The 288,358-nt window shown below is 35.8% G+C and overlaps 4 protein-coding genes and 1 long non-coding RNA gene across 25 annotated transcripts; 2 read left to right on the top strand and 3 right to left on the bottom strand.

Annotated features, from left to right (window-relative positions):
• Positions 1 to 8,782: 8,782 nt before the first annotated feature.
• On the bottom strand, positions 8,783 to 107,527 carry svila (supervillin a). Of its 20 annotated transcripts, none has more exons than XM_056469298.1 (44): positions 107,451 to 107,527; positions 76,620 to 76,677; positions 74,414 to 74,499; positions 69,570 to 69,630; positions 68,901 to 69,049; positions 66,241 to 66,916; positions 65,480 to 65,563; positions 60,583 to 61,383; positions 59,946 to 60,113; positions 59,332 to 59,366; positions 57,173 to 57,237; positions 56,250 to 56,386; positions 53,951 to 54,046; positions 50,208 to 50,493; positions 49,197 to 49,265; positions 46,523 to 46,880; positions 43,365 to 43,515; positions 41,284 to 41,416; positions 36,135 to 36,182; positions 35,298 to 35,366; positions 33,732 to 33,782; positions 32,878 to 33,046; positions 32,199 to 32,294; positions 31,667 to 31,753; positions 30,871 to 31,048; positions 30,004 to 30,176; positions 28,981 to 29,136; positions 28,181 to 28,317; positions 25,448 to 25,595; positions 25,189 to 25,334; positions 23,721 to 23,896; positions 20,793 to 20,934; positions 19,982 to 20,175; positions 19,814 to 19,896; positions 19,228 to 19,376; positions 18,261 to 18,366; positions 17,879 to 18,086; positions 17,659 to 17,792; positions 15,681 to 15,836; positions 15,313 to 15,456; positions 13,483 to 13,604; positions 13,172 to 13,327; positions 10,714 to 10,734; positions 8,783 to 9,625 (listed from the first exon to the last, which is right to left on the bottom strand). In XM_056469298.1, exons 1-44 carry the CDS (start codon positions 107,476 to 107,478, stop codon positions 9,539 to 9,541), a joined length of 6,777 nt encoding a protein of 2,258 aa, XP_056325273.1. In that variant the 5' UTR covers positions 107,479 to 107,527; the 3' UTR covers positions 8,783 to 9,538. The 20 variants fall into 20 exon arrangements, 19 of the variants coding, with proteins under 19 accessions (XP_056325273.1, XP_056325270.1, XP_056325269.1 ...); XM_056469295.1 differs by lacking the exon at positions 107,451 to 107,527 and adding an exon at positions 85,140 to 85,298 and having other exon boundaries at positions 32,878 to 33,043; XM_056469294.1 differs by lacking the exon at positions 107,451 to 107,527 and adding an exon at positions 85,140 to 85,298.
• A 14,261-nt stretch (positions 107,528 to 121,788) lies between these two features.
• LOC130238324 (uncharacterized) lies at positions 121,789 to 132,465 on the top strand. The gene is made up of 3 exons (XR_008838627.1): positions 121,789 to 121,839; positions 122,001 to 122,081; positions 131,745 to 132,465. It is a non-coding gene; the product is annotated as an uncharacterized LOC130238324 (long non-coding RNA).
• Positions 132,466 to 140,396: 7,931 nt separating this feature from the next.
• On the bottom strand, positions 140,397 to 171,609 carry jcada (junctional cadherin 5 associated a). 2 transcript variants are annotated; one of them, XM_056469095.1, is made up of 4 exons: positions 171,465 to 171,609; positions 151,126 to 151,602; positions 145,419 to 149,431; positions 140,397 to 142,660 (listed from the first exon to the last, which is right to left on the bottom strand). In XM_056469095.1, the coding sequence occupies exons 2-4, from the start codon at positions 151,476 to 151,478 to the stop codon at positions 142,626 to 142,628; spliced, it is 4,401 nt and encodes a 1,466-aa protein (XP_056325070.1). In that variant the 5' UTR covers positions 151,479 to 151,602; positions 171,465 to 171,609; the 3' UTR covers positions 140,397 to 142,625. The 2 variants fall into 2 exon arrangements, with proteins under 2 accessions (XP_056325070.1, XP_056325071.1); XM_056469096.1 differs by lacking the exon at positions 171,465 to 171,609 and adding an exon at positions 168,798 to 168,886.
• An 81,635-nt stretch (positions 171,610 to 253,244) lies between these two features.
• Positions 253,245 to 264,653, bottom strand: mtpap (mitochondrial poly(A) polymerase). The gene is made up of 9 exons (XM_056470067.1): positions 264,440 to 264,653; positions 264,066 to 264,223; positions 263,743 to 263,970; positions 263,305 to 263,529; positions 261,369 to 261,577; positions 258,396 to 258,622; positions 256,060 to 256,152; positions 255,815 to 255,888; positions 253,245 to 254,164 (listed from the first exon to the last, which is right to left on the bottom strand). Exons 1-9 carry the CDS (start codon positions 264,651 to 264,653, stop codon positions 253,793 to 253,795), a joined length of 1,800 nt encoding a protein of 599 aa, XP_056326042.1. The 3' UTR covers positions 253,245 to 253,792.
• Positions 264,654 to 267,981: 3,328 nt separating this feature from the next.
• Positions 267,982 to 281,047, top strand: map3k8 (mitogen-activated protein kinase kinase kinase 8). The gene is made up of 8 exons (XM_056470036.1): positions 267,982 to 268,089; positions 269,026 to 269,347; positions 269,898 to 270,068; positions 272,071 to 272,332; positions 275,815 to 275,921; positions 276,422 to 276,574; positions 277,378 to 277,624; positions 279,569 to 281,047. The coding sequence occupies exons 1-8, from the start codon at positions 268,058 to 268,060 to the stop codon at positions 279,691 to 279,693; spliced, it is 1,419 nt and encodes a 472-aa protein (XP_056326011.1). The 5' UTR covers positions 267,982 to 268,057; the 3' UTR covers positions 279,694 to 281,047.
• Positions 281,048 to 288,358: the final 7,311 nt, after the last annotated feature.

Consider the following 288,358-nt stretch of genomic DNA (forward strand, 5'->3'; position numbering starts at 1 on the left):
TCCACATACGCTCAGCTTTTCTGCACTGTCTTTTCGCCATTTGTATTCTTGGGGACCTAGTCCAGGATCCCCTTTGCCTGCTAGTTATCTTCTTGGCTTTAACAGGAGCAATGTCATCTATGACATTCTTAACTTTAGAGTTAAACAAATCAAGGAGAGAATCAAAAGAGTCTGCAGATATACTTGGTGCTAGCAATATGGCCTTCATAAACTGCTCATTAGTGTTCTCATTTATGCATCTCTTTCTGACAGAGACAGATCTGTCTTTAATAGCTGGAGTGATCAATATGTCAAAAAAAAATACAGAAATGATCAGATAGTGCAACATCCTTAACAACAGTTGATGAAATGTGTAAACCCTTAGTTATAAGTAGATCAAGAGTGTGTCCACGATTGTGTGTGGGTCCTTGAACATGCTGAGTCAGATCAAAAGTGTTCAAAACAGTCATCAGTTCTTTTACAGCATTGATTTCTGGATTATCAATGTGAATATTAAAATCCCCAGCAATGGTAAAATAGTCAAATTCAGAGGTTACTAATGATAACAGCTCTGTAAAATCATCAATAAAAGATGGAGAATATTTTGGAGGTCTGTAGATAATGATCAGTAAGATACGTGGAGCACCTTTTAGTGCTATACTCAGATATTCAAAAGACAAAAAGTCACCAAATGACACTTGTTTACACTCATAGACATCTTTAAACAGGGCAGCAATGCCTCCACCTCTCCTATTGGCTCTGCAAACACTCAAAAAGTCAAAGTTTAAAGGAGCTGTTTCATTCAGAACTGCTGCACTACAGTTGTCATCTAGCCAAGTTTCATTTAAAAGCATAAAATCAAGGCAATTTAAGCTTAAGGGGTCCCTGACCACAACAAGCTACCCAGGGGCCAACCCCTCTCCCTGGACATGCAGTCAGGGCTCCTTATGGCCCCTTGCCCTTCACCTAAGGGTCCCTGACCCCAGTAAGCTACCCTGGGGCCAACCTCTCTTCCTTGTCTTGCAGTCTGGGCCCCAGAGGGCCCCCTTGCCCTCCACCTAAGGGGTCCCTGACCCCAGCAAGCTACCCAGAGGCCAACCTCTCTCCCTGGACTTGCAGTCTGGGCCCCAGAGGGCCCCTTGCCCTCTCCCTAAGGGGTCCCTGACGCCAGCAAGCTACCCTGGGGCCAACCTCTCTCCCTGGTCTTGCAGTCTGGGCCCCAGAGGGCCCCCTCGCTCTGCACCTAAGGGGTCCCTGACCCCAGTAAGCTACCCTGGGGCCAACCTCTCTCCCTTGTCTTGCAGTCTGGGCCCTAGAGGGCCCCCTTGCCCTCCACCTAAGGGGTCCCTGACCCCAGCAAGCTACCCAGAGACCAACCTCTCTCCCTGGACTTGCAGTCTGGGCCCCAGAGGGCCACTTGCCGTCCACATAAGGGGTCCCTGACCCCAGCAAGCTACCCAGGGCCCAACTTCTCTCCCTGGACTTGCAGTCTGGGCTCCAGAGGGCCCCCTTGCTTTACTCCAAAGGGGTACCTGACCTCAGCAGGCTACTCAGGGGCCAACCTCTCTCCCTGGACATGCAATCAGGGCTCCTTATGGCCCCTTGCCCTTCACCTAAGGGTCCCTGACCCCAGCAAGCTACCCAGGGGCCTACCTCTCTCCCTGGACTTGCAGTCTGGGCCCCAGAGGGCCCCTTGCCCTTCACATAAGGGGTCCCTGATGCCAGCAATCGGCCCTGGGGCCAACCTCTCTCCCTGGACTTGCAGTCTGGGCCCCAGAGGGCCCCTTGCCCTCCACATAAGGGGTCCCTGACCTCAGCAAGCTACCCAGGGGCCAACCTCTCTCCAAGGACTCATGGAATTATTAGCCCCCTTGTTTATTTTTTTCCCCAATTTCTGTTTAACGGAGAGAAGATTTATTCAACACATTTCTAAACATAATAGTTTTCTAATAACTGATTTATTTTCTCTTTGATTTTCTCCATGATGACAGTGAATAATATTTTATTAGATATTCCTCAAGACACTTCTATACAGCTTAAAGTGACATTTAAAGGCTTAACTTGATTTGTTAGGTTACCTAGGCAGGTTAAGGTAATTAAGCAAGTTATTGTATAATGATGGTTTGTTCTGTAGACGAAAAAAAAAATATCTTAAAGAGGCTGATAATTTTGACCTTAAAATGGTTTTTAAAAAAATTAAAACTGCTTTTATTCTAGCCGAAATAAAACAAATAAGACTTTCTCGAGAAGAAAAAAATATTATCAGACATACTGTGAAAATGTCCTTGCTCTGTTAAACATCATCTGGGAAATATAAAAAATAATAATATTAATTCGGCTAATAATTCTGACTTCAACTATATAACTATATAACTATATAACTATATATATATATATATATATATATATATATATATATATATATATATATATATATATATATATATATATATGTATGTATATATATATATGTATGTATATATATATATGTATGTATATATATATATGTATGTATATATATATATGTATATATATATATATGTATATATATATATATATGTATATATATATATGTATATATGTATGTATATGTATATATATATATATATATATGTATATATATATATATATATATATATATATGTATATATATATGTATATGTATATATATATATATATATATGTATATATATATATATATATATATATATATGTATATATGTATATATATATATATATATATATATATGTATATATATATATATATATATATATATATATATATATATATATATATATATATATGTATATATATATATATATATATGTATATATATATATATATATGTATATATATATATATATATATATATATATATATATATATATATTATATATATATATATATGTATATATATATATATATATATATATATGTATATATATATATATATATATATATATATATATATATATATATATATATATGTATACATATATACATACATACATACATACATTATTATTAAGTAGGATATTGTTTTTTTAATTTTATTTCTTAATAAATAGCCAACTATAAATTAAAATTATTGATGTGACAATTTATATATAACATTAGAATATGAGTTAGAGTTTTGTAAGTGATTTTATGTTTTAGAATAGAATATAGAATATTCTCAATAATATTCATAAAGGAAAAACAGGCCGTCTATGTGCCATTTATATTTCAATTAATATGGAAAACGAGTGCATGTTTTTTTCCAAAACTAATATTGGATTTTGTAAAAAATGCGTGTGCATGTACAGCAATAATTTGCACAAAGAAAAAAGTTATAGGGATTTTCTTGAAAGTAGTTGTTACTCTATCCCATTTCGAGCATCATTATGGACATTTTACTTCACAACTAATGTAGTTCAAATGATAGATCTGCGACAGAGCAAGTAAAGTTTTGGGAAACACTCGTCACTGTATCGTTCTTATACCAAACGATGCATTGTACTACGATAGTTCCGCCAAGAGTTATGTTGTTGTTTGGGAAATGCACCCCTGTGGTGTTGTGTTGGCATTTTGGTTACTGCAAACTCCCCCATGCTGCATCATTGGGAAAAAAAATTATTACAAATGTGTTAAATGTGTTTGTAATTGTGTAAAATAATGTGTGTTTTCGAAATATAAAGTTATTTGTTTTGTAAAGCAGAGTGGCTTTTGATTTAGTTAATTACCTCAGATTTAGGCTTATTAATTTGCATGTGATTCAAATGGTGTGGGACACAGAAGATAGACTCAAGCAATTTTGCCATGCTTGAAGCTTAGAGGTGGAATATAATTAAAGTTAGTTTCTGTGTGCACAGGAGGAACCACAAACCATACCCGTGTCTGCCAGAAAACAGTGGTTGGTGTGCGGTTAACGCAAACTTCACAGTTCACTTAAAGTAATCTTATTTGCACAAAATATCGGAAATGGTGCACGTATGAGTTTGTCAAGCAGTGTATTTATGCATTTAATCACTCACTTTTCTGACACACATACTCTAAATGACCCTCAATAAGCAGATCTAATTTCTTATTTAAATATGTAATTCCAAATAGTATTAAAATACAAGTTAATGTTTAGATTTCAAAGGTATACAAATATGTATATGTACATGCAACATAAACTTCAAAATTTATCAAAAACATTTCCAGGTTGATGAATAAGCTACTACATGTTAATACTTTACATTTCAGTACAGCAGTTCTTTTTTTGACTTTTCAAGAACAGAGCCATTTTTGATACATTTTTAAAAGCACATTTTAATGTAAACTTTAAATTTTTTTAAATTTATTTTTGTTTTTTTTCTGCAAGCACAGTTAATTTTCAAATTATTTATAATGTTTAAAGTAGCTGACAATAATAACTATTCTTAATAATAGGAATTAATCTGCCTTGTTTTTGAACTGTGCAGTGCTGTGGCAGCTTAATTAGGTCTACTATACTATGCTGACATTTATTTTTCCGAGGTGAAAAAAGTTTGAGAACCACTGGCCTAAACCCTTGAGCACTGGAATCTACACTGTTGTGATGTCACAATTGCATTGCATTCTGTGACATACAGGTTCTGGAGTGTAGATTTGAAGCAGATTCGCTCGAGGGGTCGAGGGTATGTCCATGTAAGATTCCCTCCTTCACTTGAAGTGGAATGCATTTGACAATGGCTGTGGAGTTTCCTTTGAGGTGACATGGTTATGAAACAATGGAACAAAATACTCTATAGGGGAAATAAATGATCATCTTACTGATTGTCCTCCATTCAAAACAGTATGCAATTGCTGTACTTGTGTGCAATTGCTGATAAATAGTTGTAATATTATCATGTAATATTCAAAACAAGCACAGGGTACAAATGGAGATGCATGATCAATATTGTTTTTAAAAAAGAACTAAAATTATTCATTCATTCACTTTCCTTTGGCTTAGTTCCTGATTTATCAGGGTTTGCCACATCAGAATGAATTAACAGAATAAACTGGCTGTAGTGTACGGGCATGTGTGAGATTGAGAGAGTGTAGGGGTTTCCCCAGTACTGAGTTGCGGCTGGAAGGGGATCTACTGTGTATAACATATGCCAGAGTAGTTGGTGGATCATTCCGCTGTGGCGACCCCTGATAAACAAGGAACTAAGAAAAATGAATGAATTAATAAATGAATATAAATAAAGCTGCAAGTAGTGATGAAAGAGACCTCGCTGTGGCGATGATTTGCAATGAAAGGGTGACGCTATGACTGTGACTCAATATCAGAACATAGATGTCTTCAGGAGAGGAGTCTCATCAAGTTTGTGAATTTTCAGGAAGATCAGACATTGTGTGGCTGAGTTATAAGTACTTCCTCCTCAGTGGCGAAGCACTGAACTTTGTCAGTCTGCCACGGACACGGCCTTTGGTGAAAACTCTAGATCTTCACAATTTATCATCACAAAGGCCTTTGGATTATACTAACAGAACTTGCTTGGAGGAGTTTGTTACGGTGTAAAACATTTCATTTAATGTTGCCAGCATGTAGGGTCAATTTTTCAAATGCATAAAAAAAACTAATAAGGGGCTTTATTAGGAGTCATAAAACAACATAGTGGGTCTCAGAATTACAGGGTCACGGATGTGTCCCTCTATACCATGGTGACCCTGTAATGCTGGTGAGTAACCTGGTGGTTTGACCCTGTAAACCATGTATACAAGAACACACACACATACAAATCTTACAGACATTAAGAATTAAATATATACTGGTAAAGTATTTATTAATTACCTTCATGAAACAATATTTTTAATTTTTGAAAAATAAAACAGTTTTCAATGTCTTGAAATAGGCGATTCTACTTTCACTAAAACACATGAAGAAATTAATGGATTATTTCATCAAACATGTAACACTAATGGCCCTGGGGAAAATAAAAATAAGTGACCACTTAAAAGTTATTGGCTATCCTGAATTGAATTAATGCAAACTATTGAGAAAATTCCATGTTTAATGTTATAAAATTGACTCAGAAATTACCACCGAAAAGAAGATTTCAGTTCATTATTGTATTAAAAGTGAAAAGAAGCAAGTAAACATTTACGAATAATCTACAATACAAAGAAATTCACACAGATTTAAACAACACAAAAGTGTGCAAATGATGACTAAATTATTGTGTGTGTGAATTATCCCTTTATTTAAAAAAATGAAGTTTATTACACTTTTTTTCATTTTAATAGGAAATTATGATTTTTTAAAATAAAAATAATCCTCAAAATGAGAATCTAAATCTTCCAGTAGGTGGTAGTAATGTCTAATGAATGAGACGAATGGGTCAAACAACTGAATCATTCAGCAAAGAAGTAAAGCACTGTCTGGACTGTTTAAAACATGGAGTCACTCAGAAAGTAGACACACACAAGATCTTTTGTGGCTCTTAAGGTAATGTTTTATGCAATTCTCAGTACCTTTTTCATTTTTAAATACAGAAATTTGACCTAATTTACAACATGTGCATTCTCAAATCTCTGAGTGGCCATGAGCAGAAGATCTGAGTTCAGTTTTCAATTAAGAATTATTATTGACCTTGATATTATTATTACTACATTACTGCTACTATTAGTTATTACAATATAGTACTATTGACCTAGTTCTTATAGTGAATGACTTCCAGTGTTTTAGAATTACTAACCCGATAGAAAAAAAACCTAATCTTCTATTCCACCTGCACAAATGTGCGAATGCGCAAATGAAAGAATCACTCACTGAGAGGACTCATCGTTTTCAAGTTATACAAAAGATTTGTTCAAAATTAATGAATGATGAATCATTCAAGAGCGATTTATTTATTCACTAATATAAATAAATCCGCTCAAATCGTTTTATTTCTTGAGCATCCGCTTCTAGCTCTAGCCTGATAGCATCACTAGCCAGCTAAAGCTATTGGCTTCTTTTACTTACTGTCTTGACTCTCTACCCTGTATAATGTCGCTTGTGTGTCTTTATTTGAGTGCAGGAGAAGCATCAGTGGAGGCGTTGAACCGGGAGGTAGTGGAAGCACAGATCCATGGCCTCAAGATGAGCTTTGGGAACAACAACCCTTGCTTGACGTCTCTCAGGTTGCTGCTTTCTCATCTGAGGTTAGTGTGATACAATCTCAACACACTCCTTCCACCTCAACCCCGTGTTTCTCTGTCCAGGCCCAGCACACCAGGGAAGCGGCACACCAAGATGTCATTCACTCCGGCACCGGGCCACCATTGCTCCTGGGTGCAGCAGCGGCAGACACGAGCCAGGACCCGGGGCAGGGTCTCTTCTCCGGTGTTTGAGGTCCCCGCAGAGAACCCTCAGGGCTCAACAATAAGGACTGCCTGATGGCCCGGGGCCAGCGTGAGAGATACTCAGGACAGTAGACAGAATCGTAACTGGCCCGATCGGACCAGTGCTGCCTTGTCACTAATTTTGATTTGCCTGCAGCTATTTGTCAACTGCATGCAAATACAGTCTTAGAATCGAGAAGCTATGTGTGCTTTTAAGTCTTTGAATGCTACCTTTTCTGTGAAGTTGTAAACACCATATTGCTTTTCGGTTTCTCTTATCTGATTGGATGTTGTGAGCATGTTTTTTTTTTTCCATAACCAGTAAAAACCAGTACAGGGACGAGAAGGCAACATGACAGCCAAATGAAATTATGAGGCAAAAAAAAAAAAAACATCTGTTTCTAACATTGTGGAAACAGTTATTTACATGGGCACAACACAATGAAAAAAATGATGTGATGTTTTGCATAGTTTGCAGTCACTTTTAGGTCAGCCATCTTTTGTTTTGCAATAAAATACCAGCACGTTTTCCAAACTGCTATAATTTACTGCTAAATATTTGAACATTTTTTAAATATTTAAATTCTAGATTCACAGACATTATTTTTGACACATGATTTAAAATATGTGGCTAAGCAATGGCTATCATTTTTTTTGGTGCAGGGCCAGTGAAAATTTTGGCAGGGCAAATAAAAATCTGAGCCACTGGTCCAATCGGGCCAGTAGAAAATATCTTTAGCGTTGAACCCTGACCCTCCGTGAGACAGGATGTGACGTCGCAATCATCAGCGATTTCATCGTTCGTCATGTTCGTGCTACTTCCGCTAAAGGTAATAATGTATGCACTTACTGCTTCCTGGTGCTTGTGTTAAAGACATTTCTGCTAAGGTACCCAATATCCTAAGCGCTGGCGAAAACATCAGAGCTGTCATCATGCACATGGGGACGAACAACACCAGGCTGCGGCAGGGACTTCAGGAGACTGATTGAGACGGTCCGGCGCACTTCAAATGAGAGGTTCAGTAGACTTTTTGCTCTGAATGAATGGCTATAAAGTGTGATTATATATATTTATAGTACTTTTATATTTTTATAATAGTAACTATTATAAAAAGTAACTCTCCCTCACCCTCATTAGCATAGACAGCCCTAAATGAGAACTAGCCGTCTGCCATTAGTTTTGAATCTGCCACTATGCTGACACATTGGCAATTATAGCTCCACCCTCTTTTGAAAAGAGGGCTGGGAGCACAGTGTCAGCTAAATTTAAAGGGACAGTCACCAAAACGGCTCAATTTATATCAAAGCTTAAAAGGGGCAGTTTCAAAGAGTTATAAAAAATAGTTGTGTGGTATTTTGAACGGAAACTTCACATACACACTCTAGGGACATCAGAGACTTATTTTATATGTTGTAAAAAGGGGTATAATAGGTTTCCTTTAAAGCACATGTTTAAACAGCAATTAAAGCACAAGACAAAAATACTAATATCTACATTATTCAGTGTTTATTTGCACCAATATTTATTATTATCACAAATATGTCTTTCGAAATGCAGACTTGCATCTGTCTTTATATAAACTGTACATGAAGGCAAGGCACTATACAATGCAGAAAAGAACGAGATTTTCTCTTTTTCCACAATTTCATTCAATGCTGTTTGAAGAGACTCACACTCCGTATATATTCACAAACACTCTCTCACATACACACACGCATAGGGTTCAAGTTCAAGCATCTAGCTGGAAGGTTAAAATAATCTTTAGGCCATTCATGAGAGCAGGTATGAACATACTTACATAAAGTGCTCCGTTGAGCTTTCTTACATTCACATAATTACTAAAAGGCATTTTTATTTGAGTTATTTCATGGGTGTTGTTTATATCAAGATGGGCAGCAGTGTATAAGTGCTGCATTGTGCATGTTGGACGGCTTTATGTGGAGAAACGCAGATCTATGAAAATAGGAGGAAAACAAGCTGGGGAGCACTCAAAACATTCAGAAAACAAAGCTCTAATTCACTGATAAACAAAAAAATACAAAAAAGGAAGAAGAAAATGAGACAGAAATGTGCTACAAGAGGCTGGTAAACCCCTGTCAATCTGTGTTCTTTTTTTCTTCCTCCAGCTTCTTTTCAGCTCCCTGTGTGGTTTGACACAGGTGGAGATTTTTTACTTGCGTTTGTCTGTTCTGGTTCAAAAGGAATGAGAGCGTTTCCTCTTGCAGATTCCTTGAGTTCCTCTAAAACAATCCTTTGGCTTTCTTCACATTCACTTGCTTCCATCCAGGCAGTGCCTCATATTCACTTCTCGTCATCTCCAAAGCTTTCTGTAAAGAACATAAACACACACATATACATATATAGAGAGATTTTATAGGATTAAAAAAACATCATACTCTCTGAAGTGTTAGAAAGAGTGAATGATTGATGACTGACAGACACACACACACACACACACACACACACACACACACACACACACACACACACACACACACACACACACACACACACGCACGCACGCCAATCAAAAAATGTGATTATCCAATATTAGAGTATCAATAATTTCAAATGGCAATGATGAAAATATTGGTTGCATATCATTTAGCCGCTAGACTAAGATTTTTTTAAAGGCAAATTATAGGGAGTATATTGGTTAATGGTGCATTCTCATTTGACCTTTTTTGCCTGCCATATTTGCATCTTGTTATATTTTTGCAACCATCTACAGTAACACTTAATACACTATCAATGTTAATAAGGACCGTTATCTCAATCAATTCTCAGTATAACTCAACCTGTTTAACCTTATGTTTTAAGACCAATTTTATTTTAGTATCTTTATGCGACTATTGTAATTGTTATTAATACACATTTTATATTATTAAAATTAATGTATTTTTACAGAATGTCTTAGGCCTTAATCTCACCAAAACTGAATTTATTTGATCAAAGAACAATAAAAAAGGAAAAAATATCCTATATCATTAAAAAAAAAAATTCTATGGTAGTTGAGCTTAATTTGAGCAGCTATTACTCTAGTATCATGATCCTTCATAAATCACAGTTGAGTAAGATTTTTGAAATATTTTGAAATAAACATTTCAAAGATTTCAAAAATGTCTTTTGATCAATCTAAAACATGCTTGCTGACTAAAACAATACATTTATGGGTAAAAAAAAAGACTGAAATGATTCTAAACTGTTTATCCATAGTGCATATTTATCAGTTAAACTATTTTAAACACAAAGTAAAAATGTCACCCCATGCGTTAGACATATCAGTGGTGAACGGTGACCCAAACACTGCTAGATACTATGCAGTTTGTGCCAAAGCATGTAGTAATGTGCTTCACACAGTGAGGATGCAGCATTAGTGGGAAAACACCAGTGTTCCTCAGGAAACAAAACTCACCTTCCCTGAAGCCCCTACACCCTGGCATGTGAAGGGAAAAATTAACCTCAGTCAGACGCAAGACTATACCAGCAAAAAGGGGGAGAAGCAGAAAGATGCAGGGAGAGACAGGTTAAGAGAGGCTGCTTTAAAGATGACATAGTGGAGGCAGAAAGGAGAAATATGAAGATGATGACAGGGAAAAAAATGGCAAAATAAAAGTAGATAGTACTGAAATGACACAATATATGACCACATACAGGAAGACTGAAGTTGCAACTTCAATAATACATACTGTATACTCTCACTGGCCACTTTATTAAGTACACCTTATGGGCTGAACCCCATTTTTTAGAACTGCTTTTATGTTGTTGACAGCAAATTCTGTCCCTACCATCCAAATGTCGCAGCGGAAATCGACACTCATCAGACCAGGCAACGTTTTTTCAATCTTCTATTATCCAATTTTGGTGAGCCTGTGTGAATTGTAGCCTCAGTTTCCTGTTCTTAGCTGACAGGAGTGGCACCCAGTGTGGTCTTCTGCTGCTGTAGCCCATCCATCTTAGGGTTCGACATGTAGTGCGTTCAGAGATGCTCTTCTGTATATCTTAGTTGTAAGGAGTGGTTAATTGAGTTACTGTTGCCTTTCTATCAGTTCGAACCAGTCTGGCCATTCTTCTCTGGCATCAACAAGGCCAGAACTGCCGCTCACTGGATATTTTCATTTTTTTGGACCGTTCTCTGTAAACTCTAGAGATGGTTGTGCGTGAAAATCCCAGTAGATCAGCAGTTTCTGAAAAACTCAGACCAGCCCATCTGGCACCAAGAACCATGCCACGTTCAGTCACTTAAATCAGCTTTCTTCCCCATTCTGATGCTCAGTTTGAACTGCAACAGATTGTCTTGACCATGTCTACATGCATTGAGTTGCTGCCATATGATTGGCCGATTAGAAATTTGCCTTAACGAGCAGTTGGACAGGTGTACCTAATGAAAAGTTCAGTTAGGGGTGTGCAAAATTGTTTATTATAATGCCGTATTTGTTTTTAAAAGTGTGCAAGCTGGCATTATTGATTGTCACTAATAAACAAAATCCTGAAAGCCCAAAAACACTGATTGTGTGATTAAATGTGTTAGGATAAACATATAATTCAAATTTAGAAAAGTAGAAATTTCCTTGAAAAGAGTGCAATTTTCCCTAAATATCAGCAAGTAAGTGCAATTCTAAAAGTAAAATGATTTTAAAATAAGCTATTACTGATTTTAGATATATACTGTAACTGTCTATGCAAAACATTTCTTTGTCTCAGAGCAGCATCCGGTGTTTCATTACTGAATTAATCTGTTTTTGAGAGAATCAGGTGAATGACTCATTGATTCATTAATAAAGTTAATGAAAAGTACATAAAATGACAAATCATTTATTTATTATCAAATCAGCCAATTGAAAGAACCATTTGAATAAATGATTCAATGGATGACAGGGATTTCCCGCCATCTACTGGCAGTTTAAGTCTCGTATTTTGTTTTCCATGCATACCTGAACAGTTTGAAGTACCAGCACAATACACACTAAGAAAAATATTGTTCAATTATTATTATTACAGTGGTCCCTCGCTATAACCCTGTTCACTTTTCACGACCTTGCAGTTTCGCAGATATTTTTCATGCAATTTGACATGCTTTTTTTTCTACAGCGCATTGTGTTCTGCGTCCTGATTAGTGCATTGTGTTCTGCGTCCTGACTGGCTGTAGATTATTGTCAATCAATCTCCTCTTTGCCGTGTCTCCTGTTCAGTACAGAATGCGATCAGCTTGCCAAATTTACAATTGCTAGCAGTGTGACTCTGATGTGCTGTACTGTATGTTTGCAAGTTTTCTCCCCACAATGACGACGAAACGTTTTGCATAGTCAAAGGCACCTGCAGTAGCACCTAAAAAGGTAGAGGAAGATGCTAACCATCGCACAAAAAGATGAACTTCTGGACATGCTAAAGGAAAGTAAAAGTTACGCGGCTGTAGGGCGCCATTACGGAATAAATAAATGAAGATCAAATGGTTTGATCTTTGGTTTCATTCTATAACACTAGACTTATTTTTCTTATTTGATCTTAGAGAGTGTTTAAACGAGAGAGAAACGTGTGAAAATGTTAATTTCTGTCTGAGAAAAAGAGTATAAAGTGTGTAGTAAGGGGTTTTACAGCTTTAAAACATCTATAATAATTGTAAAAAATAAAGCGGACTACTTTGAGGATTTCGCCTGTTGCAGGTTATTTTTAACTCCCGTGAATGACGAGGGACCTCTGTATTAAAAAAGTTCCTCCAAAATACTTATATTTAATAAAATATATTGCACACCCCCTCTGTCCAGTGTCTGACAACTTCATTATAGTTAAATGATTCATCCAGAATAAGTTTAAGCACTATTGTTTTGATCAAATGAGGGATTGTGAAACCATGTTAATGTGATTTTCTTCACCTCAAAATCCTCATCTGATAAGTAGGTTTCAAGACGTAGAGGGTCGACACCTTCCGGTAAGGGACGCGCTTTTAATTCAGCCAGTGGGTAAGTGGTCTTGCAGAGTCGGCTCAAGACATCTTCGACAAGAATGATCTGATGACACACTTCAGCCTCCTGTGAAGTTACATGAAAAAGTACAAAAAAATTAGTGGTTAGCTTGTGGACCATCTTAACCTGTGCATGAGTAGCACGAGTTTGCGTAAGTGCTAACAAAGACCCATATTCTTATAACTTGCACATGACATGCACATTTAACTGTAGTTTCTCACCTTCTCTGTGATTTCAGCGATGTCCTCTCTGTGTTCCCAGCTGGGAAACATGTTAGTGAATGTAAGAGGCTCAAGTCCTGCATGGATCAGGTAGGATTTTGGTGTCTTTTTCTCATTTTTTTCTGCAAGAACAAAGTTTAAGGAAATGGTGTTACTGTTATAAGTCACAACATTATTATAATTTAATCAAATTATAGTAATAAAAACAAAGTAGCAATACATTTAAATGAATTTAAACATATTTCATTTTAATGTAATAAAATATAATATAACTGTTATAATGTAATTGTTCATAAATGTTTGTATTTATTTATTTTTTTTTACAAAGTTTTACAATTTTTTTACAAAGTATTTTTTAAAAGTTTTATATAATAAAATGGTTTAGAAAAATTACATTTAAATATCTTTTCCATTTTAGATGACAATTTTTAAATATGGTAAGCACCTTTGAACTACCATTGGTCTAATTATGCAATAGATGGGTGTGGTTTTGGGGCTCCGCCTTCAACATTGAAACCAGAGTTTAAATAAAGTAAATGATTAGCTTAGAAAAGTCCAGCATGTCTCAACCAAAGCTCTTAAATTGTTGGCTTTTTGACTGAAAATGAGAGAAAATTCAATTGTGTTATTCAAAAGAAAATGAAACTATATCACCATATTTTTTTCTTTTCTAAAATGTATTTTGTATGTGTGTTGTAATTTATTGCATGTATTTGTATTTTTTAATAAATGTTTTTCACTTGTTTTGTGTCAATGGAGTCAACAAATACAATACAGAATTATGTATGAAAGCAAATGGCTGTAGCTGACTTTGCATTTTAAAATACATTTTTGTAGCTGTTGCAAAATCTGAATGACATACAATATGAATAAAATAAAAATGAGGGAGAAAACTGATCTACTAAATAAATGAAGAAGCAAAAGAAAGATATAGTTAAAATAAAAATGATAATAGTAATTGAACAATCCAGGGTTAAGATGAGGAATTCCATGCAAATATCAACCTTGCCAAAAAAAAGTGTTTTCAGAGTAAACTTTTTTCAAAGCAAACATTATACTTTTAAAACCTTCAAAAATGTCTCTGTCAATGTTTTCAAACAATTATATTTGATTTACTAAAGTCACTCAAGTGCTAATTTCACATCTGTCACATCCATAACAGAGAGGTTTCACATCCATAAATAAGCTTTTTTCCTCAAAAATCTAAAATATAATAAAATCAATCATTTTTGTTCTATAGTGAGCCAACTATCATTGTTTCTTTTGGGTTGTGTGGTTTAATTGACACAATTTCTACAATGTATGTTGTATACTGTAAACCGGCCAACTTTTTAGTCAAATCTATAACGCATGTTTATTTTCCTCATTCAAAGTCTGTAAATCTGAAAATTGTACAGACTGAGATTTTTCTGACGCCATAACTATTTGGTTGGTTGGTTGGTTTGGAAAACATAAACAGATATTTCAATATAATGTTAACATATACAGTACTTTCTCTGTGAATTTATGTTTTGAGTTTTTACTCAAAGTGTCACGTCCATAAGTGTCACATCCATAACGCTGGAATTGCTCGGGTACAACATAATGACCATTGCATAGTTACATAAAATTTTCAAAACTGAAAAATAGCTATATATCAAATTTAACATGGTTGATTCTTGAAGTCCAAAAATCGCCCAGTAAAATAGCCTTTTTTAGTTCTAAAGAGAAAGTAAAAGTTTCCGTCTTACAAAGATGAATTACAATTGCTTTGATTTCTTCTAGAGTGGGAGGGTTAGGTTGAAGCCATTTACAAATAATAGCCTTTTTGGGATGACTTTTTAAAATCACCTTTGCTATATTGGAGCACAGTTTCCATTGCACACTTCCTGTCAGAGTCCCACCGTATACGAGCTGAGCCTGTGCTTTCACTGTCCTGAGGCCACCAGCCCTGCCACAGGTAAACTTCATGGTGATTATCCACCAAAAACAGGGCTAAAAGACAAATCAAACAGATGAAGCAGCATCACGATAGCATCACAGAAGCATCTCATGATCTTTTAATGAGAAGAATCACATTTCCCTTATACATCATGCATGCAAAGAGTGCAGAAGTTCCTTTTTAAAATGTAATGGACACCCACACTGAATCCCTTAACAATACCATTAAGCAGACGGCACACTTAGCAGAGTTTAGCAAACATGAATGTGTCAAGCACCTGGCTGAGTAGCTGTATACAAATCCTCCTGGAGGAAAGGCATCGAGTTGACCAAATTTGGTTCTCTGGATGGATATACAAACTCCACTGCTGCAAACTCTCCCGAGGCACTGCTTAACTGGAACAGCCGAGGAGTGAAGTTGAACTTTCCTGGATCTGATACACAAGACAAAACACATGAATGTAAGGTTTTTAGAATGAAACAGAAGACTTTAGACTATCCACAAAATAAACTAGTAATAAATAAATAGCCATTCCTTATGCACCAGACTCTTTACAACAAAATCTCTATTATAAAGACTCAATAATAACAACAATTATATAAAGAACAATAACAAGAATAATAAACTGCTAAACTAACTTAGACTTGTCTTGTCATGGTTTCTATATTTTGCTGCTCTGTGGTGATTTGAAGTGCTTTTTATCCTCATTTGTAAGTCATTTTGCATAAAAGTCTTTGCTAAATAAATAAATGAAAATGTAAACACACCCCAAATAGTATATTTATATAGCATATCTACAATAGTTACACTAAATTATATTTTAGTGGGTGTCTTCTGTAAATTATACAAAAAATATGATGTTCGTTTGATGGTATGATGGTCGTTTATCATCAAAAAATAATAAAATGAAACAGTACACATTCTACAGTGTGGGAATCTTTAAAAGTCCTGTGATGTGCTTTCAAGTATGCATTTTTATTCGATGTTTGACTTAATCTCAACTGAAAAAGAGAGCATGGGACAGAGTAGCTCCTCCCCTTTAAAAAAAAACAGCCAATAGAGTTTAGTTTCTCACAGCACTGCCAGTGAGAGTGGTTGAGCTCAAGTGTATCAGTTAAAAAGCTGTTGAGAAGCTAATGAGATAGGTCGGACACTAGAGAGCATTTAATTGGTCAAGATTTAATGAGAAACTTGAAAAAAAAATGTAAAATGTTGATCCATTTAGGCGGAAGTGACAAACTACAAGCTTTACATGTTTGAATCATTTTTATATCTTCTAAATACTAATTTAGTCATTGTTTTGTACTACACTGGCTAATAGACATCCTTAAAGCCTAAAATACTGATACCAACATTTTAAAAATGTCATTTTAATTTCACTTGACCTTTAAGCTGCAAATACTTTTTGTTTGGATGCTTAAAAACCCTTTTATTAAAATGACAAGCCAACATTTAATTTTGCTGCATTAATCATAATAGAAAGAAACAATACACAAAATATGAAATAGAAACTCCATGACCACTTGTAATAATTCACATCATACTGTACATAATCCACTATCGTTTAACATAAATGTGGCGTATTCATCAAATACTCATCTAACTCATTAAAAACTGCCATAATGATTCTAAAATATGTAGCGATTGCACTAATATATCACATTACATGTAGTAGAGTTACTGTTGTTGTACTATTTAAAATAATTTCAGATTTTCCATGACTGAACTGACCCTTCTATTAGCAAATAACGTCTAGAATGACATTCAAAGTCTGACGTTTGACAAATCAGTCAAACTTGACCATAATTAGACCTGTCATTTAATGTCCATTACAAGATGGTGGCTAGTTCTGCTTACAATATGCTGCTACCTATTTTTTTGGTATATAATCAGCTTTCAAAATAAAAATGAGCATTTTCTGTACTTTGTGTATCTTTTTCTTTGTTTTGCCATGTTTGTTAACAGAACAATGTTTAATCATTAATAATTTTATTATAATTTTAGAATTATCATTGCCTTTTATATATCTTATTTATGTTTACTATTGTATGGAGAGCTCTGCTGACGTGAACTTCCGTTTGGGATTAATAAAGTCTAAACAAATCTTATTGTGATGAATATGCGAACGTGAAATGTGTCTAGGAACAACAATTTAAAATTAGAAATGGGAGATTTCATTGCCGAAATCCGTAATACTTATGACTTAATCATAAATGTGCCATAAAACCAATTTTTTCATCAACTTTTGTTCTCACCCTGGAGCATGCAGTCATACGCTTTTCGATCTCTCCTGCCCAAAGCCTCCCAGAAGCCTTGTGGTTCAGCTCCCTCGTCACACTCCTGGATGGACACTTTACTGCTGCTGTGAAGCCCTGCCTCCAGAGGACACCTGGAGAACAGAAAGTCAAAATCAGTGCTCTGTTACCCTTCTGATGTAAAGTGTCATTGGTTTGTTTGTGCAGTGAGTCAACTCACTGCTCTTTGATTTTGTTTGCAGTGGTACGGCCCACGTCACGTGTGTGCACTTGTGCCTTGCAGCCGTGCCACAGGTATAGGCTGGCTTTGGGGATGTTCAGGAGGATCATAGAGGTCCGGGATCGCAGGCTGCTGCAGTGACACACTGCCTCCAGCAGATGGCCCTCAATTGGTTTCTCTCCTCTCACACAGTACAAGCGCCAGTCGTCTGTGCATTGAGAAATCAGGTCTAGTCCATAAAATGCAATCTGATTTACATAATGTTTTTGTCTTTTGACATAATTGTTAATAATACTACTACTAATAATTAATAGTAACATTAAAAATTGTAACTAATCTTAAAAAAGTGAAAAATAGAGTTAAAGTTAGTAAAAGTGATTACTTTGTGTATTGTCTTCTTCCTCTTCTCTTTTTCCAGCATGAACAATCATTCCTCCATTGAAGCACTGTAGGAAACAAGGAGGCTCCTTTCCTTGCTGTACCTGGACCTGCGTAACATATAAAAAATAAATAAATCTACTTTATCCTTTAAACATCTAAACATGAAGACTTCAGATTTTTAGAAAGAAATTATTAATTTCATTCAGCAAAGAACACATTTAATTGATAATGAGAGTTACAATATTATTTTTAAATCTAAAAAAATTGTTGTAGCTACTTTGAACTGCTTAATTTATGAAAGATTCACCAAAAACAGAAAGCACCACAACTATTTTTAACATGGGAAACAAATGCTTCTTCACATGAATACATTAAATCACACAGAAGTTATTTTGAAAAAAAATGCTGGTTGATGGCAACAACTGACTTCCATAGTATTTCTTTTTCCTACTATGGAAGTGAATGATTAACATTAACCAGCATTTTTCAAAATATCTTCTTTTGCATTTAATAGAATATAGAAACTCAAAGGTTTAAGAGAGTAAATGGTGAGTTGTAGTGATACAGTTAAACACAATTCACTTCTGAACGTAATTCATGTTAGCCTATGGATGTGATTCTACTGTTCTTTTGGGAAGCATTTTCTGTCAGTACTTCCTTACTAACTTGTATTATTGTCTTTGTAAACACAAAGCTTCGTAAGTGTGCTCAGTGCTTAGTTCAAGATTTCCTTTCCCCTTTAAGTACATGAGTGTTGACAAAAAAAAGTGATGATGATATTTTTTCGTTATGTAGAGCAGTGGTTTTCAATTCCGGTCCTCTTGTTGGTAAACGATAATAAACGAGACTCACATTCATTTGCTCTAGTGGAACATCCGTCTATGACAATTTATTGACAATTTGTGGTGAACTATCCCTTTAAGAAACCATAAAATGAGTTAAGTATAAAACAAAATGAAATGGAGCACCTGAGCTCCTCTTTCCTCATCCAGCTCAACAGTCATCAGTGCTGACGTTCCCTTTTCATTCACCGTAGAGTTACGACCCTGCCAGAAGAAATAACAACATTTCTCCTTTCCTGGACCGATGATTCGTTCTGAATGCAGTCTCTTGCCAACTACACACACAAAAAGCAGAGAGTAAAACAACAGCAAAAGCAACAAGAAGATGTTGTTATGGTTTTCCTGGTTGCAGTTCACTTAACGGCCACCAGTGTGACTAATAGCAAGGGTTTGTGAACTCTACACCCTGGTTTCACAGACAAGGCCAGTCCTTGATTAAACTGAAAATAACTTGCAGTGAGAAATCTTGAAATACTGTAAGTGGCATAGATATGTCGCAAGATGCACACTGCTGATGTGTTTTTCAAAATAATTTCTATAAAATTGCTTAAATACCTTAATTAAAGGCGTAGTCCCGGATTAAGCTAAGCCATGTTTGTGAAGTCGGCCATATATTTAGCACCTTTAAACTTATTTTAGTTATTTGTTAAAGCAATATTGCTAATGTACTTACGTTATACATTTTATTGTTGGTTTTTATTTATTTTTTTACCTGCTGTGCTGATCATGTACTTCCATTTGACCACGTATGTGTCACCTTCATGAAACTGACCAATGCTCTGTTTGGGTAGTCGACTAAAACAAGCAAAGAAAAGACAGTATTTGTATATATAAACCGCCATTTATTTAAGAGTTTCACTATGTAACTGATTCACCCTACCTGTAGTCAAACTCTAAAATGTGCCAGACATCCACAGACAATGTGCTGATCTCAAAATTACGTCCCTCTTCACCTTCCACTAATCCATATCCTCGTCCAATGTTTACTCCATCCAGAATGGTCCTAACTGGCGTCCGTACTGCCGATAGCATCAGAGACGCATCGTAGGGCCGACATTCACCGCTCCGAAGCTCCTACAGAATTTAATAAACCAAATTTGTTTTAGATTATGAAAATTGGGAAAAAGTTACCCTGAAATATCATATTTAGTAATACCTACTAAGAAAAGAGATTTTTCCTGTATGCCCCATGATGCTTTACATGAATAACAAGGTTAACTATAAATACCTGAAGTGTTTTAAAAACGAGGTGCAAAAGTGTGCCATTATTCTCCTCACAGATCATCCGCTCAATATTAAAAGGCAATTCATTTCAGCCCTTGACGCCTGTGAATAACCACCTCAAAAAAGCGCTTGGCCACATATATGCTTGTTATACTATTTTCAGATAAAAAAAATAAACAAAACAAACGTTATTTTCATGATAGATAAAAATAAAGAACGAACACAAACGCACTTCTCATTCATTTCTCACTATGTATTTGAATTTTCTGTAGTGTAACCTTAATATCTACACTGATTTCAATCAATTAATGTGGAAGTTTGGGGAAGTGGTTCCCCAAACCATAATCTGAAATGCAGTAAAATTTGTCCCATCAATCTATAATCTGAAATATAGCATAATTTGTCCAACCCATAATTTGAAATACACTAGTCATGCATTGATATAAACTAATTCTGTGCAGATCTACCTTGTTTTCAACATGCAAGTCACCATTCTTCTTGTAGTTCTTGGAATCACTCCAGTCCAAAAACTTCTCTTTAAAAAGAGTAGTTTCATTGTGCTGAGTTAACCTGCCAAACACAGCCCAGTCTGGTCTTCCCTGGCCTTTCCTATGAACAACACATTCAGAATACAGAATTTATACAAAGCAAGGATATCAACTCTAATTTTCAAAAAAATTTCAGAATCTACCTGTAGAAAACACACTCTTTTACTAATTTCTTTTATATATATCTGACACTTTAACCTAGTGTTTCTCAACCACGTTCTTGGGAGGCCCACCAGCTCTGCACATTTTTCCAGTGTCTCCTTAACCAAACCCACCTGATTCAGATCACAAGCTTATTGACTGAAAGACCTGTAATGGGTGCGACAGACAAAGGACTGTTGTTGGTCTTCCAGGAACGTGGTTGAGAAACACTGCTTTAACCGACACTATATTTGCACCAGACACGTTCTTACTAAAAATGTAAAATATAAAAACCCACTATAAATTTTGCACAGATGAGTGGGCTTAACAAATGACCCGTAGAAACACTATAACTTTATTCTAGCACCTTATTTTCTGACCACTAACAGTTCCTTTGTATAATTAGCACTTGTGTGTATTGCCTGTTTGTGTTGATTTGCTGAATGTCTCCTCAATTGTAAGTCACTTTAGACAAAATGTCTGCCAAATGACTACATGTAAATGTATGTAAACATGATTAACCAACGCTGTGATAGTAAGTCATGCACATCCTGTCAGGGAAGCGGTTGTGTGATCAGTAGTAAATCTATTTGAAGGCCAGAGGGTGATCTTGTGTCCAAACTTCAAACACCCACAAAGAAACACAGAAACCACTGTATTATAGACAGAGAGAAGAAACAGCAGAAGATTTAACTCTTCATAGTTTCAACGTGATTAATAATCACTACTGAATCGTCTCACAGAGGGCTTTATTTAAAACACTCAACTAGAGTTATGAAGCGAGTTTGGAGTAAGAACATGCTAAGTAGCATTTACAACACAGATCAGTAGTTCACAAAGAAGCTGCCCAAACAGCTGTCATTATAACAGAATGATTCTCAATGTCATTCTTGACCAATTCAATCAATTTCAAAAACAATTTTTGCACAGCTTATTAGTGTACGACTACTGTGTTGTAAATGCTTCTGTTTTGAAAAGAACATGATAGACGTTTACTAGAACCAGTGTTTTGTTGATTTGTCCTACCTCCCATTCAAAAAGTAGGTAGCACATTTTGATGAAACAATATGCTACCAGTGGTGGAAAAAGTACTGAATAATCATACTTAGGTAAAAGTACCATTACTTGCCTATAAATGTAGTGCGAGTAAAAGTATCTGTTGTAAATATTACTCAAAGTATGACTAAATAGTAGACATTTCAAAAGTACTCAAGAGTAGTGAGTAATATGCTGTAAAAAGCTGATGCATTTACATCTAATTTGTGGATGTGTAAACGTAACATTCTGTAGTGCATTTAGTTATTGCCCAGCAGGCACACAACGTCGTAAGTCGTTAATATTAGGTTAGATTTAGTGGTAGGTTTTGTGATGTCTGGTGACCAAAATTTAAGGTCTAGCCAGCGTCTAAGGACAATGTTATTTTGATGTCCAATAACGACATCAAATGATGTTGATATTTGGTCGATTTTAGGTTGTGTTGGAAAGTGACCAAAATCCAACATTGAGCCAACATCTTAAACCAGCGTTAAATACTGGCATTTATTCATCGGTTATGGCAAAAATCCAACGTGAGATAGATGTCATAATGGTAACATCCACACAACGTCAATCTGTAACATCTTTAGATGTTATATTTGGTTTGTTTTAGGTTGGACATTGGACATAGACGTTGGCCTGATGTTGTGTTCTGACATCAACCTGATTTTCATATCCAAACAAAATGCAACGTCCCCCAGACGTTGGGGTACAACGTCAATCTGACGTCATGTTGACGTCTTGTGCCTGCTGGTGTTTAAGGCCATTTTGGTCATCATACAGTAAACATCCGACATAATCTCATCAGTGACATGCATCTAAACAGTCTCTGGGTCATTGTGTGTAAAGATTTTGGACATCTTCTTGGACACTTTTAATGCTTCCAAAGAGTTTCCTGCAATTATAAAGTGCACATGTCTGAGGTAGTTCATTATGATGCGGATTACGTTCTGTGCGATTTGATTGGCCAGGAATCACAGGACTGATCTTTCTAATCCCCATAGACAGGAAAAAATAAAGTAGTGACAGCAGGTTGAAGGAAAGTAGTGGAGTAAAAGTACTGATACAGCACTAACAATGTACTCAAATGAGAGTGAAAAGTACACATTTTTAAAACTACTAAGTAAATTATAATTTCTAAGAAAAGCCACTTACAGTAGTTAAAATATTTGTAATTAGTTTTTTTTTTACACTACTGTATGCTACCCATCAGATTTTGCTACCAGTGTAAATTTTAATGTGGAGTAGCGTGATATGAAGCTGTAATATCGCCCTAACCTACCTAATCCCTAACTCCAGTTATGGTGAGTGTGTGAATGAGGCAGTGAATGAGGCTGGAACATACTGGCACATTTAAATCACAATATCTGCTCCTGATCTTACTTTAAAAATAAGATGGATATCTTGGAAGTCCATGAAACATGAAACCAGACCCCATTTACTACAGGAGTAAAGCATTAGGTCTCAGGAATTCTACCCGGCAACCAAAGTCTGTTTATGAACACTGAGCTACTTGGCTGCTGTTTTGACAGGTGTAGCGAGCAGAGCAAACTTCTGACCTGAGAATGAGACTCTGTGAATGAGCTTTAAAAGGTCACAAGTGCCAAAACGTGATTCATGATGGAACTGTAAAAATCAGCAGAGGCAAACATACTCTGCAGTGTTTTGTACCTTGGTATGAGAGCATTGCACTCTCCAGGGTCTAGAGGATTAATGTCACAGTTGGTGTAGTCAAAGGTGCCATTCCACAAGTGCTTCGCCAGCTGAAAGGCCACTTTTCTCTGTGCCAACGTCACCTCCTTGCCATGCCATACATAGACCTCACTACCAAAATCAAACACCAGCACCTAAGATGTCAGACAAGAAGGAAAAGAGGATTTATATTTGAATTCGCCTTTGCTGTTGGTTTATATAATTCAGTGCCCAACAGATTTATCAGAAAATCACCTAAAATCATACTTTTAAATTAACTCATTATTATCTTGGACGCAATGAGATAAATGTTTATTGATTAGATTGATTGCATAGTTCCAAAGGCAAAGGTTATGTAATCAGAATCAGAAAGAGCTTTATTGCCAGGTATGTTCACATATACTAGGAATTTGTTTTCGTGACAGAGCTTCTACAATGCAACAGGATTACAGAGACAGGACAAAAAACAGATAATAAATATATTTAAAAAAATAGAAGTAAGTAGTGAGTGCATATACAACCGTTTTTGTAAAAATGCAGCAATATACAGTGGTTAACATAATTGAGTACACCCCATTTTGAAAATGAATGTTTTTATCCATTTCTCAGTGAATATAGGCAATATATTTTGATGTATTTGAACAAAACAGATTAAACAGATATATTTATTAAAATAATATTTTAGTCACCTAACATCTTTAGAAAAAGAAATATAATACATTTAAATGTATACAAGATATTAGGGGGAAATCTGTTTCTCTTTGAATTTTGCACTTTTTAAATATATTTAATATTTTTCTCTAACACTAATTTTGGACCATTATCATCCAAGTTAAATTGTTAAATTAGCTCTTAGACTAGTTTTAGTTTTGACCATATTAGAATTCAGAGTATCTGGAATAAAATAAAATAAAATATAAAATAAAATAAAAATATATAATATAATATAATAATAAGTTAAATAACGGAAAATAAAAAAATATTAAATATATTATAATATGATATAATATAAATGAGTTAAATAAAATAAAAAATATAATATGATATAATATAATAAATTAAAAAAAAAAATAATAATATAATATAATAAAAAGTCAAATAAAATAAAATATGATATAATACAATTAAAAGCTAAAATATATTTATATAATTTATAATAAAAAGCTAAAAAAAATACAAAATAAAATATAAAGTATAATAAAAAAATCTGCAATATAATATAATAAAAAGTTAAATAAAATAAAAAATAAAATACAAAAAATATTTTTATTTATTTAGATTATACAAAAAAAAAGTTATAAATGAAATGTGAAAATATTATATATACAAAGTGCTATCTAGCTTCAAACATGGGAAATAGTAGACTGTAGCTTGGCTATTAAACAGTTTTGTTGGTCAAAATTTTATCAGACAATCCTAATATTACCCACGTGGCATTTTTTAGTACCTCTTTAGGGTTCAGCATGGAGCAGCGAGGGACTCGACCCCAGAAGTCATCATGAGGAACAAGTTTATCCTCCATGAGTCTGTATATGCAGTTGGTTTCTACGACTGCACTCTCATAAAACTCATCTTGTTCAGGAGTGCCAGCGGCTGTAGGATACAGCATGTCCGAATTACTATGTGTTTTCACAAGTACAATTATACAAATGTTTCTCAATTGTTAGCTGATGAAAACTAGTACAAAGAATTAAAGCCCAACTCACACTGATAACTGGCTTGGCCACCAAGAATTTTCCAAAAGTCTTTGGCAGCATGCGTGTGAGTGTTTGCACCTTCCTCGATTGTCTGAACATATGAGGCTCTGCATCCCAGGTCATGCTTGGTCTGAATGAACGTGGCCAACTCTGCAGCCTGCAAGACAAAAGACGCAAAACCTAAACTGTTGTTTTTTTATCACAAATTTGAAAAGGAAAAATAAAATAAAATAATAAAAATAAATACAAAATCTAAATTGTAATTGTCATGACAAATGCAAAGAGACAAAATGAAATAAAAATACAAAACCTAGCTTTCATGAAAATGCAATGAGACAAAATAAAATACAAAAATTAAATTCAATAAAATATTACAAAATACATCATTTTAATTTGTTTTTTTTATTAAACATTGTTAAAAAATGTAAATAAGAATGAAAATAAAACATAATAAAAAAAAGAAAATCTCTCAACACATCTTCATAAATTCTAATAATATTATTATTTTTTCCTTCCTACTATTTCGTGAAACTAATGGCATCACACTATTGGTAAGATGTAGGTCAAAATCAGAGTTCACTGACCTCCAGTGTGACTTGAACAACAGAAAAAAAAGATGTTTTTACTATTCACCTCCTGCTTCCTGTATGATAATATATCATTTCCTTTGTGGTTAATTCTGTTTACTTCCTGCACATGGGGACTCACCGCCATATGTATAATACTGAAAGCACTACAGCTGAGAACAGGATGTGACGTATTTGAGTGGTAACAAAATCAGCAAAAATCAAGAGCTTTATTTTTAATATAGGTGACTAAACACTGATGTCAAAATCTCCTTTAACTTTAGCATTATTTATATTATTACAGTTAGGTACGATCTGATCTCAATTTCTTTTAGTATCACCACTCCTAAGACTGAACCTTTCATTTACATCAGCTGACAGAGGTTTTGAAAATGCATGATCTACCACAAAAAAAGAGAAAAAGAAGTAGATCGTATATGTAAAAGCAGAAAGAGATTTTTTTTAGCATATTATACACACATTTAATGTAATGTGATGTGTATTTATGTACATAGCTTCACAATTATGGGGGTGTGTGGGGGGGGGGGGGGGGGGGGGGGGGGCAGGACACCGGGGTTACACCCCTACTCTTTACGAAAGTGCCATAGGATTTTTAATGAGTACTCGGTTTAGCTTCTCATCCGAAAGACGGAGCTCACTGACAGTATAGTGTCCCCTTCACTATACTGGGGCATTAGGACTCCTGGTGGTCTCACTAACACCACCTCCAACAGCAACCTAATTTTCCCATGTGGTCTCCCATCTAGGTACTGACCAGGCTCAGCCCTGTTTAGCTTCAGTGAGTAACTTGTCTTGTGCTGCAGGGTGATATGGCTGTGGCTCAAGCTTCTGTTTTTTTTTTAATTTGATGCACCCTTAAAAGCATTTAAATGATTTTAAGAACATTTTTAGAGACTAAATTAAAATCAAATACCAGCCCATTCGTTCTATGGAACAGCCCATACTTCAGAATTTAATGTCTAATTTACAATTATTGTCAAAAGTATGAAAATCTACGCTCTACTTCACTCAAACACTGAAATAGGGATCCCCTTATATGGTTACCAATGAAAACATGTTTGGTACTAGGGCTGAGTGATAAAATCGATATTTATTGACCGAACACCATTGTCAATATCGATTAAAAAAAATCCCCTTGCGATCTTGTCATTTCAGGTCAGAATAACAACACATGCGAAAATGAGTGCCGTATAGCAGGAGTGAGGAGATTGTAAATAAAGAATGTTGCTAGAGTAGCTTTTTGGTTTCTTTTCTTGTGAATCCCGGCCACTAGCTACCAATCTGAAAGATTTTTAGCATGGGGGTAATATAGTCATTCAACTTCACAATTTGTAATATTGCAGTATGTAACTGAATAATGATGGTTAGTCCCTTTACTTGAAAGCTCATATTTGATAATCATAATTTGTTTTTATATACAAAGTTGGAGGTTTACGGTATCATTATCATTCACACCTTACAGATGTTGATCTACCTTAAAGTTTGCTTTGATTGTTCAGTATTTAAGCTTTACCATTGCAAACTTTGTCAAGTTTATTAAGTTTAAGAGTCTTTTTAACACTTATGTTTATTTTATTATAAAGAGATCAGATATTATTTAAATACTTTTGTTTTTGACTATTTTGATTCTTAAAACCTTGCCTTAGTAATGTAGTTAAATTTAAAAAATCATAATATTGCTAAATGTATTGTTAAAAAATATTCAATAATTATTGCCCAGCCCTATTTGGTACTACGGCCAAACAAAATCTTACTGAATCTTACAGATAGAAACTATTTTGTATAGATTTTGTCCATTTTAAAGGAAAAAAATACTTTTGTAAAATACACATTTTGAATAAAATCAACAATAAATGTATTGTTTCATTATTTTCATGAAATTAAACATGCATAAACATGCATTACATTTCATGAAAATAAACATGCATTTGTTTTATTTAACTTTTAAACTTATTTCACTTGAACCAAAGTGTTGACAAAGATTTACAACAATTTAACTTGAACACATACAAATGTTTGAACATCTGTGTTCAAAAAGTGGGGCGGACAGTTGAGTTAACCTGTTAAACTTTACACGATTTTTATTTCAGTAATAGTAATACTTTGAAATAATGCGTAACATTTCTGAGTAGATTCATCAGAATCACACACTCACTTTGGCCTTCTCGATAACGTTTGCAAATTCTCCAATCCAGATGAAGCAATGATGTGGTGTTATTAAGAGGAAGCAGTCGCCACTGTTCAGGGAGGAAGCTCTGGGCTCAACCAGTCTGGTCTGAACGTGCCTGCGACCTAATTACAACACATATAAAAAAAGAAAGGCGAGTCACATACTAAAACCCTCTGATATAAGAAGCTAAAACTCAAATGATCTGCGATGGTTGAATTTTGAACCTCAGAAAAGCAGTCCCATGATATTCTGTAATACATTACAATGAATTATAACATTACAAGGTTATAAAACGCAAAAACAATTCAAAACAGCAGAATGTTACTACAGTTGGACGTAATATGCTGTTGTTCTTGGACTCCTCATATGTTGTTCTCTTAAAGCCTCTGGTTTCTTTCTCTCTGTTTTGATTAAGCGATATGCAGAATGTTGTTTTGGGATAGCGCACATCAGGACAGACTGAGAGAGATGCCTTATGAGGAAATGGTATCTCATGGTAATGGTCTCATGCAACATTAGGACAAACGTTTTCCCTCCAACTTTTAAGTAAACAGCACCTTTCATTGCTGTCTCATTGCCAAATAAGTACGGTCTGTACAGAAATACACAGATAGAGTGTACTCCATATGACTGGCTGCTAATCAGAGAACATTATTCTTCATATCAAACATAGCTGTGCACAAAGCTGAGCCCAAACAAGGTCAGAATGGATGATGAATCGGTATAACGGGCAGTGTAGTCTGTAATGAAGATTACAAACAGCTGTTGTTGTCATTTTCACTCACCTTTGACCTGAATGAGCATGAGTTTTTTATAAGGCATGGCACTGTTGTTGGAGCTTTGTTCAGAGGCGTTCACACTTCGCAGACTCACACTGCTGAAGTTCTCCTTACTGGCCAATCCAGCGAGAGCAACCTCAGAGAAACCGCTGTTCTTATTCACTGTGGAAGATAGAAAGAGCAGGAGTATTAAATTAGTGTCAGCATAACATACTTTGTGTTTGTCCAATACCTTCTGTATTGGCGAGTAACAATATACTCTACCTTTTGTGAAATTTAGATTACAATCCTCAAAGCAGAGTCTTGACTTTTTTTTATTGCAAATACAGTTTAAAAAATCCTCTTCAACATTTATTGTTTTCTAAAATACATTTACAAATGTTATTTATTTCTGTGGTTATCAAGTATTCATGCACCATGCACAAAAAAGCTGATTTGGTGCTCATGAAACATTTATTATTACTACACAGTTAAAATTAGTTGCCCTGCTTAATATTTTGGCATACATTTTACAGAATACAAAAAACATAATTTTATTTAACGAGGGTAATTTTTTTTAAACAATGTAACTGTCATTCCAGTTACTTTTAATAAATGTAATGTCAATTATTAATTTAAATATATATGATTAAATGTACACAAATATTTTATCAAATACAGTAACTTCATTAACATTAATTTATATGTACAGTTGAAGTCAGTATTATTGCCCCCCTGAATTATTAGCCCCCCTGTTTATTTTTTCCCCAATTTCTGTTTATCAGAGAGAAGATTTTTTCAACATATTTCTAAACATAATAGTTTTAATAACTCATTTCTAATAACTGATTTATTTTATCTTTGCCATGATGACAGTAAATAATATTTGACTAGATATTTTTCAAGACACTTTTCTACAGCTTAAAGTGACATTAAAAGGCTTAACTAGATTAAATATGTTAACTGAAATGTAGGTCAGCTAGGCTGGGTCCCAACACAGTGCAAGATTATGAATATGTGAATACTGCGCCGTGTCTATTCATCACCCACTCTTTTCCTGTTTCATCCTCTTGCTCTCCAGAAGGCCAATGTTCAGTCTCTGTTCAGTGTACTCGTGTCTGATGTCCTCCCGAACAGCCAGCATTTTCAGCGGGTTTTTAGATGACTGAACATTTCTGGTGGGCCGAACTGCCCGCTTGTGCTGCACCATTTCCGAGGTCAACCTAAAAAAAAAAAAAAAAAAAAAAAAACTGTTAGAGACCTCAATCTTAATCTCTTTTTATTTATTTGTAAAGCTGTAAATCGAAAATGTGTCTAAAAGACAGCATATAACATTGGTCAACAAGCAACATACAATTGAAGTCAGAGATATCAGTCCCCCCCTTTGAATGATTTTTCTTTTTTAAATATTTCCCAAATGATGTTTAACAGAGCAAGGGAATTTTCACAGTATGTCTGATAATATTTTTTCCTCTGGAGAAAGTCTTATTTGTTTTATTTCGGCATGAATAAAAGCACTTTTAAATTTTTTAAAAACCATTTTAAGGTCAAAATTATTAGCCCCATTTTTTCGATAGTCTACAGAACAAACCATCGTTATACAATAACTTGCCTAATTGTCCTAACCAGCCTAGTTAACCTTATTAACCTAGTTAAGCCTTTAAATGTCACTTTATAGAAGTGTCTTGAAAATATCTAGTCAAATATTATTTACTGTCATCATGGCAAAGATAAATCAGTTATTAGAAATGAGTTATTAAAACTATTATGTTTAGAAATGTGTTGAGAATATCTTCTCTCTGCTAAACAGAAATTGTGGGAAAAAATAAACAGGGGGCTAGCAATTCAGGGGGGCTAATAATTCTGATTTCAACTGTATATAATTGGTTGGTTATAGAGACTGATAATAATCTTTACCTGGGCAGCTGTACTCCAAAGATGTCATCAAAATCATCGCTAATTTCCACTCTGCTGGTGAACTTTGCCATATCCTCTGCGTGTCGATAAAACTTATCAAAGGCCTCATCATCCAGAGTCATGACCTCCTTTACAGACTTCTCTGTGACTGCAATTGTGGCCTCCTGAAGTCCTGGAACTAAAAATAAATAAATAAGAAGTAACATGCATCAACAATATTTAGGAGGGAAATATAGTGAAATAATTAGCTTTTTAACACACAACTCATTCCAGAGTTCCATTATTCCATTCCATTGAATCCAATATTAATGTAAAATAATGCAAAATGCCTAAATGTGATAGGGGACACCTGATTCTGTTACTAGTTGTTGTTTAACTTATTATAAATATTCATTATTTTATTGTGTGTGAGAGTGAGAAATATCACAATAACAGAGTTCTTAATTAATCTACAATTGCTGTATCCTAAACATTTTGTACAAATGAATGAGAGGAAAAATAAATAACATGCCTCAGTGCCTTCTTAAGTTTCCTGCCAGAGAAACCTTTTTTTTCAGTGCATTACAAATTCTCATGCTTTTTTATAACCAATGTAACAGAGTTGACCAGAACAAAATGTATTTCATTACTGAAATGATGTGCCTAAATACACATACAAACATTATTTTAGAGATAACTTGATATAATTTGTGGTATTATTCAAAGCAGTTTCCTTAAAGTGTTTGTCTTCACCAAAAATAAACCTTCTATTATTATTATAAGTGAAATGTACCTGCATTTTAAAAATTACACTCACCTTTACTATTCAGACGACCAAGGAATGTTTCCAACTTTTCTAACTTCATGTCTGACTCCAGCTTCATGTCCCGTTTGACTTCAATCTCTACAGAAGAAAAGAAAGCAGTGATATAAATAGAACGAAGACATGTTTTTAAAAATAGAAATAGAAAGACAATAGAAACAGGACAGGAACTCTGAGTAGAAGAACAGGCAGCAGGACAAGATAATAACATAAGTTGATCATGGCTCTGGTCTCACCAGGTTTAAACAGACATTTTCAGTGAGATACATTAATGTTTCCTAATTTAAAATGCATTTAAGTGTGCCACCTGTGTTTGGGTTTCCTTCTTATTGGTTGTGGCTTGCACTGATTCAACCATAAGTGCATTTATACTACAAAAGCAATTACACTAAAGAAGTTTTCGACTGCATCTGTAAGTAGTCAAATGTTCAAATGTATGCGTATTATTGTTGTCCACTTGTGTTTTAATTGATGAAAATGCATCTTAATACCAAGTAAAAACAGGAACTATGAATGTGGATCCTACCTTCGTGGGGTTTTGTGATGGTATGGGACATATTCTTGTTTTTAGATGACAGAGGAGACAACACTGGATTTGTGAGAACTGAAGGGGCTGCCAGGCCTGAGAGAAAGAAAACAAATTATTTTGCAGGGATCAGTTTCTTAATGGTGCAAGTTTACAAAGCAAAATTATTTTATTTCCATTAAATTAAATTATTATACATTATCTATCTATCTATCTATCTATCTATCTATCTATCTATCTATCTATCTATCTATCTATCTATCTATCTATCTCATATCAACAACATGGTCTATCTATATTCATGGCAACATTGGTAATAAATATTCAATAAATAATTTACAAATATAACACTTTCTTGAAAACATACTGACGACAACATTATCAAAAAGTCATAAGTTGTTTCAATATAGTCAGTTATTAAAAAAAGTGAAAATTCTTCCAGGAGGCACCCGTTTAAACATTTCCCTTCAAATATTTTCTGGATAAAAACTTTCTCTAATATTGTTTAAAAATACACTTTGTACTACAATATACACTCAAAATATTCTTTCACAAGTCACAAATTGGTTTTCTTCCCTTTTTATAAATATGAATGATCAATTCTACATCTTTTTTTAAATGTACAAGTTGGACATGTCTATTATAAAGTAAAACATGAAATGTTACATTAATCATTTACCTTTTTTGACCATGCGTCCAGCCACTGTAAACTGAGTGGAGTCATTGGCTGCTCCGTAACCTTTGGTCTTCCAGGACTCCTCTTGTGAAGTGATGAGCTGCTTGCGTTCCTGAATAGACATCTCTACTCGCTCAAGCTGTTGGCTTTCCACAACTTCATTTCCCATCTTCTGGAAAATAAAAGAAAATAATATATATATATTTAGTTAAATCTGGGCACACTGAACAACATCAGCTTGCTAAAATATTTATCTAATTTAATTTTTTCGAAAATGGTTGATTTTGTTGATTTGTAAATATTGTTAAGTGTAAAACGTTCACTGAGAATATTGATGCATGAATGGATACATGCAAGAAAAGCTTTGCATATTTAGTACAAAAAGTACAAGTACCCAAGAGCTGGATGATTTAAGACAAAGATAACATGTTATAACTTATTCAATATACTTATTTAATGAAATTTAAAACATTTTTAAAGTGTATTTTATGTTGGCCGATGTCAATAACCATGTTATATCGAAGACCATTGTCTATAAAAGTATTTATAAATAAACAAATAAATATTACATTATAAACATATTCAATTCTTTAGTCTTCAGTAACTATTTTTTACTGCATTTTCATTCAATAGCATGTTTTCTCACTTATGGTGAACATTGGTGATATCTCAATACATTCTGCAACATTAAAACAACAAACCGAGAACCTAAAACTATCTACAATATTCAAACTCTACAAAAACACCAAAGAAAACAGCACAAGAACACTGAACATATGTTTACATTACATTACAATGAGTCTTAGAATTATGGAAGAATATAGGATAAATATATTTTGGGGGTGGGTGAGAGGCACCTTCCGTCTCCAGGGGTGACGCTCATCCACCTGCACGGGCAGGAGGGTAGCCTTCACGCGGAGGGAAGAGCAGGAGGACAGACGGCAAGAAACAAGGAATGAGAAAGAATGGAGAGAAAGGATGAAAGGTGAGAGGATGCATCCTACACAAGGCTCATACTGTATGAATAGACAGAGGAAGGCAACACTTCACTTAAGACCTCATAAGACCTTGTTCAGTTGACTTACAGTTATGCAGGGTTGCATGCATTCTATTAATATAAAGATGAGGATATATGAAAATATATATATTTTTTATTTTTATTGTTATTATTTTAGGGGTTTTGCGCCTTTATTTTGACAGGACAATGGAGATTTCAGACTGGATAGCATTGGGAGCAGTCAGAGAAGAAGGATCGACAAAGGACCTTGAGCCAGGAATCAAACTCGGGTCGCTGGTGCTATTTGTCAGCACACAGTACCACTAAGCTATTGGCTATATATTGGAAATACCTTATTTTAATAAGCAGATATTTAAGGCTAAAGTGAAGTGTTGAAAATTGTATAAAATGTTACAGAAACAGCTATTTAAAGGCACAGTATGCAATTCGCACCACTAGAGGGTGCATTTTTACAACAAACAAAGGTGTATTTTGATTATGCTGAGTGTGGAATCATGGGAGTTGTCATTACATTTTATCCTATGAGACTTCATGTTCAGAATGAGTGTAGAAATCATCTTCATGGATGAGCTAAAGTATTTATCATGGTAGTATGGAGCAGAGTAGGGCTGAAAGCTGTCAAAGTGAAATGCTCCCAGTTCTTCCAGTCATGATCACATGGGAAAGCAGTGCATTCTACTGTTTTTTTTTAAGGTTCTGTTAAAATGCAATTCTTTGTCATCTAAAAAAAAAACCCCACAACATTCTAAAGCATCTTTGTTTTTCTGTTTTCTATGAAAACAAACTGGAAATTGTGAGTGCATGACAACATTAGCATGGTATCCCTAATAAAAATGTTTTATTTCTTAAATTTTTTTACATTCCTCAAAAACAAAACATTTGAATGAAATAAAGTACATAAGTCAGCATATACATATAACACTATTCTTCGAATAATTTATCAACAGATATATTACATAGTGTGCCTTTAAATGTTTAAAAGAGGTTAATAAATATAAAGAAAGACTAAATCCACTCAAAAAACATAAGAATGTACTTTTTAGGCTTCATAGTATTAGAGATTTTATATAAATATAAATATATATATAAATAAGAAAAGAATTTAATGACCCTCAGGACCCTTAGCCATTCAAGATTTTGCTTACTCTTTAAAAGAAAATGGTTAAGTAAAAAAAGATATATATACAAATATACTCATAAACCTTTATTTCTTTTATAAACTTATGGGCAGTTATGGATATTATTTAGTTACAAGTAAAACATGCCGATATTAAATGGCAAAAAACCTCACAAATCTAACTACATGTCATACGGTAAAAAAAAAAAATTCTATCGGTCAATAGGAAAGGCAGTAAGTCAGTATGAGAGGGCGGAAAAGAAAGGATAATTTACATCAGCTGCTCACCTTGGGGAGGTTTGCTATTTGATCCATTGGTTCAGAGGCACACAAAAAGGAGGAGGAAAAGACAGGATCCTACAGACAGAATAGAGAGGGGACGCAAGACAGAAGATGGAGAGACACATGAACAAGCAGGAGGGAATGAAGAGCAGACAGCGGGCAAGTGACAATGGTCTCCTCTTAGACACAATGCCAGCTCTAAATAACCACGACAACCACAAAGGTATTGATCAAACGTCAAAGTAAGTGTTTTATAATGCTGATTAAATCTAAAAGTATGCCACAACACACAGCTTCTTGTACAACCACCCTGAATCTGATGATACTGAAATCTTTTGACTAACTTGTAGCTGTCAATCAAGCAAGAGTGCTGAGTCCAAGTCAAATTAGGGAGCCAATGCAGTGCTGCAAGCAGATTACAAATTCACAGGCTCATCATTGTGAATTATTGATATGATCTCAAACCAAGCAGGTCAATAAAAATTTAAACTTTGGGTAAAAATTTGTTAACTAAAAGTCTGTAGTGGTTGAACAAGTCAGTTAAAAGCACACAATAACTGTAAAGACACCACAGGGTAAAAATGACAAAGCCACCATAATGGTAAATGGTAAACTGACACTTTTTGGCACTGCAAAAATCATCATCATGGTAGCAATGTACTGTAAGAGGAACAAGCAAATTAAAATCACCACCACAAGCCACAAGATACAAAAACCAGGACAGCACACCAATGTGAACATGATCACAAAATCAAGGATTAAACACAAAACCATAACCCTTGAACACCAGCAATACCCCGTGCTAAGCCTGTTAGCATGGTGGCTAAAGGCTAACAGCCTTACCCAGAGTTGATCAGACACAGCAAAGTCATCTATCATCATTCCATCATCCTAGAAAAAAGGGTAAAATGAACAGGGGAGAAATGACCTCCTACTAAAAGCGTGGAAAATAAACTTAAAATTGTAGCTTAATAGTGGGATGTTAGTCATGCAGAAACTTGCAGTAATCATTTCTCTTTTATTTATGTGTTGCCATTCTTGTTGATGTGGAAATAGTTGGAAAGACAACCTGGGTATTATTGAGCTGCTTTTCCTTTTTCTATCATGCCAAACAGTTCTAGGAACATTCCAGCACGGCCCCAGTTGTATTTTCACATATGCCTGGAACAGTGTGGCATGAATACTGTTATAGGCATGGTTAGATAACCATGCTAAGCTGTGCTGGTTGAGTATTTGTAAGTGTGTGTGTGTGTGTGTGTGTGTGTGTGTGTGTGTGTGTGAGATGTGGCAAATCTGTTGGCTGCTGTCCAATTTCACCATAGCTGGCTAAGCAGAAGTGCACCATTTATTTATATTTTGTTATTCAACCAAGTAGAAAAAAGGACTCCCTAATGCAGAGTTCAAACTGCATGAGTTTTTTTTCTGTGCTCGTTCACGTGAGTAACGATCACACAGTGTGAACTATCAAAGACGCAATTTGAAAGAATCCCAGATGAGTTGCCGTCACCCATGAGATATTTGGCATGCTAAATATCTGGACCTGTCGGCGATTCAAAATCATGCCATGTGAAGTGTGTTCTGACTGAAAATAACATCAGTGATAACCTACAGCCAATAAAGAGAGCAGCATCCATTTATGTGGGTATCTGCAGGCCAGTGGGAGGTTGGGGGAGAAGTTAAAAGCACTTCATTTTGCTCTATTTGACCCCAAGAAATTAAGGACAAATATTAAAAATTTGGCAGGAGCACCAGTGTCTGATGTGTCAGCTTAGCAATACCACAACTGGGTCAAAAAAGAAAAAAAAGTAGAAAAATTGCTAATTCCTTTCAAAGCCAGGTGAGCAAAACAAGTACATTTCCTACCCCACTAAAGGCTTCTTTCTCATTATGTAGTTAATAACAAAATATATACTACGTGATCTCGCATTGTTTCCATGTCACTTCTCGCGTGTGTTTGGTTGTGAGATGTAGTTTGTGGATTAGACAAAGTTGTTGGCAATTCTTCTTATTTTAAAGTCATGCAGTGTGAAACCTCCTGTCGCTGATCCATCCTACAGTGTAAACACAGCACCGACAGAACGCTATCCCGGATAGTCATGCAGTGTGAAAACATCTGTGACACGACTACTTTGAAAATCGTGCAGTCTGAACTCGGTATAAAACATAAATATTTGATCATCGTCCATATAACCTTTTACATTACACTTACACAATGACTGATAGATTTATAGTACATTCCAATAAGCTCCGTTATCAGCAGCACTTTGGAAAATAAAACCATAAAACCGTGCTGATCGGTACAAAATGGAATTATTTTCCACATTCTGCTCCCTCTTGTGCACAGCTGTGTCAGGGCAACTGGAAACACTCCAGATACCAACATTTAAAAAAAAAAAATTATTAAAATGAGTAGAATAAATTAAACAAATGAATAAACACAAGTATGCTGATAGCTGTAAAATAATCCATGTCACAGTGCTAAAGTTTTTAAAAACTGCTCCCATGGAAACCAAACAAAAACATTCATAAACCTAGGGGAAAATCACTTTGGTGGAGATACAGTTTAAATAACTGAAGAAGTCCCACATAAATCACTGTAAATTTTCATTTCATACCTACTTTGAAGGGATAAAATAATTTTTGGTAACACACACACACACACACACGGACACGCACACGCGCACACTCACACTCACACTCACACTCACACACACACACACACACACACACACACACACACACACACACACACACACACACACACACACACAAGTTATTTTAAAGCATGTTGGACATAGCTTGCTACTGACATAGTAGAAACAAAAAAAAAAGTCAATGGCTACCAGTTTCCAACTTTGCTCAAATTATCTTTCTTTGTGTTTTGCAGAAAAAAAAAGAGAAAAGTATAGACCTTTTTCTTGGCTGCTGCATGGAGGGCGCCATAGCGACCAGAGTCTTCCGGTAGACTGCTAAGAACTTCTGTTTACAGCGTTTACAACAGCTAATTTGCGCTCCGAAAATGGGTTTAAATAGTGTTTTGAGTGGATTACGAAGTGTTTTTGTGACACACAACTTTGAAAGGTGTGTATTAAAGCCATTATAATTTGTCAGATGTGGATCAAGCACGCGAGAAAAACGTTCTCCTAGTTCACGTGTCCGCTGTCAGAAAAACGGTGTGTGTGTTTTCCCGGCCTTTCAGTTGTTAGCTTAGCGGCTCTACAATACACACACACACACGCCACACGCGCAGACGCAATACTTCACTGCATTATAGAGCAAACCAGATTACTGGCATGAAACTTAACATGCAAGTCATGCAATTTACAAAATGACCAATAAAAGTCCGTTACTGATACTCTGCTGGCTGATTTGCTGTTGATTCAAATTGCGAGCCGTTTGTTTGGCTTAGTGTGTAGCATTTACCACGGTTTGTGTATTTCTGTCATTTGAAAATGTCAGTTTATTTTCACTTTGTCACAGTTATTAAATAAATGTGCTAGTGGGACAGTACAGGTGACTTTAGCGATGACGAGGCTTCGTTTAAACAGCAGAAGATGCTATCTGACAACGAGGGGAAAATGCCTCACAGCAGTTGTTTTCCATCCTATTGAATCACATTTTTTAAAATGATCAGTCCAGGAGGTGGTGCTGATCGACAACAGTATTAGTTTAAAGAAGATAAATGCAGGTAAAATAGATTAAAACTATCGTTTCAAAGCTGTCCAAATGTGACCGTTTACACGCATCAGCTGCCGACCGGAAGTTCTTAGCATTCTCCTTGTGCATAGACGCAAAGCATAATGGGTAATTTTGCGTTCCAAGAAAAAGGTCTATAGCGTCAGTAAATGTTAACTGAATTTCCATTTTTGGGTGAACAGTCCCTAAGCTGCAGACACACTAGTGTCTGAGCATGTGAAATATTTTTGTTCAGTGCTGCAAAAATTAAGGGGCAGGATAAATCAAGATGATCATATACTGATAAAGCAAGTGATTGCTCCATATTTTAATTATCTCGTCTCAAGCAATCACGTGATGTGATTTTGCAGGTCAGACTTCACCAAGCTTAAAGTCCCCAAGAAATCAAAACTAACCATATGATTTTGTTAGCTCACATTGCTAGTTTTGTGGTGAACAATTCATCTGTGCATGTCATTAAGAAAAAAAAAAGTTTGCCCTTTAATCTTCAATTAAAATCTGAAAATGGATTTCCTGTTTTATTTTCAGTTAAATTGTCAGATTACGTATATCTAAGGAAATGGGCATGGCTAAAATGATTAAGCATGCTGCTCCAACTGTCATTTTGAAAACAGACAGAAATGGTGAGGAGGAGGAGTTTGTTAGGTTGTAATGACTCTCCCCAAATACTTTCCCTGATCTTTTTGTATGAAATGCCTACTTTACTACATCCATTCAGCTCGCAGCAGAAAAAAACAAGCCACACCCACCGTTTTGTCATTTAATTTTTCGTTTCTCTAGGAACTGCGTCACAATATGAAAAAAAAATAACAGTCGCAGCTTCCAGTTCATGTGGACTTTCACATGTTGATGCATTTCAAATTTTAAAGTTGTCGCATGTGATTGCGCTTCTGGTCTGCTGCACTTACATTCGTATGAATGGAAGTCTATGGCGTGAAAAGTGCGGTGTGACCATGGCTTAAAGAAAGCAACAGGCAGAAGGAACAATTTGTGATTTAGAAGTAAATCTGATTGCCAGATCATTACCAGAGTATATAGGAAATAATGATAACTTATTCCTTAAGCCGCTGTCACACTGCACTCTTTGCCCTAGAAACTTCTATTCATACACATACAAATACAGCAGGCTGGAAACGCAAGCTTGTGTGAAAAGTTTCTCATCTTGCATTACTCCTGAACTGTTCAAGTTCAAGCTTGACCTGCAAATTTGCATCATCTGAAACCAAGTAACCAATAGAAGATAAAAACATGACCTCTTTGCACAAAGAAAAAAATAAATAAATCAGTGTTGGGTTATTTTGTTTTTTCCCACCCCTTTTCACAGCACTGTATGCCAGAACTTCACATGCTCAAACTCTAATGTGAACGCAACTTTACTATGCACCTGCTGAGTCACATGATAAATGAAATAACAGGTTAATTCCATATGCCACCTTATATTACATAAAGATCCTTCAGCAAAAATAAAATAAATACAAAGAGAGAAAGAAACCCTACACCATCCCCCATGCACTAGAGAATTACGATAAATGCATGCAAAGATTTGAAATGGCTTTTATTATTATAAATAACAATTAAAACACAAAAACAAGCAGTGAAGAAGCAGACTAAATCAAAGACAGAGAATCATGCAGGTTAAGAACAGTGAATTAAACATGCTAATAATCCAGAACCCTTTGCTACAACAATGACTGCACACATTCATGACGTCCAAATGGCCACTACTACTAGGATAAACATTTACATTGTGAGTTTTTCTTTTAGCATTTAATTTTTTATTATTACTTTTCAAACATGACCAGCAATCACAAAGTTAATTTAAAATAAATGTAAATATTATGGCTTTCACTGAGAGAGCAAATTAGTGCAGAGTTTCATACAACCAATAAAGAAGTAATAATCTTATTAAATCAATAAATAAAAAACACTCAATAAATAAGTGAACCCACACACACCACAAGAACACGCAAAGAAAACAACAGAACATAAAGAAAAGATACAAGGAGAGAAAATAAAAGCATGCACCCTTCACTGTTTAGAGTTACTCAAGTGGATGAAGCTAAATGATAAACTCTTCTGAACTATTCAACAAATGCAAACAAAACAACTGAATTCACACAGCCAGTTAAATGACATATTAGCTCTACATTTCCCAGAGGCTGATAATACAAGATGCTATTCAACCCAACAACAGCTGTCGAACGCACATGGTATAATTAGACATGTAATATCAGGCAATGAATTGTGACCCATGACCTTTATGCTCAAGTGAGACAGTTCAAGGTTCAGAGGTTACCTTCTTCTTGAAGCTCTGCTCCACCTCCCATAGCTGGGCATGTCTTTCAGACACAGCAACCTTCACCACATCCTGTTTTTTATTTATCCTGTTCCTCCAGTCTTCCTCTCCACTCTTCTTCAGCAGAGCCAGCCTGGAACATACACAATCAAATCAGTTTGTCTTAATCATAAAATGTGCTCACAAGGCAGTCTTTTTAAATGCATGCATTTAAACTGATCCTACAAATAGAACTGATGCCAGTAAGCCCCTCAAATCACTATGCTGAAGAAAGGGAGCCCCATTTAAAATGTATACAATTTTCTGAATAAATTCCATGTTAAAAGCTGTATTTTTGGGGATTTCCCGGAAAATACAAAAGTAATGCATTTTGCAAGTCAATTTAGTGAGGTAATATTAACTATTTATTTTAACATTTCTAAATGTTTTTTTTTTTTAAACATTTCTGCGAATCCAGTAACACTCCAATGTGGCCCCCTGGAGGTCCCCAGAGCCCAGTCTGAAAACCCCTTGTCTACCAAAATTATAGTAGTTTAATGATTAATCGATTCGTGACTAATCATGTACAAAATATTCATTTGTATTTGCATAAAATGTGTGTGTGTACAGTACATATTTACAAAGTATATAATGTATAAATCCACATGAATACAGCATATACATACTGTATACTTTTAAAATATTTAGACAAATATACATTTTTACATACAATAATACATAAATATTTTATATATAAATATAAATAAAGATTTGGTATACATGTACATATATATGGATGTGTGTATTTATATATACACAGAAATATACACAGTACCCACACAAAATATTATGTGAACAATGTTTTTATTTTGTGTGTGGTGAATCATTTAACATCATTACTGACTTGTGCTTTGAATAATTTAAATATAAGCTACTAGTACTTAATCTAACATATAAATGAAAAAAAATGTAATTAACTTTTGATTGGGACAGTACAACTAAACGCAACAAAATCAGAATTGCATAAAATATGTGTGAAATATGTGCATTGCACACACAAAAAAATAAAAAAGCACCAACAATCATGCATATTTCATTGTCATTCTCACACATTTAAGCATATTTGAACATGCATGCACAACTCTCATTACTAATCAATTGAATCGGCTTGCGTCAGCTTGCTTCCTATGGCAACAGGCAGCTGTCTATCCGTTACACAATACTTTGATCTCTAACCAGATACATCCATACAGCTCTGAAGAACCTACCATACAGAGTAACACTACACTAAAAATTGTGACATTTCCTTATATACGTCCGTCATTATCTGCGTGTTTACTTTCAAACTACAACACAAGGATGCAGGATGAGGACATAACTGCAACATCACTGATCTAGTTCAAAGTCAAACTGTTAAATAAAACAACTTTGAGCATCTCCTTTTAGTAGCATAATATTTCACTAAGCTATTTCACTAAATGTAAAGAACAACGCAATCGACACATTCAAAAACGCACACAAACATACTTATACAGTCATAATTGAACATACACTTATAAAAATATAAGCGAGCCTCATTTATGCTTTTCAGAAGCATCAGCTTTCGGTCCTTGTCAGACATACTTTAACAACAATTGCATAACAACATGCAATAACTCTAAATCAAACGCTAAATCTACAGTAAGTACACACTTATTAATATTAATATTACTAAGAATTTAAAGGGACAGTCCACTCAAAAATAAAAATTCACACATTCTCAAGTGGTTTCAGTTTTTTATTTCATCTTTTGACCACAAAAGAAGATATTTTGAAGAATGTTACAAACGGGTTGTCATTGTTATTCATACTATGAAAAAATACTATATTTTTTGTAAACCAATGTCTGTAACATATTTCTAAATATCTTTTGTGTTCAACAGATGATGAAAAAAACGAAACCGGTTTGGAACAAGTGAATGGCGAGTAAATGATGACAATTTTACACTAAACTATAGGTTTCAATACACTATAAACTTCAGATTTTTTTAATTTGACTGACTTTTACATACTCAAAACAACTATAACAAATCCTTTCAGAGACATCATATCAGCTACTTCACCTCTCTTTGATGGACATCTGTCTGGCAGACATGACGTCTGAGAGCTCGTCTCCGTCCTCTGTTTTGAAGTCGCTCTCCTGCTCTTCTTCTCTGGTGTGGTCCTCGTGGAGAGAATGGCTCTGTAATGCAGATACAGCAGCGGCAGGAAGATCTGTTGAACACAGACACAGGAAAGGGTTTAGAGCAGCTTCAGTGATACAATCAATAACAGCACAGCGTCAGGCGGAGTCACCGCAGACCAACACTCTGACACGCGTTTAGTTCTGTCAAAACTGTGATGAATGTGTGCGAACTGCTGCACAGGAAACGAGTGTCAGTTTCTAAGCATAAAAGGAGGCTTTGTTGATCGTCCTGTGACAGTGTGGCTTACACAGACATCGTTCTGTCTTTTCAGATAGAGGAGAGTTATAAAATCAGCAGCCTGCATGACAGACCCAAAACAGGAAGACGGAATAGCAGTAACTCGCATCACATCCTATACACACCTCTCTTTTTGAAAAGTCACAGAGATATCAGTAGACAGCACATGTGCAGCAGACACTGCAGGAGGCCATCATAACATGCTCACTGACAAAACAAACAGCACATGATGGGGCTGAATTGTAAATGAGAGAAGTAGTTTCAATGTCACAAAGTATATTTTGATGCTGTTATAAACTTGGACATTGTTAGTGGGGATTTGTGAGTAAGTTAGAGTAAGTTATTTAGGTCAGAGACAATCACTTGTTTAACTTTAAAGTGGAAAGTTTCACAGGGTATGGTTTTATTTGCACATATTTATTGATCATACTAAAGAATTTAGTAATTCCACACAAGTCATCTTAACTTTTTTTGTTTACCTTGTGATTTAAAGATAAAATGTTTTTATTCATTTATTTATTTATTTACTTATTTATTTACTTATTTATTTATCTATCATTTAAAAAGTAGTAATGAAAGTAATTAAACTGATAAACTATCATTTTTGTTATTAAATAATTAGCTAAAAAATCTAATTGTGTAATAACTCTCTGCTTGTTATTTTTATGAAAAGTGTGATACATTTATTTAGGCATTCTCTGGTAAATGTCATCTTTGTATTAAAAAGTATTCTCATTTCTTTTTCGCTCTGTAGTATAAATAATTAATTAATAATATCAGATACATTCTACACATTTAGCAAACATCCAACGACAGCTGGGACCTGACCTCTATCCCAGGGGTCTTTCTGCCCTATTTAGGGGCTCATCTTACCAAAAGCGAGGCAAGCCTAAATTAAAACCAAAAATAAGTAGATGTTTTAATCTATATATACACCTTCCTGTACATAGACTTTTTTCATATGTATTCTAAAATAGAGAATAAATGATCAATTTACATTTGCACGCAGTCCAGTACATGTACAGGAAGGCTAGTGTGCCTTACATGTATTACAGCTCAATACCATTCCAGTTTTAAACGCATTATCAGTTATCAGCACAACAAACAAAACACTGTTCCACAGCAAAAGCACATAGAAACAGCAAAGCCTGTTCTCAAGCTACAGCAATCAGGAACTACTGCTATTATTTACTACTATTTGCATAAAGCAGCACTTCAATCCAAGCCTTAAAAGATTTCATTGTGGCTGTATGTTTTTCATCCAAACAAGACGCTTAAAAGAAATGCCTGATTTTATCCTACAGGCACATAGGGAAATATATGCTAAAGAATTAGGACAACAACTAATTTAGGAGCTCATCTTAACAAAAGCTAGACAAGACTAAAATAAAAACAAAAATAAGTAGATGTTTTAATCTACAGTATATTTACACCTTCCAGTACATCTATTTCTTTGATATGTGTTCTTATAGAGATAATAAATGAAATTGGTACTCGCTAATTAGCAGTTAATATCCCCCCCCAACAAAAATTCTGATAATTCCAGAACTGCTATGATGTGCATCTAAAAATTCAACATACAGAAAATATGTTATTATTATTATTTTTTTAGCTTTTAGACTAGAGATGCCCAAACTTATTTGGCCCATGGTAACCTTTGATTTGACCCGCCACCCCATCTAAGAAGAGAGAGAGAATAGTGGGAATGGTTTAGAGATTCATTCATTCATTCATTTTCTTTTTGGCTTAGTCCCTTTATTAATCTGGGGTCGCCACAGCGGAATGAACCACCAACTTATCCAGCACGTTTTTACGCAGCAAATGCCCTTCCAGCCGCAACCCATCTCTGGCCAAAGGTTAGAGATTGTCAATTCAAAGTTAATGTAACCTTTTAATTGTTTGTTATATCAAAAAAAGCTAACTGAAATTAAATATTCCAATTTAAATGCTGTAGTTTAGTTTGAAATGTACATACAGTCACCCGACAGATAAAGGACAATGTAGAGACTTTGGCGAGCAAATCAAGGCAAAGGCAGATTCTGCTTAACCACTGTATTCAGCATTAAACTCCACTGTGTTATAAATGTGATTATGTTATATTATAATTTATAATTAAAAGTTATACTGCATTAGTTCACACAATTTAAAGCAGTGTTTTCTACTTATTTTTAAATATTATGAAACAAATTAGGAAATTACCCATGGCAACTTTAATGTAAAATAGTTTGGTATATTTATCTTCAGCCCACGGCTCTCAATGATATTTGTTTTTTTGCCCTTCATACAAATTAGTTTGGGCACCCCTGTTTTAGACAAATTAAATAATTAAAGCAAATTATATAATTTATTCATATTATTGTTTTTGCACTACTAATATTAATAATTACATTTATAAAACTAATATTTGTTTTCTCTGTCTCAAACACCACTATATTTATTATTATTAATACATTATTCATTTATTTTTATTATTGTTGTTGTTGTAGTTGTGACAATTTTTAAATAGGTTCAATAGTACAGCACTGATATTTCTTTATTGATCTCTTTATTTTTTTATCTGAATGGATAGACTCATTTAGCAATGTTGTGTTTACTGTACACTGTAATGAATGTCTTAAATTTCAAGTCTTGAACTTGTTCTTCCTGTATTTAAAACAAAAATGATACATTTTATTGTATAATTCACATTGATTGTTCAAGACCAGCAGGTGTGGCAAACCATTTCCCCCCTTCTTACTATGTTGTAAGGTTTTTTTTTGTTTGTTTAAACACAAACAGACACACTAGTGTTCCTCTACCTGTTGTGTGCTCTCCATCTGTTTGTGAAAGGTCTTGAGAGGTCACCGCCACAGCCTTACTATCCCAGTCTCTGGCCGGCTGAGCATGCGGTGTCCGTTTAACGATCTCTGGAGAGGGAAGTTTCCTCTTCCCAGTGCTCAACAGCAGCCTTTCCCCTTCAGCCAGACTCTGATGTGTCTGGATCTCCTGGCCAGGCTGAGGGTGGTGCGGTGGAGAAACGGTCTGCTCATAATATGCAGGCCCAGATACATTTGGCATGGTCAGGTGGATGTCGCCCGCATGTTCAGTGGAAACAGTGGAGGATCTCATGGCTGAGTTAGAGCTGGGTGCAAAACGAGCTCCAGCTGCAGGCTGAAACTACGACAAAAGAGAGGGATGGAGAACAGGTGGAAATGGAAAGTGAAGAAGGAAAAGGTGAGAGAATGAGAATGAGCATTTTTAGAAAGAGGAAGATCATGATGGAATGGGATGAGAGAAAAAAATTGAGTCAGCGTGGACAGGAAACTAAACATTCACCAACAGTTCATCAGCACAAACACACACACACACACACACACACACACACATACACACACTTTGATCATGCTGAGTAATCAGTGTGTGACTTCCTGTGGCTCAAAGACAAGCGTCAGAATAACAAAATCATTCACAAAGCCATGCCCATTATACACTGAAGCGTTCCCAACATGACCTCAGAAACAGACACAGTGAATCACAGACACGATCGATAGAACTCTACTGTGTCAGCAGGGCTTTGGGCAGAGCTGTGGGACACATTCAGAACAAGAGCACTGACTTCTAAATGAAGTCCATTCAGCAAAATGATGGTAATTGCAGAGACCTATTTCTGCTATTGTCTCAAAACCACATAAAAAAAAAAAAAGAAACCTTCCATTTATTCAACAGGGAATTTTCTTTAAAGTCAAAACCCAGATCACCTTCATTGACATCAGCAGAACCATAACACTTTCCCCAGAGAACTGCTTGGTCACATTATACAAGCGGTGTGACCATTTAAATATTCTTGTAAGAGAATAATAAAAAAAAAAAAAAAAAAAAAAAATCAATAATAAAAGAATTTTTAAAAAAAACTAAACAAAATAAGTGTGTGTGTGTGCGTGTGTGTGTGTGTGTGTGTATGTATGTGTGTATGTATGTATATATATACTGTATATATATATATACACACACATATACACACACACACACACACACACACAGTTGAAGTCAGAATTATTAGCCCCCCCTTTGATTTTTATTTTATTTTTATTTTTTATATTTCCCAAATTAATGTTTAACAGAGCAAGGACATTTTCACAGCATGTCTGATAATTTTTTTTTTTTCTGGAGAAAGTCTTATTTGTTTTATTTTGGCTAGAATAAAAGGGGTTTATAATTTTTTTAAAAGCCATTTTAAGGTCAAAATTATTAGCCTCTTTAAGCAATTTTTTTCTATAGTTAAGCCTTTAAATGTGACTTCAAGCTGAAAACTAATGATTTGAAAAATATCTGGTAAAATATTATTTACTGTCATCATGGCACAAAAAAAAACTAATCAGTTATTAAAAAAATAGTTATTTAAACTATTATGTTTAGAAATGTGTTGAAAAAAAAAAAAATAGGCAAAAATAAAATAAAATAAATAAAATTCTGGGGTTAATAATTCTGACTTCAACTGTATATATAAAATATTTATCTTATTATGTTTTAATTTTTAATCCTCTTAAATAGTTTCAAATTTATAAAAATAAATAAAATTTGAAAATCAATAAAATCTGTAAAAAAAAAAAGAATATTCAAATTTACAAAACTTAACTTTAACAAAACTTCAGGTGAAAACAGAACAAAGAAAAAAACGTTTATTTTTTAAAACAAAAGTTTCTGATTATTCATAAGTGTGTACATTATAAAAAGCGCAATCAGTGACAAGTTACTTACTGTAACAGTTCCAAGTTACGCATTTTTTAAAAGTTGATGTAACTTAATTTTTAGAGTTATGCACAGTTCATTCACTCAATTTTAAGGCAATGGGTTAACTGAACAAATTTTTTACAAGTGCAGCACAACTGCTCCATATGCAACACAGTTTTAGGGCAAGTTGTTTGTATATTATTTGTCTAGTATTGACCTAAACTGTTAAAATGTTGCAATTTCTGATTGATTTTCAAATTTATGCAAGTCACATGCTAAAAAAATCTGTTTTCTCACTGACATTTCCATTATTAAAATGTATGCAAGCCTCGGTTTCCAGTTGATCCATTTCTCCATTTGCACACAGTCCAGTCCAGTACATGTACATGAATAATATTGTGCTTTAGATGTATTATAGCACAATACTATTACAGTTTAAATGCACAGTTATCAGCACAATCAACAAAACACTGTTCCACAGCAAAAGCACATAGAAACGGCAAAGCCTGTACTCAAGCTACAGCAATCAGGAACTATATTTGCATAAAGCAGCACTTAAAAGATTCCAAGCCTTAAAAGATTTCATTGCGACTGTATGCTTTTCTTCTAAACAAGATGCTTTAAAAAATGCCTGAATATATCCTACAGGCACATAGAGATATATATGCTGAAGCATTAGGTCAATAACTGTTTCTAAAACAAGGGATGATGGTTTTACTGCAGGCAGAGAGTAAAACCTCAGGACCTATAAAACATTCTCACATGTTCCAGATCACTGAGACCCATTGAGAACTCAGAATCCTCATCGAACATCTCAGAACCAGAACCATCCTGCATCAGAGACAAACCGCTTTAAAAGCTCAGTCATGCGTGTATGTGCATGTGTAAAAGTGTGAGATTGATTGCAGGCCTGTGAATGTAATATTTCATTATATGCCCCGCAACAGACCTTACATTTATATTAATTAATCATTTTTTACCCATTAAACATTTTGCGAAATGAACTTAATTAAAAAAATAAATAAAGTAAAATATAATATAATAATAATAATAATAACATGATTATTATTATTATTAATTAATATTATTACAATATTGCAATAATGTAAGGTTAATAAATATCAGCCTCTCTTTTTATGAACCTGGGTGCTGAACAAATTTGATTAAAAATCTAAATAAAAAATAATAAATAAATAAATAAACAAACAAACAATATATATTGAATTTCTGTGACTATAATCTTCATAAATCAACAAAACATAAATGTAACAAAAAAAATAAATAAATAACAATATGATAATTATTTAAGTCTAATAAATCATAATAAAATAATAGAATAAATCTAATAAAATCCATACTAAAATACTTTTTAATTGTCCCACAGAAAGAATTTCTTGATAAAAATTAAACCGTTTTTAAATGATTTAAAAAAATAATCACTTCAAAATCTCTATAGATAAAGATTCAAATAGGAGATTGCAAAAGTATGTTTTATATTTAGGATGTTATAGCAATAATAGATGCAATGTAATAACCTTTTATATTTTTTTTAACAATAAATGCATTCATTAGGCTTCTTTACGACTTTGTTCATTTGAATCATTTCTCTTTAGTATTTTCAGTGTTTAATCAACCAAAAGTATGCACACACTGAAACCCCACACGTGCTTGACCAATAATAATTCAAGACTACAACAAATGCAGTAAACAAATACAATTATCACTTGTGCATGAATAAATATGGTTCAAAGAAGTTAAAGATATGATGTGTACCTGTTCGACTTCTCCTAGCGTGATTGGTTGAGTCTGATAGCGGGCGTTGCTCCTCCGTGCACGCGTGTCTCCTCTAGCCCTAGAGCTGTGGCTGGACGGCTGGGCCAGACGGTTAAAGAGTGCCATCTTCTCTGCTAGAGTGAGTGTGGAAAGGTCTGGCTCCTCGTGTCCACCTTCCCCTGGAGAAGCGTGGCGAGCTCGATCTGTCTCCGTTGCCTCCTGAGCTAGACGAACCTCTCTGGCCTGCTCTCTCACCATGGAGCTCTGCTGAGACGAAGCCTGCAAGCTGTAGGGCACACACATAAAATCACTTGTAGGGCTGGGTGACTCCATGTACTACATGGAAATCAAAACAATAATAAAGAAATGACACAGTTTTATCATGTTAGATTGAACACACATGCAAGTGTCATATATACAGGAAAGCATAATTCATGTTACAATATGAATAGTGTAAAAATATAACCATATTTTGGGATGCGTTGTTCATTCCAGTCCATTTATCCACACAAATGAATAAATGTTTGTGTTAAAGATTCTCAAGAATAATTAATAATGTACATATACAAGATTAGCCAAAACTGCTAGCCTGTGAATTATTAAATATATATATATATATATATATATATATATATATATATATATATATATATATATATATATATATATATATATATATACATACATACATATATATATATATATATATATATATATATATATATATATATATATATATATGTATATATATATATATATATATATATATATATATGTATATATATATATATATATATATATGTATATATATATATATATATATATATATATGTATATATATATATATGTATATATATATATATATGTATATATATATATATATGTATATATATATATATATATATATATATATATATATATTTATATATATATATATATATATATATATATATATATATATATATATATATATATATATATATATATATATATATATATATATCTATCTATCCACAGTTGAAGTCAGAATTATTAGCCCCCTGATTTCTGTTTAGCGAAGAGTAGATTTTTTTTTCAACATATTACTAAACATAATAGTTTTAATAACTCATCTCTAATAACTGATTTATTTTATCTTTGCCATGATGACAGTAAATAATATTTTACTGAATATTTCTCAAGACACTTCTAAACAGCTTAAAGTGACATTTAAAAGTTTAACTAGGTTAATTAGGCAGGTTAGGGTAATTAGGCAAGTTATTGTATAGTGATAATTTGTTCTGTAGACAGTCGAATAAAACATAGCTTACAGGGGCTAATACTTTTGACCTTAAAATAATAATAATAATAAAAAAAATGCTTTTATTCTAGCTGTAATAAAACAAACAAGACTTTCTCCAAAAGAAAAAATATTATCAGACATACTGAATATTACCAGATATACTAACAAAATATTTCAGATAATAATGAAATTTCCTTGCTCTGTTAAACATCATTTGGGAAATATTTAAAAATGGGAATACTATTCAAAGGGGGGCTAATAATTCTGACTTCAACTGTATTTATTTTTATTTATTCCCCAAGTGCTGTTTAATGGTGAGAAGACATTTTTACACAATTGTTGTAATGATGAACTTCTAAAAAATGTTGCCTTCAACTGTATATCTTCATTTTTAAGCTTATAGCAGCACCTGCAGACCAACATTTCATGCAATTTATATAAACAATTTTATTGAATAAGGGGAAAAATGCAATTCAGTAATGCAAAAGTGATTCATATTGAGTCAATCTAGGGCCATTTATACTTGCAAAATAAAACAAAAAGTTTTGCAAACAAAAAATAAAGTATTGAGCAAAAAAATAAATAAATGCAAATGATAAAGCGAAAACTAATTTTTGCAAAATAAAAATGAAATTTGGAAACAAAAAAAAAAGAACTGCAAAAAAAAAATTAAATTAAAAAAAATATATATATATATTTCGCAACATTTTTATAGCATTGCCTTTACAAAACCTGTCCAGTGAAGTGCAAAGTTCATTTTGATTTGCTTTTTAAACAACTGTGAGTTTTTGATGCAGTTTTTACTTTGCACTCAACATTTCTGTGTGTTTCACTTTGTGGCCATAATTTGACAAGGGGGCGGATTCAAAACTTGGGCATTTACAATATATATATATATTGTATAATATATTATGTATTACACATGGAAAGCTCAACACCAAATAATTTACAAAAACACAAAAAGAGTAAACTACAAAAATCATTCAAACTAAAATAAAATTAAAAATAAAACAAATAAATCAATGTAAAACAGATATTGGCAATGGCAAGTTATATGATATAAATAAATTAAACATTTTAAGGCAATTTTTGTTTTCAGTTTAGCCAGGTTTTACATTTACGGCAGGCAAGGACCTGCCTCCATTTAAGTGTCATCAGCTTTCAACGAGGTCATCTTACAACCCAGTAGGGGGCGGAATGCAACTATCATTTGCTTGCCAACCGCCATAAAACGTTGAAAGACGACAAACAAAATTAAACTATCAATTAGACATACCTGAACTTCTCTCGTGTGCTTCTGCTCAGCCATGCTTCTGCTTCTTCTTTCACAGTTTTATGGCAGTTGGCTAGCAAATTATGACGTCGCTTAAATGGAGGCAGGTCCGGCCTGCCGTAAACTCCCAAGTTCCCTTAACTTCGCCCACTTGTCAAATCAGGGCCGCAAAGTGAAAACAGCATCGCAAACTCACGGTGGACTAAAAGGCAAGTCAAAATAAGCATTGCAATTGATGGGTTTTGTAAAGGCAATGCTGTGAAAAATGTTTTGCAAATATAGAGGTTTTTTTTTAATTGCAAGTAGTTTTGTTTGTTTTTGCACTGCTAGATTTTTTTGTTTGTTTGCAAATTTTATTTTTATGTCTCAAAACTTAATTTTTCCTATGCAGTTCTTTATTTTTGTTAGCAAAATTATCTCAAAAATTAATTTTCGCTTTGTGATTATTGGAGATTTGCATTTATTTTTTTGCTCAATATTTTTTGTTTGCTAAAACTTTCTTTTATTTTGCAAGTATATATGGCCCTAGATTGACTCTATAAATCCAGACCCAGTTTTGATATACTGTTTCTATTTCGTGACCATACAAAACATTACTGACATTTTGTAAAGTACTTTTAGTTAAAATATACTACTAATTAAAATGTTCAACATATACTCAGGATCACTTCGTTTGTACTTAAGTACCACAAGAGGGTGCTGCTTGTTAATTTTTTCAACTTTCAAAATAATCCTCAATCTTTAAAAGAATAGTTTCCATAAACATGACAATTATGTTATCATTTACTAACCCTTCACTAGTTTCAAAACCTGTTTGAGTTTCTTCTGTTGAACACAAATCAGATATTACAACCAATATTGGAAACTGTTAGCCAATAACTTCCATAGTATTTAGTTTTGATGTCAATTGGCTACCAATGTCAATATGGTTTCCAACATTCTTCAAAATGTATTCTTTCGCTTTTTTTAGCCAAAGAAAGAAACATTTACGGGTGACTAATGAGGAGTAAATTCTCATTTTTGGGTGACCTGGTGAAATGGTGAGCAATTTTCTTTTTTTTAAACAAGATTTTTTACATGTGAACACGCAATGCATGCTCAGTGACAGACATTAGTATTAATAAGAGTGACCATGCCTTTATTTCACACATATGTGCTCATGTAAGTGTTTATGTTTGTCCTGGGTACCTGTATTTGGTCACAGAGCTGTTGACTAGAGTGGGACTAGGAACGCGCGTTATAGAGGTTTGTACAGTCACGGACTGTGACAAATGGCCAGGGGCACTTTAAACCACACAGAGGAGGAGGCAAAGAAACAGAGACAAAGGGAAGAAACTGAAGAAACAGATCAAAACTACATACAGTACACCACATAAAGGAAAAGAAAGAGAAAGACAACTGAAAGGAAAATGGAATTAAAGGATTAGTTCACACAAAAACTAAAATTAGATTAATAACATGTTGTTACAAACACTTGAGACCTTCGTTTGTCTTCTGAATAAAAATTAAAATATTTTAGATGAACTCTGAAAGCTCCCTTATTACAACTTATTTAAAGTTTAGAAACATACAAGAAAACGTTTTCAAACAGACCAAATGCCTTCAGTGGTTCAATCAGGATATTATAAATTAAGCTATTGGGAATACATTTGTGTGCACAAAAAAAAAAGTTTGAACAGAATTATTCTTGTAGCATTAAAATTTTCCAACTGACACATGCACTGTTTTTACAATGTTTTTGGTGCTTTTTGTACATTGAGTCAGGGCCATTGCTGTCTATGGAGGATGGGAGAGCTCTCAGATTTCATCTAACATATCTAAATTTGTGTTCTGAAGATAAAGGGATGTCCCAGTGCTTTGAAAAAACAGAGTAATTACTGACAGAATTTTCATTTTTGGGTGAACTATCCCTTTAAGAAGAGCGCAGATATTCATACATACACTTGTTCTTCCAACATTTTCTTTTTATTAAATGCAATATGCTGCATATACTGTACAACCATTCCTAAATTTGAGGTCAGTTAATTATATGAAGAAAAAATAAGAGAACATTAGAGTGATTTAAATTAATAGTAAATGTAAATATTTTTTTCAAATATATTTTTTATATTTAAAAAAATTCTATTTTATTAAATGCTGCTCTCTTTTTCACACACAAATATAATTTAGAAAAAGGTAACAATGAGCATACTAAGCAGTTTAATTTTTTGAAAAGAAATGTTTATTGCCATCAGTTACTGTAAGTAAAACTGTAATAAAACTTCATTGCATATATATTTTTTTTAAATTATATTTTTGGTCAAATTATTTAATATAAATCTTACCAACTCCAAACTTCAGAATGGTTGTTTTTATCTTTTCTCAATCTTTTTAATGTTTATGCAATGCCAGGCAAGGCAAGTTTATTTATATAGCACTTTTCATGTACTATACTAATTCAAAGTAGGGTTGCACAATATATATCGTTTCAGCATCGATTTTGCAATGTGATCGTTCTCAATAGTCACATCGCGAGTATACGCAATGTTGAGTGTGGATTACAGTTTATCATTTCGCAAGTGTTTTAGAGGCCTGTGACTGTGTGAGAGTTTTAAAAGAATTCAGGCATAAGAAATTGCACCGTTTGCAACTTAAATTAATAGCGATTAATATTATTGAATTATTTGGTCACACTTTACGATAACGTTTCATTAATCTATTTACTAACGTGAACTAACTATGAACAGTTCTTGTATAGCGTTTATTAATCATAGTTCGACATTTACTAATGTATTAGCAACATCCAAATTCATGCTTGTTAACATTAATGCACCGTGAGTTAACATGAAATAACAATGAACAGCTGTGTTTTCAGTAACTAATGCCAATAAACATGAACAAATACTGTAATAAATGTACTGTTTATTTATAAATGCATTAACTAAAAATAACTAAAACAAAATTATTGAAAAGTCTTACGAATTGTTTATAAAATGAAGACTATGCAGTTTTACATTTAATTATCATTAAATTAATCTATTTAATTTGTATCTTTTTCTATATTGGATTTATCTTAGCTTCTAGATTGTTTATTATATTTTATGCACTCCCCTACAGAATCATTGCAATTAATCTAAAATTATCTAGTGAAATTGTATTCATATCGTAATACAGTATGTATCGCAGAATAAAAAAAAATATTGCAATGGTAGATTTTTCCAATATTGTGCAGCCCTAATTCAAAGAGCTTAACATAAACAGGGACAAAAGAGACAAGAAAATAAAAACAACAAGGAATACAAATGATTAAAAACAGATAAAAACACATTCAAATGTGTTAAAAACAGGTTTTAAAGGAATGAAAAAAAGAAAGAAAGACAATAATAGTTCATAATAGTTCAACATGTAGACTGTAAATGTTGAATATGTCAAACAGTAACCATGTTTTTGCAAAAAAAAAAAAAAAAAAAGCCTCGCTTAAACTATTGAATGGGTCACACAAACTTACGTAGCAGCAATGACTACTTCCTCTGTGGTGACTGGCTGAGTGCGGGATCGATCTTGACCTCTCCTCAATCTCCGCTCAACAGCAGGATTACGACTCCATGTCTTTAAAACGGAACCATCTGAAGTCTTTTCAAGCTCCTAAGAAACAGTAAGACTTCATATATAAAAAAAACTATCTTTACACAGTAACACATACCATAATAATAATAATAATAATAATAATAATAATAATAATAATAAACCGTTTTCCCTTTTCAGTCACACTCACATTTTTCACATTTTTAGATGTCACTTTTGAGGAATTTAGAAATATGCATGATATGATAATTGCAGAGTTACGGACTGAGGTGTGTCCTCTTTGCGCATCTCTTGGAATGCAAAATTGAATAAACAAGTAGAACCACAGACAGGATTCATTTGAAAACCAAAACATCTAAGCGTAGGCAAAGCTGGTAGACATCAACGACATGTTCTGAACGAACCCAAAGGCTATTTTTTTAACAACAGATAGCAAAAGAAAATGTAAAATAGCACAGAATCCATCCTTCATGCATAAGCCTATCCCAGAACGCACTGCGACAAGCTCAAAGATATATTTCATTTTCATTCAGATGGCAGGATGACAAACTTGCATATTTTACACACCACAAAAATCATCAGAAGACTGGTGGCATCTCATTTAGACTGCAGCATTTCACCAAACATTGATGTCTTGTGGATTTGTTTGCATAAATCTAGCATAAACTATAAGCTGTAGTTGATTTGTATGTATGGTTTGAGTAAGGGGTAACATTTATTTCAAATACACAAGTTTAAACTAATGCAGGATGTCTTAAAAAGGCCACCTTAAAAGGAGGGGCCGGGATGCTCTCCATGAAGCAAAATAGACAGAAGCAGATCACTTTGGATTGAAGCAGCACATACCCTGAACAGAGAGCGCTTGGCAGCTACACTCAGCTTTGCTCTCTCATCCAGTTTCTCTTCATCCACTGAAAAAAAAACAGAAAAAGAATGAGTCAGAAGCTTTTTCATATATTTTATGAAACTCTGAGACATTTTTTAGAAGACAGCACAATGTTAAACACATAGTAAAAAGATTACGTAAGCAGATTTTTGCTTCTATGCCATGATTCAGGTTCAATTTGTAAAAGCCACAATAGTGCAAAATCCATTGTATTGCAAGGTGTTTTACATATGAATGATGGAACACAAAAAAGTCTTATAATTTAAGTTAAAACATTTGTTCCCAATACAATTAATGATTTATGCAAACTAAAAATCAAAGATGTAGTTTAAATTTTGCAGATTATGAATGTTACTTTTTTAAAGATGAAGGCAGAACATTAAGGTACAGTAATACACTAATGTTCAAATATTTGATGAAAATGACAATAAAGATATTCATAATGTTGCCAAATTTTTTTAACGAACTATATTCCTTCAAAGAATCCTTAAATGTACCATGGTTTTCCAAAAAGAAACAACAGTATCTAAATGCAGCCTTTACAACGCAAGCTGAGGGCGTGCTCACACTATGCTATCCGAACGATGCCCAGGCGCATTTCCCGGTTCATTTGACAAGTGTGAGTGCTCTGAAACAGGCTCAGGCATTGTTCAGTTGGCCGGCCCTGGCCCAGTTGGAAGAGGTGTGCCAGAGCGAGGTTCGATTAGGCTTTAGCACGGTATGCTTGTAGTGTGAGTGCAAAGCGCACCTGAGCCTGAAACTGAAGATGCGACGTCATTTTAAGGGACTGTTTCATATGGATTTATTAATCCATCTTGCTGTTAAATGTACGCAACCTGTCATAGTTTATAAAAGACGCAAACCCCTTACTGCACCTCAGCTGCATCTTCAGCAAACCTCCTAATACCTGCAGCACGAGGATTTTTATTATTATTTATGAGCGTCGAAAGTGGCTGATCTGGTTTCACTGAATTCCAAACAGCTAAAATGATATAACTGAAGCAATCTCTACTGTGCTGAATGAGAGCGCTTCTCTTCTGTTAAACTGAACAGCGCATCACAGATGATCTGCAGATTTATGTAGAAAGATTTTGGGAGTATCATAGCTAAAAACTTAATATTTGAAATAAAAAAAAACACATTTTTAACTTCACTTTAAATGTTTACAATGCAGCTCCAATTAGATCTACTTATTTTGTAAACAAGTCTCTTATGATAAAAGATATAACATCTCTACTACAAGACAGAAAATATTACTTTACAAACTGTTTTCTAAATAAATCATATAAACATTTTCATATCAGTCAATAATATTACTTAAACTAATTTAAAAACTGATTTAATATAAATGTACACACATTTACACAAGTAAATAAATAGACTCGATGGGCTCAAAATCTGCAGATTTCTGCAAGCGCAGATTACGTGTGGGCCTACTTATAACTAAAGTTTCTTATGAATGTAGAAATGTTTGCTGAAAATTCAACTGTCACCACAAAATGTCAACATTTTAGAACAATTAAAAAAAAAATTACAACAGAAAATGTATTAAACTTGAATAGTATTAATGTTTTTCAAATCAATAAAATAAAGGCAGCCTTATCAATAAATGTTTTTACTGTATTGTATGTTTGTTTCATTAAAAACTAAAGCACTGCATACTGAGTTGACATTGCTTACACATGCAGCAAGGATAGAAAAGCAAAGCAATGCTAGTTTCACCAGAGATCCAGAGGCTCCAAAAAGTAGGTCTGTTGCTCTCTGGTGTATTCATGGATAACTCAGCCAAACTGCACAGTCAACTGCTTCAGTTTACACTGACAGAGCCATGTTTTTAAAGAGCTTTTGTAAGTTAAATCTCTTAGTTCAGTGTTACATTAACAATAACACATTGCATGCAAAATCATGTCTGTTTATGCAACTGCAACTTCTGTAATGTTACTGTGTCACCCTGCCCATTTACATGCTTATAATGTTCAGCTAATAAAGTCTAAGATAAAGTCACACTAGCAAGCTTTCTTTGCGGTCTATTTTAAAATGTCATAATAGAAAGTTATGCTACATTAAACTTGAAGTGATAAGACATCTTGTAGTGCATGCTTAAAAAATTGAGACTTACCCTCAGGGCTTGATGGTTCAGGGCTTAGATGAGACCTAAAAAGACCACAAAAAGGTTTTAAAAGTTTTTTTTAGAGTTAAAAATCAGATAAAAAAAAGAATAGGTCAACTAGCTGATTTGAAAAAAAAAGAGAAATAAATTAGCAATAATGTGAGTAGACAAATGCAGCAGAATGAGGAAAATAAAGCAACTATAGTGGGAAGGCGCAGAAAACACACTCAGCACTGCTTAATCCACAGCGTTAGACAGAATTATAGATTTCACCACATGCCACAAAACAAAGAATGAAAAAACAAAACAAAAGAACCTTTCATGAAAATCACTGACCACTGATTAGAATCCACTGCACATGAAAACATTACACAGTGCGTAAAACGGCAAAAAGACAGCATTACATAAGGAGCCAAATGTTAACTAATCAGTGCACTTGGAAATGCAGTGAGGTTAGGAGTACAGTAGTACTAGTTTTTCCATCCAGTTAAAGTGCTCTAGGTTATCGTCGTTAAGTGAAAACATTATTCATCATCAAGTTAAAACATGATTTATTAGGCTAAATCAAGTGTGTTTTTAACTTGCACTCCAGTAACGTGCATGAATCTACTCGTGAGGCCTACCGGTCCGACTGCTCACGCTCGGTTGATGTGATTGGCTGTGTTCTAAACCTCTCAGATGTCTTTCTACTTTCAGTGGGACATATATATCGCAAAGGGCGACGAGATGAGCGATCTCTGACTCGCTCGCTTCTCCAGGGTACATCAGTAACTGCAGGCAGCTCTTCTGCCCTGTTATCCCACAAAGTATAACTGAGCGAGGAAGAATGGCAAGTAGGCATAAAAGAAAAAGCAAACTTCTAATACAGGGGAAACCTTTTCATATACTTTAGCATCTTTATAGTAGGTTAAATAAAAGACAGACATCAAAAGTGGTTAAGGATTATTCCTTTTTAGCATAAACATACACAGAATCATCACTAGAAAGACAAGGTTGACAAGCTAGGACAAGACATAAAACAGACAGAAGTGGTTAATTATTATGGACAAAGTGCGCACTGGACAAGCTGAGCAGCATAATAGCTGAAGGAAAAGAGCAGTACAATCTGCTGGTCAACTAAGTGACTCCTGTTAGATTACAGTTTTCTCTTTCATTTCATTCTCCAAACAGCTATTAGATGAGTATTTGATTAACTGCATGTTAATTGTCATATTAGACAGGTTAGTAGTCTATGTATGATGATAATGTACCACCACCTACAGTTCGGCTTTCCTGGGACTTGCAACACTTTGCAGGTATGTGTGGCGGAGATGGGCTACTGATACCCTGGCATCATGGGACAGATGATCACCATTTGGCACTTTTTCTTGTTGTACAGCCTCTCTGATTGGCTCCTGGATGGGGTTCTGCTGAAAAACAGTCTTTTGTGTATTTCCAGTATCCATGGGTTTAGATGAATTTGGCATTGGTCTTCCACTGGAGGTCTGGATTGAGGCGTAGCAGCTAGCATCAGGCCTCCTATGAGCCTCTCGAGCTCTCGCCTGCATAGACTCCGCAGCCTGAAGTCGAGACACATGCTCTGTATAAACTTCCTGTCTTGATCGACTTCCATGCCACCCTCTGGGGTCATTTGCAGCACCCTCGCTGCTCCTGTGCCCAGCAATTGCTGAGCTTACCTCCTTGTTGTCACCACTTCCAGAGCATGGGTCGTCTGTGCTCCTTTCTTTCCTTCGAATTTCAGAAGGTAAAACGGCCTTCCTGCTCCGCAGGAGACCTTCGGTCCTCGCAACATGTTTTCCCTCCACTTCTTCAAACACCTCCTGAATCTCTTGCTTATTCCTGGAAGTGCATTCGCTGCCCATGGAGAAGTAACTCTGGCAACCCATGTCATGACGTTCCTCTTTTTCAGAGCGGGTCAGTTGCTGCTGTCTGACAGGACCATCTAGGAGGCTGCGTGAGTGAGGGAAATAACGAGGATATGACTGGTTGTAAGCAGGTTCCTCTGTTGTTTGACCCCTGTGAAATGGCTCATCACGGGCCAGTCGCTCTCTAACTCTGATTCTTCAGAAGGAGAGAAAAAGGTTGGTTACTTAGAATTAAATGAGTTAAATGGTCACCGGCTCTGAAAATTAAAAAAAATAAATGAATAAACTAAACAAAAAAATAAAAACAACATCAGAACTTTTTTTATGGGCCAGGATGTAAAAGTGGCAGCAAGAAATTCTGATCCAAGTCAAAATAACCCTTAAGCCACCGAACTAGTTGAAGCATCTCAGTATGGTTTGTGTTTTTCAGAGTGGTTAAAAAGCAATGTTGACAGCGTTTGGAATAAAAAACACAGACACAATTACTGTTCACTAAAGTTGATGTTTTCAGCGATTGAAATGATGAGAACCACATGAAAATGGTTGTGCTCACTGTAACAAAATCATGAAGCAAAACACAGGATCTCTGATATTTGAAACAACCAAAATATATTTAAAGTCTCAAAATAGGAGTTACAGTCAAAACATTTTAAGTAAATACCCTTTCATTGGATTAGGGCTTTTCTGACCACTATTTGATGCCTAAAATATAATTGCTTCTTCTGCAAAGGACTCCATTCCTACAACAAAAAGGCAGATATATTATAACTAGCCACTTAGATTGTGCGAGGAAAAAAAGTGTAAAAACAAAGTAAATGTGTTAAATAATGATCTTAATCTTAAGTTTTAGAATAGTTTATATACATAAAGCTAAATTAATTATTTAATATAACATGGAAAAATATATAATCTGTTTTAAAATAAATATTTTCTAAAAAAAAATTTCTAACTCTGATTTTTTTTGTACATCTGCTGCCTTTCCAGATGGAGTTTAACAACATTTTCACATATCAACTGCCTAAAAATACAACTGATGTTGCTTTGTGTTTTCTAAATCAGTTTTTACCCCATGTATCTTCCTATAAACGTGTAGCTATGGGTATCCTAACACCCAGCTAATTTCACACTACACAGCGTTTCATTGCATGCTGTGTGTGAGAGGTTTGCTGATAAACTAGCTTAGTTTGTGATGACTGGATCTTTAGGTTTAGGTCAGCAAAATCAATGCTCTCTGCAGGGAGAGGCAAAAAAACCATCTCATCCAAATCCTTTTGCAGTTAGTGCACTACCAGTGAAGTAAATCACATTAAATACATCCCATAATGCCTCTAAGAGATGTTTGTTTATTGCAGGGTTACTCTATTTTTGTTTAACTCTTCCTTTTGCACACATTCCCCCACAGTAAAGCTTGATTCTTCAAAAACTGAACAAAAAAAAACCCTTCAATCATGTGCTATTTATGTCTAACATGACAGATGTTTGTTTTCTATCATGTCCAGTTCTATCCCACACTTATCTAGCAGCTAAAAGCCTTTTTTTCTTGATCCAGTCTTGATGATTCCATCTATTCACTCACTCTTGGATTTCACATATGGTAATGTGCACTCTGTGGTGCTCCATTGGACCCCTGTTTAGGTGAAACCATGCTATACACTCTCATTATAATGTGATCTATTTTTAATCTCGTTTTAGCGGAGGGCATTTTCACATCAAAACTAGAAAATGCAAGTGACAAAATGTAGGCAAATATTTTGTAAATAGATAGACAGACAGACAGACAGAAAGACAGACAGACAGAAATACAGACAGACAGAGAGAAAGACAGACAGACAGAAAGACAGACACATACACTAGACAGACAGACAGATACTGTAGATAGACAGACATACAGTATACTAGACAGACAGACAGACAGACAGATAGATAGATAGTAAATGCCAAGTATAAGCATACCTAATTAAAACAAAGTCTGCAAAGCAGTTTAAAAACCACAAAGTTAAAATGAGAGAACGGGGGAAAAGGAGAGAAACTAATGCAAAATGGGAATACAATTTGCTTGTGAAATGATTCCCGGAAAACTTGGCTCTCATGTTTTGCATGACTAATCAGGTTATCACACTCTATTTGGCATATTGAGGTAATGCAGGCCAAATGATCTGCGTTTACATTCTTGTTGAGTTTGGTGACTCAGAGCTGAACAATTTTCTCTTCCACCGCAATACCGCGAACTCAAAAGGTCCCACTTGATTAAAAATCGCAGGTACTGAAATACTATATATAATAGCCATGGTATAAGAACAAACCACACAAACACACAACTGAAATTAAAGAGTGGACTGTGACTAAAATGAGATTAGGAAGAGTTAAGGGTAAATAAGAGGGTCTGAATGTCCTATGAGCAAATTCAAACCCACAGCACTCATTAACAGCGTGGATGGAATGGGTGATTGAATTGTGCACAAGTATGAGCACTTTGTTACTCTAGATCAGTGGTTCCCAAACTGGGGGTCGCGACCCCTGCGGGGGTCGCAGAATAATTTCAAGGGGTCGCGAGAGTTATTTAAAAATTGTGTAATTTTCAGTGATTATAATAAATATTTTTCAGTATTACAAGTGAAAGCTAATATTTTCAGATTTTTAAAAAGATATTACTGATTCATAAAGTATTTAGGACACATTCGGGCAGAATGCATCTTTGTACTTGGAACGCAGCGCTCAGGAACAGTTTAAAACTGTTGTCATGTCAACTTGCCGCAGTAAACAAAGCCTTCAACGCTTGCCCCGCCTTCGCGCTCTTCTTATTGGCCCACTGCTCTAAGAACTGAACACGAATGATTGGTTAAAATCAGCTGTCAATCACTCAGTCAACGCCTCCTGTCTTCAGATGACAGGAGCTACAACCGCGAAAATGTAAAGCGCTGAAGACGAGAGAATGAAAACAACACTGACAGATTTTGTCTTAGAAACACCTAAAGCTACAAACATTGGCACATCTGATTACTGATCATGTGCTGAATGTTAATCCACCAGCTATACTTATTGAAGAGTGGATAAAAGACCTCCATTGGCTTCAAGTCTGCTATGAAAATAACTAGCATTCACTGTAAAGTCTGTGGGATATCTTTTGGGATATCCGTCCGTGTATCTTTTGGTCACTCAATTATGTTATAAAAATGTCTTTTCTTGTGATAACGGGATTTCATTAAGACATATTTTCCTCACGCATGCATATTTATTTTTTTTGCTTGTTAGTTTTGATTAGTGTTGATTTTCAAATGCAATAAATCTGTTTATAAAACTTGTAGTAACAGTGCGATAATTGGTGGGAGCCACTAAATTTTGGCTGGTGCACCTACATTTTTAAAGTTAGAAGCACCAGTGTTACCAAGCAAAAATGTTAATTTCGAGCCCTGTAATCTATAGTAAATATAGTTAAAATATTGTGAACAGCTTAAAAAAAAGCTATTTTTATTGTTTGTATATGCTTTGGTAGTGGGGGGTCGCGAGTTCTTGACGATCTTACAATGGGGGTCGCGGGTTTAAAACTTTGAGAACCACTGCTCTAGATGATAGGCCCAACTCAAAACCACACCTTAAGTCCTGTACCTTTCCAAAGAAGCCTTCATCTAGACCTTGGCCTCCCAACATTTTATTGAGTCAATCCTCTGACACTCAATATAATTAGGTCGTCATTGAAATTACTGTACTTCTGAGATTAAGTAATGTTTACCCATCATCAAATAAAAAGTACTAAAATAAAAAAAGTAGTATTACAATTCATAAACAAAAATATCCAAACAGGAGTTTAACATCGCATGATTGACTAGTCAGTGTGCATGAGTTTATAAATTCTGTCAAACCATTTTCTTACAAACTACTCAAACTAGTTGCTTTATGCATCCATTTCTCCAGAATAAAAAACTCGGCTTGTTTGGCTGGATTAAAACACAAAATCTGAAATGAGTTCTTTATTAGTGCAGTTCTTTGGATCAATATCAAAAACGGTAATGTGAAAGATAAGCAGTAACCAAGAATTTTTGGTTCAGACAAAAACTAAAAGACCAAAACTTTAAGTAGGAACACACCTTAAACTACAAGTGAAATTTGCTTTCTTGCTAAGGTTCACTGACTGTCTAATATACCCCTAGAAAGGATCATTTCACCTCACATACCAGCAAGGACGTTTATAGGACAGGACAAAAGATGGTTTGAGATAAGGCTATGAGGTTAGGCGGGACCACTGTTAAAGTGAAGGGTGTTAATCACACCCAGTAATCCCAAACGTATGCTACCTGGAAGGCCAGTTGATTGGAGAGACGGTGTCTCCTTCTGAATCAGTCTGAAGGGACCATTGGTTGGGTGATTGACTACAGGATCTATATTAGTTAAAAAACCATCCAGAGAGTGAACCACTCAAACATTTGCGAGTAGAAAAAGAGGATAAAATGTCTTCAGGAAAAGGGGTTGGGTGGAACTTAAGGGAAACCAGGTTCCTGTAAAAGAGTAGGGCCTCAGATAACTTACAGTATGAAAATTGAGCTCAGCCTACAAGGAAATTAGGTTTTAAAGACAAAGTCCTCATTTGTTCACTTTAAGAAACGCATCAAACTTCATGCTGACATTATGAAAGTGCTCTGGGTATTTCCTGAATATCACTCTTTATCATAATCATTTGTAATTTATTTTGGCTTGATGTTGGGAATTTTAATTCTGCTGGAATCTTTTGTTGTTTAATTTGGCACACACTTTAATTCCAACGCGTCACAGAGCACTGACCCCTACTATAAAGAAACCATTGCCAAAGGACAGTAAAGGTCAGTGCTAATGGATAATATGTTATGCTGAACAGAGCCCACCCATCTTTAGGGAGCTGTAGAAACACTCCAAACACTTCGCAAGCCAAATTCTGAAGGCTTTCTTTAGAGGAAAATACCTGTGAAAGACAGATTCAGGGGAATACCGGCCAACATTCTTTCCAAGAGAGGAAAGAGTAAAAGAAGAAAATGAAGACACTGACACCTTAAGAAACATCTATCATGAAGAGAAGACTCACCCGTGTCTTTGGAGGATGCTGTGAGCCTGCTGCTCAATAAACAGATCACCAGGAGACGCTCCCTGTTTGGGAGAGAGCATCATGCCCCTTCGGCCTGCATTGGGTGAGCTGGGAACCCCCATCATCCCTGGTTCCCTTCCCGGTACCCTTGCAGACCCAGACACATCCATATACGCAGATGGGTCAGGTGCAACCCCTCCACCTCCATGCAATCGGTCACGCTCCTGTGCCCTCCTCTGGTTTTCCAGATTCATCATCCTTTCACGCTCAGAGATGGAGTCTGTGCGCTCCCGGCTGTACTCTGGACTGGAGTGAATGTGTGAGCTGCTCTTATCCACATGATGGCTGGTAGTGTAAGCATTTTGCTCCACTCCATCTCTCCCTTCCGATTTTGACCTGTGGTGTCTGTCTGAACCATCAGACTCTCTGGAGGGTCTGGAGTAGCGAGTTGAGTAGTCCGTTTCCATCTCCTGATCCAGCGAGATGCCATAGCGCTCCGCTAACTGACGGCGGCGTTCGGCCTTGTAGCGTGCAATTCTTTCTGCTTTAGAGTCCAGCTCTTCCACATGAGAGGAGCCAGTGCTAAAGACAGACTCCGGGTGGACTGCGTGACTTCTGGACGGAACATCTGTGCTTTGTGAACTTGGGTCACTTTTGCCATAGTGCTGAAGAGAAACTTAAAAGAGAAAGATGTTTATAATGCCATGTTTAAACACAATGTATGTTTATATATTGCCAAATTAGCAATTTATAGCTATTTCATGGAAAGATTAAAAAGCCCCTATTATGGGTTTTTGAAAATGACCTTCCATGCAGTGTGTAACACAGCTTTAAGGCTTAAATCTGAAAGTGCACCATGTTTAAAACTATAGATTCATCTATAAAAGAGTCGACTCATAGTGGTTCGAATAAATCGCTGCAATAACGAGTCTTTAGCCTCACAGCATGACGTCGATACGGAACTCAAGCCCTGTACACTGTACTGTAGCAGATCCCGGTTGAATCATGTCGCAAAGATGCTGTGCTCTGAAGTGTGGGGGAAAGTTAGTGTTGTTTTCTCTACCCAAAGAAGAGTCAGTGGTTCAAGATTATTTTTGCAAAAATACCTCAGCATTATAGCCCCAGCCTTGTGCTGTGTTCTTGTCATTTTTCTGTTGAGTGCTTCAGCAATCTACATGCTTACAACAGGGATTTGTTGGCCGTTTGTTAAAGGAAGGATCAGAAAAGACTATTGATGTATGATGTAGCTTGACAGTACACAGATCATGGATCAGTTTTTTCCTCAATTTCACAAGTGCAAGAAAGTGTGATTAAAATTGTTGCCTCCTTGTTTCGTCTAGCTTGCAAATAATTTATTTAATTGTGTTTTGGTAGTAACCGCTTGTACTGTATCTGGTTAACTCTTTATATTCTCATATCGTGTCTAAAGCCACATTGAAAACTCGTCGCATGCCGCTTTGTTTACGGATTTAAATATGTTTTTGAGCTCGCGATCCTCTGCTGTTTGTCATTGCTATGGCTACCATCAGCTGTTCCTACAGATGTGCAGTGGTCAAGTTTCAAATTAGTTCTGCTTTTGCCACTGTGTAGATTAATACTGAATGTGTGTCATGGTTAAGAATTGAGCAATATGCTGGTGTATAACTGCATTGCCTTAATGCACTACTGTATTGGGCTCACACATACACTCTGACTACTTCAAAATTGTTGATAAGCCGTGGTCAGCGTTTCTCTCCGTCTCACGCTGAATACAGTCCACCAATCACAACAGACTGGGTCATTGGACCAATCAGCACAGTTTAGCCTCACGCAAAGAAGGGGTTTGGAACAAATGAAATCTCTGAACGAATCATATGGGAGTCATTGGGATAATTAGGTAAAAATAAATGCATTTGTCTGCAGTGTTTTTTGACCTTGCATGCATGTCATACTGTTGTTGGAGACCCCCAAAACAAAAATAGGACCTTTTTTTAATGCATAATAAGGGCTCTTTAATAAAGATAAAGCATATTCCATAATAGTAACAACTTCATAATTCAATAACACACGATACAAAAATAAACAAAAATAAAACAATTTTACATCAAAAACATTAGATATGATTTTTCAGTCCATATACATGATAAATAATTACAAATTCTTCCCAAAGAAACATTTTTAAAAACATTCAAAGTGCTCTCATTAAAGAAATCCTGTCTAATAGTCTTTAAAAATTTCACATTCTAATAAAATATGTTTTATGGTGTGGGAAGCTTGACAGAGGTTGTATGTTGGTGGTGCATCATTCTACAACAATAACAATGGGTCTAGAGTTAGAGTGACAAATTCGCCATCTACAGTAGTCAACAACTGAAGTGAATAAATTTATTATTATTTTTTTTAAAATCATCCATGGTTGTTTATCTTTTTTGAACTGGTTTTGATCTACTTCAAATGTTGACTAAAATGGTATAAACCGTTTTGTCATGCCTAGCATAAAGATAAAATTTGAAGAGCATTTTTCATATATATTTGGGTTGATCTCTTATAAGCTCACATAAACTGTATATTACTTTAAGCAACCTACTACCAGCTAATTAAAACAAACTTTTAATTAAGTAGTATGAAATCTATTACAATGTATAAAGTATAACATGTATAAAATTAAGGGCATTTTTCACCTGTACAGGGGTCACAGGTGTCTGCCGCACGGGTATATCTTGGAGTGTCCTCTTCCAGCAATCGATTAGAAACTAGACCACCACAACCTGGAAGACTTTGGAGAACATCATTATCGATTCCCTCCAGGCGCCGTGCAATTCGCTCCTTCCTATAAACAAATGCGGCCAGAGAAATCGAAGTCAGGATCATTCTTTAGCAAGGGAAATAATTAATAGAATACAGAAACATTTCATATCATTTCATATCATCCCACTCCGCCATCAATGCATCAATGATTTTTTTATTAAAAAATAAACATTTTAAAAAGTTTATATTTTGTAAAATAGTAAACATCTATATGTAATTTGATCAATTTAACATGACCATGCTAAATAAAAGTAGTAATTTATTACAAAAAAAAAGTACTGACAACATGTACACTACACCTGAACATGTATAGTACCAAGTTCATTATATCTCATTTAATTATTTAGTTTCTTTTGGGTATTCATGCTCCTTTAAAGATTAAAAAAAGCATGCAGCCTGAAACGTGTGGTGAGAGTGAATCTAAAATATTTTCTGGCAATAACAGCATGCCGACAAATTTGTGATTCAGTTATTCTTGCCGAACACCTGTGTTAACTGAACTTTGGCTGTGCATGCTTTAAGAGATTGATTTAACTTCTCACCTGTTCATGTCCCAACTCTGACTCGTGCTTATACTCTCAAAACGTTTCCTTAATTCTGAGACTAGAGAAAAACAAAGGCAGAGTAAGAATGAGTGGGTAAAAATCACAATCTAAAATACACACTTTAAATACTGGATTGTAATCCAATCCCTACATAAATCAGATGTTCTGCTGTTTAAAACCAATCCATGTTCTATGATGGATCTCAGGTATTACATCAACCTTCACAAGCATGCTCAGTAGCATCATAAAAACTTCCAATATTAAGAGTAATTTGGAAAAAAATATCATTTTCCTACAGCGAGGGGATTCCGAAAAAAAAGCATTAAGTCAATCCCTACTACCGGTATTTGCTTTCCAAATAAAATAGATCTCATTTATGATCCTGACATATTACCTCATTATTGTCACCTGCGACAATATATCCATCTAAACACTAAGTGACATAAATCCAATAATAGCAGAGGTCACAGAGCTTCAATGTGCTATCTGAAACAAAAGCTGCTTATACACAAGTCTTCTGACATTAGCTACAAGCATGGCTGACTGCATTTCCACAAAAGTTAGCCAATCACTGGTTTATGCTTAGAGACTGTTTTTCAGCAGAAACCTTGGAAATACAACACTCAACTGTGTCCGGTCACCAGGACACCAGTGAAGTGATTGAGAGGAGACTTGTCTTGGGCTAATGTGTACACACGGCACACTTGTTTTTAACAAAGTTTCCTCACCATGGTCTCTGGGATTCAAAGCAAAAGATCTGGGTGGTGCATTGAAAAGGGGCCATTCACACAGGGAAGAGTTTCAAGTAAAAATGTGTCATACTGACCAAAAAACACTTTGTAAACAATAAAGCATGCACATGTTCAGAATTTGTCATGTTTTAGGTGAAATTCCCAGTTAGAATGGGGGAAGAACAAACAACGGTGTGAATCTGACATTGGACAGAGCTTACTCTAACAAACCCAGATTACACAACTAAGCGCCTCAAGCCAACGAAATGAATGAGAAACAGAAATGTATAAAATAAAAAATAATGCGGATTTAAGCCAAGACTAATTACTTTAATTACATTCTTGCAAAGAAAACACCTACTGCTATCCACATATTGACAAACAAAACACACACAAAAACTAAGGAGGGACAATGTGGACTTGATTACATCCACTAGGAACTAAGTGGATGGTGATAAGTGGGTGTTATGTAGCAGAATGTGGCCAAAACAAACGCAAGTTTGGTTAAAAAAAACAAAAACAAATAAAAACTATATAAAAAGACCAATAGCCTGTGTGGCCTAGATGTGACACCAGTGGACGAAAATTGCATTTTAGAAGATTGTGGTAATTAGTTTTTGCAAAAATACAAAATCCAGATTCAATGGCTGCTTCTGAAACCGCATACTTCCATACTATATAGTAAGCTAAAATCAGTATGCGAGCCAAGTACAGTAGTATGTCCGAATTCATAGAAATCGAAAATTAGTATGTGAGAAGTACCCAGATGACTTACTACTTCCGGCGAGATTCTGAAGTGCGTATACCATGAACACTGCGCTATCCCATGATACACCGCGAGAGAATTCGTGAATGGGAGTAATGCGGCGCAACTGACGCAGGTACGTCACATGACTATGACAAAATGACGGATGTAGTACGTCCGAATTCCATTTATACTGCTCCCATTCATACTGTATAGAACGTACTTTTTTAACGGCCGAGTAGTACATTTAAATTCAAATGCAGTACCTACTGAGTAGTAAGCGGTTTCGGATGCAGCCATTGTTTCCATCCATAGATGCAAATACAATTTTGGCACAAAACAGGAATATCACATAAAAGACATGCGAATAAAGTAACAATTCCAGCGTTTTGTCAGAGAGTTTTACTGTTTTTCAGTAAATTCTGGGGTAAAATATATTTTTCTGCGCATTTTCAAAACTTATGTGCATCATGGTGTTATCATTAACCGTTTTATATGTGCATATACAAAATGCACATAAAAATAGGTGGATGAAAACATACTCATTCACACCAAGAGAAAAAACAAAATGCACTAAAAATGGAAACGTCTTCTGCGTTATTTTAATTAGTCAAAAACAAATACAAAACTATATAAAAAAGTATAAAAAGACAAATCTAATCAAAGGCCAAACATGTGCATTAGCACATCGGCACAATTTATATAAACTAAAAGACTGAAAATGATGTCTGCATTTAATTTGTGCTTACCAGAAGCAGGCTGTTCCTGAGGGAGCCCCATAAAATCCTTTTCACTAATTCTCTAGCCTAGTGTACAGTACAGTCCCTTTCACAAAGTATCTAGGCACTCTTTTCACACAACTGTCACAGTTTCAGGGCCAGTAAACTAAACAGCTTGCCCAACAACAGGTGGCCCCCCCAGCAGACCAAATATAGGTCAGTGGTGTCCCATCCCCCCAACATAATGACCCCATGTGTCCATGATCCATCAAGGCAATGCAATAACTTTGTCTTGAAGCAACTTGTAAACGATTTATCATCAACACACCATGACTACAATCAAATACTATTTATTTTCAACTCGCATCCATAAAACGGTGATCAAACCTACATGATTTTTCTTAATGGCCATTCTGGTTCAATCCATTCATCAGAAATGAGTCTCTTTATGGCAGATATTAGTGTATATTTGTGACATAAAACAACTCCTGGTGCTGTTTTGACAGTCTTTCACATTTTAGAAGCTCATACATGTATATAATCATGTTACGCCCAGCACATAACATTGTTTTTCAGTAAATTAAGTTTTTAAATTATATTGTAGGGATGCTCCAATCAGGATTTTTGCAGCTGATACAGAGTACTGATTCCTTGTCAGGGTGATAGGCCAATACAGAGTACAAAATCTAATGTTTGAAGCTTTAAAATGGATTAAGCATATTTTCTCTTAAAATATGAACCTTGAGAGAAGATCTCACCTTACCTAAGAGAATAAATGAAGGATGCTGCATAGAATACCTTAAACAAGCCTCTTATAACCATTTAGGTGTGAACGTGTCATGGCCAGAAGCAGCTTTACAGAAATAATTCAATCATTCATTTTACTTTGGCTTAGTTTCTTATAATCAGGGTTCGCCACAGTGGAATGAATCGCCACAGAAAATAATAGAACACAGATATAACAATTGGTAATGAAAAATGCAAACAATGCATTTTGGAAACATTGCAAATGATGAAAGAAGAATTCAACATGTCTCAATCAAGAAAAAGTTTGGAGTGCATATTTGTTGCACAAGTTGTTAAAATGCACACCTATAAATCTAATAATTCTTTACTAAAATGAATAGGCCTATAAACTACTATTTATTGCAATAAGTACAATAAGTTATATTATTAAATATTCATGTTAAAAATATAGATATTTTTAAGTTTTATTTATTTCAAATATAAATTTATTTTAATTAAACTTGCAATATCGTCAAAAACACAGAACTTTCAGTTGTTATATGTAAAATGGCCTAAATACATGCAAGACCATTAAAATATTTTGCTCGTCTCCAACTACTGACAGCAGATCACTCAATGAGTGAGAGGGAGATGTGCACTCGTGATATCTTTACTGCTCTATTCATTTGACCTAAGAAAGGTAATGCTTAGAACATCACTAAATGTGCCTCTTGCGATCTGTTGTCTTGCTCATTCACTTTCTTTGCCATGATTTCTGGGTAATTTAAGAGGGAGGTCGCTCCTCTCGTGTCACAGCAGCTCAAAACACTGGATATACAATGGTTGCACTTGCAACAAAGTTACGTTTGTTGCGCGAGTCGTGCCTATATACTGTATAAATAGGTCGCACCGCATCTGTATATATTTTATCTGTTGCGATGAGAACGTATCGATCGCTCCAGCCCTCACACAACATTTTTCTCCTCATGTGTTGTGGCTGCTGTAGGCTATACTGTACGGGAGTGCACTTGCGTTCGGTTCATAAGATCGGCCAGATTGGAGAGTACCGATCGAGTCATGAAATGTGATTATCGGCCGATACCGATCTTCGGCTGATCAACCCGAGCATCCCTAATATATAGGATCATAAAAGTCTGTTTTTCTTTTGTTGTTTGTTTTGATTTTATCTTGATTGAGCAAGTAAAATACAATCTTTTTTTTTAAATGGGTAAAGTACAAACACACTATAAAGGGCACTACAAAACAGAGAATTTGTCATATTTTGAAAAATTTGTGCCGTTTTGTTTTTGTTTGATTAATTTATATATAATATTCCTTTTCAATACACTGTATCAGCAAGAACTGCAAGCGAATATATATATATATATATATATATATATATATATATATATATATATATATATATATATATATATATATATACACACATATATATATATATATATATATATATATATACATATATATATATATATATATATATATATATATAAACATATATATATATATATATATATATATATATATACATATACATATATATATATATATATATATATATATATATACATATATATATATATATATATATATATATATATATATATACATATATATATATATATACATATATATATATATACATACATATATATATATATACATATATATATATATACATATATATATATATATATATATATATATATAATTAAATGAGCTTAAGAGTCACAATACTTTAGTTTTCAAATCCTCCTGGCGGCTGAACTTGCAACATTTATATTAAAAGTCTCCATAAGAAAACTGCAAAAGTCAACTGAAGTATGTGAAAGAACTGTTAAGGTGCTTGTTTAGTGAGTGTCTAACTAGTATATAATTGTAGAAGAATTCTAAACTTACCCTTGGGTGTATTCCCCAGCAGACTAACATCTACTTCTTTGCTGGTTCCCTCACCTTTCTCCTCAAACGAGAACTCTTTCTGAAAACTGCACAGGGAGAAACCAGCTTTGAATCTCAATATATTTTGCATATAAATGTTTACACCAGAAACAAGAAGCCTCTGATCTGAGTGCTTTTGTTGAAGCAGCACCTGAAAAGCAATCTGAATGTTGGCAGATCTCACAGGATTTCTTCCATAAACGTGACATGCGATATATTAACTTAAAATGTAATTTTACACAATAACACAGTAAGTTTATTTATTTTATTACATATTCATAACAAGGTCAAACAATATTATCCAGACAATTAATAAAGACACCTCACAGGAGACACATAATTATGTGGTAAACAAATATATTCATAAAACACAAGAACACTTTTAATAAACCTCTCAACATATTTTTAATGCAGTACATCATTGATATAAGAGTCCTCACTTAAGATATTTAAAGAGTCACGACACAAACAATCATATTTGAACTGATCTTTTGACAATACTTGTCCTTATAATACTGTTCCAGTGAAACTGGGCTTGGTAGTTCGATATTGTTCCTCTTTTGTAAGTATTTGATTTATTATATAGTTGTTTTTGGATGAAAATGCAAGCTACAAGAATAAACGTAAATACAGAAGTAAATGTGAAACTTCAGTTGAAATTTAAACATTCAGCTGTACTAAATCTGACTGCAGTTACACTGCAAATGCAAACCTAGTAAACAATTTAAGCATGCTTTGTGAATGACGGATTTACATGAACAATGCTGCCAAAACACACACTCGTGTGTAATAGTGATAGGGCTTTAATGCAGTTTAATATGCAATGAAGTTAACCAATCAAAACAGTGGGCAATTATTAACAAGTTTTAAGCCTTTAACTGGCATTGCAACTGTGTAGAAGTTATCAAAAGAGCAATTGCAGCATTATGGATGTGATATTTGCAGTAAAATCTTGGGGAATCTATATGTTAACAGTACTGAAACATCTATTCATATTTTCCAAAACAACTAACTACAAAGTTCAGAGATAAAATTATCAATATGCAAGCATGTTTTAACTGAGTTGAGGTGATGTTACAGTATACAACATACTTTGTATTAGAAATAATGTGAATCAAACTGCAGAACCCAAAAGAAATACTATTATTCAAAAAAGATGAGAGTTGGGTCTCTATAAAACAAAAATAAATGTATTATTTCTCATCTTTTGCATTTATGAGGAAAAATAAATAAAGAAATCATTACTGTCAAAGTCTCTTTTTGAAAAATTTCCTGACGTTAAAATAGGATCCAAATCCCTGCAGCTTTGAGGCCCACGCAACGTGATGTAGGAGTGAGGTTTTTTCCCGCCCACCGAATTGATTGACAGACGCGGAATAACATGTCTCCATAGTAACACGTATAATCTTATGATTAAAAGATCTGTTTTAACTCTACATGATCAGCTGCACCTCAAGAATGAGTTTAAAACGTTTCTAAAACAGTGCATGTTTGTAATAAAGACTGATTTGCCACAAATAATCCTGATTTGTGGACGTTAAATCAGTTTTATTTTGTACATTAACATAACGCATATCCATACAGCAGTGTATATTAATGTGTCCTGACACATTTGCCATGCAAAAACAGTGCAAAGTTAAACATTTGTGTGTGTTACTGCGAACTTTGTAACAGCATTTGTGTGTGACTGATTGTTGCAGAAAGGTTTGAATAAAAAAAATTATAATATTCAAACCACAACAACTAAATCAAATAACCATTGAGAAAGTTCTTACTGTATTTCTCATAAACAGAAGATCTTTGTGTCTGTCACTGTGCTGTTTATCTGACATGAGATGCAGCAGGAGGAGGACACACATATTACAGCAATAGTGAGAAATCTCTACGGCTCTGACACACGCGAGAACGGTGGGCGGGGAGAGCCAGCTCATTTGCATTATTCCCAGATTCAGATAGGTGTAATAAATAATCTGATGGGTAAATTTAGTTGAAACTTTACACACACATTCTGGAGATACCAAAGCTTATCTTAAATATTGAAAAAGAGGTAAAATAGGTGCCCTTTAAATTTCTGTTGTAGATCTTTTCCACAGAGCTTTTAAAATCAATCAAAACACAAGTTACATAAAAACTTTGCTACATTAATACATAAAAATGAGGATCTTACCTAAGAGCTCTCCTTTGTTTGGTATTGCCAACTTTAGGGGCTGTTTCTCTGGTGAAGCCTGTGCATACAAAAGAAAGAATAACATTCAGACCACAAATACTCCTGCTGGTGACAGAAGTGATCAGCAAAAGACGTTTTAAAGGCCCAATGTGAAGGCTAGGAATGAAAACAATGGTATCCATTTCATGGATGTCAACATGGTGCCGTGTCCACAGTTGAACTGACTTGTTTCTGTATGCACACATCAGTATATCTGTATGCAGAGTCTAACGTCCAGGCCCATATGCTGAATGCTGCGTTCAGTGGTTTTGTTAGTCAAAGTGTCCAGTATGTAATGCATGAAGTCTTCTGAATGTTATCTGAAGCATTACATTATGCACAAAAAACCATCTGTGACCACTTCTCTCAAAAGCCATCATTATTTTGAAGAGCAACAATTTAAAAAAAAAGAAATCTATACATAATTTATATAAAATGCACATAATAAATTATTTTTGTTTGTTTTACCAAACTTTGAGGCTTAAGTATGTATTTTTACTGACAAATTATGTAAAGTTATCTAGAGTTATCTCAAGAATACATTAAATAAATAAATAATTAAAAATAATAATATTTAAATTAAAATAAATAAAATGCTATTTTATGTTAATTACAAAATTTAAATGCATAACATTTTTCATTAATTTGTAATAAAGTCCCTAAAATAATGAATACACCGTGATAGATTGATTTATAAATTCATTTTATTCAAGAATTAAAGAACAGTAATAAATTCTGTACAACACTAGATATTACTGTACGCATTAATTTGATATAATATGATGTTAAGCCAAAATAAAAAATATTAAAAATATATAGTATTGAAGTAAAATCAGTTTAAAACATTGTGAGGTTTAACTGTGTTCTTACTGTTTTTTAAATTAATAAAAGTAATCTAGGTCACAGTCACACATTTCTAGACATAAAGAATATTTGTATTAATATAATTCTTACTGTATAGGGATGCAACGATTATAGATTTTGGTTGTACGATTATAGTCTAAGGAATAATCACGTTTTCATGGTTATTACGATTATTATGCATTCAATAATTTCAAAACAGTAGTTTAGAAAAATCACATGAAAACCCCTTATATTTTAAAGTGCTATTTATGGCTGCTCAGTAACCAAATAATAATTAAATGTATAATAATAATAATAATAATAATAATAATAAAAAACAATAGTCCATTTCTCTTTCGACGAAAAAAAGTTTTTGGCATTTAAACATAAGTAATCATTTTACACTGAAAATAAATGACAGAACTATGAGAGAATAAAATAAATAATTAAATAAATAATTAAATAAATAATTTAATACATTATTTCCCTTTTAAAAAGAACAAATGTAGTCAAAGTCGGCTTCTCCTTGGAGTAGAAATGTGTATATTCCATAAAAGTATGAAGCTGATTGGTCCAGTTCCAAGTGACTTGTGGTGCGCTTGTGCCATTCTTTCAACTAGGGGCGCCTGGAAAACGTGCACGTCACACACCAATATGCACGCAAGAAAATAAATAACCAACTTGCGTGCTCAAAAGATGCAACATGTGAACAGCTCTTAGTGTGTGTGGGTATTAGGAAGTAGAACTTAAAACTAGCGCACAGTTGGCATAAATTTGTTTAGTTGCAGCAGTTTTGTTGTAGAAACACAGTGTTGAGAAGCTTTTACGATTTATTAACCGTGACGAATTAAAGCGTGGGTAACAGTGAAATCGGTTAATTGTTGCATCCCTATTTTGAGCTTGAATTAAAACAAAGAATAAAACAAATAACATGGTGATAACACCCACTCCTCTCTTCAAAAAAGGATGAATAAATAAATTCTCTCATGGGGTCAATTTAACATAAGTGCTGTTACCCCATTCGTTTGAGTAATGCAATGAAATGACTAATACTGGTGTTGTTGTTCAGGTGTGGCATTACTTCTATGAAGAACACATGGAGATCTGACATCTGAGCCTCAGAGGATCGGAAGAGCAGGACATGTGTTTCCACTTTACCCACAGATCAATAGCCTGACCACACATTTACCCACAGACCAAACGCCCTGTTTTACATTCCAAAAACCAATATTCACGCAGGTTAAAGCACAATAAAGGCTGGAGTTAGATGTCTCTCTTTACAAACACTAGCTGAGAAGAGAAAGTGAACGAAAGAGTCAACCAATGGACTGTTTTGGGACGCAGTGAGTTTTCACAGCTGGGACGAGTATCTGCTAAAAACATTCCTCACTGCCTAAAAATCTCCTCTCACTTCAGAGTCATAGGGCAGGGGACAAGGCAACATCAACTCCAGTGGGATGGAAAGAAAGTATAGGATTGTTTTGGAAGGAAAGTGAGAAGTAGAGCCCTATGAAATCGGTTTTCTTTTTTCTTAAATACCATTTGATCTTTTCCCGAATTCAGTTTATTCAGTTTCAATATTTTAGGACTCTCCGCATCTTAAGGTATTTTTTACTTGGAATTGTAAAATTTAGGTCATCTTAATTCCCAGATAAACAGAATCCTGGGTTATTTACAGTATAATCACAATTCACACTACTCATCATGGCATACCTGGGGTTCACAAATTATCCTGCAACAGATGTTTCACACTATATATTTCCAAACCTGGGTTAGCTTTGTAATTTGTATATTTGTGACGTCACTGTGTCTGATTGGAAGAACAGCAAACAATCATCACCGGACATTTCTGAAGTTTTTACTTAATGTAATCCCTCACTGGCTGCTGTTTATACCATGCAGATATTGTGACGTGATGTGTGTAACGTCGTAGCTCAATTTCTGATTGGCGGTCTCTGTTGCCAAGCATCCAGCAGCATCAAGCAAACACTGCTCCTTTTCACACTGAACAAACTTAGGATTAACACCACAAATGCTGCCTCGGAACAGGGTTTTATAACCCCAGGTAAAGCATGGAGCTAACACCGCTTCCAAATTTACAGGTGTGAAACATGTCTTTATCCACAAGACATGTCACTCGTATAGTATTGAATGTGGAAAAGTGTCATGGTCAATATGGTGAATGATGCCCCACCTAATACAGGAGCCAATCATCGATCGCTATGGACTGACAATTCTCCAGGGGAAAAGCTTGGGCCAATGTTTTTACGACAGTTTACGTGGTCAACAAACACACAGGAATCTCAGCGAATACTTGCTTCACAGACATGAGAATAATCTCCAAATAAATCTTAATCTCTACTTTTAAATGAACCCACTACAATTTTCTGGTTTTGTAATCTGTATGATACAAACGCGAGGTACAGTCCATCCTATCAAACGCACATGACAAGACAGCAGCAATTACTTAAAAGGCCCACACACTTGTAAACAAAAAGTCACTTTCATTTCTGGAGGAGATTGGCCATCAAGACCAAATTGTGAATTACTTAAGAAGAACAGCGTGATCTGACAATCATTATTCAGAGAATGATAATGTGTAACACTAACACAGCCATAAATGAGGTTTGTGAAGTGACGTTCCTTGCGAGTTTCCTAGCTCGGGCAACCTGAAGAAAGTGCACATTTTGTTTGATTTGGACTTTTTGAAAACAAAAATCTTATGAGACGGTTGTTCAGTGGTTCCCACACATGGACTTTACTTGGGCAGGCAATAACAATAATAATAATATACCTTTACCCAGGTATATTAAATTAATCTTCTAAAATGTCCGAGATTTGTTTTTGCTTATACTTTCTAAAGCTGTCGTCAAATGTATGCGAACAGACACCAAAGCGAGAGAAACATATTTAGTGTTTTATATGTTTGATAATATTTAATGACTCAGAAAAACTTTACTAAGTCGTCGGAGAGGACAAAATTAGATTTAAATTGTCTACACGTTTTACTCTTAATTATTTAAAAAAATTTTTAGAGATATTGTTTGTTTTTATTCCTTTTTTATTTTATTTCTCATTTGCTGTATATTTTATTAAATTATGTTAATATAGTTAGCTGTTTTATACACCAAAAATGCTTTGGCAACACTGTACAAAATGTCTTGCCAATAAAGTAACCTGAACTTGGTTAGAGAGAAGCAGATTTTACCTGTCAGTGGGTGCACATGGCTCCTGAATAGCATAAAAATATAAGAGAAATTTATTTTTTATAACTTTAACCCACTGAAAGGAAACAGCATATAACAGTTTCTTAATAAATTAAAATATTGTTAAAAATCTAATTATGTTTTGTTTGTCGCATATAGTTAACTTTTTATGTGATGTGGGTAAAAAGTGTTTTTCCAGCTACCACCCCAAGTATATTTCAAAGCTGTGGGAAGCATTGGTTGTTGTTTAATTTTATTGGTAATTCCAAATAATAAGTAATTATTATTATTTGGAATTGTACATTATATAAGTAATGTAATCGTAAGCTTGGCAAACAGTTTTAGAGAATTTCATCTTTTCCAATTCAGACAGAATGCCCGAGAATACTGTCCGAGAGGCATTTCAAAGATGGCCACCGAGTGAAATTACTTGCCTTAAAGGGACTTTGGTTATAAGTGGAGTTGAGAACAATGATAACTTATAGTTAAGCGCAGTGTGAAAAGTATAAAAGTGTATCTTAATTCAAACCAAACATATTCAGCTTGACAACATATCAAAAAGAACTGAACAAAAATGTAAACTGCAGAAGCCCTACTAAATATTTTATATATTTCTAAACTTTTTACCAATAAATCAAATGAAACCAGACTTTTACTTTGATGGGTTGCCCTGAGTTCTCATGTGTACAACATATGATTGCTTCTCACATACAAACAGTAAAATGCCATCGAAGGGACTCGCAGTTTAATCTTTACAGACAATAGTCTATTTTATGACTGGATTAACCCATTTTGCAGATTTGAATTGCGTTACATTCTACATTATACAGCAAATTCAATTAGCAAATTAATTTTTTTATGAATGAATTCTGCAATTCTGTCTGCTTTTTCTGCATCTGCCCTAAAAATATTAACTTATGAAACTTGATCGATTTGTTCTTATAAAGCTACTACAAGTTGGCTTTAGAGCTTTAAAGAATTGTAGATTCACATCACAACAGAAATCCCTCTATTATCTATATTATCATAATATGAGGACATATTCATGTACCATATGTTACTAATGCTTACAGCATCTGCAATAATTCACCTACAAAGCTGTTGTCATTCAGGCAAACAATGATTAATGAAGTCAGCTTTAAAAAAAACACACGGCTGACACATTTTTCAATGGCCTTGCAGTAAATTAACACTAGACAATAATAAAAACAATTTAATGACAATGGTTCCCAGAAGCAGGAACAAAACACACAAAACCATCACGCACACTGACAGTTTGTAATGCAGATAAACTAGACTGATTGCTAAAATGATCATTAGGTGCATTCACTGCATGGTCTTGTTGAGAGCACCCACCATTAACAGACGTGTGTGGAAATCCTCAACACCTTGGCTCTGTGCCCTCTTAAGTACAGATGCTAATCAGACACAGTCAAGTGTGGCATTTAAAGCACTTCAGATGGCACACATGTTATTCCACAGCCCTGTAACTCTGAGATCTACAGCATGCATCATATTAAGAGTGATCGTACAGCTCTGAAACTTCAGGTTAATTTTATGTTGATTAAAATGTTACAGTATCTGATACTGTTACAGTATCTGACATCAGGTAGTATAGACCCAAAAGATACTGTTGAAGCAAGCCACAGCCTGTTCTATGATGAGATCATAAACCCAAATTACTTCTAACGACTGTCGCTGTTTATGGAGAAACATTTAGAACACACGAATCACTATCCAACGCTGTAAAAAATGCTATGACAAAAAGTCATGACAACAAATGTTTATATGTTCATTCATTCTCCTTCGGCTTAGTCTCCATTTCAGAGGTCGCCACAGTAGAATGAACCACCAAGCTACATAGCGGATGCCATTTCAGCCACAACACAGTACTGGGAAACACCCATATACACTCATACACTACAGCAAATTTGGATCATCCAATTCACCTATACTACATGTACTTGAACTGTGGGGGAAACCAGAGCACCTGGAGGAAACCCACACGAACATGGGAAGAACATGCAGATCCACTCAGAAATGCCAACTGGTCCAGCCAGGACTCGAACCAACGAACCATGTGAAGTGACAGTGCTAACAACTAAGCCACCGTGCCACCCTGTTTTTGTGTTACTTTAACTTATTTAATAAGTTAATCAGGATTCAACTGGTTATACAAAGTTTAACTTTAGTCAGTTTGATTGATTGCAAGTTGAGATTACAAGAAATTTGATAATTAATTTTATAAAATTTTCATGCAACCATTTCATGATTGTTTTTTACAGTCAAGTAAAACAACTGAAGATAATTTAGATATTTTACATGCTTAAATTCTGGATGGTTTTAACCTAAATTAGGGTAAAATATGGACAAACTGAAGTGCTGAAATAAATTTTCAACCCAACATTAACCAAACTTCAAGTGTTGAGTTTGCTGAATTGCTGTACAGACAAACTATTTGAAGATCCAATGAATAAATATTAAATATTTAAAAAATAAAATTTAGAATACATTAATTAAAATTAAACATTTATTGTGTTACATGCAAATTTAGATCAATTTAATTTTAGTCAGTACAATAGCAAACAGTTAATTTATTTAAAGAAAAAAGCTTTAAAATGCAGATGAATTGTGAAATATATTTATAATTTGGAACGCGATGGTGCAGTGGGTAGCACTCTCACCTCACAGCAAGAAGGTCGCTGGTTCCAGCCTCGGCTGGGTCAGTTGGCATTTTTGTGTGGAGTTTGCATGTTCTCCCCACGTTCGCGCGAGTTTCCTCCGGGTGCTCCGGTTTCCCCCACAAGTCCATAGACATGCAGTACAGATGAATTGGGTAAGCTAAATTGTACGTAGTGTATGTGTGAATGAGAATGTATGGGTGTCTGCCAGTGACATGAAAGGGCATCGGCTGCGTAAAATATATGCTGGATAAGTTGGCGGTTAATTCTGCTGTGGCGACAACTGATTAATACAGGGACTAAGCCGAAAAGAAAATGAATGAATGAATACTTATAATTTAAAACAACTGATTTGTAATTGGAATTTTTTTTATTTATATAATTTATTCAATAGTCTTTAGTGTCACATTCAGAAATCATTGTAATATACTGATCTAGTGTTTACAAACCATGTCTGATGTTTAATGCAGTTGTTGAAGGTTTAGGACAAAAAGTTCAAAGACACTGTAACATGATTTGCAACATTATACACATTTTAAATGTAAAAACAAAACAAGTTTTTTACTCAAGTGGTTCTAAACATTTACAAATGCCTTTTTTCTGATGAACAAGATATTCTAAAGAAAAAGCAGCAACAAAATAATATGGAAGTCAATGCCATCATTCAGAATATCTTATTTTGTGTTCAGCAAAAGAAAATCTATTAGGTTTGGAACAAGAATTAAAATTGTGTTAACTATCCCTTTAACAAAGACAACAGGATACACTTTAAAGGACTTAAAGGATAAACATTGAGTTGAAATCTATTAGTAGAAATAATTTATTAATAACCACCAAATACAATTAAGAAAGCATAGTGAGTTACTACGAAGCACCTGCTAGTGATGAATTCAGAATGCACTTGTTACTGAACAAAGCTTGTTAAATAGGAAAACGAAGGGCAAAAATGTGGCAGTCAGGTGTTAGCGTAGCGCTTGTCTCAGCTAATAAAGGATTAGTCTTCAAGAGGAATAGGATTAGCCATTGTGGGCACAGGAAGTATGCCATCATACTGTATGCCATCCCTTAAATCACAGTATTAAAGCTTGTTTTAATGTTTTAATACTAGCTCAACTTCTTCAGTTCAGAAATCTGCACTTCCCTTCAAAATGCATGATACAACTGTCATTTACTAAAGCACAAACAAGAGGGAAGATCTTAAGAGTATTAAATAAGACAGCTGGTGTCTGCACTCCAGGAAAGGGCGAATTAGGTGACAGGGAATCTCTAAAACCCATTCATACATTTACGCATTAACCCCATTTACATACAAACTAACTACTATACTGTGAGGTACTTCTATTTTAAATTATTTAAATACAAATAACACCATAACAATTCACTTTTACACATAAAATATGCTCAGCTGGACACAAACACCTGCTACAAACACACCATTTAACTAAAAACACACAGGATAAATGGAAAAGCATGTGCTGTTGCGCAAGTGCACAGACCAAAACAAAACCATTAAAAGGCAACTCTCTTAAACTGCCTAACAGACTCAACTACAGAATTCAAACTATTTAAAGCATTCATATCTAAACCACAGTATGCAAAAAAAAACAAACAAACATCAACACAAGTCCTCCTTTAGAGCCCCAAATGCTTCTTTCCTTGGAGGTTGTAGTACTATTTAAACTCAAACAGCATTAACCGAGATGTGGTGGGCCCATCCTGCCCTGTTTCACCCTGAACTGCCATTTACTCACCTTGGCACAACTTGACATGGTTGATATAGTTGGAGATCCAAGGGTTCCGATACATTTTGACACAATGAAATGAGAGGTGGATGATAGATAAGAAAGCAAAGTGACCAGAAAGAAGGGAGGGGGGATGTGAAGGACCAAAAAGAGGAGGAAAATAGAGAGAGAGAGACAGGACTGCAGAAAGCCAGCAGAGTCTAAAACTGCAAGGTGATGCAGAGTTAGCTGCAGCAGTCCTGGGACAGAAAGAGAAGGGAGGTGGAGAGAGAGAAAGAGAGAGAGAGAGAGAGAGAGAGAGAGAGAGAGAGTGCTGCAAAAGGAGGAGGAGAGCAGTATCTCTCCAACACTATGACAGTGTGCAAACAGAAAGGCTCTGCATGGCTACTGCTACATGCTAGCAAAGTAACAACAGTGCTAATGCTGCTCACTGCTAATCTGATTAACAAAACTGAGACTGGTGGATGAGGGAGGACTGGGAAAAGACATACTGTAAAGAAAGGGTAGGACAACAACGCATTAGTCAGACAGTAGCGGTTGTGCGCTAGCAGCTGCATACAGTGAATGTGTGTTTAGCTTTCGGGACAGCTGAAGGGGTGAGAAAGTAAGTGAAGAGAAGTTGCTCAAAGGAACAAGAAATTCCACTCATCTCAGAGCGGTGACATACGTGTGGTAGTGAGTGCAAGAGAAAGAGTGGAAAAGCAAGATCTCTGCCATGAGGAGCGAGACTTGCCAAGTCATATTGTTGTGCTAAGTGCTCAAAGGAGGGACTAAATAATAGACGGCGTGTCAGTAGTAGAAAAATCACTTGACTTATGGACTCATCGAGTCTTTCCCGGTCTGTTTTCCTACTATTAACAGATGTGCTAAATAGGTTTAGATTTTTTTTCTTTTTAACTGTCCTGGCCTCTGTAGTGTAGAAAAAAAACTACATTGCTTGAATTTCTTCTCAGGTTTACTGACAAGTTTCAAAGACTTAGACTGAGAGCACCTGTTAGCCTGGGGTTCAAATGAGATAGAATATCTATATCAGAAGCCAATGCAGAAGTTCTCATGTAATATATAGTCACTCCATTTAAGAGGATGACATTGACTGTTGATGTGTGAATGTAAGAAATGACGACACAAAAAGCATCAAAAGTAAAGTCTAAACAAAGAAATGGATTGTAATTCAAGTTAGAATTTACTACTTAATAAACTGTAATATTGTTACAGTTTTAAATGACTGCATGTGTTTTATGTAAATACATTTTAGAACAATTTATTCCACTTGGTACGGGGTCAATGACGTCATTTACTTTAGCATTCTTTCAATTTTAAAGGTTTGTATTGGCCCAATAAGTGGTTCTGTTCTCTCATCAGTTGGAATATAATAACTTTTGCATAGAGACATTTTTCTTTTTTCCTATGTTTACCGACATGTGCAGGAACCAATCAAAATTAATTACAGCAACCCAGAACACACAGAACCTAAAAGGTACACTTTCAAATTTCAGTTTACCGAAAAAAAGCACCTCTTTTTTGGAGGGTTTTATTATAACACAGACAACATTTACAATTATTTTAAAGTCTTTTAACAGTGTTTTATGTAAATTCAAAGGGTTTTCTTTAAAATGATACCAAACTTTTGCATTTACACCTCTGCATGTGGATTTGGTAAGCTTTTTAATTTGAGTAGGCAAAATCCAGGCGGAAACCCCAAAAAAGCACTTACTCCATTCTTCAAAGTCACAAGATCTTTAAAATGTAAATTTTAAACAACTGAAAAAAATAAAATAATTTATGTTGAGGGGCAAGATGACGGCTCAGTGGTTAGCACTGTTGCCTTACAGCAAGAAGGTGACTTGTTCGAGTCCCAGTTGGGTCAGTTGGAATTTCTGTGTGGAGTTTGTATGTTCTCCCCAGTGCTGGGATGCAGCTGGAAGGGCATCCGCTGTGTAAAACATAGGCTGGATACGTTGGCGGTTCATTCCGCTGTGGTGACCCCTGATGAATAAAGGGACAAAGCTAAAGGAAAATGAGTGAATATATGAATTTATGTTGATATCAACTGTTTAATGCTTAATATTTTGCTTAACAAAATGTCATTCATTTTACAAACTGCAAATAAAACATGCAATCCTGAAAAAGTATTTCTCTAGTATGCATTTATTCTGCTTAAGTCAGAAATTCAGGGTCAGTTCAGTTTCTAAGGTTTTTTTCTATTAAAAGCAATTTTAATCAGTCTGAAAAGTAGAAGATTATGACCGTATAATTAAGAAGTTAAATATATGAAAACAACTGTGTTCAGTCCTCTAATCCCTGGCAGATGACAATATTCTGCTTCTGCTTGTATGCCAATTAATATAAATGGACAACGAGAAGGAAAAAAAGATGTACTGAACATATAGAAGAGGGGACACAAGGAGGCACTGTAAGGATGATGTGACATTAGGGAATGAAAAACAAGCTATTGTGCAATGAAGGGAGACTAGACAGTAACACAGAGAAGTAAACCATGGTAGCTGCAGGGCATTTAAGCACTTGCATAGATGCAGAATGGCATTTGCCCTGCACTATTTTGAGCCCATTATCCTGACTGCAATGTTTCCACTGCAATACTTATCATTCTCATTCTCACACACACGTGGTCACACAACCTAACCCTATCGCTTACTTAAAAGAATAGTTCACCCATAAGAATGACAATCGTCATAATTTACTGGTGGAGTTTTTTTTCTGTTGAACACAAAAGATATAATGAAAAATGGAAACCAGCAGAAGATGACTTATAGAACATTTTCCCCCCTACTATAGATGACACTAGCTGTTTCCATCCACCTATTTTTATGCACATTTTGGATATGCGCATAAAAAAGCGTTTGATGGAAACACCAAGATACGCATACATTTTGAAAATGCGCTTAAAAAATGTATGGCATAACAGAGTAGGAGAAACTTTTTATTCGATAAGAAAAAATGTGCATAAAATACGATGGAAACTCTTTTACTGAACAAATTCTAGTATGTGCCTTAAAAAATAAAATAACATTTTTAAAAAGTCATGCGATTTTGTTTAGGAGATCATGTGATAATAAAAATGTGTGTGAATGGACAAACCAGCAGGCTGAGCACATTGTAAAACATCTGAAATGTTGTTTTGGTCATTCTAAAATGCCATAATCATTTCAGTATTAGTGTTATTATATTATTAATTACCTCCAGAACTGTCAAGAGCATCTGTGCTCCACGTCTCACAACTTCAAACGCCGATTCATTGCATGTTGGCATTTGTCTTCTGAGGTTCAAGTCATTTAATTAATGAAGAAAAGATTGATGTAGCTTCTCCTGCCACAGCAAATTACATGTTTACTTTTGGTATTTGGCACCAGTTAATCAGGGAGTGATGATTTTGTTCTCGTTGACTCATTGAATGGAAACGCTGCTTTGTTTGCACGTATGCAATATTCCGTTTTTGCGCATAAATTTTATTTGCATCTTTGGATGGAAAAATAGCTGATGGTTACAGTTTTCCAATATTCTTCAAAATATCTTTCATTTTTGTTCAACAGCAAAGCCAAAACTCAAAGGTTTGGAACCAAATTAAGATCATTAAATGCTGAGTAAATAGAAATCTTGTGGTGAATTATCTTTAAAGAAAGTCTGAGAGTTTGTTGTTAACACAAAGTTTTCAGCAAAAAACAGGAATCTTTTTATACGTTTGGCTTGTTTGTTTACATGACGTCATTTTGGGAACTAAAAATATATACATTTGAAAAAGGGTTTCAAATTTTACGTTTTTGAAAGCACAGCCTTTGTCGTGTCTGTGTAAATGATGATGTCATGTGCATGTTTAGGGGCGTGTAGATTAAGGACAAAGGTGTTGTTGCTAAAGTGTTTCCCTAATGCAGCATGTTGTCTCTTTCTTACTGTTTTGGTACTGTTAACTAACAAGGAGACAGCGGCAAATACTGGCCTGCCATACATAACACAACATTTTTGGCCATTTTACACAGTATGTGAACTGTTTTGAAGAGATTGTTGTGTATTCGTGAATTTTTTTATTTATTTTTTTAAACGCAAGACATTTTGGTTACATTGTTGTCATGTGTACATAGCCTGAAACCCTTTAAAAAAAAACAAGAATGTGTTAGCGATTGTCTCAAGTGGCCAGAGACACCAGCTGCTGTTGTTCTAGACACAATTATAGAGTCAATTGAAGATACGGAGCATCAGAATCTGATGGAGATCATGACCACACACACCATAATAAGAAAATCAAAGACATTCCAGAGGCTGAACTAATATCTAAAATAATCAGCACTTGAGACCCTGTCGGGATCTAACTAAAGGGATGACATCACTGTGTGAGACTTCAGGAGGGCATGTGCGCTCTGCCCTGTCATTACACAATGTAATCTACTAGTTCCTCAGAGGCTGGTTTGCTTTCTCGGATGACAAATAGCACAAATATGACATCATCTCTTGATCTAAAACACACCATCTAATGACACGGTCCCATGCACATGTGCTCAGTATTTACAGCTCAAACCGTTGGGTTAGGTTGAACACCATCTGCACGCTACAGTAGTAAATAAAGATTAAAGTGGTAAATGGTGACAAAGTCAAGCAAACAGAAATAAAGAGAAATTATGAGACAAATTAAGCCAGAAGACCATGCAACAAGACTAAGCTTAAATCCAGAGTTGAAAAATCACATGTTAGTCAGAAATATTTCTTGTGCAGCAGAAAATCCCATAAATCAAAGCAATAAGAGACTTGGCTACAGTCTGGCCTGTTGAATTTTAGCTTAAGCATCTCATCTATCAAACTGTAATGTCAAACGATACAGCAGAAATATCATCCAGAATTGGGGAATTTTTCAGGAACAAGGATCATCAAGTAAACAATGATCTAAGTGGATATAAAACGGATAATAAAATCAAGGAAATCTGCTTTCAGTAATTAAAACATGCAGTACAAATACATTTTAGCTGTTAATAGAAATATATATGAGATTATATGATTTTTGTGGGCTCTCTTGACAAAGTTAACATAACTCATGTTCAGCTTGACCCCGATTTCCTCGAATATTAATTTTCAGAAGTTCTCATGCCAGAGTAACAAAACCTGGCAAAGACGGTTAAGCTTTCCTGACAGTGTTTTCTAATATACTGTAGCTAAATCATCTTTCTTTCTTAAAGAACGCCTCTGAAACATTCTTAATAAATGTCAATTTTAGGTGCCGTCTTATCTTGCGCTGGATTGTACAAAGAAAAATGAACTGCGTCCATTTAGATTTCTGCCTTTTTCTTTGCAATGAAAGTTAAGAATAACCTGTATTTTGAATTCTATCTTAAATTCTGGAAAACATAAAATTTTTTTCAGTGATTAGAGTCAAGTTTCCAGCAGTGCCGTCCCTCAGAAATATGAATAAAAACATTTTTCCCTGCTCCATTCAGAGTTTAAGTAGAAAAACTTATACCACAGTCTGCAGATCCAGAGGAGCTCATTTGATGGAAGCCTTTTCAGATTGCTGTAATGAGCAAAAAGGAGTGATGCAAAAGTTAACGTTGAAGGTCTACATTCAGTGCAGCGGGTATGTGAATAGATTAAGGTCTGATCTTCAGGCACATCATGATTCCATTTATATTAATGCTAGGGAACCTGAATCATTAAGTGGAATGTGAATAATATTCAAAGCCGCATTATAATCAATGATTCATGTCCCCCTTGTAATCAGTGGTGAGGCCAGACATTTTAGAGGGAACTTTGGTCAAATAGGGAGGACCTCAGTGCCAACACTCGAAGTACACAAAAGGAAGAATACCGATGTAAATTTTGACAGTTTAAAAGTCCCATGAATTTAGATGTTAGTATTAGTATTGTTAATTTTTAGGATATCTATAAGCTTGTGTGCTCCATAACAGTGACAAAATTTGTGTTTTGGAAGATCTACAACCGATATAAACATGTAAATCTTGTAGTTTGTCACTTACGCCTAAATGGATCAACATTTTTTTCTTCATGTCACCTCATACTTCAGTTTCTCATCAAATCATGACCAATCAAATGCTCTCTAGTATCTGACATGTCCCGCCCCCTTCAAGACGTTTCACATTTGATGCGCTTGAACTCAACCATCTCACTGGCAGACCAGTGATAAAGCTAAATGCTATATGTTGTTTTATAAAAAGGGGAGGAGCTACAGTACACTATGTCCCACCCTCTCCTCATGTTTCGGTTGAAATTACATCAAACATTAAATGAAAATGCCCATTTTAAAGCACTTCATGGGATAATTAAAACGCTATTATTGTTTTTGAATGAAAAGGTTGAAAAAAAAAAAAAAAAAAAGGTATATTTAAACCTAAATTGAAAAATGTGTTAAGGTCTCAAAATAGCATTAATTATTGTTTTATGTTGTTGAGACTAACAATATCAAGCAACAGATTACACACACTTGGCTTTTGAGGCACATTTTAGTTTGTAGTTTTACATATTCATTAATCAGTCACAGTAGACTACATATTTATTACTTAGAGCCGGTGTTTAATTTAGAGCATTTTAATTGTCCGTTCTTATTAAATGTTTTTCCCCTAAATAAATAATCTCACTGACCTCCAACTTTGAAATATGGTGCACAAATAGCATTAGTAATACCTTTGGTCCGAGTGTTGTGCTCTGTTTGTAGTAAACACTACATATACATATTTAAAGGTGCAGTATGCAAGTTTGACACCCAGTGGTCGAACTACTGTAGGTAACAAACGCAAGCAGAGGTTGCCAGATTGAGGACAGGAGCGAGTGGTTTAAACAGTGTTCTAAAAAGATAGGAATATTTAAACCGTGTTCACCTGATAGAAGGAATATTTTACATTTTAAAAGGAGTTTTTGTCCTAACCAACACCTCAGAATGATATATTAGATGTATGATGTATTTCTCACAGATGAACAACAGAAAACTTTGACAATGACCACCTCAGGCAGACCTCATGTGCTTTATTCAGTGTTAAATGCTAACAATGTGAGATTGAATGCCATTTTACATGACATTTATTGCAATATACTGAAAGCAGCAGCAAATAGTTCACCTCAGGTCTTGAAGATTAAATAAACCATTTGAATTTGAACTTTAGAACTAAACTCTTATGAGTGATACAGCATGTACTTTTAATAATGTTAAAGAGATTTAATATGTATTAATTAGATAATAAACCTTACTATTTCATGAGTGAGCGCATATTCTGTGCTTCTAAATGGCTGCATTTAAATTTCTGTTGTGTTTTGTCTGGTGCAAACAGCCAAATTGCTTATAACTGCAAATCTCATCCCGTAGTGTGTTGTTAGGACAAGGGAGTTACAATGTAACCTGCTCACCTAATGTTTACGTTTGTAATATTTATATTACTTGTTAATTAATTACCTCATGTAAAACTGAATCGGTATCTTTTCAGAGTCTGCTACTGTCCACTGGAGGTTGCATTTTGGTCATGGACACATGCTTTTAGAGCCTTTCTGAATAAATGAATGGAATATGTGGTTTTCCACCAAGGCAACCTGATGTGCTGAAATATAATTGGCTGAACTGGCATTGGGCAGGTTAAAATTACCAAAACAAATACAGCGTTCTGGCACGGAAAACACGTTTTCAAGGCAGAATATCTAACTTCAGCACTGTTTTTCAGATATGTTCACTTGGCATGTTTCTTAAATATCTGCAAACATATTATGGTATTTTTATGCTTTAGAAGAGTCAAAAACTTACAAACAGCACATTTAAACTTGTGTATTTTTTGTGTAAACTGGCTTTAAATGGCATGACTAAAATGTTTGGCTTCTTCAAAAGGTGACTTGTCACTGGTGCCCCAGATCGGTGAAGGTCATGCACACATGAATACACACAACTTCCTATTGCTTACAACATAAAGGTGCAGCCACATCATCGACACAGCCCAGCCAGTCAGACAAGAGAAAGAAAGAAGCTGTGACCTAGAGACAGCCACTCACAAAACACATTTCCTTTTTAGGCTGGAGATGTGTGTGTGCGAGAATGTCTGTGTGTGGTAATTTTAGGTAAATGTAATGTGGAATGAGAGGACAGTTTTCTGACCTTGTCCTGCTGTGTAGTCCTGACCTTAATCAGGTGACCATTATGAGGTTGAAACCAGACTCCATGAGCATTTACAGTCACCTCTCAATCTCAGGACTTTGATCACATATCAAGCGCTGCAGAAGTCATACTGGTTAAATAGAGCAGAACGCAGCTATGGGTCATTGGTTTATTTCTCTGTTATGGTCTCAGATTTTATTCTGCTACCTCAATTACAGGCAGTAGTGAGGCTGCATAAAGGCCAGGGTGGCACAGGTTCACACAAATTGACAGCTTGTGTTAAATAAGACATTTTTCTCTGTGGGAATGAAGTCCCCACAGAAGGCAGTTTATATTAATAATGAGAACCTGGTGGTTAATCATCCATTAATATTTGCATTGTTTTGTTGTTTATGATCAACAAATTATTTATTTTATAAAAATTTTTTATATCAATTTAATTTAAGTACCATAGAAAGAAAATTTGGATATACCTAGGCCCGGTTCAACACAAAGAAATGACATACCATGAGCCTCAAACACCTTTGTTTTCTAATTATCATCAAGTCCAGTGGGTGTTAAATCTTAGTGAAAAATCAGGCCAACCAGAACAAACCACCAGCTCTGACAATCTACAAAGTATCATATGCATTTTATTGGCCACAATGTTTCCTAGTGAGATTATAACAATTATGTTACCCATTATTTTTTAAATTAATAGAAGCTTGATTTGGGACTCCTTTTTTAGAAAATGGGCTTTAAGGAAGAGTAAAAGTATAATTTTGTGAAGCAGATGGGGATGATAATAGTTTAAGGTTTACCACAGTTTGGAAAATTCAAGGTTTTAAAACCGCCAACATTTGTCAGATACATTCCGATCCTATGGTATATGTGAGACTCTTTTTATATTTATGTTTTTTTGTTGTTGTTTTTTGGGATGTCCAGCAGAAAAGATATTCAAAGATGCCATTTTAACTTGTTAAAAAAAAAAAAAAAAAAACTATTTTTGAAACTAATGAAGACAGCAGAAGTCAGTGATTTATTTTAATTATTTAGCCTAAAATGTTTACTGCTCACATGGTTCTCATAATAAAATATTTTGTGCTCAAAGGGGAAAAAAGTTGTAGTTTTTTACCCAGACATTTAAAAAGATTTTATTTTAGAGCAATAATAACAAAACCGTGAGGCATTTAGGGATGCTCCTATCAATCAGCCGAAGATCAGTATCAGCCAATAATCACATTTTATGACTCAATTGGTACTCGCTTATCTTGCTGATCACTGATCGCAAGTGTTTATGAGTTTACAATTTAATGGCCTTGCATGTATTTACGTCTCTTTACATATAACAACTGAAAGTTCTGTTTTTAACAGTGTTGCAAGCCCTGGCTAAAAACATTAGGGAAATTAAAAAAAACGTAAACTTTTTTAACTTACTTAATTTAACTTTTGTAATATGCTTATTGCAATAAACAGTAGTTTATATGGATTATATGCAGCATCCTTAAATTAATCTCTTAGGTAAGGAGAGCTCTCCACTTATATCATACTAAGAGGGAAAATGTGCTTTAGGCATTATAAAGCACTAGAAAAAAAATATGACAAAGTCAAGACAACAAATGTTGCTTTAACTTGTTTTAAAAAGTTAATAGGGTTTCAAGTTTAACTTAAGATTTTTAGTCAGTTGGACTGACAAATTAAGATGACGAGAAGTTAATTTGATTGAACTAAAAAAATAAAATTCATCCATTAAGAATTTTCTTTACAGTGTACTTTGTATCGGCTGCAAAAATCAATTCTGATCGAAGCATCCCTAGTGATATTTTTATCCAAGGTTAACATACCCTCACAATCTTATACCGGATCATGCCTAAGCAGGTAGCCATGCATGATCTCATCTTTTGTTAATTTAATGTGTATATTATGAAATTTGCCTTGTTTGTTTGAAATGAGGCAGCATCAGAGAAATGCTTATTAATATTCATAACCCATAATCAAAATTACCCATATCATATTAAGGCCAATTGCGAAGGTTAAAAATGAACCTGTAAAACCATTTCTGGACAATCTTTGTGCTTACCCAAGCCACATACCTTCTGTTTAGATATCAGAGAACCATTTGACATACTGTATTAATGCATTCTATGGCATTCTAACTCTAACCCTAAACCTTTCACTATTCATAAAAAGTATTATGGGGTTGGAGTAATGGTTGCTGAAAAATCAGTTCTTTCAAATTGCAAAGGTATTTTTAAATATTACTGTATTAATGATCAAATACAAGCAGCCTTTGAGCATAAAGGTTTATTTTTAAAACAAGTGTTACCAACCCTACAGGCTGCTGTTCAGTGTCTCACAGAATAAACAAGCGAAAAGTGTCAAGTTAAAAATAGATAAACTTTCTAAAAAACATCTAGGAGTCCTACATTCTCCTTTCGTTTTAATCAATCTCGTTTGAGAAGAAAGTGTTCAGATATTTTTAGTGTTTAGAGTTTGACACTCCTTTCAGAACTGCTCCGAGCTAAACCTCCTGTTGTGACGCATATGAATTTTGTTATATGATGACAGGAAGGCACAGAAAAATCATCCTTAAGCCAGATAATAAGTCATTGTTAGCCACTTAAGCTTAGCTAAAGCTAGACTGAGTATATTTAGCATGCGGATAGTTAATTTACAGCTAACATGTAAGCCTGTCGCACTATTAAAGACTACAGACACAAATACTCAACCAACGGAAAATGATATCGCGGTGTGGAAATGGAGTTAAAATATTTACATAGCTTAAAAGCTTATCCTGCAGTACAGAATGTGTTTTCCATGCTAATCACATCTGGCTGCATAGTATGGGTAACAGGCTTGAAAGCCTAATTTCCTTTTCTGACCTCATGTTGAACAGAAAATATTGTTTGTAATGTGCATCTGCCATTTGTGAGGGTCTATTTCAGTCAGAGAAGTGATGGGGAGAGAGCAGGTGGGGTCACAGGACAGCTGTAGAGCATGAGGCTTCGTTATTTAGGCTTACTGCCCGCACACACCATTAAAGGATGCACACCTCGGCGACAGAAAGTGGTCAGAAAAACAGTTCAGCTGCGTTTGAAAGCCAAGGTCACAGGCTTCATGAACAGTGTTTTTGTCTGAAAGCACCTCCTAATGTAACATTGTTTTTAATGATCTAAAACACATCCAAGTGAGGTTTAAACAAATTCATTGTGACTAGAAACCACATTTCTCTGTACCAATGCCACAAGTTGACAAAAATCTTGACATTAAAAAAATAAAAATTATTCTTTCATCCATTATTTTTATTCTTTTTACAAATGTGCCAAACTGCACACACAATGTAACAGAAAAGGTTTTAATAGATCGGATGCCAAGCCAATACCGGTACTTTCTTACCTTATATTGCATTCTTAAATTCAACTTCTACTGCTCAATTACATGAGATGACCACCTACACCCAATGGAATAAGCCAAAAAAAGTGCAACTAAGATTACTTTATTTGGTAACACTTATGTACATTTGAGTATTGGAAGACTGTCTGCTTAATATCTGTTGATACTGCTGACATTTAACTGACTATAAGAAACTTTGCAAGTACATGTCATTGTCAACTTACACTAACCCTAACTCCAACCTAACAGTGTACTTATAATCTAATGAGAATTAGTTGGCATGTAGATGTAGTGTAACTTAATTTTAATAAACAGACCATCAAAATAAAGTGTGACCATCTATTTTGTTTAAAAAGCAGACCAAAGTCCATCAAATAACAATAATTTTCCTAAAATAGTAGCATTGCGTCATTAATAAGACTTTTAGAAATCTGTCAGAAATGGGAGGCAACAAGTTCTGTATATACACTCTGTCACTGTCCTTTTGTGTCTGCCTTATATCAAAGACCACTCAGTATTAATAGATAATACTCTCTCAGCACGCTCAGTCACTGATAATATCCCAGTTTACCTCCAGTAAAGAAAAATCTAATTCAGTGGGATTCTGAGTTCATTGTAACGTATAAACAATTCATTTAAAATACATGCTTGTCACGTTTCACCATTCTAAAAGTATCAAAACATTCCACAGAACATATACAGAGTTAAGCATAGAATGAAAAAGAGATATATAATGCACCCATATAACTTACTGTAGAAGTAACACTCGTTTCAGAAGCCTCAATGCTATATTCAATCATGAAAGGGTTAAATGCAGAGTAAAACTCAGGACAGATTCATTTGCTGCTCTTCAGAATAGATGTATCGCTTAAGAGAAGGTCAGGGAGCGAACGAGCAACGGGAAGAGGGGAGGATAGCGAAGGGCCATGTGGCGCACACACACACACACACTCTCCCCTTCACTGTCACTGCACCCCCTCTCAGCACTGTAAGGCAGCTAAAGCTCCATGTGAAGACAGACATCAGAGGTATTCAAATATAGCACGGTGCTTTCCCACCATAGCATGCAGGCCTCACAGACTGACAAGGAGGAGAGTAGTGGAAAAGTGATACCATGATATGAATGCACAAGGACAAAGTGAAGTCTGACACATTGACGTGATGTGTGGGTGAGCTAAAGCATGAATTCAGATCACAGTAACATGCGAATGGAATAAAACACATCAGGTATAGAAGCTTAGATGAACACAAGAAACTAACACAAAAAGATCACAGATATAGCATGCAGAATAAATGATTTTATCAGCATATTAATCTGAGTAAAAAGTTGAAGTGAAAAAAAAAAAAGCATCAAACGTGTCTCCTGGGTTTAATTTTTTTTTTTTACAGTTCAAATCACTGAATTCAGGTTTTCAAATCACTTCATTGATCATAGCACCTACTCTAACTGACAAAAGTCTCGTCATCGATCCCAGTTGTAAGAGCAACAAACAATAACTTGATTTCTAGTTGAACATTTAGAAAAGTGGCAGGAGGTCGATTTTCTGATGAATCCACTGTTGAATTGCATCCCAAACAAAATTGCATTGCAAATACCTATTGGAACTAATGGCCCAAAGATTCTCACAGAAATCAGTCAAGTTTAAAGAAAAAAAAATCATCATGGTTTGGGGTTACATTCAGTATGGGAGAGTATGTGGGAGATCTGCAGAGTGGATGGCAACATCAACAACCTGAAGTACTGTATTAAGACATTATAGCTGCCCATTACATTAGAAAGCACAGGAGAGGGCAAAGTCTTTAGCAGGATAGTGCTCCTTTTCATACTTCAGCCTCCACATCAAAGTTCCTGAAAGCAAGAAAGGTCAAGGTGCTCCAAGATTGGCCAGCACATTTACAAGACATGAACCTTATTGATCATGTCTGGGTTAAGATGAAGCAGGAGGAATTGAAGATGAATCCATAGAATCTTGATGAACTCTGGTCCTGCAAGAACGCTTTGTTTGCCATACCAAGGCAAGGCAAGGCAAGGCAAGTTTATTTATATAGCACATTTCATACACAGTGGCAATTCAAAGTGCTTTACATAAACAGGAATAAAAGAAACAAGTATAAGAGAAATAAAAAAACAAATAATAGAAATGGTAAAAACAGAAATAAAATAAAATAAAATAAAAGCAGATAAAATGTGTTATAAAAGAATTAAAAAGAAGAGAAAAACATAGTAGTTCGATCTGTCGGACGTAGCACAGTGCTCATTCAGTAAAGGCACAGCTAAACAGATGTGTTTTCAGTCTTGATTTGAACGTGCCTAATGTTGGAGCACATCTGATCATTTCTGGAAGCTGATTCCAGCAGCGAGGGGCGTAGTAGCTGAAAGCCGATTCACCCTGCTTTGACTGAACTCTTGGGATTTCTAATCTATTTGATCCTAAAGATCTGAGTGATCTGTTAGGTTTGTATTCAGTGAGCATATCTGTAATGTATTGAGGTCCTAGGCCATTTAATGATTTATAGACCAGTAATAATACTTTAAAATCTATTCTGAATGTAACTGGGAGCCAGTGTAAAGACCTGAGGACGGGTGTGATGTGCTCTGATTTCCTGGTTCTGGTCAGAATTCTGGCCGCAGCGTTCTGGATGAGCTGCAACTGTCTGACTGTCTTTTTGGGAAGGCCAGTGAGGAGGCCATTACAGTAATCCACCCTGCTGCTGATAAAAGCATGAACAAGTTTCTCTAAGTCTTCACAGGAAACAAAGCATCTAATTCTTGCAATGTTTTTGAGATGATAGTATGCTGATTTACTAACTGTTTTGATATGACTATTAAAACTCAGATCAGACTCCAGAGTCACACTGAGATTTTTGACCTTATTTTTTGTTGTTTGACCCTTAGAGCCAAGGTACGCATTCACCTTGAGAACCTCATCTCTGTTCCCAAACGCAATCACTTCAGTTTTCTCTTTGTTTAACTGAAGAAAGTTTTGGCACATCCAATTGTTAATTTCATCAATGCATTGGCAGAGGGTGTCAATGGGGCTGTAGTCATTAGGCATTAAGGCTAGGTAGATCTGAGTGTCATCAGCATAGCTGTGATAGGAGATTTGGTTTTTTCTCATTATTTGGCTCAGAGGGAGCATATAAAGGTTGAACAGGAGAGGTGCCAGAATCGAGCCTTGTGGGACTCCACATGTCATGGGTGTCCACCTCGACCTATGGTCACCTATACTGACATAGTAACCTCTTCCTTCAAGGTAAGATCTGAACCATTTGAGGACCGTCCCAGACAGCCCAACCCAGTTTTCCAGCTTATCCAGAAGTATGCTGTGATCGACAGTGTCAAATGCGGCACTGAGATCGAGCAGTACCAGCACTGTTAGTTTGCCTGAATCTGTATTTAGGCGGATATCATTGATTATCTTTATAAGGGCGCTCTCTGTACTGTGATGTGCTCTGAAACCAGATTGATAATTGTCCAAACACCCCTTGAAGTTTAAGAACTTGTTAACCTGGTTAAAAACAACTTTTTCAATGATTTTGCCAATGAAAGGGAGATTCGAGATGGGCCTGTAATTGCTCAATATGGTGTTATCCAGGTTGCTCTTCTTCAAGAGGGGTTTAACAACTGCAGTTTTAAGTGAGTTAGGAAAAATCCCTGAGAGAAGTGAAGCATTTACCACTTTTAGAAGATCCATTTCTAAACAGGTAAACACCGTTTTAAAGAATGATGTGGGGAGCGTGTCAAGACTGCAGGTTGATGTTTTCATAATTTGCACGATCTCTTCTAAGATTTGACCATTAATTACCATGAAATCGGACATAATGTCTGATTTCTTAAGTTGTGGTTGAGTTAATCTGACTTCGACACAATTTGGCTGATTGGATGAGCTGATTGCCTTTCTGATATTATTGATCTTGTCAGTAAAGAAATGAGCAAACTCATTACATTTGCTTTCAGAGAGTAGCTCACTGGGAATCCGACTGGGGGGGGTTGTGAGTTTCTCTATCGTTGCAAAGAGTTTACGAGCATTGTTTACGTTGCTGTTTATAAGGCTTGAGAAGAAAGTCTGCCTAGCAGTTTTTAGTTCCATATTAAAAGCACGAAGACTGTCTTTATAGATATTATAATGGACTACTAGTTTCGTCTTTCTCCACATACGCTCAGCTTTTCTGCACTGTCTTTTCATTATTTTAATTCTTGGGGACCTAGACCAAGATCCCCTTTGCCTGCTAGTTATCTTCTTGGCTTTAACAGGAGCAATGTCATCTATGACATTTTTAACTTTAGAATTAAACAAATCAAGGAGAGAATCAACAGAGTCTGCAGATATGCTTGGTGTTAGCGATATGGCCTTCATAAACTGCTCATTAGTGTTCTCATTTATGCATCTCTTTCTGACAGAGACAGATCTGTCTTTAATAGCTGGAGTGATCAATATGTCAAAGAAAATACAGAAATGATCAGATAGTGCAACATCCTTAACAACAGTTGATGAAATGTGTAAACCCTTAGTTATAAGTAGATCAAGAGTGTGTCCACGATTGTGTGTGGGTCCTTGAACATGCTGAGTCAGATCAAAAGTGTTGAAAACAGTCATCAGTTCTTTTACAGCATTGATTTCTGGATTATCAATGTGAATACCAGATGACTTTATTAATAAGTTATCTGAGTAATTTCAGAGATGTATGGAGGCAGTCCTCCAATCTCATGGGGGTCATACACAATATTAATTATTTTTCCACTGCACCATGATTTCATATTCTATACTGTACATTATTTCTGTTAAGTGACAAGACTTTTATCTAAGCAAAGTCAGATCTTACTGTCCTAATTAAATAATTATAAATCAAGGCATGATGATATTTTATTTTGGTAAAATAAGCATATTCTAGAGGTCTTTGTCTTTTACATAAGCCACTTCTGATACTAAATGATCAACTAGAGGTCAAATTATTATTTGCTGTTCCTAAAACTTGGATAGGCGACAAGACTTCTGCCAGGTAGTGTATGTAAAGTGCCTCAGTGACTTCAAGTGTGGTACTGTGAGATTGCACAGGTGGCAGCCCAAGTCCATTTTTTTCAATGTGTGGGATCCTTCGATTATTTTGGTCAATAATTGCATTATGAGCGCAATTAAATGGTTACGTTAGAGAGGCCAGCAGGGGGCACTCGACCTGTGGTCTGTGTGAGTCCTAATGCCCCAGTAAAAGTGAAGGGGACACTATACTGTCAGTGGGCGCCATCTTTCGGAAGAGACGTTAAACCGAGGTCCTGACTCTGTGGTCATTAAAAATCCCATGGCATTTCTGGTAAAGAGCAGGGGTGTAACCCCGGTGTCCTGGCCAAAGTCCCTCAATTGGCCCTTACCCATCATGGCCTCCCAATCATCCCTATTCACTGAATTGGCTCCATCACTGTCTCTTCCCTCCACCAATAGCTAGTGTGTGGTGAGCGCACTGGCGCCATTGTTCTGTGGCTGCCATCGCATCATCCAAGTGGATGCTGCACACTGGTGGTGGTGTGGAGAGACCCCCCTCATGATTGTGAAGCGCTTTGGGTGTATGGCCATACACAATAAATGTGCTATTTAAGTACACATTACACGAGTATTTGTAAAATATGTTTTTAGAGCACCTATTGCACACCTAACTCTAATCCTACCCACTTCTGAACAACATAAGCAGCAGGCAAATAAATGTGGTCACGTATATTTATTGCAAAAACAACCATGTAAAAGCAATACAAACAAGTCATGTGGCATTCCAAGTCCTGCAAAGACCAAAAATGTCTTTATGTGAAGAATGGAGTAATTTAGAAATATTCAATAGCTGAAAACTGTCAGTCACCCACTTGCTGATATTCTCTGATTCAAAAAGATGCTCTAGCCCATTAGCATGACACAATTGGTCAAGTGAAAGAGAGAGCCAATAGAATTGACGTTATCGACCGTAAGACAGAGGGAGCCAACAGACAAATGAATCTGACATAAGATGCTTTTCCAGCATCAATATTTTAAAATATCACAGACAGCATCCGAGATGTGCAGTAAATGGAGACAAATTTATATCTGCCTCGGAAGGCTTGGAATATTCAATAAACTGCAACTAGTTGTATCTGCTTGCTACAGGATACATCTTGTGTTTTATATTGACAAATGGTTGGGTTAAGTGCTAGTTGGGTTATGTGCCCATAGGCTTGGGCGGTATACAAATTGATACAGTCAAACCTCCTCCCTATTTTACCTCAATATACGGTATTACCGTGCATAATAAAAAAAAAATATGATGGTACAGACAGAGTCACCAAACTGTTGGCTTGTGCCTAAATCAATCAGAAAGCGAAAACCGTATATGCAACCTTAGGTTCACGGTCACATGTTTGCCTTGTTCGTATTAGAGATCTGCGGGGGACGCTCTCACACACACTCACTCACTCACTCACTCACAAGCGACGCACAGCATCACGCTATCTCGCTCTCACACACCATCACGCTCTCTCTCATACACACACACACACACACACGCACAAACACGCACACACACGCACACGCACGCACACGCACACACACGCACACACACACACACACACACAGAGATAAACAGCATCCACGCGGATGCGTGCGTGCTCGTTTGCGTTCAAATTACAGAGTTACTGACCGCTCTAGCACTTTATTTGGAAATTTATTCCAGCACCGCAAAAAAATTACCGCCCAAGCCTAGCGTTCATAGTGTATTGCAAGTGAAATAGTTCTGACTGTTTACTTTAGAAAAACTCATAACCTAATAACTGCAAAAATATTACCCAATATGTCATTTAATCATAACAATAAAATTGCCTATGCCCTTTACACCAGCATATAAACTGTACTTTTTTAAAGTACAGTTTTAAATTTAAAGTTAAATTTAAAGCAACGGAGAACCCCGCCTATAATAAAATGATGGCGAAATGGTAACCCAAGTGTCAAAGAGTGAAAAGAAGGGGTCCTAGCTGAACGTCAATAAGGGATGAGTTGGGAGTGAGAATGTACTGTATTTTAACAAAGTGGAAGCACTTAGGAAAAACCAATCTCAGCCACAAAAAGGTAGGCCATGTTAGGCAGAGGAGTCAGCACATGCTGAGGCACGCAGTTCAAAGAAGTCACCAACTCAACTGTCTGCAAAGTCAATAGGTACAGAGCTCCAACTGCATGTGACCTTCAGATTAGTTCAAGAACACTGCATGAAGAGCTTCCATGACAGAGCAGCTACTGTACATCTACTGTTCTCTGGAGTGATGAAACATGCTTCTCTGTCTGGAAATTCGATGAAAGAGTCTGGGTTTGGCAGTTGCCAGGAGATTTTTACTTGCTTGACTGCATTGTGTTGAGTGTAAATTTTGGTGGAAAAGGGTTGTTTTTTCAGAGGGTCTAGTGAAAGAAACTCTTAATGCTTCAGCATACCAAGAGATTTTGTACAATTTCATGATTCAAATTTTGTGGGAGACGTTTGTGGATGGCTCTGGAGACTGCGAATCATGCTTTCTCATCTAAAATCAATGCCTGACTTCACAAATGTACTAGTGACAATGCTCCTAAAACTTGAGGAAAAACTTCACAGAGGACTTGAAGCTGTTATAGCTGCAAAGGGTGGGCTAACCCCAGACCCTATGGATTAGGATTGGGATGCCATTAAAGTTCATGTGCATGTAAAGGTAGATGTTCCATAACTTTTGGCAATACAGTGGATCAATCAACAAATGTTTTTTTGTTTTGTTTTGTTTTTTATGTGGCAATCGTACGCAAACTGAAGTGAAGTGAAGAGTTTTTACTGAAGAGTGTTTACTGGTATGCAATGAAGAAAACTGTTTGGATTTTCCTCAACCGACATTGCACAAACAGTGACTGAAATTTACTTTTTTTACTCACCAGTCATTTAGGGAATTTGTAATATCAGTTAGGCACAGGCAGTCAAACTTTAACTAGTCCAAGGTCATATCTTTATTTAACCTTTTTTTTTTTTTTTTTTTTAAATGAGCCATTTTAATTCTGCATGTTTATTTATTCCATGTCTCACAGCATATGCTACCACAAAAAATATATATATATATATATTCCACTTGCATCAAATCAACATTGAATATATTTGAAAACATACAATACTTCAACCTAAATTGTCGTTAATGTGTTTTCATTAATGTTCTGTTACCTTGAAATTGCTAATTTTTTTAATAGACATGATTTGGCTGTATTGTGGTCCAATAATGATCAAAATAATCCTAAATATAACACAAAAATAATCATGATAAAAATCTATTTTTAAAAAATGCAGATATTATATCTTTTCTATAAAGAAAACTCTTATTTCGTAGTAATTTATTATTTTGTTTTTCCATTCACATTATTTGTGTAAATTAATAATTGTCTAAGTAGACTTTGAAACTGACATTATAGTCTGCCATTTGCTTACAGTGGCTGAATATTGGCTGATTAGATGTGTGATATACAGCATCCTGTAGTTCTAAATCACTACGCTGAAATTCACTGCTTAAAAAAAATACTATTTCTTTCTGCCCCCTCTTAGATCAAAGCAAATGCATAATACATTGTGAAAGGAAGGTGTTCAAACCGTTTCCTCTCTAAACAAAACCAATCTGCTGTGTAAACTAAACAGAGAGAGATCTCTAGAGTAAAAGTGATGACAGTGTGCAGACAGAGCCTAGGTGTCAGAGTGATATAAAACAGATCATGTCTGTTTAAGATTACTGCATTTCTACAAGAATGAGGAGTAAAGAGGAGGAGCAAACCAGTGTATGAGAGATAATAACAAAGAGAGTGAAATAGAGCAAAGATCCTCACCTGACAAAGTCCAGAGCTCCACCTAGTGCCTCTTCTAAAACCCTCAAACATACACACAAACACACGCGCACACACACACGCACGCACGCACGCACACAATTATTTGTATTTTCTTTTCCTTAATAATGCGCTTCTGCAATGAAGTAAACAATTCATAAGTAACCTTTGAGAAAAGTTAACTTTGGTCTGAATTAGTCAACAGCCAGGGCATTTATCCAACATTTTACAACACACTTGAACTCTTGAATGTGTGTTTATTCACATATTTTGCTATATCTGATCGCTGAACTAACAAATACAACACAAAACTACCCTTTGTGTTTTTGTTTTGTTGTGTACAAACAACATAAAGCTAAAAAGCATTTCCTCATTCAGATAAGTACTGTAAATATATGATTATATAAATGCCATTACACTGATAACAACTTAATTCAGCTGGACAAAATCCAAGACATATCAGTAGAGTGCAGTTTTGCACATATTTACACGTCTCTCCCACACTGAGTTGAGATTTTGTACTTGCCCATTCCAAATGTAACAAAGTTCCAGTAACTTCTTTTCGATTATGTGGAGTTGCTATGATTAATCACACTCATTGTAAAAATTGAAATGGTCCAAACGCATCTCCCATAGCAGTATGAACTATTTTAGGCAGTGTTGCATTATAAAACTTGGGTATAAAAAAAAACAATGTCAAAGATATAAGGTTTTGTATCAATTGGTATTGATATGAATGAATTTAACCTGCATTTTGTTTGTAAATCTTATGACCTTAAACTGGTAAGCTGACATGTCGATTTTTATTTACAAGCTCTTCAACACCTGCAGGCACGACACTTATTTCCACAGCCTTTGTCCATTAAAGCCTGCTGGTTTTTATTTGAAGGTCTGTTTTTGCCAGGATAAATTAAAAGGATGTGAGGTTTACACAAACTCCAGAGTGTTTCACTTCCTTTCAGTGACACATGAAACCAATGCTCAAACAATGTTCAAGATAGGGCCAAAGAACGCTGAAAGAGACATTTTGTACGGTCAAGTCAAATTTTAATGACCTCATGTCAACATTAAACACTGGCATCACCAGTATCTGATATTTTCAACTGCTGGTTTCTCATTAATGTCATTTTTACTGCGGTTATTTAGGTACTGATCGCTCACAGCAGAATGCATAGCATGTTTATGTTAAAACAAAAACAGAAAAGAGCTTTGCTGCAAGTGCTGTACATTGGGACCCTGAATCATGCTTGTTTTGTATGTTATGTTTGAATGAGCACAAGCAATGAGCTGCTGGCTGCAGTTTACTTAACAGCCAATGGTGTCACTAATAGCATGTGTTTCTTCATAAAGCCCCTTAAAAAACTGAAATACCAAAACATTGATTAAATACAATTTCACTGACTTATAAACTGCCACCAACATTTATCAGCACCATGAAATAAACAAGATATTCTGCTTTATAGTCTTTGCTAAAAGCAGGTCAGCTTCACACAATTCAAAATACACTATGTATTTTGGCAGAAAACCTAAATAGGCAACTCTGTGTTGCTAGTAGAAAAAAAAAATGTAAATGCAACATTTGGCAAAGCAAGTTTGGCTGACGATGCATATTTATATGAGAGAGGGAACAATTAGGAGTTAAACTCCAACAGACAAACACACCACAATATTCTAAACCCCTTTGTACACACACACACACAGAAATCAATGGGAAAAAAACATGCTTATATATGGCTCATTAAAATAAGCAAAACCAGATGAGGCTCTAAGGCATAATTCAATCCTTGATGACATATTTAACAAAAATAAGCCAAAGATTTCTACTGGACTCAACTATACTGACCACTCAGATGAACACAGACACATTTGCCAAGCAAAAGCTAAAATACAGATCAAAGAAATGATGATGAAGATACAGATTTATGGAAAAGCACTATCTGCATAACATCTTCAAGTCAAGATTAGATAAGCAAAATGTGACAGCAGGGAGGCAAGGAGAAAGGAAAGATAAGCTAAGCATTTTACCTCTCAACACGCTCTCTCTCTTTAGCATCTCTCCCTTTGCACATGGACGCCAGACCAGAGTGAAATCTAGAAGCTTTTAGACCATATACAACTGACAGAGACAATCCATCCTGTAAAGACTGGGGAAGAAGTCACTGTAGAGACAAGCAATGCCAAGTGGGATGGTCTGGGAAGGACAGGACAGCCCAGTGAACCAAGAAACACGTGACAGGAGAATGTGCCCAGAACCATGATGTGGTTTCACACCAGAGAAGCCTTCCTACCACAGTGCTTTTGTTAGAGGTTGACGGTTTATGACTGTTAAGGTAAAAGAAAATCTGAAACGGAACTTTTTTTGGATTTACTCACAAACATCAGACCTTGCCAAAGCCACAACGGCTGACCCAATCCAGGGGCACAAGGAGATAACGAAAAGCTGGCCAATTCATCAAGAACTCAAATGAATGGAGATAACAGTTCATTAGAGGGCTGCAATGTGGATCGAGGCACGAATCAAGATGAAAAACTTTTAATGAGGGTAACAAGTGGGTCACGGTAGGAGAACATAACATGGAATGATGCCAGTTGGTCCATCTGGCCAGACAGACGATCAATGTAGTCTCTTTATTCGTTGGGACATCTGCATCTTCCTGTGTCAGCAATGAACTGAAAACTCAGTGCCAAAGATAACCAGATCTGATCTGTGAACAAGAAAACCTGACGTTTATTAATAAATAAAAAAAAACTCTCCCCAGTACAATGTATTTAAAACAATATAATAACTGCACCTTAAATGTTGAAAGACTTACATTTTACTTTTAACTTTAGATTCATTTTAGACAGAACCACAGGTATTAAACTTCCTCTCCTTTCATGTTTTTTGTTTAGTTTTTTGCATTTTGCATTTAATGAATAACCAATGACCTTCCTTTAATTCCTTAAACCAATAATCTTCCTTTTTGCCACAAAAAAAAAAAATCACCTTCAAATTGGAAGGCCTAATTTCATTTTTTTCAGTGAGCCATCCTTTTAATGTGAGCAACTTGGTGCTAACTTAAAACAGGAACATTAAATCTTTACAGCGTTTGACTTTATTGCATAGTGAAGTAGAAATCAAACAAACTGAAGGTTGAATGGGGAATCAAATTGAATGTGGAATCCCGGGGTCTCTGTGTAAATGTTTTCAAAAGGCCATTAGCAACAGAGATTTGTATCCTCCAGTCCTCCTTCCATGTCTCTCCTCAGGCAATTATTCCATCTCTACTACTCATCCATCAAACAAAACCTGGAGACTTATCTCCACTACTGCATTATGTTTGACAGATATATTGCCCAAAGTTAATGCCGGATTTTTTTTGATAAGCAACGATGGGAGAAAGACAGTGGCCTCATGAGGCTTTGACAAAAAGTGGGCCATTTTTAATGCTCATATTGAGAAACATATGCAACAAAAATAATTAAAAGAATGCACAAGTAGCATTTTAACTATATGTTAAGAGGCCGTTAAACTGCAGAGTAAATTAACATGCATTTAGAGCATGGGTGCTTAAACTTTTTCTTATAAAGGGCCAAAAACAAACTTGAAGTATTTGAATGTACCAAACCGTTTTACATAAAATTTTGTCATGGGTAATTTCCTAATTTATTTGCTAATATCTAAAAATAACTGGAAAATTGCTTTAAAACATATTAATTAATGATGCAGTCTCATTTTTAACATGTTATCATGCACATATTACAGTAAAAACATAATTCAATCTATAACATAATGGAGCTCAATGATGATTACACTAGTCGAGCTGCTTCTGCCTTTGCCTTCATTTGCTCGCCGATGTCTTGTGCATCTGTCAATTAACTGTATTTACATTTTAAAAGTCTGATTTATTTACATGTAATTGAAACATTGAATTTCAGTTGGGGCAATGCAGTGGCGCAGTAGGTAGTGCTGTCAGCAAGAAGGTCACTGGGTCAGTTAGCGTGTCTGTGTGGAGCTTGCATGTTCTCCCTGCGTTTGCGTGGGTTTCCTACGAGTGCTCCGGTTTCCCCCACAGTCCAAAAACAGGCAGTACAGGTGAATTGGGTGGGCTAAATTGTCCACGGTGTATGTGTGTGAATGAGTGTGTATGGATGTTTGCCAGAGATGGAGAGGCATCCGCTGCGTAAAACGTGCTGGATGAGTTGGTGGTTTATTCTGCTGTGGCGACCCCGGATTAATAAAGGGACTAAGCCGAAAAGAAAATGAATGAATGCATTTCAGTTGGCTATTTTCTAGCTCCTCAATAAAACAAAGAAACTAAAGCTTACATTAAATTCAAAATGATGATTTCTGTCATTCACACTCGCTCCAACCAACTCCCCATCATTCTCCCTCTCATTTCAAATGGGATGGCAGGCCAAACCAAAGCTTACCCTGGGCCAACTTTTGCCCACAGGCCCTACTTTGGGCATTTCTGATTTAGAGGTATATTTACACAACTACATTGTTTACTTACACTCATTTTTTTACACAAAGTTTAACTTGGAAACTATGCAAATCTTTATGCATGAGCACCTGGAGACACAACACTCTTGTGTCACACAGAAACATTTTCTTAAACAAGGAATACAGGAACTGGATGTTTCTTTAGGTAAATGTGTATTATCACATAATAAAACTGAAGATATTCAGAGTTTGAATTAATAAAACAGTCTACATTGTAGAAGGGGTGGGGGATGATATCAATACACCACATTTTTTCATTGCATTATTGATACATGGACAACCAAATAGAAATAGTCAATATTTTATTGTAATAGTTGGTTTAAATATTAAGACAGTGGTGTTGATTTTATAAATATTTTTTTCCTGATCAGCCAAGTCACCTTTAGCATGCAGTAAATTATTAAAATATGGATGGCAACATGCGAATGCAACATAAGCAAATATAAATTTTCAATAAAGTGTTGGTCAAGTTTGTCTGCTTGACAATTCTATTTATTTAAACTGCACAATTTGGCACAAGATACAAATTAATGATCTGAATATTGTAAATAATATCCATATTTAGACATTGGATAAAACGTTAGAAGTGTCTGCATTAACAATAAAGCTATAATGCTTTAAGACGGATTTAAGCATTTGTATTTTTAATTAAAAATGGTTCATTTTGATTGTAATCTTTTAAATTAAAAATGGTACAGAAAAATACATTTTGATAACAATACTGATTTTATATGGCTCTAAATAATGCATTATTTATATAACAAATTACTATCAATGACAATCCTATGCGTGCATAGAAGAATGCAATTCAAGACAACAATAAAAATTTGCACAGTCTGATCTTTAGTGAAAACACTGCAAATCACCCAAATCTGTATGCATAGTAGGCCTAGTAGATCACTTCATATCATTCACTGTGTTGTGCCAACATAATCCAAAAATCATTGCTACTAGCTTTCAGGGCATAATATGAAGTCTTACAGACATTATTGCACCTCACAACATGATCTGTGAGCTCTTGGCGCTTGACACTGTTGGGATTCTACTACATATTACTGTAACTGCAAAAATGAGCTTGCTTTATGTTAAGGGAAAAGGTTTTATACATGATGATGTGGTTCTCTGTTACTCCATATAAAAACATATGCAATTTTACATGGACTAACTTGGGTGGAGGTTTGATCTCCCTCCAGATCTGGCTTTTTGCACTCTTACGAAGAAAATTCTGAGGGGAGGCTTAATTGAAAAATCATGTTGTTTCGCTCTTTCCCTCACTCAACCACAGACTGAACCCATCACCTCTGCAAAAAAACAGCCTCTTTTGCTCTGTGACAGTCACTGCTCTTAGGACGCTGTGTACAATACTTTACAGCTGACAAGGCCAAATAAATCAAATCACCAACTTCTGATCCATCCAACGAAATAAATATGAAAAATAGAGTTGCATTTTGGAGAGCGTAATCCATCCACATTCTACAACAATATATATGCGCCTACAAATCAACTATATTTCTGAAGTGTGTGCCCGTGACGTGCAGGGATTGCTAGATAACCTCAGGTGCATCAAATATAAAAAATATTGGATCAATCTTTGCTTAATACCAATAAAAGATCTCATGTTTCTTGGTTAACCAAGTTCTTTGGCATAATCGACATATTGCAAACATCAAAATCCGCTACAGAAAATATAACTTCTTACCACCTGCCAAAGGCGAATGATTTTCCTAAAAGCATAAACAGGGCTAAACTTTGTTGCCAGGAAAAACTGTTTCTGCATATTCCATGTTAAACGACTAACCAAAAGCCATTTCCAAACCACACATAGTTTAACAACTGTCTGGAGTTGTTAATTTCCATCAAGTGGGCACCAATGCTTTAAACAATTGCAATTACCCAGATTTAAAAGCTCCTCAAACCATCTCAGATTGAATACGCAAGCAGCCAAACAGCTGACGGTGCACATTTAAAAACCAACCTAAAAGCTCTGCTGACTCTAAATGAAGACACGAGGGCAGCAACAGGAACAAGCGGATGGAAAACAAAGATATTAGCCCTTCCAACCTCCAAACGGATGCGCTTTTCTAATGTGACCCACTTACACAAATACGCATGCATTTGAGCAAGCAAATAAGTCAAGAACAATACGTTGTGGCCCCCATTAGTAGACAATGTCTTCATTAGAACTTAGAAACAGACTGTGTTTTTCCCAGCATGCTTCAGGTTTCTATGGCCCGCTGCCAAAGAACATCCTGAGTGATCAGCACATCTGGGATCCTCATGTGAGCACCGAGCATGCATGTTTAACTGCGTGCAGAAGGTATGTCAGTGTCTACATAATATGGTGGTCAGAAGCTCATGTGTACGTTTCTGTTTATATTCTGGAGTGAGTCAGAAATGTTCTCAACTCATAATTATGACACATGCATCTCACTAAACTATGAAAACATGCACTCCAAGTTAAAGCCTTAAAAAGGTTGTATCATGAGGAATCAAATTTTCCTTGAACTTTCCGTGAAGAGTTGGAGCGTAGTATGAAAACATGCAGTACCTTTCAAAACTTCCTGTTCGGTGGAAAAAAAAAAAAGACCATAAATTTAAACTAAACGGCAACTTTTAAATGTCAGATAATTTATCAGATTTACACATCAGCAACACATTTTTGGTACTCAAAAATATAACGTGACGAGTGACAGTGATGACTAAAGAGAAAGGTGGAGATATACTATTCTTCTTGATTTGAGAATAAATAGTAAAATCCTGGGAAAATGCTGTCAAACTTTTCACTTTACTGGCTGTATGTAGCACACCAAGCCAGATTCTCACAATCTTAAATAAGTGGAGAAGAATACTGCATGTGTTTTTGGATGTGCAAGGTTATTACAGAAAAGTAAAAACAGGCTGTTCAAAATAAATAACATAAAATATAAAATTTTAATAAAAAAAAACTGAATAAATAATATATAAAATAATATAAAATACAATAAAAAATATATATAATATAATATAAAATATAAAATTTAATTAAAAAATAATTAAATAAAAAATATAGAATATAACAATTTATAAAATTAAATTAAATATTAAATATTAAACAATATTAAATTGAATAATTTTTTTTAAAAAAATCACAAAAAAATATATGAAATAATATATTATAAAATAATATACAAATTTATTAAATAAAAAAATAAAATAAAATATATATAAAATAATATAAAATAAAAACTAAAATAAATTAAATAAAAATAAATAAATATAATATAAAATATTAAATTAAAAAGTTGCAATAAAACAAAAAATTATAAAATTATATTATATAGAATAATATAAAATTTTATTAAATAAAAACAATAATATGAAATAAATTAAAAATATAAAATAATATTAAATTTAATTAAATTTAAAGAATAAAATAAATTGTCAAAGAACTGATTTTTTTCATGGTTTCTTGGGCTTGAAAATAAATATTTTGTGAATAATATTGCCTTTGGATCAACTCTCTGTAACATATAATAAGCTACAAAATGACTATTAGTGGTCGCTCAAATGCTATTCGGAAGACATCATTGTTACACATTTAAGTCTGTCATTAGTAAACCAGCCCTGCCCATCCAATTCCTACACAACTACTTCTATAGAAACTTCCCAAAACTTAAGTCCTAGTAAAAACTTTTAATGAAAAAACCAAAGACAAAAACACATACCATCTACAAGCACAATGCAAAATCCAGGTGTTTGTGCTACAGTACAGAGAGGCCGTTTCCCAATATTTTCTCAACAGAAAGGGCTGTGCCTCAGGAGCCCCAGCTGCTCCTTATCCCAGCACAGGGGGGAGATTTGGGGGCCCACACCAGTTCACACTGCATTCAGTTCCCTTTAACAATGATGTCAGTCTTGCACTTATGCAACAGGGTCAGCCGTTACTCAGAGAGAAAGCAGGGGAGTCTACTGGGAATTTTGGCTATAAGAAAAAACTGTAAGGGGCTCTAGAAAGGGAACATCAAGCAATTAAATGTTCTATTCTAATCAAATATTCAAACTTGGTGCATTTATTAGACGATTGCAGAAAGACGTCTTTTATCTGCATATCTTTACATAAGCCTGTTTTTTTTTTTTAGACACACATACAGGAAATTAGTTATTATTAGTACATTTTGTTCAACACAGCTCCTCCGAGAGTTGTTTTGAATGCTTGGTTCAGTAAATAGATGGATGCTAGGAAACTGATGTACTGTCTTCCTGTCAAATGATTTAAACAATGACAGCCTATGTGAAGGAAATCACCATATTAATCAATGGTAACACAAGAAGCACTGTTGGTGAAATGAAAACAACAGTCTCTCACGCTGCACAGGCCAGAGCAGGACCACAGCTGCTATTGTCTTGTTCAGAGAGCTGATGCTTATTTTGATAAATGAGCAGTTGCTTCAGAAGGTCCTGAGGTTTGTGTCTGCTGAATTACGGGTATGAGTGTTACTGTGCCAACCTCATGGTCATGGTCATACCCACCATTATGCAGACCTATTCATAGTGAAATTTGAGTAAAATGAAAGAGCTAAATGCAACATATTACATTCATGCATTTTTCTTTTGAAAAGATCTTTAAGGACTGATATTAAGCTTTTTTGTAAAATATTCACAAACCAAGTAAGGTAGCACTGTTGATTTAAAAAAAATAATAAATAAATAAATCAATATTTATCATTATTTAGCAAGGGCTTTATTTTAACTAGCAAATTAAAATCCAATTATAAATGTAATTGACATTACAAAATATTTTTGCAAGATGAACCAATTCTGAAATTAACAAAAAAAAATTAATAAATATATCAGTAAAAAAAAAAAAAAGAAAAGATTAATAAATAAAAAACTAAATTAATTAAAAGCATTTAAAAGAATATAAATAAACAATATAATAATAATAATAATAATAATAATAATAATAATAATAATAATAATAATAATAATAATAATAATAATAATATATATATATATATATATATATATATATATATATATATATATATATATATATATATATATATATATATATATATATATATATATATTAATAAATATATCAACAAAAAATATACATAAAAATACATAAACAAAAATATATATACTAGAAGAAAAAATAAAAATATTTTTATAAACTGAAAACATAATGAAATAAATACAATGAAATACATTTCATTAACCACAAGTAATGTAAATTACTACATTTACATTTAACTTTTAACAAATCCCTAAACAAACAAACAAACAAAAAAGAAAATATCATCACAGTCTGATTTTTCTGGGTCATCACATAAAAAGTAAAACAAACATTAATAAAATTGTAGTTATAACTGATTTGAAGCAGAACTTGTACATCACAACAGTTCTCTGACTCAAGAACTACAGACAGAAAGTGGAGTTATCCATAAACTTCCTGGACTAGACATCCTGTTCTCTAATCCTCTACATGCTCCTTCCACTGAGTAAGTTGCAGAAATATAACAACGTATGGAAAGACAGCTTTGTTGTGAAACATAAGAGCAATGACCAGTCACGAGGCAAAGCTCCCCTGATCATCACCATGATGAAAACAGATATGCATGGACAGCATGATCCTGACAGCATGACTAGTTTGCAGAATGAAAAATGAGCTCTGCCCATGGGGAAAACTTCTTCATTGTTTTTAAATAAAATGCACATTTAGAAAAAAAGACATGGCTAGGAATGATCAGCCTTAAGTAGATGATAGTACTCCAACAAAAGAAATATGGGAAAGCAATTTCATATATAACCATTTTATTTAACTTTATTCCTTTTGTTATATATATATATATAAATATATATATATACACACATACATATATATATATATATATATATAAAAATATATATATAATATAAATATAAATCCAATTGGACTCGGACACAGCTCGACTGTCAGCAACAAAAGCTATTTTATGGCAAAAGTAATTTATTGTAAACAAATAGGCCTGTCACAATAATCAATAAATCAACTTATCGCACAACACATGGACATGGCCTAAATCATTTTTGGTGATGCAATATATATCGCCCATATATAAAAACCAATTATTGCCAAATTTTAGTTGATTTTTGATTTTAACTGTGCAACATCTTTATTGAAGGAGTCAGTATCAGTATGGTTAAAAAAACACTTTAGTATTTACTATAAATTACTATAGTATATTTTCATATGGGTGTCTGACAACTGAAAACAGATTTCGCAAATTTATTTTTTTACCAAAATTTGTTCAAATTTATTATTATTTATTTGGGATATGTGTTTTCATATTCTGATTCCAATGCCTAATTATTAATTTGTTAAAATTACTATAATTAAATGAAATATTCTTAAGAATACAATATTATATGTTCTTTGGAAGAGTGTACTTGCATTGTGATGATATTATATTGTCATTCTGGTGTAAATGGTCTTAAAATGACAATAGTTTAATTGCAATATACTTTAGTGCAATATCAAGTCGAGCTTTACTGTCATTTCGCTACATGTGTGGACATACAGAGGAACGAAATGTCGCGTCTCACAGGACAACGGTGCTACATAAACTAATCATAAATACAACACAACACTGGACATAAGAGTTATTTAAAAAAACATATACTGTAAAATATTTAACTATACACATAAGACTTACAGTAACTATAGACATAAAATACTTAACTATACACAAAACAGGCTATACAAGAACTTTTACATGAGACTGAACAATGTTGTGCAGGATATTGTTCAAAGAGAGTCATTAAAAGGTAAATATTGTGCAAAAAAGGTATTTAAGGTTTTATATTGTAAAAGAGTTATTTAAGATTGAAGCAAGCAGTGCATCATGATTGTGGTACATTTATAGTAAGCATCCTTTTCATTATTGAGTTCTTGTAAGATAGAGTTTAGATAAAGTGTCAGGTGCATAAGAGAGAGGAGTGTTTCTACAGGTGGTTTGTCAAGCCCACTCACCTGAATAAAGCACAATTTGAAATGCACAATGTTTCCAAGAGACATGGGGTGAAGAAAGTGTTTATAGTGCAAATGAGCAACCTGGTGCAAGAGTCAGAGAGATGAGGGTGTTGTACAAAAGAAAATAGTTATTGTGACAGGCCAATTCACAAATACAATAAATATAATAAAACAACAAATAAACAAAAGATAAATTTGATTATAATTATATCTACTCCAATCAAAACATAATTAAACTGAGTGTGAGCACACCCTTAATCTTTCAGCAGTATAATTATTTTTTTTTACATCAACATCATCTCAGACTCTTTATTGTTCAAAATCACTTAAAGTACGTTTTGGAAAAAGCAAAAGAAACACGCATGTTCTTGTGTTGAAGATAATAAAGTTGCATGTTGTTTTCAGCAATGACAAAATGGAACAGCAAGCCTGCAGGTCCAAACAAAATGCACCACAAATGCATTACTTCACATATCATGAAGAAATCAAACCTCAAATGTACCATACAAACAACCTCTGGCTTTTGGGTCTTTTTAGGATGGTCTGAAATCACTTGTTCTCACACATACAACTCTGAACCTCTAGAGTGTTTAGGGGCTCAAACATGTGGAAACATCCTTAAATAGAACTATATTAAATTATCTCTGCCTCAACAGACACCAATCTCTAAGCCCTTTGCACTCTCTCTCTCTGGTTGAAGAGCTACGTATGCTGTTAGCTGTCAGCATTACAAAAGCCATTAAACTCAAGATTTTAAAGGCCAAGCAGGAAATCATTAAGTCAAAAGGGCCTCTAAATGCAACCCAGGCACACCCTGATGCGAGTGTATTGCTCGTTCATATATTTGATCAGTATTATCTTACTTGACAACCAACAAAAAACAAATATCAACTAAAAACAGGTAAAAACCCTATGCACTTTTACATTCATCTACATGACAGATTAAAATGCAAAACAAGTTTCAAAGCACATGTATTTAAAAATGATAGCATTGTCTACAAAAACTAAAAACAGTGAAGTCATGCATATAATTGTTCTGTCTACAGGCATGTGCAAGGACTTGACAACAAAAACAAAAGTGATGGACTATAGGATTGTGTTTGAACATGCGCACTGTAGTATAGCGTTTCTTTCTTCGTCTGACATGTATAATTCAATGCTTTAAGACTCTGGATCCACACATCATTTTCAATTGTTTCCAAAATATTGGTGATGCACAATGAAATGACTGAAAATACTTTCGTCCCTGTACTGCACATATGTTAATTTACTTTTTGGGTTTTTGAAACATCCCAGCTATATGTTGAGAAAAAAGTTTGGTTGAAGAAAAAATGTTGAGAAAAGACAGTGAGGTGGAGTTACTGCTGTGGATTACACAGGAGTATAAAGTTGCAAATGCATATGAGAATATAGATTGGGAGACATGCCAAAACAACAACTGAGTAAACATTTTGTGTCCTTTGAGAAAAAGCAATGTTTAAAAATGCTGTCAAAACAGTGAACATCCAAAACAACTGCTTTACAAATGTCCTCCATTTTAGCTGAATTGGTCAGTGTCACATGATTAAAATGCAACAGATTTCAAAAGCCTCCACACTGCGACATGAAAATGGCTTTTTCAGATTTACCTTTTGAGAGCATTTTCTAAAAGATACATTTTGATTGTCTAAATACGATATCTCAGTGTGGAGAGAAAAGAGCGAGTCTTAAAAGGATAGTTCACACAAAATTTAAAATAATTTTTGGGGTGGGATCAAAATCGGTGACATAGCGCAAATCTGCTAGTGGAGTGATGATGGGTAGGTTTCTCATTGTTATTCATAGTGGAGTTTTCTTATCCTATGAGATAGGGGTGGGCGGTACACCGGTGTCATAGTCATCACCGGTGCGACATTGCGCCACGACATGGATTTTCTAATACCGTCAATACCGTAATAAATCAATTATGCGCCTTGAACAGCTGCATTTACATCAATAATAGCTAATTCTAAATAATAAGGCATTCAATTTTCTTCCTGCTTTATTCCACCAACACAGAGAAATGAAGATCAGCTCATAACGAGACTGAGCATTTAAAATGACCCAAACCAAAACTTTTAAAGAGTGATAGAAGTGAGACTTTCTTTTGTCCGTTCTTCCTTGAGATGTATATTATTTTGCTATTGAAAGTAATACCATGATATTATACCGTCACCATTCAAAAGATGAAAAATACCGTGATATTAATTTTAGGTCATATCACCCACCCCTACTATGAGAAGACCATGCTTCTTAATTATTCATGAGAGCACATGCTTTCCGAAGGCAAGGAAGACCTGCCAAGCTGTGAGACCCAATGACTGGGTGAGATCGCGTCTGTGCACGGCACGGGTCTAACGGGTTTGTTGCATGTCTTTTCCTGCAATTCTGTCAGGGCCGATACAGCAAAGCTGTTGATTTGCACCAAGTCTTTTTGTTGGGAGAGCTGTACGAGAATTGGAGAATGGCAGACTTTGTCTTTTATCAGTTCAGTTTGTTACCATTCAGACACATTGCCTATATTCATGCTGCTGTGTTTGCCGTAAGTTTAAAATCCTCCAGATTACCAGCAGGGTTGTTGGATGGTTAGAATAGACAGGGCAAGAGACCTGCTGCACTGCTGTCCACTGTGTCTGCATTCAGAAATGGGGATTCAGGAGAAGAGAAGTCCTCCTCAGTTACAGTGTTTATATAAACATGATAATCTTTATAATGATATAAAAAATTGTGGTTATGTGTATATAAAATTACGAATAGCAAATGTAGCAGGGCATTAAATTACTTACTGTTTATTTCTTTGTATTTTAACTTTGTAAGCTATAAAATCATGAGTCTCCTCACGGTTTGTCTCACATTTTGTGAGCCAACTAACAACAGTTGTTTGCTCCCCTCTTTTCCCCTGCTATGCTTGCCACGCCCACTCCTCCCTCTACTCTCAGCACTCCACACCCATCTCTGAGCATTTTTTGAAAAAAAAAAAAATTAACCAGACTTAGACTTGGACCAAAATATGGGGGTTTCGTGGCCCTTTAATGAAAGCTGAAAACCAACAACCATTGGCTGTAAAGCAAATTCATGAAAGTCAATGGTTACAGGTTTTCATCTTTTCTCAAACCATCTTCTTTTGTGATCAAAAAGTCAAACAGGTTAGGAGCATGTAAAGAGTAAATGATCACAGAATTTTTAGCTTTGGGTTAACTATCAATTAAAACAAAAGCATATTAGTCTGGACATGGCCCTAGCCATTTGTGTGAACAAATTTGGTTTGGAATTTGCTCCTTACCTCATATAACATGCAAAACATGTTTTCAGAATTCAAATGTGTGGGTAAGAGATTAAACATTTATTACTGTTTGGTTTTCAGCAAAGGCTCATTGGCAGGGTGGATCACTAATATATGTAAAATTAGTCAAGATCAACTTTTCTAATTAAATCTTTTTCTTATTATTATTGTTATTATTATTATTATTATTATTATTATTATTAACATTAAGGAAAGTTTAAGAAACTTAGCTTAAACATGTATGGTGTTTAGGTTAACCCAGATTTAATTTATTTGAAGCCAATGTAATGCAAAAGTCCATCTTTTCACATTTTTATTGAAGTACCTGTCTCTCTTGGGATGTCACAAACCTGCTCACCTAAATGATAAAATACATATTTAAATGCTGTTTGAAATGGTTTGATGGTCTGTAGCATGTCAAACCACAGAACAACTTCCCATAACCAAATCAAGCCAACACCCACATGTAAAAAGTTGTTTCTGGCAGAGCTAAACATAAAAAGGAACCACAAAAGCCATAAGGCTGCATCACTGGTGGTGCTATATTACATCAATGCAAATAAGACCGGATCATAAACTTTTTAGTCCGTTGCGACAAAGGCTGGTGTTGTTTTGTTACTCTGTGTTAAACGTATGAAAATGGGAAGAACAATAAACTCTAATACAAATCTTTTACAGACTGACTTGTTGATAACTTATATCGTAACATTTAGAATTCTGAGTGCACGCAAATTGCCAAATCAGTATCAGGTGTCCCATTAATTTATCCGCTTCTGTGGACACTGGACAGCATCTTCCCGTGAGCGCGCTTAATGCTCGCTCTCCAGAAGGGAAAGGTAGTGTATCAAGTAACGGGGAGCAACCCTTCCTTTAACCACAAAGGAACAACAGACTACTAGGTTTGCTTTATGTGACGTTTCGAAACATCACCGTATTCCCATCTCACTGATACACTTTATACTTTTGTTCAAAGTTTATTTAACTCGCATTTTAGCAGAACCATCACTTAATTACTGACGCACGGGAGCGCGCATCCCCTGTCCGCTGTGACACACAAGAAACCTTTATTTAAAGTCTAAAACACTTAAAACATTGAAGCCAAACTCTTCAAATATAGCGTATGAAGTCAAACTGTGTAAATAAAAACACAAAGCGATTCATAAAACATCTCTCGGAAATCGCTAAACAAATGGACAAAACAAAAACAAACTACCAACAGGTTTGAGAACAAGCAGTTTAGACTCATTAACACTGTTTAATAAGTGCTCGGGCATATTTAAACAAAGATCTTGCTATATTTCGTGTAATGTCCCAAAGCTGCTAAAAACAAGACACTATTGGAATTACGGACAAGCGAATATTGTTTAAAAGGCGTAGCATTCAACGAAACGTGCGCATGGAGTTAATTACTTTACCAACTCACCCCAGGGAAACTTGTCGCTGGTGTTTAGTAGTTATTTCCAACCTGTAGTTTGTGAATACAACGGTGTCATCAAAGTATATCTCAGCAAAAATATCTTGACAAACGGATGAGTTGCGTGAAGAGAAACCCCGCGCGCGTCCGTCTGTCATTCACGCTCTCCAGCGCGCGCCGCCAACTTGCATTTGTCCTCTGCAGCAGCTTCCGGGCGACGTGAGTATAATCTTAAAGGCATAGTGGAGCTACACAAAAATTCTAAAATCTGTCGTTAATTCTTGACCAACATGACGTTCAAAATCTTAATGACTTTCTTTCTTCTGTGGACATCTAAAAGAGGCGAAATAAAGACTAACCGTGTTGTTTTCCATGTATAGTTGTTCCACATGATGACAATGAATGGTGACATTCGTCCCAGCATCCTTCTTTTGTTCATTTGTGGTTGAAGCAACATAAAGGTGGGTAAATATGAGCAAACTTTCTGATGTCATGAATCTGGATCGAATAAACATAAGTGTAATTCATGTTCAAATAACGTTTGTGAGAATAAAATAACATCAAGTTCTATCACCATTTAGAATGCATATTTATGTAAAAGTGAAACATCATAGAAATGTTTAAGCTGCACTTATTGAAATATATAATTAATTAATTAAATATATACTAAATTGAATAGGCCTAATGTTTTAAACAATTAACTTCTTGACAAATGGGTAAAACCTGGTCGATTTTTCAAATACATATTTGTAACAGATTTGTTTTAAACAGTGAAAAACAAGTATTTTCATTCAAATACAATTTTTTTTATGGTGAAATGTATTCATAATAAATGTGATTGAAAGCAAATAATATAAAACATAATATATTTAAAATATTTTATTAATTGTAATTATTTTAATAATTAAATCATTTAAAAATGATTGACCTGGGATACATTTTAAAATATATATTTGCATATAAAGGTTGAAACTGTATTTTATTTTTTTATTATTCATTTTACTGAGATCTACACTTACAATATACATTTACCATATACAGTAGTCAACATTCAAAGTGAATTAAAAATGTTTTTCAAAATTGTCCGAGGACAAGAATGGGTGCTGTTCAATAGTTTTAGGACAGCTTTGATGAAATGTGATGATCCACTTCAAATGTTGACTATTGTATTTAAAATTTATTTGGGCAAGAAGATTATATTTTTTTCTTACATTCTATTTTGTACATTATAAATTATTAATTGTTACACTGAATGAAATTTTAGTGTTTATTTGTTCATTTATATATTTTTTTAAAATTGCAAATTACAGTACATAATTTCAAAAAAGAAAAGAAAAAAAGGAAAATTTTAAAACTGCATTTAAATTGTTCTGATGTTTGAAATCCTCTTTTCTTTTGCATACAACCAACAATCACAATTGAAATTACACATTGGAAACAGTAACAGACATAACAATTGTTCTCTTATCATCAGCCTTTCCATTATTCATTATTTTGAATGAATATGCTAAGTGTCAGAGACACATCACTGTGGTTTGCAACTAAGTTCCCTATAATACAATTTCAGTTACAGCAATAAAAGACGTCTTTATGCTCACAGAGCTGAAGTTTGAAAAGACAATGAATGTTAGTTGTCTGCAAATATGAAGTGAAACATCATGTCAGCGTAACAAATCTAAAACAGAAAAAAAAAACATGTGGTTACCATGTATTAGACAATGGACCCTGAAAAACTGAGACACATTATTGGAGCCTTTCCAATATTGGTTACTGGTCATTCATCAGACCTGGAAACTTCACAATGATTCCAAGAAAAGTCCCTTTGGAGAAGCCAGAAGTCATGAATACACTGGTATTGAAGATTCCGTCCATTCAGTTAACAAGCTAATGACACTTGAATCAATTGTTGATGACATTTGCTGTTTGTTCATTCATTCATTTTCATTCGGCTTAGTCCCTTATATATCAAATCACCACAAAAGAATGAACCGCCAACTATTCCAGCATATGTTTTACGCAGCAGATGCCCTTCCAGCCACAACCCAGTACTGGGAAACACCCATACACTCTGGCATTCGCTCACTACGGCCAATTGGACTTACCCAATTCACTTATACCGCATGTCTTTGGACTGTGGGAGAAATCGGAGCACCCAGAGAAAACCCATGTGAACACAGGGAGAACATGCCACACAGAAATGCCAACTGGCACAGCCGGGACTCAAACCAGTGACCTTCTTGTTGTGAGGCAAAAGTGCTAACCACTAAGCCATCGTGCTGCCCTGTTTGTGCAAACTACTTATTTAAATTGAGCAATTTAACTTAAAATAACTTGTTATATGTTCAATCAACTTAAATTTGTAAAAACTAACAAGTTATCCTAAGTTCTTCATGTTGTCTTAACACAAATCAATTATGTGGAACATAGCATGTTTTACAGTGTAAATATTAATGCTTCAAACATAAAAATATATATATTCATAAGTATTATCTTTGTGTAACAACAAAATCTTCATTTGATTTTAAAGATTAAAAACAAGACATGTCATTGTACTAATACTAGACCCATTTTGATCCATCTTCTGTGAACCATCATTTCTCTTGCAGCAGGAGGGAAATTTGATTGCAAATCCATTTGGTATTTTGATACATAGGAAACAGATGTGACCTTCCTCAGCAATCTGGCTCTTTATGTCTCATGCAAAACATGCAGAACAGTCTCTATGACAATTGTGAACAAATAGGGAAAACCTTTTTGCTGTCTGAAACTGGAACCATATATAGTGTATTTAAAATCAATAAAACTTAAGAAAAAATTTAAATTGTGCCACATAAAGGTGGGTAAATATGAGCAAACTTTCTGATGTCATGAATCTGGATCAAACAACAAATTTAAAACAGAAATTGTGCCTCTGCATCTATATGAAATACATAAATTAACACTAAAAATTAAAAAGATGAATAAACAACCTACAGTATACTAATAATTATACTAATCAAATTATAATTAACATACACTCACCGGCCACTTTATTAGGTACACCTTACTAATACCGCGTTGGACTTCAGTCCTTCAGAACTGCCTTAATCTTTCATAGCAAAGATTCAACAAGGTACTGGACATGTTCCTCAGAGAATTTGGTCCATATTTACATGATAGCATAACCCAGTTGCTGCAGATTTGTTGGCTGCACATCCCTGATGCAAATCCACGACATCCCAAATGTGCTCTATTGGATTGAGAACTGGTGACTGTGGAGGCCATTTGAGTACAGTGAACTTATTGTCATGTTCAAGGAACCAGGCTGAGATGATTCACGCTTTATGACATGGCACGTTATTCTGCTGGAAGTAACCATCAGAAGATGGGCACACTGTCGTCATAAAGGGATAGACATGTTCAGCAACAATACTCAGGTAGGCTGTGGCATTGACACAATGCTCAATTGGTACTAATGGGCCCAAAGTGTGCCAAGAAAATATCCCCCACACCATTACACCACCAGCACCAGCCTGAACCTTTGATACACGGCAGGATGGATCCATACTTTTATGTTGTTGACGCCAAATTCTGACCCTACCATCCGAATGTCGCAGCAGAAATTGAGACTCATCAGACCAGGCAACCTTTTTTCCAATCTTCTATAGCCCAATTTTGGTGAGCCTGTGCAAATTGTAGCCTCAGTTTCCTGTTCTTAGCTGACAGGAGTGGCACCCGGTGTGGTCTTCTACTGCTGTAGCCCATCCGCCTCAAGGTCTGACATGTTGTGCTCTCAGAAATGCTCTTCTGCATACCTTAGTTGTAACGAGTGGTTATTTGAGTTACTGTTGCCTTTCTATCAGCTCGAGCCAGTCTGGCCATTTTCCTCTGACCTCTGGCATCAACAAGGCATTTGCACCCACAGAACTGCCGCTCACTGGATATTTTCTCTTTTTTGGAAGCGTTTCTGAAATATTCAGACCAGCTCGTCTGGCATCAACAACCAAGCCATGTTCAAAGTTACTTAAATCACCTTTCTTCCCCATTCTGATGCCCAGTTTAAACTGCAGCAGATCGTCTTGACCGTGTCTACATGCCTAGATGCATTGAGTTGCTGTCATGTGATTGGCTGATTAGAAATTTGCTTTAATGAGCAATTGGACAGGTGTACCTAATAAAGTGACTGGTGAATGCTCTGGTTACTAAAGTAACCCTTGTTCCCCGAGGGGGGAACGAAAATGCTATAGTGGAAAATCCACTTATGGGGATTTCGTTCAGAAAGCCAATCATCTGAAAGAGTATGTAAACGGGCCAATGAAATGCCAATGAGTCCTGATGCTTGTTGCAATCAATTTAGCAGTATAAGCACAGCGAGAGCAAGGCTGAGGCATCCTTTTTAGCTGAAGAGACTAATACATCTAAGGGACAGTCATTATGGCGATGCAATATAGCATTTCCGTTCCCCCCCTCGGGGAAAGTGGGTTAATTTAGTAATCAGAGCATTCCCCTTCGGATGGAGAACTTCAATGCTATAGTGGAAAATCCAGTTATGGGGAAATGTCTGGGAAAACGACATAATGAGTGCACCTTACCTTCGCCCCTGATGAGAGGTTTGCCAGGCAAACGTGAGCGCACATGCATTATTATTATTATTATGGATTTAGATATATTTTTCGGTAGCCGCAAAGCGTCTAGATAATTTCTAGGAATTTAAATACGACAGTACGTTGGGAAAGCGTGGGAGGACGCTGTGGAGGCCACCTGCTACCCAAGTGGGAAGATATGGTGGCAAAAAGGTATATGGACTAGCCTTGAGAAGGGGGAGTACGCATATATTATAATATAAGATGGTTAGTGGTAAGGGAAGACACCGGTCAGTCTGTGAGGGATGACTGCACCGTGGCTGAATAAGCATACGGGATTGCCTAGTGGGGATCACGCATAACGGGCACCTATACCCAAAACGTGGGCTGACCAGAGGGCAGACCTACAACGTAATGTGCCAGCAAGTGACTCCTCCACTGAGTCAGTGCTGGGGGCCTCGGAGGAATCTCTGCAGAGCTCACCTAAGCGGGGAACTTTACTAAAAGATTTATTAAGCGCACAAATTTCCATTTTAGGCAGAATGGCGGGGCAAGCTTGTTTCGACACCTTAACCGAGTTGTTTCCTCAATCACCAAGGGTTACCTAATACCCTTGAGGAAACCGGCTCCACTCGCAGATTGTAAAACTTTGCAAATGTATTAGGTGTTGCTCAGCCTGCAGCTCTACAGATGTCTGTTAGAGAGGCGCCGCGTGCACGTGCCCAAGAGGCACAAACTCCTAGGGGACATGGCTCGCCCGGGTTCTGGTAAGCGAGGGAGATGGCACCCAATATCCATACGGCACTTTCCTGCTGCCGACCCCCATAACAGATGAAGAACTGCTCAGATGATCTAAATGATCCAAACTCGCAAAGCTCAAACTGGACAAAGTAATGAAAAGGCTGGGTCTGCCTCCTCCGGGGGCAGCGCTTGCAGGCTCACTACCTGGTCTTTAAACGGTATGGTAGGAACCTTGGCTACATATCCCTGGCGGGGTCTCAGGACAATGTGAGAGTAAGATGGCCCAAATTCCAGGCACGAGGCACTGACCGAAAATGCCTCCAGGTCCCCGACCCTCTTAATCGATGCCAACGTGACAGAAATCTTAAAGATGTGTCTAAGTGGGAGTGGTTGGAAGGGATCTGTATGCAGGCTCGTGAGAACGCATGAAAGGGGGGGCGGGGTGGATTAATTCGCCTAGCACCTCTGAGAAACCGGATGATGAGGTTATGCCTTCCCACGGTGCTGCCAGCCACTGCGTCGTGATGAGCAGAGATGGCAGCCACGTAAACCTTGAGCGTGGAGGTCAACAGCCTGCTCTCCAGCTTCTCTTGGAGGAAAGAAAGCACAACACTGATCTCTGGACCACTAATGTGGACATCTTTCTCCCCAACGCACAAGCAGTGGACTTAGTGGTCCGAAGAGCATAGTCGGTTGCAGTGTGGAGCTCGTGTAACAAGCTTGGGTCGCACCCACCCTCGTGCAGCTGGGCCAGTGCCTGCACTTGTTAGCGCTGGTAGGTGGCCATAGCGTGCAAGACAGAGGCAGCCTGGCCCACAGCCTTATAGGCTCTGGCTCTGAGGGAGGCAGATAATCTACAGGCTTTGGATGGGAGACGAGGCGGACCCCGCCAAGAGGAGGCGCCACGCAGACAAAGATTGACCGCAATGGCGCGCTCGACCTGAGGGTTCACCTCATAGCCTCTGGCTGCTCCACTGTCAAGAGTGGTTAGGGCGGAGGTCCACACAGCACGGGCAGAAAAAGGTGCCCTCCAAGACTGTGTAAGCCTACTGTGCACCTCCGGGAAGAAGGGGACGCGAGGCTTTGAAGGCTTGGCCTTCTTGTTCTCAACATAGCACCCATCTAGTCGGTCCGTCCGCGGAGCTGGGGGATAAACCATCTTCAACCCCACGGCCGAAGCAGCCCGGGAAAGCACGGCTAACATTTCTGTTTCAGGATCCCTGACAGCGCTCACCTGCCCGAAGGGGGCGAGCTGATCTGGATCCTCGCCGGACAATGAAAGCCCACCCTCCGATGCAGCAGTGGATGTCTGGTCCCTGGTGTCATCGAGCGTAAGGGCTACCATCTGAGTAGACGGATCGTTTCCTCCACTCGAAGCATGGATGGAGCACTTGGAAGAGCGGGAGGTCCGTGGGCCCGGAGGCGATGGATAATCTCCCACTGGAACCCTCAGACCTGCCCAAGTGCCCGCTGCAGTGCAGGGGACAGCTGGGGTGGTTTGCCCTTTTGCAAGGGCTAGACGCGATTTTAACTGCGCAACAGACATGCCATCGCAATGATGACACCGCATTAACATGCTGAACCCCCAGACATGCAACGCAGTGCTCGTGCCCATCATCCGGGAACAGGAAACCACCGCATCCAGAAACGCACAGTCGGAGCAACATCCTGAAAAGGACACGCTGCGCGATTGTGTTGCTCTTTTAGGTGAAAGCACAACTATACGCACCGCTCTGGAGGACCGGACCCAAAGAACCCCAGGCAAGGGAGAAAGCCCTGCTCAACTGTCTGCCGCCGAGTGTACCACACTCTGGACTGGGAGACCACTCTTGTATGCCCAAAATCGATGGATATCTGCAGGAGGAACCCTCATCGACTCTCTCAGAAGGCTGTGAAGTCTCAGAAGTGAAAAGGATGCCTCAGCCTTGCTCTCGCTGTGCTTATATTGCTAAATTGATTGCAACAAGCATCAGCTGCGCAAGCTGATGCTGCCAACTCATTGGAATTTCATTGGCCCATTTACATTCTCTTTCAGATGATTGGCTTTCTGAACGAAATCCCCATAATTGGATTCTCCACTATAGCATTGAAGTTCCCTATGCGAAGTGGAATGTATGTTGAAAGATAATTCATAATATTATTAGTACAGTATATCAATAATAATAAAATATATAACACTAATTCTTGTCATGGTGAGGAATTAAGTTCAAATGAGAAAAAATACATTAAATGAAAGCACTACCTCTGGAAAAAACAAAATAAAATAAGGATGTGTTGGGGCAGTTTTTCAGGACTGATCAACAATGCTTGTGTACCATAGGAGTCAAAGAGGTTCTGTTCATTGTTTACAGCTGACTCTCATATGCTCAGTGTTTGATAATGAGGCAAATGAATGAAGTAGATGAGCAAAGTAAGACAAACAAGCGAAAAATAATCTGCATAAAAATACCAACCGCTATTACATCTTAACATCTGGCAGAATCATTTGTCATTTTTACATAGGTAAACTCTTTAACAATAGTTACTTTAGGCATAATTACAACACACATACAGAACACAAGTTCACTAAATCAGTATTATTTCAGTTTTCAGCAGTTGAGTAACATCTTGAAAGAAAATTACAGTTTCGGATTATGACAAGCAAATCTTATGAAGAGGAGGACGCTATCAAACAGGGTCAGCTGTGTTAATTATACAAGCTTTATCCCAACCTTTGTGGCCTTGAAGACTAATTCAGTTGTGAAATTGTATGTGGAGATACTGACAAACTGGCGCAGAATTTGTTAATTATTCTACCAATAATATTTAAGGAACTTTTCGAATGCAATTTTTGTTTATGCTGAAATGTATTTAAATTATTTAAATAATACATTTATTAAATTATTAAAAAGTTATTGACCTGGGATACATTTTAAAATATACATATTTTTGCATTTAAAGGTTAAAACTATATAAAAAATATATATATTTTACTGAGATTTACTTTTACAATATGCATTCACCATATATTCATAATTTAATTAGTATAGTACATCAATAATAATAAAATATGTAACACTAGTTCTTGTCATTGGAATTAATTTCAAAAAAGAAAATGTGGGCTAGACTACATTTTTTCCATGTATGGTATTTTGTAAATTATTATAAATATTTATATTATTTAGTGTTTTTCTTTTGTAAACCAGAGTAAAAATGACAGTCATTATTTTTGCCAGCAAAACGTACCGTATAACAGGTTAGTTTTAAATTAAATTCTGATGTGATTTAGTCATCCTTGTGTTGTTCCAAACCCAAAATACTTTCATTCATCTTGACAACATACATTGTTTTTTAATGCAATCTGCTAAATTTGAGCTGAAAGTCAATTTACCTTAAAGCTCTAATCCTTTAAAATGTTCGGAAGCAGATCAATAAATGAATACATATAAATCTAGAGGTATCATGTCTTCTGAAGAGACATAATAGCTCTTTGTAAAATGATTTATTTTGGCTTTAATGCACATATGTGACCCTGGATTACAAAAGCAGTCCTATGTTGCACACATATAATTGGCAAGAGCTCAAATCACATTGTATGTGTCAAAATGGCACATTTTCTTAATGCCAACAATCATCAAGCAAAGACTGTGTGTCAATGAAGATATTTTGTAAATCAAAACTATGGATTTTTGATAGAAATAAGCATTTCTAAAACGTAATGTGAACTATAAGGTTGATATTCTCAATATTTAGATTTTTTTAACATTCAGGTTCCAGATATTCAATAATTATACCTCAACCAAATATTGTCCAATCCTACTAAACCAAATAGTGAATGAAAAACAAAAAATCTGATTCAGCAAGCAATGTTTACAGTATTCAGATTTGATCTTGGAAGCACATACGGTTGAGCTACTGTCTATGTTCACTATTCAACAATGTTCAACAAATGTAAAAAAAAAAAAAAGGGTTTTCATCATATAAATCAGGGGTCACCAATCTCGATCCTGGAGGGCCGGTGTCCCTGCAGAGTTTAGCTCCAACTTGCCTTAACACACCTGCCTGGATGTTTCAAGTATACCTAGTAAGACTTTGATTAGCTTGTTCAGGTGTGTTTGATTAGAGTTGGAGTAAAATCTGTAGGGCACCGGCCCTCCAGGAACAAGTTTGGTGACCCCTGATATAAATTATTCATGTCTCAGAGGACTTTGAGAATTAACTCAGAAGATTAAATAAGGATTTATTATTTTAAAATATTTTTATGAATGTCACATAGCGCCAATGTCACATAGATCAAACATGGCTTATATGAAAGGCAAAGGCCTCTAGATTGCACTTATTTTACAAAAATAAAATATAATCATGCCTTGATTTTTAATTATTTAATTAGGACAGTAAGGTCTGAGTTTGTTTAGACAAAAGTCTTGTCACTTAACAGAAATAATGTACAGTATAGAATATGAAGTCTTGGTGCTATGGAAAATGAATTAGCATTGTGTATGACTCCCATGAGCTTGGACGACTGCATCCATACATCTCTGCAATGAAATACAGTAAATGAAAAATGTCCTTGTGCTGTTAAACATCATGTGGAAATGATTATATCAAGCAATTAAGCAAAGAAAGAAAGAAAGAGCTTGTACAAAATGGTAGAAAAAAACAGTTGGTAGAAAGAATGGTGATAACAGTACAAGAATGCTGTCGATTGGGAGCAACATACAGAATGAACACGAATAAACATGACAGATATGAATTATTCAACAGCTTTATGCACTGTGATAATGACCTGAACACAACACTCTGAACAGGCCTGCTCTGATAGCCTTGTTTCTCTTCCTTCAGAGACTGCATGTGAGACAGACACCAAAGGATGGATAGTCCACAAGGGACAAAGAGGAACGGATCTTAACCGAAAGGAATGAAAAAACTCATCTGGAGAGTGAAATGAGACTGACGGCAACACAACTTATTACATAGGTTGGTACTGATGAGTCTCTGGGTTTGAGGTGAGAGCCATTTGGGCTGTGAGCGATAGGAGGTCTATTTTGCCTACAACAATGAATCTCGATGCTCTACAGATTTATGGGAGCTAGATGCTATTAGATCAGACATAACTTGGAAGTGTGAAGAAAAAAAGGCTAATAAAAAAGCCAATGGACACAGGTTACATCACACTACAGTATCCAGATAATAGGGAAAATGTGTCTTTTTAGAGCCAAAAAAACATAAATCGTAGGTTTTGAAGTTGTCCGGAGAATTGTAAACTTGATGGAGTGCTTCTTGTTGACCGATTGTCCTTGGCTGTTTGCATGCACACTCGTCTCCAACTTATGATCCATTAATCTCACGCGGCAACAAAGGCTTTGGTTGTCTTGGATCTGTTTTGTAGAGAAAATGAGATCAGAAACTTTAAATTGGGCATTAAATTAAATCTCCTTTGTCCAACGCTTCAAACTAAGCTTAACCTTCAGCTTGAAGAGCTTTGAAAGAGCCTTTGTGAGCCTTTTTGGCTTAGTCCTTTTATTAATCTGGGGTTGGAACAAGCAGAATAAACCACCATCATAAATGCATATTAATTGTAATTGTATAGAATTTTAATTGTATTTCATTATTCAAATGTATTTGTTTTTAAATTGACATAAAATGCAGTTGGGACTTTCATTGGAACTGTAATTCATTTACCCTCATAACTATTTTAATGTCTTGGAAATGTAGTTAAAATGTACTTTCAAATATGTTTTACACATTATACAACAGAAAAACCCATCTCCCGTATTGTTCTGTCTCCCGGAAAACTCAAGGAATTCCAGCGCAGTCCCCATGCGCACTGAACCCAACGTGAAACCATCTTCATACCCGCTCTCTGCACTTCAGTTGGAGCGCATAAAAAAATTGCTCCTTTGTTTTTTCCAGTTTCTCCTTTGTTTTTTTGCGCTTCACTCTCGCGTTTGTCCATTTCTGACAGGATCGGATGTCAGAAGCTCAAGAAGTTTGTTATTTAAAATATAGATGTGCGGCGAACGCAAACAAGAAGGTGAAACCGCTCACACTTTAGACGGCCTTGTAAAAACTACGGAGCACCGAGGAGATTCTGCTCTTCTTCTTGGCTTTGTGGCTGTTCATCAAGACGACGACACAGTTTGTTTGAGCTCGGGTCGATCATGGCCTGTTATTATATGTATATATTATTACGGTGTAATGTCTCAGCTATGTTTTTAAAAATGCCAGTTTCTTTGTTTTCATTCTACTGGATTGTTGCAGGAGTGAGTGTCTCTGTAAACCAATAATGTTCAGTTGCGCATCTAACTTCACCTTTTGGTACCCTGTTGTTGTACTAGGTACCCTTTGCAAAGGGTACCCAAAAAGTGGTACATTACAGTTTGCTTTTAGGTACCTTTTGACAGTGGAAACAGCCATAAGAGCGTACCGTACTGTAGCGTACCACTCTATGGAAACGGGCCATAAGCATGCCTACCTTTTCAAAAGGAAGGTTGGGCAAAAACAAAAGAAAAAGAAGCATAACAGTGTAGAAACAAAGCAGAAAAATTGTGAAATGGCATGCAGTATTACAGTATAACATACTCATTCATTCATTCATTCATTTTCCCTTGGCTTAGTCCCTTTATTCATCATGGGTCACCACAGCGGAATGAACTGCCTACTTATCCAGCATATGTTTTACACAGCGGATGCCCTTTTAACTGCAACCCAGTACTGGGAAACACCCATACACATTCACATGCACACACATACACTACGGCAAACTTAGTTTATTCAAGTCACCTATAGCGCATGTCTTTGGACTGTGAGGGAAACCGGAGCACCCGGAAACCCACGCGAACACAGGGAGAACATGCAAACTCCACACAGAAATGCCAACTGATTCAGCCAGGACTCAAATCAATGACCTTCTATCTGTGAGGCGACAGTGCTAACCATTGAGCCACCTTGTTGCCAACATAGCATACTGTAAACGGAATATTGTACATGGCCAAAACAATGTCTCTGAATGTAGCTGAATGTAGCAAATGTAGCTGAATCTGTAAAGAAACGCGTCACATGACCTTTACAATAACACAAATTGAGAATAATTGTATCTGTAAATGTTTTACTCTCGTGCTGAGAAGTTTCAGATATCTGTAGCTCCTGCTGAGACAAAGCCTGCGCTAACCTAAAAGAAGGCAAAGAAAAGAATACAAAGGCCTCAAATTTGAGCACCCTCCCCCACCCTTTGAGTTTGACATCATAATAACATTATTGCTCAACTGTAACATCCCCGTGGCTGTATTGTGTTTATGTCAAACAGTCTCATACCACTTTCTACTTTCCTATGACTCTCAGATATGCATTATTCAGTCGAGCCCATTGAGAGGATGAATACAGAAAGATCTCATCCTGTATGTGGCCTCCGGTTACTCTCACTAAATAATTTAAAGATATCCACCCACTCACTCATATAAACAGAAATATTACAGGAGGAGGAGAGAGAGAAACTGACAAATAGGCCAAATAACAGTGTGAACGAGTGTGGGATGAGGGATTCTCTGTCTAGTATGAAATAGTTCAACTTTCTGCTGATGGATTTAAAGAAATAAACTGTTATCTGAAAACTGATGCCTCAGCATATTAGTAGCTAATTTGGTAACACTATATTGTAAGGTACAATTCTTGTTATTAATAAACCATTAACTGTAACTTTCAGTGGCAATAACGGCGCTGTAAATAAACAGCGTTACAACAGTGATACTTTTTTCAGTAACGAGTATTTTGGTATCAGAAGTGGCTTATATGAAAGGCAAAGGCTTTTAGATTACACTTATTTTACCTAAATAAAATATAATCATGCCTTAATTTATATTTATTTAATTATAACAGTAAGTTCTGACTTTACTTAGACAAAAGTCTTGTCACTTAACAAAAATGTATAGAATATAAAGTCAGGGTGCAGTGGAGAAATAATTATTATTATGTATGACTCCCATGAACTTGGAGGACTGCATCCATACATTTATGCAATGACTTAAATAACTTAAGCAATCTGGAATGGCAAAGAAAGCGTTCTTGCAGGACTCCCAGAGTTCATCAAGATTTTTTAGATTCAAATTCAATGCCTCCTGCTTCATATTACCCCAGACATGCTCAATATTGTTTATGTCAGGTAACTGGGCTGGCCAATCCTGGAGCACCTTGACCTTTGGATCAACTTTGATGTGGAGAAAGAAGAATGAGCCGTCTCCTGTGGTTTGTAATGTAACAAAATGTGACAAATGTCTTGATACTTTAGTCTGGACCAGGTGGGTGTATCCCAATCCCAATCAGCCCCATGCACCTCCGTTTTCAGATGTCTCCATTTTCCCCATCCACACTGACACGGAGCAGCAGCATTTTAAAGTGAAAACGGCCTCTTCAGCATTTCCAAAACGCTCCAATTTCAGGGCTCAAAAACTCTGGGGAAGTGTGGAGGGAAGGTGTAACCGTACCAAAAATGATGCGTTTTAAAACTAAAATGTATTAGTGTAAATGGGGCCTAAGAATTTAATAATCCCACAGTGCAAAGACATGCGTTATAGGTGAATTGGGTACGCTAAATTGTCCGTATTGTATTAGTGTGTGTGTGTGTGTGTGTGTGTGTGTGTGTGTGTGTGTGTGTGTGTGTGTGTGTGTGTGTGTGTGTGTGTGTGTGTGAATGGGTGTTTCCCAGTACTGGGCTGCAGCTGGAAGGGCATTCGGTGGATAGAACATACAATGTGCTGGAATAGTTGGCAGCTCATTCCGCTGTGGTGAGCTCTGAAATAGAGACTAAGCCAAAGGAAAATGAATGAATTAATTAATTGAACCGTTTTTCCAGAGACATGGAGTGTTGAGAAGAAAGTGTCTGGTGCATATGGAGAGGAGGAAGTTTGTCCTACAGGTGGTTTGTCAAGCGCACTCACCTTTGTGGCACACACTCCACTTGAAGTTAAATTTGCTGAATTAGGAAAAAAGAAATCCATAAGCTACAAATGGTTTAAACTTCAATGTTTCACAAAAACATCATCTTTAAGTTGGCCAAATGGCGGGTTCTATTACACTTGTGTGGGCTAAGCTCATAATTAGGTGGCTCAAACCCCCCTCTGAAGCTGGGCCTAATTTCAAGCATGCTTTTGAAGGGAAACTAAACATCACACATTTTGATTTATTTACTTTGTAAACCAGGCTACTAGGCTACCAGCTAGAATCTGGCAAGACTAAACCTTCCAGCCTCGTCCCAAGAACAATCACTTTAAACTTAATCCAGAGCTTTGAACGAGAAACCAAGCCATAATACAACATTAAAAGCATTTTAGAAGAGAGTTGAACAAAATCACACTAGACTTGCTGGGTTGGATAGCGTGGATTCTGTTGCATTACTATCTAGATCTGTATTGAAGTACTCACAATAAGTAGTTCCTCAATTGCCAGTGGTGAGTGAGTGATCTGAGATTGTTCTGAAAGGTCGGTTAGGTGGTGAGATCAAATGCATTAGCTACACACAGACAATAAGAGGCTTTTTACTATGCCGCTCTAATTGGAATGAGCTCATGGGCGCTCGCTGCCAGCTGAATGCTCAACTAAGGGTCAGTCGTGGAAAAGGCCACTGGCTCTGGTTCAGTCGGAGGAAGGGTAATTCTTTAGCCTAACCTTTTCTTTCCGTAACTTGAGACGCAAACACAGACCCACAAACACTCATCAACTGACAATTTCGCCTGTGACTGTAATTGAACTTGGCTGGCGATTTATGTTCCTGACCTTTTGAAATAACACAGAGGGGGCATGAGAAGAAGGCAGACAGACTGACGGAGAGAAAGCTGAAAGATTTACAATGAGCCACTCAGGGCGCTCGGCGGTGAAAAGAAACATGCATATTTAGTTCAATTTGTTTGTCCGTAATCTCCAGAGGTATTTGACTAATTGCACTTCATGTTACCTGTTTAAGTGCATAGGCAAACTAGAGGCAATGTCACAACTTCTTTTTGCTGAAGGCTTAATTTGCTCATTTAATTTCACACTGTCACATCCTCTTTGCACCTCATACCATTATGATAATCATGACTAGATAATAGATCCAAAATGGCTTAATGAGATGATTGTAAAAATTCTCATTAACTCACTCTTGACTTTTTCCAAACTTGTTTGAGTTTTTGCCAAACACAAAAGGAGATGTTTTGAAGAAAGCTGGAAACCAGTAATCATTGACCTCCATAGTTTTTCCTATGATGGATGTCAGTGGTTTACTGATTTTCAACTTTCTTCAAAATATCCTCTTTTGTCTATAGGGATGTGTAAGTTTTTATATTTTTGGTAAAATATCTCCTTAAAAGGACATTACGACCTACACACCTAACATGGTGTAATATGGTATATATGAGCAATATTACACAAATATCAGTGTGATATGGCTGTATATCAGTACTTGTGGGAGGTGTGCGTTAAGCCGCAGGCCGAATGCCTTAGTGGCCCCCACCAGTGACGATAGACCACATCGCACTGCTACAAGTGTGATATTGCATTTATACAACAGTTCAACGGCATAACCGTGTGTATAAAAAAGAAAATCAAACATGGAGAGTCTCAAAAATCCTTTTGTACAAGGAACTACTTTTCTCCGCCACTCATTCACATCTGCAGCTGATGTCAGAACAACAGAAACTGTTGCAGGTTCACAAACGTCACTTTAGAGCTAGTATTTGAATGATTCTCTAGAGTAAAGTGATGACAAAACAGATGATTTTGCTCACATTTTAAGATTATAAGGCTGAACAGCATAAAATACCCTTAATCTATAGAGATTTCCCAGTATTTCTCTGTTGCAATCAGGATATCATAATAATTAACCTCAAAAAAGCCAGGGCAAAGCAAAAACTACCAGTTTCTGTGACATAAATACACTGCTACAAAATACAAGAGAGAGATCGACTTAGAATGTCACTTACCTGATACCTGAACGTATGCTGAGAAAATTTATATCTATATATATATATATATATATATATATATATATATATATATATATATATATATATATATATATATATATATATATATATATATATATATATATATATATATTTTATATATATATATATATATATATAATGATGTTGCATTTAATCCCTTAAACACATCTCTTATAGGCGATGCAGTGGCGCAGTAGGTAGTGCTGTTTCCTCACAGTAAGAAGGTCGCTGGTTTGAGCCTCAGCTGGGTCAGTTGGCGTTTCTGTGTGGAGTTTGCATGTTCTCCCTGTGTTTGCGTGGTTTTCCTCTGGGTGCTCCGGTTTCCCCCTCAGTCCAAAGACATGCGGTACAGGTGAATTGGGTAGGCTAAATTGTCCTTAGTGTATGTGTGTGTGAATAAGTGTGTATGGATATTTCCCAGTGATGGGTTGCAGCTGGAAGGGCATCCGCTGCATAAAACAAATGCTGGATAAGTTGGTGGTTCATTCCACTGTGGCGACCCCAGATTAATAAAGGGACTAAGCCGAAAAGAAAACGAATGAATAAATGACATCTCTTATAACCATTTACTGTAAACATGTCATGGTCAGAAACAGGATTACAGTAAATAAGATAAAACAGATTAAAAAGATTGCAGTGTTGCTGATGTATAACCCGAGTGCAAATGTGCGTTTCTTCTATTTGTAAACAATCACAATTGGTTCATGAGATCGGCCAGATTAGCGAGTATCGATTGAGTCATGACATGATTATCAGCCGATACCGATCTCCTGCTGATCGATCGGAGCATCCCTAGAATAAAGTGTATAAAAGATTTGCAAATAAAGCACCATTTCCATCTAGTGAATCAAAGCTAACAAATATCAAAAAGAAAACTGGAATTTGCTGTGGTAGGAAAATCCAAAGGTAGCCTTTTTATTTATTATAGAATAAATTACATGCAAAACTCGTATAGTTTGAGTTTTTTTTCTGATAAAAACAAAAACAAGATGTTTTGAAGAATATTGGAAACCAGTAACCATCAACACTTATGATGGGAAAAAGAAATACTATGCAATTCAATCGTTACAGGTTTCCAAAAGTCTTCAATATATTTCCTTTTGTGTTCAACAGAACAACAAAAAAGAAAAGGAAACTCAAACCAGTTTAAAACAAAGGGTGAGTAAATAATTACAATTTTCATTTTGGTGGCAACTATACCTCTAAGGTGCTTCATATTAGTGGTTCCCCTATGATTTCAAGCCAAAGAATCACTTTTAGTAATATTTAGTACAATATTTTGTGTATGTGTATGCTAGGGTAATTGGGGCAAATATCTTACCCTTCTCCAATGTCCAAGTGCCAATGCTTGTCTGAAAATTGTAGACTTGTTTGACAGTGGACAAGGATTTCTGATTAGTCTGCAACAACATTCAGTAGCATAGGCAGCAAAATGCTAAATTTTTTTTGTTATAAATTCCACACAAACCATTGTTAAATTGCCAATGTGTTAGGTCCACTCTCAGGGAAAGCAAACTGATAATAATGCATACTTTCAATGCTTTGTAATTTGCTCTGGGTAAAAACATCTGCCAAATACACACAAATAAATGTAATTTGGTGCCAAGAAAGATCATAAATGCACATTTTATAGGTTTTAGTATTCAAACTCAGAGCCACTTCAGAAAGCTGAAAGAATTTGGCAAACCTATTGAGAAAATGCAAATATTTATTTAAAGGGAATGTGTATTAATAATAATAATAATTCCTTACATTTATATAGCGCTTTTCTGGACACTCAAAGCGCTTTACACATTGGGGACAATCTCCTCATCTACCACCAATGTGCTATATCTACCTGGATGACGTAACGGCAGCCATAAGGTGCCAGACTGCACACGACACACCAGCTGATTGATGGAGAGGAGACAGAGTGATGAAGCCAATTATGATATGGGGATGGTTAGGAGGCCATAACGGACAGTGGTCAGTGGGCAAATTTGGCCAGGATGTTGGGGTTAAACCCCTACTCTTTTTCGAAGGACATCCTGGGATTTTTAATTAGTTAGTTTTAGTCAGGACCTTGGTTTAACCAAAAGACAGCACTCATGAGCAGTATAGAACCCTCTTCACTATACTAGGACGTTAGGACCCACACAGACCGCAGGTTGAGCGCCCCCTGCTGGTCTCACTAACACCACTTCCAGCAGCAACTTAGCTTTCCCATGTGGTCTCCCATTCAGGTACTGACTGGGTACAGCCCTGCTTATCTTCAGTGGGTGACCATGAGAGAGTTGCAGAGCTAGCTGCCAGTCATCATTGTCTTCATTAACTCACTCTTCTACCATTTCAAAGCATGACCAAACAGTTTGTTACTTTTCACTGGAACTAAAGACAGTAAATAATGACTGAATTTACATTTCTGGGTGGACTTTCCTGTTATGCTCTCAACTCATCAAGTATAAACAGTATTTAGTTTTAGCAAGTAAATCAGAGTATGGTAAAACCTTCAGACTTCTGAGTGAACATTTAGAACACATTTTGGTTAATGAAAAAAAGGTTCTCTTTATTCTCAGCATTTGTACAACAAATGTGACTGATTATCATTTATAGATGTGTTTTCTTTTTAGCACATTGAATGTATTGTGTGAGAAAAACATATTTGTTTCATGAGAACACAAGAATTGTTTTACGTTTAATGTCTGCCACATTTTAAAACTGTTAAGAGCAAATAAGCACATAAAATGAACCAACAGAGGAATATAAAAACAATAGTCCATGCAAGGAGTTTATTAATGAGCAATCTGCTATAATGTACAAACAAGATTCCTCTCAAACATTTCATTCACCCAATACTTCAACGACACAAGTACTGAGGTGCACAGCAAACACATCCCTTTCAGTAAAATATTCCAAAAATAGCTTGTTTAGAATTTAAATATTGCCCAAAGCCTTTTTAGCAGGATAAAAATGTGCACAATGTAATATAGTGAATATATATTTAATGTAGTACCAAATGCACTTGTATGCAAAACATTTTCCTGACCCTAGTTTACATCTATCTCATGCAGAGAAGGAAAATCAACTCCAACCCAATACAAAATAATCATGTACAGTTTCTGTATGAAAATAGAAAAAGATATTAAATGCCATATATACGTTATATGCAACAATATAATCATCCGTTTTTGAAAAAAGTAAATTGTACAAAATGGAATAGACAATCAAGGACTACTTACAACAATAATTTGATGCCAATTTACAAAAGTAAGTGTGATGAATGCTATGCTTAATTGTTTGGCTAATTACAGAACATGTAACGGCATGAACTTTATTATAGCTATGCAAAACTTTTGAAAATATTACTAACACATCATCGCATTAGCACTTTTTACCCATAACGCTAACCATATTCAGAGCAAATTAAATCAATGTCTTTTTTCAAGCTATTTTATCCCAATTTCCAGATGTGCTAATAACTCTGTTTACACTTGAATTCATTTTAGTGCACTTTGGACTGCATTTACTGTATAAATGTTGTGTAAAGGAAAATCATTGGCGAACCTTCGTCCATCTCTTTTCAAAACAAAAAAATAAAAATGAACCAAGCAATTGCAAACTAGTTAACAAGCACTAGGTTTACTCACAATATGAGTATACGCTTTCAGAATTAAGATTGAACACTTCATATGTGCATAAAGAAATACATGTAACACTTTTTGACAATTGTGTACCAAAAAGCACGCCACGTGGCACGATCACTGCCAGAATAATAGAAGCTAATAGACATGTTCATATATGATATATGATGATTGTAAGCAAGCAAAGAAACTCACGAGGTAAAATAAAAATACTTTGTCGAATATATTTTCATCTGTACAGATTGTTGATAGCTTGATAAAAAATAAATACATTTTTTATTTGTTTTTCCCCCATTGCATTCTGTGGTGAGATGATATTGAATTGCTACTTTGAAAAGCTGAAACTGCATATGAGATTGAGTGCAGGAAGTCATTTTAAAGCAATAACTGACTAATGAAGTCACTACAGTTTAGTTTAAAGTTGCTTGAGACCAAGGTTCGACTCAAAATAATCTAAATCTTCTTAAAGCTTCTCTTCTTTTTAGCTGCTCTATTTGCATAAAAGCAGCTTCATTCATAATTTGTAAAAAAAAAAGAAAAAAAAAGATATATATATTTATATCTATATATATGATTTTATATTGCAGTTTTACCACAGTGACATTCATAGTTTATCCCAGGTCCCACTTTCCTTACAAAAATATTTCTCTGTGATTAAAAGCACAGTGTAATGTCACTGATTCTGCTGCTACTGTACCTCGCCAGTCCAATTCATTGCTTTGATACATCAAGGCCTCTCTTCTTTCTCTCATTGGTAATACTGCCGAAAATGAGAAGTGCAAGCTTTTGTGTCTGTCTTGTCGCTGTTGGCACAATGACACTGTGTTCTGTGAAAGTCCGACAGAACTCCAGCATTTGCTGGTGCAGAGAAACTTTAGAAAATTATTAAGTCTATTTGTAGCTATTTGTGTAACATCTGAGCTTTACTTGATATACATTATACATTCAACTCTCATAGATAGACACCATAGCTATTCCAGGTCATAGAAGTTCCCCAAATTAGTCTTAATGTGCGGCACGACGCCTGCGTATGAACTTCTGTGACTATATATTAGTAAAGTGTAAGGTTTTAGCCTTCATCTTGTTTTCCAGTAAGGTCACAGGGTTTGTTCTCACAGTCTCAGAGTTCAGACTCTTTCCACACGACTGGGGTCATACGCATCTGAAAACAAATGCAAATAACAGTAAGGATTTTCATTCAAAATTATAGTGTCATTAAGCACTGACATATATGTAAGAACAGAAGATTGCTGGAATCACTTTTTTTTTTTTTTGCAAAACAGTGTAGAATAGAAAAGAATGGGATATATGCACAGCTAGTGATTTTAAGCAAATGATAAACTTACGGTGAAAGGTTTATGTAACTATTTTCAATTTCATATGGTTCCTTTAACAGCATTGATGTTGTAATGTAACTCAAATATAATCAGTTAAATAGACTTCAGCATCTATTTGGTAAAGCATAAAGAGAGACGAAAGACTATTTAAACACAGACAGTGTCATTAACAACAGGCTAGCGCAGAAACACCACTGAAAATACTGGGGTAAAATTAATTTCCATATTTTAAAGACATGGCGTGGAAAAATAGAATTTAATGCAGTGCTTCTTGTTTGGTCTGATACTCACTTTATATCCTACAGTACCTCAGCCAGGCAGTGAAGATCAGTTTTTTAAAGAAATCAGATCTTAAACGTGACGATTTTGTATGGGATGAAAATTCACCGGAAGCCCTGACAGGCTGACTGAAATTAAAAGTCCAGTGTGCATATACCCCATTGATTTAAAAAATATATATATTCCATTATCTTTTCTTTGCTGATTTGTATGATAAATCAGACCACGCTTCCCTCTTGTGGTGAAAAAACTCATAGCTCATTGCCCTTGAGTATTAAGCACTGTTATTGTGGCTTGGCAGCTCATAATGCTACAGAATATGCTGGAAGGGAAAAACAATCATTTTTTCCCAGTGTAAGCTGATTGTCTATTTTTCTTTTGTATACCACACTAATACATTTAACCTATGGCATGCAATACAAGATAATGCTGAAGGTGACCTCTCCTAGGAATGGGCTTTACATAATTAGACCACAAAATACTAACAACCATACTACACTTGCATATATAGGAATGCTAGACTTTTGGAGGATATTCTATATTATTGTGGTGAAATAAAGTGTTTGGTAATTACAAATGAACCAACAAATGTTAGACCATGTGTCCACCAAAGCATTTTAGCCCTGAGGCAAGTATCTTTTTTCAGTTCTTACTTTATGGGAGCACTGCATAAAAAACGAACAGCAGCAAGTCCTCTGTTTTTTTTTTTTTTTTTAGGGACCGTGGGATAAGGAATGTTTGAATATGTGTAAAATAAGCCTGATATAACAGCAAACTAATTCAATAATCTAATACCTCAATTTGTACAAGATAATTTGTTATAAAATGTATTCTGCCACTGACATTACAGTTACAGATAGTAAGAATGTTAGACTGTATCGGTACTATACAGATACCTCATATACTATACTATACCTCATTGTCATTTTAAACAAACCATCAGGTCACTGTGAAGCAGAGGTGGGACAAATACAGCACTATCACACCTCATGTCAGCATCCAGCATTGAGCCAACCTTTTCAGATGGATAAAAAAACATCTGTATAGTAAGTTAAGAGTGTCACAGATGTTCTGTTTCACTGCAAACAAGCATATTACTATCATTGGAAAAAAAAAACACTGCTCCACAGAAGCACTTTCATTTTTAGAAAAGCCCTTATGCTTTCAGCTGCATAAAAATGCTTTGGTTGAGACATGGCTGAAAAAAAAAATCACAGAATACATTTAAAATTTGATTTAAAAAACAAATCAATAATTACTTTATTAATCAATGTTGCATGTGAGTAAGGATGCTTTCACACCTGGCTTGTTTGGGATATGTGATTCAGAACTTTTCTCCCTTAGCTCAGTTCTAAGCTCGGCAGATCATCAATCAGACTTTATCAAAATTTACGCTGAGTTATTATGTACACCGAGTAGGGCTGGACGATTGCTCAAATCAAATCGCAAATGCAATTAAGCAAAGCTGCGAATTGTCATGAACATCTTGTTTGGATCACATAGTGTGGCCAGAGGGTGCTCTTGTTGAAATCCATGAAGAAACCCAAGAAATCCCCATAGACTTTCTATATAAACAGAAGTTTTCATTGCTTTCATTGATTATTTACTTACTACCAGGGTAGTTTATATCAAAGTTGATATTCATACTTCTGCACTCTGTTTGTGTTGATCTGCAATAACACTTCTTAAACACTAGCTGGCAATGAGGTTTTTATGTTCCTCTGTGTTGAGTTTCCTCCGTTTGTTTAGTTTTTCTGAACGCTACCTTAATGTAGAAGTGGCTCAAACTCACTCATTTTAAGGTGGGAACCGGCAGACGTGCAACAACTTTAATCATAAAGGTAAACACAAAACAAAACTTTCCACCTAGAGCTCCTTTACAGGACTCAACACTCGCTCCAACGGGTTCGCACGGCTCTCTGTCCTGCCCACTCTCATCAGCGATACCAAGCCGACCAATCACAAAGCTTGCGCTACAAGTTGTTGCGACATGTAGTAAAATTTTTTGAGAGGTGCACGTCAGCGTCAGCAACAGCCATTGTAAGGGCTACGCGATCACGCGAAGGGTGCACCGAAGCATACGCGTGTGTGCTTGACGCAGAAGTATAAATCAGCCGCACCATGTTGGTATTTTTTAACATGTAATTTTTACGAGGTGGTTTGTTAGCCCAATGCTCAACCCTCAACATTAAGGACCAGAACATACAAGTTTTGGAGCATTCAGAAAGATTGCCTTGTGAAAGCAAACTTAATCAAAAATAATGTACATGTGTGAAAGCATGCAATAGGGCATAGGTGACAGACCTGAAATAAATAACTTGTCATCATCTTCTATTGCGGACACTGTATTATCCATGTTGAACCCTTGTGGCAGTGTGATCTCTCTCTTTGCTACCATGCCACTACGGGGATGTGGGATAGGACGTGCCATTGTCTTTGGTGGCTGCCTTGATCTTGCAAGTAAAAGCATCTCAGCTGACACTTCTTCCTGAGCTGTTTCCTCATTCTCTTCTTGCATATAACTGGTCATGACAACTGCATTCTCACTGTATTGCTTCTCTTCCACTAGTGTTTCCTTCTCTTGAGCGGATTCTTGAAGTGCTTCCCCTTGTTCTTCTTCTTGGTCTGTCTCTTTGGCCAATGTGATCCTGTTTACAGTTCTCACTAATGGCTGACAGCTTTCTTCCTTTGCATAGACATTGTACTCTAGCGATGCTTTATCATTTGTGGATGAGGGGGACAGAGAAGTTGGACAGCATGCCTGCAACTGGTCCTGTGGTACTTCTGTTATCTCAGCATTAACTGTCTCCTTCCTGTCTCCTCCACTTACACTAAGAGTCAATTCCTCATCCTCGGTCAGTGGAAGCGACAAGCATAAGTTACTCGGAGGAAACTCTGGCAGCTCCAACATTGTGGAGACTCTTAGGCTGTGCTTCTCAGCAATAGATAAATCTTCTGTAGACTCTGGATCATCTCCAAGTCCTACCTCTAACGCATCTCCTTGACTTTCCATAGACCTATTTGGCACTTCCTCAAACTCTCTGCAAACATTCTGTGTCTCGTCATTTAAGCTCATCTCTTTGGTTTGTGTTTTCAAAACTGTAGCATCTGTGTTTTTTAAATCCCTTTCTAATGGTTTGCCATCAACTTGATCAACAACCAGGGCTTCAACTGGCACAGAAATGCCGAGTATCCTGGCAGCACGCTGTTCAATGGATTCATTTTCAGGAATGCCTTTGGCACACTGGACTTGGTACAAGTTACTAAGGTCTTCAGTCTGCATATTGTTGGCCTTCTCTTGACTCAAAAGAGTCTCAAGATGTTCATCTGCCAAGGTCTTTTCATTACTCCAGCTCAAATAATCTGAATAAACATGATGATCTTCATCATCATCCTCAAAATTAGCCTTAAACCTACAGTGAAGACTCTTGATCACATGGATACGCGATGACCTTTCAGATTTGATAACATCTGTGCTTCCTCTCCCAGCTTCCTTCTTGAGTTTTTTGGAGTTAAATGCATTATTATTGTTCAAGCTTTGAGTACCTTCAGAAAATTCAGGGCTATGCCTGCTGAGATCTCCGCTACTGTCTGATGATGTAATCTGCAGGGTTTCACACATCTCTGAGTTGTCTGAAGGACTGGTTAGCATAGGTGACTCAGGACTCAGGCATGTGGGAGATCCAGAGGTCACAGTGTCTGGAATGGCAGTGTATACTGTTAAACCAACATCCTTAAGCAAGCACTCCTTTGGCACAGGGATATCTTGCCGATGCATCACTGGATCATTGTCCCCCCTTTGCAGAATGTCAAAGTCAACATAATTGACAGTCTTGCTGACAGGTAATTGTTGTGTGTGGGTGTCAAAGTTCACCTTAGTCTTGGACAAGGAACTTTTTAATCCTTTGTATTCAGGATGGCCTCCATTACCTGAATGGGATGTTACATTTAAGTTATTGCTCTTTAGTTGCATATCTGTGACCTGCAGAACATGTGGCTGCTGGTCAATTTCCTTATTCGTGTGAAGCGGGGTGGTTTCTTGTTTTGAATTGTTGCTAGTGTCCCTCGGCTCCAAAATACTGTTCAATGCCTCATCGAGCTCCTTTGTATTCTGGTCAACATTTGGATACTTCCCAGTATGATCCTGTATCTCCTTATTAAAAGACTCCAGCTCCCCAATAGCATCCCATTTTCTTCTGTTGACCGGTTTTAGCAAAAACTGTCCAAAAAGCTCTTGACTTTCTGATGATTGTTTAGACTTTCTCAACAAAGGTTGATGATCTGGAGATGATGGAAGTGATACGGACCGTGGAAAATGTGCGCTCCTTACACTAATTCCATTCACAGTTTTAGAGAATGCACTGTTGCTGGAGTGGTTAAGATCCTTTTGACCTATCATGGGATATCCATAGTTTGCACTACAGTTGGTTTCACCTTCATTATTGGTGATGGTGAAAGGGGAGGGATGGTCATTTGCTGATGAATGGGTATTTCTTAAAACTTCTGGAGATCCCGTCTGAGTTTCCTGGTTTCTGTACTGATCTCCAGGCCAGGATCCTGCATAAAAAACTTCATTGTCTTGGCTTGGATCTAGTAACCTGGTATCTATGATTTCCTTCTTTAAAGGGGGATTTTTAATGGATGGGGAACTGCTGGACTGTATATGTGTCTCTTTGCTTGATGCTTTTAACATGTTTTGGTTATCTTGCTGCACTACTGTGTTTTCTATAGAACTAATCACTTTTTGATTGTTATTTGGGTCAGAGACACTTCTGTTTGCTTGCATACTGATAGGGACAGAAACCAGGCAAAACATTGTCTCTTTGAGCTTTTTCTTTGAGTTTTTCTTGTTCTCGGCCACAGTCTTAGCCTCAAATTTCTTTACTTGTGTCACTGTCTCAATCAAACCCAGGCTTGAATTCTGTTGTGTTGTCATTTGAAGAGCAACTATATTGCCATGAGTAACTGGATGCCTGTTGCAGTTTTGATCAGGTACTGTGTTTGAACATTCTGTCTCCTTCAACGCTTCTTTGTGCATACTGTCCTCATTAATCGAATCAATAATATTGCTTTTACTTGGATCCGTGTGGTCAAAGGATTTCTCTGTGAAAGGCAAGGCACTGTCATTAGATTTCTCAGATATGAGGTTGACTGGAATCTCATTTCTGATGTTTCTGATTTTGTCTGCATCTGTCAGAGAGTTCCCATCTATCCCCGCTCCTGAAATGTGTCTGACACGGGGATCATCAAAGGGAATGTACTGAACATTACCCAACCGTTCTTCGCTGTAGCCTGGATATGCCTGTCTCCTGCAGGGCATACTTCTTCGTCCATCTCTGTAATGGTCTGGCCAAGCCATTCCAGTCTGCCTGATAAACCATTCCTGCACTTCTGTCATGGCAGAACTCTGCATATATGGGTCTCCTCTATACTGGTGGTTAGCCACTGAGATAGGATAAGTTCTGTGCCCTCCTTTAATGACAGGCTGCCTTCTGTAGGATGGAGGAGGGATGTAACCAGGGGGCTCTGTGCCAGAGCCGCCTAGTTCTTGTACAAAGTATTCTTGCCTTGAGAAGGGGAGCGGAGTTCTGTCTCTCGCACGTGGGGCGAGCTCCCCTGTGAGCATCTCTGCACTCCCACGCATCTGCTGGTGTGCTTCGTAAGAAGGAGGTCTGAGTGGTCTGCTGAATCTGGGTTTTGATAATGGTGCAGACTGGGCACCTGATCGATCAGTCCAACGTTGCCTATTTTCTCCATCAATATGTCGTCCATGAGGGTCTCTTATGTGGTGGCCATTTAACTTATAACCCCCATAAGAGTCTTGCCCAGTAGTTGGTATGCTGAAGTATTGGAGGCTTTCAGATTGCATTCTGGGCAGTGACTGCGACTTGTTTTTTGTTCTAGGTGGAACTGCTCCTTCTGCAGTTCTTGGCCTGCGTTGATCATGTGCCACCTCGTTTTCAGATGGCTGGCGGCTCATGTTGGTCATTGGACGCCACTCCTCTGTTCCCAAACTTTGGTATTTCCTTTCAGCAGCGATTCTCCACTGGTGTAGGGCCATCTCTCTCTCTCTGGCACGTGCGCTCTCTGCGCGCCGTTGTCTTTCACGGTTATGCTCCTCCGTGCTTAAGGCAGATTCTGGTCTCCGCTGCATACCCTCTGGTTTGTTGGGAACCCCTCCTCCTCCACTTCCACGTGGGTCCCTGAAGTCTGCATAATCCAAAAGCACACTAAAGTCCTGACCTCTTCTCCGCCAGTAGGACACATCCTGCTCAGATCTAGGCTGAGAGTGTATTCCTCTGTGGGCTTCAAAAAACCTGCATCAAACACATATAGATGGAAATTAATAAATATAGGTCAGTTCTTATATTTGATAAAGCATACATTAACAGACAGTTTATAGGATTCTAAACTTCTTGTTATTAAAAGGTCAGTATTTGAAAACGACTTACTGACTCTTAAAGTAAATTTTTCTTTAAGCCGGTGGTCACAATCCAACTTGTGCACAGTTCCATACAGTATAACAAATGAGTATACCACTAAACTGGGCAAAACAAGCTAAACCGTACAACAATCTACACACACATAGCACTAAACAAGAGGCACACATCAAACTAACACCAAACTAAAAGAGAAATGTGCATGTTGACAATGCTGTCAACCAAGCAGAAGACCTCAAAGGAGGCTTTAAAGGTGAAAACAAACCATGATATATAAGTGTTTTCACTATAGAAGGAACATGACTAGTTTGTGTGGTGCAAACCATTGAGTCAGCACTAAAGGTCTGTTCTCTCATCCAATATCTTGGCAGCCGAGAGCATATGATCTGCATGTTAAACAATCCTGACCTGCACTCATGAAAGGATAATCTAGTCACAGCAGTGGAGCTGCTTCCTGCCCTGAACTGCTGAGTCTCAAACCATGTGACAAGCAATTACTTGAAAGTGCAAAGATGCACTAATGCTTGATAGTATGCCAATAAATGTCCAAATAAATGTGCATCTATCTATCTATCTATCTATCTATCTATCTATCTATCTATCTATCTATCTATCTATCTATCTATCTATCTATCTATCTATCTATCTATCTATCTATCTATCTACCTACCTACCTACCTACCTACCTATCTACCTTTCTGTCTGTCTGTCTGTCTGTCTGTCTGTCTGTCTGTCTGTCTGTCTGTCTGTCTGTCTATCTATCTATCTATCTATCTATCTATCTATCTATCTATCTATCTATCTATTAATCTCATTGAGACTTACACAGGACAATTATAACTTACCTGGTAAAGAAAAAAAACATCTTGTGAAGCATCTTTATTTAAAGAATAATAATAATCTCTGAAGCCATCCTGCTACAATATGGCTGGTAGAATGCAGATGCATACATTTATATTCATGATGTTTTATTAATAACAGTGTTATATAAGAGATTGTAATAAGGAATGGAATATTGATCTGACAAAAGGCTCATGGGACATGTAGTTTCCTGCTGGCTCTGCCTGCAGAACTAAGCACACTCAGCAGGGGGTGCTGCGAGCTTTCCGACAACACTGGTGTTTATTCCACTACAGTCCCATGTGAAAGAGAAGGAAATAAAACCGCACTGCAAAATCTACTAAACATAGTTAATGAATTCATCAGCTACAGGGGGAGAGAGGTAGGAAAGAGTGCAGGGAAATGAGTAAGACTGAGGAAACAGAGTACATGAAAATGTAGGAAGTACAAAGATATGGATTTCACAGGATGAAAGAAAGTGCAAACCAAAAATAAGAATGGAGAGTGAAAGGTGACAAGGAGGGATCATTTAAAAAAGGAAAACTTGAATCTCTCCTGATGTGAAAGGGAAGTCCTTGACAGCTCCTACCTTTACGTAACATTCTTCATCATGCAAGACAGCTTAAACCTCAGATCAAAGGAACAATTGAAAAAGAAGGAATGACAGCAGCGATACAAGAGTGTGGGGAAGACGACGAAGAGGTCAAAAACAACTCATCAACACAACTCACCCGCTGTCAGTGGTCAGGCTGTCTTCTGGCAAACGTCCATCTCCTAGATTTCCGTTGTCCACATCTTGTGTCCTCTGCTTCCTGACCCTGTTCTCAGCGTCACCGGGGAATCCCCTGGCAGAAGCTTGTCTGATGCCTCCGCCGCTGTAAACATGGTCCCCCTCGTAGCCATTCACGCCGCTGTGTCCTTTCCGCTTCTCAGCGATTTCACACCGGCTGTCGCTTCGTGTCGGCAGACATTTCTCATAGGTTGCGGGTTGGGGGGAAGACGAGTGTGAGACAGGAACATTGTTGCTGTTCCTTTGTGGGACTTTGTATCCATGAGAGATGAGAAGGTCTTCCACGCTGTACATGGCTACGCGGTGTGTTTTTCTTTTCGAGATGTGTGTGTGTGCGTGTCCGTGTGAGTGTCAGATGAATTCCGCTCCTAGTCCAGATGAGGCAAGCTCGTGAACAGCTGCACAGGAGAGGCCATCGCTGTGAAAGAAAGCGGGACAGAGGGGAGGGAGAGAGAAAAGGAGAGAGAGAGAGAGAGAGAGACATATGAAGTTAAAATGAGTCTCTCTCACAGTCTTTTTCATAAGAGGATTGCTGCTCACAGCCAAAACAAAAAGGTTCTATCTTGCCACGAGAGAAATGATTCGTATTGCTGTCGGTATGTCTATCCACTGACCCACGCTTCTCTTCTCCCATCTGCCCCTTTCTTCTCCTCTTTTCTCTGTTCTCTGTCCAGAGAGGAAAATCTCTCCAGATGACTGACTACATCACGCTTGGAAACTTCATCTTACTTAGGTGTGGAATGGTATACACAATTCTGACTTTCATAAGAGGCCATTTGTGACAGTTAGTAATTGTTGGCAATTAGTAATCTTTATTAATTTATTCATTTTCTTTTCAGCTTAGTCCTTTTATTAATCAGAGGTCGCCACAGCAGAATGAACCGACAACTTATCCAGCATATGTTTTATGCAGCAGATGTCCTACCAGCTGCAACCCAACGCTGGGAAACACCCATACACTCTTACACTCACACATACACTACAGCTTATACAGCTTAACTATAGTGCATGTCTTTGGACTGTGGGGGAAACCAGAGCACCTGGGGGAAACCCACGCGAACACGTGGAGCCAACTGACTCAGTCGGGGCTTGAACCAGCGACCTTCTTGCTGTGAGGTGATCATGCTACCCACTGCACCTCCATGCTAAGTAGTAATCTAACTGACTTAAAATATAAACTGGAGTTTTTTTGACATGGCTCCAAAGCAGTTTGTTTGGAAATTTAAATCTGTAGGAATTGGGACATTTGTGTCCCTAATTTCCCTAGTATCATTGTTTAAATGAAGGTGAGACATGACAATCCCAGAAAAAAGTGCTGAGCAAAATTAAGTACACCCCATGTTGAAAATGAATATTTTTATTCATTTCTCAGTGAATATTGGCAATGTATTTTGGTGCATTTAAACAAAACAGATTTATTAAACAGATATTTTTATTCATTTATTCATTCAGTTTCTTTTCAACTTATCCAGCATATGTTTTATGCTGCGGATTCCCTCTTAGCTGCAACCCATCACTGGGAAACATCCGCACACACTAATTTACACAAACCGGAGCACCCGGAAGAAACTCACACCAACACGGGGAGAACATGCAAACTCCACACAGAAATGCCAACTAACCCAGCCGAGGCTTGAACCAACGACTTTCTTGCTGTGAGGCGATCTCGCTACCACCCACTGCACCACCGTGATGCCCACAGATATATTTATTAAGATAATATTTTAGTCACCAAACATCTTTAGAAATCGAAAGATAAAATAATTAAATTCAAGCAAAATATTGCAAAAAAATAAAATAAAATTACAACCTTTAATTTTTTTGCTTCTCTTGATTTTTCCTATTTTTTTTAAATTTGTATTTAATATTTTTCTATAACATATAAATTTGGTTGTACTTGTTTTTGGGCAGTTATTGTAAGTTATTTTGTTAGATAAGCTCCAGATTTGGCTTCAGTCCTGACTAATCTAATGTATATGCACAAATATAATATTGTATAGCTTCCTATTGACAATATGAATTTAAAAGATAGATTTGTGAGGGGTGTACTTATATACGCTTAGCACAGCATAGATTTTTGCGAGATTTATGCCAAAAGAAAAAGAAAAGGAACAAACAAATAATAAAGAGACAAAAATTACTATTAAGATTAACAAGGCTGGTGTTTCCCAGTGTTGGGTTGCGGCTGGAGGGGCATCCGTTTAGATTCTGACATGATAACCTTGGATAAAAATATCACTGTTTACGGTTTCACGGTATTGTGATTACTGCTCTAAAGTAAGTTCTTTTAAAATGTCTGGTTAGAAAAAACAACACCCCCCCCCCCCATTGAACACAATATATTTTATTTTAAGAAACATTTTAAATATTTTGGCTTTTTTATTTTAAACATGTCAGGTTAAACAATTTAAATAAATCACTGACTATCTTCATTAGTTTCAAAAATACAGATTTCATAACAAATTAAAGAACTTAATGAAATAGTTATAAAAATATATAAAAAATTACATATATCTTAGTAACGGTATAACAGAAAATGTTTGCAGTTTCAAAACATTGACTTTTCCAAACTATGGTAAACCTTGAAACCGGTTATCGTCCCATGCCTAGCATCCGCTACGTAAAACATATGCTGGATAAGTTGGCGGTTGATTCCGCTGAAGTCGAAAAGAAAATGATTAAATTAATTAACAAGGTTAAATGAATAAAAACAAAATGCTAGTGTGAGTTTAAGTAGGACAGAAAATTTCAGCTTCATCTACAGCTACTTACTGTAAATGAAGTTATTTCACAAAGTAATGAAACCTAATTTCATGGGATCAGCTTTATGTGAACACGCAACAGATTAAACCGCAGAAGACCTACTGGTGCAGACAACATTCAACCAAAACAAAACCTTGGAAAAGTCACAAGTGGAAATAAGTCTGAGAAAGACTAAGGAAAGAGAGATTACCTAACCTGCCCTGACACACTCAGAAGGAGAAAACAAAATTGATGCAATCTTCCCACCATTATAAGTATTACAGTTGTTTCCTTGATCTGCAGAGAGTGAAGTCCAAATGGAAGCTTAGACTTCCACAATACCTAAATGTTTTGAATGCTGACCAATTTCATAATCTACTTAAAGCTAAATATACAAAGCATTTCTGTATTAAATATTAGGGTGTGTGTAAAAGATTAGGTCACGCTGAATCTCGCTCTATAGAAAATATAAATTTTATCTTCAAATTCAACAGTGCTAGATGATTGAGTTTTAAATGTGCAAATAGGTCAAATTAGGTGAGGGCTTACGGTAAACATTAAAGAACTGTCAAAGATATGTGATTGAACCGAAGGCACTGGACATGAGAAAGGAATTAGACATTTTCATATAATTATTTCCTACTTTTTCCATAAGAAAAGGTCTGTTTTGATCTAAATGATGTTTGTCAGAAGTAGAAAGATGCAGTTAGCAGAGGTATGACTTTCACATTTTCACACTTTCCAACCCAGATACTCCAGACTGATCCACATTCACCATTAAAGGCCCTTAGAGACCGCTGCCTCTCACAGCATCTTCTAGCACACTGAGGTCAAAAGAGGCCCCAAAAACGATGCTAACTTTCTTTCCTTTTTTCTTCCTTTAACTTTATGTCTCCTCTTGCAGACACACACATAGGCAAATTCAATGCAAATAAAAAATGAGGGAGGTATAGTTTCCATCTCCACTGCCACAGGGAAAACTCTTAATGCGAGTTTTATCAATGCCATCCATTTCCACCAGTCACATCTTTCAGAGACATTTAGAAAATCACCTGCTAAACACACGCACATACATATTTGATCTCCATATGATATCATACATGCGCTATTTGTCACTCATTAGTCAAATAATTACATTTGCAACATTGATCATGTGAAATCATTTGTTCTTCCACTGAAGCACTATGGGTTATTGTCTAATCAGACTAGATAATATGATCATCGGGTTTTAGGCAAACTTGTGTAGTTCATATGCACTGAATTGAGAGCAGGACATTGATTCTTCGCCTCCAGCAAACCGTCAAGCCCAAAGAATATTTTATTTTTTATGCATACATTAGCAACCGCTCACAGTCGAACACAGCCTTTCAAGTTAAGTATTCTCCATTTGACAGTGTGCAAGTGTCGAGCGTCTGTGTTCATGCACACTTTCAAATGGAGTATACTTCGTTTGAAAGGCTAGGTGTTTGACTGAATGAAAGAATCATCCTTGTCCATTGGCTTTTTCTGTTTATGAGTTAAAAAGTCTTGTGTTTTATTTAATGTTTATTTTAATCACACACAAATCACAATCGTCAATGAGAGCGTCTCTAGTTTTCAGTATTTGTTGCTGTTTGAGCTAGTCCTTTTATTTTTTTTACAGTGAAACTATAACTGCATTTCTATTATCCTTTAAATTGTGTAACAACTCCCAATTATTGCAAAATATCTCAAAAAATGTTGATTAGTTATATCAGAAATTCAGAATCAGTCAATTCATGTGAATCCACCTGGGGTACAGAATCACCCAACACGGCCTCGTTGGAAAAATGTGCTTTAGCCTACATTTTTGTGAAACCACAAAATTAAACTTCTTACATTTGAAGGCAGTTTCTTGGTAAAATGAACACTACGGGGCAGTTTGATGCCAACAGATTTTGTTCCTTTTCACACTAATGCTATTTACAGGGGCATATTATTAATTGATTAAAGGATTATTTTTCAGCAGTTATTTGCCCAATATCAAATAAACACCACAAAACAACTTAATGGTGTTTGTAATCAAATACGTTGGCCTCACCTAGTCTCCATATGGACAACTTTTCCATCATGATCAGATTGATCAGTAGCTTACTTTGTACGGTTTTGTACTAGTCATGATGTTCGATGAAGAATAGTTCCACAATAAAGATAAAAGCAATGCAAAATCAAGGTAAAACTATGTGGCTGCGATAGACTTTTTTCCTACATTTGCTTTTGAAAACACTATTGGTTGGGTTTGGGGTTTTTAGTGTTTACAGTTGGTCAGGTCAAAGGTATTTACACACATAGAACAAAACATACCCTAAATCAGTGTTTCCCAAATATGTTTGCTGGAGGCACACCAACAGTACATATTTTGGATGTCTTTCTTGTCGGACCCTTTAACTTCAGGTTTTGGAGTTTCTTCTTATGTTCTGATGAGTTGATTCAGGTGTGTTTAATTAGGTGTGACTTCAGGAACAGGGTTGGGAAATACTGCCCCCTAAGTAACACATTACAGATTCGTGAAATGCAGATAGCACCCTCTAGCGGATTTGTCATCTGAAACGTGCAATGAAACATACCCTGAGCAACATATTTTACATTTCACAAAAAATATAAGCTTTCCCAATACTTGGTTGTAGCTGAAAGGGCATCCGCTGCGTAAAAAACATGCCAGAATAGTTGATGATTCATTCCATTGTGGTTACCCCTTATAAATAAGGACTAAGCTGAAGACATATGTTGAGGCACAGTTTTTCAATGAGTCTGGGTTGATCACTTTATATGAACCCAAATTCAAGGCAATAAAGCAAAAAACAAACAAACAAACAAAACAGGACAGAAACAGGACAAACAAAAAAAAATGTCACAAAACTTAAATTCAGTTCTACAGCACATTTTATACAAATTAGTTGAAAACACAACATTTATATTAAAAAAAAACCCTTTAAATACCCTCTCAGGCCCCACATTATGTCTTCATCCCATAGCAACACAATAACATTCAAAAGCTAAAACTTGGGCACAAAGTGGAAACAATTCAAGCCAGGTCCTCCGAGACTTTAAATGGCACAGAAATGTCTGGCTGCTTCAGAGCGCAGCTGAAATTTTACCAATGACAAACTGCCTCTTAGAGCATGAGTAAAATCATAAAATTGCAGATACGTGATCTAGACTACTTTGCTTTTTTTATTAATGACCTGCTTTTATGGCTAACACATGTCTCAAGCTAAAAATGAACAAAAGCTCAGGCAGGCCAGTGATGTCATGAGGCGCATCTGAGCCAAAATGCCACAATAACGGTGAATCACTTGATTCCACTCAGATATCGAAAACTTTAGATATTTTTTCATCAATAAACACTCAAGACCACCTCTATGTGCCATTTGCTTTCTGTAAATCCCCCATTTGAAGCTAAACATTTAAGATAAAACCCACAAAGACCGTGTGTGTCTCTAACCTCAAAGGAGACTGAACTTTTTTCCTCTGTAGACTGTAAGGTTTGCCAGTGGAGCCAGCACTGCCTTCCCTCATAAATGAATCACACATTTTTAGATCTGGCCCGCCTTGCCCCCTCCCCACCCCCCCTTTACCAGCAGGCCCGCAGAGCCCAGAGCCGCCGCCATGACAGTTTGGTGTCAACTCTTTATTCTTAGACTTAGTCAGATTTGTGGTATGTGTTTGTGAAAGAAAATAAGACCAAAAGCGAAAGCCTAATAATAAAATAAAGAGCATTTACTCTTAGAGACAAAATACTCAAATAACTTTGATACAAGTTAGCTTGCAAAAACTGTGATTAAGATTAAACTTATGTGACAAGGAATTGACTAGACAATAAAAAAAAAACAGAAGGTATTAGTGTTTATGTAATTGTCATCATCTACTAGGGCTGCTCGATTATGGGAAAAATCATAATCACGATTATTTTGGTCATAATTGTAATCACGATTATTCGAAACAATTATCATTCATTCATTCATTCATTTCTTTTCGGCTTAGTCCCTTTATAAATCCGGGGTCACCACAGCAGAATGAACCGCCAACTTATCCAGAACATGTTTTACGCAGCAGTGCCCTTCCAGCTGCAACCCATCTCTGGGAAACATCCATACACACTCACTCACAATCATGCACAATGGACAATTTAGCCTTCCCAATTCACCTGTACTGCATGTCTTTGGACTGTGGGGGAAACCGGAGCACCCAAAGGAACCCACCCGGAGGAGGAAACATGCAAAACTCCACACAAGAAACGCCAACTGACCCAGCCGAGACTGTTTAAAATGCGTGAAGGTCATTGTGCCATCAGGAAGAAAGCAGCATTTCATTTCTCACATGATGCGTTCTGTGTTCTTGCGGTCTCCCGAGTTCGTTCTTCCAAGGTGACCTGGCAAGACCGAAGAAGAACAGCCCTGTTCACATGACAAAAGCTATTCAAGCATTGGTCATTTCAGAGGCATTTGAAACCTGGCAATCTACGTTTGACTGACAGGGTCGGAAAAAATCTCTATTTCAAATAGCTAGTGGACTGTTCTTGTGCACAGAGTAATTGTGCTGCAAATGGCCCGAGTTCGAATCCCGACTTGTACAAATACTCTGAAATTATGACGATGCATTTTGTTAATGTTACCTTTTTATGACCAATGTTAAACAACACACATTACAAGAACAGAGCATTTAAAAAATTAAAGCTGCATCACCCTGGATTCAAACACATTAACTCTGCAAGCTTGTCAGGATCTCTCTCCACTTCACTAAATCACTAGAAACCTCAACTCTACAACGTGGGGCTTAATACCTCAATTTGCGTAACAGTTTCTTTGCTGAAACTGTTCTAGAGCCAATCCATAAAAATGTATGCAGAGGACAGGTTTTCGAAGCTTGACACTTTGCTTCAACTGTTTTAGTGTTTCATGAAGCCTCACTTTGGCCACCACTAAGAAACGCTTTGTGGTGTTACAGACTAACAATCATATACAGAAAATCACTCAAAGGATCACAAGACGAACAGGGCAGGGAAAACAAGAACGCTCAGAATTGCACACTTTACAGATAAACAAGACTTCGTAATGAGAGAGAGAGAGTGACTGATGGGTTTTTATAATCCGAGTAATCAGACAGAATGATCTTCAGTCCAGAGTGTTCCACAGCTGAAACAGGTGCTGCTTGTTGCAAAGCATCATGGTAGTTGTAGTTCATGTGTGGCTGATGTGTAGTCCTCCAGTGATCTGCATAGTCTTATTATATTAATCTGAATGAATGAATCATCCTCAATAAAACCATGAACGTGCATTATAGAGTAAATAAGGCTGATTTAGATTACATCCTGATAGAGTCTCTGGAGTGACAGAACAAACTATGATGAAGCTCATAATGAACAACCTCATCAAACTAATGTCTCCTCACAGATTGTCTAATAACTGCCATAAACATGCACGTAATGGCCTACCCAGTATTAAGCCTGAAAGCACAACCACTGTACCATGACACGGCATCATCTCATCCACTGAGTCGAATGTAAACAGGCATCCTGAGTGTCCGTGAATAACCAAAAAAAAGTTTCATAATAAACAATACAACATCCACCCTGTCCTATAAAAAGTTCTTTCAGAGCCTCACCCCAGCATTGTTTCCACAAGAAACTCCTACGCTGTCCCTTAACAGGCACGTGTTCACACTCGAACAACAAGTTCTTCATCGTAAACACTGTGACATCATCAGTGTTGACCTCTGTTTCCTGAGGATTTCCATGTTTCAAGGGACAAGGGCGGAGGAGTTGCGAAAGTCTGTCAGACAGACATTGATACTAAGAGGAAAGAGTCAAAACAGATGGAGACGCTTCTCCAAACTGGATTCTAGAATCTTAATATCTCCATTCTGTCACACTGAACTCACTGGCCCTTAAAAGAATTGGACTTTGTTTAGCTCTAAACAAGTATAATGTGCTGGCAAACATCTACACAGTTTGTCTCCATTCCCGGGTTGACTTGTTCATTTATTCTTCTCAGGGCCTGTTGCAGGCTGCGAGATGTATTTCGGTCATTTCAGATCTCTGGTACAGAGCAAACCAATATATAAGATTGTGTTCAGACAGCGGTTTGATATCCACCTTTGTCAATGTGCAGTTGACAGGCTACCTACAATATGACAAGTGAACAACTACTGTGTGAATTGGTTTTCTTCTTCTTCAAAAAAAAAATCAACAACAGATGAAAATGTGCTGGTTCCTACGAGTTAATAATTTAATAGATGCTTTATATATTTAGCACAATCCTGGAGATACATTATTGGATAAATACGGTAAAGTAAAGTGGTTTACACATAAAATATAATTAAATTTAATTTTTTTAAGTGGAGTAATTCTATTTGTTTACTAAATAATCTTATATACAGTTGAAGTCAGAATTATTAACCCCCTGAATTATTAGCCCCTGTTTATTTTTTTCCTCAATTTATGTTTAACAGAGAAAATATTTTTTTCATCACATAATCTAACATAATAGTTTTAATAACTCATTTCTAATAACTGATTTCTTTTATCTTTGTCATGATGACAGTAGATAATATTTTACTAGATATTTTTCAAGACACTTCTATACAGCTTAAAGTGACATTTAATGGCTTAACGAGGTTAATTAGGTTAACTAAGCAGGTTAGGGTAAATAGGCAAGTTATTGTATAACGATGGTTTGTTCTGTAGACTATAAAAAAAATTGCTTAAAGGGGCTAATAATTATGACATTAAAATGGGTTTAAAAAATAAAACTGTTTTTATTCTAGCTGAAATAAAACAAATAAGACTTTCTTATTTTTTAAAAATATTATCAGACATACTGTGAAAATTTCCTTGCTCTGTTAAACATAATCAGGGAAATATTTAAAAAGAAAAAAAAATTAAAGAGGGGGGGTAATAATTCTGACTTCATCGCCATGCGATATTCTGCAAATAACAGCAGTCATCCAGCCTCTTCACCCTTCACCCTTGTGTATTACTTAGCCCACATACAGCAACAAGCACAGGACACTCTACAGTTTGACAAATATTGCAACTGTTGGACAATATAATGTACTTTTGAGGCTTTTTTAGTCGAGAATGTAGTTGTTAAGATTGCAACTATGCAGTTTATTTATAAGAAAAGTGCCTATTTGAAGTATTTATAATTTCTGAGAGGCCGCATCAGAACCGTGTCTCAAAAAAATCCAAGCACTTATTCTGTCAGAATTTTGTCAAAATACCTCCAAGTCAATATTTTGTAAATAGATGGCAAATAGATGAAATTATATAATATATACGTTTTCCACCTCATCTGATTTATATCACCGGCACCGCATTACCTTTTTAAACAATGATAACCCAAATATTGACAGAACGCTTTAATTTTATTACTTGCATGCTAAATTAGCATGCACAGAAATAAAGCAACGTTTACATATCAGAGTTATTAATTGACTCTCGTGCAATCTGTCGGACAGTGCGATGGGTGCATCTTCTTGGCTCAGTACCATGTCTTCGAAAGTGGTGATATTTTCAACAGTACAGTCAGTGCGTGCACAACCACATGACATACTGACCCAGTGTGATCAATTTTTACCAACAAGTAATCCAATCCATTTTTTTCCAGCTTTTTAGTTGGAAATTCAGGAAGAAAACGTGAAGCACTGTAGCCTTTCAGTTTTCATAAATCTTTGATCAAACCTTATCTTCATTCAAAAACACCATTTTTATTTAAGCCTTACGCAGCTAAAAATAAATACGTCATCATTACGCTATCATTACGTCATCGCCTCGCCAAGCAAAGTAAATAAAAGGATATTCTAATGCACAGATTATGCTGTTATTCCTTTACGAAATTTTGTCATTCTTATTCCTGTAGTACGATAAGCAGTTAATTTGAGTTTATTGAGAAATTAAATGACTTTTCAGACAATGTAATTAGAAAAGTAATCTAAAGACAATTTTAATAATGTAATTAGTAATTAATTACATCATTAATTAATGCACTGGAGACAGAAAACTGAAACCTAAAAACAGAAAGCTTTTAAATTATTTTGGTCATTCATTTTATGTACATGACATCACCTTTTGAGGGGTTGAAAGTGCAAACTTTTAAAAACAGTTTTAAGCTGCAAGTTTAGTTAAAATCATAATGTTGTCCTCTTGGTGTAAAGTAATTTTGTGACATAACACGTAATACAGCATTTTTTTAAACATTTTTATGTATTGGGTTAATCTTGACAACATTTTATTTGAAAATAATTTGAAATAATTTGTTTATTATCATGTCAATGTACCCTAAAACCAAAAAAATCATACCAACCCCAAAATTTACACTGCCCGTCTAACAATATAAAAAAAAAACACATTCAGTTTGGCACATAAGACTATAATACAGATTTTAAGAGGCATAGACATTTATTCATTCGTTTTTCATCGGTTTAGTCCATTATTTATCAGGGATTACCACAGCAGAATGAACCACTAACTATTCTGGCATACGTTTTACTCAGCAGATGCTCTTCCAGCTGCAACCCATCACTGGGGAAACACCCATTTGCTGTCACATTCACACATACACTTCATACACATTTGTTTTCCCAATTCACCTATAGCGCATGTCTTTGGACTGTGGGGGAAACCGGAGCACCCTGAGGAAACCCACGCAAACATGGGGGAGAACATGCAAACTCCACACTGAAATGCCAACTGGCCAAGCCTGGACTCGAACCAGCAACCTTCTTGCTGTGAGGCGACAGTGCTAACCAATGAGCCACCATGCTGCCCCGCATAGACATTATCCGCAAGCTTTAAATTAAGCCATACTTTAAATAAAGCCTCAATTGAGGATTTGCATTTCTTAGTGCGCTGGGTTGAGATGTTTCTTGAAGTGTATGATGTCATAGTTGTTGCCATCAAATTATTCATGCCTCTCTTTTTACAAATGACACCCCGAAGCTGCATCTTTCAAGGAAAAAAAAACATAAACCAGCCCTTGTTTTGCTTGAACTGTGGCCATGGTGATGACCGTTTTGCTTTCTTTGAAAAGTGGGTTTTCAAACAATAGCCTACAAGTATGGTGTCACTGGCAGCCCTAAAGAAATGTTTTCAAAGTCTGGTAACTCAATTGGCAGAACGACCAGAGGATCATCAAAGCAGAAAGAAATGTTTTTCCAGACTAGAACCAACCACAATGCCAAATACAGTACAATTCAGTTCCACAAGCTTAAAAAAATACAACTTTTACAATTTACCGAAGGAGTGCAGGATCTAGATCTGCATGTCAACACTATATATTTCTTCCCTTAAGATTTAAAACAGTTTCCTAAAGGATTTAGATTACCAAGCCAATCTGGGTAAGTTTATTTGCTCATCATTTAAGCATTTAAAAGCAAAAGGTGGAGATTTTATCCTGACTTCTGAAGTATGCTGGCTTAAAATGGGGTCTTTGTATCAGTGCTTATACGTACTTTCAAGGTCAAATGCTGCTTTGTGTCTTGTGCTGGTAATGTGGTCATTTAAACTGAACTGAATGATCAGGACTCAAATGGTCAATAAAAAAAATCTGAATTTATATGTCTATTAAAGTATATGCCTGTGTCTGTCACTAATGGGTGATATTTTTCAATGTCATTTGAGACATTTGCGATTTGTACGCCAGTCTTCTTTTTATGACAGGAAGCACAAAGGCCTTGAGGAAGATGATCCAACATCCAACAAAAATACATTATAACAACTTACATGAGCGGAAAAACACTATATGCTAGGCTAAATAGTAGATCCAGACATTTGACTAAAGATGTCTACTAATGTGTTATTAAATGTATAAGGCAAAAACAAGATCAATAAGAAAAATTCTCACCCTCATGCCATCTAAGGTAGATTTTTTCGTTCAGTGGAAGGTTAAAAAATGTTATAGCTGAAACTGGTCCTTATGGTGAGTTAGAAAACATTAAAAGTCCCATGCTTTGAAATATGCATTTTTATTCGATGTTTGATGTAATCTATTTACTAGAACTTCTATGTTAAGCTGCTTTTACACAATCTACATTGTAAAAGCACTATATAAATAAATATGAATTTAATTAATCTCAACTGAAACACGAAGAGAGGGTGGGACATAGTGCAGCTCCTCCCCTTTTTTTAAAACAGCAAATAACGTTTTGTTTTAACATGCTCTGCCAGTGAGAGCGGTTGAGATTATGCGTATTAAGTGAAAAGCAAATGAGAAGCCTCTTGTCAGATACAAGAGGGACATGTCAGATACTACAGCATTTGATTGGTTATGATTTGATGAGAAACTAAAGTATGAGGTGACGATCTATCCATTTAGGCGGAAGTGATAAACTACAAGCTTTACATGTTTATATCAGTTTTATATCTTCTAAACGCTAATTTTTTCACTGTTTTGGAGCACACTAGCTTATAGATATCTTAAAAACGAACAATACTGATGCTAACACCTAAAAGCTTTTTTTTATTTTATGGGACCTTTAAAGTCAAGTCAATGGCTACCAGAAACAACATGAATACCTGTGACTCCTGAAAATACACGGAGAGACCATTTACAAATTGCGTTATTGTTTTAAAACAATATAGGTTTTGTTATGGTACACTTGGCATCCACACTACTACGGTATCTTGGACTTGTTTAAACAGAACCCTTAGAAAGGCCGCATTTTAGTTAGCAAAAACTGGTGTTCCGTTTCAGAGGACTGATGGACTGAAATGCAAGCTTCTGAAAACAACATGCAGCTATCCACATTTACACTCTGTCTGGTCTTCTGGACTTTTGCAGATTGGTCAAACCCTTCTAATGGAACAATTACAAACCAGTACACTGTATGAATGCCGACAAAGTATGTGCATGTGAGTGAGCATGAATTAGTGTGTTACAGTATAGAATACTGTATAGAATATAAAGTCACAGTGCAGTGGGAACGTAATTAATATTGTGTATGACTCCCATGAGCTTGAAGGACTGCATCCATACATCTCTGCAATGACTCAAATAACTTATTAATAAAGTCATCTGGAATAGCAAAGAAACCGTTGCAAGACTCCCAGAGTTCATCAAGATTCTTTGAATTCATCTTCAATGCCTCCTCCATCTTACTCCACACATGTTCAATAATGTTCATGTCTGGTGACTGGGCTGGCCAATCCTGGAGTACCTTGACCTTCTTTGCTTTCAGGAACTTTGATGTGGAGGTTGAAGTATGAGAAGGAGCGCTATCCTGCTGTTTGTAATGTAATCGGCAGCACAAATGTCTTGACACCTCAGGCTGTTGATGTTGCCATCCACTCTGCAGATCTCTCGCACGCCCCAATACTGAATGTAACCCCAAACCATGATTTTTCCTTCACCAAACTTGACTGATTTCAGTGAGATTCTTGGGTCTATGCGGGTTCAAATAGGTCTTCTGCAGTATCTGTGATGATTGGGATGCAGTTCAACTGAAAAAATCCACCTTCTGAAATGAACATTATTTTGCCACATTACTACTTTCATTTTTAAAGTGTCATAAGACGGAGTTGTGTTTTTTGACTTTTAAAGTACTGGTAGCAGTTGAGTTTTTTTTTTTTTGTTTTGTTTTTTTTAATTACCAAGGACCACAGTTTCAGTTGCAGCTAAAATTCTTCTTGAATGTTCTAATGAAGACAAAATGATCCTTCTACATCTTGGATTGCCTGAGGCGGAGTAAATTAACAGCAACATTTGATTTTTGGGTGAACTACCCCTTTAACATTGACATAACATTGAACAGTATGACTTATTCTCAACAGGGTTCCTAATGAACTAACCTGAATGTCTGTTCATAATTAGAGTGAGGAGACTTGACTTACAGAGAGACGACAGTGACAAGGTTTATCAGTTAAAAACACTCTGATCAAAGGACTGGCACACATAAGCATTCTGCTAATTACACTCTTATCCTGCCAAAGAATATGATCTCAAATGAAGGGGAAGAAACTTAGAGACGTTGCAGCAAACACCACTGTGTTAAATAACCCAGACAGGCAAACGTGGTGATTATAGACTCTTAATGAATCTACAATGGTAAAATAAAAGCCTACAATATAGTATAAACAAATAAATGGGCAGGTAACAGCACATAAACCTGCATATAACACCTAATGTAGTGCTATTTCTGCTCATGCCCTTCAAAACCTTGCACAGTGAAGAAGGTTGTTGTTATAATCAGAGAGGAAAAAAAAGCTGACCAGTGATCCTTATCGGTTTCTATTCCTCCCTTGAGCTTAATCATCCCAAGCTAATGCATTTGACCAGTGGAATCCATACAGGAGCATATAGGAAAGTTCAGAGCTCCATCTGTTTTCCATATGAGTTTAAGGCCTTTAATGTATGACTTCATCATACGCAAGAGCTATACAGCAATCCGTTACCCTGCATCTTTTTTAATTACCATTAGGCCGCTATTTCATTGCACTGTTTCATCTGCAGATGGTTGCACTTTGCTTGTTAAATGTTTATCACAACCAAAAAGCTTCTGATCTTAAAGCAGTTAAATTGTTAGTCCAACATCTTTTCTTACTATGAAATATATAAGGAAATTTTGTAGGAAAGTTTGTCTTTTTAAATTTTAATCAAATCCAATGTCTATCAATCCGCTTGTTAAGTAGTGATGTATGGAATACAGTTTCCGGGTCCAAGCCGCTTCACTTTTGAATTGAGAAAATATTTGTTTTCAGACCACTTTTTAGTCATATCACACATTAAAGTGAATTTTATATAAATTATACAGTCTCTGGACTTGCTGCATTACAGACACCAATATTTTAATAATTTATAAAAAATTGTATCACTTTCTGGCCATCAGATATTAGGCATTGATATTGCGATTGTGATTTTCGAGTATTACATCGCTTTCTAAACGTTTATTATTACCATTAGTTGAGTCTCCCCATACAGTTTGATATGGCGTGACATCACACTTAACAAACGGATATTCACAAACTTAAACTGTTGTACTTAAGTCATGTAGTTTTTAAGTCATGTTGTTTTTGGGGAAGTTCTTGTCATAATATTTTTTACTTTATTTTCAAGATATATTTTTTTAGTGAAACACCAGAATTTGGACTCCAATGCTGTATCCTATTCTTTTTCTGTTTTGTCTTTCAGTATCCTGTAGGCAATTGCTGAAAATAAACTTATTTTGATGCTATTCATTAGCTTGATCTATTCTTTGAAAGAGCAATGGCCAATCATTTACGAGATAAAAAGGATTACACTTAAGGACCCTTTGCCTAGTTGCAAAGAGAGAACAATCTCTATTTTCTGAATGAGACTGAATTAAACTCTTTTAGTTAATATCTATTACAAGGGACTACTGTATATGCATTTTTGTATATGTGCATATATACAGTTGAAGTCAGAATTATTAGCCCCTCTGTTTATTTTTTCTCCAATTTCTGTTCAAAGGAGAGAAGATTTTTTTCAACACATTTCTAAACATAATAGATTTAACAACTCATTTCTAAAATTGTATTTATTTTATCTTTGCAATAATGACAAAATATTTGACTAGATATTTTTCAAAACACGTCTATACAGCTTAAGGTAACATTTAAAGGCTTACCTGGGTTAATTAGGTTAACTAGGCAAATTAGGGTAATTAGGCAAGGGTATCGAAAAAAATATATAGCTTAAAGGGGGTAATAATTTTGACCTTAAAATGGTTTTTAAAAAATTAAAAACTGCTTTTATTCTAGCTGAAATAAAACAAATAAGACTTTCTCCAGAAGAAAAAAATATTACCAGACAATACTGTCAAAATTTTCTTGTTCTTGCTCTGTTAAGCATCACTTGGGAAATATTTAAAAATGAAAAAACAATTCAAAGGGAGGCTAATAATTCTGATTCAAATGTATGTCTAGACTATAAATTCAAAAAACCAAATCACATGGGTCCAGATTTTTACTGAAATGACTAATACATAGGGTGACGCAGTGGCGCAGTAGGTAGTGCTGTCACCTCACAGCAAGAAGGTCGCTGGTTAGAGCCTCGGCTGGGTCAGTTGGCATTTCTGTGTGGAGTTTGCATGTTCTCCCTGTGTTCGCGTGGGTTTCCTCCGGATGCTCCAGTTTCCCCCACAAGTCCAAAGACATGCAGTACAGGTGAATTGGGTAAGCTAAAAAATGTCCGTAGTGTATGAGTGTGAATGAGAGTGTATGGGTGTTTCCCAGTGATGGGTTGCAGCTGGAAAGACATCCGCTGCGTAAAATATATGCCGGATAAGTTAGTGGTTTATTCTGCTGGTGACCCAGATTAATAATAGGACTAAGCAGAAAAGAAAATGAATGAATGAATGACTAATACATCTGAATGATTAAAAACAGTTAGTCTTTGCACATTCCTTTTGTCACTTACGATCTGTCACATGTGACTTTCCCAATCTGTCTATGTCAACAAGCAAGGTTGTCACTGCTACATGTGAACATGCATTGCAGGAATGGACCAAGGAGGATAGTTGCTATTTGTTTCTCCTTGCTATCTAGAAAAGAACCTTATTTATAAGCTGTGAATTACTGTAAACCTGCCTAAATATGGATTTTGGCCCCATTCACTTGCATTATTTAGAATTACATTTTCAGAAAAAGCCTGACATACATTTACCTTCACTTTAGCTTCATTTTAAATTTTCAGTTCTCATTAGATAAATAAAAGAAGTTTTTGGATAAATCAAAGCTTTTTTTAACTAAAATAAAATACTGCCATTAGTCCAGTCAGTTTAGAACAGCCCTTCATCACTTCATTAATTAAAAATGCACTTTCTGCGACCAACTAAATGCGCACACCAGTGGTATCAGCACATTTCCAGGAAACAGACTTCAGCCCTTTCTCCACGTACCACTAGATAAGTGATGCTGTGTGATTCAGCTCTCTTCCCATGCTGTCCTTCCTTTGCCCTCCCTTTCCTTTAGACTTAAGGAATATTTAAGCAGACCGCTTGAACGTACATGTTCCTACTGGAGTAATGTGGCTTTGAAGATAAAATTCCCTGAAAAGAAAAGTGAGTGGTCAACCAATTAGATTTTTTTTACATGTGCAATATTATATATATCCATACATGCCTTTAGTTAATCTTTCATTTATATTACACCTTTGATCAATTTTGGCCTCAACTTGACCTATTCAGATTTCATCATGAGCGACCATTTGTTTTGTTTCTTCACCTTTTACAACAGGTTCCAACATCCACAGCTTTACGTAATCATTCCATTCTTGCTTTTGAAAACAAAGATCTGTAAACCACACAAGGACCGATTTACTTGATTAGTTTCTTTCTAACTGCTTCTAAACAGGACCTTGGTTATCAAAAGTTCTGTTATACATCTGTTATAAAAATTTCACAAAATAAAACCATTTCAAATAAATAAGGGCTCATTTTAACCAGACTCCTCTGCTCTGCTGGCATCTACTCAAGAAAAGGTCAAAAGCAGCACCACCAAAAAGCTTCTTTTGAACAGTAGCTTCCCGATTGAGTGGAGTTACTATCCGGCTCAGAGTTGTTGACCTCGCACCTCACTGTTCGCATCCCGCGAGCTGACACGGGTCGCTTCCTCTGCACGTGAGACACATGCCCTTTGATGTTATTCACTAACCAGCCGGTGTCAACACAACAGGAGGCTGTTTGTCTAAACAGTTTAACAACAACTGCTGACACAACCAATAGAAGCTGCCTGATCACCATTCACAATTAGGCAATGGATGACTAATACTGTTTTCTGGGATGCCATGTTTTGCCACCTAAACTTTTTTGTTTTGGCCCTAGTCAAATTGGGCCCTTGTTTACACATGGTATTTTGGTGGATTTTTGGTGAGGAAGACATATTCCTGTGTACACCTGGAGTTTTAATTTGTCTCTTTTGACTTTCCTGGTTTCTTTAATGACTTTCAATTGAATATTTACATTATCTACAAATCTACGCTAAATGATGTGGGGTTGTGTTTGGATCAGGACTCATAGAGAACCTCATGGTTTACATTTTTTTTCTACTTCAAAAAAAACTTTTCATCTTAAATGATCCTGTCTGGTTAGTGAACTTCAACAACACATCCTGTAATGTTTACAATTTTGATTTGTACAAGGAGTAGCTGGTCTTTAGTGGCTATACATATTTGACTACATTTTGGTGAAATGTTTTTTCTTTAGAAAGGTCCAAAGTGGACAAGCCTCCCAGCAAACACAGATCATTCACTAAAGTTACTATATGGTTCCAGTTTGGTTCCCATGTGATTACTTTTGAAAACCAAATACGATTTTTTTTTTCACCAAGGATTAAACTTCCCAGAAGGTTGCAGATGGTTTTTTGAAGCAACTTCAACAAAACCTTCAAAAACTTTCCAGGCTAACCAACAGAGAATGTTTGGGGAACAAGAATATAACAGTCCCATAACATTTCATGAGCCAAAAATAATTAGCTTGGTCAAAACTTCTTAAACCTGGTTGCCTCTGTATTAGTATCCACTTGTATCTGGATTAATAAAAATCTTAATACCAGGTGTAAACACTGCCTTAATGACATTAAAAAAACATTTTACATATATTTAGAGTTGTTATGTGTACATATGTTATTAAGTGTAAATATAGCAGTATTTTAACTTTATTTTCATAATTTTCAAATATTGATCCAAACGAATAATGCATAGAATGAAAATGCTATGTTGTTTTAACCCAAATTTGGGTCAATATGCACAAACCCAAACTTTAGGTTAAATGTCGTTTAAATATATTACTAAAAGTTTTTTCATAAGCAATACAAATTGGAAACTTCAAAACAAAACAATGAAACTTTAACGTTTTTAAACCACCATAAGACATTTTACAAATTTATAACAAATGATTATTAAAAAGTTTGTAAACACAAACAGTCTGTTTATATTTTAACGACACTCTCACAATTTTATTATGATCCGCGCAAGTGACAACAAATAAATGTCATGCGCATACATTTAAAAGAATGTTGTTAGCTGTGAATGAGCACCTCTGAAACGGAATCCAGCGAATCCCTGAGCTCATAACTTGTCTTGACATCCAAGTTACAATGGCACAATACGTAAAGCTCATCCATCCTCTACACAATCTGCTCACTTCACCCTTTACCTCGCTAATGTAGCACACACATCTTGCGCACTGCGCCCGACCCCTAAGCACACAATTCACACACAAGCAGCGAGCTGTCTGCCTTCTGGAGTATATCTCTCACAGCGGAAAAGCAACAAATTAGCTGATAATCATCAATGCCATTCATCTCGGTCCACAAAAACGTTCCAGTGGCACCCGTGGTCATTTATATTATGATAGATGCGGGGACATTAGCCTACGGGACGAGTCCGTTATCTGGCAAGTTCATCCCTTATGAGGCGCTCCGTTCTCTGCGTTTATTGAACGGGTCGGCGTTACTAACGTCAGCAGCTGAAACCGCGTTTAATTCTGCAGGCTCTGGGAAAAAGCCTCGTCAATGAGCCTTTTCCCACCTCATATGTTAACGTATTTGAGTAAACGTGGACGTACCTGAGATGTGCTCTTTTCGAGCTCCGTGTTTAGTTCCTGGTGTGGCGTGTTGAATCCACTCCGGGCTGAGCATATCTGAGGGAAAGGTTGTGCAGAGGAGAGGGAGAGAATTGAGCTCAAATGTGTCTTGTGTGGGTCGGCTCGGCTGGCGAGGGGAATGGTTCCTCCCAACGTGTGGGTAAACTTTTACTGACGAGACTGTAACATACCCCACCCACCCCATCCTATCCCGTTCCACTGTTACAAAAACCCGTAGACTGAGACCTATTCATGCTGGACATGTGACCATTGAGGACCAAGTGCTGATTAACGATGAAATATGCATAAATACTAATTACACCTATAAACAGATTAAGTCAGTTTATGGTTGCTTGCTGGTTTGGACTGTCCCATGCTGGCCAGTCTGACAGAAACCAGCCAACAGAAATCAGGGATCAGAAACCTGGGTTTTCGTTGATATACTCACCGGCCACTTTATTAGGTACACCTTACTAATACCAGGTTGGACCCCTTTTACGTTCAAAACTGCCTTAATCCTTCATGGCATACGTAGATTCAACAAGGTACTGGAAATATTCCTCAGAGATTTTGGTCCATATTGACATGATAGTATCACGCAGTTGATGTAGATTTGTCGGCTGCACATCCATGATGCAAATCTCCTGTTCCACCACATCCTAAAGGTGCCCTATTGGATTGAGTTCTGGTGACTGTGGAGGCCATTTGAGTACAGTGAACTCAGTGTCATGTTCAAGAAACCAATCTGAGATGATTCACGCTTATAGCATGGCGCGTTATCCTGCTGGAAGTAACCATCAGAAGATGGGTACACTGTGGTCATAAAGGGGTGGACATGGTCAGCAACAATACTCAGGTAAGCTGTGGCATTGACACAATGCTCAATTGGTACTAATGGGCCCAAAGTGTGCAAAGTAAATATTCCCCACACCATTACACCACCACCAGCCCTGTTTATACAAGGCAGAATGGATCCATGCTTTCATGATGTTGATGCCAAATTCTGACCCTACCATCTGAATGTCGCAGCAGAAATCGACACTCATCACATCAGGCAACGTTTTTTCAATCTTCTATTGTCCAATTTTAATGAGCCTGTACGAATCGTAGCCTCAGCTTCCCTTTCTTAGCTGACAGGAGTGGCATACAGTGTGGTCTTCTGCTGCTGTAGCCCATCCGCCTCAAGGTTGGTTGTGTTGTGCATACAGAGATGCTCTTACCTCAGTTGTAATGAGTGGTTATTTGAGTTACTGTTGTCTTTCTATCAGCTCGAACCAGTCTAGCAATTCTCCTCTGACCCCTGGCATCAACAAGGCATTTGTGCCCACAGAACTGCCACTCACTAGACATTTTCTCTTTTTATGACCATTCTCTGTAAACCCTAGAGATGGTTGTGCATGAAAATCCCAATAGATCAGTTGTTTCTGAAATACTCAGACCAGCTCGTCAGGCACTAACAACCATGCCATGTTCAAAGTCACTTAAATCACCTCTCTTCCCCATTCTGATGCTCGGTTTAAACTGCAGCAGATTGTTTTGACCATGCCTAAATGCATTGAGTTGCTGCCATGTGATTGGCTGATAAAGTGTACCTTATAAAGTGGCCGGCGAGTAAATACACCTTCATTCGTTCATTCATTCATTTTCTTTTCAGCTTAGTCCCTTTATTAATCTGGGGTCATCACAGCGGAATGAACCGCCAACTTATCCAGCATACAGTATGTTTTACGCAGCGGATGCCCTTTCAGCTGCAACCCATCACTGAGAAACATCCACACACACTCATTCACTATGGACATTTTAGCTTACCCAACCTATAGCGCATGTCTTTAGACTTGTGGGGCAAACCGGAGCACCTGGAGAAAACCCACGCAAACACAGGGAGAACATGCAAACTCCACACAGAAATGCCATCTGACCCAGGGGCTCGAACCAGCGACCTTCTTGTTGTGAGGTGATTGTGCTATATACCCACTGCGCCACCGTGCTGCCATAAATACACATTTTCAGATACATTTTTTTCCATATGTGGACCAGAAAACCAGTCATAAGAGTCAATTTATGGAAATTGAGATGAATGCATTATCTGAAATAAGCTTTCAATTGATGTATACATTTGTTATGATAGGATGGCTCATATGCAAGTATAAGAAAATCTGGAATCTGGGGTAAAAAAAATCTAAAAACTGAGAAGTTGCACATATCTTCATAATGTATTATGGCATACATTTGTTTTTAAAATTTTGACCCATATAATGTATTTTTGGCTATTGCTATCTGTGCAACATAAGGCTGATTTTGTGGTTCAGGGTAACATATTTAAACTTGTAGATGACACAGAAAGAAAAAAACACCTAACTGTATTTCTTACAGTTCTGACTTTCTTTTTCTATTTTAAACTGCAAGAATAGATTGTAACTCACCATCACAAGAGAATTGTGAGTACAAATTCAGAACTGAGAGAAATATTCTGAATTTAGTTTTAATTTATAATTCATGACTTTTTTAATGTTGAATTTTGTTGAGTTTTTATCCCACAACTGTGACTTTTGGGTCAAAAATTTCAGGTTGGAAAAATATATAGAAAACAATTTATTACAAATAGCAATCTCAGAATTCAGATCTTTTTTTACTGTAAATTGCAAGGAAAATGAAGTAGATGAATAAATATATGTAAATATAGATAAACAGATAAAAACAGATACAGATTATCTCAAATACTTTAAATAGAAGGTACATTTTATTTCGATTTAACTACCTCTGATGATACAAACTCTGTATTCTATTATTTTTATATCAGAAAAAAAATACAATAAGACATCTAAAACCATATAGTCAAATATAGTGAGTTCATATTGCCGTTCTGTCAACGTTTGCAGTAATTTAAAAAGTTTGCATAAGCATTTGTACTGCCTTAATACAGCAAGAGACTGCCATAGAGGAGCCAATAAACAAGTGAGGTCAAAGAGGTGACTAACAAATAAAGTAAGTGCCATCCCATGTGGTAAAAAAAAGCATGTTCGCTGGCAGATTCACCTCTGAATTAGATTTTAAAAAGGTTATAAGTTCAATAATAGAGTAGTCATGTAGGCATACAGTAAATAGCAGTACTGTATACATTAGTGTACTTTATTATTCAGTTTTACACTATAGAAAATGTTGACATGGCAACAATGGACTAAAATGAAAATATTTTCATTCACTTTAATGAAAAGTTTCTTGTACAGTTGAAAATATCCTCAAAATAATCAGATAAAATGCAGTATTGTACCATATATATATATATATATATATATATATATATATATATATATATATATATATATATATATATATATATATAAACAATACACATCAGACCTCTGTAGACCCCTAAACATGTTATATGGGTGCACATAATGTCACTGTATTAACAAAATCACATTTTGTATTTTACATAAAGACAATAATGGTATTGTTTGATACCTGTTTTTAACTTGCATTTTCAGGCCCCCAAAATACAATTGTCATACAAACAAAGGTTTTTTTTTTTAGTCAAAACATTACAGGGTAAAAGTATTTCTTGGTTTTGCATCTTAATTGATAACACAATGCATTGATTAAAAAAATGGAGTAGAAAAGGATTTTTTTTGCTTAGTTTTGACTAAGAAACTTCTAGTAATTTCCTTAAAGATTACAAAGAGACACTATGTAACAAGTTACACTTGAATAAAGCAGAAAGCCTGAAATAGTATTTTATTGCAAAACATACTCCAGCAACCTTTGTTCTAATCTTTGAAATCAAAGCATTACTAGTTGTTTGTCCTTCAACGATTCAAGTCAAGTTCCAGGAAAGTGTGGGCTAAAATATTTCCTTGGACGCTTCGTGTAGTTCAGTAGCACACACACACACGCGCACACACACAAACACACTCCCCCACCTGAGTGTTTTCATGGCAGACCATTCACAGATGGAAAGCCATTCGCTTTGAGCAATTTAAAAGCACAAAAGGCTGACGGATCTAATAATATTGACACAGATGTTACGTATAACAGAATCCACACAAGGTTTTTGGAATGGGAGTGGGTTGCTGCGTGCTCCCTTTCTACATCTCATATTGAAATCGCTAGAGTTGATATGAGCTGCGGTTTACTTGCGTTTCCAGTGAAATCATTAAGTTTGTTTTGTGAGGTCACCCTACACTTACACATCTGCTGAAGAAACTCTGAAGGTCAACCCGCTTCAATGTTTATGATAACTTCAACTGCCTTTAAATTACCTAGTTGCTGCTTATCTGCTTCCTGTAAATCTAGCCATTGTTTAAGTCTGCTTCCCTTCCACTAAAGTTCAGATAAACAGTATTAAGGAAAGTCAAAGCTTGTACGAGAAGAGGTAGCGTCCGGTCAACCGGTGTCCGTTTTGCAAAACATAAAATATATGGAGGTACACGAATCCCTAGGTATGTTCCTATTAATTAAAGTAAATGTTTATTTTCCTAGCAAACATTATTAGTCTTGAAGTGAATAATTAATCTGTGCAATTTTATCCATTGGAAAAAAACAGTTTGTTTTGGTAATTTTAATCAAAATCTGACCATTCGATTCTGCTCTTAAACGGCAGTCCTTCTCTGATGATGTCAGTTTGATGGCTTGGTCTAAATCTGCTTAGCCACACCCCTTCAACTGTTAGTAAAAGATGAGAGGAGGAGTGAAAACAAAACAAAACAAAAAACCCACCCCTTCTCATTATTACAATCAAAGACACCAGAATACACAAGACATGTCACTTGTGTAGTTTTGAATTGGGAAAAGTGTAACGGTCAATATAGCGAACGAATGCCCTCAAACTTGTAAACAAAGCGGCCGCTATCATTTCTGGAGGAGATTCACCATCAAGACCAAGTTGTGAATTATTTCTGAAGACCAGCCCGATCTGACGAAGTATTATTCAGAGGATGATAATGTGTAACATGTCCATAAATAAGGTTGGTGTCGTGATCTCGTTCTTATGAGTGCACATGCACACTAGCTTAGGCAACCTGAAAAAAAAAAGTAGATTTTGTTTGATTCAAACTTTTAGAAATGAAACTTATGAGACAGTTGCTGTTTAATTTTATTGCCGATTCCAAATATGTAATGTAATCATAAGCTTAGCAAATTGTTTTGGGGAATTTGATGTATCCTCATTCAGGCAGAATGCACGAGAGGTCTATCAAAGTTGGCCACAGAGTGAAATGACTTGTCTTAAAGAAACTTTGTTACGATTCATTTGGAAAAATGTCATCATAGAAAATTACTTCCGGTTCATGCTGACTTCAACTTCAGTTGATGTGTTAACTTACACTGATGAATATATTTGAATATACGAATACATTTGTGATAGTATTTTTTTTCTATTAATTGAAGCAAACTGTTAATTATTAGTTCAGTTCTAAAAAATATGAACATATACACTCTTTGATTTAAAAATAGTAGCAAAATTCTAAATTCACAATTTATGTGTAATATACTAGCCATTAAGTGAACTATATCCAGCAACTTATTGCTCGTGATCACATGTGTGCACATGGCGACGCAGTGGACGAATAACTAATGTACATAACTAATATTAACTAATTAAACCTTAATGTAAAATGTTATCGAAAGACATGTCTTTTCCATTGTGCACATTTGGAAAATCTTCCAAATTCCTACTCCAGTTGAATAAATCAACTCTATATAACATTTAATGAACATCAGTGCACCTGGAAACCATTTTAGTAGGAGTTATGATAAAAACAATAAGATTTTTCATTTTTTAAATCCAATAAAAACAGTATCTCAATACATATTGGCAATATTTTAAGTCTAATGTGAATGAGTTAATGTGAAATTATAGCATTTTTTACTTATGAAATATACTAGACCGCAGTTATAAAATGATGTATATAATCAGCAATATTAAAAAGTGGATGTGTGTAGAATATGTTCAATGTATTATACGAATTTATCGTTGACATGTAGGCTAAGTGATCACTAATTAATATCAGCTGAAGTGTTGAAATGTTTTCCTTAGCCTGTGTGAACAGGAGCAAAGGGGAGACGTTTGGCAGCCTGAAACAGAACACAAGGTAATGGGCTTTGGAGGACAATCAATCAGCTGTGATAGCTAGCATAGCTCCAGCCCCTTTAGCTCAATCATACACATACACAACTTGGCGTGGCGAACAGAGAGATTGTCTACCACTCAAGGTTTCAGTGCCTCTTGGCCAATGTGCTTCACCTTGGACTGTCTGCTCAGCTCTGATCTGGTTCACTTGGCATTTACAGCCTGTCAACTAGAAACTGTCAGACAGATTATTTAATTGGCTTCCAGTTAATCTGTAAATAGATCAAGGGGGCGCCTTTATACATATGAAGCATGAAAACCTCTGCTTGACCAGACTATTATCTACAGTATTTAAGATTCATACAGTATCTGCAGCGAATACCAAAGCAAATATAGACTCTAATTCCAGGTTTAGAGGTTCCTAATTTATAAGCATAATACAAGCATAATAATTAACTACGGTTAGAAAATAACACACATCCAAGGTGTAGCGGCCACAATCATCATTTTTGTAATAATTAAACCACCCTTTGTCTATTATTTCCTTATTTACTGAATGCTTAATTTTTTTTTAACTGCATAACTCATGTAAATAACTACTAATTAAACCTTATTGTAAAATGTTATCAAAAGACACATCTTTTCCATTGTGCAAATTTTTTTAGTGCAAGGTTCCTACTATAGGTTTACATCCCATTCATATCATTCAAAAATCTGGTTTCTTGCTTAGAATACACCATTTTTAATGCTTAAAGTTTTACCTTGTGCTTTTTGCCCATTCATTTACACAATTGAAGTCTATAGATCCTTTTTGTGTTAGTAAACATTGGCTGTATCCAAAATCACCTACTACTTGTGTAGGTACATTTGAATTAATGACCATTAGAAAAGTATATTTTACTAGGAATGTGACAAGTATGAATGGAATTCAGACATACTACATCTGCCATTTGTCATCACATGACTTAACCATCACATCACTCTCATTCATAAATTCTATTGCATGGCATAATAGGATAGTGTAGCGTCCATTGGTCATGCACTACCTAGAATCTTCATACTACTACAAAGAATCTCACCAGTAGTAGGCCATCCGTTCATATGACCCGGCTCACATACTGTTTTTCACATACTATATAGTAGGGACGTATGGAATTTTGGAAGCCACCATTGTGATTTTTTTGTGTGTGGAAGATCTTGAAGGAAGAACAATTCCATGAACACATCTCCTATGCTAGCTAGCGTGTTTTAGTAACTAGCACGACATGTAGTTTACTTTGAGTTTAGTGCTTAGTCATTAGTTACCTGTTAGCAAACTTCTGTGACACTTTAGTTAGGTCACAATTTACAGTAGTAACAAACCATTAACTAACACTACTAGCTTAATAAACTACTAATTAACTGTTTATTACTAGTTAGTAAGGTTGAAGTTGTGTTTAGATTTTGGGTAGGATTAGGGATGCAGAATACGATCATGCATTATAACTACTAAAGAGCAGCTAATATGTTAATAACAGGCAGGTAATAAGCCAGTAGTTAATAGCATAAATTGTGACCTAACCTAAAGTCTTACCCATACTTTTTGGAACAAGTCAAGGGTAAGTAAATAATGACAACGATTATTATTTAAATTTAAATAATGAATTTTCATTTCATTTAAGTACTTAATGAAAGTAGCAATGCATCAAAAATCACATATTCTTAGGTGGGGATGCATGAAATAATTTTTGGAATGTAACCAAACCATTATCCATAGTGTTTTTTCAAACTCGATCATAGGAACTAACCACCTGGCCTTACTCTCTAAGAACTATATTTTCCCTCAGTGCCATTTTCTTGGTTGAATTTGCAGTTTGGGTTTGGATCAGTGCTATACTAAGACAGGTAAATGGCACTAACATTAGCTTTCTGTTATCTATGATTTGAAACTGTTTAAATTAGCATGTATTTGACCAACCAGAACACACTTACATCAGTGTATCTCCTGTTGTGCTGGATTACATCCTGCTTTGAAATAGGAGATAATTAAAGGTGCAGTAGGTGATTGTCTTCATAAACATTTTTTGTTGTGCTGGTTGAAAGTCTCTTCACATTCCAATAGTAATGATTAAAGTAAATGATCTAAATGTATTCATATGTATTTTTATATTCTGGGTTGGCATTAGACTAAAAAATGTTAATCTAATTAAAATTTGTCAGGCCGATAATTCCCATAATTCTGATAAGTAGCCCAAACTGACTGTCAATAAATGTAGATTTGCACCCCGTTCACGCAGATCCGCAGTTTGTGGGTTCATGTACAGTATGTTCACCTGCACATGAGAGAGAGAGAGAGAGAGAGAGCGGTAAAAACAAGTGCTGAATCAAAACTTTGTAAAATCCTGAATCAATATTGCAGTTACTTTTGCTCGCAGGAGGAAGGGTGACCCCATGGCTGAAGTATTTTGTTTAGACAGGTAATGTTCTATTTTAAAACCACTTTAGTCACGCAAAGCTTATGTAGATTATGTTGTTTTATAAATAGGTTATATGCACAGAAGTGTTGTTCAGCCACTGAAATCTTCCAGCAAAAGATTGATGTGACTATTTTCAACTTCATATGGTACAGCATTTACAGCATCGATAATGTAGATTTTTATTTAGTTTTACAACAAAACAGAAGTAAATAATGCTATTCCACCAAGCCTGTTTTACTGAGGTGAAGTTGCTTTTATATTCACATTGGTTCATTTTTGAATAATGACAACCTGTGGCTCCCTATATTGTTTAACATGCTACTCTGAATATTCGGTCTGAAATAGCATGGAAGTAATTCCTGCATGCTGCTGGCCAATCACTAAGTATACAGTAGCTGCTTTAGGACAAAACATGTGAGAGAGTGAGACCAGCAATTCTTGCATGCATGAAATATTGCACATGACAAGTGTTGCTTGCTACAAAACTGAAAACATGCTAGACACCATACAGTTTTTCGTTCAGAATTGTAGTATTATAAAGTACTATAAAGTTTTCTAACTGGCGAATGACATGATCTAGTGAGTCTCAGTCATCTTCAATGTGCGCGTTATGATTTCAGGAGGGGTGGCTTTGGAGGGCAGGCGAGGGATTGTGTTTCAAAGATAAAATGCTAACCGGTTAGCATTTAGGCAGATCACCTACTGTACCTTCCCCAAAAGGCCCTCCTAAAATCAAAATCACTTCCGGTTCGGGCTGTGCTAACAGAACAAAAAGCGGATTCTTCTGCTAATAGTTCTAGGAAGGTTGAAAGGCGAAAAGGTTAATCTAGAGTGAAAGCTCCTCATAATAGTATAACAGCTGATATGAAGTGTAGACTGCAAATGCAAGCATCTTTAATGATTATTTGCTTTCTAATTATTATTTATTATTAATTATAATGTATTAGTTATATAATTTATTATTTGCAATCTACTTTAACTACCATATCATCTTTTTTTTTCAGCCAGTATAGAATAACATTTTTAATGGCCGCCTGTACTTGTTTCTGGCACCCAACAACACAACACAGTGACATTTTATGCTGGTTTATATTGGCAGCCTTCATTTAAAGATGTAATTGTGCAAAATAACATAATATACAGTATATATAAACCTTAATAAGACTGGAAGTATTCTGGAACAACTAATTTTAGGCAGGTTCTTTGGATTTATTGAAACTTTGCTGGCTTTTTAGAATGTGTTCACACCTAAAAGATTTGGTTTGAGTAAAATGTATTCTGGCATGCATGCTCTGTTAGTGCATTTCATTTGAATAATTGTGAAAATTGCCAACCTTGGAGCACACCCCCCAAAAAAAGTACAGAGAATGATGAAAAAAATTGGTCCGGTTACAAATGTTAAATGACATTTGACTAAAATATGTTCTCAACATGGACCAAAGACATCTAAACAAACCCAAAACAAAAACATGAACACCCAGCAGTGTTTTGGATGTGTGGTAAGTTATTTTGCATAATCTATGTCATAATTTTTTTTTTGTATCTTTAGGTTTAGACAAAAAAAAAAAGACAATGTTAAAGATGTATCATTTTCTTTTTTGGTTTGGACCAAACTCTGAGTACTTACTCACCTTACATTCACTAACAGCTACTCATACTCACCACATTAAATATAATATCCAAAAGAGCATAAAAAAGGCACTTCAAAGATAAAGCAGGAGTTTGCAGACTGACATACCTCAGAGTACTGTGTCTACTTCATATATATATTATTATTCTGGCAGACTGAATAAAACAAAATACAGACTTGTGGCTTTGAGTTGGAAAACATTGCTGGGGTTCGCTTAATTGCATAAAATAAAGTTTCCAAAGTCAGATCTGCTGGAATAAGCACCAGTGTTCGTAGACATATTCCTAACCTCCACTGAAATCAGAGTCTGCACGTTTTGGGTCCAAAGTGAACCTATAATTTAGAGTGACTATTTTGGGGATTGCAGAGTGGCCTGTGGTGACTGGACTCATGCCACCTCACAGCCAAATACCAGGTCGTGAAGTTATCCATTCCTCTGACTTGTTTGACCGAAACGGGTTGACTGTCTCCACACTGATTGCTGTTGACACGCAAGTCTGTTAAAAAGGAAATTGAGAAACCATGGAGAACATTTTTGAGATATTTAGGCCTATTTGCATACAAGGTTGAGCAATGATTGAAATCTGCAAAGCTCTTATTGTTGACAGAACTGTGACACAGTAGGAACACATGGAAATCATTGCTATTTGAACGGAATTGGAGATTTAAATCATTTCTGTTAATGTGTTTACAAAACAGCCAGCGATTAATTACTTTCAAAGGCAATCGGCAATAGTGGAGCTTGTTATGCTGGAATATGCAGCTTGAATGTCTATCAGTGGAAAATGTGAAAGTCCTTTATCTAAATGAAGCAGGATACTGCTGCTGTCTGAAGAACAGACATTGTTCGTTACACATCTGTTATGGTGCTTCCATTTTTATCTCATGTACTCAATTTTTCCTTAAGGTTAAAAAAAAGCTTGTGGGATGAGAAAAGGCCTTGATTTATGGCACAATAGACTGTTTGGGAACACAAACCGAATATACTGCATGGGTAAACCATTTTGAATGACAAAAATGTCAAAATAAACTATAATGAATAAATAAATAAATAAATAAATAAATAAATAAATAAATAAATAAATAAATAAATAAATAAATAAATAAATAAATAAATAAATAAATACACTGTTAATCATGGTTCACTTTTAAAGGATTTTACGGGAGATTATCAGTTTTATTATTGTTGTTGTTGTTTTTGTTGTTGTTTGTATTATTATTAATAATAATAATAATTTATGTTTACATTTTGTTCAAGAGCATAAAAAATGTTGTTATTAGTTTATTAAACAAATAAAAAGAAGAGAAATAATTTCAAGTCAAAAATTTAGTTCAAAGTCAAAGATCCAATAAGATCCAGCTTTATTTATTTAATTATTTTTATTTAATTATTTTTGTTAATTTAAATGACAAAAAGAATCAATTGTCACCATAAAGAAAGTATAAAACAAATTTAAAAATGTACAGCGGGGAAACTAAGTATTGAAGAAGTCCCAATTTTTCTCAGGAAACATATTTTTAAAGGTGCCATAATCTTGAAATTTGTTGGTAACGACCAAAGAAATCCATATTTGCAAAGAAAACAATTATAATTAGTGTACAAATTAAATTGTGCATAATAAAATGAAATGATGCAGGGAAAAAGTATTGAACACATGAAGAAGAGGAGGTGATGAAAGGCAGTGAAAGCCTAGACAGCAGCTGAAATCTCTCAGAAGATCTTCAACAACCCTCTGCCCTTTGTCATTGTAAATTAATATTTGCTGCTTCAGTCTACATTACTAGGATGATGAAGATGAAACCTGGGTGGACATTTCAGCGAGACAATGATTCAAAACACAGACAAGGAAACTCTCAAATGGTTTCAGAGAAAGAATATCAAGCTATATATAATCCAATGGAGAATACAAAATGAAGATCAGATTTGATAAACGAGACCCACAGAACCATCAAGGTTTTTACACTCTGTTCAAGTCTGTGAAAAAAAAACACACCTGAGCAATTAATGTGACTTTATTCTCCATATGAGAGGCGTCTTTAACCTGCCATCACAAACAAAGGCTTTTATATGAATAAATACCTTTCAGTGGTTAAGTACTTTCTCCTTGTGTCATTTCATTGTTATTATACATAACTTTTTTCTGTTTGTTCTATTTTTATGTTTGTATTGTTTGGATTTTTACCAAAATCTGGTTCAGTTCCATGTCAACAGTTCCTTTAGAAATATTATTTCCAGGAAAAAAACAAGACATGTTGAATACTTATTTGCCCTGTTGTATGTTTATTAATGTCCTATTGAAAGAAAGAACATTGTATTTTTAAAAAATGTATATGTAAATGTGAAGTTGTATTAAAAAAATTAAAACCAGAGACACCAAATCCGAATGACCAAATTATCACACAAATAGTAGATAATCAAAAATGCTTTGAGCTGTGTGTAAACACCAGCATCTACCAAGCATATACTAGTCTTGACATCATAATTAAGCCTTCTCCCATGCAACGCCTCATCATTCTCCATCTAGATAATGACTGATGCCTTTGCTCCCACCTGTGCTGACAAAGAGCAATAAGTATATGCTTGAAGAGACGAATAGCAGTATCACTGCAGCCACAAAAAGAGCAGTGGGGGCGAACCAGAGCTTTAGATCAGAGGCCAGAGTCTGGGTCTATAGTTTATATTTCCACCTCAGCTGGGGCATCTGGACATCATGTGGTAAGACGGACCACTGGCATGGCAGAGGGCTTGCATTAAACATATGAGGATCATGTAGAAGCCATTCACCTCTGAACTGCCTGTGCGAACAGCTGCCAGCTGTTGATTTTAGGACTCATGCTGATCTACTTTGATGTAGCACAAGTCCACAATCTCATACTGAGAACTTCTGTTCATAATGAAACACATCAGTGACTTGATGCATATCACACACGGTATTTTCAGTGCTGGTAGCAATGGATTACATGTAATCTGCATGATGTAATAGGATTCCAAAAATCACGTACACAATGTGAGATTATACTGTGTTTAAAATGCTCACAATAAGATTTTAATCAATGAAAATTTCGGTTGTCATGGTGGAGCAGTGGGTTGCACGATTGCCTCACAACAAGAAGGTCGCTGGTTCGAGTCTCAGCTGAGTCAGTTGGCATTTCTGGGTGGAGTTCCTCTTCGGGAGGGGAACTTCAGTGCTATGTGGAAAATTCCACTATGGGGATTTAGCAGAATCCAATGATCTCAAAGAGTATACAAACGGGCCAATAAAATGCTAATGAGTTGTCAGCGTCCACATATGGCGCTATTTACAATCATTTTGGAATATAAGCGCAGTGCGTGCCAAGCTGAGGCATTCTTTTCAGATCCTTTCACGAAGCTTCTGAGAGAGTCGATGAGAGTTCCTCCAGCTGTGTCTACAGAGAGAGAGAAAACGAGAGCGGTCTCCCGGTCCAGAGTGTGTGATATGCGGCAGCAGACGGTCGAGCTGGGTTTCTCCCTTGCCTGGCATTCTTTGGGTCCTGTTCCAGAGCGGTTTGTATTGTTGCATTTTCCCTAAAATAACAACATGGTTGTGCAGCGTGTCTTTTTCAAGATGTCGCTCTGACCAAGCGTTTCTGGATGCGGTGGTTTCCTGTCCCCGGATGATTGGCATGTGCACTGCGCCTCATGTCTGGTGGTCCAGCATGTTAATGCGGTGCTCACTGGCAGTCCATGCCGTCACTGTGATGGCATGTCTGTTGTGCAGTTAAGATAGCGGCTCGCTCCTGTAAAAGGGTGACCCACCCCAGTTGTCCACCCGCATTGCGGCGGGCACTCGGGCAGGTCTGAGGGTTCCAGTGGGAGCAAATTCGCTGCCCCCAGGCTTGCGGATCTCCCGCTTCTCCAAGCGCTCTATCCAAACCTGCAGGTTATCTGCCTCCCTCGGAGCCAGAAAATACAGAGCCGCGGGCCAGGCTGCCTTTACCCTACACGCTATGGCCACCTACCAGCGCTACCAAGCACAGACGCTGGCCAGGCTTCACGAGGGTGGTTCCGACCCAAGCTTGTTACACGAGCCCTGTACCACAACTGACTATGCTCTTTGGACCACTAAGTCCACTGCGTGTGTGCAGGGAAGGACAATGGCCACATTAGAGGTCCAGAAGCCACCTCTGGCTAAACCTGGCAGATGTGCACGAAGTTGACAAAGTTTGCTTTCTGGACTCGCCCATATCCCAGGCTGGCCTGTTCAGCGACACCATCTGTGAATTCACCCAGGAATTCAGGGTTGTGAAAGAGCAGTCGTACGTGGGCAATGACATCTATCGGCGGTAACGTAAGATGCCAAACCATCCAGATCCACTGCTCCTCACCGAGGACGCCCGCCTATGAGAGCTGCCCCACCCCCGCCCTCCCCTTCCCCGGATGTGACAGCCCAAACAGTGAGGTCAGCCCTCTGTCCGCCCCTGTCTTACAAGGGGAGATTGCTGTCCTCATGCCGAAAGATGCAATTGAGCCAGTCCCTCCAGCCGAGATGGAGGGCGGGTTTTACAGCCCGTACTTCTTCGTACCCCAAAAAAAGCGGTGGGTTATGGCCAATCCTACATCTGCATGTTTTCAACCGATGTTTCCACAGGCTGCCGTTCAAAATGCTTACGCAGAAGCGCATCCTCCGGTGCGTTCGTCCTTAGGATTTGTTTGCAGCAATAGACCTGAAGGACGCGTACTTTTATGCGTACCATCAGTTTCTGCGGTTTGCGTTCGAAGGTCGAGCCTGGCAGTACAAAGTCCTCCCCTTCGGGCTCTCTCTGTCTCCGCGGGTCTTCACCAAGCTCGCAGAGGGTGCCCTTGCGCCCCTTTGGCTTGCGGGCATCCGCATACTCAATTATCTTGACGACTGACTAAATTTAACTCACTCGCGGGAGCAATTGATTATGCACAGGGACAGGGTGCTCCAGCACCTCTACCTATTGGGGTTTCAGGTCAACCGAGAAAAGAGCAAACTAGCCCGCATGCAAAAGATCTTTTTTTGGGTTGGAACTGGACTCGGTCACCATAACAGCGCGCCTCTCCGGAGAGCACACCCAGCTAATGCTGAACTGTCTGAGAGTTCAATTCAATTCAATTCACCTGTATTTGTATAGCGCTTATACAATGTAGATTGTGTCAAAGCAGCTTCACATAAAAGGTCATAGTAAATTGGTACAGTGTAGTTCAGTTTTTAGTGTTTAAATTCAGTTCAGTTTAGCTCAGTTCAGTGTGGTTTAAAATCACTACTGAGAGTCCAAACACTAAAGAGAAAATCCAACGATGCGCAGCTCTACAGATCCTGAACCATGCAAGCCAGTGGCAACAGCGGAGAGGAAAAAAAAAACTTCACTAATTGGCGAAAGTGAAGAAAAAAAACCTTGAGAGAAACTCAGTTGGGTACGACCATTTTAATTTCTCTGCTGGCCAAACATCTTGTGCAGAGCTGCAGTCTCAGCGGCAGAGGCTATAAGCTGGCCTCAGCGAAAACTCGTCTGTCTCTGGAGCGTCACAGGAATCAGTCTCATGTTCCACACCTCCATGACCACCACAGTAGCTGCTCAGGATACGGCCTGGTCCAAAATATGGAAACCTTGGGATCATCTCGTCGTTGGTCTTGGATCGAATCAGTGACTCTGCATAGTCTGAGAGCCTCGGGAAGAGTATCCCCCGGTGGAAATGGAGAATAAAGAGAATAATTAGCGTAGCTGCTGTTCATAGTGTATATAAACAAGATGCAAAACCTGTGTGGGAACCCGCTAAGTGGTGCATTGAGTGTATGCTTTACTAAAGAGATAGGTCTTTAATCTAGTTTTGAATTGGGAGAGTGTGTCTGAGCCTCGGACGTTATCAGGAAGGCTATTCCAGAGTTTAGGAGCTATAAATGAGAAGACTCGACCTCCTTTACTCGACTTAGCTATTCTGGGTACTACCAGAAGCCCTGAGTTTTAAGATCTTAAAGAGCAAGTTGGATTGTAGCGAGACAGAAGATTGGTTAGATAAACAGGAGATAGATTATTTAAAGCTTTATACGTAAGATGCAATATTTTAAATTCAATACGAAACTTATCAGGCAGCCATAAAAGCATGGACTAGCTTTTCTGCATCTGAGATGGATAGCATACTTCGTAACTTAGCAGTATTTCTCAGATGAAAGAAAGCAGTTTTTGTGACATGGGATATATGATTTTTAAAAGTTAAATTGCTGTCTAATATGACACCCAGATCTTTTATAGTACAGCTAATGCTAACTTTGTATTCCTGTAATTGTAGGTCGAGTTGTGAGATCTGCTGTGTACAGGATTTAGGCCCAATAAGTAATAATTCTGTTTTGTCTGAGTTTAAGTAAAGATACTTGTTGGTCATCCAGTCTTTAACATCTTTAATTTACTCAGTTAGCTTGGACAGTTTAGACATCTCGTCAGGTTTAGTTGAAATATATAATTGAGTATCATCTGCATAGCAGTGAAAGCTGATCCCATGTCTTCTAATAATGTCTCCCAGGGGTAGAGTGTTTGACAGGAAAACAGTGGTCCCCCTGAAATCTTTTCAGAGGCTCCTGAGGCATATGGCATTCGCAGCCACTGTCACACTGCTCGGATTACTCCATATGAGACCACTTCAGCACTAGCTTCACGATCGAGTCCCCAGATGCGCATGGCATGCGGGCACACACCGAGTGATTGTCACAGCGCTGTGTCGCCGCTCCCTCAGCCCTTGGAACGACCCCGCGTTTCTACATGCTGGAGTGCCTCTAGGACAGGTGTCCAGACATGTTGTCATTTCGAAAGATGCTTCCAGCACGGGCTGGGGGGGCCATGTGTTGCGGGCATGCAGCCACGGGCCTGTAGAAAGGAACCCAGTTGCATTGGCATATCAACTGCCTAGAGCTGGTGGCAGTGTTTCTCGCTCTCCACCATTTTTTACTGGTGCTGGAGGGACAACACGTGCTGGTCAGGACAGACAGCAACCTAGGTTGACCTGTATGCTTCTCCCGAGAACGCTTATTGCCAGTGTTTTTTTCCCCTAACCGAGGGCTCCCTCAGCAAGGATAAACTCGCCCACAGCTGGCCTCGGGGGGCAAACATGCATTTCCTCCAGTGAGCCTGCTCGCGCAGTTACTGTGCAAGGTCAGGGAGGACGAGGAGCAGGTCTTGCTAGTTGCACCTGTCTGGCCCAACCAGACCTGGATATCAGAACTCTCCCTCCTCGCGACGGCCCCTCCCTGGCAGATCCCTTTGAGAGAGGACCTCCTCACTCAGGGACAGGGAACCATCTGGCACCCTCGCCCAGATCTTTGGAACCTCCACGTGTGGTCCTTAGATGCAGTGAGGAAGACTTAGGTAACCTACCAATGGTGGTGGTTAATACCATCACTCAGGTTAGAGCTTCCTCTACGAGGCACGCCTACGCCCTGAAGTGGAGTCTATTCACTTCATGGTTTCGGTAACATTCATTCTTCCATGGCGGCGCTACGCCAAAATTCATCCCACCACGGCTACATTACAGCTTCTCATTCAAAACATTTAATTTTTTTAATAGCGGGTGAAAATCGCACCAAAACGTATTAAAGGTAAGTGAATTATAACCGCTTTGCTGTGCTGTGCGTCATTTGTTTAACCCTTTAAGGTTATATGCTGACTGGCTGACTGGCAGGTGCGTGATGCGTGAGGCCAGCTAACACGACGTAAAGCTGTTTCACTTTACTTCTGGACGCATTAATACAATAATGCTCTGTAGGTCTATTGGAGAGATTCAGAAATATTCCTAGCAAATCTAATAAATGTTGGAGACATACTCGTTACATAAACGCACTAAATCACACTTCAGCAGCGTTTATTTGAGGGCGCACAACAAGATCTGCACTCAGTGTTGCCAGATGATGTTGACTGTTTCCAGCCCAAAAGCTGTCGAGATCACAAGCGTTTACACATTGTTCTAAGCATATGGATGCAAAGAACGGAGGCTATGGCATCTCTTTGGGAGATCAAAACAGGTTTGAGGGCAGACCGGGGCTGGCGGGCATGCCGTTGCAAAACCGCCCAAATTTTCACTACTCGCCCATGTCACTTTTTACCCGCAAAAATAAATTCAAAACCGGCCAATCAGGCAACACTGTCTGCGCATAAGCAGCGCGTATTTGAGGGCGCACAAGAAGCTTTGTGCACGAGCAGAGGAAATCGGCAAGCAAGCAAAGAGATTTCCATGCTGTACGCTATTACATGAATGCGATCTCGACTCGTAATACTCCGCTCACGACATTTGTCATTGAAATAACGCCACAGGTAGTTAGTAGATCTGTATAAAAAGGCCTGCCGGCACAGCTGGAAAAAATCCTAGAGGAAACACTGCACTTAGTGGTGCGCTTCCCAAACTTGCCAGATCAGTGTTGTGCTTTCTTTCCTTCAGGATGGGCTGGAGCGTAGGCTATCGCCCTCAACACTGAAGGTTTACGTGGCTGCCATCTCCGCTCATCATGACGCTGTGGCTGTCAGCACAGTGGGAAGGCATGACCTCATCATCCGGTTCCTCAGAGGCGCTAGGTGATTAAATCCACAGCGCCCCCCTCTCATGCCCTCTTGGGATCTCTCCCTTGTTCGTACACGAGTGAATTCTTACATGTGCGAAGATCTGTTCAAACCACTCGACTCAGTATCTTCAAGATTTCCGTCCCTGAAGACAGCTCTGCTGGTCGCGTTGGCATCAATTAAGAAGGTCGGGGACCTGGAAGCATTTTCAGTGACTCGTGCCTGAAATATTGGGCCTGGATATGTGCCCAAGGTTCCTACCACACCATCTAAGGACCAGGTAGTGAGCCTGCAAGCGCTACCTACGGAGGAGTCAGACCCAGCCCTTTCATTACTGTGTCCTGCTCGCGATTTGCGAATTTATGTGGACCACACTCAGAGCTTTAGATCATCTGAGCAGCTCTTCGTCTGTTATGGTGGTCGGCAGAAGGGAAGTGCCGTATCAAAAGAGAGGTTGGCCCACTGGATAGTGGATGCCATCTCCCTCGCTTACCAAAGCCAGGGCGAGCTGTGTCTCCCAGGAGTTAGAGCGTACTCCACTCGGAGCATCGTATCCTCTTGGGTGCATGCACGCATCGCTTCTTTAACAGACATCTGTAGAGCTGCGGGCTGGGCGACACCTAACACATTTGCAAGGTTTTATAATCTGCGAGTGGAGGAGGTTTTCTCAAGGGTGTTAGGAAACCTTGATGATTGAGGAAAAATTCGGTGAAGGTGATGTAACACGCTTGCTGCACCTTTCTCTCTAACACAGAGATAAGTGTGCTTTCTCGCTTTTTCAGTTGAGTTCCCCACTTGGCGAACCCTGCAGAGATTCTTCTGAGGCCCCCAGCATCTGACTCAGCGGAGGAGTCAGGTGTTGGCCCATTACGTTGTTGGCATGCCCGCTGGTCAGCATTATTAGCCACCTTTTGAATTTTTTTTTTCTTTTTTAAATATTTCCCAAATGATGTTTAACAGAGCAAGGAAATTTTCACAGTATGTCTGATAATATTTTTTCTTCTGAAGAAAGTCTTGTTTGCTTTATTTCGGCTAGAATAAAAGCAGTTATTAATAAAAAAAAAAAAAGATTTCAATGTCAAAATTATTAGCCCCTTTAAGCTATGTTTTTTTTCGATAGTCTACAGAACAAACCATACAATTCCTTGCCTAATTACCCTTTCCTGCCTAGTTAACCTAATTAACCTAGTTAAGCTTTTAAATGTCACTTTAAGCTGTATAGAAGTGTCTCGAAAAATATCTAGTAAAATATTATGTGCTGTCATCATGGCAAAGATAAAATAAATCAGTTATTAGAAATGAGTTATTAAAACTGTTATGTTTAGAAATGTGTTGAAAAAATCTTTTCTCCGTTAAACAGAAATTGGGGAAAAAAAATAAACGATGGGCTAATAATTCAGGGGGGCTAATAATTCTGACTTCAACTGTGTGTTGAACACACACACACACATATACATATACATATATATATATATATATATATATATATATATATATATATATATATATATATATATATATATATATATATAAATATATATATATATATTACACACACACACATATATTTATCTGTATATATTACACCATGTAATCTGCATTATGTAATCAGATGATGAACATGTAATTACATTATACTACATTTTAAAATATTCATAAAAAGTTTATAATGAATTAATATCTTGATCATCTTTAAGCAGATTTTTTAATCAGTTTTAACTGTATATGCATGGTAAGAGAAATAAAACTACAAAAGCTGTCACTGGACGGTACACGTTTGTACCATAAAGCTACAACCTAGTAATATTAAAAGGTAAATTTTTGTAATGTTTAGGTATGTACCTAAACTACCAGCTCTACCAAATGGTACGGTAACCAAATGATTTTAAATAATGACTGTTAAAGTGATTTAAAGACTGACTGATTTAAATAATGGTTTACACACACAGCATTGCTGGTTTACACAAATAACAAATATCAAACAATCCTGTTGCACTACTACACTTGACTTTGGTTTTATTGTAAAAAAACAAACAAAATTGAAAACATGTTAAATGAGAACCTGAAATATTTTCTAGCATACTTCAAAAATTAAAGATGATTTAGTAATCAAAAATGTTTTATTTTGATTATATTTTTAAATAAATTGGTCTGCCACTTCATATTTTCAGATTTTTCATAGTATAGTATTAATTCTGGTACTTTTACCATAAACCGACATATCAACCATTTGGTAGAGGCTGATATTTCAGAAAACCTGAGTGTGTTAACTAGCAACATTAGAAGTTAAGAAATGCAATTCAAAAAATGTTTTCTTGGTAGGGCAGTGAAAGGGTTTACACGTCATTATGGACCCTTTAGGTACAAATGTGTACCTACCGAAAAATCTGATTATAAAATACTCACAGACACACTATAACAAACACATGCCTATATTGTTGTCAACTTACATGCAAAATGATCACATTTATCAATTATAAATTATTAGATGCAATATTAGAGTTATATGATTAGTTTGAATCTCTATAAGATTAAAAAGCAGTGGAATCTATTTACACAATTAGGCCTCGATTCAGCTGTTTAATGCACATCGAGAGAGCAAAACAGTATAAAATGTCAAAAAGCTGACCTAGATCCTCAGCACACTTTGTCATGTCTTGTTAAGAGCACAGACACATTGAACTGAGAGCTAAGAGAGTGATCGAAGTCCTCGGGGATCCGTCATCTGCCACCGTGAAATTCTGTGCCGGTGTACGGTATTACATAACTGCCATTTCACCGTGGAATATGAAAACCCAACCGCTGGCCTTCATAGACAAGCACTGAGCATCAAAATCATGTGTATGAAAATGTGCTATATGTTTATGTGTAAAACAGACTCACTGAAATCAAAACACCTCCTAATTATTCTGTCATTTTTTGACAATCAGTGCTGGGTAGTATTTGATTACATGTAATCTTCATTATGTAATCAGATTACTTGTAATTGGATTGAACAGCATTTAGGAATACTTAAAATCTGATTATAGCTAGGCGGCATGGTGACACATGGTTAGCACTGTCACCTCACAGCAAGAAGTTTGCTGGTTCGAGTTCCGGCTGCCCAGTTGGCATTTCTGTGTGGAGATGCATGTTCTCCACTTGTTTGTGTGGGTTTTCACCGGGTGCTTCGGTTCCCACATAGTCCAAAGACATGGGGTACAGGTGAATTGAATTAACTAAATTGGCCTTAGAGTATAGCTGCGGTCACATTGGGCTTTTCCTCCCATAGACTTCCATTCATACGCACGCGAATGCGTCAGACCGGAAACGCAAGGTCATGCGCCAAGTTTCGCATGTCGCTGCGGTGCAAAGTTCAAGCTTGGTGAACTCTGACCTGCGAAATCGCATCACTTGACTGCGTGAGACCAATCGAGGATCAAAACACGACCTCCCTGGACAGAAATTTAAAACATTGAGCAATCGTTCGCTTTTTTAAATGTCTAATCATCTTGTTTAATCCCGCCCCTTTTCGCAGCGCCGTACGACAGAATTTCGCACACACAAAGCCCAGTGTGACCGTAGCTTATGTGTGAGAGTCTATGGTTGATTCCCAGTGATGGGTTGAAGCTGGAAGGGCATCCGCTGTGTAAAACATATGCAGGATAAGTTGGTGGTTCGTTCCACTTAGACTTACAAAGAGCGCTAGCAAAATAAACATTGCAAATTTTGATTTCATGCAGACTTTAAGTCATCCACTATTTGAGATCAAACTACATTTTATTTATTATTTTAACCACAGTATCAGTGTCACTTTTGCAGTTTTGACAACTAACCCCAAGTCTTTTTTTAATTGTGGTGTGAACTTCTGTCAGAATAACATTCACCTTGGGCCAGCTGTGTTGTACAGGCACAAAAGTTGGAAACATCAAAAAACACATCTGTAGATGAAAACTTTGGGCTTGAAAACAATTAGATTTGGTGCAGGAATGATGTCAGAACCCCCAAAAAATCTATGAGTTCCCTTTGTGCTTTTCCTATGGGGATTTACAATGGAGTTTTTCAGTTTTTGAGGAGACCATGGCATCTGTGGTATAACATGACATAACAATAGCCACTTTTCCACTGTGTCAAACAATTCTAAGAATATAGGTACGATTTCAATGGCATTTTCACATGAGGCTGTTATATCATGGCATGATTACAAACCATGCTTGGATGGTTAGACAACTCTGCTAAACCGTGCTGGTGGAGTGCTTGTGTGTGTTACATTGCCACTATGTTGCTTCTGTGGAGTCCCAAAAACAGAAATATTGATCATCCTCCAAATTGTTATGGATGCCCAATGCTTATGAAAGCCCAATTAAAATTTTTTGATGTACTCCGCGCATTAGATTTGTAATGTTCCTTTTAACATACAGTATAGACAGTGGGCGACGCGGTGGTGCAGTGGGTAGCACGTTTGCCTCACAGCAAGAAGGTCGCTGGTTCGAGCCTGGTTCGCGTGGGTTTCCTCTGGGTGCTCCAAACATGTGGTATGGGTGAATTGGGTAGGCTAAATTGTCCGTAGTGCGTGTGTGAGTGTATGTGGATGTTTCCCCGTGATTGGTTGCGGCTGGTAGAGCATCTGCTGCGTAAAACATGTGCTGGATAAGTTGGCTGTTCATTTCGCTGTGGAGACCCCAGATTAATAAAGGAACTAAGCCAAACAGAATATGAATGAATGATTGAATGAGTATAGACAGAAGATGGTCTTAAGGAGTGTGTTTTTGTTTTAGACAGTACTGCTCTTTGCTAAACTACAGAAAACCACAGAGCTAATGAATGGAAAGAGCAAGACGTTCATATAGTGAATGTTTACATAAAAAAAATAAAAATAAAATCAGAGTAAACAGTGTGAAGTGCCTTTCCACAATCTCAGATCATTTGTCTATGACTTTAATTGAAATAATGTAACTACTACTTCTGTTCAAGTTGTTCACTAAGATAAAATTAATGATTTAATGAATAGAATGAGTGTATGAATATATCCACACAAAACTACCTACAAAATAGCTCAAATAAAAGCATCAAACAGTACTTTAGAGACTGATCAATGTAAATGTTATAACCAGAATTTTACAGAACAACAATAAAGTGGTTAAGCATTTATAATTCTAACATTGTATTCATGGTTTGATTAAAATACATATAATCTAGAATGGTGACTGTTGTGTTCTCACATCTGGTGGTCACATACAGTTTAGCCGCAGATGTTCAAATACTTCAACATATCTGAACTCAAATTGGATCTAAAATTTCAGCAAAATCATATGACTAGAGCTTCCTTTACCAAAAATAAATACATAAGTAAATAAAATTTAATAGAATCACATAAGTTTCACATGTGCAGACATATGTTAAATTCAAGTTACACAGGAAATGATTTTGGGAGGTTTCATGTGGAAAAAAAATTTGATCATATGATCACTTTTTCATCAGGGTTCACAGAGCTCCTGTACTAATCTCCATCTGAAACTAATGACTTCCAGCCTGTCGCTTCTTATTTATTGTCAATAGGTGTCTTTATTGTAAATGACTCAACTGAGCTTTATGATTGTCTCAAAACAGAGTTCTTCTTTCAATGTCCTCCTTTGTGCCTATAATGGTAATACTGTTTTGAATCGCAAATAACTTGTTACAACTTATAATAGAGAAACATTTTTAAAAAAGGTTAATGATTTTTGTAAAGGTCTTTAAACAGTACCCAGCAGGCACAGCATGTCAACATGATGTTAGATTGATGTTGTACACCAACATGGATGTTGCATTTTGTTTGAAATTGAAAATCGGGTGGACGTCAGAACTCAACATCAGGCTGACGTCCAATGTCGGACAGATGTTGCATTTTGATTAATTTCCAACGCACCCTAAAATCAACCAAATATCAAATGATGTTACGGCTTGACAATGTGTAGATATTACCAGTATGACATCTGTCAGACATTGGATTTTGGTTGCCATACCTGATGAATAAATGTTAGTATTTGACAACGTCAATATGAAGTGGGTTTAAATTTTTGGCTATAGATGTTAGATTTTAGTCACTTTCCAACACAGCTTAAAAGAAACAAAATATCAACATCATTTTACGCCGTTATTGAACGTCAAAATAATATAGTCCTTAAATGCTGGCGACTTAAATCTAACCTAATATTAAAGTCTTATGATGTTGTGTGTCTGCTGTGTGTAATTTTAAATGTAAAATAAGCTTATATCTAAGGTAAAGCTAAAAATCATAAAAACAGAAATGAAAACACGTAAACACAATCATCCCACTGGTGAACGGGGAGTCTGGAACTGGACCAATGGCCACGTGTCAGTGGCTGATTTCGAAATCCTTCCTGTTTTTATAGGCAAGAAATGCTGATCATCTGACAGCAGTTCGGCCTGATGCAAGCAGAGATGGCTATCAGGCTGACCACCAGAAAGCACACATCAGTTAATACAAGCTACACAGACTCCACCTGGCAATAGACTATATAATATTACAGCAAAAGCCATAAAACAGGGAGGTTCCCTAATACAATTATGATAAAAAGAAACAAAATCCAGTGCATGTATGGTATGAGTTTTCTCCTTGGATTCTAAAATACTTGCAATGTTTTCTTAAATTATTGTTGGGCTTCAATAAGCAGCATAAACTGGAATATAAGGATGTGTGCAGGAGAAAAAATAACAGAAATATAAATGCAGACAAATCTGTAATAATAAGACACAGGCTAATAAAGTTAAAGTGAAATTGTGCCATTTTCTGCATTACAACAGAACTGGAAAAAATAATGACTTTTTTATAGGGATGCACGGATATCAAAACTTTAGGAAAATACAGATGATTTAATTATAAAACTGAGGAAAGAGAAATGATGGATATCAATATTCAAAGCTATTTACCTTGAAGTAAAAAACATAAGAAACTATTAAAATGATAAAAAAAAAAAAACATATTAAATTAAAACTAGTATACTCATCTACAAATTTACAAGAAAACTGGTTGATAATATTAAAATATTATTTAAGGTTTACAGTGCACCCTCAAAATATGAATTAATGGTAACTAATATGGAAATGAAAAAACTAAATTGGTATGATCATCCATTCTTTTGTATATTTTAAGGTATTACATAATTCTAAAAAAGTACAGATCAGATGTTGTCACACAGAATTTTAACATATTATCAAAAGTTATTTGAAAATTTTTAATTGACAATCTGGGCTGCGTTTCCAAAGCAACGACATAACTAATGGCTGAACTATCGTAGTACTATACATCGTTTGGGAAATGAACGATGTAGTGACAAGTGTTTCCCAAAACCGCACTGTAGTTTCTCTGTCGCAGATCCATTGTTTGAACCATGTTACTTATGATGTGAAACCTCAATAATGACACTAAACGGAGAGGAGTAACAACTTCTTTAGAGAAAAAAACGTATAAAAAATGTATAAAAATATATTGTTTTACACACACGCACAAAAATCCAATATTAGTTTTGGTAAAAACAGGCACTCGTTTTCTTTATTAACTGAAACATATGTAAACGGCACATATAGGGTCTATGTTTCTTTTAAAAATATTATTCCACTTTTAAATAGTATGTCACCTATAGCTTTCGTCATGAGCCTTTTTTTTTTAAATCATTCCAAGTTTAAATGTTGGAAAGTTTGAAAGGAATAGGGCATAGGGGGGATAACTGGGAATAGAACACAGAAAAAAAAAAACTATGCTTCTAACTACAGCTCTAGAGGTTTAGTTGGAAACGTACAAATTTGCGACGCAGTTTGCGAATGTTCGTTGGAGCGTTGGATTTGGAAAACGGCAAATAAAAGAACTATGTTTGTAATGACGGAACTTGCAACCTTAGTTGGCTAACGATGGTTTTGGGAAGCGCACCCCTTTATTATCCTTTCTTTAAGCAGAATTTTTGTACTTTTAATTTGTTAATTAACAGCGGAAACCTTCGAATTCTAACCAGTATTTGCTATACATGTTACATTTCTCATGTTGTGGTTCAGTTGATCTGCTCAAGTAAACAGATTGCAACTCCATTTGATGACGGTTTAAGAGCTTTTGTGTTAAAACTCAGAACATGCCCTAAATATATTGTCATGGAAAAACAGCTTCGTTTCATAGTTTAATTTCATTTACATGCGCCACATCCATTTTATGAGATTTTAACAAGACTGTGCAGTGTGTGTGTGTGTGTGTGTGTTTGTCTGGTTCATGGCCTTTGTTTGTGTGCTTTGACATACTGGTGAAAAAAAGCATCATGTTTACAAGTCAGTCTGAGCTTCAGTACCACCGCACTGTTAAAACACACTCACCTCCTCTTTCAACTCAAAAACCTATTAACAAGTGAACACATACACACACTTTCACATAGTAAATCTGGAGATTGTTAGCAGACTGTGAAATACAAACGTAAAACCTTGATTTGTGTGTGTATGTGACTCATGTGAGCAGAGAATAATAATGCTACATTGGACACTTAAAAAATAATATAACTGAACTGTTTTGTGTATGGCAAAGCAATTTTAATATTTAATCTTTAACACTGGAACTACCAGGATTCTATAACTACTTGAATGGCCATGGTGGTCATTCTGAACATTTGTTATTTTTGACTCTACTGAATTACATTTTTGTCATGTCATATTTGCGTTAGAAGCTTCTATTGAATTTTTCGAATTAAGCTTTGAATGCTAATCATAACATTTTATGAAGTCCTTACCCTAAAATATGATCCCTTTTTGTATTGTAGCATATAATTGTGTATGTTACATGTGTATAAGTTTTATTTTATTTGAAATGAAAATAACAATGTTAGAATGAGAAATACACATATTTAGAAAAAAAAGTGAGTGTGCAATAGTTATGAGTTTTATTTTAAATCTGTTAAATTACAAATTAAATTAAATTAAAAACAGTCAAAAAGATCATTATAGCCTCTAGCCAGTTCTAGCCTCTGTAGTTCTGGCGATAAACACCACAACTATAACTATACTACATAATGAAAAAAGAACTAATATCTAATGAATGAGTATCATCATCTAATAAATATGCACAGTATCTAACGAATGAGTCCCAGTATCTAATAAATAAAAATTAGTACCTAATGAATGAGTGCCAGCTTCTGATAAGAACTAGCATCTAATGAATGAGTCTTAGAATCTAAAAATAAGTATGAGTATCAAAAAATGTATGTTTGTTTGTGCTCAACGAATGAATAGCACCAAATAACTACGAGCCTCTAAATAATTACTAATATTCAAACCAGTGATAGTTTGTTCTAGTTTGACTCATTCAAAGCCTTCAGTTTTTTTGTTTGTTTGTTTGTTTGTTTTTAGAGAGTGGGGGGGTGTATTTTATGGCTGTAGGCTGTGAAATGACAGAAATCATGGCATATTGATTTAGAACATAATGTGATCAAGACCTGTGTGAAATTTTAGCTGTCTGTCTACCTGAAAATACCAGCACACCTAAAGTGCTTTTAAGAAACTCCCGTGACTTGATAACTACACACTAAAGCACAGGGCACAATCTGATAATTTTGGAATGGTAGGTGAACGCTAAACACTTCAGACCACAGTCTATGTTTAAGACTAAGAAGCAGAGAAGAGCAGAGAAGCCCGAATGTAGGCTTTATGCTGTTGTTTTCGCTCTGCTATTACTATCCACCAAGCAGATAGCATTAATATTGTTGACAAACTGTAGCAGATTCATTAAAAAATAATAAGTAAATAAAATAGCCTCGCTGGAGTTCCAAAATTATTAACTTTGTTCGGTAATGATTGTAATCTTGCCTACACTGTTAAAAAATATCCGTAAATTAGCAGTTTTACATATTTTGTGATTCATGTTTTAGTTTTTTATTTTTATACCCAATTATATATGCTTTTCAATTGCATTATGGGACCTTGATCTTTCTTTCAACAAATTTTAACCTTGAAAAGTTGGAACAGGTTTCTTTTATTGGCATTTTTAATTGTTTAAAGTGATATATTGTCTGGGTTGGTGTTGGAGGTACAAAAATCTTGTAATAAACTGCCAGTATATTTTAATTAACAGACTTATTTCTCGATATGTTATTTCTTATACAGTAATTTTTTTCAAAAGTCAAGCAATCTTGTTTTGATTCATTTAAGATTTAACTTAGATTTTCATTGACAGTTCTGTTCGTATTGATGAGATACTATAGGCTGTTCTGATTGTTTTGAGTGATTGATTGATTCATTCAGCTTTATTTATGTGAGAGTCTGCACATTTAATATTTGTTAGGTATATACTAAATTTTTTATTCAATCATTTTGCAAAAAAATTGTAATGTCGTCCATGATGCCATAAATGAACAGGCTTTTAAGGATAAAACGGGGGTGTAGTGACCAACTACATTTGGGCTAAGCCCTGGGTGTTCACAATGTCTGGCTATGCCCCTGCTGCTCAGTGGGAACAAGGTATCAGCAAATCAGAATCAAGCATTCAACAGCACCATAGTTTAAGCACAACAATGGATGAATCAGTATCAAGTAAGTGGTATCTATGGAAAGAGTACCAGTATCTAGAAAAGTATCTACAAATATACTCATATATTTAATGAATAAAATGTTAAAATGGCCAGCCATACACTGTGACTTTCATTTTTTGTCAAGACTGTATCTGTCAAGCACATAAATGTACTTGTGTAAATGTTTACTGTAAAGTCAAACTGACCAAGGCTGAACATGAGTGATGTCTCACAGTTCCATCTCTCCCTACACACAGGTTTAAAGAAAGTAGGATGGAGAAAAGAAAGGGAGGTTAGAAAGGACAGATAGTGAGCACAGGGCGAAAAAGGGAGTGTATTGTGAAGCCAACAGACATTTAGATAACAGCCATCTGGAGCCTAACAATGTTCATTTAAACAAAACAAGTGCAGCAAAAAACTCAGTGCATTCCATGTCGGTGAAAAACCGAGAATGTTACGTTTAAAAGTTAAAAGCATGAACTGGAGAGCTCAGCTGTGGGTTGAGAATTGGAGATAATATTGCAGAGCATCAGGAGGGTTGATGACACATGCTAGTTTGACTCGCTAATAACCCCGTGGCTTTCTTGCACTGAAGCGTATGTTACCCGTGACAAATGGGTTTTCCTCTGGTGAACTGAACCTTGAACCTCAAGACACCGCCATCATTCCTTCTGTCATCATTAAACGAATGAAGAGAGACAAGAAAAGCAAGAAACAGTCCTTCAACTTTTAGAGAAATCGGTGTTAAAAATCGGTCTAGAAAGAGAAGCAGATCCTCAAGTGAACATCAAACATTCAGACATCAGTGGTCTGACAGTTTAAAGATGCATGACACGTGTGCACGCAAAAGACTTTTCTTTTTTAGTGAGGCTTCATTTGGCTATTTGCTTAATTTTTCAGGAATGGTCTTTCTAAAACCACTGTTTTCTTTTCCTGGAAGTGATGTTACCGAATAACATGACCGTAATTCTCCAAGTCCACACCCAAACACTCCCTGCATCACACTTACCACATGTGAGGCATCTGTAGTGTGTATGTGTGTGTGCTTTACATATACAGTGGGCCTAAAGGCATGAAACCATACAGAAGAGCTTTTTTCCCAGTCAAACATGGAAAGAAAAATGTTTCATTATATTTGGCTGTTTGCAAACACACAAAAGTAATTATTTATCATGTGTAAAATTTTAAATCTGTTATTTATGATATTTATATGATTACATGCATATTTGAACATAAACATACATTTTATATACACACACACACACAAACAAACACACATACACACACACACACACAAACACAACATTCCTATAAATGTAAAAAAAAAAGCTAATTATTAAAATTCCATATATAAAGTTGAAGTCTATATATACAGTTGAAGAGATGTTTAACAAACCAAGAAACTTTTCACATTAGTTCGATATACAGTATATATATATATATATATATATATATATATATATATATATATATATATATATATATATATATATATATATATATATATATATATATATATATATATATATCCTTTTGGGGAAAGTATTATTTCTTTTAGTTTGGCTGGAATAAAAGCAGGTTAATTTTTTTTTTATTTTAGAAATTTTTGGAACAATATTCTGGCAAAGAAAAAAATATATGAGCTATTAGGACTTAGTTCTTAAACTTCAGAACTGCCTTAGTGGTATAGATTCAACAAGGTACTGGAAATATTCCTCAAAGATTTTGGTTCATATTGACATGATAGCATCATGGAGTTGATGCAAATTTGTAGGCTGCACATCCATGATGTGAATCTCCTATTCCTCCACATTCTAAAGGTACTCCATTGGATTGAGTTCTGGTGACTGTGGAGGCCATTTGAGTACAGTGAACTCATTGTCATGTTCAAGAAATCAGTCTGATATGATTCATGCTTTATGACATGGCGCGTTATCCAACTGGAAGTAGCCATAAGAAGATGAGTACACTCTGGTCATAAAGGGATGGACATGGTCAGCAACATGTGACACAATGCTCAATTGGTACTAATGGGCCCAAAGTGTGCCAAGAAAATACGCCATACACCATTACACCACCACCACCAGCCTGAACCGTTGATACAAGGCAGGATGGATCCATGCTTTCATGTTGTTGTCGCCAAATTCTGACCCTACCATCCGAATGTCGCAGCAGAGATAAAGACTCATCAGACCAGGCAATGTTTTTCCAATCTTCTATTGTCCAATTTTGGTGAACCTGCATGAATTGTAGCCTTAGTTTCCTGTTCTTAGCTGACAGGAGTGGCACCGCCTAAAGCAGGGGTAGGAAACCTTGGCTCTTTAAACAAAATAAGTGGCTCTCCAGCTGTCTCTCTTCAATAATATTTAAAGTTTAAATAACTATAACTGTCACTAGAAATCAGTTACCTGTTGAAAATACAATTATAATTCCCATTTTAAAGTATTTTTACAGCAAAATTAATAAGAACTCAGTTTACAATGAAAGTATGAAGTGTTGTGCACTCAGAGATGCTCTTCTGCGTACCTCGGTTGTAATGAGTGGTTATTTGAGTAACTGCTTCCTTTCTATCAGCTACAACCAGTCTGGCCATTCTCCTCTGACCTCAACAAAGCATTTGAACTGCCGCTCACAGGATATTTTTCTTTTTCGGACCATTCTCTGTAAACCCTAGAGATGGTTGTGCTTGAAAATTCCAGTAGATATATATAGATACTATATATAGATTCATAGTAGTCTCAGACTTTGGAAGCCAATATATATATATATATATATATATATATATATATATATATATATATATATATATATATATATATATATATATACACATCCATACATACATACCTAGTAATATACATATATACCTGGTAATATATACATCCGTAGGTCCATTTCAAAGCAAACCAGCAAACGCCAAAATAGCTTCCTTCATTCAAAAACATATTTCATTCATATAGTCGACTTCAGCATTGGTATGCATCACACGCAGTCAAGTTCATAATAGAACAAAAATAGGCCTTATGGTAAACAGCAAGCCCCCCCACGGCACTCCATCCAGAGAGAGAGTCTTTGTGTGGGGACGAGCGCTTGACTGAAATATGATGAGATAGACGGTGTGTGGGGGGAGAGCAAAAACTAAAGACAGCACATTCGCCTGCTCAAGGACTGTCATAACTCATAGTCATTCTCAGAAGACCATGACAGACATTCATTTCTCAACCTCAGAGTAAAGAACAGCTGGGAGAAGTTTAGAAAAGGGGTGTGTGTGTGTGTTTGTGAGCGAGAGATGGAGAGATACAGATCACAGAAATTCTACCTTCTTAGTGTGATCTTAATCTAAAATAATATGAGCGTTATGAATCATCGCTGTTTTCAAATCATTGCATTATTAATTGTTTTAAATAACACTGCTGGCCACTCTTTACCCTAGTTATTAAGATAGTAGATCTGTGCAATAAGACTTGCCAATGTAATCAGCAGAAGCGGAGAGATGGCTGGGTTGTTTTTGAATGTGACTGAGAGGGAGAATATGTTGCTGCTCCGCTTTAGTCCAAGTGCAACACGCTGGTCTGTGGTCTGAAACCTCCTCCAGCAAAGCAAGACAGTGTAAACAATGGAGAAAGATGGAGGGGGAAAAAAGAAAAAGACAAAGACTCCATCCTGACATCTTAGCCCTTTGGCAAAGTTATAAAAAGGGCCATTTTTGTTCTAAAAATGAGTGTGTTATTGAATTTTATATTTGGTGTGTGTTTAAAAGCTTGTTTAGGGTGGCACGACTTTATGGGCTTTCAGCAGACCTGGTAGCAGAATAAAATCACTAGCTGCTTTTGATTCTCAAGAAGATGGGTTGATAGCTCTGGACTTCAAGCTGTGTTTACACTGTGGGACCAGTAGCCTCACAGTACTCAAAAACAGACCTAAAGTACCGTCACATGACCCAAATGAAAGGTGAAAATTTATGAAAATCAGTTAGAGCGCTAACAGCTAACAGAAGCAAAACTTTTGTCTTCATATGGATATATAATATGTATAACTTAGGCTGTAATTTATGTTAGTAGTGCTTAATCAGCCTAGGATTTATCATTATTTCACATAATTGAGAAATTGCATGCTCATTCATTTTAATTGCGTTTATTTGGGACTACAGAGATGCACTAACGTACTCCATTAAGACTCTGAAAGTCAAACACATTTAGAAAAACTGTAATAAACTGCATGCATTTACATCAAAAAGACTAAGCATTTATAAAGATTTTCAGTTTCTTTGGGAGTATGATATTCAACAGGCCAAGTATCCCAATCCGCTTCCCTCAAGGAAGTCCCGATGAGGTCCAGTCAATCTCTGGAAGTTACAGTAAAAACGTGTCTGGCCCTGGCACACACACTTTTGGCTCAGCAGTGAAAAAAATGCAGCTACCAGCAGTGCTTCTGGAATTTCCTAATCCTATCTATCTTGACATGATATATTTGACTGTTTACACAGGCAAAAAAATTATATAATATATAATTTATATATGACAGATAAAATTTCCTCCACCTGCACATGTAAGCACAAAAATCAACACAAGATATGACACTCTCATCAGATATATGCAATATCTGGACATTCAACCTTGGTCTAGATCCGTATATCAGAGTCTTAATTTATATTGTGTCTAAAGATTAATCTGTTATGAGTGAATTTGAGTGTGCAGAAATCTTTAAACTGGACATAAATATGAGTTTTTGATTAATCTGATTTGCCAATGTCCTTTCATTACAGCTTTGTAATAAAAAACCTGAGGTGCCATTCACACTAGTCAGCTTTTCATTTAAAACCAATACGTTATGGTTATACCTGGCACCCACACTACTCCAGCATCTCAGACCTGAAAAAACTGCGTTTTTAAAATGCTGAATTGCTAAAATGCTTTAAAATGACCTCATTTTAGTAGCCATTTACACTAGTAGATTTTCATTTTTCATGTAATTAAGTGGAAAATCTGTATAACTGCCATAAAATAAATTATTATTGTGTAATTGGTAACCCTTTACAATAGCAGTAGATGATTAATGATGTGTTAATTAGTAAACTAAAAATTACTTAATTAGGACTTCATTATAATGAACTAATTTTAACTACAACTTGAGTCACAAGAGTTCTTGTCTGAATAACGATTACATGATTGTTTGTTAATAATGTATTAACTACCACATTAGTTTATGCTTAATTTGACCATCATGAACTATGATATGTTAATGTATAATCATGTCATGACTTTACTTGAAGGGGCACATCATCATTAACCTATTCTTAACTACTTATGAACTTCTTTTGCACATCCACCTAATGCGTTTACACTGAATAACAATAGAAAAGTGTTCAGACAACATCAATATGAACAGTTTCAACACAGCAGTTCATGAGTAGCCAAGTAGTCATGCCACAGTTATACATTATCATCTCATGAGTTCATGTCGGTTACATTTAGCTTAAACTTAAATGTTAATCAATACATTCAATAAACAACATGTTCTAACAAGTAATTAAGGTAGCCATTATTCACACAAGAACTCTTGTGACTCATGTTGTAGTTAAAGATAGTTAATGATTAGCGCATGCATTAACTAATCATTAATTTATTATAAAATAATGTTTAGCTATTAATACATCATTATTCATGTTCTGTTATTGTAAGGTATTACCGTAGAAGTTAATTGAATATTTCGCCCAAAAATTAATATCTATTTATTGTTAACTCCACCCACAATTGGTTCCAAAATCTTTATGGAAGATAAAAGAAGATATTTTGGAGAAAGCTGAAAACCTGTAACCATTGACTTTCATAGTGGGAAAAAAACAAATACTATGGATGTCAATGGTTACAGGTTTCCAACTTTCTTCAAAATATCTTCTTTAGTGAAGAAAGCAAGTCTTTAAGGTGTAAAACAAGAAAAGTTTCATTGATTTAAAAAAATATCATTGATTTATTGGCTGCACAATTAGTTTTTTGTTTTACAGTGCTCAGCATATATAAGTACACCCCTCACAAATCTATCTTTTAAATTCATATTTTTAATAGGAAGCTATAAAATATTATATTTGTGCATATACATTAGATTAGTCAGCACTGAAGCCAAATTTTGAGTTTATCTAACAAAATAACTAACGATAGTGGTCCAAAAACTAGTACACCAAAATTGATATGTTATAGAAAATTTGTATTTTATTTTAACAATAATTTGCGTGAATTTAATGTATTATCTTTTGATTTCTAAATATGTTTGCTGACTAAAATATTATTTCAATAAATATATATGTTTAATAAATCTGTTTTGTTTAAATGCACCAAAATACATTGCCTATATTCATTGAAAAATGAAGCATTTCATAATTAAATTTTCATTTCAGTAATTACTAATTCAAAATTTAATTGTTAGTATTAATGAATATTTAAAAACACCTCTGCAACAATTTATTGCTGCCTCAAGTTGAATCAAATGAACTTCACAACTTCACAAGTCATTGCATAAAATTGACTTAAACATCAAATTCAAATTCAGTCTTCATATGATAACTAGATATGATGTAAGATTTCTATGATTTTTTTTAACATAGGCTCATTCTGAAAACGTAGCCCTATATACGTTTCTGGAGATTGCAAATTATGTACAGAGCTATACTACACTTCCAGAGCTACACTTTAAAATGAACTGCACTTTAAAATGAACGCTTCAAGGTGGCATGACGCCGTTCCTTTTCTCGTTTACCAGCTGACCGCTTAGCTGCATGTGGACGGCTTTCCCGCTGTTATCAGTTTGTTCGGTAGCTTGACATGTACGTTGGCGGACTTGAGAAGCAGAGAGGAGTTGACCGCAATGATAAGGTTCCAGTCCGGTGAAGAACGGAATCCAAAAAATAAAACAAACAAGTAAATAACAGGGTAAGAATGTGGTAAAATCAGGCAAGGGCTTTTCTTTTTCTGGATTGCTTTTCAAAGCCACTGTGTATGCTTTTTTCAAATCTGAAAAAGCATACACAGTGGCCTCTGGCAGATTCACGAAAACAAATACTGCAAAAAAAGTAGATCCTGGGACGTATTTTGCTCTCTCCAAAAACGTATATAGAGGCAACGTATATACGTATATGATATACATATACGTATATGAATGAGCCAACAGTGCCTAAAATAACAGTGAACAATTATGTTTAAATTAAATGTTAACAGCTTTAAAAAGAGACAATTTTTGCTATTGGATAACTAACATAATGGCACAGTAAAGTTTGACCCTTTTTTATGTGAACTTGCCCACTAAGTTTATTCAAAACCACGTAAACTACAGCAAATGTTACGTGTTCATCACATCCTCTCTTCCTGTATAAGTGGGCGGTGCTGCAATGTAAACCAGACCTTTGGCTATTTAAGACTGGCATCCTAAAAGCCTGACTTGCTGCGAGAGGAAGAAAGTTGAAAATCCACCCAGGAGCAGTGATGTTAGGTTGTGTGTTGGTGGTCTGGCTGCAGTTTGGCAGGAGCTCATTGTGGTGGAGTCTGGGTGACCCAGCAGGTGGGTCTCAACGAGTATAAACTCACAAGCTATAATATAAACTTGGCATCAGAGCCATACTCACTCCTGGGACTATGGAAAAATGGAAATAACGTATAAATATCCTTACTTTGCACATTTCGGTCTATCTACTTATGTGTTGTTTTAATCATCTTCATAGTAATACCTTTATAATTAGATGCTTGGTTTGATAAAGTGATGCAGAGCATCTAAAACCAGGGCTTTGATGCTTGTGTGAATTTGCGCAGACTTGGATAACGTGCCTATGCCATGTGAAAGCTGCCTGAAGGTTTAAACTGAGAGATAGCACCGCTTACTGTTATCAGTGTGTGTGTGAGATCGGGTTTTACAAGGACTCCCCAAATCCTGCTGGTTTTAAGATTTGCATTCCCACAGCTTAACCTGCCCATATGTGCGCGATTACTTCACAGCGCTGTTTAGAGTGTGAGGCTTTTTTTTTCATATACCTGTGTGGATGTTTATAGCTGGGAGTTTTCGAGAATTTTATGACCTCCAGGAGCAGCTGAGAGAGAAAGTCTTCACAGATGCACTGAAAGTCAGGCTGCATTTACACTACACACACACACAAAAAAGTATTTTCTTGCTCGTTCAAACTCCTTATTTAAAAAGAGCTGAAACAACACAATTCTTGAAATCTCTTTGGGCCAATGTAATTGTTTTAAGTTCATTCCACCTAAACTTGTTAGGTTAAGTTAATCGATTTGTGCTGCACTGTAAAAAAGGAGTAAACTCTTTGCCTTAAAGATGTAAAGTCGAGTTTACTTTTAAAAAAATTGTAAGTATTTTAGCTTTAACTTAAAGCTGTTAAGTTCACTTAACTTAATTTTTATACATGTAGTTCATTTACTTAATAATTTTAAGGCAATGAGCATTTTTTTAAAGTGTATAGTGTTTGCTTTAAAACAACAATTTAGGAGTGGTGCTAGTTCCCACCAAGGTTATTATAGTTAATGAAATCAAACGAAAAAACGAAAACTAGAATTGAAAAATCATTTTCGTTAAAAATAAAATCTATATTGTGTACACACAAAACTAACTGAAACTAACTAAAATTACAGCAAAAATGTCCTTCGTTTTTGTCTTTGTGAATGTATTCACAAACAACATATCAATATATATGGAGTCATTCAGTTATAAGAACCAGTGGTGGATTTAGACATGGGCAATATGAGCATCGCCCAGGGTGGCATCCTGTTAGGGGCAGCATGGAGACACCCAATCACTCCCTCTGTTAGAATGAGAAGTGAAAGCGGGAGAGGGGCTGTGTTTCAGGACATGGATTAGATCAAATTGCGTGCGGTCACTTATCCATCGATGTAGAAAAGTGATGTAAAATTATAATGTTCAGAATTTGAAAAAATATTTGCATACTGACCACCGGGAAAACTCCTGATCATAGATATATGTATATTTGTTTACATATCTATGGCTCCGGATGGCCAGTTCTCCACTACCCCTTGGTCCCACATTCATTTCAAAGGAGCGCTACCCTGTACTAAATGGCTGCTCTATTGACGCATTCCTTCCAATAGACAACAACAGCATAGGTGAAATATTTATGTTCGTCCGCACTTTGGTCCAGACTGGTGTTTTTTGCTGCATTACAGAATAACTAACTCTGTCTACTCTAAACGTGACCGTTTACGCTCACTGGGTACTGGAGGTGCATTTCGAAACTTCAAACTTCGTCTGCATTCGAAGTTTCTGTGTACTCAATGTATAATGGTAACATGAGAAGGGCTAGACAAATTTGGGAACAATATGCAATTGTCCAAAAGACCAGTCAGAAAGCGATTGTGGATAGCCATGTCTTCATTCTCAAAAAATGTGCATTTCAATAAATCTATACTGAATCAAAAACTAAACAAAATAAAACTAAAAACAGTCTTTAGTATTTTCAAAATACGTTGTTTTTGTGGGTCGAAGATGCTGGAGTTTTGTGGATGCTAAGCGTAACATCAACAAATCTTTTGTAAAATGTGTGGCTTTATTAAATGTTGTCCCTCAAATAAACAAACAAAAAACAGAAATGTGTGTCCATCTGAGATTCTCAAAGGTAGGTGTTGGATCAAAACAAACACAGTGGAAAAAGTAAAAAGAGAATTGGCGTTACTGCCACTTTAGCTCTCCAAAAAGTATCTATTTGTTTATTGTAACAAAGTTTCAATGTTTATTGAAACGTTGTTACAATATTTTTTGAGAGCTAAAGTGGCAGTGTGCTGATTTTCTTTTTACTTTATCCACAAATAAACAAAAACAAAAATTCTTGGAAATTTCTAGAAGTAATAAATCTTTATTATTTTACAGACAAAACTATATTTCGCCAATTAGTAAAGTTTTTTTTTCCCTCTCCACTGTCGCCACTGGCTTGCATGGTTCGGGATCTGTAGAGCTGTGCATCGTTGGATTTGCTCTTCAGTGTTTGGACTCTGTGTAGTGATTATTAACCACACTGAACTGAGCTAAACTGAACTGAACTTAAACACTTAAAACTGAACTACCTGTCCAATTTACTATGACCTTTTATGTGAAGCTGCTTTGACACAATCTACATTGTAAAAGCGCTATACAAATAAAGGTGAATTGAATTGAATATATTACACTATCATATATGCATATATTTTAAAATTGAAGAGTTCAGATGCAAAAAACTCTAAGTGCCATCTGAAATTTTCCTCTAAAAATTGTGTTTTTCTTAGCCTCCTATGTTTATGTTCAGTTATTTCACTTTAAATGAAAATAACATATTTTTTGCACTAGGAGTAAAATTACCAAAAGTACACACAACAGCCTGAGAAAAATGCTAATTTTAGATGAAAGTTTCAAATGGCACTTAGAGGTTTTTGCATCTAAACTCCTAATAGCTTGCATCTCAGCCTGCCAGTCAGACATTTCACACTGGAATGAAAGATCATCATCTTCAGCTTAACTTCGCGAAAACGGAAATGCTTGAAGTTTCTGCCAACCCGACTCTACACCATAACTTTTCAATCCAGGTGGATGGGGCAACCAGTACTGCATCCAAAATGGTGAAAAGCCTTGGAGTAACGATTGATGACCAACTAAACTTCTCTGACCACATTTCTAGAACTGCTCGATCTTGCATATTCGCACTCTATAACATCAGAAAGGTCCGACCCTTCATATCTGAACATGTAGCTCAACTTTTTGTTCAAGCTCTTGTTCTCTCCAAACTAGATTATTGCAACTCTCTACTAGCCGGGCTTCCAGCTAATTCTATCAAACCTCTTCAGCTGCTTCAGAATGCAGCAGCACGAGTGGTCTTTGATGAACCCAAAAGAGCACACGTCACTCTGCTACTCACCCGTTTGCACTGGCTGCCAGTTCTATCTGCTCTCATTTCTGCAGATTTATGTGCCCTCCAGAAACTTGCGTTCTGTGAATGAACGTCGCCTCGTGGTTCCATCCCTAAGAGGGAAGAAATCACTTTCCCGAACTCTCGCATTCAATCTGCCCAGTTGGTGGAATGAACTCCCTAACTACATCAGAACAGCAGATTCACTTGCTGTCTTCAAGAAATTAATAAAAACTCAACCCTTTGCCTCCTAATCTGTAACTGCCTCTCTGGCTATACCACTAACTGTACTCTCTCTCAAATTCTAATGCTTTGCTTCTTAGACTTTACACATCTGAAACTTGTCTATAGCACTTGTTCACTGCTGCTCTTAAAGTTGTGTAAATTGCTTCCTTGTCCTCATTTGTAAGTCGCTTTGGATAAAAGCGTCTGCTAAATGACTAAATGTAAATGTAAATTATTATACACCATTAATTTTGTGACATTATATAACAGCAGTCATCATAGCTGCACAATAAATCAATAAATAGATACACTGAAGACATGCACAATATAACTGTGTCATTCAACAAACTGGACCTTTAAATAAGTCTCCAGCGTGAGAAGAAAAACTGCATTTATTCCTGGAATGAGCGTGGAAAGAGGGTACAATGAATCTTTAGATTAAATAATTTGCAGACACAGTGATATATCTGTGTGCTTGGGTGTATGTGAAAAGGAAAAGCAAACCAACAGAGAAAATACAATGTCCTTGTACAGGGAACCAATTATGAAAAAAGTTTTAACGTGGGATTCAGAACATTAGCACATGATTACAGAATTTTTCCCTATGATCCACAATACTCATTTGTTTGTGCGTCTCCTCTTATTCCAGAAAATCTTTCCGCTACATGACCTCACAGTAACACTTCCCTCCCATTCTTATTCCCATCCCCATCTCGACATACTCTCTGTGGGAATAACAGCAAGTGATTGCCTCGAGTCTGGGAATTCCTCAAAGTGTGACTTTTACATAACTCTCACCCCCTCCCCAAAAAAACCTCCACAGAATTCCCAGTTCACCTCCAACACATAGTTTGTAAACGTTGCTGTGTTTGATATGTGTTTGCATTCTGGAAGATAATGAGCAAGGGAAACAAGATATCTGCATCCTTATCATCAACACAGATACCAACCAAGAAAACACAAGTCTAAAAATAGTCAATCGCTAGACAGTGGCATAACTGAACCAGAAGCATGTGTTCATTTTAGTACCTGACATCCAGCTTATTATATATGGTGAAGCATGATATCATGTGTATAATCAGTGGATGATTTTAAAGTTCCTTTGAAATCAAAATGAAAGTTTTGTTTTAGATTAATATCAATATGTGTTTTAGTTTTACGGTGATCTATAATTTAGTGTGCTCCCAAACAGTGATAAAATTTGCCTTTAGAAGATATAAACATTCAAATCTTTAGGTTTGTCATTTTTTTCAGCAAAATGAATCAACTAATTATGCAGGGTCACCTCATATTTGCTCCTCAACAAATCTTCTGAACAAACAAATGCTCTCCAGTATTTGATAAATCCTTTCAAGACACTATTGATGCTGAAATTGATCACTTATTCATGTCAAAGATCGTTTGGTTTGGTTAACACTTGCAAATACACTCACTGGCCACTTTATTAGATACACCCGTCCAAACTGCTCGTTTATGCAAATTTCTAATCAGCCAATCACATGGCAGCAACTCAATGCATTTAGGCATGTAGACATGGTCAAGACGATCTGCTGCAGTTCAAACCGAGCATCAGAATGGGGAAGAAAGGTGATTTAAATGACTTTGAACATGGCATGGTGAATTGCGTATTTCAGAAACTGCTGATCTAAAGGGATTTTCACACACAACCATCTCTAGGGTTTACAGAGAATGGTCTGAAAAGAGAAAATATCCAGTGAGTGGCAGTTCTGTGGGCACAAATGGGGGACGCCAGAGGTCAAATGAGAATGGCCAGACTGGTCCCAGCTGATAGAAAGGCAACAGTAACTCAAATAGCCATTTGTTACAACTGAGGTATGCAGAAGAGCATCTCTAAATGCTCAACACATTGAACCTTGAGGCGGATGGGCAACAGCAGCAGAAAATACACCGGATGTCACTCCTGTCAGCTAATAACAGGAAACTGAGGCTACAATTTACACAAGCTCACCAAAATTGGACAATAGAAGATTGGAAAAACATTGCTTGATCTGATGAGTCTCTATTTCTGCTGCGACATTTGGATTGTAGGATCATAATTTGGCGTCAACAACATAAAAAAAAGCATGGATTCATCCTGCCTTGTATCAATGGCTGGGGGTGGTGGTATAATGGTGTGGGGGATATTTTCTTGGTACACTTTGAGTCTATTAGTACCAATTGAGCATCCTGTCAACGCCAAAGCCTACCTGAGTATTGTTGCTGATCATGCCCATCCCTTTATGACCACAGTGTTCCCATCTTCTGCTGGCTACATCCAGCAGGATAACGCCCCATGTCATAAAAGGCAAATCATCTCAGACTTGTTTCCTGAACATGACAATGAGTTTACTGTACTCTGATGGCCTCCACAGTCACCAGATTTCAATCCAATAGAGCTGGAACGTGAGATTCGCATCATGGATGTGCAGCCGACAAATCTGCAGCAACTCAATGATGCTATCATGTCAATATGGACCATTATCTCTGAGGAATATTTCTAGTAACTTGTTGAATCTATACCACGAAGGATTAAGGCAGTTCTAAAGGCAAAAGGGGTCCAACCGGTTCTAGTAAGGTGTACTTAGTAAAGTGTGTGAGTGTATAAGAAAATAATAAAAGGTACCAAACTATACTGTTTTAATTTAAACTCCTTATTAACTTGTAGTGTGCACAGTACCTCTCTACAGCAAGCCAAGAGGGGGAAATACATTGTGCACACATTAAAAGTCAGCAGACAGGAAACTAGGAGATTCAAAACAAGTCATGTTACATGCACATTTCAAAGCACTTAACAAGTCCTTTAAATACAAGTGTCAACTATAACAACAACGAAGAGTATTAGGAGTTATACATTTTTATGTACATAAACTGGTGGTACTTTCTTTAATTTTAATAATTTTCAGTCTAACTTTTTCCAGTTTTTACAATTTTTTCAAGATGAGAAGTCTTCTAAAATAACCTAAACCATCCGACAACAGATTGTCCAGATGAAGGCCAAAAGGACAAGCATTTCAGCCACAGCAAATCTGTGATTTCTAGAATACTGCTTCTTTACAATGTCATTAACTCATTTAAGTAAAATCAAATGCACAAGTGGACAGGCTAATGTGGAGAATCTCAATGAACCATCGATGGGAGGCTTGCCAGTTCAGCGCTAAACAGGGTACGGATCTGACTTGCCATACAGCGTTTTAACATTTAAGAGAATTTGAACTGAAAGCCCCTTTGAAGATAGAATCAAAAGGCCAGACTAACCTTTGCTGAAGAGTATGCTGTGTGGACAAAGAGTTCACTTTAGTTATCAAAGCAAGTATAACTTATTTGGGCTCAATGTGAAATATTATGTTTGTCGTCAAACTGGAAAAATACAGACCAGACATGATTAAACCCCGACTGAAAATCTTAAATGACTAGTGGTGAGCTGTGAGAGACTAGTGATGTCTAGTGAGAGATTAGTGATCTCCAGTGAGGGACTACTGATGTTCTGTGAGAGACTAGTGCTGTCCTGTAAGGGACTAGTGATCCTATTCTAATTCTACCCCTTAACCCTTCTCCTTGTGCATTTACATGAAGTGGTTGGGGTGTCCCATTTCTCTTTTGGTTGGAATACACTGTAAAACCCAAACGTTAAGGTAAATCGACCCGTTTGAGGAAACCGATTACAACAAACCATTTAAGTTCAAAAACTAATCCTAATGAGTACTGTGAACTTAATCCATTTGAGTAATCAAAGCAATTTGAGCACAGTAAAACCCAACAAATGAAGAGAACTCAAACCAACTGAGTACCGTAAAGACCAATAAGTTAAGGCAATTCAAACCGTTTGAGGAACCCGATTGCTACAAACCATTTGAGTTAAAAACTATTCTATATGAGTACTGTGAACTTACTCTATTTACGTTGAAGTAGAGAGGTATTTAATTAACTCATTACCTTCAACACTTAAAACTCTTTTCAAATGAGTAGAATAAATTTCTAGTAAGTTTTGAGTTAACTACACTCATTTAATTTGATTGAGCTGACTGTTGGGTTTTACATTGTGGTGTAGGCGTAGGCGAATGGGGAAGGGCCAAATAGCCATTCAAACAAATACTTTTTTTAACCACACTACAAATGAAGGGGAATGACAGTTTTCTCTGACTACACCAGCTAACATTGCTACAAAATCGAATAACGAGAACCACAAATATAAAAAAAAGATCATTAATAAGGATTTTTACGGCAAATAAGTTTCTGACTTTTTTAAATTACTAAATTTAATAATAACTGCTGCAAAATATTCCAAAACATATTATAAATTATTTTTATTTCTATTATAAAAAGCTTTTTAACAGCCTGTCAGGTACAATGTTAATGTTGTTTTCTTGATGTTATATTCATGAATATGACCACTATGTAAATAGAGTGTAGTTTCATGTTTCTTGCAACATGATCCACCAGTCGTAACAGTGGCTTTTCAGCTGAAATCACACAACGTTTTGTCCAAATACAGCACAAAACGACTTACAAGCTGGACTGATTAAAATGTGTGCGTTTTTCAGCTCTGAAATTGTGATAAACACCGACATTAGTAAAGAGCAGTGTGCTGCGCTTTTTATGTTACTAAGCAACCGATGTATCAATGGTCTTCATGCTGGAGCACATGATATCAGAATTCATACATTAGTGTCAATGCTATCGCAGTGCATTAAAGCTCAACTTTAATATGAATAAACAGAAAAAACCTGTCCCATGACACTCACAGCATGTGCTAGTGATGACATGATGACGTGTGCATGTGAAGTAGTGCTGTCCCATTTCTTAAAGCAATATTTCTTGACATAGAATTAGGAATTGGGGCATAAAACAGAAATGGGACTGGGCCTTAGTGTGGAGTTGTTATCTGTATAATTAACATTCCAAGTCATTCTGTTTTAGGGGGTCTTTAGGGGCCACCCATTCTTGTATAAACAATATCTGACCAACAACCAATTGAACCTTCATTGTAGATAATTGTAAGTTATAATTAAGCTGTGTTTGTTTAAGCATTAAAGCCAAGATAAACTCTGCAGATTTATTGGTCCTCCACACCCATTACTATCTCTATCATTGAATATCATGCCTTTTTTTCATGGATTACACCTCTTTTAACTGTCAAACCAGAGCTGGGGGGAAAAAAGGCTGTAGATCAGTGAGAAATGCATGGCATTGCTGAAGCATGCAATAATCAGCCAGAACTCTCCACACTAGTTGTGCCAGACTAGCTCACATGACCTCTGTATTAACCTCTGAACTTCACTAGCCTTCATCTCTGACCTCTCTGGTTGGGTCAGGCCTGCGTGATAGTGGCCAGGAATTAGGATTACTCATGATAGAGAGGTTAAAACGCACATACACTGCATTTAAAAGAGAAAAACAGGGTACATGACCGTTCAAAAGTATAAGGTCAAGAAAGTATAAGTGCAAGATATGAAGTCTCTTGTTTCTACTGCAATAACGTGATGAAAAATACAATGCAAATAAATGTTTTTCTATTTTAATCTATTTTCAAATATATCCTGAAGTGACAATGCTGAATTTTCAGTTTCAGAAATGGTTCTTTTATGCCAATTTGTAACTTTAACATAACACTTTTGCTTAATACTTTATTTATAAAGCACAATAATAACACATTTGCTGTACACAAATTGAAAATAGAATTTACCAAATAAGATCAAAGGAATAAACAACATACAATACATACAACATAAAACCAAAAAACATCAAGCTCAGCTAACTCCGGTATTAAAAGCATTTTCTAAATGGTGAAGTGTCAGTTTCCCCTTGAGCGCGCATTCAGTAGAGATTATTCTAATAGAGTGAGGTAGACGTTCCACAATTTGGGCCCAGTCTGCTTTTTTCTTTCAATTTGATCAGGGAATTTTTAACAATTTTTGACTTGATGATCTTAAACATCTAGCAGATATGTTAACAGTCACAAGTTCAGAAAGGTAAGGTGGTTTCAAACCATTTAAAGCCTCAAAAACAAAGAGTCAAATTTTAAACTCTATTCTTAAACATACCAGCAACCAGTGCAGAAAGGAGTAATATGGGGGTAATGTGCTCAAATGTACTTTACTTTCTGTATTATCCACAAGTGAACATTTACCTTTGGCATATCAACACAACCACATTAGCAATCACATCACACATATCACAGAAAAACTGGCAACACAAATACATTCAATATCATCACATTAAAAAACTCTCTTAAATCCCTATACAAACTCAGTATTTAAAATTCTAATGGCAGTCGGCACAAAGGACATTTGGTACACATTTATCTTTACTTGAGGTTGCCTAAAACATGTGCGAGTAAAAAGTGCTAGTAAAAAGTCTACCACATCTAATACATTTGTGGAGACCATTATAGCATATTACCAGGATTCTCTCTGATGAAAAGAGTTCAAACTGATATTTTATTTAAGTTTATTAATTTATTTTACTGTCACTTTTAATCGATGTAACGTTGATGAACACGAAAGTTATCATTTATTAAAAAACAATAACGTTATTGCCCAAATCATTTTAATTTTAGTGCATTTTCACATGCTACACATGATTTTTGCAGATGCTCCAGTGCAGTATATCAATGTGGACCACAGACGAAAAATTTCCATTCTAAAAGCCAAAAATATCAAGGCCACAGATGCATGAAAGAGAGAATAGTTTGCATGTAAAATGCTGAAAACATGAAACATAAAACCCCTTTGAAAACATGAATCAAAATTTAAATCAAACAAGCTAGTAAGCAAACTACACTGTTCAATATTTTTGTGAAAATTGCAGTCTAAAGTTGTAACAATGTAATCCAGGAAAGCAATGATTTGTGTGATGGTATGTTATGCAAATAAATGCAAAACAGAACTCATTAGCGATTCAGAATGCAAATACTGCAGTGAAGCAGAATGAGTACATTATTCAATCTGTTCCTTTATTGAGCAATTGAGGGTGTGAGAAATAGAAGACCATGAAGGTACATTATATTATTCTGGTCATTAAGCCTTGAAAGAATTTGACCTAATTTTCAGCAAAAATACATTGTCTACATACAATTATATTAGGAGCTCTATTATGCAAAAATCACTTTGCACAATAGTAACTTAGTGCTTTAAACACAGTTGTGTGGCAACTATGTGACCAGCCAGCCTAAAAATAATTCACATTTCATAAAAAACAGTTTGCAGAAACACTTTGATTGACATTCCCTCTTTGTACATGTCATCAGAGGTGGAAAACCCCGCCCATTAGAGCTCTACCTCATTAGCATAGACAGCCTTGAGTAAGTAGTAGCTATCCACTATTAGAGTTGTGTGCCGTACCTGCCCAAGATAATGTCAGCAAATAAGAAGCAATATAAACGTTGAATGTTAGGATGCACAAATGAACACCATAGTCTCCATAGACTGCCGCCTTCTAAGAGACATCTTCAATGTTCAGTTTTTCAGAGATAACATTAGGAGTCGTTCACACAGAATGCATTTTGCCTCTTTAACGCACAACTTTTCTATTGTTTTTCAATGTAAATTGGTTTTTAGATGCCATGACAAGTTGAAAGATCTTCAACTTTTACATGCAGCACAACTCTTCATTGCCAGGTCCAAAAGCAGTGGATCAATCAGAAGAGCTCGGAGGCAGGGCAACCATTTACTATTATATTATTATATTACTATTATATTATTAATTAACTACTATTAATACTATTTTACTATTTCTGTTACCTATAGTAGAAAGTTGAAAAACATGAAAACTGATTTATTCACCTCTATATCATATTGGAGGAGGTGCTCATTGTGGTTTTGTCCAGAATGTCCTGAGTTATTTGAAGTATCCTCGTGTGCTTATCATAATATTTCTTTCCTATTTTTAATAGATCTGTTATTGTCGTTATTTTATCATGCCCATAATATTGCGTCAAATGGCCCTAAATTTTTTCCTCTGTGCTTTTACAACCCATACCTGAACGCTGCGTCAAGTGTTTTTAGAAGCAAAGGCACATTTTGTGAACGAGCCCTTAGTCCTGTTTTGAAGCTGTTGCTACAGTGAAGCATGTAGCTCCGCCCCTTTTGAAAACGTCATATTTAATCATATTTAAATTTAAAGCGACAGTCACCAAAGTGGTACAATTTGTATCAAAGCCTAAAAGGGGCAGTTTCAAAAATGTTATAAAAATTATTTGTTAGGTAGTTTGAGCTGAAATTTCACATACGCATTCTAAATACATCAGAGACTTATTTTACATTGTGGCATAATAGGGACCCTTTAATGCTGTAAAGTTTATGTTTTTTTCAATACGATAATGTATTCTCTATTAAAAATATTACTCGTTTTTTTTTTTTTTTTATTTAGCCCAAACCTATTTATAACTTACGTAATATTACTGGCCTGGCCTTAAAAGAAATAATTAACATTTAAGTATAGTTGTGAAGACTTAATACAGTGTTTTCTGAACTGTAGTAGTTTAATAATATTAGATGTTTTCTGTTCTTGGAAAGTTGTGAAATGAAATATTCTGTTTCATCAGCTGAATAACCTGCATCCAAATATGAAACAATACGCTATGAATATTCTGGAATTCTCTGGATTTCAAAACTAAAGGGGATATTTTGAATTAAGAAATGAAAATTCAATCCAAATGTCATTACAAACCTATACGGCTCTCTTTTGTGAATATTGTGAGGATATATCAGTATTTTTGTCCATACAATTTGTGAATGAACTGTTAAGGCTCAATTAGGAAAGGTTAATATGTTATTTTTTATTTAAAATATGCCTCTATTCAGAATGTGGGGATATCAATTCTATACTACCTTGCAAGCAAAATCAATTTCATTCACACAGCACAGCACACAACTACAACTGAGGATAAATCTGGAAAAAACAAACCAATTGACAGTTATATGAACAAATGCTTTCCGTATTGAACCTGAGGTCATTAAGAGCTCCAGAGAGCTGTTCACATTATTGGTCCTGAGATAAATCAGAGGCATGGGGTTTCTGGCTGCTCTGGATATCCTCACCAGCAAAACATGAAAAAAGAAAAACTTTCATACTTCCTTATTTCCACAGCACACGCCTATGTTTTGATTCCTTGGCCACTGTTGAGAATGAGCTGTCTGAAAAACAGCCAGTACCACAACATTTCCCAGATTCTTGTTTCTATAAAGCATGTTTAGTTCAAACAATTTTTGGAAGACAACAGAAGAGTAATCTAATTTGTGACATGATTCAGACTCTGATTCCTCTGCAATTTATCTGATAATAATCCATTATTCGAGGATCTAGTAATTATGCAGAAGAACAAAAACCCAGGGTTTAATATCCACCAGGGCTAAATCAGCAATTAATATTATAAAATCTATCTTAATACAACTTGTCTGCATATCAATGGTTTCTAGATGAATATTTCGCAAATTAAAATGAAATAAAAAGACTATAAGAATGCAAAAGTAAAACTAAAAAGGCTCACACACTGGTTCTTTCAACATTAAAGCCTTTCCCAAAGACTGCTGTAGTCATTAACAGCGAGAAATGTACTTTTTTTTGCTGCATTTCAATGGGCTTGTGAAAAGAAGGGAGACCCAGTTACGTCTGCAGTATCCTGCAAATCAAAGCCTGCTGTAATTATTATTTGAACTCTCAGGGATTTTACTCTCCCTCCTCGGTATCGACTGAAGCAGCACTCTAAAACTCCCCAAAAAAAGCTGACCGAAAACCACTTCTTTTCATCATTTACATTCAACTCTGTCTTTCTATCTAAAGGCAGATATATAGCCTGGAGGAACCTGAGGTGCCTGAACAAAAAAGCTCCAGAGACAACAATGAAAAGTTACATGTTCACAGAGATCAAAAACACTATCTAAAAAAAGTAAACTCACTCATATTCATGTTTTTTCAAAACCTGTATGACCTTCTTTTCTCTCTGAGACACAGTCCTTTATTGTAAAATATTCAGAACTTTTTAAAAATACAACAAATGTGAATACAGCTTAGGTCGATAAAGAGAGAGAAAGAGAAAAAAAACTTAAAAGTATAATAAAAAGTGTCATGTGACTTCCTTGCACAAAGAAAGAACAATAGCCATGTACAATGTACTTATATTATACATTTAAGGCTTTTGTCATCATTTTAGAGCTTGAAGGCTCAAGTCCCTATTTACTTTCATTCCATTCCTTTGAAAACAGTTGGCAGGAAATATTAAACATGAATGGTCAATAGAATATTGCAAAATTTTGGTTGTTTTGCATGAAATGAAAAGTGAAATGTTAAGGAAATGTCACCAAGTTTGGTTTGGTGTTTAGTTTGATCTTAAACAGATGAACTTAATGCTCGGTTTAAATATGCTATCCTTACAGCTAAAAGCCTAAAATATAGTACCCACACTAAATTCTAAACTTAAGAAAGCTAAATGTGAGATGAAAATCATTTGCTGAAGCAATCATGTCATTGGATTTAGTGACAACTGTTATTTTATGTGACTGTGCTGTGCTTTGGTGAGCAAAAAAGCTAAATGTATGGGGCTGGAGTAACACTTTACTTGAAGGGGGTTTTAATAAGATTGTCATGACACCTTTAAAATCATGACATGAGGTTTTATGCAATGTTATGACAACTGTCGTTAAGTGTCATTTGTGATTTTAAACGTAGAGGTGAAATCGTTACAACATTGTTTGAGGTGTCTTTGTTATGACAACTTGACAAAGAAATACATCATAACCTGTCAGTATCTTTTGTCATGACAACCTAACATAGACAACATAACTTGTCATAAATCTGCCAAACATGATTGTCAGTAAGCCATTATATTTGTGTCATGAATATTTTTCAGACCATATTTTTTCAGGGAAATAAACTGAACTCGCCATTAAAATGTTTCATTGAATGTGTCAATACTCCCAATACAGCCTCATTAATATGTAATGACATTTTAATTACAAATTAAATTTGTACCACTGTAGTTGAGGTCAAGAAAATGATCAATGATGCTATTATACAATTCATTACAAAATTATAATGACCTCATGACACTCATGTTTATGAAAGATTTATGACAAGTTATGGTGTCTTAATAATGTCACGTTATCATATAAACAATGAAAGGTTATGATGCATTTCTTCATGAAGCTGTCATAAAGATATTTCAAACAATGTCAACACTGCATTTAAAATGACACACATGATGCAAATGAAACTTAATGACAGAAAATCTCAGTCATATTTGTGATTTGTCATGTCATGATTATAAAGGTTTCATGACAGTCTTATGAACACACTTTCAAGTAAAATGTTACCGCTGGTTATGTGACACACACAAATATATGCTTTTACACATCTTGTACATGCTTAAAATATATATATAGATTGGGGCCCATGCAAAAATAGGTCTTTAATAAAGGATTACTTCACCTAGAAATTCAAATTATGTTATTGTTTTGTTTCCTCTTGTAGATGTTGAACATAATATTATCATTGCTGTCTGTGGAGGGTCAGAGAGCTCTCAGATTTCATCTTCATGTTCCAGGTGAGTGAAATAACATGGGGCTGTGTAATTATTCACAAAATTAATTTTTGGGGAGAACTAAGCCTTTAAGAGATCATGAAACCCTCATTTCAGCAGATGTAAATTCTCAGCACAGTTCTCGCTGTTGTTAGTTCTCACTTGCAATGAAAACGCTGCAAATGTGGGCATGGTGATTAGCGGGAAAGATGGGAGAAAGCTAAGGCAACAGCATCTTCACATTTACTCAGCTTTATTTTGCTCTTATGAGTAAGAGCAAAGCCTCAAACTAATGCATGCTGCATTTCACAATTACACACAACAAACTTAACACATATTTGATATCTTAAGTCAATTTCTAAAGCACATTCTCAAAACCAAATTGAGTATACCACAGTGCAGTCCTTGGTACATGGTACAAATTACTGATAAGGTTTTCATAAGTTCACTGTACATTACACTAATACACTCATATTCCACATGACTGCTATAATTTTATGCACCAAAAATGCATGGCTATCAAAAAATTTACATGAATGCTCTGTTGCATCTTTAATTACTTTCTGGCTTATCATTAAAGTTTTCAGTCTTTTAGATCAACCAAACCCCAAAACAGGAATATCCTTGTGCAAGTGATGCTTATTCTTCAAAGTAATCAGCATCAATTAAGTTTTCTGAAAAGAGGCGCAACTGATTATGTGAAAATGTAATATTATGAGTGAAAAAATAATATGTGAAAATTATTTTGTTTCTATTAAAGCTGTAGTACATCCAAAAATTAAAACAGTTTTCCAACTTTCTTCAAAATATGTTTCTTATTTGTTGAACAGAAAAAAGAAATAAAAATAAAAACTGGTATAAGGAACAAGTCAAGGGTGAATACATTGCAGAATTTTTACATTTAAGTTGTTACATAATTTCTACACATATTGTATTCACTTACATATTCATTGTAATCTTTTTCTTTTTTGTCATTGTTTTACACTATTTAGGTTTTGATTTCTAGTTTTGATTTATATTATTTGTTGTATAAATTTTTTAATTGAGTTTACTGTACCTAGTGCTGGGTGATAAAATTGGTATCAAACTTTATTGACCGAACACCATTGTCGACAATGATTAAAAAAAAAGTTCGGAATAAAGTTTCAGTATGAAGGCTATAGTTTAATTAAAATGTGGCTGCTGAGCACGCGCCTTGGAAGCTATGCCAATTAATGTAGGGCGTCAGTTTGTCATTTCCAATGGAGGCGTGCAACTTGATTGACACGCACGCATTTTCCAGGAACACCTAGTTAAAAAACATCTGAACTTTCCAAATGCCGTGAGCACACTGCGACTCATGTAAGTAGAACAAACCAATCTGCTTCACGCTTTGTATGGAATATACACATTTCAGTAACGGTAGAAAAATTACCTCAGACAAGCACAGCACGTCCAAACACTGCAGTGCTTTTTACTTTTCTCCATAAACTTGCATCAGAGCCACAGCAATGGTTTGTCCATTTGTCATTCTCTGAGAAAACTGTTGATGGACTCTATAGAAAATGGTGAAGGAAACCATGCGCTAGCGCTTGTCACTTTAGGTTAGAATAACAACACATGAGAAAATAAATGCCATATAACACTAGTGATTGTAAATGCAAAAGGATGCAAAGTTGTCGCAAGAGTGGCTTTTTGGTTTCTTTTCTTGTGCATCCCAGCCACTAGCTCCCCATCTAAAAGATTTTAGCATGGAGTAATGTAGTCATTCAACTTCACAATTTGTAATGTTATAATATGTAATTGAATAGTGATGGCTGGTTCCTGTAGTTGAAAGCTCAGATTAGATTATCATAATTTTGTTTTGTTTACAGTTTGAGGTTTACTGTATCATTATTATTGACACCTTACAGATGTTGATCTACCTTTACCATTGCACACACTTTGTAACATTTATCAAGTTTAAGAGTCTCTTTAACACTTATGTTTATTTTATTATAAAGAGATCAGATATTTTGTTTAAATATTTTTGTTTTTGACTATTAGATCTATTTGCCTTTGTAATGTTGGTAAAGTGGTTAAATAACAAAAAAATGCTAATATTGTTTTTATAATTGTTTTTATAATAATAATGTTTTGTTAAAAAACAATCAATAATTATCAATATCGAATGATATGAAACATGATATTGTGATCATTTTTTTTTGCAAATCCTCCAGCCCTAACTGTACTCACAACCTACAACATTGACACAATGAATAATTTAAATCTAAAACATAAAACTGTACAAACGTTTCCCTGCAATTACAAAAACAGATGCAAACATTATCTAACAAAAATAACTCTGCAAATGAAGTTAATTTTGTTAACTGTTTAATAATTTAACTACCACTGTAATTACAATTTGTGTGATTGGTTGAAAGTTTTTGTTCTTTTAATGCTACTAGTGATGCTTTCAGCTGATAAACAATGACCATTTTTTCAGAGGTTTTCAGAAATGTCAGCACCCACAGATTTCTCCAGTAAACCTAAAACATAAACCTATAAGTTGAGCTTGGAATAATGCAAGGAGTGTAAATGATGATATAAATTTTCAGGTAAAAAAAAAAAATCCTAGAAATATGTTTAACAGCATAATGAGATCAGTTAAGACTACCCTAGCCTTCCTGACTTCAATCCTATAGGGAATTCTAACAGCACTGTGTGGATGTGATATTATTAGATCTGTCTGCCGCCTCAACTCACTTCCTGTAGACATTCAGACTTCAATTTCAGTGCTGATTTATTCCACAGAGACTATTACAAATGGCCCGATGTCTGCAAACAGCATGTATTGCAACACCCTACGACCTAGCAATTATTAGAAAACCCAAAGAGGTCGTGTCAGATTGAGTGCAGAGTGACGTCTGATCGTTTTTGACACATTTTCGTGCACATCCCACCCTCGCTTTCACCTCTCACCCTCATCACTTCTTCAAAACAGCCATCCTGTTCCATTTCACCCTTTCTAAATCACTCAATAACCTCCTCTTTATCCAGTCATTTCCACATTACTTTAGAGGCACTAGCACTTTAGTATGGGGACCAGTCTTCACTTTTAAGCTGCTTATTACCTTGTATATTGGCTGTTTATTACAAATTATAAAAGCACATATTAATGCTTTGTACATGCAACTACACTTTTCTCCTACATAGGCAGTAAATCGGTTTAGATAGAGGCAAAAGTTGTAGTCACAGTTAATAGTGAATATGTGTTACTGAAGTGTTAACAAAAAGGCATCAAATTACTTTTTCATCTAATTTCACCAAAAATTTTACCATTTTTTTGGCAATACTAATTTTATGATTTATCACAGATCATGGATGTGATGAACTCTTATATTTAAATAAAAGTTTTATTTGTAGACATGCTTGAACTTCAAATTTATTTCAAGATTTTTTTTTATTGATTTAGAAAAAATTGGTTTACATATATTTTGCAAACACATACACTTACTGGCCACTTTATTAGGTACACCTTACTAGTACCAGGTTTGTGCTAGTTTTCTTAATTCTTTGAGGATTCAACAAGGTATTAGAAATATTCCTCAGAGATTTTTTTCCATATTGACATGGTAGCATCATGCAGTTGCACATCCATGATGCAAATCTCCCATTCCACCACATCCCAAAGGTGCTCTATTGGGTTACGATCTGGTGACCTTTGAGGCCATTTGAGTACAGTGAACTTATTATCATGTTCAAGTAGGAAGTAGCCATCAGAAGATGGCCACACTGTGATCATAAAGGAATGGACATGGTCAGCAACAATACTCAGGTAAGCTGTGGCGTTGACATGATGATCAATTGGTAGTAATGGACCCAAAGTGTGCCAAGAAAATATCCCCCACACTATTATACTACCACCAGCAGCCTAACCCATTGATACAAGGCAGGATGGATCCATGCTTTCCTGTTGTTGATGCCACATTCTGACCCTACCATCTGAATGTTGCAGCAGAAATCAAGACTCATCAGACCTTTCTTTCCCATTCTGATGCTCTGTTTGAACTGCAGCAGATCGTCTTGATCATGTCTACATGCCTAAATGCATTGAGTTGCTGCCATGTGATTGGCTGATTAGAAATTTGCGTTAATGAGCAGTTGGACATGTGTACTCAATAAAGTGCATATATATATATATATATATATATATATATATATATATATATATATATATATATATATATATATATATATATATATGTATATATATATATATATATATATATATATATATATATATATATATATATATATATATAATAATATAAATAATTCTCGTTAACTTCCGGCCGTAGCCGAATGTGGTCTATAGCTGATAAACCATGTAGATGGATGATAACAGCGTTCTGAGCCAAGGTGCAGAAGGCCCCTACTGACCTATCTCCATCAGCTGATAACCACTGATAACCCCCATTCAATCTAGTGATAACATTCAAATCGGTTGATATATTTCCCATTATATTTGTCTTTTATATCAGTATATTTTGCTTTTAGTTTGGGTGGAATAATAAATAAAAATAATTACTAATTAATTTTGTCTTCAACTTCAATGCAACATTACTGAAATATTGTCTTAATTTAAAAGGTCCAGCAAATATTTTAATTAAAATGGGTTTGGTTGGGAAAGTTTGAGAATCTCTAAATTACATCTACACTACCAGTGAAAAGTTTGGCGTCAGTAGAATTTTTAAATGTTTTAAAAGAAGCTTCTCCTGCTCACCAAGGCTGCGTTTATTTAATAAAAAATACAGTAAAAATGTTAAAATTCTGAAATGTTATTGCACTATAAAATAACAGTTTAAAAGTAGTTTATGATTAAATTTAATAATTTATTCCAGTGATTTTGAATTTTCAGCTTCATTACTCCAGTCTTCAGAGTCACCTGATCCTTTGGAAATCCCTCAAATATTAATTATTATTCATTCATTCATTTTCTTTTCGGCTTAGTCCCTTTATTAATCTGGGGTCTCCACAGCAGAATGAACCGCCAACTTATCCAATATAAGTTTTTATGCAGCGGATGCCCTTCCAGCTGCAACCCAACTCTGGGAAACATCCATACACACTCATTCACACTTATACACTACAGACAATTTTAGCTTACCCAATTCACCTGTACCGCATGTCTTTGGACTGTGGGGGAAACCGGAGCACCTGGAGGAAACCCACGTAAATGCAGGGAGAACATGCAAACTCCACAAAGAAACGCCAACTGACCCAGCCGAGGTTCGAAACAGCGACCTTCTTGCTGTGAGGCGACAGCACTACCTACTGCACCACTGCATCACCCTTGATTATTATCATTATTATTATAATTATTATTAATGATAATAGTAATAAAATCAATAATGACTGGACTAATAATTTCACTTGAAACTACATACAATAAGAAATAAATACATATTTAATAAATAAGTATTTAACAGTATTTATGAACAGAATAATTTTATTAAAAATAAATAAATAAATCTCCAAACTTTTGACCGGTAATGTGCATGCATTAGTCAACAAGAAAAAACACATTACAATCTCCCAGTTCTGAAATATTCAGTCATCCTATATATATCAGACTGTGACCTTTCCTCCACCATAACATGAAGGGCACTCACTGAATAGACAGGTCTGGATCTCAGGAAAAGGGGGTTTGACCGGTGGCCCCACGCCACCGTCCCACTCCGTTCTATCAACGTATGTGCAGATTGGAGGGAGGGTGGAAAATTCCTGAGCTGTAAGCAAGCTGCACTCCTGGGCTCACTCCCTCCCAAATTAAAGGCATGTGTGGAATCTCGAGCAGAGGCTCTGACAGCAAGGAAAGACGGGAATGGGGGAAAGGCGAAAGGAATCTGATCATCCTCCAGAGTGTGGATGGCCAAAAAAAAAGAGGGGAGATATATAAAAATAGGAGTTAAAACTGCAAAGAGAGTGATTTTCTCTTAGGATATAACGTGGAGAGGATGAAAGGGAATAGTAGAGATGGCTTGCAGAACAGGGAGAGTGAAGGGTGGAGCTTCTCCCAGGGGATGAAGCACATGTGCTTCCTATCCAGCGCTCCATTGCTCATTTGTACGGCCCCCTCTCTCTCTCTTTGAGCTCCTGGAGGAAGAAAGGGTGCTCGAAAGTCTTTAGCACAGATGCGAATAGCGCAAATGCCAGTTTAATAAAAAGAAAATAAACTCTCTCCTGCTTAACCTGACTCACCAGAGGGGGAATTAGAACGGGGGTCATGAAGGATTGTCCCAACCTCTTCCATGTCATCCTCCCTTTACAAAAATATAGATGTGGAGAGAGATACGTCTTACTCTGGCTTCTCACTAAACCGCCTCTGGAGACAAATTGCTATACAAGTGGTAGTGACTGACACTACTCTATGTGCAAGCAAATACAGCTAAAGGCATAAGCTGTGTGCAAATGTGGTAACACCAGTATGGGGAGCAGTCCTTAGTTCTAACTTGTTGCTTATTAATACTTTCGAACCACAAATAATGCCTTTTTAGCTGAACGCCCATATTTTACATACATTACTTTAGACTTTATTTGACATACGACAAAACGAATGAACAAAACAAAAATAATATGACACAATGTCAAACAACTTTAACTTTAAGAAGTAATAACCTTATTTAATGATTCTCCGCTCTACGTCAATCATAATAACAATAAATAATAATCTATAACAATAATCAACTCCGTGCTTCTCTGATCACTTTAAATAAATATATATACACCAATCAAATCTGTTCTTCTAACATACACATATTGAAAACTGTTTGTTTGTACTGCTTTTTAAACTGGGAAACATTTGGACATTGCTTAAGCCAGGGATGCCCAAACTTTTTCTCATGAAGTGCCACAAACCAAACTTGATTAAGGACTGAGGGCCAAAGGGAAATGTACTGTATTACAATATTGCCATGGGTATATTCCTAATTTAAAAACAAAACAAAAAAAACTCTTTTTTTCATATTAATTAATACATTTTTTTTACATTTTATAATGAACTTATTGCAATGAAAATATAATCCTTTTTTTTTTAACACAATGGAGCCAAAAACACTAGTGAATCTGTACCTGCCTTTGCCTTGATTTCCTCTGCATGTGACAGTATGTTAATTTAAAAAAAAAATCTGATTCATTCACACTATTTAATTAAAACATTTTATTTGAGTTTGCTTTTTTGTAGCTTAACAATAAAACAAATAAATGAAAGCTTACGTTAAATTAGAAATGATGATCTCTGTTAAAGACATTCTGTCTAACAGTCCTATCATTCTCCCTGGCTTCTCAGATGGAAAGATGGGCCAAATCAAATGTTACCATGGACCAGCGTTGGCCCACGGGCCCTCTTGCTTAAGCATTAAACCTAGTCTATTCCGCAATTTCACTCCACACAGAAACACAAAAACGTATTAATGTTGTAAGAACATAAAGATGCTTAAAGTTACACTCTCTGGCGAAACTAAAACTTTCTTCTCTATTAAGAAACAGTATCTAAATATTAAAAGCGAGTAAATAACTCTTTGCTTTATACATTATTTGTGCTGTTTGAAAAAGAACCAAATCCATTTTTAATATCTTTTATTTTAAAAATTATACATTTGTGTGATCTCTATAGCCAGTTTTATAAATTATAAATATTGCTCTCTTTTTTTTTTTTTTTGCAACATGTTTACTTATTTATGCATTTATTTATTGCCAAACAACATTGTTGTCTGGAATTTTACTGGTAAGTTCAGACACAAACACATTTGTACATTCTAACATAAATGCATAAATTATTAAAATCATTATAAAAGATTAAATACAGATACATTAGTGCCAGAAGTTCAAAACATCAACCATCCGACAGTAGGTACTGTTCAAAAAGCATGCAGGCTTAGTTTTAACAGCTCTAAATTGTCTGCCTGAGGGTAAAAGCATAGGAAGATGTCTAGCTGAAAATGTGGGATCTCCAAGTATGGTCAGGCATGTGTTCTGCATATTTATAAGCATAATATTAATGCATTATAAATGCACTATAAAGCATGTGAACTATATGCCATACCTAACTGCTACAATAACCTTACTATTCATAAGAAAAACATTTAGGAAAAAGCAGTAGTTTACAGTATATGTTTTCCCCATATTAAAGGGCACCTATGATGAAAATCATCTTTTGGGCGCTGTTTGGACAGAACTGTGTGTAGGTATAGTGTGTCCACAGTCATATAGTTATATTAATTATATTACTCCATATAAATGTAGAGTAATATAAAGACAATAAGTCTCTTTTTTTTAATTTCCTAATGTTAAAATAGGATCTAAATCCCTCCCATTTTGAGGCCCACTGCAACGTGACGTAGGAGTGCAGTTTCCCCGCCCACCGAATTGATTGACAGCCAAGTATTAACATGTCTCCGTAGTAACATGTATTATTATATCAACAAGACAGGAAGTGTGCAAAGCAATTAAAAGATCTGTTCAGCTCTCTGTGATCATCAATCATCATTAAATATGATTAAGAATGAGTTTTACACGTTCAAAACGTTTTTAAAACAGAGCATGTTTGTAATGAATTACAGAGATTTTACCGTCTTTATCACCACAGCCACACAATTATAAAAGAATCAATCCCTTCAATCCCGGTTTGTGGACATAAAATCAGGTTTATTTTGTACATTAACATAACAGATATCCATACAGCACTGGATATTAATGTGCATCCTGTCACATTTGCCGCAATGCAAAGTTAAACGCACACGCTGTGTGTGTACGCTGTGTGTGTGTTTGTGCATGTGTGCGCATGTGTGAACTTTGTAACGACATTGTGTGTGACTCATCGTTGCAACTCCACAACAAATACATAAAAAAATAATCATTGGGAAAGTTCTTACTGTAGTATTTCTCACAAACGTTACGTGAGATCTGCTTCCTTCAAATCTGTCACTGTGCTTTATATCTGACACAACCAAGGCAGAGACGGAGGCACACTCTAACAGGCACGTGGAAACAGTAGGCGGGGAAACCTAGCATTAAAGGCACAGGCAACAAAAACAGCTACATGGTGTTTAGAGCAGAAACTCCTATACTTAAAGGTATAACAAAATAATATGATGGGTGTTTTGAGTTAAACTTTACAGACACATTCTGGAGACACGAAAGACTTATTTTAAATCTTGACTTATCTTAAATCTTCAAAGTGTTTATTCAAATGCAATCTTGCATTCTTTTAACAATAAATACAAGTCTGCTACTGATTATAATATTACACATTTCAATGAATGTTATTAACTACAGTTTACAAATTACATACACTGTAAAACCCAAAATGTTAAGGTAACTCAAACTATTTGAGGAAACCGATTGCAACAAACCATTTAAGTTCAAAAACTAATCCTAATGAGTACTGTGAACTTAATCCATTTGAGTAAACAAAGCAATTTGAGCACAGTAAAACCTTAAAAAGTTAAGGCAACTCAAACTGAATGAGGAAACCGATTGCTACAAACCATTTGATTTAAAAAACTAATCTTTATGAGTACTGTGAAGTTACTCCATACTCACATTACCTTCAAAACAGAGTTCAAAACTCTTTTAAATGAGTAGAATTAACTTTCTGTCAATTTTGAGTTAACTACACTCATTTCATTTAAAAACGTTGGGTTTTACAATGTAGGGATTGTAATTAGAATCTATTATATCTAACGTAGTAGAATCAGACTACTTATTTATTGATTGTAGATCACTTTAATAATCTGTATAAATTAATTAATACACAAATAATTTATTTAAAATCATTTCACGTTTTTAATACAATTAGGACTCAAAAAACGGATAAACCATCAGCCCTATGTTTTATTTCATGCCAAGTTATTTTAAGTAAAAAAAAAAAGTAATTAAATATTTAAGTGCATAAGAGGTTCTTAATATAGTATGTCCTCCTTTCACTTTAATGACAGCCGCACTCGAGCCGACATGGACCGATGATCATGTCATCCAGCCTGATTTCAAAAAATGTTCGCATCTTCCACTGGAAGTAGCATCATCTGACATTTTCTATAGCTCACATGCTTGATGTCACAATGGTTTCAAAATATTTAATTAATGACCTATAAATATCAAAGAATGCCATTTCTTTTCCTAATGAATAATTAAGCAAGTGTAAGTTACGTAATGTTCCAACAAATTTATCCAATTTTTCTTCAACTAGAAATGTCACTAGCACTAGACACTGAAGAGAAAGCACCACCAGTAATGAACGCGTTTTGCTCCAGGTTTACAAACAAGAGGATCATCACAAGAGCCCAGAGAAATCCAAAACCTTTAAATGGCAACATCATCATCATGCAGAATGAACGGTTTGGCCACTGGCCCTATGGCTGCTTATTTATGCAATCGCTGCACTTATCTCTGATCTAACAATAAAAATAGCACGCCTGTTTCAGTGGAGCTATTTCTAAGGAACTGTTAATAATTTTGTTATACTTGCTCCACTGAACGATAGAGGAGGAATTTAGGACGCATCACTCTACGGATTTCCCTACCATTTCCTTGGACAGGTGACCTCTGTTAGAGGTGAGGGAAAGAGCGCCCGAGGGATAGAACGCAGAGACCAGCTCATCACCACCAAACAACAGCTCAACTAATGCCAGACCTCAGGATGCACGTGCAGCGCATGTGCCATGTGACCCTGCACAGGTCAGCAACATAGCCTTAAAGAGATGACCTCTGATCTCTGACCTTTAAAAGCCGTAAAGTTCTGACATTAAACTGTTTGTTTGCCTAATCAGGTCACTGCACATTCTTGTAGTTGTCAAGACCTCTCAATGGATTTGGAGTTCATTTCCTTTCCCCTAAACGAAAAATGGAAATGAATGCGCTTTCCTCACTGCTCCTTCTGTTTGTCTTTCTATTTTAGCTCCATGCTGACAGCATCAAAGATGTTACTGTCCATATGACATCAGCAGATGGGGGTTTTATTGCTACCATGCCAGACATCATTAGCCCTTAACTACCTCTTATTAAAAATGACTGACTGATCTGCGTGTGCATTTAATCTGCATTAAGCCTCCAGATCTAATGACCAAATGACGCTGTAACTGGTAATTAAACATACATATTAAAACATGATAGAGAAAAAAATTAACTTAGAACTGTAATATAGTGGAGTGTATTGGAATACACTTATTTAGATAAACACACGCACACAAACAGATGCACATTTTAAAATTAATCACAAATAAACATTTTACTCAAAACACTCATCTTCAGTTTAATCAGATTTGCTCAGTTTCAATATAGAAGTCCTAAGGACATTTACATAGTCATTTAATTTTTAAAACTTTACGTTTTATATATTTTTAGATTGACGACGCAGTGGTGCAGTAGGTAGTGCTGTCGCCGCACAGCAAGAAGGTCGCTGGTTCAAGCCTCGGCTGGGTCAGTATGCGTTTCTGCGTGGAGTTTGCATGTTCTCCCTGCATTCGCGTGGGTTTCCTCCGGGTGCTTCGGTTTCCCCCACAGTCCAAAGACATGCGGTACAGGTGAATTAAATTGTCCATAGGCTAAATTGTCCATAGTGTATGAGTGTGTATGGATGTTACCCAGAGATGGGTTGCGGCTGGAAGGGCATCATCTGCGTAAAACATACGCTGGATTAGTTGCCGGGTCATTCCGCTGTTGCAACCCCAGATTAATAAAGGGACTAAGCCGAAAAGAAAATGAATGAATGAATATTTTTAGATTTCATTGCCATTCTTTTTCCACATATTTCAACATAAAAATGTGATTTAAATCCATTTAACATAACACTACATGTTACAGTAAATTAAGCTTTCCTTAAACACTTATTTGGGAAAAAAAAACACCTGTTAGTATGAAGATCCACCAGCATGATTCACTGCTAGGATGGCATTGTGCAGGTGATGAGCAGTGTCTGGTTTTACTGTAGGCATAAGACTTAGAACAGTTCAACAGTCCAGAGAATCTTATCTCAGTCCTTTTCAGGTTTTGTTTTTCACAGCAAATTCCAATCAGGTATTTATGCATTTTGACTGAGATGACGCTTGTGTCTGGCTACTCTGCCAGGTAGCCAGAACAAAACATATCAAAACACCAAACCAAAACAAACCAACAAAACAAAACAAAACAAATACAAAACAAACCACAAAAAGCTAAACATAACAACACAAAACAAAACACAAAACCAAAACACAAAACACAAAACAAACACAAAACACCAAAACAAAACCCACTAAAATTAAACAAATCACAACAAAACACCAAAACAAACACCAAAACAGACACAAAACACCAAAACAAAACACCAAAAAAAAAAAATCACAAAAAGCTAAACAAAACACAAAACAAAAACACAAAACAAACACAAAACAAATCACCAAAACAAAAAAACACAAAAACAAAATACCAAACCAAAACAAAACACCAAAACAAACACAAAACACCAAAACAAAACACACAAAAATTAAACAAAATCACAACAAAGCAAACACAATACAAAACCAACAAAAGAAATTACAACAAACACAAAACACAAAAATCTAAACAAAACCAACAAAATAAAACAAAACAAAAAACAAACACAAAACACCAAAACAAAACACAAAACAAAAACACAAAGCACCAAAACAAACACAAAACTAAACACCAAAACAAAACACAATACAACAAAATACCAAACCAAAACACAAAACAAACACAAAACAAAACTAAACACAAAACAAAACAAAAAACAAAAACACAAAACAAAACACTAAAACAAACACAAAACACCAAAACAAACACAAAACACCAAAACAAAAACACACAAAAATTTAACAAAATCACAACAAAACACCAAAACAAACACAACACAAAACAAAACCAACAAAACAAACCAAAACACCAAAACAAAACAAAACTAAACAAATACAAAATTAAACAAATCACAACAAAACACAAAACAAAACCAACTAAACAAAACACCAAACCAAAACACAACAAACACAAAACAAAACACCAAAACTAAACATCAAAACAAACAAAACACAAAACAAAACACCAAAACAAAACAAAACAAAAACACAAAACACAAAAACAAAAAACTAAAACAAACACAACAACAAAACAAAACACACAAAAATTAACCAAATCACAACAAAACACCAAAACAAACACAAAACAAAACAAACCAAAACGCCGAAACAAACACAAAACGCCGAAACAAACACAAAACACCAAAACAACACACAAAACATCAAAACAAAACACTAAAACAAAACAAAACACCAAAACAAACAAAACAAAACAAACAAAACAAAACACAAAACTGAATTAGGTGTGTTTCCATCAAGTTGTTAGAGCATCTGTCTGTAGTATTGATAGTAACCAGTAAACAAGGCAAGTATAATGGAGTCAAGAGGGTGAAACGCATACGTCAGAGTATATTTAGCAAATGCTTTTCCATCATCTATTAGTTGCATTAATCCTTTTCCACACAAGGCCATAACCACCTCAAGCAAGCATAAAAACATTTATGCTAATTAAGGGATTTTTATTCTAAATTTGTCCTTTTTATCACTCATTTCTCATGCAATACAAAATGAGCATGAACACAGGGAGTTTCTTCCATCTCAATAGATGATTATGGAGCTCCATCAGATTGACTATCAGCTTCTTGGTCACCACTCTAGCCAAGGCCCTTCTCCTCAGATCGCTCCATTTGGACTGGAGGGCAGATCTATGAAAGTCCTGGCTGTTCCACACTTTTTCCATTCAGGATTATGGAGACCACATGCTCCTGTGAATCTTCAAAGCAGAATTTTTTGTAGTCTTCACTGGATTTGTCTCTCAACATGATATCTTTTCTCAGCTCTGCAGGCCATTTCTTTGCTTTCGTTACTTGTTTTTTGACAGGGTTCTATAATGCAATTTAAGCTGTTGCACCTTATAAAAACAGGTGTGTGTGTGTGTGTGTGTGTGTGTGTGCGCGTGCGTGCGTGTGCCATTCCGAATCATGTCCAAATCAATTGAATTTACTAAATGCTGACTTCCTTTGAATTGTACAAACAGCTCAAAGATAATCCAACAAATCTTGAAAGCTTCTAAGCTAAAGTTTAGGTGTAGCATAATACTGAAAAGTATGAATACTTATGGAATGTCATTACCATTTTTTTTTGTAATAAAAGTTCAAATAAAAGTACAAATATTTGTTTGATTTACTGGTTTTGGTAAGAGAACATATTTAAACTTTAGCATATAATGCAACATACCCCATGCTAATAAATTTGGGGGCGTGAATACTTTTGCATATACCATAAACAGTGCTCAGAATAAAAGTTTCAATTTAATTTTTCTTTTATTTTTTCTTTAATGTTTTTCATAACATTTAAATTTGGGTGTACTAATCTTTAACCATTATTGTAAGATATTTTGATTAGCCCCAGATTTGGTTTCAGTACTGAATAATGTAATGAATATACACAAATATAATATTGTAGAGAATCCTTTAGAAAATATTAATTGAAAACAAAGATCTACAAGGGGTGTTCTCGTATATGCTGGGCATGGTATATATGTTTGTAAACACAATCCGCTTGTTAAGTGTGACGTCACGCGAAACAATGAATAACATACAAATGAATAATTGGATTCACAGAACTCTGTTATCCTCAATGCAATGCAAGAGGCATATTCAGGAGGTGCGCAACAACTTTCATTTCCTGACTTCAATTTTTATAGGCAGCTGATATTAACAGGTGGAGTTCTGTGAAATTCGTCACTTGTCAATCATTCTCCAGTCCTCCATTGGTGGCACCCATACATACATCATCTTTTTCTATGAATTCTTTGCACAACATTAAAAGCACAAGACTTTTCAACTGCGCATATTCAACACATTTCTGCTGACAGGAAGTTTCGCTGCAGAGCTCAGTTTAATTTAAGACAATCAAGCCTTTGCATTTCTATCAGCTTCATCTACTTCAGCATGAATGCTTCATTAGCATACAAAGCATAATACACTCAACAGAACAAGTTCAGGTAATATATCACCTTTAGCAAAACAAATACAATTGTATAAGGAAAAGAAAAAAAGAGACAAAAATGTTTAAAATATATTCCTTTTTCAGAACACTAGGTTAATAACGTTAACTAGGCTGGTTAGTGTAATTACACAAGCTATTGTATAAAGTTGGTTTGTTCTGTAGACTATCAAAAAAATATAGCTTAAAGGGGCTAATAATTATGACCTTAAAAGCGTTTTTTTGTTGTTGTTGTTGTTGTTTTTTATTAAAAACTTGTTTTAATTCTAGTCGAAATAAAACAAATAAGACTTTCTCCAGAAGAAAAATATTAACTGTCATACCTCTGTCAAACATCATTTGGTAAATATTTAAAAAATAAAAAAATAATAATAATCAAAAGGAGGCTAATAATTCTGACTTCAACTATGTATATATATCCATGCCTAATATCCAATGGCCAGAAAGTGATACATTTTTTTATAATTTGTTCAAATATTAGTGTCTGTGATGCAGTAAGTCCAGAGACTGTTGTGTACACCATGATGGTACATAAAAATCACTTTAATGTGAGATATGACTAAAAAGTGGTCACAAATGAATACTTACTCAATTCAAATGAGTAGCGACTTGGACCCGGAAACAGTATTTTATACGTCACGACTTAACAAGCGCATTTAATTTCATAAAAAAAAATTCAGTCTACTTTAGTCCTATCTCTAAATTTCACATTTAGTTGTCATTTCTTTGTCATTTTTTATGTCTGGGTAAACTCGCTTGCACATGAAATCATTTAAACTGTAGACTAAACAAAAAAGGTTTAAAAAATAAAATGTCACTAAATGTTAAAACTGAAACTTTATACAACGCTTTTTTTAAAGCATAGATGGATTTTTTTAGAGTACTGTGCAAAGAGAACAGAAATGCAAAACAACCACACACAAACAGTTTCTGAGCACAAAGAGAATGCTGGATCTTTACATGCGGGCGGTGGGATAATGGGGAGAATCCCTAACAAAGACCATTTTGACAGAGCGAGCTTTGTCTCAGTCAACCCACAAATTCATCCACTCCAAATGAACTCGGCAGAAATAATGGGACTTTAAAGAGTGCTGGCCCTTGAAAAACAAAGCTGTTCAGCACATAATGTTGACCTTCTGTGATTTATCCTAAACCTCTTTAATCCTACCTCTGAAACGAAAATAAAGTTAGTAATGTGTCAAAATATTTCATTTCAAAGCTTGGTTTTTACAACTTTTATTATGTTTATCTTTCTCCGCGATGTTTTTTGTTGTTATACAACATGTAACGGAGCATTGCTCATTTGTACTATGACTATGCTAACCTTAAACAGGATAGTTCACCCAAAAATGAAAAATCATTTGCTCACTTTGCACTTACTACAAAACTACTTCCTTTTCTAAACATAAAAGAAGATATTCTGAAGGACGTACACACTCATACACTCACCGGCCACTTTATTAGGTACACATGTCCAACTGCTCGTTAATGCAAATTTTTAATCAGCCAATCACATGGAAGCAACTCAATGCATTTAGGCATGTAGACATGGCCAAGATGATCTGCTGCAGTTCAAATGGAGAAGAATTCTGATTATTGAGCATCGTGTCAATGCCACAGCCTAACTGAGTATTGTTGCTGATCATGTCCATCCCTTTATGACCACAGAATACCCATCTTCTGATGGCTACTTCCAGCAGGATAACACGCCATGTCATGAATGTGCAGCTGACAAATCTGCAGCAACTGCGTGATGCTATCGTGTCAATATGGTCCAAAATATCTGAGGAATATTTCCAGTACACCTAAACATGCACCAGATGTTAGACTGTTGCATTTAATTATTATTATAGCACGACATGGCTGTGTATATCATGACATGGCTGTAAAATGCTATTTTACTACAAAAACGCTCATCTGTTTGGTAAGATGTTATGCCTTGTAGTTAGTCTAAGTAATTTCTGTCACCTGATAAAGTTGGCAAATGTGATGGTAGTTATTATAATGATATTAAAATCTAATAATGGGTCTCATTCCTAAAGCATGCAGTGCACAAATTTGCACATAAAATCTTTTTTCATATATATACAGTATGACAGTATATTGTTCATTGGATGTGGACTTCAGAACCACACTTGGAGAAGTATCCAGGTTCTTTTTATCTGCTGTTTTAAGAATATTATGAATTCTGCTCACATACTTGTTGGTTTTTTTTTTTTTTTTTTGCTCTGTAGCATGAAAGCAGGCATATTCAGACTCTACTATGGCATTTTACTTTCTCATAGTTCAGTCACAATCTGTCCATCATAAATGTTGATGAAGCTTTTCAAACTTAGCTTTCCAGTACTTTCCAGAGGTCATCTCATCTCTTTTCATGCCAAGCTATCCACCATTCACCTAAATTGTGTTAACAAAGAACCCATCTATACTGCTTTGCCAAATTTAGACTGATCCAGAGTCTCTCCAAAGGCTGAAATTTAATTTCAAACTAACAACAGTTCATTTACAAGTAAACAGTGACACTCCTGTTCCAGCAGCATGTACTGTACACTCTCAGAAATAAAGGTACACAAGCTGTCACTGGGGTGGTACCTTTTCAAAAGGTACAACCTGAAAGGTCCATATTAATACCTCAAGGGTGCATGTTAGTACCTAAAAAGTACAAAAGTGTTCCTCTTAAATTGTTTAGGTACTAATATATACTTCTGAGGTACCAATATGGACCCTTTAAGTACAAACTTGTACCTTTTAAAAAGGTACCACCCCAGTGACAGCTCGCGTACCTTTATTTCTGAGAGTGTACAGAGTTTTTTTAAATTATAATTATTTACTGTCAACTTTGCTCCTATCAAAAAGGAAAGGGTACTGAAAAATAAAACTGAAGTAAAACTATCACTACTAGCAAATCTAGAATAAAAGTATTTTAAATACTACTCAAAGTATGAGTCAAAAGTACTTCGGAAAACATTACTTCAAAGTTAGTAGCAAGTATTACAAATGATTCCACCTCATACGCTGCAAAAAAAAAATGTAGCTTCCATTTTCCTTTAAGAGTGTTCATTCATTCATTTTATTTTCTGCTTATTCCCTTTATTAATCCGGGGTCGCCACAGCGGAATGAAGCTATGAACTTGTCCAGCATATGTTTTACACAGCGGATTCCCTTCCAGCTGCAATCCATCACTGGGAAACACCCATACACTGTCATTCACACTCATACACTACGGATAATTTAGCTTACCCAATTCACCTATACCACATATCTTTGGACTTGAGGGGGAAATTGGAGCACCCGGAGGAAACCTACGCGAACACGGGGAGAACATGCAAACTCCACACAGAAATGCCAACTGACCCAGCCGAGGCTTGAACCAGCGCCTTCTTGCTGTGAGGTGACAGCGCTACCCACTGCGCCACCACGCTGCCACCTTTAAGAGTGTTTTAAATTATAAACTAATTAATTTGGTGATCATGGACTATATATTTAAAATTTGAAATTAATTTAATGTAAGAACGCATTACCTTAATGCACATATAATAAGACAACAGAAAGCAGGTTGATGAATTTATGTGTGAAGCAATATTTCTATAACCTAAGAGGCAAAAGTCTATCTGTGACAATAATGATAATGGTTAGGATTTACACTTTGAGTCCTGACTAATAAGCGTCCAACAGTTGCCACCAGAATCCAAGCTCCTGCAACACTGGTAGAAAACATGCAATTTGCAAACGTAACATTCTGTAGCACATTTTTTTATTAAGTTTTTATTTACTATTTCACTTTTTTTACTTTCTTTCGTTTTGGGCGTTCATCCACACAAAAAAGGTGACTGAAACTTTCTGAAAACTCCAGCCAGGGTGAAACCAGTGTTATAGCCTCATAATATAAATGTGCTCACTGTTTTCCCCTTTCTGACTGGCCAACATGCCTTTATTCTAATCCTTGGTTCACACCAAATGTGGTAGACATGAAAATTGTTTCAGATTCTGGAATTGGATGCTTATTATTACATTTTAATTTTGTTGTGTATTTTAGTTGAACTTTTTTAATGGTTTTTGCTTATAACTTAGTGAAACTAAACACCTCATTCTCTCCATTGCTGATTTAGGGCAGCTGTGACCAACTTGCGATCCAAAGGTCACAGGTTTCAGTCTCGGTACCAGCAGGGATCGTTGGTGGGAATATCCACCTCAATACCATGACTGAGGAGATTCCCTTGATAAAGGCACCGAACCCCCAATTGCTCCCCAGGTGTGTGTTCACGAGTGTAAGTCGCTTTGGATAAAAGCTTCTGTAAAATGCATAAATGTAAATTAAAACTATGTCATAGATAACTTTAGGTTTTGCATTGGATTTAAAAAAATGTAGAATCTAGAGAAATGCAGAAAGAAATGTTGAGTTCTTTTACCAGTCTCAATATATTTAATCTTTTTCTTTTGCAAAAATAAATATGTATTTACTGCAATTAAAATGTTTGAAATCTGCTTTATTCTCTTGAAACTGAAGTCATGCAGCTCCTATCAACTGGTATTTTTTATAAGATAGCTACAGCTTTGTGAATCTTTTATTCCATATGTATAGTCATTAATATGTTTTCGTGCTTTTATTCTATTCAAAGAGGCCTTCACAAATGCAAAATTAGCCTCAAAACATCTGATAATGGCTATGTGTGTTGGATGATTGTTTTAGTTGCATGATCAATTCCAGCTCCTTTGCATAATGTTTTTAATCAAAGACATATAATTTAATATCATTTAATGTGCTGAAATATTTTGGTAGACTTATTTTAAAACAAAAGCATAAATACGTGTTAAAACTAAAACAGGATAAAGTGTAGAGTACCAATAAAAAGAAAAAAAAATCTATGATCTATAATTTCATTAGTTAATGTATAAAGTAACCTATTCATAAAGCTTGTATAATTGATTTCGATCTTTTCATACATTTTTTCCTTGTAAATTAAAAATATTGAATCAGTAATGAGTCTCCTTTATCCACTTGTGGAAATAAATCAATATAAAGTATGAAGCACCAAAAGCAGACCATATTAAAAGTAAATTTTAATATTTATTTGGCTATTGTTGTTCTCCATAAACTTTCAAATCTACTTTTTTTTTCAAGAGAGCCTAGAAAAATCATCAAGCTCTACATTACTATTATTATTGTTCAAATGGCCAAATTCTGACTGAGGAAAGTTGAATAAACTTTATTATTTGCCTAATAAATGACACAATTGTCTACAGTTTTTCATTTAAAACTTTAATTTAATTTTATTAATATAACAAATTTGTATTTTAAAAATAAGTATTTTTTTGTTCATATTTCTTTATTCTAAATCTTTAGGAAATATTTTCAGTGTGGTTATGATGACAATCTGACAAGTTAATACAGCTAAAAATAGTGCCTAAAATGTCACTAAATGCAGTTTTTAAACCTCAAAATTAAATAAAAAATAAAGTGAATAACTGCAAAATGTCCACTTTTCACCAAGCTGGCTACGGGCCTTAAAGTAGTGACTGTAGTAATCAGTACTTTTATCAGTAAAAGTACTGACGCAAAACTAAAAAAATTACACAACTTCACATTTTTAAACTACTGTACTTAGTAAAGTAATACAGTAATTTGAGTAGTTTACACCACTGCTAAAATCTAAAGACTTCCATTTTTTAAACTCAAATCACCTACCCACACAAACTTGCACACCTAAAGAAGAATTGTGGAAATATAAGAGTGGGAGGAAAATGTCCCTATAGTTCTCCAAGTGCGAGGTGAAGCTGTTTGAAAGATGAAAAGAGCAATAAGATCCTACTGTTGTGTTTTTCAGTAATGAAATAAGGAAATAGCAGAGCTGCTGCTTCTCTCTAATAGTTTTAGCAGAGTCGGATCATAAGAGTTGATGGTTCCAGGAATGGATGTCATTACATATGGATTCACCACCACCGATGAAACCCAATATCCAGACAAAATCTCACGCTGGTGTGTATTTGGGAAAGAAAGGGGAGAGGGTGTAAAATTCTAATTTACACAAACCGATAGCAATCAAATAGCCCATGTAATCAATTTCATGCATGTGGTTCTAGTTTTCAGGGTGTAATACGACACAAATACAGCGAGGAAAAACGTACAGGTCTTACTTACGGCCAGGACTCTAAATCCAGCAGACAGTGAACTCAGCACAATCTGTGACAAAGCTCTGCGTCCATTACTCACACGCTGTACATTCAGGCTCCAAAAACTTCTCAGCAGCAGCTGCATACAGTCATGCTGAAAAGGCCAACTCCAGAGAGAGGAAGAAATCCACCTGAAAGTGAGAGTAAACTGAGATTAGAAGCTTGAATGTTTTGCATACACACATAAAAATATACTAAAATCCAAGTTGCCTAATATAAAAAAGTCACACGTTAGTTTAAGGTACAATTCACTTTATTAATAAACCATCAGGTATGAAATTTGCCTCAAACTCCTAATTTTAATCAGAAAGAGATTTATTGCCAGGTAGCCTATGTTTAAACATTTGATGAATCTGTCACAAAACAATTCCTTGTATATGAAAACATACTTAGCAATAAAGCTCTAATTCTTCTGCTTATTGCAGTATTCTAAACTCTTAACACATACTCACACCTGCAAAACACAATTGGTCAAATAGATAATTTTCTTCTAAAAATACATTTTGTTAAATATATACTAACTCTTTATTTCAAAATAGAGTACATCTTTCCCTGGACACACTTACATTACCAAAACACTAGAAATCTGACTCAAAATAAAATGATTCTGTCAAAGAATAACACTTGTTTTCACTTCTCAAGGTACATGCAGTAAATCAAAGTACACAAGGTTTCAAAATACTGGCTACTGTTGACATTACAAAAACTGCAAAGACTTTTGTGTTTCAGTTTTACAGGTATTTGCATGCAAAACATTTTGACACTAAATAAAAAAAATAAAGGTAGTATTGTTTCACTTAGGATAACAGATAAATATTTATGTAACACGAAATAAATGTGGACCTGTACAACTAAAAAGTTTAACTATAATTTAAAAAAAAAAAAAAAAAATATATATATATATATATATATATATATATATATATATATATATATATATATATATATATATATATATATATATATATATAAAATTATTAAAAACTATTTGTGTGGACAATGGGTATGCCACTTGATTTGAAATGCATTGGCAAATTATATATATATAAAAAATATTTTGGGCTGCATGGTGATTCTTATATACAAGCTGAGAAAAAAATGAGTAGGCTATATACACTCACCGGCCACTTTATTAGGTACACCTTACTAGTACCAGGTTGGACCCATTTTGTCTTTAGAACTGCCTTAATCCTTCATAGTTTAGACTCAAAAAGGCACTGGAAACATTCCTCCGAGATTTTGGTCCATATTGACATAATAGCGTCACGCAGTTGCTGTAGATTTGTCAGCTGCACATCCATGATGCAAATCTCCCATTCCACCACATCTCAAAGGTGCTCTATTGGATTGAGATCTGGTGACTCTGGAGGCCATTTGAAGACAGTGAACTCATTGTCATGTTCAAGAAACCAGTCTGAGATGATTCACGATTTATCACATGGCACATTATCATACTGGAAGTAGCCATCATAGGTACACTGTGGTCATAAAGGGATGGACATAGTCAGCAACAATACTTAGGTAGGCTGTGGTGTTGACACGATGCTCAATTGGTATTAATGGGCACAAAGTGTGCCAAGTAAATATCCCCCACACCATTATACCACCACCACCAGCCTGAACTGTTGATCCAAGGCAGGATGGATCCATGCTTTCAGGTAGTTTGCATCAAATTCTGTCCCTACCATCAGAATGTCGCAGCAGAAATAGAGACTCATCAGACCAGGCAACGTTTTTTCAACCTTCTATTGTCCAATTTTGGTGAGCCTACATGAATTATAGCCTCAGTTTCCTGTTCTTAGCTGAAAGGAGTGGCACCCAGTGTGGTCTTCTGCTGCTGTAGCCTATCTGCCTCAAGGTGTGTGTTCAGAGATGCTCTTCTGCATACCTCAGTGGTTATTTGAGTTACTGTTGCCATTTTATCAGCTCGAACCAGTCTGGCCATTCTCCTCTGACATCAACAAGGCATTTGTACCCACAGAACTGCCGCTCACTGGATGTTTTCTCTTTTTTCTGACCATTCTCTGTAAACCCTAGAGATGGTTGTGCATAAAAATCCCACTAGATCAGCAGTTTCTGAAATACTCAGACCAGCCCATCTGGCAGCAACAACCATGCCATGCGATTAGCTGATTAGAAATTTGTGTTAACGAGCAGTTAGACAGGTGTACCTAATAAAGTGACCGGTAAGTGTATTTTGTACATAATGGAAACATATAGACCACAAACATTTAAACATGTATTTAAAAGCAGCCCATAAAATTACGAACAACAAAATATACCAAACAAACCAATAATCTGATCTCTTTTAAAACTGACAATCAAGACCCAGAATGAACAGACTTGAATATATGTGTGTCTGTGTTCAATTGTGCAAGGTCCAGTTAGCCATTTTCACCCATCATTAGTAACAGTAAACTGACAAGTTTCAAACACAGACAGGCAGCATTGCAGTAAATGGAGGCCTTTCCAGACACCCATATTGTGTTAGTGCTGCGCTGTACAGCAGCCAGGCCCTCGGCACCAGAACAGCAGACGAGAGAGAAACAGAAAGAAATGCCATCGACCAGCACAGCTCTATGAGGTCGAGTTTTGGTGCCAGGCTCAATTAAGCCTTGCTGAGGTAGAGAACTAAAACAATGGGAATTGTGGGTGTACACAGAGGCCCATTCTGATAACTTCAGTGAGTGCGTGTGTGTGTTACAGCCGGATAAAAACAATAACAACAGGGCAGGACTTTCCACCAGTTTACTGAGCTAATGCTACTGGCTGGCGCACAGCATCCGATACTCGGTCAGAAGCTTTTTCAGATTCTCTTGATCCATGAGGTGCTTTGGGGAAAATAAACCACAAAGAATAGATTTACAGACAGTGACCCTTTTCTGACAGGGAAAGATTGAGTGAGAGAAAGAGAGGACATAGAAAAGGACGGTCAGTGTGCTATGACAAATGATTGGCACAATAACAAGCTGTTGAGCTGGAAAAAGACTATAGCACATTCTGGACAATGAACTTGAGAAGGAAAAGGAAGTCAGATTGCGCCTGGGTGTGAATGATACCACAAAAATGAGATCATTTGATTGTAAAAATCACATAATTGATGAGTATCAGCTGTGGACACATTAAAATATTACACAAGAGTCAAATATTTTAACGCCACACTAGTCAATGCCTGGAAAGGTGTGAAATAATATTATAAACTAACCAGTAAAATCCTCTAAAGAGGTTGTAAATAGCGCAGGTTTTGACTGAAATTCCACTAAGGCGGCAAAGCCAGGACCATTTTCATTTCATGTTGTTTTTCCTGCAAATCCCTCCTGTGTTTTTCAAACCCTCAAGCCACCTTTCCAAATTCTTCCAGGCTCAGGAGAGAAACCTAGAGCCAAGAATAAGCAGAGAAAGAATTAGCGTATATTTTTTGTAGGTACTCAAAAGCAAGAGCACTCAATGGGTTGTACTGAGAGCAGTTGGACAATATGACTGAAACACACCTCCACTGGAGCCGGGGTCAGAACAATCATCATTTCAGGAAACAATCATCATATTTGAGGGGTTTTGTTTAGTTTGGCAGCCGGGTGAAGAAAATAAATTTTAGCGTAACCTGACGAGCATTACACCCAGCGGAGGCCTCAAGCTGTCTGCTGCCTCAGAGGCCGAGCAAACACACAGGAGGTTGAGCTTCCTGCCAGAACCGAAATAATGCTTTATGTGTGGTTACATTTCAGATGATTCGGTTATAAACATGCACACTTATTGGTGAACAGTTTTGGGCAGTGGTTTTTTTTTTGGTAGCTGAATTTAACTTCATGAGCATAAGAGATGTCTTCCCAATCCTGAAGCAACACAAAACCCTGAAATCTACCAACACTGAACTTCTAAACAATTTTTTAAAATTGAATTATGAGGAATAATGAAGGACGTGTTATGTTCAGGGTACAGAAAAGATTCATCTAAGGTTTGTAGTTTGCAGTTATACCCAATTACAAGCTATAAGTGCATACTGTAAAATAAAGTAAGAAAAAAATTTACCTGGCCAATTCATAATTGTGGAAAATTGTAAGATATGTATTAAGTACTATTTCAATGTGTAAATTACACTCACCAGCCACTTTATAAGGTACACTGTTCAACTGCTTGTTAACGCAAATTTCTAATCAGCCAATCACATGACAGCAACTTAATGCATTTAGGCATGTAGACATGGTCAAGACGATCTGCTGCAGTTCAAACCGAGCATCGGAATGGGGATGAAAGGTGATTTAAGTGACTTTGAATGTGGCATGGTTGTTGGTGCCGGACGGGCTGGTCTGAGTATTTCAGAAACTGCTAATCTACTGGGTTTTTCATGCATCAACCATCTCTAGGGTTTACAGAGAATGGTCAGAAAAAAGAGAAAACATCCAGTGAGCGGCAGTTCTGTGGGCGCAAATGCCTTGTTGATGCCAGAGGTAAGAGGAGAATGGCCAGACTGGCTCGAGCTGATAAAAAGGCAACAGTAACTCAAATAAACACTCGTTACAACTGAGTTATGCTAAAGAGCATCTCTGAATGCCAACACATCCAACATTGAGGCAGATGGGTTACAGCAGCAGAAGACCACACCGGGTGCCACTTCTGTCAGCTAAGAACAGGAAACTGAGGCTACAATTTTTGCAGGTTCACCAAAATTGGACAATAGAAGATTGGAAAAACGTTGCCTGGTCTGATGAGTCTCGATTTCTGCTGCGACATTCGAATGGTAGGGTCAGAATTTGGTGTCAACAACATGAAAGCATGGATCTATTCTGCCTTGTATCAACAGTTCAGTGTGGTGGTGGTGGTGGGGAAGTGTAATGATGTGGAGTATATTTTCTTTGCACAATTTGTGCCCATTAATACCAATTGAGCATCGTGTCAACACCACAGCCTACCTAAGTATTGTTGCTGACTATGTCCATCCCTTTATGACCACAGTGTACCCATCTTCTGATGGCTACTTTCAGCAGGATAACACACCATGTCATAAAGCATGAATCATCTCAGACTGGTTTCTTGAACATGACATTGAGTTCACTGTACTCAAATGGCCTCCACAGTCACCAGATTTCAATCCAATAGAGCACCTTTGGGATGTGGTGGAACAAAAGATTTGCATCATGGATGCGCAGCTGACAAATCTGCAGCAACTGTGTGATGCTATCATGTCAATATGGACCAAAATCTCTAAGGAATATTTCCAGTACCTTGTTGAATTTATGTCATGAAGGATAAAAGCAGTTTTGAAGGCAAAAGGGGGTCCAATCAAGTACTAATAAGGTGTACCTAATAAACTGGCCTTTGAGTGTAAATAAATAAAATAATATTACATTTAAAAAAATCACATTTATGAGCACATTTTGCCCTAAAAAAACTGTAATGAATAAAGCTGTAATTTTAAGAAATACTTGCAGTTTTTAGAAAATTTCACATTGTAAGGCATCAAATATCGTGGTTATATACACAATTACAACGAGATTATGCTTCAATTACAATAAAACAGTATAATTATGAAAAAGAAATGTAAAAATGTATAACATATGAGGTCACAATTATAAGAAGTACCAAGCAATATTTTATCTAAAAATTTTACTTTTTTCTAACTCGTACTTTTTAAAATATACAGAGAATAAAATCACCACACTAAACTTTCTACACTCTCAATGATGACAAATGGGCAAACCCTAGTGGTTTAAAAGCATAGTGGCAAAATACAATATTTTGAATGACAGTTATTAAGCATTTCAGAGCTGAACTGTCATCCTTTTAAGCACTGTGATCCTTTAACATGTCATTAAAAATATCATCAAATGATTTTTATTTTTATATGAATAAGTTATGATTTTGAAATAAACTACTGCTACACCGCGCAGCATTTTAATAGGCATTTTGTTTCTGTAAATAATGGCGCAAATTTATTGGTGTCATTATTTGTTGCTCAGAAAAAAAAACAAGACACATTCTGATGTATGGAAAACAAATGCTTGACCATCTCTTCAAATAATAAATAATATTAATAATGAGCACTTTGGACACAGTTTGTTAATTCGCAGACTTTATCAAAATGCAAAAGTGTCAAAAACATAAAATATATGAGCCTTACCAAAACAAATGCTCTCACTTCCTTACAGAGATGTTCATACACCCCTGCTTAAAAAAACACACACACACAATACAGAATATTTTTAAAAAGTAAAAGAACTGCACATCCTATAAATATCTAGTTATTAGCGGAGCAAACCAACCAACATAGACATTATAACTATACAACAAAGAATCCAAAATGTAATTTCTGAAATCATTTAAACAAACCTCACACCTCCACAAACAGATTGATTGTTTTGTCAGATACAAGGACAAAATCCTTTCAGCTATCCAGATCCTCTCTGGTTGAGATTTCACCTGTGAAAATGCATTAGGAACAATCATAACATTCTCATTCAATCAATCTCTTGACTGTTTTAGAGAGCCAATGACCTTCTCAAACAGCCACTGAAGTTAAATCTCAGGCCAGATGTTTGAGAGGTGTTGTTCTCTCTTGGTGGAAGTGGTAAGGTTAAAAGAAAATTTCTAAGCTACAATCTTTGACCCTTAACCTCATTAAGTTGAGTGGTAAAACATTACTAGAGCTAACCAGGACTCCTGGGACACTTCACACTCTTTCATCCTCTCTCACTAGAGCTTTCTTCTGAGTAGTACTTGTCTAAGGATACAGGCTCAAAACACTCATTTCCTCTTTGTTTGCCAACATGCTCCACCTTTATTTCCATTAACTCACTATCGGTTTCCTGCCCTCTAGAACAACGTGCTAAAGTTCATCACCTTTCCCATGTCATCATCCATTCATCCACTACAATAAGCATAAAACTAGTTATTGTGAGAAGAAATGTAAAGCAAGTCAGTCTAACTCATGACAGGCAGTCACACTTAACTTTATTAGGTACACCTTGCTTATTTTGCTCCCTTCTTTGAGGCAGAGACTGAACAAGATGAGGGAAACAATCTTTAAAACATCATAAAGTTGCTGCAGATTTATTGGCTACACAACCACGACACAAAATCTCCTGTCACAACATGTTTAAGTACTCATTTCATGCTATTGTATTGAGATCTGGTGACTCTGGAGGGCATTTAAGATGAGAGAACTCACTGTCAACTAATTTGAAAGCTTTTTAACATTACATGTTACCCTGTTAAATTTATACATGACAAATGAGAACACTGTGGTTAGTTAATTGATGGACGCGGTTGGCAACTCACGCAAGATGTGGTTCAGTTGGTACTAAGAACCCAAATTAATTATGCCAAGTAAACTTTCCTCACACCATTACATCACCACACGCCTAAACCATTGACAACAGTCAGGCTGAATTCATGCTTTCATGTTGCTTTTACCACACTCTGACCTGTTGGAGAAGGAATAGAGATCAGACAAGGCAACCTTTTTCCAAACTCATTATTATTTAGCGAAGTTTGGATTTTAGCCTGTTATTGTTGTTCTTAGCTGACAGGAGTGTAACCTGTCTGCTGTTTTGTTGCTATAGACCATTTTGAGGGATGTAAACAAAAACAATGGTCCCAGCATATTTCCTGTTTCACATTTTTTATTTCTACAGCTTCCAAAAATCCAAAGAGCCACATTTGGATAATGTTATGATAGCCGTTTTGACATTAAGATATGATTGAAACGCCTCATGTTACAGTTATGAAATAGTTTGATAACAAGCAGGAAATGTTCATGGGCCAATCACATCACCAAATTGAAACAGCTCAACTGCTTCAAGGTTTGACAAGCTGCACATTTAGAGATGCTTTTCTGCAGACACTGAATGCAACTAATGTTTTTTTTTTGTTACTATAGCCTTTCTATTATCAACCACATTCATAGCACTTAAAGGATTAGTTAATCCAAAAATGAATATTCTGTTATTAATTACTCACCCTCATGTTGTTCAATCCCTTAAGACATTTGTTTATCCTCATAACACAAATTAGGATATTTTATATGAAATCCAGAATCTAGCCAACCTTCCATAAATAGCAATGGTCCTGAGAGGTTCAAAGTTCAGAAAAGGATCATTCATTGATCATCATTTGGCTTTAGTCGTTTAACTATAATCATTCCAAGCTCCAAAAGTTTTTTCGTGAGCAAAATTAATCATTTAAAATATTGATAACTTGTCTAAAACACCTTAATTTATGTTCTGAAAACTAGTTAAGGTCTCAGTGGACGGGAATGACATGAGACAGTATTTGGGTTTTTAGGTACTAAAATGGCAACTATTTCCCAGTGATCTGTTGTGGCTGGAAGGGCATCTGCTGCGTAAAACATATGCTGGATAAGATGTCGGTTCATTCCGCTGTGGGGACACTGGATTAATAAAAGGACTAAGCCGAAAAGAAAATGACTGAATGATTGAAAAATATCCCACTTCTTCCCTATGCCGATGCTCAGTTTTACCTCCAGCAAATCCTTTTGACCATGTCTACATTCCTAGATGTACAAAGTTGCTGCCATTTCATTGATAGATTAAATATTTGTAATATCCCAATGAAGTAAAATATGTTTATGCTGTAAGAAAGTAACAATTAAAAGAAATACAATTCTGAGATAAAACCATAATTCCAACAAATAAAATCAAAAATGTAGGAGGGAAGTAAAAAATAAAAAACCCCAAGATGAAAGTAAACAGTGACGATCTGATTGTAGTTACTTTGATTTAATATCTTATAAAAACATTTATGTACAGTAGTTTATACTTTTTGTACCTCTTTGTATCCAGACACTGACATGACAACCTGACTTGATTTCGGTTTTTACATAAAGTTATGGGGCCACTGTATTAGTATGACAGTGCAGAAACGATGATAGGAGAGTGTGTGATTAACAAATCATAGTGATTTCATGCAAACCTTTTAGTGTTCAGAGGTTCTGCGGAGGCTGTAATGATTGCAGTAATCAGATCGACACAACAACCATTAAGCTTCTTTTCCCTAAGAGTCGAAATCCACAGCAGACCTCTTTCGATGTTATTTCATGTTGGGATCTACAAAGTTTCTCTTTCATGTGAAATACTTCAGTGGAAAGGAAGCTGAGCTTAGGTTTTAACTGCTCTTAAAAGACTTACAGATTCTTACTGTAGAAATACACAAACTTCACATCTGTTTCACCCTTAGGACAAGTTAGCCAGTTTTTTTTTTTTTTTTAATCTGGTCCTTTTTCTTCAGGGTGAGTGAGATTTATTGACCGCATCACCTACTAGAGTTTGCACTTCCCTTCTTTGCAACAGTTTCACCACCTTTAATCTTCAGAGAGTCTAACAGGTTCTTTATTCGTGAGCTAGCAGGTTCTGTTTTTTTCTTCCTGCGACTCTTCACCCCTGCTCCTGAGGTGACTGAAGGGGCGAGAAGCGCAGCGAAGCCCCACGGTGAGACAGACCCATCCGACTGGCTAGAACTTGGCTCAAGAATTTCCTTCTGCTGAAGTAGCCAAGCACTTTCTTGACAAAGCTTCACGAAACGTTCTAACTGCGCTGCATTAACGTTTTTGCTAATGTTTAGAGTGGCTTCAAATGGATTTTGGATGTGCAAAGCTGTTGCTTCCGGTTTGGACTGCTCCTTTCCCTGGTGAAATGGATAAAAGCAGAATAATTAATCAATTAAGATCTTAAACAAAGACAGTAGTTAAACAGTTTATTTTGGGATGTAACATTTAAAGGGAATATCCACATAAATATTAACCTTATAGCCAGTGCTGTAAAGTGACTAATTACAAATACTCAAACTACTATAATTGAGTAGTTTTTCCTCAGGAATTGTAATTTAAAAAGTAGTTTTAGAAAAGTGTACTTTCCCTGAGTACATTTTTACTGCAGCATCGGTACTTTTACTACACAACTTTCCTTCAACCTGCAGTCACTACTTTATTTTTTCTTGTCTATGGGGATTAGACAAACCTGTGACTCTTATCCAACCAAATCGCACATAGAAGGTAAATAGCATACCTCAAGACATGGACAATTTTTAATTGAGAAAATTGTTTGGAAGCATTAAAAGTGTCCAAGATGATGTTTAAATTTGTCACAAGCATTGACCCAGAGACTGTTTACATAAATGCCACCGATGAGAAGACGAATGTTACTGTATAATGACCGAAATGGTCTTAAACAACCAGCAGGCACAGGATGTCAACATGACATCAAATTGACAATGTACCCCAAGGTCATGATGATGTAGCATTTTGTTTAGAAATGAAAATCGGGTTGACATCAGAACCCAACGTCAGGCCGACGTCAGTGTCCTACATCCAACCTAAAATCAACCAAATAGCAACGTCTAATGATGTTACAGCTTGACGTTATGTGGATGTAATCAACTATGTAATCTATAAAATTTTGGATTTTGGTTGCCATAGCTGACGAATAAATGTCAGTATTTGACGTCTATATGATGTTGGTTTAAGATGTCAACGTTGGATTTTGGTCACTCTCTAACACAACCTAAAGTCCACCGAATATCAACCTCATTTGACATTGTTATTGGAAATCAAAATAAGATTTTCCTTAGACTCTGGCTAAACATTGAATTTTGATCACCTGACATCACGACCTTAATCTTACCTAATATTAACGTTGTGTGCCTGCTAGGCAATAACTAAATGCACTACAGAATGTTACATTTACACATGAACAAATTTGATGTAAATTCATCAGCTTTTTACAGTGTAATACTCACTACTCTTAAATACTTTTGAAAGGACTCCTTTTTACTCACATTTTTAGGCAAGTAATGGTATTGATTTTTCAGTACTCTTTCCACCACTGCTTATAGCAGATGTTTTTACAGGATTCAAACTATTATTTTTGCCTATATATACACACAAACTTTGCTTTTTTTGACATTTTTAAAAGTACTGGGAGCCTTTGTATCTCTAAGTTTAGCTAAGAAAAATCTTTACGTTTAGGTAAAGAAGCAAAAGTTGCCTACATTTAGTCCTGAGAGAGTACATTAACAGCAAAAAGAGATTGTTTAACATCAAAATCACATCATTTTCTTTAATTTGCACTGAAAATATTTACCAAATTAGAAAAAAAGTTAATTTTCAATTAATCACATATACGCAAATGTGTTCACTGCAGTGCCAGACACTGTCTTGAATAGACTACATATACACACTGCCCTCTGGTGGCCATGTGTGAAGCGTCCAATAAAGCCATGAGAGGTGTCCTCTGGGAGTTTGCGCATGCATGCACGTGTCATCAGTGGATGACTCACCTTCCTAATATTGATCGATGCCTTGTTGAAGGGAAAATTGCCATAAAACTCGAAGAATTCCTGCAACAGTTTCTCTGTGCAAGAAAAAAAATAAAATCACCAAAAATACCAAAGGAAAAAAAACAGCATTGCCATTACCAATCCGTGAAAATAAAAGCATTACATTATAAAAGCATCTTTCCAAGGGTAAAAACCTTTCATTATGTTTGTGCAAATAATGAAAACAATCCATGTGCCCCGCTTACCTAATGTGTCTGTGTTCTTCTGCAGTGCAATCTTGCTAAGGTCACTGACAATAGTGCAGTCATTGCCCTCAATGACACACTTATCCGATGGTCCTGGAAAGAGAGCGCGCGCACACACACACACAGACACACATAAAACATAAATTTAATGTGAGTGTCCTTCCACAGAAATGGTTTCTGCATCACTACTGTGGCATCAGTGTTCTTGACCCTGGCAGATGAGAAACAATAATTGTGTGCAGACAGTTGACTCAAAGGAAAGCCATATAAGCGTGATGTATGCCGAGCTATTATACTTTACAAGGGTCACAGACAATGAGACAGCAGTCTCTCATAAAAGCACTGCTCTTTTAGACACCATAATTAACTGTCCGGATATCATGGTCCAGTTACCCAATGTCATATTTTTCAAAAAGTTAATTAAAATAAAACGAGTGAAAAAAACCCAACTTATTTTCTTAGTGACACATTTTTATTAACCTGGCAAGAATGTGTTTATTAATCAGAATGTGTGAACGTATTGAGCCAATTCAGAGTATTAAGAATCATTATGCCATTCTGTTTTATCTTTATGGTTGAAATTTCTGCATTTAAAGATTAAATTTAATTAGACTTGCAATTTTTATTTATACATTAAGATTCAAAGTTTTGGGGTGTGAAAGATGTTTTAATGTTTTTAAAATGAGCCTTTTAAACTCATCATAGCTAGATTTATGTAAATGAGAAACAAATACATTAACAACAATATAAAACAAATTATAAATGTTATAAAACAATTTAACACTTTTTTAAATAAAAACATATTGTTGTATTATTATTATTATACCACATCCTTATAACTCTTTAAGGTACACTGTTGTAATCTTACAATTTTCTTTCTTAGACCACATTTTCACATAAGATCCTATTTTTCTGTGTTGTAATGCTATTGAATGATAGATTTTAAAAACAGACTAGTTAAAAAGTTAAACTGGCATAGAACACACACACACCACTTGCAACAACAGCAACTTGTTTTACTAAATAAGATTTTTTTTAAGTATTTAATAAAATGCCTATTTTTTTCTGTGATTAGTTTTATGTCTAGATCATGCATACATTACTGTTGAATGCTTTAATAATATTTACTTGAGCTTGTTAAATCAAAATTTATTCACGTTTTAAACAGCTTTTCTGTTATTTTCAATAACAGCTTTTCTATAGCTTTTCAATTTTAAGTTTTACAATATTTAATATTTGCATAAGTCTAATTATGAAACTATTTGGTAACACTTTAAAATCACTACACACTATAAATCATTTATTAAGCATTAGCAATATGGTAAAATCATTATTTGTTAAGCATTAACTCTACGTTAATAGATGCAGTTTATAGCAGTTTATAAAAACAGCTACAAATGCTGTATTCTTGACTTATAAGCACATGTATAATGTGCTTAATGACTGTCCTTCCATACTTATTATTAATAATTAATTTTTCATTACTAAATTAAGTATCGCATTATTTACAAAGCCGGCATTTAAGAAAAGTTGGTGGTTTTCTAAGATCATATATAATGCGTAAGTAAATGATTAAAAACTATTTAAATTCACATTATTATTCAGACATATATTAATGGTTACTTTGTATGTTAATAAATGCTTTATTAACTTAACTTCATCCAGTTTTGTGACCTAATCTTATTATATTGTGACCTGTATATTATGATGTATTATAAGGGCACACACATCATAAATATAGACGTACACACCAGAGTTTATTATAACTGAAACAAACACTTCGTTTTTTTTTTACACTAGCTACAAAACAAACACTTAGTTTTTCATGTTTTGTAAATAGAGTATGGATGGGTTATATTACTTTAGTTTGTCATAAAAAAATGGCTTGTATGATTATTATTATTGTGTGATGATTCAAGTGTCAATATATAAGCTATAGTTATGGGCCTACATAAGCAGTGCCACCTGTAAAAAAAATGTTTAAATTAAATTTTGTATTTTTGCTACCCTAAAGGCCCAACTTTGGGGTAAAAAAAAAGAAAAAAAAGTGCAAGAACCCATTTATTTTTACATTAGAGGCATCTAATAACAATGTCTAATAGGTGAAATATTTGCTGTTTTTCTATATTTGGGTCTTTCATGGTTAAGGTGTACAGTCACATGACACACAAAATATATACACTAGCACCTCTTACCTCACTGTTCTCTATAAAATTAAAAAACGATTTATTCTTCAGTTTTGGATTGATTTCTGATTGTTTCAAATTTAATTCTCCCACTTCAGTTTCTGTGAATCTAACCATAGTCACTGCTATAAAAGTACAATTGTATTATACCTGCCAGCTCTTTCAGACGGTCCAGTGTGGGCAGCATAGCAGGACTCCTCTGCTGTAGAAAGAACACTACCATGACTGTTAACGAGAAGTTGGTTATCCATGCTCCAGGTATACTGCTTGTGATGCTATGAGCCCGAGCCCAGCACCGCACACTGAACACCAGATGCCGAACACGAGGATCCAGATGCCCACATAGGAAGAGCAGCTCTGAACTTTTCATCGCCACCCTGCACACGAGAGAAAAACATACTCAAGAGAAAAACAAAACCCAATATATTTGGTCCAAAATCCCCATCCCACCATAAAAGTTTCACAGAGATTGTTCGCAGAGAAATTATTATGTTTTTTGTGTCAGTTTAGGTTGGTACTTTCTGTGTGACCAAAAATAGAACACAAGAATCTTTTCTATTATTACATTTTAAGAACCTTTTTCTATTTTGGAATTAATCTTTGATGCCACTAGGGGCACACAGATCAGCTTTTTCCCTTTCACTACCCCACCAAGAAAAAAAATTGGATTGCATTTCTTAACTCTAATCCTGCTGGTTAACACACTCAATGCACTTTTTCAACACATCCATTAATTTCTGAAATATCAACCTCTACCAAATGGTTGATATAGTTTATGGTAAAAGTACCGGAATTAATACATATACTATGAAAATCAGAAAATATCAAGTGTAAGACCAATTTATTTAAAAACAATCAAAATAAAACATTTTTTAAATACCAAATCATGATCTACTACATGATACTAACTCAATATCTATTTGAAGTATGCCATAACATATTTCAAATTCTCATTTAACATGTTTTCTTGTTTTGTTTTTACAATAAAACCAAAATCAAGTGTAGTAGTGCAACAGGATTATGTTTGTTAGATTTTTTTGTAAACCAACAATGGTGTGTGTGTAAACCATTATTTAAAACGGTCATTCTTTAAATGCCTTTAACAGTCATTATTTAAAACAGTCAAAATATGGTTGATTATTTGGTAGAGCAGAAGATTTCACCAGAAAAATAAAACTACTACTAAACTACCCCCCAAACAATGCAGGTAGTAGATGCAGGTATGTATATATTCATTCATTCATTCATTTTCTTTTCGGCTTAGTCCCTATATTAATCTGGGGTCGCCACAGCGGAATGAACTGCCAACTTATCCAGCATATGTTTTACGCAGCGGATGCCCTTCCAGTTGCAACCCATCTCTGGGAAACATCCATACACACTCATACACTACGGACAATTTAATCTTCCCAATTCACCTGTACTGCATGTCTTTGGACTGTGGGGGAAACCGGAGCACCCGGAGGAAACCCACGCGAATGCAGGGAGAACATGCAAACTCCACACAGAAACGCCAACTGACCCAGCTGAGGCACGAACCAGCGACCTTCTTGCTGTGAGGTGACAGCACTACCTACTGCACCACTGCTACACCCTAATATATATATATATATATATATATATATATATATATATATATATATATATATATATATATTTTTTTTTTTTTTTTTTATTTATTATTTCTAGCAAAACATTAATAAGTTTATTTAGCTGAAACTTATTTCATAAAATTAAGCCAACAATCCTAAGCACCAAGTACATCCGTTTCGGAGTATAATCATGTACATTTAGGAATGCTTAAAGGTAAGCAAATCAACAGCAATTGTTTTTAACAAATATTTAACCCTTTTATGTGCTGTTTGGGATGTTTTCATCCACTCTAGGGTGATTTTGAGTCTTAATTTGCCCACAATTTTCTCTGTTTCAGCAAATGGAATGATTTTTAGTGACAAATCTTATTTTTACACTTATTTTGGAAAAGCGCTTTGAAATTATTCCTTTTGTTATGTTCATGGCAGTTTTTGAACCATTGACTTCCATTATAATAACATTTTTTGATTGCCATTATGACACCACATAATCATGCATTCTTGATTGCTGCTCATTGTCCCTGTTGAGAAGAGGTAAATTTACTCACTTTTACTGTTGACCAGTAGTTGCAGTGCAAAAAAAAATATTTTCTGGATAAAAATTACATGGTTATATGGAGTGTGTACATATGAAGTTCAGAAACTATTTTGCACATGCCTGTCTAAAGGGTTAATGCTGCCAACAGATGATTAACATTAAAAATGAAAAGTTTTACCTTATCCCAAGAGGGAAAACCCCAACAATTAAGAATGCATGATTATTTAGTGTCATCGCTTTGCAAGAAAAAAAAATGTGATTATAAATGGTCAACTGGGCAAAAACAGCCACGAATATAACAAAAGGATAGTCAATTTAAACAGTACACAACGGTTAAAGCTTATCTGTGGGCCCTTATGGTGTTTTTTTTTATTTTTTAACAAGTGTAAAAAACAAAGATTCTCATCTTACATTTTTGATCAGACAGTGCTGCTCTAAATTATACATGAGTCACATTATATTTGAAAGATTAAATATATTTAAATGGCATGAAATGCAATTACTTTAAAGAAGTTGAAAAAAAGGTTTATTTGAAAAACATATGGCGTATATATTTTTAAAATAAACCCTTTTTATTTTCCTTAAAGTAACATTTCATGTTTAGCAGGCTGCATTCATTAGTCATTCTACTTTGTTCACACATCCTTTAAGATAAATGCTTCAAAGACAATAACGCTGTGGGTTTCTCATTATGCACATATGCTTCCATACTGCATACATCTGGGAATATCCCTCCCCTTCAACAGGGGACCCATAATAACAAAAAAAAGCTGAGCAAGTTTCACTGCAGTACTGGAGTGTCACATTCTAAAAGGAAGCGTCAGGGTGACCTTTATTTAGGGAAGTGTAAATGGGACTGAGAAAACAAACTGACAGCCCACACAACACTTTTACAGAGATAAACTATGGCTTGCCTTCTCAGCTTCTGACAGTTTATTAATTTAAGAGTTTGTGTATGTGTATTATGTGATTATATTATTAAGACAACGTTACTTGTTATTGGCTGTAAGATCGCACTGAAAGCCAGAAGGCTGATGAGCAAAGCGGACAATAGGACATCGTGCTTGTAGAATGTTCTGGACTCCCACACATCCAGGGCCAAACTGGTCCACACATTTTCCAACTACTGAGAGGATACTCTGTGTCACAGCCCGCTCTGATGGCCCCGTCTTCACCTGGTACTCCAGAGACAGTCCTGAGCCCTGTTTAAAACAAGGCTGAACAATTAACGGACTTGGGAAAAAAAAAAAAGGTTAAAAAATAAAAAACTAATACAACCTATATTTTTAAATTGCAAATGTAATGCTTAAAGAAATGTTTAAAAGGAAAATTCATTACTAGGTTATATAATTTAAGACTAATGCATGAAAAAATTTTCGTAAAACTTCATATAAACTACAAAACAAACAACATTTCAACTCTGATTTTAAACAATTAATAAATACTGAAATTCCCAACTTCTGCAGCAAGACGGATCAGTTCTGAATCAGTTTTTCAAATAATAAATACATTTCTGATGAAAGACACTCATGAATCATCAAGAAAGCCTAAATATATATATAATATTGGTCTATATATAATATTGGCTGCGATGAAGTAATTAACCAGTTAGTAGATGGAAGTGAAAATTAGGTTTGGTGTCAATTTAGACCTGGGTAAAAAAAATGGCAGCATTTGCGTTTAATGATATATAAGATTTGTTTAAGTTTACCAAAACTTAACTTGCAATAACTTAAAATGTATTACACAAATCTCAATCTCCCAAAAACGTTTTTGATAATTCTGAAACTGTTTCAAATTTAACAACTTTTCTTAGAGGCAGATTCTTTTACCTTGGAAATAAACTATTTGATACCTTAAAATAAAAAATGCCCAAAGTTAATATTTTCTAAATTTCTAAATTCAATTAAATAAAATGGGGGAAATGTGCCATTTTAAAAAGGTTACAATTACTTTATTATACCATATATCATTCTAGTTTCTGTGTAAAGAAAAATCATAATAATGCTACCTTATTTCTAAAATAAATTATTTTAAATCATAATAAATATAATTGCATGGATTTCTGTACTTTAGTTTCCATTATTATTTATATATTTGTCTTTATTCTGAAAAAATTACACTAAAGTAAAGCACATTTTACATGGGGAAATTTCTGAAATTTGACTAATTTAATGTTGAATTAACCTTAAAAAGGTACATAAAAAGAGAGTTCATAGAAAAATGCATAAAACCTAAATACAGGTATAAAGGGGGTCTAAAACAATTTCCACTTCCAACATCTTTCTCACTTAGACATGCATTTGTGTTTGACTGCTTTCAAATAGACACAAAAGACCATCTACTTGGTCTACTGATCTAATTCATAAACATTACAGGACATCTTTTTAAGAATGCTAACCACAAAGTATTTAAGCTTTGCTGTCTGTAATTATTTGTTTAGTTTGCAGGTAAAACATTAAATATGAAAAGCAAAATGTAACAAACCCAAAGTGTTCAGCATTGTTTTGCAGCTATCAGAGCTGCTGCTCTTCATGTTTTCAAAAATCTCCTCATATATTCATATGTAAATTTAAATCAGATAATTTTAAAAAAAAACAACAAAAAACATACATACTACCAACAATTCACTCACCCCTCGAAAATATAAGAAAAGTCACCAAGAGTAGACTAAAGACATGGATTCAAACCCCAAATGTGAATGAGTTTGTGGCTCCAAAACTGAATCTTAATAACAGATGTAACAATAAAGGAGATATTTTGATAAAACACTCCTAAAATATATAAAAAATAAATAAAAATATATATATTGTGTTTTACGAAAGAAAGTACAAACTGGTTTGAAATGGCATAAGATAAACAAAGACAGAATTTTACATTTTGATTGAATATACAGGTTTAGATTACTCTACCCATTCACTGCACTGACCTTTTTCTGGCTTCTTGCATATATGCCGTCGAGATCCAGAATCATGTCAACATCACAGCCAAGTTTACCAAAGCTGTTTACAGTGGAACCAAAAGGCCTAATGATGCATTCTGGGAAATACGCTCCTGCTATGTCTCCAAGCAGAGAACAGACAAGGAAGCGCAGACTGATGTTTTCTTCTGTAAGCTGTAAAGTCTCGGTCAAACATTGAAGCTGCTCATCTACCTGTGGAAATAAATGAGAACATGATTACTCTCCGCAATACTGAAACTTTAACTATCACACGTAAAACAAACAAATAAATAAATAAATGCTAAACACAAGTAGAAAGCTTGTCTGGCTTTGATCTGAGATGCTGCCATATCCCTAAAAGCCTTGATTAAATACAATTCAGTTTTGGGGTGAAAAGAAAAACAACTTTTCTCAGGGAAGACTTACACTGTGCTTTTGCAAGAGCAGTTTGGTAATGTCACCGATGTTCGGGGGGGATTGCTCCTTGAAATTTGGCGTGGGATAGTTGCTTGACTGAATGCCTGGCCATTTCAGTGACAGCAGCCGGGATTTAAAAGGCACTGCAGCTTCATGTTCAACAGCTGGTAAACCTGTGCTCTCCTTCAACGAGGCTATGCTCTCTTTATTGGAGAATTCAACAACTGCATATGCACCCTACAAAAACAAACCAGATCATAAACAATAGCTCACAACATCACTCACAGCTGAATTGAGACAAAAATCACTTGCAATAGCTCTGCCACACTTACAAAACTGTTGTAGAAGAAATGCTTGTTGACTGTCCCATGTTTAGAGAGGAAATCTAAAAACTTCTTTTCGCTGAATTTAGCAGGACAGCTGATTAAAACAGATCTTTCAGCTTGTTCTCTTCGCTCCTCCTGGATTGCTTGAAATGTTTTACTTTTCACTTTTGAGACAAAAAAAACAAAGCAAGTAAAGAGATTTGAATAACTTGGTGTTTGATCATTCACGTCATTTGAATCACTATTTACACCATGAGATGACAACTTGATAATTATTTTGTTAATAACAGGACAACGCGAATACATTTTGCAGCCGTCATTCTATTTAAAATCAGTTTGTAAACGCCATGCTTACGGATCTTAAAGAATAACAATGTTACCGGAGTCTGCGGTTTTGCTCCCTGTCTGGGCTTTGATTGTTGGTGTAGTTGACGTAAATCGTCTTTGCGTTTGAGGTTCCAATCCGTGACAAAATCTATCAAGACCTCCTAAACTTCTAAAATGTAACCTACACACGCCAAAGGAGGCCGCCATTGCTGATTTGAGACGGACGCGTGCGCAGAAGTTGGCTCTACGGTGGCTGTGAATGGACATACCTTGTGGAACGCCAAAACTGCCAAAAAAAATAAATAAATAAATAAATAAATAAATAAACCCGCAAAGAAATATTAAATAAAATGAGTTTAAAATAAATCAAATGAGGTTTGTAAAATTAAAATTAGACTAATAATGCTTGTGATATTATTCCTTGTGGAGTCTTTTCACAAGTCTGTTAAGATGCATTTAACCGTATAACTTAAATTAATATATTTTCTTAAAATAAAATAGAAGAACGAATAACATTTGAGGTGAAGTGCTTCAAAACAAATTCGCTATGCTTCAACAATGCCGAATCATGAACTGGATTGTTAAATAAATTAATAATTTAGCCTAAATAAAATTAAAGTAAAATATTCTGTTTCAGAGAAGCCTATATTAAACTGTTTTTCATGTTGCGTCGGTCAATTACAATTTAATTAATTTAATCAAATAATTTGAATGAGCAGGACAGACGTTTACAATATTCGCAACAGCACTGAACATGTTCCCACATTACCTTGGTGGAACAAACTCGGTTGGAAGGGTGAGAAAACTCAGAAACTCGTTGTGAGAATGGAGATGTTTGCTTAATTGTGCCAGTCTGTCAGATAAAAGTTTAAAACACCTTGAATGGTTCTGTTCCATGCAAGTAGGCTGCGCAGCAGCTAGATCTGATCTGTCTGATGAAAGACAGTTTCTCCGGCTCAGGTGCTGATGAGACTGCACTCTCCACTCTGTGTGGGGGATCAATATTTGTCTCATTAGTTTTAGGTCTTTTGGCAAATGTCTCAAATAAGTGTATCTGTTTCAAAGAGCCATTACTCATTTTGAACCTTGTTTTAAACAATAGTTATCTGAATTGTAATTGATAGTGTGCAGAAAAACCACCAGCAAAACTAAAGCCAATAGATTTCTTTACCCATCTCCCACCATGCAAGTACATACATGCTTTAAACCAAACAAACACACACCTTTATTTGTTGTCATACTTTCTTGCTTTGTCTATATATAACGTAGTGTAAACTGTTTAATAATTAATTTAAATTATGTAATAAATAAATGAATTAAATAAAAAGCGCCATTAATTCCCACCCTCTCATGGTAGAAACGCACAGTGCATACAGCCGTACGCTGCAGGCGCCACTGAACATTAATTTGAATGTATGCATTATATCATCTATGCATTAAACTACAAAAAACGAATTACTGCTTGCGCGAGGCATTTGACATGAAGAATGTATGAACAGGACAGTTAATTTGACGTTGTTCTGTTTTCTGGCAGCCGTTATCAATCTCACACATTTTTTTCTTTTTCTGAAAGTCTTAATAATGTCATTGTGGAGTTTTTCTTTTATTATTTTGGCAAATACGATTGTAAAAATCAATGTGCTGAAGTTTACCCAACTATGATGACTTCTGCTACTGAGAAACCCGGAAATGTGAAAAGAGCACATTGTGTAAATTGCATATCAGCATTTGTTTATACATTTCTTTGTTCATACAATAATGAGGAAGGATCATTATATTTCTGACTTACTACATGGCTCTCTACATCTCTACAATCATTCTGACTGATCAACGACATTCCATATGTTATTATCTGATAACAACAATTTTAACTAACAACACAGGCTCATCAGGGTACTACAAATCATTCATTCATTTATTTTTTTTTCGGCTTAGTTCCTTTATTCATCAGGGATCGCCACAGCAGAATGAACGACCAACTTATCTAGCATGTTTTACGCAGTGGATGCCCTTGCAGGTGCAACCCATCACTGGGAAACACTCTTGCATTCACACAGGAGCACTCGGAGGAAACTCGGGGAGAACATGCAAACTCCACACAGAAATGTCAACTGTCCCAGCCAGGGCTTGAACCAGCAACCTTTTTGCTGTGAGGCGATCATGCTACCCACTAAGATGCCCACTACAAACAATCTTGACCTTTATAGTCAATATATAGTTAGCACTGTTGCCTCACATCAAGAAGGTTGCTTGAGTCCCGGTTGCCAGCTGGACCAGGTGGCATTTATGTGTGGCATTCAAGAGTGGTGCTCTGCAGTACTGGGTTGCAGCTGGTATGGCAGAATACTGAGAGTGGTCTGGATGCAGACCTGGTGCAGTGCAATCTGAGCTGCATCCAATGCCTTTTAATGCGCTCACCTAGCCCAACCTGTCACAGTGACGTCACTCACTCCATTGAGTGCATTGTGTCTGACATTGCATCGCTGAGTGATGCAATCTCAGCTTGCATCATAAAGGCTGCATCCAGATACTATTGAGAATACTTGGTGGTTCATTCCGCTGTGGCGACCCCTGACAAATCTAGGATTAAGCCGAAGGAAAGTGAGTGAGAACACTTATTATCAGGGGCTAATAAGTGAGGTAAGCCACTTAGGGCAACAGGGAATTAGGGGGCCCCAACCAATACCAGGAAGCATATTAATCATATAGCTCTTTATAAATTTTCTATTATATGCTGTAAACTCTGCCTATAACCTTTAAGATTTTAAGATTTTTACTTCTTTTCAAAACCAGGGGCCCCTATGAATAATGGAATGTTTCTTTCTTACTGCACATGCAAATTTTAAAAACACAAATTAACTGTACATAGTCTGTGAACTTGTTATTTATTTGTGAATTTATTGTATTTAATTTTACATTAAATTTCACATAAAGAATGCACTATAAATATTTTTAACATGCAGATTTTTTATTTACAAAAAAAAAACTACAGAGGAAAAAAACAATATATATAGAGAAAGAAAATGTTTTGAGTTTTAATAGGGCTACCCTAAATCACTAAGTCAGCCCCTGCTCATTAACCTAATTTATTATTATGGCAGCTTTGGCATTCCATAGCCTACTACACAACGGCGCTGTTTACTTTCAGGGGAAAAACTGAACTGTCAAACTGCAACCTGGATATTCCCAATTTGAAAACAGCGTTTAGATATTTTGATTCCTTGAGACGTCCAACAAGTTTAGAAGTTTTGAAATCCCGAAATGAGCGAAAACTACAAAAGCACGCGTTTTTTGCCAGGTCAGCGGATTTCACTCGTTTCGGATATCGACCAAAACTAGTATTACACCAGTTCATTCTAGCTTCTGTTTTTCTTTTCTACCACAAGATGGTTACAACAAGGCAACTTTTCCTTTTGCGTAAATTAATCATAAAGATGAAAGCGAATGACATCCTCCTTCTACGGAACATTCTGATAGGGGCTGTGGCAAAATCCAAGCAGCAGATACGTGATCTCAGCAATGAGAAGATGAGAAAACACCTCTCAGAGAAAAGAGAAAACGAAACCGCAGTGACGTAAGCGCACAGCGGAGGCGAGCAGCTCGCAGATTCCTCTTATCAGCGAGCACACTTCTGAAAGAGCTTCAGAGGGAACTATGGACAATCACTGAGTATGAGCCCTGCATTGAACACACTGACTGAAAGGTAGGCAAACCGCTGATGTTTTATAATTTATTTTGTTTAGTCACTTTTATGCTTCATTAGCCTATACTATTTCGAACAACGTTCAGAGTAGGCTAAATACTGTGGATTATTTAAGCAGGTTTTTAGCAAATCCTTGTCAGCACCCTTTCTAGTTACTCTTTTTGAGCATCGGTTCTTTCCATCAGTAATGACCAGCCTTTATTATTAATAATTCATTATTTAACATAAATCCAAAATGGATATCCAGTGATGGTTGCCAGATCACCATGTTAAAACCCATCCAACTGCTAATCAAAACTCTTCCAAAAGTGGCCGAGTCACACTCTGGGGTATTAGGATGTTCTTCATTGTGTAAGATGTATTCAAAACCACAGCAATAGTGTAAAAGTACCCCAGTTTCTACAGGAAACAAGAAGCAAATTTGACAGCAGTGTATAAGGTTGTATTTCTGCAATGCTTTGGTAAGTTCTGTTTTTTGAGTGTGTGTATCATAGTCACCTGCCCACACCATATCAATTTAGAAGCAGCACAAATAATAGGTCAGAAGTGATAAAACATGAAAAAGTGATTGTATTTATGATGATTAAGCCATTCTGATAAATCATCTTGGGTTAGTCATTATTAGCATGTCCCTCATAATTTGTCAATTTTGCTTGGCCCCCAAAAAAATGCAGTTATATTTTGTTATTATTTGTTTGTCCTGGAGGACAAAAATAGAGTTAATACAATGTAAAAGTTTTAGCTGACATTTATTTTAAATATATTTTAAGCCACCCCTCACTTGCATGCAAAATAGAGCAAGCAAGCTGTTCAGGAAACATACCTGACCACACAGTAAACATACAAATGGGTGCAAAACCAACATGGATGAATGCATTCATATCACTGTGTTGATTCTTCTATTGATCGAACATTTTGTTTTATAATTCAATCAAGGATGGAGTATGACAATGGAAATTCTTGTATAGAACTGCTTCTTGCACACATGAAAATTGAGGACTTCATTCAAGAGGCAGAACATTTCTACAGTGTTGGTGAGGTGGTGGAATCGGGTATTTCGTTTGAGGAAAGTTTCTCGCAAGAAGAGATGGACGAGAATGCGGAAACGACACATGACTTAGTTAAACATGTACAAAAGACTGGAAAGGTCCGTTATGGGACAACATCTGACCTCCTGGACTTTGTGAATATGGTCTCAAACACACCATCCTCCTCTCTTTTAGATGTTGGTAGAGAAATGGGTGTTCTGGTGAACAAGGTAAGCTTTATTGGTTCTAAAATGTACATTTATATTTGAAGGGTTTCTGAGGCCCTTTTATCAGCTTCTTAAATTAGAGCATAAAGACTTAAATTCGTAAGGTCATGAGATTAAATACTGCATGCATTGAAAAAATGTAAATGTACAGTCAAATCTTCCTCAGTTGTTATTTTCAATACAACTATCTAAACATAACCAATAAATCAAGATCCATTTGAAAACAAAAAAAGTATTATACTGAGAAAAAAAATAGCTTATTCTTTAAACAAGATCCCATTTTTATCATAAACTTTCTTCTAATCAGTGGCAATGAAAACTTTTGTAATTTTGCTTTCCAAGTAAATCTTGATTTGACATTTGTACTGGAAAACAAGACAAACAGGAATAGCATTATTTTTGTAGTGCGATTTGAAGAGTAAAAGTTATTTCCATATTCTAGTTTTGTGACCTGCTTTGGGAGTTACATAATACAGTGTAAAGGAATGTTTATACTTGTTTTGCAAGATGTCATAGCCTTTAGTGTCACAAACACCCTGCTTTGTCCCTACAGACAGACATGATCATTAAAGAGGGGCATTATCGCATCGACTTGGACGTCCTTCTCTTTCCGTGGAAACTGACCTACAAGCCCCAGGGCCCTGGACATGTTCCCAAAGGCTCATTTGGGAAGGTCCATCTGGCTCAGGACACCAAAACACGGAAGCGAATGGCATGCAAATTAGTAAGCAAAAGAATGCAGAGAATGTTTGTTTCCGGGATCTCTACAGGGTTTTACTTTTTTTCCTTTGGCAAAGATTGATGTTTTACTCCACTAGGAGGTTTTAATGGACATAACTTCCCTTCTGGCAATCCGCATTTTGAGTATAGTTCAAAATATTACATTGAAAGCATGCTAATAAAGATCAAGCATGAAGTTCATTCATCATCATTAGCAGTTTTCACATGAAAATATATCATGGAAAAGACACATGATACTGAATGATACTGTAGTGATGAACTTATGATTCAGCATGTGAGAACACATGGCTTTATAAACTATAGCCTAGTGAAAATCGCTCTGAAAAGCGAAACAGGTTTTGCAGAAACTGTAGCAGCTGTGAAAGACTGTTTAAAAATGAGGAACAGCACTTTTGGGAAATAACACAATTTCCCTAAAGTGTTCAAAGGGTCAGTCTGCAGCACGCAGTGTTTGAACAGAAACTGAGAATGGCTCTAACGCACACAGGAAGTGGACAGAAACGCCCCCTGTGGAAACATGCAGCCTACAAAGGCGTTTTAAATTTGTGGCAGAGTGCAGATTAAAATTCGGTCTTCTGGTCAAGTTAAACAGTTGCAGTCCTCTTTTAGACGTGTAAATGAAACAGCTTGTTGTGTAAGAACTGGTTGGATGGACTTTATTTAGTCTTCAAGGAATTGTCTGCTTTGGTGGAACATGTGATTTGGTGGAACATATGACAGACAGGTTGTCCCTATCTTGTGCCAAGAAGCATGTGATCAAAGGAAATATTTTATTGCAAAGAGGAAGTTAATTTCATGAAATGATATGAGGGCACATACATTTAAACAGATAAATCATTAATAATACCTGCAATCTTTCAGAATTTGTTAGAATATGCACAATAAGAATTTTCCATTTTGATATTTTTGGTTACTTTGGCTGAGTATTTTTAAAGTATTTTTTCTTCTTAGTTAAAAAGACATTTCTGTTACGACAAAATTGTGATTTTGTGAAATTAGTGTCGTCATGCACTTATATATTATTTGTTCAGTCCATAGGCATGCACAAGGACTTGATTGTCAAAGTAAAATGGTGGGCAGGATAGCATTTGTGCAGTATTTCTTTATAAAAACACTTCGACAACTAGTGGTCTGGCATGCATATTACAATACGTTTATTCATTAGTAGGATTATTTTGTTTCTTGTGGAATTGTTATTGTTTGTACACATTTTTTAATGGCAAAAGAAAAACATTTTCATTTTTATTACATCAATGTCATAAACAGTAAATGTACCCTTTATGTACCTTTAAAAGTTTGATTACATACTGTAATTAGTAGGAGTAATAATTAATAGGAGTATAAATAAGAAATCAGACAAGCAAAAGTGCTGCCCAGATTCATTCAGGAATAGTGATTCATTCAGGAAAGCCACTATATATGTGTTTTTTATAAATGCACAATGAACCAAGTCTACTTACAGCAAAAAAAGACATTTATTCAACTAATTTTTTACACATATTTTGAAATCACTTGGAAATTACAATTACAGAAAATGTGCATTATCCATTGACAGATGTCGCTAGGTTTTGGAACGACCAGTAATCAATTGGTCAAGCAGGCATGAGCACAACAATAAACAGCCAAAACAGACATTTATATAATTATCCTGATGATATATCAGTCCTATTAATCTGTACATAGTGAGTCTGCAATTTGCATTTTGATTATGTTTTGTTTGTATATTTGTTTTTGACTGCAAGTCTATAGGGAAAGTCTCATAACGTGGCAAAACCTCAAAATATGACACTAACTATATGAATTAATTATAATTAATTAATGCTTGATTGGTGTGACAGTGCAATTATTGTTCTTGCTAAATGTTAGGAATTGTTTGAATCATAAATAGCATGTATTTTTTTGAAGAAAAGAACTATAAGCTGGCTCATATTTTGGTGTGCTTTCATAAAATATGAAATTTAGAAGCAAGTATACTTTCCCTCCAGATTCCCTTGGAGCATTTCAAGCCTGCAGATGTGGAAATCCAAGCCCGGTTCCGGCACGAGAACATAGCAGAGCTGTATGGAGCATTGCTGTGGGAGCAGACGGTGCATTTGTTCATGGAAGCTGGCGAAGGGGGCTCGGTTTTAGAGAAGCTGGAGAGCTGTGGTCCAATGAGAGAGTTCGAGATCATCTGGGTCTCTCAGCAGGTTCTGCGAGGCTTGGAGTACTTGCACTCTCACAACATTATCCATCACGACATCAAACGTAAGAGCTTTGGATTGCATCATTAAGGGCTTTTTTTCTGAAATATCACTGCAGTTTCCTACCAAGCACATTGTTTATGACCATCACACCGCAGCTGCTCTGAAGTGGAATGCTTCAAAACACATTTCAAAGCGGGGTCAAAGCAGTACTTTTTTTCTTGCAACCACTGGTACTTGTTATTTCCTCTTTGAATGCAACAAAGGTGCACTGTATGTATATCTGATGTTGACTGTGGTCAAGGAAGGTATTCTGCTTATTTGACAGAAAAATTAACTGACAGAGGATTGGCCACAGGCTACAGAAGTTGTTTTAGTTCATGACACTCAAAGAGGAGGAATACAACATAATTTAATACAGCAGGGGTGTAGTTGTCAACATTCTGCTGGGGTTTAGTCATACACAGGGGCCAATCGGCGTACAGCTTATGACTTCTGGCGTCTGGAATTTCCAGTCAGGAGAGCAAGTGATTACTCAAATCAAAATGTATTACTTTCAGGGGCTTATTCAACAGGCCATTTGTATTTCAACCTTCAGTTAGACTGAGAGAGTAAAATGACAAGAGAGAGAAATTCAGTGAAAATGACTGACCAATCAGAGTATGCTCTAGGCTGTGGCCTGCTTTTGTGGTTTTGAGGACTGGCTTCTTGACATTTGGCTTGGAGAGGAAACTGTTTTTTTTTTCAAGTAGGGTGAAGTATAGGGGGAGAGCAAGAAAATGGGGTTTTGAGACTTCTGCTGATATGTTTTGCTTCTGAAAAACTAAAGCTTGCTTCTTGTTTTTACTGTTATATACTGCTGGTACCCAACTCTATAACTCCTCACAGCCCGATGAAACACAAAAGTTCACAAAACTTATAGTTGATATTAGAAATTGGATGACTAGTAACATTCTTTATAAATGTTATTATAAAAAACAGAGGTTTTAATCAGACAAAAAATTCTTAAAAACTTTGTAACCCTTGAAAGATGTTGAATTAAGCCTTCATCATCAGTCTAGAACTTGAAGACCACATCAGATGGCAAATTGCGATCAGATATCACACCCAAATTAATAACTGATGACGAAGAGTTAATTAAAATAAAATATAAAAATTATATAGCATAAAATAAAATAAAAATAAAAAGAACCAAAACAAATAAAAATATATAAAAAGGCATTTTTATTATTAAAGTGATGCTAAACCATGACATGCTCTCATATGACATGAGAAAAAGCAGCATTTATGTCCTCAGAGTTAGTTTGTTACAATGTGTTGCTAGGTGGATGCCCTGGAGAACTAATAAGCAAACTTCAGCTGATTCAAAATGTGGCATCCTCAGTGCTTTCTAGAACTAAGCAGTATGCACATATTAGTCCAGACCTGTCATCATTCCACTTTCTCTCCATTAAATATTATATTCCTTTCAAAATCTTGATGTTTAATTACAAAACCCTAAATGGTTTAGCTCTGCATGGTTTGAGCAAGCTCCTGGTATTAAAGCTGTTTATGTTTGCAAAAATCTGACTGATAATTACATGTACCTAAATTATCAAAACAACTACAGGCAATGCAACGATCCATCTGACTGAAGGTGAAAAAGAACACTTCATTTTCACACATAAATTCACAACAGGCGACGCGGTGGCGCAGTAAGTAGTGCTGTCGCCTCACAGGAAGAAAGGCCGCTGGTTCGAGCCTCAGTGGGCATTTCTGTGTGGAGTTTGCATGTTCTCCCCGCGTTTGTGTGGGTTTTCTCCGGGTGCTCTGGTTTCCCCCACAAGTCCAAAGACATGCTGTATAGGTAAATTGGGTAAGCTGAATTGTCCGTAGTGTATGTGTGTGTGTGAATGAGTGTGTATGGTTGTTTCCCAGTGATGGGTTGCAGCTGCAAGGGCATCCGCTGCGTAAAACATATGCTGGATAAGTTGGTGGTTCATTTCGCTGTCGCGACCCCAGATTAATAAAGGGACTAAGCCGAAAAGAAAATTAATGAATTCACAATTTGACCTGAACCACAATAAAGACATGAGATTTGCTGGGAGAGATAATGGGCCGAATGTAAATCACAGTGCTCTTCCAGATAAGTTTGGTGCTATGACCAAATTTCTTCAAATCACAAGTATCAAAGACGTTCTGCACAATAAATCAGAAGAGAAAAAAAAGAGAGAAAATGGATGCCTCAGGGTCAGAACTTGTCGTTTTTCCATTATCAGTACACGTCTTGAGCAACAACAATGTTATGAAGAATCACACTATAATCAAAGCTAAAGATACTCATTATGTTACTATAAAGGGGAACTACTTAGTAAAACAAACTCTAGTGCATTTCAAAACTTTCGGTGGGGTTTAAGTCAATTGGTGGTCAATTCACGTGTGAAAAAGAAGCGACTATAATGAATTGAAGTGACTATAAGCCAGAGTCATTGCATTCAAAACCAGTGGTGTAGTCGGGGCTATACGCACGTATACTCGGTATGCCTACTTTTTTCCACGAGCTGTTATGCTATTACGACTTCTGAGAATCAATAATTATGTATACCCTGGGTATACTCACTTGTTTTGCTGATTAACCTTTCCTAATTTATGTGTATTCACGTCCCCTTTAACTGTATACCAAATGTTTTTATTTTTATTTTACAAGTCCCTTAGAGTTAAACAGTTGGGTTTTACCACAGCTTAATATACTCAGCCAATCTCCGGGTCTGCTGGGGGCACTATTAGCTAAGCATAAATCATTGAATAGGATTAGACTATTAAGATCTCGCTTTAAAATGAACAAATCTGTTTAAACAGTTTTCCTTTTTAAAGGGATAGTTCACCCCAAAAATGTAAATTATCATTATTTACTCAACCTTTACTTGTTCCAAAACAGTTTGTTTTTATTTAATATGTTGAACAGAAAAGAATAAATAATATTTTGATGAAAGCTGGAAACCTGTAACCATTGACTTACATAGTATTTGTTTTCCTTCTGTGGAAGTCAATAGTTACAGGTAACTGATGTTGAGTATATATATATATATATATATATATATATATATATATATATATATATATATATATATATATATATATATATATATATATATATATATATATATATATATATATATATATGTTTGTGTGTGTGTGTGTGCGTGTGTGTGTGTGTGTGTGTGTGTTGCTAATAAATCAAAGAAACATTGAATTTCGTCGTTTCTTTGCCTGCATATAAAATTTGGCTTAGGTGGGTAATGGTACACCACCTTTTATTTTAGGACTACACCACTGTTCTAAATCTAGAATATAACCAAGGGATAAGTCTTTAGGTATAGTTAAATATTCAACACTACACATTGAATGAGCCAAGGAAAAAAGCATTGCAGTACAACACGAAACAAGCGAGACACAAGTACTTAGCACACATGTATATTATCAAAAATAGAAATCTCAATCATCTCTGCACGCTAAAAGCTTTTTTGTGTCAAAGACATTAAATATATTGTCATTTTGTCTCTGCAGCCAGCAATATTGTGCTGATGTCTGCCAAAGCCGTGCTGGTAGACTTTGGGCTTACAGTACAGATGAAGGACGATGTATATGTTCCTCGAGACCTACGTGGCACTGAGGTGAGTGCTTGTGCACTTTAAGTTGTCGATATTTGCTTTTTCACTTTTTCTGCTTTGGATACAATGCAGAATTTGGCAGTTCCTGATTCTGCTGGTGTCAGTTAATACATATTGTACTGTATGTACATAAAAAAGATAGTTTAACAAACTGAAAGAAGATCTGAAAGGCACACACACACATTTGTCCTTATTGGCTGACATTCTGTTCCCTGGGAAATGCCCAAATGGATACAAACACATGCACATTAGCTGCCTAAGTGTTGACTTTTTGCCCCTTTTTAGTCATTCTTGGAAAGTCCAGTGTGCCTTGTTGACCAGCATGAAATATTCCCCACTTAGAATAATAAAGTTGTTTACAGTGAGGCAGTACAGATGTTCACTAGAATATTTGCCTGTTACATCAGAGGTTGTTTTTCATATTTATTTCACTCAGACTGTGCAAGCCTGTCAAAACCACTTGGTCATTTTCAGTCATGTTTCTTGTTTTTCCCTCTGTACAGATGTACATGAGTCCAGAGTTGGTTTTGTGCCGTGGCCACAACACAAAAACTGACATCTACAGTTTGGGCACCACAATCATACACATGATGAGTGGCAGCCCTCCATGGGTTAGGAGATATCCCAGAACAGCCTACCCATCATACCTATATATAGTGAGTCTGCAATTTGCATTTTGATTATGTTTTGCTTGTATATTTGTTTTCGACTGCAAGAGTATAGGGAAAGTCCCTTAACGTGGAAAAACCTCACAATATGACACTAACTATATGCATTAACCACTGAGCAAAACCCATAAATGCTATGTAGGCTGATGTCATAACCTGATGACATAAAGGTTTCTGTTAGCACAGCACATATGATACAAATTCTATTTATATTTATTATTTTTAATAATAATAATTAGTTTTATTTTCCTTAGTGTTATCTATTTGAACCACTTTAAATGCTAAGTGTGCTTAATTAAAAAAATACAGTAATCTTGTTTACTATTTTTTATATTCTCTATTTATGTTTTATTTATTTGGGTTTCTGATTAATACACTTGAAAACAAAGTGATTTTACTAAAAATATTTTATTTAATTATTTCTTATTTAGTTTTTAAGTTCATTTTAACTTTAGCAAATACATTAACTCTCTACAATTCATAGTTTATTTCTTTTTCTTTATAGTTTTTCCTATAAAGCAAAGAATCACAAGATTTATCTTGTGACGACAAGTTCTTCTTTCCATTTCATGCAATTTAGCTGTAGTCTAGCTGTAATAGCTGCACATGTATCGAAAGCAAACTTAACCTGGCTAAAAAAGGCAACGTATATTGTTTGCAATTCAACAGGTTTCACTTCTCTTGACACACAATACACTTCCTTTTTATGTAAATACAAGCACTGTGTCTCTTCTGTGCATGTGGCTGCTTGCGAGTGCACCTGTGCTAATGCTTATTTCCACTATTTGCAGATCCACAAACAGGCCCCTCCACTAGAGGACATACCTCAAAGCTGCAGCCCAGCAATGCGCAGGCTCCTGGAGCATGCTCTCGAAAGGGTGCCCTCACGAAGGAGCTCTGCTAAAGAGTTACTGAATGAAGAAGCACTCCATCCATCTCGAGAAGACCAGCCGCGCTGTTGGAGTTTGGACTCTGCGCTGGAGGAGGGAACACATCCACTGCTGCGACAGCACAGCCAGCTTTCAGACAGCACACAAGGTACTGCAAAAACACACACACACAGAGTTATTTGTATTTTCAGAAATCAATGAATTTGGTCAATGTTAACAATGAAATAACTGCAAAGAGCTTGAAAGTAATTCTTGCATCTCCATTGGATCCTCAAACTGTCAGTAAAATGTCATATCTCTGCCCACCTCAAATTTCAATGAGTGGAGAACCTATTCTTGTTTGCAAAGCAAAGTTGTTTTATTTAATAGTGTTTTCTTTATTTAAGAAGCAATATATGTGTAAATGCTAAGATTTTACGAGTATGAGCTGTGGAGGAGAATGTCTTAGGCAGTGTTGCTAGATTGAGCGGTTTCCATCAAGTTGGGCGGTTTTGAATTTGATTGTATGGGTAAAAAGTGGCAAAGGCAGGTTGAGAAAATTTGGGCGGTTTTGAAAACGTAAATTTTACAAGCAATTTTTTTTAACGAAACATAACTATGTGCTCCTACTCCTCTCAGTTAGTAGTGACCAGTGCATAGCACAAACCGCATGGGCCCACCCGCAAGAGGAGGTGAAGGAAAGTTGTATCAAAATCTGACTCCCCTTCGCGTGCATGTGCATCACGCAACGCCTGAAGTAAAACTCATAGCGGTTTATGACACTTTTATCGATCATTTTTCCGCAATTAACAGCAAGAACAAACATAAAAGCGTTGTCTGATTGAGCACCTAATTATGTTCAAATAAATTGAGACGAATTTATACCCCATGTTTCGATGTGATCCAGTAATGTTGTGGTTGTGTGACTGCTAGTGTTGGTTGCTGTATGGTTAAAAATTATGACAGTTAAAGTAACTAGGTTAATTTCGATTTAAATAAATTAAATAAAATATTAATCCAATATTTTGGGCATTTTTTGTGCATTTGGGCAGGTTTTGGGCTGGAAAAAGTCAACTATATCTGGAAACACTGGTGTTAGGGCACATGTATAAAATTAAAAACTAAAAATGAAAACATTTTATATCTTTCATTCACACAACAACACTGCATTCAGGGATTGAAAATTAAATCTTCTGATAACTGATTTAAAACGTTATGTTTGTAAAAATGATTCCTTTATTGTCTTTGTAAAAAAAGAAAAACTAAACACTTGCATATAGTATCTACAAAAAACTTATCCACGCCACAAAATTATTAATAACAAACAAAACAAAAAATATTTTTTGACTTATTTATTTTTTTTGCAAAATAAATTACTCTACAATACAAAAATCAGCTTTTATTGAACTTTTATAACCCAGGGGCAAATTTACTGAACACTCAAAAGCACCAACAGATGTTTGTGAGTTATTTACTGATGAATTAAAGAATACAGGCACAGCAGCTCATTTTCATAATGACTATTATCATCATACACAAATCAGATAAAAAAGGAAGCAGAACAGGTGATGATAAAGTGCATGTACTGTAAATCTACCAACAATACAGACACATTCCTAACCATTTACTCACACTCACAAGTTATTCTAAACTTTCATACATTTCTTTATTCTTTTGAGCAAAAACCAAGATATTCTGAAGAAAGTTGTAAAAAAAAAGTAGCCATTAATCAAAGAAATTCATACACGTTTGAAACAAGTGGGGTAGAGTAATGGTGAAAGAACTGTCATTTTTGCATGAACTATCCCTTTAAGACATGCTTTTTAGGGGGCATTAACTAACAGCACAAATACCTGTAAACAGATCGCAGTGAAACTTAATATATTGTAATACAGCTGGCATGATTAATTTAAATTCTCTCCATCAATAAATTTAATTTGAACACCTCTTAATGCAAATTCAATCAGATCAGATGCAAAAAAATGAACACTTTTGCAGTTCAGCACTTTCGTTATTAAGTCCTAACAGTTTTTTAAGACATGCAAAGTTTTCATTCAGTGATTACATCATGTAAACTTAATTTAACTGAGATTTTTTCCTCTTCGGTTTTCAGACTCTTCTTTGTACACTGAGGATTCTGGGCACTCTAAGAAGAAAGGTTCCCTCTATATAGATCTGGGCGCCTTAGCTGGATACTACAATCTGGTTAGAGGACCTCCATCAAACGAATATGGCTAGTTCAGCTGGACTTTTCCTAAGGACTAATCGAGTACTTGCAAAGCTTGCATTCATATACATGCTGTCAGAATTGCATTATTGGATCAGTTCAGTGGAGACAAACTCATCCACAAGATGATTTCGCACGCAGTATATAATGTCCTGAATGAAGTCAATGTGCGCTGACTGGACAATGAACTGTGCAGTTGGAAATGGATGCAAAAGACACCCAAGACTTCTTTAAGAGAAGAATAAACTGGGCTTTTTATGGGCTATATGCACACAGACTTTTAATTTTCAGCCAGGAAACCCAAGGGCTTCCGGTGAACTGTCTTTCCATTGCAAAATTGTCACGTTTAAGATCTGATTTCTTTAAAAATCTGTGATATTCACTGCCTGTTAGATATACGAAATCAAATGCGTCTCAGATCGGACAAGAAGCGCTGCATTAAAATCCATTTCTCCCCACCATGTCTTTAAAATATGACAGTTTATTTTACCCCAGTATATTCAATGGAATTTCTGCGCTAGCCTGTTGCTACTGATGGATGCTAATAGTTTCAAAGGTCTTTCATCTTGTTTTACGCTTGGACAACTGAATTAATGCTTAAGTTTATTTAACAGAATGTACTGTAATTACATTACAACATTGATGCTGTAAAAACAACCTTGTGAAATTGAAAATAGTCGCATTGAGCATTCACCGGAAGTTTATCGTTGGCTTTAAAACTCTAGCTGTGCATATAGCCCATTGGTTGATTTACGGATTGTGAGGTGCAGGTTTGGGAATGCATTTAATCATCATCTGTGTTTTTAGACTATGAATATATAATGACAGCATACTGGATATGAAGTAACACCTATAGTACAATTTCGGCCAAAGTATATAAAAAAAATTAAATACTAAAATGTATCTCTTTTTAAGAAATAAAACTAAAATGTTGATTTAAAAAGCAGACATCACATTATTATAATTTACATGAACAATGCATATTTATTGTGACATTGGACAAAAGCTATGTTTAAGTTTAAGCGGCCCCTGATAAACCAGGGAATAAGTCGAAGTAAGTGACTATAAAATATAATAAAAAGGCTGGCCTTTAATGACTGTAAAAAAGTTGCTGAAAAATAATAATTTCAGATAGTATTTAATATCAGATAGCATGCTGATATTGTGAGAAGTTGCTGATACTGTATGCTGATATATTCATGCAGATGATTATTGTTTTATTATCATAGCTGAATATTTCTTTCTTATTTTTGAGCACAGCAGTGCAATGTATGTTCAAAATGTATGTATGTATCTCTCCAGTGAACTACTAAGGCTGGTCTGTATTATAAATTATACACACTCTGACCTACATTTATAGTTTTTTTTTTAAATATTAATCATAATATACGTGAATCTACTGAATTTTTGACGTAACAACAAACTTAAGCAAACTATTTTAGTTTACTTTTTGTTTTTCCATCTACATGTGAGTGTTTTGCCTTTGAATAGCTTTATCTATTTAAAAGGTCACAAAAATGACACTACAACAACATCTTTTTTTTCCAGGACGTGTTTTCAGATACTGGAAATAATATCATTTTTATGCTCATTCCCATGGAATGTGTTTTTGTTGAGTAGTTGCAATGCAATAAAACATGCACTCAAAATCTATTGTTCTAAAAATTTTTGTGTGACCAGCAATGTTCTGCAAGTCTGTTGTCTGTACATCTTTGTTTTTGCAAAGTCCTTTTTGGAAGTAACACTGCATATATTAGCATACATTATCACTATATATTTTAAATATGCTTTATTTGATTTTTTTTCTTATCAGATGTTGCGATCTTGGGATTTCAGATAACTGGGTAATGTAACATTATGGCTGTTGCAAGCAATAAACAGTTCTTCAGAAGTTTCTTAGTCATTCTGGAAAGACCAGAGAGTCTGTCTTTGATAAACGGTAGCATCTCAATATGATGACTTCTTTCTGTTTTTACTTTGGGGAAGTTGTAAAATAAATGTGTAAAAAAAAAAAAAAAGTGTGATTCATCACTTTGCTTTGAGTCGTGTATATGAGCATTGCACATTTGGCAGAAACTGGTATAGGTAATAGTATAAAAACCTTCAATCAATAAGCCTATGTGATTAATCCCTTCTCCATTAAACTGATTTAGTGAAGTAAACAATATTTGACAGCAACAGCGTTTCTCTGAGCAAGTTTAGGTCAGTTTCTCTGCACCTCATTCACCTCTACTCCTGTACATTTATAAAAAATAATTGAGGTATTTATAAAAAAATGTACCTTGTGTTTTTCTTTTCTGATTTTAGTATAGATTTTGTGCAAATTTCATACCAAAAGTCCTGCCTTGAAGATGATGTCTTTAATCACTGTAAAATCCATTTCTAGTGTTTATAGCAGGTTTGGCATGCTGTCCCAGGAGATAACCCTGAGCTTGGAGAAAATTTCCATCCATACTCCAAACATTGATAAGCTTCCTCAATATTTACCAACTTTCTAGTCTGATCTCAAGCCTTGCCAAATAACTGAGAACCAATCAAAGGCTAGATTTTTATGATGTCATCATTTAGACTTCTTACAAAGTATTTTACAGTATTTTAAAAATACAAAAATACAAGACACTAAAGTATTTTGATACAAAATATTACGCCATTTTCATAAACCCTATCAAATACAAATTACTATTTTGTATTTAAAATACATTTATCATGTACATGTATCATCCCTGATCAGCAGTGCACAACACATTCCATAAAACGTTTATGAAATAGATTTAGATTTCAAAATACAATTATTAACTTTATTTAATAAAACAAATCAATATCCTTTCCCCACAAATGATTAGACATTCTAACCTATAAAAAGTTTGAGAGTGTATGGAGGAGTCGGAGTTTCTGCTGAGTGTCAGTAAAGTTAAAATCACACTTGAACGGACTCAATGTGCACACTATTTCGATGTAATGATACTATAATAAAATGCGTGTCAATTCCTGAGAAAAAGAGGGGGGGAGGGAGGGGAGAGCCTGGTATGGTCAGCGGAGCAGAAGTGAGGTGGTGGGTTTCCCCTGCCTGTGAAGTCAAAGGTTGAGGTGACAAACACTGCATTCCCTGACATTTAACATGCGCACATGCAAGATATCAAACAGAAACTGGACAGGAATTTCTACAGTGATGCGTCACTCACAACACTGGGAAAATATAGATATGCTCGGTAAGGCAAGGCAATTCAACATTTTATTGACTTATTCATTTACTCCAAGCTAATGACATTTTCTGTCTAATCCCCAAAGACAACTTTGCCATTAATATATACACAACAAACGCCTTAACACACACAATAGGTATTTTTGTAGGAAATTCCCACAGAATATTCCCACAGAATATTGAATGTTTTTTATGATCCATTTCAAATTATACACATGCGCACGCACACACCAAATCATTTCTAATACAAACAATATATTTTTTATAAGCTTTTTAGAAAAACAAGACATACAGTGAGTGTTATTTCTGACATCCTTCAGCGTGCTGTAATAAAGACTAGCCATACTTGAAATGGACTTGGATTGTAGCTACAAACTAAATCAATGACTACAGCGGCATCTTGTGGCTAGATTTGATCCGTACACGTTGATTTTTTTATTAGTGTCAGCAACACATTGTTTTCTTTCAATAAAGCACCGATATTTTATAAAAACAATACAAAGCAGGACATAAAAGAGCATTCATCCTCCAAACATATTCAAAATAAAATACCTTTCTTACCTGACAGATTTAATCTTGAAGTAACCGCTAAAAACTGTTTTGAATCAGGTGTTATCAATTAAAGCGATTAAACCGAATTAAACCGAAAAATTCTGTCGACGTTTACATCTGTCATCATTTATACAATCGACTTGTTCCAAACCGGTTTGATTTCCTTTAATCTGCTGAACACAAAAGATATTTTGGTGAATGTTGGAAATCGGTCATTGTTGATTTCCATAGTATCTGTCTCTACCATGGAAGTCAGTGGTTACCGGTTTTCAGCTTTCTTCCGAATATTCTTTTTTTATAGTAAAGAAACTCATACAAGTTTGGAAGGTTTGAGGGTGACTAAAATAGTAAGTAAATATGCTTTTAAGTTTATATATTATTTTGTATTTAACAGAGAAAAAAAACTCAAACTGGTTTGGTTTGGAAAAAACGAAGGTCCTTACTCCCTTTTTAGGGTGAATTATCCAACTTCAAATATTACAGCGTATGTCCGGAAGGGGGCAGTGTAAGTCTACTTAATATTACAGTGACCGATTTGACGGCATGTAGTCCAGATGTTCACAATCACAACGAAGGGATTGAACACATTAACCACACTTTAACACTCAGATGCTAAAGAGATACGTCAATTCTAAAAATCAACCATTATTCTCTTTTTAAAAGGTGTAAAAATCTATCGTCATTGCTAGTTGTATTACTTAAAACAACAAGTAATTAATATTAAATATTTATTCATATTAATTACAAAATCATTCCTTACGTATATATATAAACTATTAAAATAATTTTTTTCAAGCTTATAATTTGTTATTGTTGCAAATTATATGATCATCATTAGTTTTCTTAATAGCAGATGTATATAACAAAATAATCTTCATATTAAATATAAATAAATAAATAAATAAAAATAATGATTATTTTCCAGTTTTTGTGCAAAAAATATTGTATAGATTAACTATGATGTAACAAACATATGTTTATATAAATATATGTATTAATTGTTTATTTAATAATTTTTTATTATGCTTTTGTTTAGCTTCTCTGTGCAGCTTTTTATATAATATAATATAATATAATATAATATAATATAATATAATATAATATAATATAATATAATATAATATAATGTAATATAATATAATGTAATATAATATAACATAACATAATATAATATAATATAATATAATATAATATAATATAATATAATATAATATAATATAACATAACATAACATAACACGGTGGTGCAGTGGGTAGCATGATCGCCTCACAGCAAGAAGGTCGCTGGTTCGAGCACCGGCTGGGTCAGTTGGCATTTCTGTGTGGAGTTTGCATGTCCTCACCGTGTTCGTGTGGGTTTCCTCCAGGTGCTCTGGTTTCCCTCACAGTCTAAAGGCATGCGGTATAGGTGAATTGAATAAGCTAAATTGGCCGTAGTGTATGTGTATGAATGCAAGAGTGTGTGGGTGTTTCCCAGTGTTGGGTTGCGGCTGGAAGCTCATCCGCTGTGTAAAACATATGCTGGATAAGTTGATGGTTAATTCCACTGTATATAATATAATATAATATAATATAATATAATATAATATAATATAATATAATATAATATAATATAATATAATATAATATAATATAATATAATATAATATAATATAATATAATATAGTTTTCCATAAACCCAGCTGAATTGCTTCAGTTGCTGGAAAAGAGACAGCGCAAAAGACAGGCAGAAATGCAGAAAGAAAGAGAAAGCCCACTCATCTCCCCTTCGAAGAGGACTCTAGACAGATCGCCTCTGGTGTGGCACCACTAATGCCAGTGTGTGCTACTGTGTACAAAGAGCCATTCTTCACAAACACAGCTAACCAGAGACGCGCTGTCCTCTAATCTTCCCATCTCCAGACTGTACAAACAGATGACAGTTATTACTTTTCATAATTCATAGTCCCTTTCTCTTGAGACATGGTTACCCTGCAGCCATGGTGTCCAGAAACATGTGCTTGTGTACAGAGGCACTTTCACGCCTGTCTAACAACATTTCGATACGGTTACAGCAAATCTAGGTTTATTGCATTTTTTGGTTTCTCATATTGAAGTTGGTTTTCTGCTTATTTGAACGTTTGTTTCTTTATTGAACTTATTTGAAGTTGTCGATCAGTTATACATCTGTGTCTGTAATTTATGTATTGCACACACGGTCTTTACTGGAAATAGTTTATGCGATGACACAGAGCTTGTTGGCACGTTTAGCTTGTTGATTTAGTTCTCTGTGAGTCAGGCTTATGACACAAGCAATGGCACCCCTCTCAGCTTGGCAGTGGCATCATTCCTGGCGCTTTTCACATTTGGACAGAGATTTGGCATGGGGCTGGAGCTGCTGGTTCAATTTGTATGGCCTTTTATTCATATTTTGCTTTCATTAATGCAGCTGACACTACTGCATAGTAATTACTAGATCTGGCTTTGATTTGCCATAAAGACTGAGTAGTAAAAACAGCTTTGATACTTCTGTAAAAAAATAAATAAATACATTTGTGCTTGAATAACACTGTAAAAAGCTATTAGTTACTTTAAAAAAGAGAGTAATCCCGTTACATTAAAAGAGACAAGTAAGTGAATAAATCTATTGTAACTTGGAATTGTTAAATTGACGTAATCTTTATTTAATCATTTTAAATGAACCCTCCATTTTTTGGAAATCATTTTACAGCTCCCCTAGGGTAAAATACTTGAGTTTTATTAATTCATTTATTCATTTTCTTTCGACTCATTTCAGAGGTCACCACAGCGAAATGAACCGCCAACTATTTCAGCATATGTTTTACGCAGCGGATGTCCTTCCAGCAGCAACCCAGTATTTGAAAACACCCATACACACCCATTCACACACACTCATACACTATGGACAATTTATTTTATTCAATTCACATATATTCCCATAGTGATGGGTTGCAGCTGGAAGGGCATCCGCTGCATAAAACGTGCTAGATAAGTTGGCGGTTCATTCCGCTGTGGCGACACCAGATTAATAAAGGGACTAATCCCTTGAAAAGCCACTAAGAAAATGAATGAATGAATGAGTTCTGATAATGAGCAACACGGTAGCTCAGTGTTGCACTGTTGCCTCACAGCAAGAAGGTTACTGAGCCAGATGGCATTTCTGTGTGAAGTTTGCATGTTCTCCCAGTGTTGGCTTGGGTTCCTCTGTATGCTCCGGTTTCCCCCAGTCCAAAGACATGCGCTATAGCTGTATTGAACTAAATTGGCCGTAGTGTATGTGTGTGCATGTGTGAGTGCATGGGTGTTTCCCAGTACTGGGTTGCAGCTGAAAGGGCATTTGCTGTGTAAAACATATGCTGTGTGGGTTGGTGGTTCATTCAGCTGTGGCGATCTTTAATGAATAAAGAGAATAAGCCAAAGGAAAATGAATAAATGAGTGTGTGTGTGAGAATGCGAGAGTGTATAGGTGTTTCCCTGCACTTGGTTGTGGCTGGAAGGGCATTGGCTAAGTAAAACAAGTGCCGGAATATTTTGCGGTCCATTCTGCTGTGGCAAACTCTAAATAGACTAAGCTGAAGGGAAATGAATTAATGAATGCTCTGATAATTTTCCAATTTTAAGCTGGACTCTTCTGTGGTTACATTGTGTAGACAGAAAATCAAAAGTTGCTATTTTCTTGGTTGATATGGTTAAGCGTAATAATCAAGGAACTTTGCTCTCCTGTACCATGACTGCTGAAGGTGCAATTATATCACACAGTGCTGTTACCAGTTATCTACACTCAAAAAACTGATTACTGTTGCTTGTTCAACTACCTGTTTAAAATGAGCTGAAACAACACAATTCTTATAATTTCTTTGGCCAGTTTATTTGATTTATGTTTAGTCCACCTAAATTTATAAACCATTAAGTTAACTTAAGCATTTTGTGTTGGGACATGAAGGAATTGTGTTGGTCCAACTACCCGGTTAGGGGATTTGTAGTTCCCAGCATACTTTATGTGGGATTGAATTAAGAGAGGGATATGTTGACAATAAAAATAATCTTAGGTGTTTAAAGTTAATAGAAAAACTTGTTCGAGTTATATCTTCACTTCAATTTGGAGGTTTAGAAGTTTTTCATGTAATACTTTGAGTTTTGAGATTACCACCTTGCAGAAGCACCCGAGTGTTGGCAGCTTAATTAACAAAAATGCAGTTTGTTGCTTTGCTCAGTGAGCAATAACTGTAATAAAATGAGTTCTGAGATTGTATTTGTGTATTTGTAACTCATGAAATATGGTTTAAAAATGGCTCATTTAGTTCATTTAGGATATCTTCAAATAATGACTTCGAAATGTCTGACACATAATAAAGATACATGATATTATCAGACCTTTGAGTTTAAGTTAAATACAAATACAAATGTTTTTAAACTTTTATTTGATAAAATCAAGTTGGACCAATTCAATTGCTTTTAATTGTGTAAATAGTTATTATTAGTCAGTGCTAAACTAATTTATTTGATGGAAATTCTGCCCTCAATTAAATTGAGTTCATCCAATGAGTTTTGTTTTTTTTTTTGAGTGTAGCTAGGGACTATTTTCATGTGTTACATTATATTATTGATCCTGCTGCAGCCATGGTACAGCAACAAAGCTCCTTGAAAATTATGCTGGATTTGAAAATGGGAAAACTGAAGAGTTTACCTTTAGGGGACTTAAAAAAAAAAAGACAAGTTTACCATTTTTTTAAAAATAAAGTTAACCAATCACTTTAAAAGCAATGGGTTTACTCACTTTGTTAAAATAATGTCAGCTAATCACTTTTTTACAGTGTACTCACCCTTGGGGGTTTCACCCATTTATTCTTCTTAAATCTTTTATAATCGACAGGAAGCTCATACTCCAGACTGTCATGAACACACACTTAGAATAACATTCTA

The sequence above is a fragment of the Danio aesculapii genome, chromosome 12 (assembly GCF_903798145.1).
Source record: "Danio aesculapii chromosome 12, fDanAes4.1, whole genome shotgun sequence".
Lineage (NCBI taxonomy): Eukaryota > Metazoa > Chordata > Actinopteri > Cypriniformes > Danionidae > Danio > Danio aesculapii.

Excerpts from the sequence above, each read along its gene's own strand:
- svila (XM_056469294.1), bottom strand. The coding sequence starts at position 85,194 with ATGTATCGGAACCCTTGGATCTCCAACTATATCAACCATGTCAAGTTG. Across the intron at positions 69,631-74,413 it reads GCTGGGGAATACACCCAAGG|TCTCAGAATTAAGGAAACGT; the intron begins GTAAGTTTAGAA and ends GTTTTTCTCTAG. Across the intron at positions 57,238-59,331 it reads TGAACCATCAAGCCCTGAGG|TGGATGAAGAGAAACTGGAT; the intron begins GTAAGTCTCAAT and ends TTTTTTTTTCAG.
- jcada (XM_056469095.1), bottom strand. The coding sequence starts at position 151,478 with ATGTACAGCGTGGAAGACCTTCTCATCTCTCATGGATACAAAGTCCCA. Across the intron at positions 149,432-151,125 it reads AGCCTGACCACTGACAGCGG|GTTTTTTGAAGCCCACAGAG; the intron begins GTGAGTTGTGTT and ends TGTTTGATGCAG. Across the intron at positions 142,661-145,418 it reads TGACAAGTTATTTATTTCAG|ATGCGTATGACCCCAGTCGT; the intron begins GTCTGTCACCTA and ends ATTTGTTTTCAG.
- mtpap (XM_056470067.1), bottom strand. The coding sequence starts at position 264,653 with ATGTCCATTCACAGCCACCGTAGAGCCAACTTCTGCGCACGCGTCCGT. Across the intron at positions 258,623-261,368 it reads GATCTTACAGCCAATAACAA|GGTGGCGATGAAAAGTTCAG; the intron begins GTAACGTTGTCT and ends TCTCGTGTGCAG. Across the intron at positions 256,153-258,395 it reads CCGTCTGAAAGAGCTGGCAG|GACCATCGGATAAGTGTGTC; the intron begins GTATAATACAAT and ends CTCTCTTTCCAG.
- map3k8 (XM_056470036.1), top strand. The coding sequence starts at position 268,058 with ATGAGCCCTGCATTGAACACACTGACTGAAAG. Across the intron at positions 272,333-275,814 it reads TATCCATCACGACATCAAAC|CCAGCAATATTGTGCTGATG; the intron begins GTAAGAGCTTTG and ends TTGTCTCTGCAG. Across the intron at positions 276,575-277,377 it reads ACCCATCATACCTATATATA|ATCCACAAACAGGCCCCTCC; the intron begins GTGAGTCTGCAA and ends CACTATTTGCAG.